We start from the raw sequence: 255,873 nt of genomic DNA on the forward strand, positions 1-255,873 counted from the left end.
GTTGTGGCAAACCGTAAAACTTATTTGATGTTTGCTGATTTGAGTTCAATTTGCAACATAACCATGCAAAATAAAAAGCTGAAACATGTCTCTGTTCTCCAGTAGCTTTCTAATTACATCCACCTATCATTGTAATAACATATGAAAGCTTTACTATAGGTATACAATTTTGTAGATATCATGACAAATGCCATCTATGTCTACACACACATATTGTTTCCTACAAGCATTCCTTTCCATCTAGGTTGTTTTACTTAATCTTTTTTTTTTGTCTTCTAGATTCTTACAAAACAATAATCTGACTGGGCGAATACCGGATAGTCTTGTAGGAAAACCAGGACTGGACTTGAGGTAAGTATAAATTTACACTAGTCATGTCATTCTTAGCTTATAAACTTCAAGCTTTAACTCTTCTGAACTATAAAACTGCAAGATTAATCTACATTTTAATTTGTTTCAGGACTTCTGGAAATCAGTTTTTATCCCCATCACCTTCTTGAAACAGAAGCTGGATGCAGTTCGCCTGTCTGAGGATACTGTGGAAGCTGATGATCAGTTTGGTGAACTAGGTGCCCATATGCAAGGAGGATGATCTGCTTGTAATTAAGAACTAGCTATTGACATTTGTAGGTTTCAGAAAAGGCGTGTTTACATCTAACTAACTACCTTTTGTTTAAAACTCTTGAGATATTTTGGGTAGAACAGACTACTTGTTTTCCTCGATGAAAATTGTCAGCTATATGCCATCTGTTTTAAACTTAAAAGCCAGCAAAACATGGACTGGCAAATCTTACTTGTTTTGAACCGATACAGTTGAAACTAAATTTTACTTAATTTATGTAAATCTTGGCGGTGCAAGAATTCTCTTATCAACTTAAACATGAAACAAGCCAAAATAATACAATGACACGTTTAATAATCGTCTTCCTTGGCACGTATGTTTGGAACTCGGATTGAGTGTTTATGCAGATTATAATTCTCAAGTTATATTTTGATTTTAGTAAATTCATATAAGAACATTTTATTATTAAGAATTTTATGAAATTATATATCATTATTAAATTATATTTAATATTAATTATTTTAAATTGTATAAATTCATATAAGAAAATTTATTATCAAGAATTTTATGAAATTATATATTATTATTAAATTATATGTAATAATAATTATTTTAAATTATACAAATTCATATAAGATAATTTATTAGTTATAATTATTTTAAATTTTATTAAATCATATATTTTAATTAAAATATATTTAATATTAATTATTTCAAATTATCTTTTATAGTATCATATATTATGATTTGAGTAAATTCATATAAGAATATTAATTATTAAGAATTTTATTAAATTATATATTTTAATTATAATATATTTAATAATAATTATGTTAATTTATATTTTATAGTATCATATATTATGATTTGAGTAAATTCATATAAGAATATTGATTATTAAGAATTTTATTAAATTATATATTTTAATTAAAATATATTTAATAATAATTATGTTTAAATATGATTAAATTATTTATTATTGATAATAATATTATTAAAATTTAAATAACAATAACAATAATCATTTACCAAAACAAATTTATGCTAAGGGTATTCTAGTCATTTTAGTTTTTTCCATTATGCTATTACACCTCTATTCCATTCAACCAAACACAAGATTACTATTACGCCTCTATTCCATTACATTCAACCAAACAGTGGATTAGTTATTACACCTCTAATCCAATACACCTCTAATCCAATACACCTCTAATCCAATACAGCGAACCAAACGCACCCTTATATATATATATATATATCTTTATACCATAGATTCAACTACCACCTTCATAATATTTAACTTCTATTATACTTAAATAATATACATTTCACATTCGAACATATTAAAATAATCTAAGCTAACAATTTCATACTTTTGATTCAATGCAAATCTTAAACATATATATACATATACATTCAACCATATATATCAATATATAATTCTATACCTAATTTCAATACAAGAAATTATACCTGTACGTATATATATACATATTCGAATTTATCATGTACTTATGTAAATTCATACTTAATTTCATAACAATCATTTATACATGTATAATGCATAATCAAACCTCACATATTTAAATAATAACATATCTAAATTCAATACAAAAAAACATACGCATGTATATTTACATGCTTAATCGAATTTATTATATATTTTTAAAACATACTTATTATAAATCAAATCCAAAAGTTTACCATGTATATACTTATAAATTCATTCGACCCTTTCGTATATATTTATGTTATCTAAACTTTTAATTAAATAAAAAATTTATACATGAATATACATACGTGAACTTGAATCTTGTATATAAATATAAAACTCTCATACTTCAATCATGATCAAGAACATTTATAGATACATATGCTTATATACCTTTCATACTTTAACTGTTTGCAAAAGTTTATATAAGTATAAACTTATATGTTCGAACATTAGAAATATATATATATAAATCATTCATACTTTAAATATATTAAATAGATATACTTTAACTTATAGTTATGCAAAAACACAATACATATACATGTATATATATTAATTTAATAACATTTAATAGCTAATAGACTTACCTCGGACAGTGAAAAGTCGAAACCGGACTATTAATCAACAACTTTAGCTTTTCCCCAATCCAACTCCGATTTTTTTGGTTCTTGATCTAAACATATTCAAAATGAGCTAGTTTAAATATAATTACATTCAATTTAGTCCAAAAGCACATAAATGGGCAAATTACTATTTTTCCTCTGACATTTATACTTTTTGAATCCCTATTGTATAAAACACAAAATACACAAAATTTCCCCACATTATACAAGGGCCGAATATCCCTAATGTTCATACAAGTCCACACATTTCATTTATTTCACATTTTAGTCCCTCAAAAATTTAATTTCACAATTTAGCCCTAATTACTCAATTTCACCAAAAATTCAAAGACAAAACATGTTAATCTTCCACATATCTTCCATATTTCATCATCAACTATTACAAAGCTCAAGCATTCATCAATGGCATATCACAAAATCAACATCAAATTCAAAAATTAAAGCAGGGGTCTTGTAGTACACAAATCAATGATCTCAAAAACGTAAAAATTATCAAAAACCGAAAGTTTGTTTTGTGCCGAACCTAGCTTGGTTTTTCTTTCTTTTCTTTTGTTAATATTCGGCCATGGAAGAAATGATAACTAGTTTAAATTTCATGTATTTTTAATTACATATAATATAACAATAAGCCATTTACTTTACTAACCTTATTTACTAAATAATATATATTTAAACATTAAGGTTAGTCTTGTCCATAACCATCCAATATCTATATAGTGGGTTTATTGCACTTTTAAGCCTCCTAATTAATAAGACATCAACAAATAGATGCTTTAAATTAGATCCCTAAGTTTTCATTTTACACGATTAAGCCCTTTTTATCAAATTGAGCACTCAAACGATCAAATTTTCATACGAAATTTTCACACACTAAAATTCACATACTGTAAATACTAAAAATAATTTTAAAATATTTTTCTGACTCGGATTTGTGGTCCCGAAACCACTTTGTCCGATTAGCGTCAAAATCGAGCTGTTACATTTACACACATATAAGTTTCTTTAGCTATGCCTTACTTTAATAAAAATTTAACTTACCCTTAACACATTCGTGATTCACTTTTTGTTCACAACTCATATTCTTAGCCCAAAGTAGACTTTATAGAACACATTGGATATACGAAACAAATACAGAGGTGCATTATTATGCACTATTGAACAGAGAGCACTAACGTGCTATACAAAGAGTACGAATGTGCTAAACGGAGAGTACTAATGTGCTAATAATCAGAGAGCGCGCTAAGGTCCCTTAATGGCATGCCACTAATATCCTAGTAGTTCTAAATTCTGTCTACTTGAGCATTAAAGCTGAATTTCATATATTTAAATACTTTACATAAATATTTTGAAAAAAATTCTCATTTCTCCATCATCTACAATTTAGTCCCCATTTCACAAATCACAAATATCGCACCTTTTTCACACATATACTTTTACCACAACATCATTACTTAGTGTTCTAACAATATAGCATTTCATATTCTCCACCTATAATTTTCTTTACAAATTTCATAATTTCATAATGTAATCTCTTTTTTTATTACAAATTTAAATATATAATTTACATTTCTATTCTAAGGGTGAGTTTGGATGGGCGGTGCGTTTACCTGCGGTTAGTGTAAAAACAACGGCGGTGGTGAGATTAGACACTGTAGCGATATTGTAGCGTGAGACAAAAAGTAAACTAAACGCACCGCACCACACCCAATCGCCCATCCAAACCCATCGTATGTAATTTCATACTACAATATAAGTATTTAAATAAAAATAATTTAAAAATCTTGTAGTACTTAAAACAAAAAGGTTGAGATGATGTGTTTTCTTCTTCCTTCACTCCTTTGCCTTCTCTTTCCCTTTTTTTTTCAATTAGGTCCTCTCCTTTCTTTTCTTTCTCTCAATTTCATATAAAACATATAACATTTATATGTTGAAAAAAACAATCAAGTGACTTTCCTATACTATTTAATAAAAATAAACATGTATGATATGATAATTTCATCATTTCTTACCTTAGCCCTTTGATTTTTACTAAGGAAATTTCAAAGAAAAATGAAAGTTTGAAGCTTGGATGGTTCAACTAGGATAGTAGGACATGTAGGGAATTAAAAGAAAAGTTGGATGGAAGTTGGGGGGAGATGACTAAGTAGTGACGGTTTGTGTTGAGAAAAAATGATATATTTTAATCTTTTCTCCACTTTTCTACATCATTCCACTAAAATATCTCACATTTTTAATTAAAATGGTCAAATTGCTACTAAGTCCTTAAGCCATCCATCTTTTTATTTTTACCCATATCATTACACATAATAAATATCCACTTGGCTAATTAGCACTTTGTCCTTCCTCATCTTTCATATTTCCTAGTATGACTCATACAACACTTTGGTTAAATTTCTTTTTAATCCTTCATCCCTTTCCTCTACTATTATATGTCTCCTAACTTAATATTTTTCCTACTTTGGCCACAACAATTTCTTTATTCTTTCAACTAAATCAATGTATCTATTTTAAAATTTCCTATCTAAAGAGTTTTTTTAATTTTTTGTTTATTGGATCTATATACTTCCTGATTTAATACTCAAAATTCCTATTTATTATATTTCAAAAAAAAATTATACTAATTCTTAACTCGATCCATCACTGTACCTAACCCCGAGTTAAAACGTGGATGTTACAATTCTCAATAACCATGATAATAGAGATATTAATAATAAATTTTTTTATTCAATGATATAGAGGGACTATCAAGTCAGAATTGTTGATAAAAGGGGCCGGGATATTTATATAAAATATATATATATTTAAAGAGTTGGAGCAACTTTCTATAAGTATTTTTAAATTTGGATATTTTAATCATCAAAATTTAAAGAAAAACAAAATAAATTATTTAAGTTTATTTTTTACCTAATTAATATTTAGACACTATTTATACTTAGATATTACAATTATTAAATTTCATCTTTACCAAATTAATATTTAGATACTATTTCGTATTAGTTTACCAAATTAAACTAAAAATATCACTAAATTTATCATTAAAAATTATAAATGCTATAAAAGAAGTCAAATTTAAAAAAAATTAAAAAAAACTTTGGGGGCCAAACACAAAATTTTCCTTTTTCTAAATACTAATCATAATATTAAAATAAAAAAATATAAAATTTCAAAAAAGCTAAAAGAAATTTTACAAAATTTAGAAAGATGGGGAACTGCCAGTCCTCTTGATTTTGCCTCTGTTATTTATATACTTTTAATATCCATAATAATAATAATATTATATAATAATAATAATAATATTATTATTATTATTATTAATTATTCAAAGTGTAAATCTTTTAAGTTAATGGGGAACTTTCTTTTATTATATTTTGATGTCGTAGAATTATATTTAAAAATAATTTCATATATATGTTGCTTTTTTAGCACTTTTATCATATTTATGGAATTAAGAAAATGAAATTAATAAGTTGATGGCATTTTTTAAGAAAAAATTACATTGAATTTTTATCATTTTAAAATTTATCAAATTATATTTATACTTTATCTTTTATGTGAAATATATTTAATTATTTTAATAATTAATAACATAATAATAAAAAAATTACTTTAAAAAATATATAATAAAAAATTGTTACCTAAAATTTTTAATAAAAAAATAGTATATTACATTAAAATAAATTATAATTTCTATCAAGCTAATATTTTAATAATAAAATCTAATGATAATGTGGAACATTTAAGCGCGTAAGAACGTAAATCTATATATATATAGAGTAAACCTTTATTTTAAGTCCGTCAATAAGAGTAGTCCAACTTTTGGGGTTTATCAAGTTTTGTATGAGATTAGGATCTCCTATTAATCAAGCAAGGAGTTGGACTTTTTAAACTTACAAGCAAGTTTCACAAAAAATCACATTTTATAATATAAGTCTCTGTTATTTAAAATTATAAAGATATCAATATGAATCCAACTAGCAATAAAATAAAATTCTTCATTATAACACGAGTTAAAAAAACTAAAACCAAAAAGGCAAATGATTTTCTTTTATTATCCAAAGTTGCCCCTTTATGTGCCCCACCACTAATTTTTTGACATGTGGATTAGTGATCTTTACTATTTCTCTCAATTCACTCCTCCTCCATCACTTCATGTTCTGTTTACAAAGTATAAACACTAATTAATTTAATTAACTTATACATGTTGGTGACACTTTGAGAGATCCGTTTTGGTGTATTATTATTGGGAATTACTGGCTTTCTGCTACTTCTGCCTGTAAATATAAACATATATGAACTAAAACAGCTTGAGTTTTTTACAGCATGAGATTATAGTTGAATTTCAAGCCTAAAACAGCTTCAGTTTGTTAAATTATAACAAGTTTGACTGCTAACGGTTTCATGGTGGGATATCTAACTCAAATGTAATAATAGAAATCAACTTTTAACTTCAATTGTTTAGGGTTAATGACATATAAATAAAGATGAGATTTTTTGAGAAAAACTTCTTTCTTCCTTAATACTTTTTAATAGAATTATTAGTGTTTATACTTTTTTAACCATAGATTTTCTAAATACAACATGAAGTGAAGAAGGAGGAGGACTAAATTGAAAAGGAAACAAGAGAAACAATAAAGTTCTATTAATTTACTCAATATTCATTAATCCACATGTCAAAAAATGTATATATCGTACCATTCCTTGAAAACGTGCATGATTTTGATCTCCTAGTGCATGTTCATTAGATTACTAATTGCTTGATGCACTAACTTCCACATCCCAAGCCCGCTTTAACCCATCATACGCCCCCCACAGTTGGACTTCAATGACCGGACAAATACCAAGGTTACGTGCAAACCCCTCACTCAAGCACCATTATGGTCTCTAATGACTCCCCTACAGTCGCAAGACCAGTATTACTGCTCCTAGCATCATCTGTATTAACTCCATAGCAGCCTAGAGACGGTTTCTCCCGTCGTATTTGTTGCCACTCTCTGCAACGAACTTGGCCATGCAGCTCCATCCTAGCTTTGTTCACCTCCTCACACAATCGAAATCCCGAGCAAATTATGAGAGATTCGAGAGATTTGTGTAGAACCAATCCCAATTTTCATTTTGATCATCGTAGAACAAAGGAGCACATGAACGTTAGGCACTAGAGCCGATTGAGTACAATTGTTCAACAAAATTTCTTAAAATTTTAATTATCAGAATCTATCAATTTAGTCGTTTACAACTTAAGTAAATGAATTTAAATTCTAATAATTTAAAAATATTTTGGAACAAAAAATTTCTAAAATCTTTTCACTTTGAATTATAGTTTATATACGAAAACATAAGCCCAAGATCCATGAGTTTATGCTAGTTTTATGGGCCAAAAGCAATAACAGAAAGCTTCGTTAAAGGAATAGGTTGGTTCAATCCCTGTGCTTGATGGCTTGGTTTCTAATAGGTTGAACTCAAAATTTTCGTCTTTGTATTATATTTAATTTAAGTAATTACAAGTATTTTACTTTTATATATAATATGTCTTTGCTGAAATCATTAATATCCCAAATCAACTAAGTTTTTTTTTAAAAAAAAACCCTAAAAGTTGAAATCCGATGTTTCCCATTATAATTTTTTTAAAAAAATTTCATGGTTTTGACTTTAAAAAAACTCTACTAGACAAAAAGAATAACATTAATAATAAAAAAATCAAATTAAAATACAAAAAATAAATTCCATCATAAATTTACTCTTTACTTAGATTGTTTTGTCAAGCAATTCGCATGAAAATTCCATATAGCTGGAAGAACAGAACCGGGAACACATTTGACGGTAGTAGGACCAAAATGTCTTGGTAGGTGTATAGCAGCATATATGGGGTTATACGGATTCTCAGTGCTTACTGCTTATCATCTTTAGCTTTAATTTGGTGATATGACGTATTACAGGTGGTGGCTAAACCAATTTATTTATTGCATTTGCTGGCAAAAGCTTAATTCTGTTTTCAACAATCAGTTCTTAAAAAGTGGCTGCTTCTTGTCTTCCCATCTGTCCAACCGCCTCCTTGCTATCTCCACCTGAAATTTCAGTAATCCGTTCATCAGTTCCGACCACATCAGAGCACATGATTTTTAGACAAATTAAGACGACCAAGTGTGTTTCGACGGGACGGACTTACCTCTTTGTTCCAATCTGTTGTAAATGTCACCCACAATAAAATGAGGGTTTGCATCATTGTTCCTCCTATCATCCCGGACCATATTCCCTGTTCAAAGATGGGAAAACATGGTTTATTTACCAAGGAATCGAATGACTTAATTCAAGGCAGACTTTACCTTTGCACCGAGGTCGTACTTGAATCCGAGAACACAGCCCAAGGGAATCCCAACTACGTAATAGCATCCCACGTTTACATAGGCTACAAATGCTTGCCATCCACATCCAACAGCCACCCCTGCATCCATCAATCCATCCATCATATATTTCGTTTCACTTCCAAACATGGGAACCTCACACAGCTGGTGGCTGAAAAATTTTCTTACCAGACAAGACAGGTTGAATCCCATTAAGGATAAGAGTGACAGCCAAGAATGGGCATAGGTCCGAGACTGCTTTTGCCACCGTCTCACCTTCCGTAAATGCATAGCTTATAACATCTCGCAGAGCAAATACAATGACAGCTTCCACTACAGCAATTATGAGGGAGACCAAAGTCACGACAGCAACCGTGAATGCCGCCGACTTGGGATGTTCCGATCCGAGCTCGTTGCTGACCCTAACACTGTTCTAATGGAAACATAAACACTTGCCAGATTTTAGCTTAAATTTTTTGACCGGAATTAAAGGGAAGTAGTCTTTACGGTAATTTTAATTGACATTTTTGGGATTGTAGAAATATAATTTTGAGTGCTTCTATTTGTTAAATTAAATAAAAATGAATTAAAAGCGACGAACCTTGCAGCTGCATTGAACCCGACAGAAATCATGAACATCAATCCAGATATAGACATGCTGCACCCAAGTAAAAACCATCAAATTCTTGGTCGTTAATATTTCAGGTTGACGGTACAGTTAATAGAAATGAATAATAAAAGAAAATGAATTTATCTTTTAAAATTTTGGATAATAATTGAATAAAAATATATATTATGAATGATAAAGCATAAATCCGCCAATTTAATTATTGACCGACAAAAATATTCGTTATAAGGGAATGGTCAAATTAAACTATAAATTCAATTGAAAATATATCCTTTGGCAATAAAAAGTGGAGCGCATCGTTTACTCCCACATACAGACTTCGTCATAAATCTCATATAATATGCATTTTTTGGAAGAACGTAATAAGGTTTTACTATTCCCCCTTTTCACCTTTTGCTCTTAGAAACTTGATTAACAAGTTGAATTAAAAGACAAACTAACCAAGATCACTATCTCTAATGTCTGCTTTATGGATTATAATATATAGGATGATAACTTAAATAATATGGAAGAATATAGTTGCCAAGTATCTTACCAGATAGAAAGAGAGTCGAGTGCAAGCTCAGGATTCTCCAGTAAACCAGCGATCAAGACCAGTATCTGAAAGTACCAAGTCTCCAAGCACAGCATGACGGCCGAAGCAGCCGATAACTTCAAGAAATCCCATAGCCCAGAAAAGGCCTGCGAACTCAGCCCAGACCATGTAAGCTTACACTTGTCACTTATCAAGATATACACCATTTGGGCCCCCACTATGATCCACCACGACAAGCTGAGCACCAGAGATGCACCTATCAAACCCAACCCTATCTTGTAAACTGCGACCCAACTTAGCAGGAGGTGCAGCACAAGTGTCGCAGCTGATATGTATGCACTGGGAATCACAATGCTTTGAGATTGGAGGAACTTTTGTATGGGGAAATTGGCAGCGTAAGCAAAGATTTGTGGGATCAAACCGTAGACAAAAATAGCAGCCGCTGATGCAACCTCCGCCGGCTCGCCTAGTAACATCAAGATTGGCTTGGAAAAGATATAGGCCAACATCAGCGGGATCCCTGTTAGTGTAAGGACAATGGTTGATCTCTGAAGATAAATCCCTAACATGTCGTATCTAAGCGCCCCATAAGCTTGCCCGCATAGAGTCTCTACAGCACTCCCCATCCCTAGCTGCAAAACGTTAGTTACATGAAGTGATCGAGGATGAATATTTCAAATATTAAAAAAAAAGAAAAAAAAAAGAATAAAGTAGGTTAAATTTCATCACCATGAGACCATAAGCAAGGAGTTGGATGCCGCTGTTGCCAAGAGAGGCAGCGGCGAGCTCAAGATTGCCTAGATGACCACAGAAAACACGAGTGGATAAGGACATAGCATTGTTGATCATATAAACAAACACCGCCGGTGCTGCCAGACGGAAAAGGAGCTTCATTTCAATCAACGTGGCCAATCGGAGACGCTTGAAGAAAGGCAGTTCGGTGTCCGACAAAACTTTCTCGAGTCTAGAGTCCACCTCATGGCCATGACTAGCTCCTGATGAGCCGTCCGAGGGTAGCAGGTGCTGATGATCATCATCCATGGAGTTATTCAATATTGGGTGATTCAGCTACTGTTGGGAACCCATGGTGTGTGTTTTTTTTCCCTAGCAGTTCTAGGCTATGGTTGATGGTAATTAGAGAAAATATTAATCGGCCTTAAAGTAGATTGTAAGGAATTAGGGATTATTTTTGTTGATATACGTATAGGGTTGTATTGCATTGAAGTGAAGTATAGTGCCAGTTGCCATTGTCAGTAATGGTTGGCAGCTATTATTTCTTGGGATTGTTTCTGAATGAATGAATAATGCAACGTTTGAATATTCCAAAGGCGAATGCCATTTTCTTCTACCACTCACTTTACCACACATATACCGCCGAAAAACTTTATTAAATTACTATACAATATGTCGCTTTTAACTTTTTTTTCTTTAATTTTATATTAATCTATTGTTACGTAAAGGATTTTAATAATTGTGCCAAAGGAACAACAAAAATTATCCCAAAATTTATGTGTAAGTTTCCTTTATGATAATGCATATTTTTTATTGTCGTTATTTGATTATATTAATCGTAATTATATCTTGCAATTGTGATTTTAATTTATTCTAAAAAAAGTAAACAATTATAAAATTCAATCACGGAAAAACCAGTAAGATATTAAATCATTTTTACATAGGTGTTCAAAATTATTGAGAAAAGGAAATTGGTAGGTCCAGGAATTCCATTCTCGATTAAATATTTCTTTTCAAAGCAATCAGCAAGTAACATAAATAACAAAACTACAAAATTGATTGAATGTCTTGGGAGTTTACTATAATGGTAGGTGATAATGTTTAGAAAACTATTAATTGTATTGTTGAAACATAATTTTTGCATAAAAAAGCATCATCTTAAATAAATTTATTGTCCGAAACAACACAACATTATGAAATAGTATTTTCATTGAAATATGTATTTTAATCTCTTATGGAAATATGCATATATCTTATATTTATATAAATAAAGAGTGTGTCTAAAACTATCCATAATTCCTTCTCAATCCTTAAATAGGAAGGTAATGTATTTCAGCGCACTCGAATCCATGTCTTTATGTACAGACAAAATACAGATATCAATCGAGTTAAGACTAAATTGACAATAAACTATTGATATTTAACTTATACCCAACTATCCCCAACCTTTACTTCATACTTCGATCAATAATTTTTTTTAGCAGCTTTAACCTACTTTTAATATACTTTTAGATGAGCAATACGTTGTTTTTCATTTAACAAGGAATTAAGACCCGTGACAATGCACGTTTACAGCCCCATTTATTTATACAAATCGGTATGAAGTGTATGGTATTTGGTAAGAACTACTATAAAAATTTGCAGTCGATCTATGGCCTCTACGAAGCAAACAAAGTGATAACATTTGAAGGAATCTTGTCCTAGGTTAAGGTTAAAAAAAAAAGTATTCTTTTTCCCTTTTTTTACCGAGAATCTTGATCTGGTTTATTTTAATATCGTAGGGCCAGTTTCTTTCCCAACTGTACAGATATAAACATTAAATATTAGATATCGGGGTTAGTAACATGTCTGATCTCAAATCTCGAGTCAAAATTTAATTTACTTCATAATGTTTAAAAACAGAATTGATTGATCCTTCAAGCTTATCTTATAATCTTTTATTTAACTCATGCCCGTGTATCACACACATGGGAATGTGGCATGCGTGAAATCCAATTTCAGTAAAAATTCCATCGTGATCTGAACCCGATTTTTCTCATTCACTACCTCACGTATATAAAAAACCTACCCCAAAAGACGGAAACCGAATTATCTAGTGCGCGGCACATTGTTTGTCTTATTATTATATATTGGATGACCCCAAATTTCATTATATACTAATTTACGATTGTTTTCTTTCTTGTAGGTTTGGAGAAATAAAGACAGTATTAAAGACAGGAATGTTAATTTGGGTTGCATTTATGTCAACTTTTAGTTAAGTTGGAATCCTAATACGGCAGTTTCTATTGGCTTTAATCCATATCATTATTCTCTCCCTCATCATCCATATTACATCCAACACCAATTATCTAAGTTTCAATTTGCAATCACATTTTCGATTGTATCATATTTTTCGTGAATACAGATCTAACAGAAATTATCACAATCATGAGTTTTTATTTTTATAATTTCAAATTTCAAAATTATGTTTACAATCATAAAAGTCTTATCATTCCTAAAATATTTTATAATATTTTAATTAATTTAATATCTTTATATATATGAAATAAATGCACTTGAAAACATGCATTCTTTTGAATTTTTATATATTATTTAAATATTTTTTAAAAAATATTATATAATATTTTATAAATATAAATGTCACTACTATCGTTGAAATAAATAACAAATAAAGATATAAAAAATAAAATCATCTAAATTTTGTAAATGTTATTTTTTTCCTCCCGACTTTTTCATCACGTGTAACATTTTTTTTTTAATTCATCTCTTTTGACTTTTGCCATCTTCTTCATCTGCTCTTCGCCTTCGCACTGCTTCTCTCTTTCTCTAACAGCGGCCTTCTGTCTATCTTCTTCTCTCCTTTTCTTTTTTTTTTTTTTCATTTTTTAACGTTAGGAAAGCTTAAAAACGGGAATAGCGGGCCGTTTTTAGCGCTATTCACCGCTATACCGATTGTTACCCTTCATTATTGTTACTCTTTGATGGGATTAATATTGTTATCCTTCAACTTTTATAATATCATTATTGTTGTCGCTGTCATTTCCTAAAAGGCAAATTACAATTAAAACCCTAAAACCTCATTTTTCTGAGCCCACAGCATTTGTATGGTTGTCACTGTCTTTGTTGGAAGGCCAGCTATATTTGAACCCGAATAGAGGGAAATGGTAAAGCGCTACAACAATGAATGAATCACCCCAGCTACCTCTATTAAGATCAATCTACCTTCTTCCAACTTTTATTTTATTTTTACGCTTCTTACATAGAATATCAGTATAGGATGGTATGATCTTTTAAAAATTTTATTTAAGAGAAGTGAGTATATTCATATGGGGTAATAAATATGGAACCCGAGTATATATATTGGAAAACAGGAGTGATAGATATTGGAAAATAAGTCAAGAGCTAGAGAAAAGGCCGCAGTGTGCATCAAATATTTGTAAAAGATGTAAGAAAACATCTCATTTTTATTTACATCGATTTAGAAAATGAACAGAACACTTTGACAAGGATAGCAGATCAATTTTAAATAATTAAATTAGAGAAATCAAAACTCCCCAACCCAATCCATCCTTTTTTGCAGTGATGGGCTAGCTCATAAATGATTCCTTTTCTCTCTCCCCTCCCCACCATTTCCTTTCCGTCCATAAGCCATCTTCTAAAACGTGTCAGGGCTATACTTTCGAAAGTGAATGGTGTTTGTACTATAGTTTTATTTCTTTCACTGTTAGCTTTGATTTCTCAAGTTTTTAATATAAAAACATCTAACATAAATTTTACATATTTATTCCAAAGTTATTTTATGGAAGTTTATTGAAAATTTTATTAAACATCTTCAAGTATTTAAAATACTAAAAAATATTTAAAAAATACGTTTTAAATGTGTTTTATATCGAATACCTTTGAGTTGATCCTAAGTTGTTTTAAAATATTTAAAAATAATTTTTTAAGCAATTTAATGTAAATCTCATCATAGGCCGGATCTGGTCAGGTCAATTCGAATCAGGCTTGACCTAAAAAATGGGCCTAAATTTTGTCCAAGCCCGACCCAGATAAAAATACTAAAACCAAGCCTGCCTCGACCTGGCTCACCCGTATTAATTTTTTTATATTATTCTTTTATATAAAAACAAATATTAAAAAATATAATACATCAAATACATTAAAAACATTAAAATAAATGTTTCCCAACAAATTGAAAATATATTTAAAAAAGTATTTATACTTAAATAACACTAATTTAGTTGCAACTTAGCAAGCAAATATCTCTAAAATAGTAGCAAAAAAAATGTTTTATCTTAGCCTTAACAAAAGAAAAGATTATAATTTGTCCTTGAAAGATATAAATTCAAGTTAATAAATTTTAAAAAAAATCTTGAAAGTGAGACTATAGTAGTATAAATAAGCAATTAGTGTCAAACCGGAATAAATTAATTATTGTGAAGCTTTTCTACACTCTCTCTCAACTTTTAGAAAAAAAATTTAAAATCTCAATTTACCCCTCTTAACATTTTTAACTGCAACATTCAAATCTTTGATGTTGTGTAGGTGGATGACATAATCATCACTGACCACGTTGAATCTATGGTTAATCAGGTGATTTTAATTTTTCAATTAAAGATCTTAGTAGCTACATTACTTTTTAGATATTGAACTTACATGTCTTGGTGCTTGATTTTGTCTCAAGAAAATTACATTAATGAGCTTCCGTACAATGCCAACAAGTATGACTACAGCCTTGCTAGCACACCTATGAGCAACAAAAAAGTACTATAGTTACGTGATAACTCTCCTCCTACTTATGTCACTCGCTATTGTTGGGTTCTTGGAAGGTTCTGAAACGAGTTCCCCGCCGCCGCCCCCCCCCCCAACCTCTGGTCATATACTTTTCTTTGGCATAAGTCCTATCAGCTGGACTTCAAAAAAAAAAAAAGAAAACGACAGTGGTTGACTTGGGTTAAACACCTATTGCACGAACTAGGTGTCTTATTACCACTATCGCCCAATGTCTATTGCGACATTGTTGGTGTTCTATATCTTAGTGAGAATATAATTTTTCATACTCGAATGACACACGTGGTTTTTTACTTTCACTATGTTCGCCATCTCGTGCAAAACAACCAGCTTTGCGTGGTTCCATGTTCTTGCAATAGATAAGCCAACCAACACTATCATCAAAATCTTTGGCCAAACTAGCATTTGACTGAAATTTATCCAAGTTGGGTGTTGTTTCACGCTGCTCAACTTGAGAGGGGGTATTGGCACATGTCTTCAATCACAGAGTTATGATCTTGTTGCCACAACAAATTATGTTGTTAGACCAAGTCAAATATCATTGTTTACTTAACCATTTTTGTTCGTGACGATTGTTACTCCATTTTAAATTATATCTCCTTTGTATTAGGAGCTATTAATAGATGTTATTTAATTCAGCTTTGTATTTCAAGTGATTGAACTAATTAACACAGTTTTCATTTTATCAAACCTCCAAGAGGATTTGAGTGATTTTCTCATTTGAAAATTACTTATTAACGTTACATATAAGATAAAATAATGCCAAGGCTACCATATCATCATCTAGGTTTAGGGTGGATTAAATCCAGAAAATTCGAATGAGTAACTGCTAAACTGATAAAAGTTATAAAGGATGAGGACTAAATTTCGCATTACTCCTTTTTACCAAAATGGTGTCAGGCCTGGAAATTGAGAAACGGGTGGCAACTGAAATTAGGCTTATCCCCAGACCAAATTAATATCATATGTATCCTTAATTCAGACCTAATATTCTGAACGTGAGCCCAGTGAATTAAATTTTTTTTTAATGCATAAGTCCAAATCTTAGAATTAGGAGATCAATATCTGTTGTACAAGAAAAATAGTTAATAAAAATGTTATACGTTTAAAAATTAAAATTAATTTAAATAAAAATTAAATTATTTAAAAAATAATAAAATTAAATTTCTTCAAATTGCCATTTATAAATATAGACTAATATGTGTAAAAACTATTACTTTGAGATAGGTTGAATTTAGGTAAATAATGTCGAAAATACTATATACAAAGGCTTTAACTTAGCCTACAACTTTAATTAGATTTTTCATTTTTTTTTCTTCACAATTTCTTTATTCTATATTTAATTTTGAAAAAAAGTCTAAAACCAAAAGGTTTGAATATTAATTACAGGACCAGAATTCAAGAGAGAGAGATGTACACATGAACAATAGAAAACGGTGCCAAATGTTGTAGGAATTGAGGCACCACCATCTATGACTGATCATAACCTAGTTCACCTCCGGAATACTTTGTAGCACTGGCTTCGATGAGCGAGGTTGCTCAAACTCAAACATATCTCCTCCTCCTCCACCCCTCACCATCCTGGCTAAGAGTAGCTGTTCAAGAGTCAAGCCCTGCATCTCCACCTTGTGCACCAACTGCTCCAGCTCCTTCTTTGAAATTGTTATCTTCACCTCTCTGGTATTAATTGCATCTGTCTTCCCACCAAAAAGTTGCCTCGTCTCCTTCTCCATAATGTTAATCTCATCATCACCATAATCTCCACCCATCGGAGATGACTGCAATGACCAGCTGGTCTCGTCATCAGCCCAAGTTGACTTTTCGCGTCTAATACAGTTCCCCATCTCTTTATTACCACTGCCTTCTTATAGAGATTTTGGACAGGGAAGGGGCGCAGTTTTTATAGAGAGGAAGAAGAGCGGTGGCTAAGGTTCCTTCCTGGAACGACAGGATCTTGAGCTACGGCCTTCCGTGGAAACTTAATAGCTTGGTTGGTTGACCAAATTAAGATTACCCCGCTATGAAATAAAGGGACCCTGTAGGAGGCTAACTAAGAAGTAAGAAGGGATCACCTTTAAGGTTTGATGTATTGATTAGCTTTAACACGTAAGGGTGAAATTAAAGCAAATGGTGAAAATTTGGAGTGTGAAATGGATTAAGAGAGGGATCTTTTGGATCGAGGAAAAAAGGTGGTGTGAACAAAATGCATGGTATTGGAATCTTTGACATATTTGCCTTTTTCACCCCTCACGTTGTTGCATGTTGCCATGCTTTGCTTGAGAAACAACTATCTGTTTTAATTTCCTTTTATGTTTATTGATATTCTATTTACTCGCACAATTGGTTTTTTTTAATGGTTGATGCATGGAGTTGTATTTCCCAATAATATATCATTTTCAAGGATGAAGTTAAAAATTTTATTTTAAAAATATTATATTATTTTATATTATTAATTTTTAGAGAGAATCAAAATTACAAATTTTCTATTTATTTAAATGATTAAAAGATTTAGAATAAAAATTAAATACTTGAGAGAAATTATAAATTAAAAACATACGAAAATATTGGAATGTTTAAGAATCAGATCGGTGTTGGAATTCATTAGATCATCGATTCATTAATTTAATCAGTTCGACCGATTCGTTTAATTTAATTAAATAAATTGTTAAAAAAATTTTAAACAATTAAAATATATATATTAAAAATTCAGTTGAATCGGTTTTTTATCTAGTTCAACTGGTTCTGACTAATTTCTAGACTAATCGATTTAATACCCTTCTCTGAACTGATTTCAAATTCGAATCAAACAATTTTGATATTCATGAAATCAATTAATATTTATCAAAATATTTTTTATAAGAAAAAAATTGAGCTATGAAGTATACAATAGTAATGTATGAGGATAAATATGGTATTAACTTCTTTAATTGGCACAAAATGATGGTGCATAATATAAAAATATATAAATTCCAGGGAAGTTATGGTTGTTTCATCAAAACAACGTGAAAGAAAGATGCAAATCCAAGTTCATACAAAATAACTATTTCATTTTTCTATTCGTCCATGTTGCTTTTCTTGCTTAAATTTTGCATGCAACCACCTCATTTTTGCCTATATTTTACATGTCAATCATATTTACATTTTTCCTTAATTTGTTTTTACCTTCAATTCTGTGTCAGAAATTAATGCCCAAACAATATGCAATGATAAATACTCAATTTTTATAATAAGAAAACATAAATATGATAATATAATAATAATTATATAATAGTATGAAAAAAATTTAAATTCAATGTTTATTTTTTCAATTAAATAAATATTTTTTTATTTTTTTTCCTGTCAATTTTGAACATGTATTTCACCGTGCTAAACACATATTTGGCACCTAAATACTCTGTCCATGTGGTTGTATGAGGTGGGTAGTCAAATTCATCATGTTAATTAAATTAAGCAGAGATTGCCTGAAAAGGTCAATCCATCATCGATGCATGCACTTTCTCCATCTGCTGTTCCGTATCAATTTGATACTCCTTATGCCCTAATTTACTAACTTGTATGATCCAAATTTGAAGTTATATCACGTGTATATATATATATATATAAACGCATTAGGTGAAAATTGTATATCACGAATTTATAAAGAACTAATATAAAATTTACAGTAAAATTAAGATAATGAAGATTATAATAGTTTAATTTGCCTTTACATTTTATTATCCATTTGTATTTTTTAAAAATTATATAAAAAGATAAAAATAATTTTAAAATAATATTTGTTGTTTTCTAAAAATAATAAATTTTTGATAATTTCACAATTGAGTTGAAACTCTGTTAATAAATGACACTAACTGAGCTCTTGAATATAGTATAGATATACATAATGGTCTTATTATAAATTTTATTTATCTACAAAAATTAAGAATTAACTTTCACTACTTTAATTTATTAGAATTTGGTTATTCTACTTTAATAAAATTAAGAAATTACGTAAAATTAAACGGTTGATTTTACTAATTCTTTGCATAAAAATTATTCAACCAATGATTTTCTAATTAATGATTTGACGATGAAGTTTAATAATGTTATTTAATTAGATCAACAATTTTAATTTTTATAAAGCACAATTTTAATTTTAATTTTGAAATTCAATCATCTTATTTTTTATTTCAAAGAATTTAGTCTCTTTATTTTTTTATTTAAAATTGCAAGTTTAATTGTTAACATTGTTAAAGTTTTTCAGTTAAATTTAAGTCCATTGCAACATTAACCGAATAATTTATATATATATATTTGAAAATGTCATACCAATAAATTTAGGGTAAACTACCAAAATAGTCACTTTTGTTTCTCTCAGGTTACATTTTAGTCACTTATGTTTGAAATGTTACGTTTTAGTTACTTATGTTATCATGTTGTAACATTTTGTTTCCCTCTGGTTTGTTCCGCCATCGTCCCTGACAAATCATTAGGATTCATTTTCAATAGAATCCTCCGCATTCACGGGTTCCATCGTCCCCATCGCTCTCGATTAATGCTTAGGTCTGAATTCTCCAATGGAGTCTTAATTTAAATTTAATATTTCTATTTCTTTAATAAAATAAAAATAAAAATAAAATTTGTTCTTGAGTCAACCTTCTTAGCCTTTATTGACTTAAGTTAAGGCTCTTGATTTTTTCTTCAATGAACAGATATTCATCTAATTGTTGATGAATCTCTATTTATGCTCTATTACATTACTCTTTATGAGATGCTTCATAGACCTTACATATTGGAATCCTATATCATTTCATTGCTATTTCTGGTTCTCTCTTTCTCTTATCCTTCTATTTATCCACATACTTTTTATTTTGCTTCACAATTTTGATCTATTCATAATCAGATTGGTTTTGTCTTTTACTTAATGCAAAAAAAATTCAGGGTGTAACGATAAGCTGACATGACACGTTAAATCATCATATCAAACAAAAATTTTAGGCTAAATTATACTATTGGTCCCTATATTTTTTGATGGAGAAGCAGAAGACAACGGAAAAAATAAAAGAAAAAAAATAGAGTTAAAAGAACATAAAAGAAAAAAATTACTCAAAACGAAAAAAAATTGGGATCAATTGTATAATTTAACATTTTTTTTTTGAAATGATGATTTAATGTGCCACGTCAACTTACCGTTACACCGTAAACGACTTAATGACTAAAATATTACAATACATGAACGTAAATGGCTAAAATATAATATTTTAAACATAAATAACTCGTGGTAAGAAGCATGAATAGTCAATAAATAACTCGTGGTAAGAAGCATGAATAGTCAATGGAATAGTCAAGCTTGCAACGAAACTCCCACTTGACGGACATGTTTTCAATGTTTTGTTAATTTAATTAGTGTATTGGTTCTTCAAATTCCATAGCTTAATGCTTGTACTACAAATTCCTTATCACCAACAAAATATATGTTACGATATATGTAACATGTAAATTTAAATTCTTTAATATTATAATATATGATATATAAAAATTTAAATATAATAAAATTACAATTGACTCAAATATAAAGTGTTTTTATTTTTGTGCGTCTTTATTATTATTACAATGTTATGTTACTATGATTTTGATATTAACAAATATTCAATTTAAATTTTAGTACAAATGTAATAAAATAATTTTTGGTAACTAATTATTAATACTATGATATATAAAATATAAAATATAAATATTTTTTAAGTAATTAATAAAAGTTATTGTAAAATTTAATTTGAATGTATAAATCATATTTCGAATTTATAATTAATATAAATGGAGGAAATTTTCAACTTTTTGGTATGTCTTGAAAAGTGATCATGTAAAAAGTTTTATGGTTTCAAAAGTTATCTATTTACTAATGTTTTTTACTTGAAAAACATTTTTGGAATATAACTGTTCGGCATTACTTTTAGGATAAAGATAAGGCATAATGCCAAATTTAGCCATTAGCATAAGGAGTTAAGTTGTTATTTTTAATGAAAATATTGACTAAAACGTCAAATTTATACACATGGCAACCCGCATGTCAATTCACATGTACTTCATGTTAGTTTTTTAAATTTTTATGAACTTTTAATATTTTTTTTTGATTTTTTAAATATTTTTATAGCTATTAAACTATTTGTTGATGTGACATAAAAAAATTGCAAATTAACATGAAGCATATTTGGACTGTCACGCGGTTTTCATGTCAAACAACGTTAAAATATTAATGTTTTAGTTAGCATTTCGTTAAAAAATGATTTGCCTGTTAATAATAAATTTCAATTTAAAAAAATAAAAATCAAATTGACAAAAAAAAATATAAACATCCAGAAATAAATATATTATTATGCCTAAAAACAATTGCAGATGCTTGACTTTTAGAATTAAAAATTGCGGTTAAAAATTGTTTTACCACCCAAATGGAAAAGTTTTGCGTTGAGGTGAAATTAACAAAAATATCTTTATTTATTTTAATTATTTATAAAATATTTAAATATTAAATTATATTATATTTAATGTATTAGTAGGTGTTTGAAAATTTAGATACGTAGGTAGTCATCCAATGGGCTTTCATGTCTTTGCTGCTCCTCCTGATGTGGGCTTAAGCAGTTTGTGTTATGTTTGCAATGGCATAACTTCTCCTAGATTAGTTACTATATAATCTCTTCAAGATGTTATAAAAAAAATTATTTAAATAAAATTTATAGTTATAATTAAAATTTTAAAACATTCCATGTATATTTATTTTACAAGTAGCTTATATTAATTATTTTAAAAGAATATTTATAAATTATATTTTATGTATAATTATATTAAATTACTTAAATATCATCTAAATTAATTTATTTTTTAGTTTTCGATGTCATGCTTAAAATGTATTTTTTAACTTTTCACTCAATTTTTGATAATAATATTAAAATTTTCAAATTAAAGATCACAAAATTTCATATCACTTTTCAAAAATACTTCTAGCAAATCAAACTTTTCAAAAAGTAGTTTTCAGCTTTAACAGCCCTTAATGAATTTAATATGTATCAGTTGAGGCAGTGATGAGTAAAATTTGCTTAACAAATTTAATTGCTATTGTTTAGATTAGGACTGAAATTTCAAATTCAAAAAGTTCAAGGATTAAAATTGATTAAATTAGATGGCATTGACATTGTTGCCAAGACAGGAGGAAATGTGTGAGTATTTATATTGAAATTTTTATCTTTTAATACTAATAAATATTTTTATATTAAAACTTTTATCTCTTAATACTTTTATATAAAATCTTTAAATAAAATAAACTGAATTAGGAAGAATACAACCTAAGATTTATAAAGATTGGTATTCATTCCCTTAATAAATTTTGTATGATGTGAAATCCCAATATTTAAGTGGAATGAAGGAATGGAAAAGGGCTCCTGCATGAATAATCCAATTTTAAAATTTAAAAGAAGAAAGTAGTAAATAGCTCAGCTTCAAAGCTATATGATTATTGGTCAGAATTTTCTTGCTACGACCAAAGAAGCTTTAACGTTTCTAGATGAAAATCAATTTGGTTAATTATGCTTTTCACATCACCCTTGCCAAATTGTCTCAGCTATTACGTTTGATGGTCTATAGGGCTCTAGACTTTATTAGATATAGCAAATCAAAGCGGATAACATCTCCTGCAATGTTTAGGATATCATGAGGAAGCAGCAGTCGATGATCCTATAAAGTAACATCAGTAATGGAAGGCTTTCAAATGGTTTGGGGGATAAATTGCTATTAGAAATGTTGCTAATAAAAGATAATTTAGATGGGTAATAAAAGAAAACTCTAGATGCTATGGCGTGATCATTGTCCCTATCGTTCTCATCACGCTAGTCCCACCTTAAACTTCCATGTCTGCAATTATTAGTCTTCAAATCGTGAATAGTCTCTGGTTGAAAAACATAACCTAATTTCCAGTGCCTCTATTGGCAAATGCTTTGAACTATTCACCATATATCAGGCATAATATCAGCTTCCTAGAGAAGTCCAATCTTAGTTTGCCATGACCCACACGAACAGCCACTTGTGTATGAGCAGTTAAGATATCATAGCAGTAAGACTCTTTGAGCTTGAGTCTTGATGACCTCATCCCCATACTTGTGCTATCATGTCATCCAAAGCAGAACTATCTTTCATTATCTACTGAGACACGAAATATTATGTTTCAAATATCCAGAATATTCAGTGGAAACCCCAACTTCCTTCTTATACTCAAACTCAGATAACATGTTGTCGTATCCAAAACTAATGGGTTAGGAAGAAACTTATTAGCCTCCACTTTACTTTAATGATTGATTATTTTGGGCTGATTTGCATGGGCTGAAAAGCCTGTGAACAGTTTCTACCTAACTTCTACTTCCATGGCTACGGGTATGAAAGTTCGAGTTCATAATTATGCAAATGTATTCATTCATCGAGGCATCTGCTCGCTGTGACTTATTATGACATGAAACCAAACATATCTGCTGTGCAATTACGGGGAATGGGACATAGCTTCAGGTTTATCTGTTGACAACAAATGAAAGTTTTGGCCTTATATGTGGCCATATCATTGGAATAAACTTATGCAACATAGGTTAAATTCAACAAATTCAATCATCCACAGTAGATTTAGAACATTAAGGTTAACTTATATTTTGTTGGTTCTAGCCATATAAATGGCATTCATATCTGGATTTTCAGTTAATTCCGTGGATCAAAGGAATTGAGAAGGCACACCTAAAGGTATATGAAATGACATCAAATATATGTGATAATTAATTTAAGCAGAAGGTGACTTTTGATTTGATCTGCCTCGGGGCCTAGTTACACTCATCAGATGATAAGATAACAAGCGATGTTATAGGCCAAATAAGAGGGCATAGTGCATTGTATTCATGATTAATGAAAGAAAACCCACCCTCAATTAAGAAATGGACTTGCCACCAGCACTAGAATCACAAAGGTCCAGGCGCCACTCACACCATGCAAAGTGGGTGGAGCACTTCTCCAGTAACTGGTAAACGATGTAACCTCATGTAAAAAAATCTTCTATTAACTGATACCAGGTGGTAACAGTTAATTGATATGACCCGAGAGTGACTTTACGCACCCATCATGTAGTTGTTTAGACGTTTTCAAATACATGGAGAGACACTAGTTAAAGTAACGACTTTTAACCTATAACCGGTGACACAGACATGGGTTCAATCGAACTACATTTGTGATTAATTAGGTCAACAATTCATGTTAGTTGTATATCTAATATTTCTGATTGTCTTAATATAGGAAAAGCACTAGAAGAGGAGAAGCAATCATGAAAGCCACCCTTGACGGTTCAATTAGAAGCGGACATAGGGTCAAGCAAGACAATCCCTTTATGTTTCGGAAAGGTAAGATTCTTGCCATTCCATTATTTTATAATAGCAGCTTTGATTAATATGGGTTCTTTATTGAATATATATTGTAATTAATACTTGTACCACAAGAAAAAGATGCTTTTTTTTCAATTAAACAAAAAAGATTCTTTTTCAACACTAAACTATACATTGAGGGTTAATTGTTTATGTTTTAATTAATTATAATAATAGAAATAAACATTGGATTTAATGTAACAGTACTGAAAACTATTGCAAATGGTATTACCTTGTTGGCATGCTGAAGCAAAATATTGGGAATCAAAGTACTTGACCTATAAAAAAAAAAGGATTGGTTTAATTAGTAATGTATATTTATACACATGATTCTTTATTTTATTTTATTCTTGAATATACAGATATACCGGGATCTGCCATTAGGTTGTCATGGAAAATAATGAAAAATGGCTGCATTTGCGACAGTACATTGTCATATATTACAGCTGCATTCGACAGTACTATGTCATATTTTTTAAGATTGTAAGTTTAACATACCAAAACAGTTCAATCTGTTCAAGCAGTTATTCTTAAAAGAGAATAAATATATATTAGAATTAGGGTTCTCAAAGTCTGCAGCATTTCTTTTATTTTTAAGCAGCATGCGTTGCAAAAAAAAAAAAAAAGGAAAACTTTGTTTTTTAATAATATGAGAAGTGATAATGACAATAGCTTGAGTATGGTAAAGCAGAAGATTGTGGCAAGAAAAAGAGAGTGTTGCAAGATTAGTTAAGCCGTCAAAAAATAACTAAATAAAGCTTGTTAAGTGAAGTACCATGTTTTTTTTAAGTGATCAATCTCAACCATGAGTTAATGTTAACGGAAGCAAGTTTCACAATATTGAAATTATTGACTCCTCTCCCTCCTCTTTTATACCCCACAATGAAAAGGGGAAAAAAAAGCAAAGATTAGGAGATCTCAGAGAGATAGAATCTCAATATCCCTCAAGATTCACATGGTCAGTCAGGCTACAACAGAAATAAATGGTACTGCATTGTCAGTAATAGGAAGTAAAATGACCAAGTGAACAACTATAGTGGGCTATGCCATTGCCAGCCACTAATTTAATAAACCTAGCTACCCCTAGCAAATCGCTGATCCATCTAGCCTTAGATCCCTTCTCTATATATAATACATATCTAGTTCTTCAAGGATTAGCTACGGAGTACTATAATATATATTTATATAAACCACTCCCAGTCCCAGTGGCCTACAACCTCTCTGAGATTTACTATTGAAATATCAATAATCTGTCAAGTACTGCAGCGAAAGAATACAACCCGATCATTGAGCACAAGTGAAAGGTATACAGTTGAGGGAATTTGATTGCTGGGTGATAATATTAATATTGCTGCACCATTTTTATGGCACCATCAAATCCTGGAGGAGATGAGACATGAGGGCACATGGATTTGTTAATATAACGAAGGCAATGGGGTAGGGATCCGTTTGGTAATTATTGCTGTTTCAATCTGTGATGACTAAAGATAGAAATCCATATCCCCACCACCTACAGTGAAACTGCTGTGATCAACTTGCCTTTTGTTGTTATTTGTACTCTCTCATCACTCTTGTCATTCATATCGAATGATCACTATAGTGAAGTTAAAAAAAAAATCTGTCATCTCTGTGGCACCAACATGCTAGTGCTTGACAGACGAGCCTTGCACTGTAGAGAAACATTTATACAAGTAGGTATTTCCATTTTTTATTTAGAGGCTCGGTGATGTATTGTAAAGTTATATCACTCTTTTTAACATTTTTATTAGATCATTTCAAAAAACGGGAACCATATTTGGACATGTCGGTTCTGAAATAAAGTGGCAGTTCAATTTGTTTCTTCTTTTTTTTTTTTAATTATTACAACGGGAATTGGCCTAGCACACGCCGTTTTAGAGACATAGTCCACGTGGTTTAATTCCAGAAAACAATGGAGCCCACTAGGGTGGAACAATTGATTGAGTATCTCGTGAAAGAATCTGGTTTCATTGGTTGGCCTGACAACTCCAAGTCTCGCTTCACGACAAAGCTCCCAACAAAAACTTTGCCGATGCTTCCTTTACTACATCAAACCCCCTTGCCTTCCTTAAACTAGTCACTGTCTGCGTCACTTTTTCCTGGCTTTACACTCACTAAAAAAAAAAACATTGATTCCTCCACTCCCCCAGTAGTACAATCATTACAAAAGAAGCTTTGAAACAACGGATCTAACCAAGAGAATTAACTGAACTTCTGATCCCCCAACATTAAAAAACACACACAGTTGTATAGAACAATGAGATCCATGCACTGAAATTAATGACCAATAAATATGTTTTGAATTTTCAAAGGGGTAATTTGGATTCGTTGCAGAGAGATCCCAAATGATGTATGATTTATATTTGCTCATTAGGGTAAGTGTATTGAGCTGTCACTGCATGTTCTGGTGTTTAAGGACAGCAGCGGTGAGATCATGTGAGGGCTTGATTAGTTGAACGAGTAGTTCCTATGGTATTGGAACACTCACTTGCTGCCAAGTAATGGTAATCATCCACACCTAGTAAGGGTTGTGGATGTTTTTCTGTCGGTAAAATGTTAAAATTTTAGGTTAACCTAGCTAGCATAGGATACTGATTAACAATGATGGATCCAAATACAAGCTAGACAGAGTTGGGTCCGGGAATGGGTTCATGGGGATGGTCCGGTCACTGCAAACCCAGGTCCCACACCCCTGCACTGCACTCTCGTTTGTACAAAAGGCCAATAAAGAGTGGCTGTTTTACTTTCTACAATTCTATTCCGCAATCTCTTGCTAATTAATTGTACATCTTTCATAGAGTTATAAATTATATGCAAATTTTGTTTTTCAACTTTACTATACATAAAAAATACAACACCTAAATCATTTGTAAATCTCACATCTTTTAAATCGTGTTAATAATAATTACATTCAATCGGATTAAATAATATAAACGTAAGCATTAAAAAGATTTTCAATTTTGGGTAAAACCGGTGGATTCAGGTGCTTTTAGATAGACCTTAAGATTTTGATTTATGAGGTTTATGATGCTTAAAATGGTGATGATGTTTTCATTGTTCAATAACTTATACCGATCAAGAAAGGGACTCACAAAGGAAAACGACAATCAAATTGTAGAACCAACAAAAGGGACCCACCCATCGTATATGTGTTTTCTCAACCGCTCAATGTGCCAATCACAGAAGAGAGACTTTGCTTTTCTTAACCCTCAGCCACAAGTGGGATTAAATTAACCTTTAAACCGCCCAAATTGGAAAATATAATATATCTTAACTTATTTTACCTCTCCTAAACCATTAATAATGGAAGGGACCAACAAAAGTGGTTAGATATAATTTTTGTCCACTACCATCATTGGTTTCGTCTCGCAACATCCCAAGCATTTTATTTTAGGGTTATATCAAATTGAGTCTTGAATTTGGTACTTATTCCTATATTGGAATCAAAATATATTTTACTTAAGTTAGGTCTTAAATTTTACATATGTTTTTACATTAGGATTTTGATTTTTCTATTTAAAATTTCAATGTGAAAATAATTGTTAAGTTCTAAATAAAATAAAAAATCTAAACTTAATAGAAAAAATAAAAATAATTATCAAATTTAATTCTTAAAAAAAATTTCAAACCTTAATTTGGAAAAAGTTGAGAAGATGAAGCTTCAAATAATAAATTAAGTCATTTGCTACGTGGCGTGATTTGGACGTGATTCAAATTAAGTCGGAGATATACGTGTTGAAAGAAGTTGAATGTAAGCCGCCACGTGTGCGAGACCCATCTTCTCAGATGGAAAATTGACGTAGTCAAGGTGGGGTCCACTAGTTAGGAAATCTGACGTGGATATATCTAATCAACGTCATTTGAATCTTTATCTAGGAAACCGCGAGCCTACTACTGTACTACATGCTTATTTTACTTAACGAATTTAACTATGTTTGTGTATAAAATAAGCTTATTAGTTAGTCATGTAAGATTTTATTTTTATTATTAATAATTTTTTAATTAAATTAGTGTGACTCTGAAACTAATTTAGTTAACAAAACGAGATTTAAAAAATATAATTTGTAATAACAGTACATATAAATAAAATAAGATAGAATTTTTAAGAAACAAATAAAATTGTTTACTAACTTTACTATTTTTTTATGTTAAATATTTCTTTAAATATAACATAATATCCTCGTGTTAAACTTTAACCACAGGTATTACAAACACAATATGACTACGAATGACAACAATGGCAGCTTTGATTCTCTTCTTTAATTCAAGATTTTATTTATTTGGTTAAAAATTCTCGAAAAATATTTTTTTCTAGTTAAATTTAAAAAATAGAGAATTCGAGAAATAGTTCAATTTTTTTACCAGATGTACGTTAGTCGTGTTACGTAATTGTAATGAAATCCAAGTTTTCCTTCTTACACCCACTTTTATAGTAGTGGATGTACCATTATATGGTATAAAAATATATATTAATCTATCAAATGAAATAGTTGGAAGTAGATTATAAATTTTTTAAACAAAAAACAGATACTGCATCACTAATACTCCATCTGATAAAGTTTGATATTTTATTGCTTTCCAATACTGTAAGAATTGTATTTGTTTGAACAAATAGTTCCAACTCTTCTTCTCTCTCAGTTTTATTATTATTATTATTTATTTCTTTTGTTGCAGCAGTTTCGTGTTAATATTGGCATCTTCTATATTCTCACCGTTGATCTGATTGGTGGTAGTGGGAATGGGGAGATGAAATGAAGTCCAAATTCACACGAAATGAAAATCCCATTCCCCAAATGCTATATATTCACAGCTTCCCCTTCTAAGCCTCCTTATGTTTGAGTCTCCTCTCTAATGGACTCCCTTTAATATTCACCCTCCCTCTTTTCTCCTTCCTTTTCTTAGTGTAGATTTTTAATTTTCATTTTTCCTTTTTTTCTTTTTTTTCCTTTTTCCTTTTTCCTTTTTCCCATTTCCCCATTTTCTTTTTATTTGTCGTTGATCTATTGGTTTTGGTTATTTAATAGTATTTGGTTGTTTGATGGCGAAAGGCCGGCGGTTGACCACCAGCAGAAGCGAACGGTTGCTTGGAAATTATGGTTACGGGCACAGCCAAGGGGACAGTGTCATCAATGAAGAAGCCGAGCTTGGTGAGGAAGATGTTTGGTCGATGGTTGATAACGTCGCAGACCGAGGAGACGGCGGGAGTGTCGACAATTCTCGGAGCCAGTGGAGTCCACACGCTGATGCGGAGAGTAACGGGAATGGGAACTTCGACATGAGGGGGGATCGTCGTCTAATTCCTCGGGGCGAACGCCACGTTGGTGGGCTGTCCTTGGCTTTCGAGGATTCTGCTTCGACGAAGCCTAGGATCGTGCATCAGTTTCGTGGCCATGACGGCGTGGCGGCCGCTGCTTCGCCACGAGGGCACCATATTGCCACGTCAGCTCCAGTGAACGTGCCTGACTGGAGTAAGATTTACCGGGTTAACTCGGTGGAGTGGATACGCGACTCGGACGATGGGTTGGATGACGCTGAATCGGAGATGGTGCCACCACACGAATACTTGGCGCGTGAGTACGCTCGGATTAAGAAATCTGGCGGGGCTTCGGTTTTCGAAGGCGTGGGTCGGACCCTCAAGGGCCGAGACATGAGGCGGGTCAGGGATGCAGTATGGAGCCGGACCGGGTTCGATGGCTAACCAATTTGTTAGACAAAAGCAGCTTGAATACGATTGATTAAAAGGCAACTACATCATTATTATTATTTTTAATTGGGCAATGATTCGGCTGAGTCGACACAGGTGAGTCAACTTAGTTGCGAGGGAGCTCAAGCAGGATTTTGTATTGAGGTATCTTAAAAAAGATTTTCTGTTATTGGATTGGAATTTGGAAGTTAAATGTGTATTACCATTTTCTCTTAAATTGATGAGGAAAACATAATTGGACAAGATTTTCCATTTTAGAGCAAGGGCAATCCTAATGCTATGTTACCCTTACTCCACTCCTGCTTTCCAAAATATGCTTGTCATCTGAAATCATTTACACGCATCCAAATATAAATTAATAAATTTTAAATATTATTTTGGTTACGTAAATTAATGAAATTCAACTCTAATTATTAAAGTAATAAACATTAAAAAAAATCAAGAATAAGGTTTATACTCGTATTGTATATTTAAAGGAATGATTCCTTTTTAAATAATAAAGGATTTTTCAAGGATTATATATTAGATTATGTTACAGTGGGTAAGGTTTATTTTTTTAAAACTCATATTTTATAAACGATGATTTCTAAAGAGAATATCAAGGGTTTCCACAGTATATAATATATTAATAATATTAGTTTGCCTTCGCTTTCAAACTTCTGTCTTGTTACGCTCACATGAACTTTTTTTTTTTTGAATAAGATTAAAAATTAAACTAAAATGAACTGGCAGACTATTAATTTTTTAATCCGTCATTTCTGGGAAGAGTCATTTTGGTTAAGCAATCAACAATTTGATTATTTTTTCTAGAAACATGTCTTAGGCTTTAATGCTCTACGTGCGACAAATTTTGATGAATCCATCTAATCAAACCAGAGTTTGATTCCATCAATGCACTATTTTGGATACCTTTAATCGCCTGCAAACAATCAAAATGAATCACAACTTTTCTATATCCTTGCCGGTGGAGAAGGGTCAAACCATCCAAGATATTCCAATTTAGTGTCAAATACCAAACAGTTTCCCACATGCCTGTTATACCCAATAATCCACTCTCCAGCTTCATTCCGCAACACTTCCCAGCACTTTCTAATCCAGAGTCCAGTTTTACTACACCATCCAAATTTTAATGGACCCAATTTCCTGACAAAAACTAACTAGGACTATCTTCATGGTGACTGATTCCAGTATATTTATGAACTGACATGTATTGTTTTGTCCAACTATACGAGACTTTAACAATCTCAAAAATGCACCTTGGAAAATGAAGAGATTTATAATTTTCCATATTTGCCACTCAAGCAAACAAAAAAAAACACGACCAATTAACCCCTCTTATATTCAACAACGAAACAATTTGCAAATTAGAAACAAGTCAATCTTAGAGATTAGTTGAAAAAAACATACAATGGTGATTTACCGGAATGACCTGCGACCAAACCTCCTTTGCAGCTAAACAGTTCCTAAGCAAATATAAGATACCCTTTAATTCACTCCAACCTAGTAAAAATCCAGAGATGCCAAACATCTAAGTTATGTACAATAATATCACTCATTTAACTTTAAATTAATAAGTACAAGATAAATATACATAGATATTTTAGTAATTAATTTTTAATTAATAATAAGTTGATTAAAAGTTAAGATTAATGCACAAAGAAATATATATTAAGGTTATGGTTTAAATTATACATATGCAATTTTATTAAAAAAAAGAGAGAAATTTACTTTTTTTCATTTCAAAAAAAAAAATACTTTTTCTAATATATTTGTGCGATAATTTAAAAGAGCAAAATTACAAGACTTGAAGATAAGATATTAATGGATTTAAGTATGCTTCCGTATCTAATTTTTGTTCTTAATAAATTAACATTGCAAATCTTGATTTACTATCCTAGTCAAGATATATTGAAAAAATTACAAAGAGAGCAAGAACAAAATTGATTTTTGATGACAGAATTCGACAACAAAGGAGTGAGGGAAAGGGGTGAGCAAAACTCGATTCGATTTGAAAAAATTGAAAAAAATCGAATTTCGAGTTAATCAAATCATGTTGTTCGAGTTATTCGAGTCAACTCGAATTAAGTTCGAGTCGAGTTAGATTTTACAATTCGAATAAAAAATTAATGTAAATACCCTTTAATCCCTGTCAATTTTGAAAATAAGCAAATTTGTCTCTTTCAACAAAAATTATAAAAAATTAAAATAATTTTTAAAAATTCAAAATAATTTTTAAAATTCCAAATATTTATAAAACTTCTAAATTGTATATTTTTTTAAAAATTCTAAAGAATATGTAAAGAAAGTTAAAATTTTAATATTTTTCTAAAACAATAATTTTATGATCTAAATAAGTTAATTAATTATTTTTTTATTATTTTGCTTCTAATTTTTTTTTCAAATATATATGGTTTTAAGTTGATGTGTTTTAACATAGAATTAGTTATACTATAACAAGTTTTTTTTTTAATTTGACATGTCTAATTTTTTTAATTTAACTTGAACAATTTCCCTCGATTCGATTCGATTCGACTCGACTCGAATTTTATTTCGCTCGACTCGATTCGAAAAAATTTTAAATCGAGTTAGGGTGATAAAACATGACTCATTAATTCGATTAACTCAAAAAATTTTCACTCGATTCGATCTAACACTTAACCTAACGTAGGTTTTGTAGTCAAAGATGAAACCAATATGCGAGCGTGTGTAGAATGGATGGATGATGCTTGAATGGTGCCTTTTTGGAAGAATATGACTTTCAATTCTCCCTTGGATGGGTGTATCAAATTTGTTTTAGATCGAAACCATTCCCTCCATTCATTTCACTCCCTCTATCTTTTCTTTTGTTTTGGATTTTTTTTTGAGGGCCCATGCTTGGTGACGATGGGTTATTGGTTAATGTTCTTTTGTTCTTTGATTCTCATTTTGTGTGATCCATGCAATCCGACATGACTTTGAAAACAAGAACCAAATCTCTTTTTCTATCTCCACAACTTCTTCCCTTCCTTTGTTGATTGCTTATTAAGATTTCCAATGTTATTTTCTGAACCCAAAAACATCATCAGGAAAAAAAAGTTCTTTTGGTTTATACATAAAAAGTTTGGGTTGTCAAATATAGCAAACTGAAAAGGAAATATTTGAAATTTGCAACAATCTGGGCTCACTCAATGGGTCATCGTCAGTGACCCCTTTCCCCTCTTTTATCTTTTTAGGCTTGTAATTTGAGGATCCATATCGGCAAAATGATGGGCTGTTTATCTCCATGGGATAGCAAAAGCTGAAGGGTGATAAACTGAAAAAGAAATGGAAGAGCTTTTGGTTCTGGTTACCTGATTCAAGCTCCACCCACAACCATAACAGAAAAACCCATTAAAGAAAACCGAACATAAACAAGGTATCCCGAGGATTGAAATATCTTACATATTGTGCATACTGTGCATCTTATACCAATAACACCATCCTAGGGCCCAATTGCAAACGAGTAAGAATAGAGAAAGCTCAAGTTGTTAATAATCCCAAACTTTAAATATTTATATCGTAGATGAACAAATTGAATGATATATTTAATGGCCACCGCAATCAATGTCTGCTCCATAAGTTGGAGCGTTTGTCCCCTAACTTTTGATAATTCATATATAAGTATAGCTTTTATTGAGTGAAACTCAGGACCACATATATAACATGCATAGAAATGAATATTTTTTTCTTAAATCATCGTAGATTCAATCTGTTTTAATATCCCACCGTTTGCTGGAATCTTTTATAATTTGGTGGACACCTGGAGAGCCAGTCTCTTTCATTTATTGTTGTCGTTGGGACGGGGCCTTTTTCATTAAATTGATCCAAATACAATAATATTGCTCATAGTATTGCATCGTAATGGAGAAGGAAGGGATTATGCATGAATCATCATAACTTTTAAATCTTTGAAATTCATGCATCATACACAGTCAACACCATCCTTACATACATACATTACATCCATCCCTACATCCACTACGCCCATGACCAACATCAAGAGAAGGCAACCTGGCTTATGCTAAAAAAAAATGCAATGGGTCGATCGTATCAAACTAGTACCATTGCACCATTACTCACTGCACATTAACAAACTTGTCTCTTGGAAAAGAAACAAGTAAACAACCATTTTATTCGGCCACTCTCGGCTTTCTCTTTGGCGAGGCATTTTAGTGAAGCTTGTTTGCAAGATTGCATTGCTTCCTGATCTCACCCTTGCTACCAGTGAGAGGATTGTTCTCAGAGAGGAGAGTAATGGCCCTTGAGAACTCCTTGAAGAAATAGTCTTGGCTCTTGGCCATTTTCTTCACATAAGGTCTGGTCCTTTTGTCGTAAGCCAGTTGGTGATCCACAATCAACAAACCCTTGTTGTCCAGTATGTTCCTGTAGTAGTTGTTGTCCAAAACCATGGGTGTCCCACGATCGTTTCTCACATACTGGACGGCCTTGGGGTCTGGGATTTGATCAGGGCATTTATGGAGCATGTGTGGAACATGGTCGGGGCTGAGGGCAGGGTCAACCTCTGGGTACAACCGATGCACCAGCTTCACACAGTGAGTTCTGCCGACACTGTGAGCTCCTGTTTTGCACAAAATAGGAAACTTAGAGCCAAAAAGATGCTAGAAATATAATCTCCATAATGTTCACTCACACAGTCGGTCACTTGCATTTACTGATACTTATGTAAAGATGGAAAAGGAGTACCTAGGAGGGCAACGACTCCAGGGGTGTCAATACCCATGGCGGCAAACCTGTCGAGAACGCCAGAGATGGTCTCATTGTGGTCCGGAAGATACTCCTCCACAACATCTGCTCTGCTCCTTCTACCGTCTCTTCTTCCAGTTTTGAGAGGAATGTAAGGGCCTCCCAACTGAAACAAGTGAATTTGGGGTTACTTTTACTTGACTGACAAGCTAAGCTAAACTTAGTAATTCACAAAGTTAAGATATGCATCCAGGAATTTTAAGTATTTATTACAGTTAAAATAGGATCTAAGCACATGAAACTGAAGTTGAAACCTCAAAGGACTGGGAAAGAAAAGGTTAGTAGTAGATTAAGCAAACGAAACCTCCACTAATCTTACTGATCTAGTGCAAAAGGAACTCTCAAGTAAGCACATAGAAATTGTAGTTTTAATTAAATTTGAATGGAGGAAGAGTAATCTAAAGGGGTGGAAAGAAATTTTTACCGAAACGATGCCTTCTCTAGCAGACAGAACAAGGATATCAGCACAAGAAACAACTCCAGGACATTCCCTTTCTACAGCTTCTTTGATGGTCTCAATGTACCTGAAATTCCTTAGGCCAAAGCTCCTGTCTGTCTCCTTCTCAGACAAGCTCCTTCTTGTGGAGTCCAGCAGCAGTGAAGCATCACATGACTACTCCAAAATATGAAAAAACAGTACTTGTAACTATCAAGAACAAGAAAATAGTATAAAGTAGTTGAAAAAACACTTTAGCGTATAGATTCATAGAAATATATACCTGGACAGCACAGTCATGGAAAATGTTTCTCAGCCAAGAAAAAGCAGTGTTTTTGTGTCGCTTGTACAGTAGCTTAACTTGCTCCTTGATAATGTCTTCAGCCTGAGGACAAGAATCCTTGTAGAAGTTCATAACAAGACCTTGGTCTTCCTCATCCTGTGCAAATGCCGACACAGCTGAAAAGGAAAGCAAAGCAAAGAAGAAGAGAACTTTGGCACCCATGATTTTCCTCATCTCTACACTCAACCCAAGGTCACCAACCTTGCTCTAGATCCCTTGTGACGTGCTGCTTAAATAATTCAGAGTGTAACAGATCTGGTATAAAAAATTAAGTACAGTTACTAATATTTTTATACACTTGCCATTAACTACCACTCTTTTTTAGTCTCTGAGTGAGTACACAGTAACACCTGTGGGAGTTAACAACGGAAAATGACAAAACTAAGAGAAATGACTGATAGAGGGGGCTAGAGATCCGAAGCCAGTTGATCCAACGGTGTATGATGGAGGATCATGGAATAAAGGTGTAAGATTAGGGTCCATTGTCAGAATCAAGTTTACCTTTTAAAGGCAGGTACCTAGAAGATTTTTGAAAACATATCTAGTAAATTTATCCTGTTTTGTTGTTGAATGATGATGTTGGAGGGGGAGTTAGTGTTATTTGTCTCTCCAATACCAGATTTGTTCTTTCCATAATCAGTACTAAAGCCTTTAGCCTTCCCAATGTAAAGCATGCTAAAATGTTGAAACAAAATCAATGGTTTCAATCTCAAATGTGATTACTGAATAGTAAAGGAACTCAGATAAATTTTTTTCTAAATTCTCTGAAGAGGATATAAGATTTAAGTTTGACTGTTGTAATCAAAAGCATATAATTTATTACCGCTAGCAGTATTTTTTTTGATATTAACGTGATTAAACTATTAGTAAATTTATATTTTGATCATTAATTTTAAAAAATTATAAAATAGTCATTAAATTATTTAAAAGTTTTATTTAAATAATTCTATTAAATTTTTTAAAGTCTGATTAGCGAGCTTCAAGCAACGATTCAATGATTGATACAGTGGGGATCAATACCCGTCAATGAGTAGATGAAAATACCTTAGATCTAAGTCGATCTGATGACTAATGTTAGAGATCGAAGAAAAAAGTTGTTTAAACTTTAGTTCATAATTTGTAATATTTAAGGTCGTTTCATGAAAAAAAGTTAAAGTGTATAAGAGAATGAGAGCTTTTGATTAGTTTTGAATGAAAACTTTCAAATAACTTAATGACCACATTGTAAATTTTTGAAACTTTAGTATAATTTACCCTATTATTAATTGCAATGCGGGATCTGGAGGAAGAAGGCTAGAATGCGTTCAGGTTTCTCAAATTTTAAATGCTTAAAAAGCATTGAACTTTGAACTTGCACATGCCTAGTGGTTTCAACATTTTTGTGCACGCATTTAATAATTTGGGGGTAAATAGTATAAATTTGAAGGTTTAAATTAAGTGACAAATAAATACATAAAAAGGGTTATGGAATGTACCTTTAATAGAAGTAATAATGATTGGTAGGTCATTCTTAAAGATATGGTTTAAGCATGTATGAGACATGGTATAAAAAAGAAATGGAAAGATTATTCTGAGATAGTAAATAATGATATAGGTAGTTAATAAAAATTTATTTCAGTTTAGATGAGATGAATGGGATGGTTAAAGACATGAATGGGATGAAAACAAAATACTAGAGACAAAACAAACTATGGGTTAATGAATATAGGCAGCAATAATGTAATCCAGTGCCTTAGATATAAACTTCTAGGTCTTGCCAAAACTTGGACCAGTTTAATTTGGGAAAAGAATAGCAAAATACCCTTCACTTTAAAGTGGGGTATTTATTATGCGTCGGATAACGTGTAGGAATTGTTAATCCCATCCAAATTTGAAGAAAGGAAAGCTAACAAATTTATTCAGATCTTGGATGAAGAAGATACCACTCACAGACATTTGCCTTTTTATTTTGGTGGGGGGACATCTCTTCCATTCAAAGTTCAAACAATGGACCCACTTACATTTTTCTAACAAGTTTATTATACATTATTGAAATCTAAGACGACAAAGCTATAATTATTATGATACTGAAAGCAAAAGTTATTGTCACCGTCACATTTAGCTTGATTGAATTGGATTCTCTAGAATTCAATAATAATTGTAAGAGAGTTTGGAGGCTTTAGGCAATGTCCAAAAGCAAATGCATTTCCGTGACGTAGTAGGGCTTTTCATGTTGCCAGCAATGCCCTTTTGTAACCCACTATTGTTTTGCTTTGCAGCACTACAGCATGAGGGGTAGATGCGAGAAATCGGGGGAGCTCAACCAAGTGGTAGAATGGACCACCGACACTTCCAAATATCACTTGTTTCTTTATATATATGGATAAACGTGAACGGTGAACCCCCCAAGTGATGAATCATCATAGCAGCTGAAAAATAATATTAACAAATGAAATAGGGAACAAAATATGTTCTGGGTCCTAACCTTGTATGCCTGAACACGACATTTTGTAACCTTGCCATGGTAAACATTTTGAGTAATTACAGTAAAAAGGATAACACGAAAGTGAATAAATTTTCTTCAGAATGAACTTTGCTTAACCATTCATTTTTACTTACCTACTTTTATGCATACATGTACCTATGCATTGATGCATGCTTTCATTATATGCAGAGTAATAATGGCTATTATTGTGACGACTGATGAGTGATGCCCACACGCCTTTGTTTCAAGCTTTTGCCACTTTTTCGACGGAACTACCAGTTGTTGACTTTTAATCTCGTGACGTTGAAGCCATTGATATTGTAACGTTAATGAATCACTTCAAACATAAAATGGACTAACGGAGTCTTTTTATATGAATTTAAAAGAAGTATGTAGAAGATCTTCTAATTTCACTAAATTGCTGTATGATGGGCTGAGTTCTATGGGTCACAAGCTTCCTCTCATCAAAGAGTTATTCGGGTTTTGGGTGAATAAAAGAGTAATGAGCAGGTTGGGCAGTCACAGACAACTTAAATAGGGCATTAATGGATAAATGGGTTACCATATAACCCACCCGTATGGATCCGCACTCGCATGTTTGCCACCTCGAATTATTTCCCAAGAGATGCACACACTAACCGTCATGAAACAATTTCATCCTAGATCCGTCTGCATTTAACATCAGCAACAAGATGGCGGATGTGTGGGGCATACCATTTCACTTTCTCCACATGATCGATTGTAACTTCCCAACGATGGCCTGCACACAACATTAATCACTTTAAACTGGCTTTTTCTTAAATAAAACATGAACCCCAACATGTTCATGTACGTTATATACGCTTAGAAAGTCATACCCTCGGATCTTGCAATTTCAGATATCGATTTTGAAACATGGTTAGCCCACAATTCCACCTCGGTGTCCTTCACATTCCCGTGGACATGCAATATCCCACCATTACTCCTGCATTTTTAGTACCATCGTTAAATGTGACCACAAACAATGGGAGAAAGAGAGAAAGAAGAATGCACGGACTCCCCCCATGAGTTCTTAAATGAAAAAAGCAACACGTATATTGGGGTCTAAAAGTGCGACAAATTTAAGATCTCGCAAGGAGATACTAGCAAAACTGCTACCAAGATAACTGAAGCCTCGCTAGACAGTTCTTCCAGAGTCCAAAAATGGAGTAATCAACCAAATAGAAGTTCGGAACCAGAGCAAATATTTAAACTATATGCATGTCTAGGAGATATTGTAAAGAAACCATGAATATTATCCAAGACCAAGTTCATCTGCACATTGAAGGTGAATGGTAGTGGACTTTTGCGTGAAAAAACTATTGCAAGCCGGGGGAGAAGCAACAAATCATAGAAAAAGTTTCAAAGAATAACCCTACAATTCTTTTTCTTCTAATTTATCATTGAATTCGGATTTTAAAGTGGAAACAAGTAATGAATTTGATATTAGGCAAGGTGACATGAAATGAAACACAAGTAATAACACCAGAGCAAAGCACCTTAATGCCCTCACAGCAGTAAGCCAGCTACCCTCACTTGATGGAAGAAGACCAAGACAAACTCGATCTGCCACTCCCTATAGGAAAATAATCAATAGGAATCAATACATACAGTTTATTTTGGTACTTAAGGCTCAAGTTGCCATGGCAATATGTTATTTTTAGTCCATTTCATGAAAGGATGAGTATTTGGTACACTGGCAGTGTACTTTTTTTATTCCACAAGCAGCCTCAAAAAATGGATATGTGTCTTTTTTTTTAAATATATATACTTTTTAATAATTTACTATACCCCTATAGGACACTTGCCAACCCCCTAACCCTGCTCATGTAGTTTAAAACCTCCACTGGCAGTGTACCAAATATTCTCCTTTATGAAAAAAGTATATATAGATAGATATGCTGCCTTGTCCTTGTATTCCAAGGGTATAAATGTTTACACTGTCAATGCGGATATTAAGCATGCCAATGTACCTTGGGTGCTGTAATCTGATTATCCCCTTCAAGTATGATACAACGATCAGAGACAGAATTGGCTTCAAGATTACGTTTAAGAGCCTCAATGGCATGAGGATTCCATTCACAAGCATAGACTAACTTTGCTTTCGCCCTGATTGATTAGCATTACAATTCAAAAAAGGCACCAACATAACAGAAAAGACAAAATAATCAGTGAAATTAAAAGTCAGCAGGTTGAAAATTGAAGAGATAATAAGAAATCTCCATATACTAACTAATAATTCCCCATCAAAACTTGTAATTCCTGCTAACAACACAATGGTGGAATGGCACAAGAAATCCTTATCCTCCACATAGCCCATAAAATGACAAGTGTCATACCATTAATTCAAAATCCTTAAATCTAACACCAATTACAACAAACTACAGACCAGTACAGATGCGAAGGATGATATGGTAATTGTCAGACCAACAACATTATCTAACAATTTTTTAGTGGGAAAAAGAAGTCTGCTTCTAGTCAAAGGTCACAAAAACCAAGTTAGCACGTATTTACATCTGCACATAATGTGTGTGTGACAGAGAGAAAACTGAAAATACTTGAGATGTGGAGAAATTTTTGAAAGGCATTAAAATCATAATTAGAGCATACCTAACAAGGAAGGGCAATACAAAATATCCAATTCCAGCAAACAGATCCACGATGACTGCATCTGTACAATCTGAACTGGCCATACGGATTTTCTCAGAAAGATTGCCCCAAGAGAACATGCACTTGGTAGCATCAAAAGAATATAGAATCCCATTTTCACAATGATCAACCCAGCCATTATCTCCTACAAGAATCTCCAAAGTACTGTCCCTTGTACCATTTGCAGCAACCCGGCCCTTGACAAATTATAGAAATTAATTCAATAAGTTCATAAGTGGCATACATAATATGACGAATGGTACCCCTGAGATTCTTAATTATTGACTCTTTGTCTAAAAATAAACAACTAATTTAATTCAACTCGTTACTCCTAAAACAAATTGGAAACAACAGTTAAACAAATTAAAACCTTCAAAGTCATTTTCATGAAATCTTAACTTTGCCTTCCATATAAAAATTGGACATACTGACCAACTAACTAGAGATGAAAAAAAAATCATTTTACGGTATTAGACTGAATCAGCATAAGACAAGGAGTTTTTGAACAAAAGTAAAGAAAGCATTATCAGTCAATATAGCAGCTAAGATATGGTTCATTCATATATCTTACCTGCCGTGCAAGGCGACAAGTATTAAGGGATTTGGCAATAATGGGCCAAAGCTCCTCTCCAATTGAATTCCATATTGGGTCCCTGAAGGATGAAATCGGTAGCACAACAATATCACCAATCCGTTCCCACCTGAACTAGTCGAAGATGTTAAAATAGTGAGGACATTGCATGCGCAGGTACACAAAGAAAACCAAAGCTAGCCACTGAAACTCTCAATCTAACTCAAGAAATTTCACAGAATTGAAACTGGAATAAGCAAACAACGAAGTGAAGTAGTGAAACAAACCTGTTTGGTAGCTGCTCCAGAAGTTTATCTGATAACCCCTTTTGCCTAATCAAAGAGGCAACAGCTTCAGTCATTATTTTTAAGGGAGATTTACAAGCTTTTCTTTTTTGAACAAGCTCATCTGGAAGCTTAGTAGCACCATATTCCTTAAGAATGTCCAGAGCTACTGAGGAGGACATGTCATTTAAGAGTAAACTTTCAGCTCTAAATGGTTTAGATGGATGATGATCACTCAAAACTTCAAATCTGTCTTCTGAGAAGATAGCACAAAACTTCTCGGTCACAGGGAAAGAGATGAACAAACCATCCTCTTGTGCATAAACTTTTCTCTCTAGATCTAACCATCCAAACTTCTTCAATATGTCCTTTCCTAATTTTGCATGTTTTTTTTCAAGTTTTACAACCCAACTCGAAGCATCTATCTGTCCTGTCTGGGTCTCAACATTTAAGCTTTGCATTTCAGGATGTTGAGGTGAACCAGTTCCAACATGTGGAGCTTGTAAAAGAACATTCCCATTTTCCATCATACCTTCCTCTTCCTTAATAACTTCATTTTCACCGAGCTTCCGAGAACTGTCATGATCATCTAGAGATAACAAAGGAAACAAGTTGATTTTCATAGGCTCACTAAACTTGGTTCCAAAAGCATAACAAGCTGCTCCACCACCAACCATAATAAGATCATCACGAACAACATTGGCTGTGGAACGCACAAACAGTGCTTTATCCATTGAACTGAGGGTCACATGCTTCCAGACTAGGCTTCGCATATCTAGTAATGTCAACTCTTGACAATGTTGTGTAACAGGACAACCTCCTATTATTCCAATAAAATTCTTGTAGACAAACATGGAGTGGGAGAACCTAGCATATGGGCTTCTTCCTCCTACCTTTTCTACTTCCCATGAACATGTTAGAGTATCAAAACTGTACAAGTCCCCAAGAGCCTCTCCATAGTACCCTCCAAACATGAATAACTTAGATCCATATGCCACCATTGAGTGAGAATGACGAGCACATGGCTGTTCACCGTGGGCAATTAGTTCTTCACATTGCAGTGTATTGGTGTCAAGAACATGCAATGATGAAGAGATTGCATCGTTATTAAGGCCACCAAAGACATAAATCTTTGATCCTACTGCAGCGGCCGCATGCCGATGCCTGTGCAAGATACATACAGACTACAAATTAAGAACTAAAATGAGATGCAGGCTGAGGCGGGGAAAGAAACAGTAGATACAGACATTAATGTACATTCATAACATGTTCACGGAGGGATTTACACAGATAATGCTTTTTTATAACATATATTTAACCCAATGAAACTAAGTGGAGAGGCAGAACAGCAAGATATGAGTACCTTGGAGGAAAAGCGCTGCCAATACAATCTAGTAGCCTCCATTCATTCTTTAACGTATTGAGAATCCATAACTCGCTCAGAATGTTCGTAGGATCAGCCCTGCCTCCAATAACATACATGCAATCTCCGATTAAAGAAGCAGTGTGACCCAGGCGAGGTGATGGACGGCCCGCCACATTGATTTCTCTCAATGTCCCATGCAATGGATCAAGGAGAAAAGAGTCATGTCTTCTCGCATGACTTCCACTGCCCCCAAAGCCACCAAATATAAGAACTTCAGCTTTGTTTGTGCTTTCTAAGGTACAAGTAGAATGGCCCCAAAGGAACAGTCTCTCTATAGGTTCACCAGCAATTACCATCTGACTAATAGATAAACTGCAGCCGGGAATTCCTTCAGTTTCCACCAATGATTCACGAGAAAAACTTGCTTTTTCGCTAGGAACGATGTTCTGCAAGCGCATACGTGAAATAGCTCAAAATTAAAGCCTCAATCATAAATATAAAAGCTCAATATAATCACAAAGCTCAGGGTTCATATGAAATAATTGTAAAATCATAGTAAAACAAAATTTACCAACTTGAGCATCTACAAAACTTCTCTCCAAACCATCTTGACCTTCATTACAATCACCACCACTCACACTACACTTTGAACCAGTCGCGTTTTCCAATGTTCCATCCTGACTTTTTCGAAATGCTCTAAGAAACCCTTCAGTTCTCTTCCAATTAGCTTCCATTTTCTCATTAGCAACCCCAACAAGAAACTTCAAGTAATCTTCAGACACCATAATCTTCTGGGTATCCCCCAAAGGCACCTCCAACCGTATCGAGCACCGTATCCCCACTATCAATCTCTTGCTGACGCTTGTAATCCCAGACTCTCTGAACCCACAAGCAATCGCCAAAGAAACCAAACTCTGAGCTGAACTTAAGTCTCTACACTCAACGGCAATGATGAGAGGCTCGAATCGAAAGACCAACTCACTGTCTTGAATCAACTTAGTCGAGTCAGAGAAGAGTATGGAGATGACCGAGTCGGAATCAGCCGTGTCGTGGGTGATGAAGAGCCAGGTGCCTCCTCGGGCTTTCTTTTTGGTAGGATTATTGGAGCTGGGATTGGGTTTTGGTTGGGAAAGGATAGAGATACGGCCAGAGCAGGAACTGGTGGTGAAGTAAGAAAGGTGGTTGTTGAGGGCGTTGATGAGAGGAATGATGGGTGTGTCTAAAGAGCCTTTGGGTGATTTATCTGCTTCATTGGAGCTCAGTGAAGCTAACGTTGATGCCTTCCTCTTGTCAAAGTCCATTTTGTTTTTCAGCCACCTCTATCACTGTTTTCTTCTTTCTTTCGGCTCCAAAAACCCTTTGCTAAATCTTAGATTCAAAGGGTAGGGATAAACAGAAAGGTAATGGATAATTTTGGAGATTTTCATTAATTTATGGGCTTTGAGCTTTACGCAGTAATAGTGAAGTGATTCAGGCTTTCATTTTTTATTCATTGATGGCCCATGGACTCGAGCCATTTTCTTTTTGATGGTAGAGACAATAGTTGGGTTTTCTTTATCTATATTACTATATATAAAAGCAAGGCCTTAGGCCTTTTCTTCTTCTTCTTTTTTACATAATATAATGGTGAAATTTTTATTCTAATCCCTCTATTTTTTAGATTATATAAAAATAGTTAAATTTTAGTCTTGATATCTATACTTCACTCAAATTTGAGATTTAATTTCTATACTTTTATTCAGATTAAAATGTCATTAGTAAGCTTAAATGCTTTATTCAGATTGAAATGCTTATGCAAACTTTTAAAATTTGTTAACATTGTTAAAATTCTCTATTGAATTCTTGTCTATTACAGGGATATCAAGTAAGTATTTCTTTTTTTTTAATTTTAAAATTCCATACCAATAAATTAAATTAAATCATTTTAACCGTGTTAACAAATAGATCTAAAATTTTAAATTTAAAAAATAAAGAGACTAAAATCCTGAAAATAAAAGTATGAAAATTAAATCCGAATATATGAATAATACAATAACTTAAAGTATATTGCAACATTTAAAATTTCATTCTATAATATAATAAAAAATAAATATTTAACAAAACAAGAATTGTGGGTGGCAACCATACTAATAACTCTATGTAGGGGCCTTCCTCTAAACACGCGTTCAATCCCTTTAATTCATTTTTTTTCATTATAATTATAATGGTATAATTTCAATTTTGATTCGTCTATTACAATAACACTTGAAATTTATTTTTTTTATATTTTAATTTGGCATAATTTGATTCTCGTATTTTATAATAACATTAGTTGGTCCAGATAACTAATATTATTAGTTATTTTATTAAATTTTGTTATATTAGTTTTAAAAAATGCTATTCCAATGAGAGTTTATTTTGACATAATGAATTGGAATAAGTGTTATTATAAAAAATCACGTTCGCTAAGATATTTGGCCTAATTGATAACAACGTTTTTAGTAAGTATAATATAATGGTAAAATTGCAGTTTCAATCTCTCTACTATGCTCATATTTGGGATTTAGTGATTATAATTTAATTTGAATAATTTGATCATCTAATTTAATAATGGCATTAGTTAGTCAAAACAATCAATCTTTAACTATATTGATTAAAATGATTATGTGAATTTCTCTTGAAAACATGTAACAGCCCAATTTTGGGCCTAGTCGGAACATTAGTTTCGGGATCACAAATCCGACAAGGAAAAATTTATTTTTCTTATATTTTTATGGTCTACGATTTCACGGAATGATTTTGTAAAAATTTTGTTCGAAAATTTCGACGTTTGGGCACTCAATTTAGTCAAAAGGACTAAATTGTAAAAAGTGCAAAAGTTGAGTTCTACATGTTAGAGGTGTTCAATTGTTATGAAACTTTAAATTGGAGGTCCTTATATGGTAATTAGACCATTGGTTAAGTTGGTAGACAAAAATGGGCATGAGATAAGTGAAATAGGAAAATTTTAAGTTAGGGGCAATTTGGTAATCTAGTAATTAAAATGAATTAAAAGGGAAAAAGATGGCAAATTGTGCTCATCTTCTTCATTTGGACGAAATCAGCAAGGGGGGAAGCCATTGTTAGGGTTTTCAAGCTTCCAAGCTCCATAGTAATTGATTCTAAGCCTCGTTTTTAATGTTCTTTACGTTTTTTGAGTCCTGGTAACTTGATTTTGCTTATTCTAGCAATAATTTAATCTAGGGTTTATATTTGGAAAAATATTCATATGTGAAATGTGTTTATTTTGATGTTTTATGGTAGAATATGAAGCTAGAAATTATGTTAAGCAACTTTTGCTAAGCGATTTTGAGTAAAAACGAGTAAAACGACATAATCGATAAAAATACTAAATGTTCATAAGTAAGTGTTAGAGTGGGAATTTGATGTTGCCATAGAAGGGAAAAATGTTCATCATGTCATAATACATAAGAATAAGGGATGAAGTTTAATTTACGAGCTTTGGGGCAAAAGTGTAAATATGCAAAAGTTTAGGGGCAAAATTGTAATTTTGCCAAAATTTGAGTCAATGACTGTTTTGATAAATGTGAGTACTAAATAAGTCAAATGTGTTATTATATATTAAGAAAGAAGTGGAATCGACATTGACCGGAGAAAAGAAAAGATTCAAGACTAAATTGCTAAATTTTTATATTGTTGCATCAAAGTAAGTTATGTGTAAATAATAGTAATATACTTTTATAAATTGTGAATTTTATTTGATATGTGAATCAATATTGAATGTGGACGGAAAATTGTTCATGAATTATTCAAGTGATAAAGTGTTGAAAATAAAGTGTTAAGTGTAAATTCCCGGTTGAACTTAGGAATAAAAGTGGATACAAGTGACATGTCACTAGAGATCAGTGTTACAATGTTACAGTGAGTCCCGAGTGCTGGGTGATCTAGCATGTGTTGCAGACACCTGACAGCTTGTGTGAGCAGGCCCGTGGACATTTCCAGTGTTATTGATCAGTGGTAGCTTCGGCTACATTTCAGTGGTAGCTTCGGCTACATATCAGTGTGGCACTTATGTGCTAATTCTCTACATATCTGTGTATATTCCGAGTGTTCAACGGGAAATTGACTAAGTGAAAATACATGAGATCATGTAACGATTAAGTGTAATTGAATAATGAATATATGTGTGGAATTGAATTGAATATTGACTTGAAAATGGAAAAGTGAATTTTGAATTGAATAGTGATTAAAAGTGAAAAAGTGAAATTATGAAAAAGTAGAATTAGCAACAAAACAGTTTTGGACAGTAACAATAGTGTGACTTTGAAAAATCACCAAAAATGGTGGAAATTGAATGAGAGAGTGAATAAGATATGAAATGAAATCTTAAGGAGTCTATTTTTACATAAAAGAAACAGAGAAAGCAAAAGAGTTGTACATTTTGAGATATTTTAATTTTAGCGAGGCAAGGTCGGATTGATTTCGGAATCCCCTGTTCTGACTTTGAAAAATAATTAAAAATTGTACAAAAATTATTATGAGTTATAATTTATATTCTTAGAATCATTAATGAGTTTATTTTCAAAGGGAACAAACTTAAATATCATCCGAGTTCTGTACAATGAGATAATTCATTTTTAGTGAAGAGAGGTCAGATATGTTGAGTAGTGAAAAAGGGGTGACTTTAAAGAATAAACTGTACTAATTGGCCAAGTCAAAAATTCTGAAAATTTTATGGTAAGAAGAAATGTGAGTATAGTTTCAAGGAAAATTAACGGATCTTAATTTGGAGCTCTGTAGCTTCAGATAAAAATAATTTAGTAACTCTGACTCAAATAGACAGCTTTGAATTTAAATATAAGTGAATAGTAAAATTATGTATAATGCTATTTAAGCATGTTTTATACATAAAGGATGTGGAATGGAGAGGAGGAGGAGGACAATAAAATGTATGAAAGAATTGTGTATAATGGTCATATGCCCGATTATAATCGGTAAATGTTAAATTGAATGGTAAATACGTATTGGTACTGAAGGAACTATTGCGATATTGAAAAGCAATTGATCAAATGTTTAAGAAATTTAGTCATGACATATATATATATATATATGATAATAATGATATATGGGTGATTATATCATTGAGTTGCATTGATTAATTCGGTCTATGTGATGGAAATGTCAAGAACATTTGTCTTTGATATGTGATGATCATGGTTTAAGCTCATATGGGAAAATAAAGTTTCATAGTATGAGAGTGTGGTATTGAAATAAATATATATTGGATTGAGAAATTGATTTGAATTGTGAACATGAAAGATTGTGAATTGAATAAAATGGAAATGGAGCTTTGAATTACATGAGTAAGTATCGGGTCTCGTAGGCCCTATTTGTTATGAATATAATATTTTGAGGATATGTTGTAAAGAATTATAAAAGCATGTTAAAAATTTGAAGAGTTTAAATTTGAATGAAATTTTGTAACTTGGTTTAATACGTTTACATGTGTAAGTGTTCTAGTAATGCCTCATACCCTATTCCGGAGTTGAATACGGGTAAGGGGTGTTACAAAACACATTTCTAACACACTATATATATTTGCATGAAGTTGGATTGAGTATTTTTAAGCAAAAAAATCTAACTCAACATTTTGACCGAAATAATTAAGGGAATTAATTATTTCAACCAACTAATGTATTATGTAGAAGAATCAAATTGTATCAAATTAAAGAATAGGTACTAAATTTTAAATTTAAACATAGTAAAGAGACCATAACCATTATTTGATCTAAATCAGTTAACAATTTATGCCTAACATAATCATTTGTCATTTGTTTTGATAGAAAATTTGTATTTTTATTTATAAAAAGAAATTATTAATTTCATTTAATAAGTGATTACATATTTATCAGAAATGATATATATGCGTTACAAATGATAAAAAATATGTTTAAATGAAATTTATTAATGTTTTATTATTGATATTAATTACTTTTGATACATGTTATTATTATTTAAAAAATTTTAAGAAGAATTCACCAAAAAATAATTTTAAGAAAAAAATAATGTAAAAAGATTTTCCAGGCGAAGCTGGGGAAAATATTTAAGTTAAGGAAAAAAAATGTGCAATCATTAATAAAAGCGTTTGCAACACAACTTATAAAATCATCACAAAGGTCATGGTGAAGCGAATTAGACTACTCCTTCAGACATTTATATCTCTCCTCTAAGGAAGTTTCTTATCCAGAAGACAACTTTTGGATAATATAATCATTATGCATGAAGTTAGTTCACTCCTTTAAGAAGATGGAAGGGAAGAAAGATCCCATGATCATCGAAAAATTTCATGACGGCAAATTCAAGTGAAGCTTTATTAGGTAAGTCTTATTTTTTTAAGTTTTTGAAGAGGTGAATCACTCTTACCAGACAATGAATCTTCACATTGTTCATTTCCATACTTCTCAATGGATCTAAGTTAGATCAACCACTTGAGTCTATATTATCACTTATTTTAAAAGAGATTTTCGTAGCTCCCATTTTGAGAACAATTATGTAATCTATCTAAATTCCTTTTATATAAAAAAAAAGGAAAAGAAAGAAAGAGTTGGTTGAAATGTACTTATTTAAATTTCATATTTAATCGTCATTATTCATTTTATTTTAATAAATGAAAATAAAATATGTATGCAATTATTAATTCATAACCATTTTAAATTTGATAATTTTTATTTGGGTTAAATCTCAAAAAAATATATAAATTTTGATAATGTTATATCAATAATTGTGTTAATAATTTATAAGAATTGGACTAAATCAAAATTTTATGTATAAATTTACACAAAACCAAAGTTCATATATACAATTACACATTAAATTATAATTCATGTATAGTTTTGAGATTTATCCCTTTTTATTTTAATTGTAACAAAAAAAACATATAACCAAATAAGTAATAAGATTTGATTAATTTTTATTTTAATCCGTATGCAGTATGATTAAGTTTGATTATCGTGCTGGATTTCACATCTTGTTGATTAAAAATAAAAAAATGAATTTAATCGACACAGTTATGTCTAACAATTCTATTACTTTTCATGAGGATGAGCGTTAGGGTAATGGTGTATTGGGTGTACCCGTTAGCTCAGGTTTGTCCTCCTTGATCGCTTTTGTTTGTATCTTCTCGGTTGTTAAAGGTTGCTATTTCGGCTAAAAGAAAAGAGATTAGCTTGATTTTAATGGGCTGAATTTTAGAAAAGTTTGAGTTGCTTCAAATAGATTGTTATGACGAGTGGGCTGATTTTAATAGGTTGCTATTTTGTTTGTATCTTTTACGCTAAAAGCTCCCTTTAATACCTTTTGGCGGCTGGACTTTGAATCATAGTTAGACCCAGAATTTTTAAAAAAGTCCGCCATCCCTTTGCTAATAAGCGTATCTGTCAGTGGTTCTTCGGATCGACCATAGATTCTCGGCTCCGTTGTTTGGCTTCCACTCCAGTTGACCTCTCTTGTTTCCACCTCCCTGTGAGAAGGTAGAGAGCAAAACCAACCCAGCAACTCACTATTAGCAAAGCATTTACTTTCTGCCAGGCTTGCTGAACTTCTTCTTGTGACTGACATGGCAAAAGTAATCCGTCGAACTCTCGCCGACAGAGGGCATCGTTAAAAGTATACGATCTTTTAATCCTGATAGGTTTCGCCGTCGACCATCTGATAGCCCTGTTCCTGACGAGCCCTTGAGGTAGAGGGGTTAAGATTCCTGAAATACTTAACACTTCGAAGGCTTGTCTTCTATTCTACAGCCTCTGAACATTGGACACCAAGTGCTTGATCATTTTCCGGTGAGAGAAGGCAGTAATTTCAGAGAATGGCAAATAGCAAATACGAATACGTTAAGTCATTCGAGGTTGAAGGCGAAGTAATGCCTCCCAATCTGATCGTCGTTCATATCGACAGGCGCGATTTTCGTAGGTAAATAAATTTACGTAAAGTAGACCCATTCATATTAACCCCTGATTTTTTTTTCTTCTTTTTATTTTTGGTAGATTTTCTGAAGTTCACGAGTTTGAGAAGCCGGATGACGAGAAAGCCTTAAATTTGATGAACCAATGTGCAATGGCTGTTTTAGAGGAGTATCCTGATATTGTCTTTTCTTATGGATATGGCGATGAGTACAGGTAATCGTATCTTTAGTTTGTTATTCATCTGTTATTTAGAACTTTATTTAGATGTCTTCTTTGATTTTATTTCTTTTGTCCAGTTTTGTTTTGAAGAAGACATCAAAATTCTACCAGAGGCGAAGCAGGTTTCTTTTATTTTTCCTATTCAGAATTTTCTCCAAGAATTCTTTACATGTTTAGGTGATGTTCATTTGTTTTTGAAAAATTGACTGAATTGTTGAGCCTTCTCAATTTGGCTATGAATGCGCAGCAAGATCTCCTCCGTTATTGTGTCATTCTTTACTTCTGTATATGTCACAAAATGGAAAGAATTCTTTCCCCTTAAGGAATTGAGGTACCCACCCTCATTTCTTTCACAAATTGTATGCTGTGCATCACTAGAGATTCTTCAAGCATATCTTGCATGGAGACAAAGAGATTGTAAGTGATGATATTCCACCTATAAAACTCCTATAAAAATGAAAACTTTTGCAATCAATATGCATCAGTTGGAATCTATTAAATGATTTTTGCGTGGTTTGGCAGGTCATGTTCAAAATCAGTATAATACTTGTTTCTGGGAGCTTGTGAAAAAAGGTGGAAAAACAGAAATGGAAGCACAAGAAATTTTAAAGGTCCTAAACTGCTAATGTATGAGTCTTCATGTATGTGTACCTTTGGGGTGTATAGGCCCCTATATGTTTTCACATTTTCCCTTTCTCTGCTATAAGCTCACTAGTTTATGGACAGTGCAGCTCTTGATATTAATTTCAATATTTCTATTTCTTTTTTCTTAAGGAAAAAAAAGTCTTTTCATGTATGTGTTGTTTCCTTCAGGACAGCTGTTGATACTTGATGTGTCCTTCTAATTGATCACCGGAGAACTGCTTAGTTGTAGACTCTCCTTCATAATCAGAGGTCCTTTTAGTTTTCAAATTATGTATGGTTGGATGTTCTTATGCTTTGTATCTGTTGACTCTGCAGTATGCTAAAGAACAAGATAGAAATGAACTTCTCCATCAACAGTTTGGTATTAACTACAATGGTACTCTTGCATTGTTTCGTCAAGGAACTTGTATTTTCAAGACTGAGGTACTGTTCTACACTTTTGTATAGAACATGGTCTAAGGTATTCTAAAAGCTCATTGTTTAGTCCTAAGTTATTTGGCCTTAATCAGAACGCCCTTACAGAGCATGTTCCAGTCTTATCTGAAAGGGGCATGCCTGGATGTGCAAAAAACCAAAGTACTTGTAGCTTTCGGTAGCATTTTGAGATATAGATCAACAAAATGATGCTATTAGCTTGGGACTGGCTTGAGATGTTATACCTCTTAAAACAAAACCTTACAGTATTGCTATGTCTTTTGTCTGAAATTCTGTATCAAGTTTTCTAGTGAAGAGCACCTTGGTATAGAGAACGTAAATTGACTTGGTCTGTCGTCTTTCTCCCCCCTATTCATTTTGTTCTTTGACATATCATATCTTTATTTGTCAACAAACGTTATCTTCTTTACTTTGTCGAGGTGGAAGATATTGTAAAGTACAATGAAGATGGAACGCCAGTGAAGAGGTTGCGGAGAAAGGCAGGTATTTTCCGCTCGGAAAATATAGCTGGGAGAAGATTTTGGAATGCACATGCAAGTCTTCTTAAAGAGCTGGGAAATTTCTCTGAGGATTGTTTCAAAACAAACCCTGATTACATCAGATCCTTTCTGTTTGAGAGCAAGCTGATGCCATCTACTTGGATTGTAATTAGAATAGATGGCTGCCATTTTCACAGGTAATACAAAACAGGTAAAGCTTTTTGTGTAGACCTGTGAATTGGAAGGGTTGGGCCTATTTGGTCGGGTCAATTAGGGTTTTAATTTTTTTGGGTTATTTCAGATTTGGGTCATTTTCGGTTCAAATCATTTCGAGCTTGGGGTTTTTCCGTTTTTGGGTCATTTTGGATTTTTCATTTGAGTTTATACTTGAATTTGGGTTGTTTCAGGTTTAAGTCATGCTGGGTTCGGGTCATTCTGGTTCAGGTTATTTTTGGGATTTGGGTTGGGCGGGTTGGTTTGTTGACTTTTTTGGTTAAACCAGGTCGGGTTGAGTTTGGATTGGGGGTCAGGTTTTTGGGTTCAGGTCACAGGTCTACTTTTCTACTTTTTAATTTCTTGATGCTGCATCTACTGAGTTATATGTTTCTTCCGTTGCTGTCAAACGATTTTACTTGAAAATGTTGAATTCTTTTGGAAAAGGAGGGATGTTGTGGCATATGATCTATTTGATGAACAAAAGTTTGTTTGATTTCGTGCCCGGGTGCTTTCAAAGTTAACCTTTTTCTGTGCTTTTGGTAGATTTGCTGATGTTCATGAATTCAATAAGCCTAATGATAAGCAGGCTCTGGGTCTTATGAATTTATGTGCGGAGGCTGTGTTAGAAGAGTTCCATGATATTGTTTTCTGTTATGGAGTTAGTGATGAGTACAGGTAACATGTTTGTTTATACGTTTGTTTACAAGTTTCTGTTTACCTGCTTAAGTAAATCATTTTAAGTTTGTTATTATTTTCAGCTTTGTTTTGAAGAAGGATTCTCAGCTCTATCAAAGGCGAGCTAGGTTTGTCAGTCTTCCATTTTTCTGAATTGTCAACTTCTGTGCATGATGCTTATGGACTACTACTCACGCCTTAATATCTTACCTTTAAATTTTCTTTTCTGACATGCCTTTCAACTAAATTTGGATAATATCATTTGTGGCAGCAAAATTGTTTCTGCCATTGTATCCTTTTTCTCTTCGATGTATGTAATGAAATGGAAAGATGTCTTCCGGAAGAAAGAGTTGAAGTACCCTCCATCTTTCGATGGACGAGCGGTTTGTTATCCATCAAATGAAATACTACAAGATTATCTGGCTTGGAGACAAGTTGATTGTGAGTCTCTTTAACGAAATTGTTTCTTCCCCTGGTAAAGTGTAGGGGTTGCTAGAGTAATACCACTTATCATAATCTGGCTTTTTTTACATTTTTGGATGTAGGTCATATCAATAATCAGTACAATACCTGTTTCTGGAGTCTTGTTAAGTCGGGAAAAAGCAAAAGCGAAGCTCAAAATTACCTGAAGGTCTCTTTTTGGTCACAATATGTTTATTCAGTTCTAGCTCACTTGTGCGGCAAGCTTGCATAGTAGTTTTCCACTCATTTAAATTCCGTCATATTTTGCTAAAGACTATTATTCAGTTTGTAACAGAGCGTCTGTTGAAATTTGTTTGCTGTAAAGGTGTTCATATATTTACAGTCACATAGAATGCTGTTTGTCATACATAAAATTATAATAGGATATGGTGGACAATGTCGTGTCCTTGGTATCTCAACCATCCCATTCTGCAATTGCAGGGCACTCAAGCACGTGAAAAAAATGAATTGTTGCTTAAAGAGTTTGGTATCAACTACAACACATTGCCACTGATGTTCCGGCAGGGCTCTTCCATTTTCCGTGTTAAGGTTGCTTCTCCACCATTTGTGTAGTGTTATTCCGAATATTTTACTGCATACATTTTACTGATGATATCTGGTTTTCTATTTGGTTTTTGTGCAGAAAGAAAACCCCACACTGCTAGAGAATGATGCTTCCTCTGTTGAGAAAACTGAAACTAAAATAGTTACAGAACATTGTAATATAATTGAGCAGAGCTTCTGGGAAGCACATCCAAGCATCTTGGATTAAAGGCTCCCAGATGCTCCATAGATTTTAAGGCTGTCTTGTTTTTCTTTACTTTTAAAAAGAAACCAATTGCCATTATTTTAATTTATCTCATTTATCTTATTTGTCATTAGAGGTTGGAAATAAGGAACATAAACTTTGGCAGAGACTCCAACCCATATTAATGATATACACACAAGCAATCACGTATAAAAGATGGGATAAACTCTGCCTTTTGCTTTGTTTTAAGCAATAACACGTTAATTTCTGCAGCTAAATAAGGAAAAAAAAGAAAAAAGGGTTTAATAAAGGTTAACATTCACATGTTGTTCTTGGGTTTGCTAAGTTTCTTTAAATTAAGTTGATAGTTTGGCAGATAAAAGAATTACTTTAATCTGACTAAAGGTTTTGGGAAATGATGATTATTACTAAATGTTCTTAGAAAATACTACTTATAATTCATATGAGATAAGTTACTTTCAGATTTCGAGTTTACTTTTCACGTCATTTTATTTTCATATATGGCGATATAAATTACTATAAGAGAAAAAAAATCTTCATAAAAGCTGGTTAAGAGCTTAATAAATGGTAACTTTGAAGAGCAAAGAAGACAGTCAACAATAGCAGTCAGACAATGGTGGAATAATGCTGAAAGATGCTCCCACGTGGCATCTTGCAATTTGAGGTGTAAATGCAGTGGCTGATTTTGATTCCACTCCATTGTATGGTTCGCCTACGTCTCATCCTAGTATCTCACCCTTACCCGAACCATGAGCAATTGAGTATGAGCCTCTCAAAAGCCTATTTAGTACTTCCAAAATGTTCACAGATCTTTATAACATGATTTGTCGTGGGCTACTCTTCTCTGCAACCAAACTTCTCAGAATAAACGTTTTAACTCATATCTCACCGTTGGATCAACTTATAATCCAAAACTAACGGTCACCGGTCCCTTAAAAGTTATTGATATCGTGGGTTGCAGAACATTTTAAAATTTGAGGGTTTTATGGCTGAGATTCTAGGACTCCACTCTCCCTGTTCCTGTCTAACTAAAAATTTTGGATTCTTATAATTATTTTAGGATGTGGATGTGATGATCAAATTCTTGAATGAATGAATCTACAGATCTTAGTAGAGCAGAAATCTTCCCCAGAAGCAAAAGCTTAAGTACAAATATCCTATTTTGTGTTCTGACAATTTACCCATGGATGTGTCTTTGCAATTGCAAAGACCGTTGAGATTCAAAGAGGTGCTTAACCACAGGACTGACTGCTTCAAAATCAGATCCTTTCTTGGTTCCTTGTCTTTTGCGGGAACTATACAGGTGAACTTTCTTTTTTCTTTTGATCTTGAGCACGAAGTTTGGGATTTTAGGTGTACCTGTTCGTTTTTTTGTTGTTGATTGTAATGATAGTGGAACTGAGTATTTTGTCTTCTCTGTTCTTTTTGTTCACTATGTCGGGAAATTGCATTTCTAATTTGTTTCATATATAAAAACCATGTTTTCCAATGTTTTCCTGAGTATTTTATTTTCAGTTTATTGTTTTCCGTAGAATTTCATTTCTTTTTCATAGTACTACTGGTTCTGGTAGTGTTATGTCTGTTTGTGGTATTTCTCTGAGTATATAATTTCAAGTGGAGCTGTATTGGGATCGCATTTGCCTATTATTCTAATTTTGGTTATTGTTTTCAGTTTACTCCATGGCGTTGTGAGTGTCTTCCCAGCAGAGTTTCGCTTAGAGTTACGGCTGGTGCAGCTGGTCAGTTTTTGCTAAGTGGTGTTATGGTTTTAAATTAACATTTTTGGTATTCAATCTTTGAATTTTTATTTTCCTGAAATATTGTGCTTTCTATAGATTTTTCAAAGAGGAGACAAAGAAGATTGTCTACCCGAAGCTCTAAAAGTTCGAAGGGTTTTGGCCGGAAAACAAAATTAGGAACAGGCAACCAGAAGAGGGATCTAAAGGATAATGGTGAGAATGAGGATTCAAACATTCCGACATTGAGTGAGTCTGAAGAGTCTAACCAGACAGAAATGGAATCAACAGTTGCTGTTGATGAAGAATCAACCATTGCACTTTATCAAAAGAATAAGGTAAATGAAAGTGAAAAGGAAGAGTTAAAAGAGGATGTACCATCAAAGACCAAAAGCTACCTGAATGCAGAAAACGGAAGTGCAAGGAAGGTTGTTGAAGATGTTCTGGGGTTACAGAAGAAAGAATTAAATTTGGAAAATGATACTGTGAGTACATCAAGAGATGCTGCAGCCTATGAAGGAAAGCATTTCACTGATTACGCTATTACTGAAGAGAAGCATTTGGCTGGTACAGAAACTGATGGAACTGTTACCGGAAAGGATGAGAAAACAATTGAAGATGCTTCGGCAAAATTGAAGTTGGAGATGGAAGAAAAATTGCGTAAACAGGAAATTGAGCGCCTTGCTGAGGGCAACTTCTTGAAGGGGAACAAAATTTTTGTTTATCCTCAGACAGTAAGACCAGATGAAGACATAGAAGTGTTCTTTAATAGGAGTTTCTCCACTTTAAATGATGAGAAAGATATTCTAATCATGGGAGCCTTCAATGATTGGCGATGGAGATCATTCACTATGAGGTTGAATAAGACTTATTTCAAAGGGGATTGGTGGTCTTGCCAGATTCATGTTCCAAAGGAAGCTTACAAGATGGATTTTGTGTTCTTTAATGGGCAGAATATCTATGACAATAACGACAAACAGGATTTTTGCATAATTGTGGAGGGTGGAATGGATGTGTTTGCATTTGAAGATTTCTTGCTTGAAGAGAAAAGAAGGGAACTAGAGAAACTTGCAAAAGAGCAGGCAGAAAAGGAAAGGCAAGAAGAAGAGCAAAGAAGAATAGAAGCGGAGAAGGCTGCAAGCGAAGCAGATAGAGCACAAGCAAAGGTGGAGACTGGAAAGAGGCGAGAAATATTGGAACAATTGATGAAACAGGCTCCGAGATCAGTTGATAACATTTGGTTCATAGAACCTAACGAATTCAAAGGGGCAGACAAGGTCAAGTTATATTATAACAAAACTTCAGGCCCTCTTGCTCATGCCAATGAGCTTTGGATTCATGGAGGACATAATAATTGGTGCAATGGATTAACAATTGTTGAAAAGTTTCTCAGGTCAGGTAGAGAGGGTGGGGATTGGTGGTATGCAGAAGGTATGTTTCACAATTTATTTTTTGTTCAATTTGTAGTTGTTACTTTTTGTGATATTAAAGGTGATATCCAATGAGTCCAAAATTTAGAATCTGCCAAAATTTTGATCTCAACATTTTCTATATTCTTTATTCTAGACACTTTTCCCAGTAATTGTAAAAAAATGTTTATCTAGACTTTTATGAATAAAGTGGCCGTGAGCATGCTCTTTATTACACGGGAGTTTTTGTTCGCATTAAATCAGATAATGTTTGCTCTTCTATTTTGGGTTTCTTTAATGTCTTTGATTTCGTTGGCTAGAGAACCATTTTGTTCCTTTTGAAATGTATTTGTTTTTTTGGTTACTCATTAGATTTGCTGCATATAGTTTATTGCGATCATACTTTATAATTAGAGGGTCATTTCTGTGGTGGTGTTTATCTTATGATCAAGATGGGGTTTTTTTTGCAGTTGTTGTACCTGGTCGTGCCCTTGTGTTAGACTGGGTATTTGCTGATGGACCACCTAAGGTTGCCACTATATATGATAACAACAATTATCAAGACTTCCATGCTGTTGTCCCGAAAAGCATTCCTGAAGAGATGTATTGGGTTGAGGAAGAACACCAGATATTTAGGAAGCTTCAAGCAGAGAGGAAACTAAGAGAGGAGGCCATTCGCGCCAAGGTTAGTTTCCATGAAACTATCTTCTGAATAATTACTGTCAACTTCAGCAGTGTAGTGCACAGTGAAGATTCAAATATCATTCTATTAAAGATGTAAATTTCATGGCAAGTTGCAGAAAGGTTAGGTTAGTCAAATTTGAAAACATTGCAGTGAAAGTAAGGTTTTTGTTCACTGACTATGATGGCAGAGACAGAGATCTGATTGCTTGGGTTGTTTACTGCTGGCTTCTTTTTTATGCTTTCTTTGTTTCTCTTATGACTAGAATGCTAATTTTGAACCATTCTCAGAATGCAAAGATTGCTGCTGGAAATGCATTTTCTGCATGTTCATTGACTGATATTAGTTTTGTTGTGTTCTAGATTTCAAGTATAAATAAAAGATAAAAGGTTTATTTATTCATTTATCTTGGTTGTATTTACTGATTTAATTTTCTTTTCTTCTCTTGTCATAGGCGGAAAAAACAGCACGTATGAAGGCTGAAATGAAGGAAAGAACATTGAAGAGATTTCTGCTTTCCCAAAAACATATAGTTTATACCGAGCCTCTTGATATTCATGCAGGAAGCACTGTTACAGTTTTTTACAATCCTGCTAACACAGTTCTTAATGGAAAACATGAAATATGGTTCAGATGTTCATTTAACTGTTGGACTCACCGTATGGGTCCTTTACCACCTCAGAGAATGTTGCCTGCAGATAATGGTTCGCATGTAAAAGCCACTGGTAATTTAAGTTAACTTTCAGTTATGGCTTTCTCTATTTAACCTGGAGACTAAAGTTTTTCTTTATCTTCACCACTGCACCTTGTTCTTGTCACAAGTGAAGTTAATGGTTTGTGTATGACTTCTAGTCATGACACTTCGTCCGTAAAAAAAGAATATAAATGTAAATTACATATCCAAATATCACATAAATAAGAACTTATTTTAAATTCAATGTATACCCAAGTTTTAGGCATATATGACTTTGTCTAATCCCTTTTGGTGACATAAGGCATTCTTTTTATTTTTTGCTTTTACTGTATTAAGTCTTTGTATTACTGTTACATTCTTGATTTGCCTGCACTTTGGGGGTTTCTATTTTTTGAAGTTAAGACTTACTTTATGTGTCTTTTCAGTCAAGGTTCCATTGGATGCATATATGATGGACTTTGTATTCTCTGAGCGGGAAGATGGTGGAATGTTTGACAACAAAGGCGGTATGGATTACCATATACCTGTTTTTGGAGGAATTGTGAAAGAGCCACCTATGCACATTGTGCATATTGCTGTTGAGATGGCCCCAATTGCAAAGGTAAATTTTGGACATTAAGGATGTTGACACTCTTAGAAACTTTTTCGATGCACTGATTTATCAAGGTTTTTCTAGATATTTTATTTTTGGTTTACAAATCCATTCAAATTCTTTCTCATAATGAAGAGAAAATTCTTTACGATGACATACCCAAGTGAAAAGTGTTCTGGAAATGAGACAATTAGCGGGAGAGGATGCTGCACCTCTTATACAAACGGGACACTGCAGATATCTGGGCTATTGACCTATTATAAGTCATATAACTGAATTTCATAGAGTTTTTCAATAAATGATTTTGGTGGAGTATTAATCTTCATTTTGTGGTCATATCTGTAGTAAAAGTCTCAGTTGCTTCCTTTTATAACATTGTAGGTTGGAGGCCTTGGCGATGTTGTTACGGGTCTCTCTCGTGCTGTTCAAGATTTAAACCACAATGTGAACATCATTCTTCCAAAGTATGACTGCTTGAACCTTAGCCATGTAAGCTTCATTTCTGTTGCTTTAGCAAGATTCCCCGCCTCAAATGATGGACATTTGTGGTTTTAATTCTTGCTTACTTGGCATTTTACTTGTAAGCTTGCATGTTGTGTTAGCAATTGCGCATCAGCTGGCTGACATTCATTTTTTCTTTAATAAGATATTTGTGGCATGCACCTTTCCTATTGGATTTTCTTGAAAACAAAAGTTCTAAACATGGCTTACCTACCATCCTCCCTTTATGCACCCTTGTCCTTATTTGGGCATTCATGATTAAAAAATTTGTGCATGCTACTTAAAAATGTTTTGTAATCATATAGACTGCTTCTCACTGTTATTCGTATCTTAATTATCAAAAACAGAAAAATAAAATCATTCATCACCTTTCATTTTTATCAAACTTTGTCTTTTAATAATTTCAGATCTTTCAATGGATGTTTTATGATACAGGTGAAGGACCTACATTACCAAAAAAGCTATTCTTGGGGTGGCACTGAAATTAAAGTTTGGTTTGGTAAAGTGGAAGGCCTTTCAGTTTATTTTCTGGAGCCACAAAATGGGTAATTTTGATAATCTATATGCACATTTGAGAATTAAAATGCTTCATTTTAATAAACAAATTACAATCATGAGAATGCTTTGGTGTGATCGCTGCCTGCAGATTTGTTTGGACTGGTTGTGTTTATGGTTGCAAAAATGATGCAGAGAGGTTTGGCTTCTTTTGTCATGCTGCTCTAGAATTTCTACACCAAGGTGGACTTCAGCCTGTAAGTTTAGATTCAAGTTATAGTTCTGTTAAAATTTTTTTTTTCGTACATTTGATAATTTAGGAAGGGGTGGGGATGCTCAGGTTTAACCCAAGCTGTAGTGCCACACAAGTTTCTTGCCACTAGGCCAAGATTTTGATGGCTCTCTGCTTAAATAGTTAAATGCACGTACTGGGCAGTATATCAAGTAAACCACCTACATGCCTGGCAGTCCCTTTTAGCAATTATCAAAACCCATATGTTTTGCTGTTCAGCTCTATAGGCCCTACAATTCATTCATAGAAGAGTATTATGGGTACACCACTCTCTTCAATGATTATCTTTTCTTGAATGCGTGGACAAATCCAAAGATAACCATATTTAGTTTTGCTTAACCTTCGGCAGGATATCATCCATTGCCATGACTGGTCTAGTGCCCCAGTTGCATGGCTATTTAAGGACCATTACATGCATTATGGTCTTAGCAAAACTCGGGTTGTCTTCACCATACATAACCTTGAATTTGGAGCACATTTCATCGGAAAGGCTATGGCATATGCAGACAAGGCTACAACTGTATGTACCCAAATTTCCTTATAGCTAATGTTGCTTACTTAATACAGTAGCTCTATACATGTATAGATCTTTTCCTACATATAGTGTATTTATGATCAATTGCTCATAGATATTATATTTTGGTTCATTTGGTTATCTACTTGCCTTTCATATATGTTTTAAGTTAAAAGGTATATAAAGTAAATGTTTTAAATTATATAATGTGGTCAATTTAGGACCATATCCTTGGGTTGGGGCACCACCATACCAGTAGGCATTAGCTCTCTCCATTTTCATTTGAAAAGATATAACTAACTGCTCAGTGGTTCAGAAATTTAATCATTTAAAAAAAAAAAAAAAGTTTCGTTGTGTTTACTTTCCTCTTTGAATTTGAACTCCTTTTTTGTAAACATGATTGAGTATAGTTCACTAGATACAGAATATAAGCAAGTGATACGTCTGTAATAACCCTTTTTCTGATGCTTCCAAACTATTCAAATTATATTTTTCTATTTTACATCATCCTAACATCATGCTACGGTATATAAGACAAGATATTTGGTGGTCTTTTATCTTTCATAGTTCCTATGATGATGTCTTAGTTGCTTCTTATTCATCTTATGCAGGTATCCCACACCTACTCAAAGGAGGTTGCTGGAAATCCTGCAGTAGCTCCTCATCTTCACAAGTTCCATGGAATATTAAATGGAATTGACTTAGATATTTGGGATCCGTACAATGATAAGTTCATTCCTGTGAGTAGATATACCTTTATTTAATAAATCCCGTATCTATGAGCTTGTCCCCAGGCCTTAAATGAGTAAAAGAAGGAACTGTTATGTATCTGTAGGCTTTTTGTTTTACTCGATTCATATTTGAATAGGCAAGAACCACAAGACCTTCCTCTTACTTCTTTTTCCTTTCGGAAATCCTGGCCTTTCTTTTTTTCATTTAAAGTTGTATTCTAGGAAAGTGATGATATGTTGCCTTGATGATTTGACAAGACTTGATAAATTTTGTTGATACGATATTCTAAATCAGATTTAGCAATTAATGCTCGTCAAGATAAAAGAGTGTCAATGGGCCTCTAGGGTATTCTTTTGATGCTGTTGTCCCTTTTTTGCTATTATTATTGTTCTTAATGTGTGATGCTTGTCGTTCCAGGTACCTTACACTTCAGAAAATGTTGTTGAAGGCAAACGAGCTGCCAAGGAAGCCTTGCAGCAAAGGCTTGGTTTGAAGAAATCTGATCATCCTTTGGTTGGAATCATTACTCGCTTAACTCACCAGAAAGGAATCCATCTTATCAAGCATGCAATTTGGAACACCTTAAAACGCAATGGACAGGTTCCCTGCCCCCCCCTTTCACCATCCCCTGTATGAATTCATATAGAATTAGACATTATTTGATCTGTATTGTCTGGACTTCTCAGTAGTGACATTGACGTGATATTCCCTAGAGCTTTCACTTGACCATTCTCTTTCTTGCATTCTTAATACGAATGTGCTTGTGTAATGCAGTTGGGAAATCATGTTGTCTGATATATTTGGAATGAATGTATAAACAAGGAAGTTTAGTGTCTATTGTCTTGGTTGTGTATTTCTGCTTAATTCATATTAATAAGTGCATGATGATGACATTCTTGGTGGCAGGTTGTATTGCTTGGCTCAGCTCCTGATCCTCGCATCCAAAATGATTTTGTGAATTTGGCCAATCAGCTGCATTCATCTCATTCGGATCAGGCTCGCCTTTGTTTGACCTATGATGAACCTCTTTCTCACTTGGTTTGCACTCTCAAAGTTTTTTTCGTTTATGATTATTCTCTAAGGAGCATACTTATATTTTGCCTTAGCAATATGATCCTAGCAGTTTTAATCTGTGTTCTTTTATTTGTCTATTTTTACAGATATATGCTGGTGCCTATTTCATTCTAGTTCCATCAATTTTTGAGCCTTGTGGACTGACGCAATTGACAGCAATGAGATATGGCTCCATACCTGTTGTTCGTAAAACAGGAGGTGTGTACTCTCCTTAAATCTGTAATTTTGATACCTCTAAACTATATTCTTCTACGTCTTTAATTACGAAGATGTGTAGATATGTGGATGATCTGTTACCGAGGATATGGAAGTGTGCAACGATGAATTACATACATCTAGATTTCTCTTATGTTTTGCAAATTGCATCTGATTTCATTGAATTTTTTGTTTGTCTCGGATGGAGAACTGAAGAATCTTACTTGGCCTCCGTTCTTACAAGTTAGATCTTCCTAAAGTGTATTGACATTGTGTCTCAATTACTTGTTTCAAGGACTTTATGATACTGTATTCGATGTTGACGATGATAAAGCTAGAGCTGAAGCACAAGGTCTTGAACCCAACGGATTTAACTTCGATGGAGCTGATGGTGCTGGAGTCGATTATGCCCTCAATAGGTGAGTTAATTTCTCAGCACCTTTGTAAGTGCATTTGTTCATCCATTCCTTCATTATCAATTAGTTTCCAGAGTTCCCCTAATCCACAATACTTGGTTCTAGGTTCTGAACGTATATGATTGATTCGATCTTCTGAATTGTTAATAATCTAGGGCTATCTCTGCTTGGTATGATGGTCGGGACTGGTTTAACTCATTGTGCAAGAGGGTGATGGAGCAAGACTGGTCTTGGAACCGGCCTGCGCTTGATTATATGGAGCTGTATCATGCGGCAAAGAAATACTAAAAGCCGATTAAGCAAAGATGCAAATCGTTACCATCTCCCATAGCCTGTACATTGTTTACTTATACCTTTTACTGCAATAGTTTTAGCGCTTAAAATCGTTCCTCCATTTTTGTGTATCATAAAGCAATTGGTTCTCTTCAAAATAAGGGAAAAAAAAGTAAAAAAGAGAACCAAACGTGTATCATTCTCGAGAGCTACAAATTCTTTTTGACTGCTGTTACTTCATCTCTATGAAATGATAAAATAACGTGAAAAAAAATTGTATGAAAACACAAATATGGTTGAAAAGTAATTGTTTATAATGTGCAAATTTGTGGTGATGATTAACAACAAAATGGATAAACAATTTTTCTTCCTTTAAATTTATAAAGCGATTAAACATATAATGGTACCAATTTTGGTATGTAAAATCCTGGACATTGATTAATACCCATCCAAGTTAGGTTGATCTATAAGCCAATTAGAGACAGAATTATCAGTCATTTGCATAAAATAACACTCAAAACTCTAAAACTAATATATATTACATGCATTCCTCTTCATACATATATTTAATACAATACAACTTTACACTCACATTTATACATACCCATTTAAACTGCCATATAGGTGCAATTCACGAATTAAAGCTATAGTAAACACTCTTTATCAATAGAACAAAACCACAGTCGCAGCATACTCTTGCCTTTTCTCCTCATTTTCGTAAGACTTGAACCATTTTTTCTTTGGTCATTGTCCAACATTATAGCTCCTGATTTAAGTTTAAGAAGATCCCTTCTTCACTCACCATATCCATATCCACATGCTGCTCAATTCCCTAAAACCCAGGAAGCATTGAAGAATGAAAGTAGCCATATTTTATTTAATGAGATAGAAAAAAGTTGAGTCACAGTTAAATTTATGATCATCAACAAAAACAAAGTCACCACGTATATCAATGCAACTATCGTCCAACCAGATGCTTTTACTCCTTTAAGCACCCTCTCCTAGAAACCAAAATTTTTTCTTCAAATTTCCATAACCTTCACACTTTACGTAGCTTTTATTAGTATTATCTCCCCCCCCCTTTTTTTAAGTCTGTGCTAAAGTCGAATCAGATGAGATGCTGCTGTGAGTTGAGGATAAGGTTTACGGAAATCAGTGAAGTTGGTCACTCAAATCCTTCTCTTCCACCTTTCCCAATCACAGGCCAGTCTTTTCAGTGATTTTCCAAATATATATGTGTATATAATCCACACTTGGTTTATATATAAACAATAAAAACCCCATATGAAGAGATCCCTTCACCCTCAAAACTGATAAAATTTCTATAGTGGGTAAATATGCTCTGATAAGCTTTGCTTCCTGGATTTTTTATTCAATGCCTCAATAATGAATACCCTCCCTCTTCTACCTTCTTTTCTGTGGGTGCCAACTGCCAATGCCAAATCCATCTTTGCAGAAACCATTGGGAATTGGTGGTAAGTTTATACAATAGTAGTAGCAACCTATTTGTTTTTTCCTCATATAATAATTTGTTTCTAAACTGTCGAATTTGATTCGATACAAGTAAAATGTGGGATTGGATAGACCATAAGGCATAAGAGTAGGAGAAAATGAGAAATGAAATGATCTCATTTACATCTATCTGTAGCTTGTCCTTTTCTTCCTCTGTTATTTGCAGGGTACTATTTTGAGGGTCTTGAAATCTGTGATCTTGTTTGGAAGTATTCACACAGAGTTGGGATAAAAAAAAGGGGTGTTTTCCACAGCTTCTCTTCTGTTCTCCTCCTGGTTGGTTTTTGGGGCTAAGCAAAGTTAACCCATTTCATTTGTGTGATGTATCTTTGAAAAGCTCTGCTTCTTTTTGGAGGGTATTGAAACAAAGGCAAGCTAGATTCCTGATATTATTCTCTTACTTTCTTTTTTTATTCCCAAGAAATAAACTCATGTTTATCTAGTTGCAAAACAACACAAAACATCATGAAATGAATAAATAAATGTTTTAATAAAATGTAAACATTTTCCCCCATCCCTTGTATTTATATCTCACTTTCAACACTCATACATCGTATCTTTTTCTCTTTGTTTATGGTAGAAACAGAAAGTCATGGCAGACTGGTATGGTACCATGAGGAATACCACTGATGGTTGCAGCATCAGGTCAACGAGAGATGAAGATTTCGATGAAGAAGAAATGTGGCGTTACGAGGAGGAGAAGGAAGATTCAGGTCCTGCACCAAGGAAACCTAGTGACTACTCTTCCACTGCATGGCGCCTCCCAAGCGCACCAAGGATGGTTCCAAGGGGTAGCCAGTACTCATCATCAGCAAAGCATGAAACCAAGATGGCTCAGCAATCATCGGCTCCACTCAACATCCCTGATTGGTCCAAGATATATGGCAGGCATGGAAGCTTGGATTCATCAAGGAACGGGACATGGGTCTATAATGGGGTTGATGGTTGTGGGGAGGATCATGATGATGATCATGATATGGTCCCTCCCCATGAATGGCTAGCTAAAAAGCTTGCAAGAAGTCAAATTTCTTCATTCTCAGTGTGTGAAGGGATTGGAAGGACACTTAAAGGCAGAGATCTAAGCAAAGTAAGGAATGCAGTTTTGACAAAAACAGGTTTCCTCGAGTAGTTCCAGTACTGTTAATGTCACGTCATTCATCAACAGTTCCACACCAAATCATCATATCTTCATTTTCATACTACAAATCCATTACCACCATCATGATGTTCTTCTGCTCCAACTTTCCATCTTTCTTTGGGTCCCATGTAACCTTTTTTGCTTTTTATCAACTTTTGATCGTATTATTATGGTGTAGCCATGTAATGAACTTGGAACTCGAAAACATGGTTTTTAAATCAAAGTCGGAGCTGCCTTTTTTGTATGATTTTAGAAAATAGTGAGAGAAAAAAAGAGGGGGGGGGGGCGGGGGAGGGAAAGAAACAACAACAAAAGGTGGCAAGCCTCCGAGACTTTTTGTCAGGTAGTGGAAAAGGGTTTATGTTCTGGATACAGTTGGACTGCACTTTTAGCAGTAAAGAGAGAATTGGTTAAAGCATATTTCAAATTTAATATCTTTTTATATCTTGCTCTTTTCTCCATCATTTAGCCATTTAGTAATAGTTAGTAAAACATTACATCTTTTGTTTATGTTGGTTAAAACACAAGACAGTGGACTCAGGCATCTCATTCTCATTAGTCTGTCCAAAATTTACCTGTTTCTTTATTTTCTTTACTAGCCACTGACCCCTGTACTTTCCTTTCTCGGCTTTATTTATATGTTCAATATTTTACTCCAAAAATTGGATGACCATGTATTTAGCACTGCCTAATAATTACAGCTAAAACTACAAACAGGGCATAGTAATGATTTCGACTTTTGATAATACCATACCTATGTTTCTTTGTACAAGATCAAAAGAAAACCCCAAGGCTTTACGTATATGAAACAGATGGATTCCATTGCATTGCATTGCATTGCATAGTTCCATTCCATCGGAATAATGGGCCACCCACTATACGAAAAAGGCTGAAGATAAGAATCGTCTAGGACTAGACTAGCTGCTCCTGATTGGACAGATTCTTGAATCTTTATCATATTCATATAGTATTAAGTATAGCTTAGCATCTACCTGTAGAACAGACTTGCAACTGCAATGTATCTCCACGCCTTGGGTTTTGGTTCTATGTTCTACCATTTTGCCGACACCCAATCCAATGAATTTCCCCCCTCAAAACTATTCTCCCACCGCCATCATTTCCACCTTTAAATTATCCAGACAATCTGTTGTAGGCTTGACATAATTTGTTTAGAGTGAAGTGAAGGAAATTTTATTTTTTAATATTTATTATATAATACACCTTTTTCAAATGAAACATTAATTTCAACATTTTATTCCTTATAAAAAACACTAAAATAATAAAGTAATTTATCTACATTTGTTTAAGGGACCACTCTACACATTCTAACAAGTGTCATAAACCGTAAGTAGTTCGCTCCACTACTTAAAAATGTTCACATTTGTAGGGAAAAAGGAAATTATATGAAAAATTTTATGCATGTTGAAATATGAGATAATCATCTTTTATATTTCTATGAAAAATTAAATATATATTTATGCAGGATACTTGCTAAAAATCAGATTATCTAACTTCCAACGTTTGTTTAGATTGCTATGTTGTGGCGTTTATGGTATCATAAGTTACAATTAAACCTTATCAAGGATAAGCATGTGTTGTGTTGTTAATTCATCATAACAAAGCATCTTTGTCAGAATGAAAGTTTTGACCACTTACAAAGGTGCCATGTCTATAGCTACTACCCCTTTTCTTTTATATTAGGAAAAAACTAGTCAAGAAATCTTGAGCATTCGAATAACAACAAAATTATTTCTCTATAATTTTATTTTTATGGTTATAAACTGATGCAGATTTGGATTTTAAAGTTTTTTCAAAAATAAATTGAACTATTATTTTAATCTTAAACTTAAAAAATAAACAACAAAGGACTCAAACCCCTAAATTTGGAGGTCTCCACCTATGAATGCATGTTCCATTGGTTCACCGGGGATCCTTCTATTTCACCAACTCTGATGGCAGCTTCAATAGCGGTGACATGAGTAAATTGTTGGGTTCCACCTGTGAGGTTGAGTTATTCTTCGCCTCCTTGTTACGATCAAAGTTGAACCTTCAGCATCAACTTCAAGGAAGCGTCCATTTAAGACCAACACCTAAAGCTTCGGATAAGACATCCACATACAACATCTTGATGGATAAATAAATAAAGTCCAGTTTTGAGTAACTTGGTGTTTGAGAAGTAATAGGAACAGTGGCAGACCCAGTAGCTGGCGGGTCACCGGTCCCTTAAAATAATTTTTTTATTTAAGTTATTTATTATTTATTAAAATTTAAATTAATAATGATAAAATTACAATTTAATTTATCATTGTGATTAAATTAATTCTTGTTAATCCTTTTTACTAGATTCTCTTAATTGAAGCTAAAATAATTATTTTTTATATTAAAATTTATTATTATTTGACCTAAAATCTAAGGAGAAAATGAATGTGTAATTTTTCATAAAATTTTTTACATGTGTTTTAATTCAAATCAACAATATCAAAATTCACAACCAACATACAACGATAAATAAAAAAATATTTTTACCAAAATATAATTTAACACGAATTTTATAATATTTTTACCGCCATTATAATTTACATTTATATTTTTCTCTTCTAAATTTCTCAAAAAATAAGGAATTTCCACTTTCGTTGTTATTAGAGGTGATCATGGGCTGGGTCATATTTGGGGCCCTAACAAAATTTTAGATCTATTTTCTAGGATTGGGCCCGGCCCGGCCCAAAATATAGGTCTAAAATTTTATCCAAGCTCAGCCTGAAAGAAAATTGCTAAGCCCGAGCACGGCCCTGCCCATAATAAATTTTACAACACCAAAATAGCGTATTTTAAAAAGAAAATAGCATATTAAATTTTAAAAAGTATATTTGATCAAAAATAAAAAAAATATATATTTAATATATAATTCGGGCCGTACCCAGGCCAAAAAAGTTTTACCCGAGGCCTGGCCTGTTTTCTAAACGGGCCTCATTTTTTTACCCAAACCTATATTTTGGGCCTATAATTTTACCTGAACCCTCCTATTTTTCAAACGGGCCGTCGGGCCGAGCCAGGTAGCTTAACGCATGATCACCTCTAGTTGTTATGTTGGCTTTTATTATTACAACTACAGCATATTAGCAGTAAAGCTATTTTTTCCACAGGGGACGAACATATTTAATGATCACTTAAATTAAAATCCAAGAAAATAAACTCACGTAATTTCTCTTATTAACATGGGTTATATAAAAAAAATTAAAAAAAAAACACCAAGGAAATACTAATTAAAAAGGTACAATACCACAACCGACAAATTAGTCCAAATTCAGTTGTTTGGTTAATGTGGTCCTTGGCCCTAATGCAAATGTTTGTTTATGATTTTTTTTGTCATTTTATTGCATATAAAATTGATTTAATTATTAAATTTTGGTAAAGTATGACTATGAGTACCAACTTCAATTTTTTGTTTCACTCTGAGCTCTAATGTAATATAGAGATGAAAATAAAAATTTCAAAAAAAAAAAAACCACAAAAGCATGCTGTTAGCCTGTTACATTAGAGCTCAAAGTGAAAGGAAACCGACTGTTAATAGAAGAATGAGGAGAAAAGAAAGTAGAAAACATTAGAGGTATTTATGGGAATGACCGTTTGTTTAAAGTTTAAACACTTAAACTGGACGGTTTTGCATTTTCGTAGTATTAATAGGGCAGTTTTAGTGTGTCTACATTTATCCATTGTACTCTCTCTCTTTCTCTTGTCTCTTTGAGGTTGGAGAGAGAGAGAGAGAGTTTCATTAAAAAAAACCAGGCCCTTAAACTGTTGATGTCTTGTCCTTTCTGAATCTGTTTCTGGGTTTTCTTTTCTCTCTTCCAAATTTCCATCGTTGTATATAAATTTACGTTTTTTCGTGGGAGAAAGATATTGACTTTTTAAAGAATAAAATGTTTGTTAAGAGTAGAGGGGAGCATGCTTCAAAGCATGTTTTACCGAAGAACTTGGCTCTCTTGCTTTGTTTCGCTAGCTTCTGTGCTGGAATGTTCTTCAGCAATAGGTATATTGGCTTTCTTGGATTATGTTTCTAACTCTCAATTTGCATTTTTTTTCTTTGCTGATTAAATGATGCATTTTAGTGAATTTTATAGATCTCGTGAAATAAGTTTTCACAAGTACTTCCACGGCATGCTTGAAAATTGTGATAAATCATTTTATGTGAATGTTAAATTATCCAAATGAAAAAAAATTCAGTTTTGGACTTTGTTTAATGGTTTACTAATCATTGTTAGCAAATTATTTGGATTATTACCATTTCCAGGAATCTTGGCTTTAGTGGGTTAAAAGTTAAAACTGTACACATGTTTCTCTCTGATGTTCATGATTTGTTTAGGGTAGAACTCATTTGGGTTAATTTCAATGCACGATATTTTCTCAACCACAACCTACTAGGTTCTCTGTGTCATGTTGTTTTGGTAATATGAAAATTGCTTACCATGGTATACAATATTTTTTGTTGAGTCTGCTAAGCTTCTCTTTCAGACACTTAAGATACTATTCTTTTGCTATTTGATTTTGCCATGGCTTGCTTATAGTATATTCAAATTATTTTAATTGTGAAACACTTGAATCAGGACGTGGATGGTGCCTGATGCCAAGGGCATTCCGTGGACATCCAGAACTGGGGGTAAACAATTTGTGGATTATGATCCAAACATTGTGAGTGCTTTTGTCCCACATATGTTCAGTCTTAGTTATCTGATCTATATGCTTGAGCTTCGAAGAGCCTACTTGTTGTAATGAAAGAAACATGGATTTGGCCTGTATGTTTTAGCAGAGTAGTGGCATTTACTCTAACGACTTGTGATATCCTTTAACTTGTCTCGTCTGCCAAACTTTCTGTCTGGATTTTTCATCATGCTGACAATTGTTTGAAATATTTGTTCTTTTCTTGAACTTAATAGGTTTTGAAGAATGAAGGCAATAACTCTGGAGACATTTCAGGGTCCCAACACTCTATTCTGTAAACCAAACTGATCTTTGTTACATCTGAATTTGAGCTATTGTACCCTATTGTGTCCTTAAATTTGTAGCTTGTTTGCTGTATATGGTTTACAGGACCATGGATAAAGCCATTTCAGATTTGGAGATAAAATTGATGGCTTCTAGGGCCGAACGTGAGACAATTCAGAAAGACCCTATGATGTCTGAAGGCGTGAAGAATATAGAATCGACTTTAAAAAGGAAATATTTTATGGTTATAGGAATCAATACGGCTTTTAGTAGTCATAAGCGGAGAGATTCAGTACGTGCGACTTGGATGCCTCAAGGTCCATTACTGTTTTTATTAATTTTTATTCCTTTATGATCCTCCTCTTGGTGTATGATTAATGCTTTCTTACTATATAAATGTTCCAGCTGAGAAGCGAAAAAAATTAGAGGAAGAAACGGGTATCATCATAAGATTTGTTATAGGTCACAGGTAATTTCCACCCATTCCGGCCATTCTTTTGGCTATTTGCTTTAATTTCTCCAGTAACTGCATGTAAAGGCTTTTTGCTTTGAATGCAATTATTTATCTTACAAAAATTCAAGGAAATCGCATGTGTTAGTAAACTATATGATGTAAATGGAGTAGAAAACTGAATTAATTGGTTGGCCTTTTCTCCAGTTCAACGTCAGGTGGCATTCTTGATAAAGCCATTGAAGCTGAAGAAAAGGTGCATGGAGACTTTTTGAGATTGGTAATACTTCTATCGAGTAGTCTAATGTTTTTGTAGGTGTAAATAGATCATATAAAATATCTAAAAGACCTTTACTTCTATTTGTCCGTAATAAAAGCAGCAACATGTTGAGGGCTACCTGGAGTTGTCAGCCAAGACAAAAACTTATTTTGCCACTGCTGTTTCCTTGTGGGATGCAGAATTTTATGTCAAAGTTGATGATGATATTCATGTGAATCTAGGTAAAACAAAATTTGATTCTTTCATTTTGCATGTTTACAAATCTTTGTACGCACTCTAATTCCTTTATAAATATGATGACAATCATAGTTGTTTTTTTTTGACAAAGATGACAATCATAGTTGTTAATAAAAGGAAAAAGGGTTGTAAATATGTGTACTCCTTTTCTTATTGAGTTGGTATGCTTGCAGCAACACTTGGTGTGACTTTAGCTAGGCATAGTAAGAAACCCCGAGTTTATATCGGCTGCATGAAGTCGGGTCCTGTTCTTGCTCGAAAGTAAGCAGAGTTTTTGTGCTTTCCAGATTAGTTTATATGTTTAGATGAGATAAATATCTGAAATATCCGGTTGTGTTTTATATGATCTTTAATTAATAGGGGAGTGAAATACCATGAACCTGAGTACTGGAAATTTGGTGAGGTTGGGAACAAATATTTTCGACATGCTACTGGACAACTGTATGCTATATCCAAAGATTTGGCTACTTACATATTCATAAATCAGTGAGTTCCTGCATGCTTTTTTCCCGTTGTTTTGATTTCAAGCCTGTTTACCATTGATGAGTTGATGTGTGCATTTCAACTAACAGGAAGCTGGTCCAGTTACTCAACGAAGCTTTAGTTCTAGTTGTGCGGTGCATGTGTTCAAATCGAAGCTCTAATTTCATATATTTGTTAGTGCCTCCAGTGATAATAGTTATGCTCTGTCTCAGGAATGTACTGCATAAATATGCTAATGAAGATGTTTCTTTGGGAGCTTGGTTTATTGGTTTGGATGTGGAGCATGTGGATGATAGGAGACTCTGCTGTGGTACTCCACCAGGTAACTTTCATTTAATCTGTGTTATCTTGTTCAAGTAGCACTGGAGCATTGACTTTTAATAGTTTTCTTGCAGATTGTGAATGGAAAGCTCAAGCTGGTAATATCTGTGCTGCTTCATTTGACTGGAGGTGCAGTGGGATTTGCAGGTCTGTGGAGAGGATTATGGAGGTCCATGAACGTTGTGGTGAAGACAAGAATGCTTTATGGAGCGCAAACTTTGTGCAAACGATAAGAACCTCTTCCTGAGGAAAAATACACACAAGAAATCCAGCATAGAGATGCTTTTTTTTTACCCTTTTTTATACTTCTTTCCCCTTTCCCCACATTTATATTGCATCCATAGGTGTATACGAATGTGTAGTAGTATACCCTGCTAAAGAAATGAAGATACAACTGCCTAACCTCATGGTGGGGGGCTGGATCGAAAGTTTTTTGCCATGGTGATGAGATCTATATAATATACGTCTAATCTTTGTAGGCAGCATATTGCTGCTTACTACTCAATAAAAATCAATATTAATGCTTATTTATATATCTTCAGGACTTCTCTCTTGTGTCTTTAATATGAACAACTTCGATTCAGATACATTATGTACAGTTTTCACGTTCATGTCTATCGATCGTAAAGACAAATCACAATATTATATGTCATGTCAGGTAGCCTTAAACGTAAAATTTGTGGATAACTCTAATATCTGTTTAATAGTCAAGAATGGTTAACAAGTAGTACAATAGCTTACAACAAAGTATGGGTAAGGCACAAAAAACCAGGAATGATTAATGAGATCTATTTTGTTATACAATTATATATATTTTTAAAGACTCTTTCTTTAGTATAGTTGATATCAGGAAACATTGCAATAACTATCATTTTCCAACTCTATATGCAAATGTAGCAATTATTTTGCTAATAAATCGAGACTGTTTGATGGTATACCTACCTACCAGAGCATTTACAGTTTTGAATTATGAAATGATCAAATTAGTGGAATTATTGCACTCTCTTTTTCCTGAAATTGAGAAATAATAGCTAGGAAATTAGCTAAAAATTTCGTAAGGAAATTCGTAACCATAGAAAAGATAGGCAACTGCAATAGTACAAGATAACAAGCCAAAACGACCAGCTTGTTATGGATCCCAGGCGTACCAAAAGGAAACCTGTATCTATTTACCATCCCCTCAATGATCTGTCCCTCTCTTCATGTGAAATAATGTCTGCATCTTTCCCTCCTTTTAGAGCAAAAAATATAAAGAAAAACAACCCCACTTTTTTTTTCTTTTAACTATTTTCACGTGAAAACTCTGCAAATGTTGTATCTATCACTGCACCATAGTCGTATCTATCTCTCCTCACTTGTCCTCCCCACTAGAATTAGAAAAGAACCCTAGGTCCTATCTTTAGTATCTTTTCAAATTTCCCCAGTTTTTAACAGGTTTATTGGCTTTCATAGCAGCATTCTAGTTAAAAGGTAAGCATATTATATGAAGCAACCATAGTTAAATTGACAACTAGCTATCAAATTATAGAAAAGAAAGAAGCAAAGACACCGTGATTAATTATGCAGTAGTGCTTTTACATTATTGATACTTGAAAATTTATGAAAAGGGAGCGTTTGTTGAAGAGAAAACAAGGGAGGGAAAGTCAATGCTTGTCGTACTTTTGCCAACAAAGTAACATAATAACGCACCTCCTTAATATGTAAAACCTCGACCTTTGTTCCTTAGCCATGGATAAGCACCTTTTCTTCATGCTGGACGTTTCCTCATCCTCCTCAAAACGCACTTCTTCTTCTTCTTCGTGATCATCTCCTCTTGACGTTGATGCCGCTGACGCTGAGTGGCACTGACCCATTGTTTGCAACGTGCACCATCAGGTTGAGAAAATATTTGCAGCAGACCCACAAGAAGGTCCTTGAATGGAGTTTTTTCAATGGACCAGTGCTTCTGTTGGACCCTCTCCTAGGCATGCCCTCTTAATTACATCTACGATATATATTTCTACTCTCGAATGAAACTGGGAAGTCTCTCTTGCAATTTGCATATACAAAAGAGACCTGCTAGGTTTCACTACAAGGCTGGCTAATTAAGCCATTTGTCTTCTTTGTGGTTTGGCCTTTTTATTATGTGTAGATAAATTAATGCAATACTATTATGCATTGCATCGAAAACCCAGAAGAAAAAAATTAAGCAAAAGGGTTTAATGGTTGTTAAGTAAAGGAAGCCCTTAGTAGTACATTGATAATTACACAAGATAAATTAAATATGTTGCAAAAGATTTCACATATATTTCTCAACATTTAAACATCTAATTCAGAAAAGAGTTTAATTATTTAATGATATTTTAGTAATTTTTTTATGTATTAATACATAATATTAGTAATTTTTTCCTTAAACCCTACACTCTAAACTCTGACTTAAATCTCAAACTCCAAACCATAAACTTCAAACTCCGAACTCTAATCAAACCTTAAACCCTAAATCAAAATTAGGGTGTAAAGTTCAGGATTCAAGATTTAGGGTTTGAGGTTTAAAATTTAGAATAAAATTGTTACCAAAATTATGTATTAATAACATAAAAAAATTATTAAATAATTAAAAATGGACCATAAACAATATAACGAGAAGGTTACTAAAGTAAATTCTCAAATTTATATATATATATAATAGACTAGGTGAAAAGTAAAGTGTGGTATTTCAATTTTCAACCATTTCCTAACTATTATTTGTATTTATTACAACATTGATTGAGATAGATAGATCATCACTTCAATAAAGAACTTTTTTGCATCCTTTATATGTTGATGTCTCAATTTTGCCCTCACTCATTATTTCTCATCTGTACTAGCTAAGAAGTTCCCAACAAACCCCTCAAGTTGTTCCACACTTTTTCATTTTCTAAACATAAAGTAAAATGAGATAATACTATTAGCATATAATCATTGTCATCAATTATTTTCCTTAATTAAATAACTCATAAAAATATCTAAGATTTATATTTGATACGTAGGTATAATATAACATTATCGTTGCAGCATAAATAACCACCTATTATTAATGAACAATTGTCACAATATATTTCATGTACCAAAAAAATATCCCAATATTTTCATTTTAAAATATTTAGATAATCATGTAATATTCTAGATATTATCATATATGAGCTCTAAAATTGGAGCAACCTATTTCATTAGGGTTAAAATATTTTTTAAGTTTATATTTTTCTTATATTTAAAATTTTATTTATCTATTTTTATTTAAAAATTATTTATTTATTTTTAAATTTTAAAATTTAGGTCTAATTATTAATTTATCATTAAAATTAATTTATTAAATTCATTCCTATTATATTTTGAAATAGATAATTTATTCATTTGGTAGCCATATAATAAAGAAATAGTGCTGTAATGAAATTAAATTTAATAAAAAAATTAATATTTTTAATTATACTTACATTTTAAATCTGAAAAGTAAATGTATTAAATTCCTGAAAGGAAAAATAGTGGACTAATTTCTGAAGTATAAAGAGTATAGGGACTTAAAACAGTCTTTATCCTTCCTCCAATGCCATTCGAGCCCTATCTTCAAGCAAAAGTCCCGAAACGGCATCGTTCATAAGCTAACCAAGGCAGGGCACGCATGAGATTCCTAGAACCGGAGCAATTCAATCGGTGAAACAAATAAAATACTAGTTAAATTAAAGGCTTAATTCAAAAAATACCCCTAAGCTATACCTGTATTCTCAAAATGGTACTTCAACTTTTCTGATCAAATGTGGTACTCAAATTTTTCTCAAAAATTAATATCGTTAGGAAAAAATTTTTAACCAATCAAAATCTGCCACGTCAACAATATTTGATTTTACCCTTTTTTATGGAATTTGTTAAGGAGAAAATAAAAATGTTAAATGTTAATATTAAAAAAATAAAAATAAAAAAACAAAAATTTCCTCTTCATCCCTCTCTCCGCCCCCTCTCGGCTCCCTTCCACCACCACCGCTTTCTCCTCCCCTTCTTGACATGGCAAATACTGTTGACATGGCAATCTCTGATAGGCTAAATTTTTTTTTTCCAACGGTGTTAAATTTTGGAGTAAGAAGTTATTTGACAAAAAAAAGAGTATCATTTTGGAAACGCGGGTATAGTTTAAGGGGTATTTTTTAATTAAGCCTGAATTAAATCATCAATAAAATTTCTATTAGAAGTTCCCCTAAATATTGGTTTCGTGTTGGGCTCGTATTCAAGTAGTAGACGCTTAGAAGGTTTCTTGTTGCCTAAAACACCTTCGCTTCCTCTTATAAATTATATTAAACCTATAAATTTCTTTGCTTGAAATCGACCCTTTTCTCTTGATCTATCAATCAATTAAGGTTTTTGTTTTTAGTTGAAACCCTAATTTGTCAAAGCCTCCTCCTTGTTTCTTGTCGGGTATTATTTCTGATGTTGTAGTTGGACAAAGTTTTTACTTTTATTTGTTCTCTTTCTCTAATTTAGAAAAAGAACTGATCTTCTACTGATGTTTCGATGTTTAAAATTCGCAGCGGATAATCAGGGATCGAGTCTTGCAATGGCGAAAAGTTCCTTTAAGCTTGAGCATCCATTGGGTTAGTTTTTTTTTTCTTTCTTTTTTTTATCCTTTCCTTTTTGTATAAGAATTTGTTGAAAATTTTGCTTGGTTGAATTATTGACGCTTTAAAATTTTCTTTGGTTATTCATTGTTTTATTATTATTATTATTATTATTATTATTAAATCTATGACTGCTGTATTTACTGTTGAGAATTAATTGATTGTTAAACCTTGGTTCGATCAGGGGATATCTTTGTCAAATTCATGAGATGTTACATTGCTTCAATATACCGATATTCCTATAAATAGGTTTGCTTTCTTAGAGAAAACAATATGCTCTTGGTTAAGCGGATACTGTATTGAAAAGAGCTGAACATTGAAGTTGTCTGTTTGCTGGACAGTCGCATTTTTTTGCATGTATTCCATGATCTGCTGCTTCTTTTTGAATTACATGCTAGTAATAAAGTATAATTGCAAATGTTGGTATTTATTTCTATTTGTCTCGCCTCTTTTGAATATTGTTGCAGCATCCTCATTATCTTTGCTATTGTCTCTGCTTTACTTGTTCACTAATCTGACTAAGCTAATAAAATTTTTGTTAATACTTGTCATCGTCTTTTAAAATTCCCAATTCTCAGAAAGGAGGCAAGATGAAGCTGCTCGCATCAGGGCTAAATATCCAGACAGAGTTCCTGTAAGAGTATCGAAGTTACAATCTTCCTTTTCTTCTGAACATTGTTTTCCTGCATTATTTCTTTTAACATTCATCTTTACTTATGGTGGCAACACGCAGGTTATTGTTGAGAAAGCTGAAAGGAGTGACATTCCGGATATCGATAAAAAGAAGTTAGTTGCATTGTCCCTTACCAAAATTCACATTTCTATTAATAGTAATATAACTACAATGACGCTTGTTCTTTGTAGCCATGCTTTCAAAGTGTAGAAGATTGATTGTATTGAACATGAAAACAGCAATACTTTACAATTCTCTGTTATTCAATCTGTTATTTGCCAAACTTGCTTAATTTTTTTTTCTGTTCTTTTTCTTTATATTCTTTTATTGTGGCTTCCAGGTATCTTGTTCCTGCTGATTTGACTGTGGGTCAATTTGTTTATGTTGTCCGTAAAAGGATTAAGCTTAGTGCTGAGAAAGCTATATTTGTCTTTGTGAAGAACACTCTTCCTCCTACCGGTGAGTAATGATATTAGCTTCACCATTTGTTCTTCTGTTCGTGAGGCTTATTTCCTTTTTTTTTCTAAATCGGTTTTTGCAGCTGCCTTGATGTCTGCAATTTATGAGGAAAACAAGGATGAAGATGGTTTTCTTTATATGACTTACAGTGGAGAAAACACATTTGGTTCCCCTTCACTTCAAGCATAATGCTATCACTCTATGTAAATAGCTAAAGTGGAAGGTGTAAATTCTCGGTGGTGCTAATTATTCCCAATGCTTTGCTCTTGACAATGACGATTTTATTATTATCTGAACTTTCAATTTTATTTTCTATAAATTAAATGGCTGAATCCAACTTCAGCAGCGATTCATAATTGTAAAGTTATTCTGGTTTTAATTATGATCCATGAATGCTTAAAAGTTCTACAAGGTTAGGAGACAAGTCAGTTGTTTGATATGACTCTTTCTCTCTGCCATGATTGTTATCCAGTCATTTTCGGACAGTATGGAATCGTTTGGTAGTAGATCCATGAAAGGTGCTCAAGAAACTTTGTTATGCTGTTAAGTTGCCATAAATTGGAGAATATAAGTCACTCAAAAATGAATGAAGGACACATCAAAGCGTTGGCAATTACAATTTTTTTTAATGTTACGTTCATTCGGAGGAACCCTTTTTCTGGCATTTATTCTTGACCCATGTTAAGCCCTTGGATATCCCATGTTTGAATTTCTTGGCTCCCTTCAAAGTGGCTGTTTTGGCTTTATTCAGTCCACCTTTTCTTTTGGGTTTCGTGTTGTCGTGCTCTTTCTTGGTTGTAGCCTCCTCGTCTTCCATTGCACCAATTCCACCAGCACCCCATTGATCGGCCCAGCTTGGTGCCTCACTAGCCATAGGTCCTTCTTACCCTTGAATTCATAGCAAAAACAAGGTTATAAAATGAACCCAACTCCAATCCCAATGATAATAACCTTGTTTTAAATGCAACGAAGCAGTAGACATTTTATGTTTGTTCACATTAAAAGATAGAAAGAAAAATGAAACCCTCGCAGCCAAATCTATGCTTGAATGATTGAAGCATAGATCCTTTGTTGGAGTGCCATGAAACCATAATTACGAGAGCTTCTTTTTCTTTTTGTGTGTAAATATGATCAAAATTTGATACGACAAGGAAGAACTTAAAATAGTATATAAACTGGATCTTAAACTTATGCCTACAAGCATCTGCAGAAGTAGGTTAAGAGGCTTTATACCCTCCCAATGGGAGCTAATGAAAAGGATCTAGGATGTAGTAGAAATTATGAGACTTGAGCATTTGTTAGTAATAGATGAAATGAGAAAAAGCAACAAGTAAAACAAAGAGAAGGGGTTTGATGAAAGATAGTAATGGTAGTACGCACCTGGTCCTGGTGATGATTACCAACGGCTCTGCTATGCCTGAAAAAAATTTTGATAGAAGCAGGAGATGAACAATAATGGGATTTCTCTGCTCAAGAACCTTTAAAAACGCAATAAAGAAAGGACCACTTGGAGATGACTTTGTCTTTTAATCTTATTTTGCTGCCCCTTTTTTTAAAGGACTTGCCAACTCACTTGTTCCCATCATCTGAAGCAAACTGCTTGTAGCATCTTCATATCTGTTTCTTTCCTTTTTTTTTAAAAAAAAAATTACTATAAATAATTCATGATGATTATTATAATATTTGATGTAAACCTTCATGCCATGTTCAATTCCTAATACTTGCATTCCCTTTTAACTATCATCTGATGTCATCCTGTTTTATGTTCATTATTTTACCTAGTTACGGCTGCTTAAAATACTATTTAGCCAATGGAGTAATTTGGCGATGCTCCTTTCTATTTTTAATATTTTTTTTAGGAAAATGTAAAAGAAAAACATAAATCTGTGTCCTAACCCCACTTTTTTCCCTGATTAGAACTAAACGGCAGAATAAATTTAAAAGTAAGAAAAGAAATTTCATCTTTATTTGACCAAATGAGAGTGCAGCTGTTGGTTCTTTCATCTCCCTTTTATATATTAATCATGGTTCGATGATTGCTAGTTGCTTGATTCTTATAGTTTGAAATAAAATCTTTAAAGAAAAGTAATTAATGAGGTCTTTCCCTATTAAAATATCGCTCAAACACCAGAACTGAATACCATATATTAAGTATGGAATGGCTTAGGAAGTCCTCGGTTGAAGAAACAAATTAGTAGTTGTTTTGACACTGACTCTTACATCTTGAAAGATTGGTTTTTGGCCATTTTCAAAGAGTAGAAATGAGTTAGGTAAAATATCCTACTGGGTTTGGCAGCTAACTCCATCTATCAGCCCAGCTAAGTGCTCCACGACTTCGTCAGTTGTCACATCTACCGACCGTGAACTGCCTCAATCATACAAAAAGCAGCTGCTTTGGGCTTGGCTTTATTTAAATCCTGCTTTCTCATTGGTTTTCTAGTTATGGACGGATGCCACATACAAAAAGCAAGGTGTGGCAATGCCACAACTATGTCTATTCAAGGCAAGAAATCCGTTTCTTCCATGAAAACACGTATGAGCTTAAAACAGTAACAAATAGACAAGAAGCTGAGGTAAGGTAAGCCCACAAAAACACTAACACAAAGTGTGCGGATTGCATGCAGTAATTTGGGATAATCATAATCACTACCATTGTCGAGTATATTCTACCCGCTATAGATAAAAATTTAACATCCTAACCATTTAGTCTCTTTGAAAGCTTGTCCACAAAGAACTGGTATGTACCATGCAATGAATACATTTTTGTTATCATGCAAGCATTTTCTTTTTGCCATTTGTTTCTTCTTACCATTTCAAGAAGGCAATTAAACATCTGCTTGGAACAAGTTTCGTGGCAAAAGAAGAACAATTAACCTAGAAATGAAAAACAGAAAATGAAAATAAAAGAATATTCAACCCTTTTGATGTTTTCAAAAAAGATAATCGAATCGAAGATTTAAAAGTTGAAGCCTAAACAAAAAATGTTCTTAGGCATATAAAGATTAGACGCTGATAATAATGTCATATAAACGTGAAAATGTTCAAAGCAAACAAAGAATTGACTGAATAGCTCAACTTGAGCTCCGCAGTTAATTAACTTGATTTTGTTCATCATATCGTATCATATCCCATGTCACCCCTTCATGACATCGTGGTTCCTTTTCTTGTAGCTAATTTAAAGAGGCCTTGTACGACGACCTCTGGCCCGACCACATAGAAGAGCATGCTTTGGGATTGGATATTCATCTCTCCATGAATTTGCAGGGGAGTAAACCCTGAGATAAAACTGCTGCCCTAAATATTGTCTGGCCCAGTTCTCTGACCTTATATTCCACATCCCCACGTTGTCCAGAGCCATGTAGATGGCGGTCCATGACCTCGGATACACCTGCAAATGTATTCACTCTAGCATATCAACAAAACAGGCCTTCCAGCTGATGCACCTTAGGTCTCTACAGCTCATCACATTATGGAAACACCTACTATCTATATATTGCATTTGCATACCTGAGTAGTGCAGCGAGACACTGCGTCTCTCAAATTGTAGCTTCTTCTACTATCAGGCGTCCATTGCCCTCCATCCATCCTGATTCATCCAACATCTTGATTAAATACATTTCGCCATGCATGGAAAATTGAACCTTGTGCATAAATAATATACTATAATCCTTACCCTACAACAAAGAAGGAATATCCATCGATATGCCATGATTGAACAGTGTTCTCCCAGTTTTGAAATACGATTTCAACATATTCCCGGAAGTCGGCTGCCATGACAGAAGTCCGTAAGTAGGCATTGTTTCCTGAAGGAGGCCGAGTAGGGATGCTTCCGAGATTGAAGACACCGCGAATCTTGAAGTAATCTGCTAGTTTTAACGGGGTATCTGGTGGAACATATGAGACACCTTGACAGCATACCTCTGCTTTCCATTAATATAAGGCGCAGAATTGGCAAGCATGATAGTGCGGCTTGGGGTGATCATTCCGTAGTGGTAGGAGCCTTGGGGATTAGGTCTAGGTCCACTCGCTGTCAGGTTCCAACTGGTAGAAGAAAAAACGTATCAGCTACACGTTTTTAGGTTATCATATGGCTTCTGAAAAGAACATAATTAATAATGTACCGTATGGATCTCGCCTGCATGAGTGATGGAGCAATTTGGAAAGTGGGAGCCCAAGGAATTGGACCGGAAACTCCCTTTCTCGAATTGCTGTAGTGAAGGATGGCAGTGGTTGTGAGCACACGAGGAGTGAAGCGCGAAGTGGCAACGACATAGTAATCCTGCGACGCCTGATCGGCGGTGACCAAGAACGAATACGACTGCCCGAGATGGATATCGAAAGAATGGTAGGTATTCTGAATCGTATGAGATCCTTCTACTTCTATGAGTTTGAGCTTGTGGCTCTGGATCCTGAAGTTAATTGAAGTGGAGATCCCAACATTCGATACCCTGAACCTGTATGTCCTACCCGGATCAACCGTGAATGTGTATCCATTCCAACCTCGACCATTAATAACAAGTCCATCAGGGAAGGGAAGGCTATGTCCACTCTCCAAGTAACGTCTCAATACCTTAAGAAGCAAAAACAATACGATAAAGAAGGCTCATGAGATAATAAAAACATATACACAGATTTGTTAGTTCTTACATAGTGATTTCTCTTATACCAGTCTCCGGCCAGTACAGTGAAATCTCCGGCGGGAGTGGGAAAAGGTACTGGGATCTTAGGGCGGCTCCAGATTCTGATGCTGCCATATCCACCAGCAGCCTTATGGAATAAAAGTGATGGGAAGTAGAAAAAGGTACCAATCTGGTCTTTTACTTGGAGCACGTAAGTGAAGTTTTTCCCTGGTCGAATTGGACAATTCGTGCCTAACACTCCATCCTGCCATGAGTTTCTCCTCTGCTGCACTCCATTCCTGAAGAGACAATAAAAGCAGGAGATAAAAAATCAAATTTCAGATCAATTGTAGCATCTATATTCTAGAAGCTGTTTCTGTTTATTCCATATTTGATTCCTTTAGTGGATAAATGTACAGTACTAAGTTCCTGCATGCTAAACTGGACTAGTCCCTATTACTGTATACTATTACCCATATAACATAATTATGGAAAATAAAGATAAAACATTTGGCATGATCTTTACAATGTGCAAAGACGCCAAGCTTTAATTATGCGTTCAACAGGTATGTATTAAAGATTTTAACCCATTACGATAACTAGGCCCAAGCCCCTCGTGTTATGCTGGTCTGCATAATCATACTCAGGGGGGATTGATCTGTTCTTTTATTTGTTGGTTAAGCGCATGCATTAAAATATTTTATCTTAATCAGTTATCCTATAACTACGCAGACGGCAGACATATACGTTATTTTCATATAAAAACATTAAAACTTTCAAAATAACATTATTTGGAGTTTTATTAAGTTATGAGACCAACTTAGGTTTATAAAAATCAAATGAACCCTTAAAATGGTAAAATTAAATATTTAAAGGTGATTAAATCATGGGTTCAAATTTCATAATATTTGAGTTTTTATTAATTTTATATAAAAACCAAAAATACTTATATAATAATGTAGGTATTTTAATAATTTCTCAAATAAATTTATGTCTTCTCAACACAGTTAAGACCGTAATAATAAAAATAATAATATAGATATACTCATTTTTTGTGCTTTAGATATGAATAGTGACAAACATTAATTATCTTATCTCATTTGGAGTGAGATGTAAGGATTGAATAGAATATCATTTAATTTTTATTTTTATTTCATTTATTGTAAGATGATATCTTCAAATATCAATCTCCAAAGGGTATGATTATTAAGGAAAAAAAATGACATTCCATATCTAATCAGAATTTAAGGGGGAAAAAAACCCGAAGAAACATAGAAAGTTACAATCCTCACCTAGCTTGCATTATTATCTCATATTCCCATTAAATTCTTAGAGAGCTATTAGTCAGAAAAGTGAGATTTTTAATCATTTAACCATGCTCAGACCATAGCGTTAGAGTTTGTATAGAGATCGCTTATGAGATTGTAAACCAAAATGAGAAAAGTAAGTGAAAAGAAAGAAACTATGCTTTTTGAACCTCGCCATGCACTTCCATACAAAAAGATAAAAGAAACAGGAATATGCTCATTTCCTGAATCACAAAATCAGACCAATATTTTAGTTTCATCAAATAAACCTCGCATTAGTTGATATCTTCCGTTCTTCCTCAAGCGAATAGTTTAGTGCAAAGCAGCACTTTGAGCAAATGTTAAGCTTCCCCAATATTTTACGTCGCATTTTTTAATGAAGTGGAAGATAAAGTAAAATAAAGAGGAAGGAAGGAAGGAATGATGGCAAATTTACCAAGAGATGAGGAACGGTACGTTTAAGTAGTTATAAACATGGATAATGAGGTTATCATTAGTAACTGCATCGATCGTAGGCCCTGGAAACTGCCCATTTATTAAGATCCCCTGCATCACAATTCGCCACACTCCAACCCATTACTTCAACGAAACAAAATCAAGCCTTTCCCAAATGCCAAAAAGGAAAGAAAGTAACGAAAACCAAAAGTACCTTTTGCTTAACGCCAAGAGGGTAAATATCACCGTGCGTGACTTTCAAAGTGAAAAACCTATAAGGGCTTTCTCCATTGACGCCAAGAAACAAAATGCAAGCAATGAAACTATAAACAGCAAACTTGCTATCTTCCATTTGCTTTGTCTTTTCTACTTTGAATACAGAAAAGACTGCTTTGTTTTGCAAAATGTTATAGGTGACAGAGATTTAGAAAGAGCGGCTCTTTTAAGGCATCATTCTTGTATCTTTCTCTAAATCTGTCTTTTGCTTCTATGGAGGGGAGGCAGAAAAAAGAGTTAGGTGTTTCTTTTGTATGCGTATGCAACTGAAAGAACAACAATTTTTATAAGATTACATATGCATATTTAGGCAGTAGCTGTCAGTGTGTTCCAACTAAATACGGCCGAAACTAGCGAATCACATGGTCCCCGGATTGATCGTGACTATTGCCCGTCACGTGATGTGTAGTCAGACCGGTTATGGCCGCCTGATGTTTGACTGTGATTTGGTTTTGGTTTGACTTTTAGTTTAGCCCTTGAAAACAAAAGAGGAAAACAAATCAAAGCTTGTAATCTTATGCAAAATTTTAAGTAAAGCCTGTCAAAGTCACAAGACAGGGCTCAAACCCCATCACGTGCAAGCTTGGAATCACCTAAACATCATGTGACCCTGTCCTTTTTTTTTAAATTAATGTATGTTTTATGTCTGCCTTACAATTTTTGAAGTCCCTCTCAAGTTCAAACTTAAATTCTCTTTTTGAAATAACAATGTGCATCCAACACTTGTACTTGCCAATCCATCTTTTTCGTTTTCGAGAGGAATGGCACAATTAGTAGAGTATGGCCAAAAGAAAGAATCATGGTCAGAAAAGTCCTCTTTTGATGGGGCAAATAAAAAACTATGGGACGCCTTAATGCCTAGTAAGCTACCAAATTCAACACAATGCTTCAAAGCAAAGAAAACAGACTCCATGACTGGAGTGAGATTAACGAGAACAGTACCACCATTTCAACAGTTAAAGCCGGTTTAGTTTCCACTTTTACCTCGGGAGTTACAGTTCGGTATTGTACAAGGTTCGGCTGATGTCTCGTCTGCCCCACAAACAGCTACATACGTGCAGAATGGGATCCACAGTGGACTGTCGTGCTTTAAACTAATGCACCGTCCAGTTCCAGTAACAGCAATGTTAGGTAATCAGGTGCCTTTTCATGATGGTAAAAGCTTAAGCTTTTTCTTCTTTTTTAGTAGTGAGAAACACAATACCCTACAGCGACAAACATGATCCAAGGTCAGGGCTGGAAAAGGGTTTATAAAGCTGCTTTCTTTTTTGTGAAAATTGCCTTTCCTTATTGACATTATGGGAATCTTGGAAGCGATTACATTGCTGAAACATGAATAAGCCTACACTCGCACAAACTGTTCAGAGATGCTAAGAAACAATGACGAGATTTTTTGTTTTTGTTTTTTTTTAGATTCATTCAAAAAAATTCCTTTTTGTTTTAATTAGATTCTATTGATCCTGGCCATCAAAAGTGACTACAATTGATCCATTTCTCCTGCTTGATGATTACATGTTGCAGAATCATCACACTTTCTGCTAACTGTTTAAGGTTCACAATCATCACATTGATTACATACAATATCAGCTCTCAAATAGTTATAATCACCATGCTCAATTAACGCATTCATTCAACAACGACTCAGCCTAGTCTGGTCTCATCAGATCATCATCAAAGATATTCTTTTCACCTTTGCACAAAAAGAGATCATCTTGAATTCAATGCAAAACAATGATACATTTTCAAACAGATATATTTTTATTATCCTCCTCATCGAGTGGTAACAAAAGGAATGAGTAACAAAATAGAGAATGCTACAGTAGTTGCACTTATTTGGCTGCCGTGGAAAGTGCTGAACTTTAACCTTTCAGCTGCACCACTTACTTCCGTTGAGTTTAAAACCGTTCTCGTCTTGTTGCTTACCATCTTACTGCAAACAGAAATTGAAAATTTCAACTACATAATGCTTAACAAAAAAATTTATAAAATCAGGAGTTAAGTGATAAGAAAGGCTGATATGTGTCTCACCTTCCTGGAAATACACAACTTCCGTGACCTGCAAATATACCCAACAAATTTAGTAAAGAGAACATCTCAGATTTCTAACACGGTATGAGTAAAATCAGTGCTAAAAAGGAAAATGGAGGAACAATGATCAAGTGATAGACTCGACTTGGACCTGTAAAACCTTTCATAAGATACAAGACAGTAATAGAAGGCACAAAGAAAAGACATTTTCTTAGGCAATCTAAATATGAAGATAGGCCAATGGCCTAGCGAGGTAATGCTGGGCAGTGGGGCTCACTAGGAACCAGGGTCCGAACTGAAATCTTAGTTCTCCGCTTGAACAAGAAAATGTTATTCCACGCCCTTTTCCACTTTCCAATCACAAACAGAACCCATGTGACTCTGCCAGGTAGAAACTGTTCTTTCTTAGAAGTGACCTTTTCCCCCAATGAGTATCCCTATATACATGACTTGTAACTTGGAAGGTGGATTATTCCAAAAGCTTTACTTTATGGCTTCTGCTAACATAGCTTTATATTTTTAAATCAAACAACTTATGGTTAAGAAACTTGTTAGCTGTAAAGATTATTAAGTTGATAAATTAAGCATCATTCTCCTATCACTTTTTGCCTTGGGGTCCTTCGAACTCAAGGCATTCATGGTGCTAGAACTTGGCACTTGATTGGCTAAATACATTGTTCTAGAGTCTAGACTATGGAAAATGCACAATAGCTGGGGACTAAAGCATCTGATTCTTGTGCTAAGGAACTTGATCAAAGGAAAACACGCAAAAAAGACTAACACCGAATGTCAAAAATATCCTCATTTCCAATTTTCATCGAAATTGTTCAATCACAAGATAGAGCTAAGCACTTGGATTACTAACAACTTATAACAGCTACAGCAACAAATTCAACTCCATGGAGAGGCAATGTAAAACTTACAACAAATGTTGTTTTATGGAATGGATGTAGTAACACTTACTTGGGTCAGTGGTAGTTATCATTGCCACACCCTTGAAATCACAAGATCCAGACGCTTTCCCTTCCATTTGATAATAGCTATCAAAGGCATAAGAAGCATGGTTCTTCACATTGTTAGGCTGGTAGCAGCTCTCCCCTGGTTGAATCTCACTGCAATTTGCCCTCCCAGGACCACAAGCCCAGTCCAATGCTGTCTGCAATGTCTTTGAATCAACCCCATCCATTGCAATACAAAAGGTCTGATTAGTTGTATCATTTGCCAAAAAGGTCCCACTTCCTGATACATGAAGCAAATACACTGGGGTTGAATTCGAATAAAACAATCCCCAATTCGCCTCAGACACCGGAGGTGACCTCAAATCCTCATTGAACAACTCATAAATATACACACTGGAAGTGATTTCTGGATGCAGAGGAGTTCCACTACGGTCTAAGACATGCTTAATAAGATTCGAATTATAGGTATCAGCATTGTCTTTAGTAGCATAAGGCTCCTTCGAGTCCCCCTTGGAAGGCCACCCACTCTCAGTAACAAGCACCACAACATCGGTAACATTTAAATTCTTCATAGAAACATATGCAGCATCAATCATAGCATCCAGCACATTAGTGTAATGCAACAAAGTATTAGGATCGACCATTTCTTTAGATGGTGTCAATGGCTTAAACAAGGAATTATCCAAGGGAACCACACCCTTATTCTCCATAAACACATAATAAGGATAAAGATTCATCATTAAAGGCGAGCCAGTTCTTGACAAAAACTGAAGCAAAGGTACCATAACTGAAGTCAAGCTTTGGTTAAAGTAAGCCTGAGAAGGAGGAAAGGTATCAAGAATGATAGAAGCTGCATGTGGGGTTGAAACCTTGATTTGCGTATGCAAATTTGCAGCCACTAAGGCACCGTAAAGAGACTGAATTGCAGGAAGCAGCAAAGGAGCTGAGGACGGTACGGTTGTTAAAACCTCATCTCCAACAGCAATACCGGTGATGAGCGTTTCCGGGTAGTAAGCGACGACGTATCGATCGATCCAAGAAGCAGCAGTGGTGTTGGATGATCCTATTGCCAAAAGCTGGTTATTTGGTACACTGATAATGACCCGGATCTTTGTCTTCGCCAATGCTTTGAGTATGTCTTGATTTGCGTCATAAAGTCGAATGTGCGAAATTTTTTGCACTTGCAAGAATGAAACCAAGTCCGTTGCTGATAGCAGATCTGAGACATCCGTGCCTAAGTTAACACCCACAAACGGTTCTTTATCTTGAACCTGACTTTGCTGCTTGATTTCTTGTACTAAAGTTGATGTCTTTGCTGCATAAAAGTAAATACTATAAAAATTGAGTCTTTATTGGCTTCTCTAATTTCTAGTAAGCTATTTTTTACTGGGGTTTTTGAGACATTACCTGTTGAAGGAACTGTAAAGGAAAAGCAAATTATGAGAATAAGATAAGTGGTAAGCTTAGAGTTCGCCATTGAAGAGGAGCTTCAGCTTTACTTGTGCATCCTCTGCTTCAGTCTCTGCTAGAAATCCTAACATTATCTTTGCAAGCTTTCCTTTCTATTGGTGGCCACTGGATTTACTTATCCTGTGGGATTTATATTTGGCTGTGCTTAGGATTGACTTATGAGGTCTACACAACAGTAACAAGAAACAAAGCTATTAACTTTTATCAAAAGAGATAAACAATTTCAGAGTCCTTTGGGTTGGGGGCTTAACTGGGTTTTTCTTCTTTGCTTCCCCAAGGAGGTTTTTTTTTCTGGTACCATCCATAATTCAATTTCTAGCCGCACATTTACTATAATACCCCTTGGAGCCGACAACTAAATTTGGGTTTTTTTTTTTTGAGATTTTTGCCTCGCACGACCAACGAAAACTTTCTATTTCTCCAAATGGATTGTTTTTGTTTGGTGAAGAATGACTTTGGGAAAAGTGCAAAGGTGATAATGTGATAAGTGATGGGAGAGGAGGGCAACATCGTAAATGGATTGTGGTGAGTTTTTGAGATGTTTCATGAATACAGGCTGGCGATTTCAGAGAGACGTAGTAGCAGCTCCTCTTTTAAGTCTTTAGCCGCTTTCAATAGTCTCTTTTACTACTACTCCCACGCTCCACAATTGACACACACGCTCAATTGGCTGATTTGCGTAGCGTGCAGCCGCCAGCCGTAGGCGTTTAGCATTCAACCAGGCCAACTTTATGAAAACTAAACTTACTTGTTCCAAGTTCCCTTTCAAAACTAAACTACAGCCACCCAAATGCCCTTTCAAAAGTTCCAAGTTTTATCATATTTCCTTTTAATTTGCCTCTTCTATTTGCTTGAGCTTCAATTTTACCACCCACCTATGAAGAGAACCACTGGTTGTGACTTGATGATCTGTGACTGATTAGATCAATAGATTTAAGGATACAAAATTCCCTTTCCTAATATCTAAGGATGTTTTCAAGGTTTTATCCAGTTGTTTGTCTGTCTGTCATGATTAGAATATTTTGGTATTTTCAGAAGAGGCTCGAATCTGCTTCAGGAATTAATCTTGACTCTTGTATTTTGGCTCTGACCTTCACTTCTAGATTCCAGATGATAGCTACTGTGTTCCCATTCTAGTCATCATCAATGAGATGAGCTTCGACCCTAATGAGCCTAGGTTTGGATGGTTTTTTTTTGTTGCTGTTGCTTGTTTTCTCTACCTATTTGGCGGATGTGTTGTCACAGTCTCACTTTGATAGCGAGGGTTCAAGTTTTAGGTTGCGTTGCGCAGTGACCTTTCTCATGTATGTGGTTGGACCTTTGTTTTTCGTTTCTTCTATAAATGAAGTTTACTAAAGAAGGGTTAATGAATCTGAGCCGCCAACTCCATCAAAATGCACGGCTGTCTAAAGTACTATTTGCATAATCGGGGTGTGGGAGAAAATTCCAAACAGTATGAAGGCAATTATTACGTGATGAACATGGAGGATACCGCCAAGTATCAAACAAAAAACAACAGCATCTCTGCTACACCATAACAAGCAACTGGTGAGTCACGAGCATAAACACAGTACCTGCATGGCGTCACATGTTGGGCTCACAATTGTCCACAAATATTATTTGTATTACTATTTTTTTATTCTTTTCGTTGTTTGTGTTTGTTTAGGCTTTGATGCTTTATATATCAAGGAATGATAAAATGGTATATATATGTCTTGATTGTTTTGCATGATGGTGTGGGTTTAGATATTAGATTGTCTGTTTCCAGAATTTCGTTTCTTCATAGAATGGAATGTAAAATGATGTTCGTGTGTTCAACCAATCATTCTTGATTTAGAGATTAATAATTGATTCTGATTTAAATTTTAACATAATTGGAGAAGAAAAAACACTTGATTTTCTCACATTGCCTTGCCTGCCCCTTTTTTTCTGATTAATAAATTATTATTCGTGCACAAATGTCGGAATCAAATTTGAAAAAGCAGGAGTGCTTTTTAATCGTACAGAAACTATATTTAAAAGGAAAAAAAAATAAAGTAGTATTTGGTCTATGGCAACTTGTCTTTATTTTTATTTTTCTTCATATTAGTTTCAAATTTTTACAATTTTTCTCAAATTGATCCTTAAGTTATAATGGTATGACACTTTGAAATATTCTTATTTCATTGTTTAAATTTTTTAAAATTTTTAATTTGTTAAATTTATTCATATTTTTCTAAATTCTATATAAATTTTTAAATAATAATATAGATAATTTAAAAATATTAAAATAGTTACACATTAAGTTTATAAATCAAAATTTCCTTCAGATTTTTTTAGAAAGCTTAAGATATTGGGCTTTGCAGAGGTTTTGGACTTTTTGGGGCCTCAAATAAAAATAAAACTTTGCAAGCAAAGCTGGATTTCTTTTCATTTGGGCCCGAAGTAGATCAAGATAAGCAACAGATTCCCTTGTTGTGAAGTTACTGGAAATAATCAGGGTGAAGCTAAAACAAATTTTTAAGGGGTTGAATAAAATTTTAATTTTTTATAGTCTATATTTTTATAATTTTTAAAAGATTAAATCAAATTTTTATAATTTTAGGGGGGTCAAACTATAATTTTACATTTACTAATTTAAAATTTAAAAAAATTTAAGGACCTAAATAGAAATTTTCTATTTTAGGGTAGGCCAAGCCTCTGCAGCCCCCTTGTATCCGTCTCTGGCAATAGTGGCTTAATTCACGACTTTAACCACGAAATATACTTAATTTTTTGTTTTGATATCTAAACATTCTCTTATTCTTGTTTGATATTTAAATCATCATTCTATGATCTAATTTTTTAAATGATATATCATTTAAAAAATTAGTGGCTGATTAAAACATGCCAACTGACCTTTTTTAATTAAAAATATATATGTTTATATATCAATTTTAAAAATTATAAATAAATAAATATAAATTTCACAAAATATATAATAATAAGTATAAAAAAATAAAATTCATTAATTTCATAAAATAATTAAATATTTTTAACCTAAAAAATCTAGCAAAATTTCTGGGTGTTCTTATCCTATTCTTTATGTGTGAAAAGAGAAGAATAAGTGTCTCTTATATTTTAGTTAACAGTAATCTAAATAAAAACAAATCAAAAATTGTACAAATTCCTTTAATTAAAATTTTGTTTAATTATATTTATTTTTGTAAAAATATAAAGTCGGTAATGACAATATATCACAAAGAAAAAGAGAAATAAAAATAAAAAACACACAGATTTTTACATGAAAACTCTTTCGGGAAAAAAATCACGGGTTGAGGAAAAAAAAAATTCATTATGTCAAATTCGAATGATTACAAGAAGAGTTTCAGCTATATCTATTTATAGGTTGAAAAAACACAATTCTAATCAAAGTCAAATATATTATGTTAATAAATGTTAAATATATTATACTCATAAATACTAAATCTTCTAGAAAGAATATATATTTTGTTGAACTTTACTTGCAAGCAATCTCTTAGAATTTGGATCACACAACTCTAACAATCTCCATCTTGACACGAATTCTCAATGAACAAGTTTTTCACCTCTTTCATAAAACCCCTTAAGGGTTTAACTTCAACAATGAACATCAACCAAGTCTAAGCAATGCTCAAACTTGGTTATAGGAAGTGACTTAGTCATCATATCTGCAGGATTTTCATGAGTACTAATTTTACTCACAACAATATCACCACGGCAATAATATCACGAACAAAATGATACTGAACATCAATGTGTTTTGTTCTCTCATGAAACATTTGATCTTTTGTAAGGAAGATGGCACTCTGACTGTCACAAAATACTGTACTGATTTGAAGGTCTTCATTGAGTTCACTAAATAGTTCCTTCAACCAAATAGCTTCTTTACAAGCCTTAGTAATCGCCATGTACTCAGCTTCTGTGGTAGACGAAGCGCCTGTAGTTTGCAAAGTGGCTTTCCAAAATTTAAGCAAACATCACTAGTACCTCGTAAGTATCTTAAAATCTACTAAACTGATTTCCAATGTTCTTTACCGGGATTCACCATGTATCTGCTAACTGCACTGACTACATATGATAAATCTGGACGTGAACAAACCATAGAATAAATGAGAGATCTCACTGCACTAGATTATGGAACATGTGACATGTACCCAATCTCATCATCTGATTATGGAGACAAAGCCGATGAAAGTCTGAAATGGGCTGCTAAAGGAGTACTAACAGGCATAGCACTCTGCATATTGAACCTGCAAAGAACTTTCTCAATGTACCCTTTCTGACTTAGGTCCAATTTACTTGCTTTTCTATCTCTGAGAATCTCCATACCAAGTATCTTTTTTGTTGGCCCCAAATCTTTCATCTCAAATTCTTCACTTAGTTGGGCGTTGACATTTCTTATCTCTCATTTATCTTTTGCTGCTATCAACATGTCATCAACATAAAGGAGTAGATACACAAAAAAAACCATCACTATTTTTCTTAAAGTAAACACAACTGTCAAAACTACTTCTTTTGAAATCATGAGAAGTTATAAAGGAATCAAACCTCTTGTACCACTGTCTTGGTGACTGTTTCAAACCGTAAAGGGACTTTTTCTGCAAGCAAACATAGTCTTCTTTTTCTGAGACTGTAAAACCCTCTGGTTGTTGCATGTAAATATCCTCCTCAAGTTCTCCATGCAAAAATCCAATTTTTACATCTAACTGCCCAAGCTCTAAATCATGCATGGCCACAATACCAAGCAAAACTTGAATCGAACTATACTTCACAACTGGGGATAACACATCTGTGAAGTCCACTCTTGAAATTTGACTGTAACCCTTTGCAACAAGCCTTGCTTTATATCTGGGTTCTTCAACTCCTAAAATTCCTTCTTTCTTTTTAAACACTCATTTACAACGAACAACCTTTTTACCTTTAGAAAGTTTCACAAGATCCCATGTTTTATTTTTGTGAAGTGATTTCATCTCATCTTGCATAGCAAACATCTACTTTTTTGAGTCTTCACAGCTAATCGCTTCAGAATAATTAGATGGCTCTTGGTTTGCATCTATATCTTCAGCCACATTTAAAGCATAAGCAACTAGATCAGCCTCGACATATTTCTTTGAAGGTTTAATTTCTCTTTTAATTATGGTTTTAGCGATAAAGTATTATGGTAAAGAAGAAACTCTATTATGAATTTTTGTATTGGCTTTAAGAGTATACTCTGTTGTAGATTCTGGATTAATCTAGATTAATCTGTTGTAGATAAGTTAGGTAGCATAGCAGTTTCATCAAAAACAACATCTCTGCTAATCACAATTTTTCTATTTTCAGGACACCAAAACTTATACCCTTTTACACCAACTTTATAATCAAGAAAAACACATTTAATGGATCTCGGTTCAAATTTTCCATTATCAACATGAGCATACGCAGGACACCCAAAGATCATTAAATCAGAATAGTCAGTAGGATTACCATACCATACCTATTGTGCAATCTTTTTCTCAATGGCAACGGATATAGATCGGTTGATAAAAAAATATGAAGTAGACGTGCTTCGGCCCAAAATAACTTTTGTAACTTGGCATTTGACAACATACATCTAACCTTCTCCATGATTGTTCTGTTCATTTGTTCTGCAACGCTATTTTGCTTGGAGTATGACAAACTGTCAAGTGTCTCACGATCCATTCTGACTTGCATAGTTTATTAAACTCATCAGAACAGAACTCTAAGCCATTGTTTGTACGAAGGTATTTTATTTGTTTTCCTATCTGTTTTTCAATCATAGTTTTCCAAGACTATAATTAGCTTCTCCTCTCGAAGAACGCCCAAACTTTTCTGGAATAAGCATATAATTAGCTTCACCTCTCGAAGGCACTCTAGATGGCCCCTACAGATCAGAATGAATATACTCCAACGTTCCCTTCATGTTATGGATTCCTCTACTGAATCGAACTCTCTTTTGCTTCCCAAAAACGCAGTGCTCATAGAACTTTAGTTTGCAAATTCCGTACCCATCAAGAAGTCCTATTTTGCTCAATTTCGCCATACCATTCTCACTCATATGCCCTAGGCGCATATGCCAAAATTTAGTAATATCAGCATCTGACAAGGAAGAGGAAGCGACAGCTGCACCACCAGTAACAGTAAAACTCTGCAAAACATATAACTCGGCAGTCTTTCTTTGCCCTTTCATCACAACGAGGGAACCTTTGGAAATCTTCAAAACCCCACTTTCAGCTGTGTATCTATACCCTTTTGAATCAAGAGTACTCAACGAAATTAAATTTCTCTTCAATTCTGGAACATGTCGCACGTGACTAAGTGTTCTGACAACTCCATCAAACATCTTAACTTTAATCGTTCCAACACCTACAATTTTACACGAAATATTATTTCCCATCAAAACAACACCTTCAGACATTGTTTCGTAAGTTGTAAATCAATCCCGATTGGGACTCATGTGGAAGGTGCAACACGAATCAAGGATTCATTGTAACACCCATTACCCATATTCGATGCCGGAATAGAGTACGAGGTATTACCAGAACACATACACTTTTAACCATATTAAACCGAGTTGTAAAATTTCATCTAAACTAAAACTTTCAAATTGTTATTCTTGATTCGCTAATTAGGGTTTACGTGGCCCAATATACTCACAATCTTTCACTTCCTCGTCGTATAAATTTATAAATTTCCACTTACTTGTTGAATTCATCACGAGTACCTGAATTGATCCGTACCATTACATATTCTCTTGTCGTCACATTTTCCTATTTAACTATTGTAATATATCAATTACTCAATATATCATAAGCTAATTGTCACATATACACCATCCATTCATCTCCCATACAACTATCAATATTAACCACAAAGATAGTACAAATTTTCTCTATTTGATGTTAAACCAAAACCTGTTACTTCATTACCAACTAACCTTACTAAATATACACCTTATACTAGCCCAAGTGTTTAACCATTCACCCATGACATAAATATATTTTATCTATTATTGCAGAATATAGATGTGCTACCCAAATCATAATTCACCTCACATAGTAACCGAGTTAATTTTTATCATTTTTCAAATAAATTACAAAATAAGTTATAAAACAAAATATAGATACATTTTAAACCTCACCAATAAACAAATTCTCATGGCATTAAATAATCATCACGCATCAAAGACAAACGTACTTGACATTTCCATCACATAAACCGAATTAATCAGTGCAACCTCAATGATGTAATCATCCTTTTCACTTACTTAACCAAGCCAAATTATATCATCATCTCACACATAGAATGACCCACCTATCATACTTCTCAATTATGTCACTTAATAGACCAAATATACCTAACCTTTATTATCATGATCAATCCACAACCAAAAAGCATCCATATATCAAAATTACCACACACATATATATATACCATGACTAAATTTCTTAAACATTTGATCAATTGCTTTTCAATACCGCAATAATTCTTTCAATACCAATACGTATTTACCATTCAATTTACCATTGACCGATTATAATCGGACATATAACCATTTATACACAATTCATTCATATATTTTATTTTCCTCCTTCTCCTCTCCATTCCACATCCTTATTGTATATAACACGCTTAATAACATTATACATAATTTCATTACTCACTTATATGTAGATTTAAATATGCCCATTTGAGCCAGAGTCACTAAATTATTTTATTCCGGAGCTACGGAGCTCCAAATTAAAATTCGTTAATTTCTCCTGAAACTAGATTCATATATCTTTTTACCATAAAAATTTTAGAATTTTTGACATAGCCAATAAGTACAGTTTATTCTTTAAAATTTCCCTGTTGCACTGCTCGACAGTTCTGACCTCTCTTCACTAAAAATTGATTATCTCATTGTACAGAATTCGGATAGTATTCCTGTTTATTTATCATGAAAATAGACTTGTTCAGGATTCTAAAAATATAAATTTTAACCCATAATTAATTTTGTACAATTTTTAATGATTTTCCAAATTCAGAACAGGGGATTACGAAATTATTCTGACTCTGTCTCACCAAATTTATTATATCTCATGATTTACAATTCTATTGCTTACATAGTTTTTTCTGTGAGAAACTAGACTAAATAAGATTTAATTTCATGTTTTACTCATCTTCTAATTCGATTCCCACGATTTTTGGTGATTTTTCAAAGTTGGCACACTGCTGCTGCCCAAAACTGTTTTAGTGCAATATATTGATTACCATTTTGACCCCAAAATTTTAACACATGACAATTTCGTCCCTAAGCTCGTAAAATGAAATTCTTGCAATTTAATTATTGGTCCAAGCCTAATAATTCTCATAGATATCAATAACAGCCCATGGATTCCATGAAATTTTAGAGTTTTTCCATAATTTCAATACTTTTCAACTTAATCCCTAAAACATGTTTTCATCCAAAATTCTTTAATAAAACACCTTTAAACATCCGTTAACATATCAATTTCATCATCAAATAAAAAAAATCATATGAACTTATCAATGGTATCTTCCTAAACTTTCAACAAAATGAAAAACTAGTAAAATAGTAAGTTGGACCTAATTGTAAAAGTATAAAAATATAAAAATTTCAAGGAAAAAGTAAGAATTACACTTACTTAAAGCTAACCAGCTCTAAACCCTCTCCCTGGCTATTTTCCACCGAAATTTCAAGAAGGAATGGTCTTGAAATCCTTAAAATAAATTTTGGCCACATAAACTTTATTGTAATTCCAATTTTGTCCTTAAATACATAAAAATCTTTGATTTTTTTAACGGTATGCCGTCTCTGCCACTTAAGTTGGTCCATTTACTCTTTTATTCCTTTCTTATTTAATTGTTAAGCTATTTAATTACTTTAGCAAGTTTTGCATCTTTTCAATTTAGTCTTTTTTAATTAATTGACTGCTAAAACGTTAAAATTTTCTGACGAAACTTTAACATTACCATATTGACACTCCGTAAATATTTATAAAAATATTTACGGCTCGATTTATAACATCAAGGTCTCTATACCTCTTTTCCTCAATTTCTTGACTTAATAAATTTTTATAAAACATAAATTACTAATTCATATTTGACTCGTAATTATTAAATAATAAAATTTATGAGCTTATTTTTTGAATTTGGTGGTCTCGTACCACTGTTTTCAACATTTCTAAAAATCAGGCTATTACATTCATTCCTCGCTCATTTTAGAATTGTTAATAGAAGCGACTAGAAGTTCACCATCGCTGTAGTCTTCTACAACATCAACTTCACCGAAATTTTCTGGTTGTTTTTCCTTTTGATTCGCAGCCTCTCTTTTGATTTTGTTCTATAGCTTATAACACTCAGATTTAATATACCCTTTCTTCTTGCAGAAGTTACAAGTTTTACCTCTGTTTGAAGACTTCGATCTACCTTTAGATTTATCGCGAGGATTCTGTTCCTGTGTCCTTCCACGATCATCGTTAGCATTCCGATCTTGTCTCTCACGAACAATGAGACACTCTCCCTTAGAGTCGGGTTTAGCCACAAGATGCTTCATCTTATTGTAGAGGTCAAAGAATCATGAACCTCATCAATTGTGAGAGACTCGCAGCTATATAAAATCGTGTCTCTAAAGGTTGAATAAGACGGGGGCAACGAACAAAGTAGAATAAACCCTAGATCTTCCTTATCATACTGAACCTCAATAGTCTCCAAGTTTGAAAGAATTTCTTTAAACACTGTTAAGTGTTCGTGTACAAACGCACCTTCCTCCAAACAATAAGCATAAAGACGCTGCTTCATATGCAACTTGCTGGTTAGAGTTTTCGACATACATATTTGTTTCAGCCTCTTCCATAATGCAGAAACGGTCTTCTCCTTCATCACATCCTGTAAAATTTCGCTAGACAAATGCAGATGTAATTGTGTTAATGCCTTTCGATCCTTACGCTTCTTCTTTTCATCCGTTAATGTTAAAGGCATTTTATCTATCCCTAGCAGGGCATCCTCTAGATCCATCTGCGCAAGAACTACTTGCATCTTAATCTGCCACAACGCAAATCTGGTGTTGCGATCCAACAATGAAATTTTATACTTCAAAGACGTCATTACAGTGATCGAGATGAACAACCCGGAAGCTCTGATACTAATTTGTAAAAATAGAACGTCGGTAATGACAATATATCGTAAAGAAAAAGAGAAATAAAAATAAAGAACACAGATTTTTACGTGGAAACCCTTTCGGGATAAAAACCACGGGCAGAGGTGAAGAAAATTCACTATGTAAAATTCGAATTATTACAAGAGGAGTTTCGACTACATCTATTTATAGGTTGAAAAAACCTAACTCTAATCAAAGTCAAATATATTATGTTACTAAATGTTAAATATATTATATTCATAAGTACTAAATCTTCTTGAAAGAAGATATATTTTATTTAACTTGACTTGCAAGCAATCTCTTAGAATTTGGGTCACACAACTCTAACAATTTTAATTAATTTAAAATTCAAATCGTTCTTTTAATGTTTCTAACTGAAACCCAAATGAAACTCAAAATTTTTTTAGATTCCGACGTTAATGGTTATCATCAGCCACCATGCTCCACTTCAAGTCGTTGCTCACCGATAATTGTTTGAGTCCAAATTTCATCACTCTTTTTCTTTTCATTTCCAGAATTTATTTTTTCTAAAAAACATTAAATTTTTGTAGATATATAAATAAATCTCAAAACTTCAACATCAAGTCTAATTGTTTTTCACTGGCAGATTGTCTTCAAGTTTCAGTATATTCTTTCTCTTTTTATAAACTTCTCTCTTTCACCATTTAGATAGACCAAACAATACCCAAAAAAAATTCCATCTTGCTTTCGCCAAAATTTGGGTTGATATTTTTTATGTTTTTGTTCTTTATAGTTATGAAAATTTTAACTATGGTTGTTTGTATTGAGAAGAAGGATGAAGCATGGAAGAAGATGAAGAGGAAGAGGAAGAGAGAACATGAAGAACAAATGAATTAAAAAAAATATTTTTTATTAATTAAAATTCATTTTAATAAATATATTTTTAAGTAAAAAATAATTTAAATAATATTCTTTTATGAAAATGTTAAAATTTTTTTAATATCAGTTAATTTTTTGGACTAAGAATCATAATACCAGTTAATATTTTAGATTAAAAATACCAAATTGAAAAAAAAAGTAAATATGAAAAAAATTAAGTACAAAAAGAAAATGTAAGTACGAAAATGAAAAAACCGATATATTTCCCCAGCCTCTCGTTACATTAACTAAAATGCTTTTGAATTCGAGGACTCTAGCTGCTTTACCGAACTACATGGGAGAGTTTTAGAAACCAATATCTAGAAGCGTCTTGAAAATTTCGGACTTGTGGGACAAAGGTCAAACACAGTTCTCTAATTCTTCATGATGATTAGTGATTTGCATACCAAACATACTGATATTAAGTTAGGTCTCGTAGAATCAGATTCGTGATCTCGAAATGAAGAGAATCTAAAAAAAACCACTCACATAGACGGTTTTTAATAAAGAACTATCAATTTCACACATATATGTCAAAATATGGAACATCGTGTTCAGTATACAAAAACACCCGAGTTCATTATGATGCTACGGGCGATGGAAGCATGACAAAATCCGGGTTCATGAGTTTGTTTATGAGATTGTAAACCAGCATGAACCACCACTCAAAAGTTGATTTTTTGTTAACTCGGACAAATAATTTATGAATCCCTTCATCGGAGGGCATTAACGAAGGCCATCAATGAATCAACATCCCTCTTCTCAGAGGCATACTTTATTGGCTTAGCTGAGTGTTTGGGGAAGAAAAGTATAGTGGGGAAGCTTCCCAACTGCAACTCGTTCTTCGAGTATTCCTTTTGTTCACCATCAGCTCTGAATTTTGCAACTTTCACACCAGAACCTGCCAGCTTCTCAGCCAATTCAACATACGATGCTTCCATTGCCTGTTTAACATTCACACATAGATTCCGTAAAATTACAAGCCAAATGGCAAACGTTTTTCAACTAACTTGTGCATAGTTTGGAGCAGGGTTACCTGGCAAAAAGGGCACCATGGAGCATAGAGCACAACAATCCATGATTCTTTCCGACTCTCCAATTTTGCCAAATTCTCAATTCCAGTCCTACTCAGTGTGACCAAGCTCTGGCTATTGAAAATGTCACTTTCAGTGGTAGCCCCATTTCCATTAACTTGAGCTGCACCGTCTTCTTTCAGGTTCCCTTTATGAAGACCACACTCCTTGGCCTTGGCATCCTCCCACCACCACCTACCTTCCCTCTCATGTTGTCCTGGTAATACTGGTCTCGTGCAAGGCTCGCAACCAATGGACACAAATCCTTGGGCATGCAAAGAATTGACGGGCACATTCATCGCCCGGAGGAAATTCCAAATGTCTTTACCATCAACATTGGCAACCGGGTTCCACTTCAGCAAGCTACCATACCCACCATCCAAACCTTCGAAAACAGGATCCACTTGAACAACAGGAACCTCCGACCTAGTTCCCGGAGACTGATCTTTCCTTTGACCAGTAATCCAGGCACGCAACCCCTTGAGTGCTCTCCTCAAAGGCCTCACTTTCCTAACACGGCAGCATTCTTGGTGCCCATCCTCGTAAAATGAAAACAACCCTTTGCTCCTAACCAAGGCCTGAACTTCAACAGCATCAGGAAACATGTACTCAATACGAATCCCATAATGCTTCTCAACCTCATCAAAGAATCGGTAGGTTTCTGGGTTCAGCCTGCCAGTATCAAGGCTGAACACCCTAAATGGCCTACCAGTCAATTTTGCATACTCAATCAAAGCAACATCCTCCGCTCCACTGCAAAAGGAATAATTAATAAATAAATACATCTCATTACTGACTAACACTCAAAATTACCAGAACAGAAAATGGATCTAGTAATTTTAAAACATTCCATGATATGCTTTGGCCGTATTAAGTAATTAACATTCAAACTACCATTACTAATTGTTAATGAAGTTAATGAATTTAGAGATAAGGACTACCTGAAAGCAATAGCGATGTCGTTTCCAAATTTCTCCAGAGCCTTATCCATGATTTCGAGTGGAGAAGCATTGTTAAGTTCTTTGGCCAATTGGTCAAAATCCTCCACCTCAACTTTTTCCGACACTTCTGTTAATCCACCATGAATTAATCCCGATCAAACCTTTGTAATCATCATTAAATTAAATTTTCAAAAAAGAAAAAATAAGACTTCGATGTTTTACCAGGAGCAGAGGTGGTTGCAGCATGAGAAAGCATGGAATCGTTCCTCTTTGGCTCCGCATTCACGGGCTTCACTGCGCAACGCTTTTGAGATAGATTCACCGTTGCATGGCGATCCGCTAGCCGAAATGAACCAATTTGCGGAACTGAAACCCCCAAAAAATAAATAAATAAAAACATCAACAAACATAATTAACCGGAAAAGAGAACATTTAAAAAGAAGACGAAATTAAATGTACTTCTGAGATCAGATGAGGCACTTGAACGAGAAAAGCTGGAACCAGAAATTGCAGCCGGAGAGGAGGTAACAGCAAATGCCATTTTCGAAAATTATTACCTTTGTGTATAAAAAAAGAGGGAAAAAAAAGAGAAAAACTTTGGGTTTCCTGCGTGTTTCTGAGTTTTCTCTATGTTGAGCGTTGGTGGTGGGGAGAGGGACACAGAGGGTTAAAAGGTTAAATAATAGCCTGATTAAAGACGGGGGTACAAGGTGCATTGAACCTAGACGCATTTCTGGATAACATGAGATTGTTTACGTGGCTGATTTTGGTTGGATGGAGCTTAATATAGGTTTCTCATCGCTTGCGTCACGTGGACAGCACCTTAGAGACGTGGTCAATATAGAGAAGGTTAAGTTTGTGTTTGGAGGCTGAAAAAACGGTCCCATTAATTTCTTAGATTCTTCCCTCTTTTTTATGTTTTCCTTTTTTTTCTGGTTATTCTTTTAAGGATCTCATATTTTATTTTTGGTAAACTATCAAAATAGTCATTTTTATTTGATTCAATTTATATTTTAATAATTAATGTCTAAAATATTATATTTTAATCACTTATATTATCGTGTTGTAACATTTTAATCACTAAGTTATTAATTGTCATTAACGATGTAACGGTCAGCTGACGTGACACGTTAAATCATCATTTCAAATGAAAATTTTAGATTAAAATATACAATTGGTCCCTATATATATTTTTTGTTTTGAGCAATTTAAACTTTTTCTTTTATGTTCTTTTAACTTTTTTTTTATTCTCTTCTGTTTCTCCTTTTGTTTTCCTCTCTTAAATTATTTATGTCAGCAACTGGCAATGACCGGTTGGTTCGAAAAAGTAATGAACAATGATATAAAGCAACTTCAGATAGCATACTTTGGTGCATGATAGCCGAAGGTTCCCAAATCACAAGTAGAATGAAGACAAGCAACCATGTCGAGAGCCTAGTTTGAGAGGTTAAAATCCACAATCTTCGAATTGAAGTATTCAAAAAGAAGAACATTGCTAGATTTGATATCTCTGTGGATAATCGAAGGTTGAACCTTCTCGTGTAAATATTCCAAGCCTCTTGCCGCATCAATTGCAATTATTACCCTTTGCATCCAGTCAAGAACCAAACTAGTTGTGCCCCTTTAACTCCATTCCTTCCTATAATTCCCAAAAGTAAGAAACAAAAAATGTCAAACTAAAAGAGCTTAACCTGTATGGATGGATGTTTTAACAAATTAAAAACATAGAAATCTACGTTAAAATAAATGAAGAAGGGAGGAAAATAGGAGGAGAAGCAAAAGAGAATGAAAGATAAAGAGAAAAAAAGAAGAAGTTAAAAGAACGTAAAGGAAAAAAAATCAAATTGTTCAAAATAAGAAAAATATAGGGACTAAATATATAATTTAACTAAAATTTTTTATTTGAAATGATGATTTAACATGACACGTTAACTTATTGTTATACCGTTAATGGCAATTATCAACTCAGTGACTGAAATGTTATAACACAATAACGTAAGTGACTAAAACATAACATTTCAAATATAAATAACTAAACTGTAATTTGAGACAAATAAAAGTAACTATTTTAATAGTTTACCCTTTACTTTTTTGAGAAATACCTATAAGGTGTGGTTTAAAATTATACAATTTTTTGTGACCTCAGCTCTAAAGAACCATTTGGTTCAATCAGGGTGGTCCATGCCACACACTATGGTCCATTCCTAATCCTTAATTTTATTTTTAAACGGTGAGGAAAATATCTCATCTTATTTTCCGTATATGTTTTTTTTTTCGTTATATAGCGTGGGACAAAAATAAAATAAAAGATTCTGAAAGTAACCCATGAAAAATTCCCACCCCATAGATTGAGAAGCACGCGAAATGAAAACCGAAAATACGGTGAATCAATATTATGAACCGGATATCTGGTCAAACAATATTATGAAACTTCAAAAAAAAAAAAGAGTGTGTTCCAGCATCAATTTTATCCATTGGTGTCGAAATTCAATATTTATTATATTAAAAATTTTGTTTATATGAAATATTAAAAAGTATGTTTGAAAATTACAGAATAATTAAGTGAAAATTGTAATTATTGTTCTCTTTCTTGTAATTTCAGTGATTTATATCTTTTAAAAATGTTTGATTAATAGTAAATAATTATTTATATCATATTTAGTAATGTAAATTGTAATTACATAGCCGCACAATTTAAAATTTTAAAAATAAAATAAAATCTAAATTTTTTAATAATATAGAGATTTAAGGTAAATTTTATAAAAGAAAAGGACAAGTCCTGTTACATTGGCTATAAAAAACATTTATAATTAATACATAAATATTCAAAATCAATTTGAACAAAATATGATTCGAAGTCGCAACAAAATATAAAATATAAAACTATTATTGCAAACAAAGCATTAATTCTAAATTGACAGTAATCTATGCTTGGAGCAATATTCTACGAATTCAACGTTGACCCTTTATATACATAAAAGAAAAAGAACAGTTGGTCCTATAATTTTAAAAATGAATTTAAAATTTTAATATTACTTCCAACAAGAAAAAGGAAAATTGTATTTACATAAAACAGAAATATTCATATTTATTTGACTTAAATCAATTTTTTTATACAAGTAAACGATTATATTATAATAAAATAAAAAAGAAATACAAATATAAACATCGAATCTTAATTTTCATGTATAATATGATTAGCAAATCGAAATTCTACCTTAAGAAAACAAACTTGTGGAAGTCCCAACTTGGCTGAAAGTAATCTTTATTAAAAGTTGAATCACATGTGGACCCGGCGGCTGGAGATGCATCGAAAGGACATTTAAATGCACTAGTTGTGGTTGGCGGTCCATTTTATAAAAATCTTTTACATTAGGTTGTGAAGTTTATATAGTATATATACTTTTGTTTTGTTTGTATGCCAAAATCATATTAAAGATAAGTTAATATTATACTTATCACCATTCCTTTTGATTAAGTAAGGGTAAATGATGATTACTGTAATATTGTTCTATGATGCACCGATTTCTTTAATCTTTGAGGAATCTTACGTTGTCATGGCAACTAAAACCATATGACCTTTGGGGTTAGTAAAAGGATGCATGCATTTTTCACACATCACTATCAATTAAGCTATGTGTTTATTTGACGCGACCTGATTTGATACAATAATCCCTTACTATATTAAATAGATTCATTTGTTAAATGTTTGCTTGAGAAATTTAATGATTTGAATAAAAATATAAATTTAGAAATCGAGTTAACAAAAAATAAGATCTAATTTTTAAATGGGTTGGGCCTCAAACAATATTTTTTGGTACGAATTAGTCTAAATTTTTTTTCTACTACTGTTTTGTTATCATTTTGCTATTATATTATTATTATTTTGTTATTATTATTTAAATATTATATAACTCTTATTTTATTTGTAATTTTGTTACTATTTTAGAGCTTGCTAAATTATAACTATTTTAGTGTTATTTAAATAAAAAGACTTTTTCAAATGTATTTTTAATTTGTTGAAAAACATTTATTTTAATATTTTTAATGTATTTGATGTATTATATATATTTTTAAAATTTATTTTTATATAAAAATAATATAAACAAATTAATATGAGCAGGCTGGATCGGGCGGCTTGAGTTTAACATTTTTAATCCGGACCAAACTTGGACAAAATTTTAAGCTCAATTTTTAAATTTAATCAAACCCGAACCTAAATTTTTGCATCAATTTAATCCATGATCAAGTTTAATATTAATATCGATGTTATTTTTCACATAATTAAATGTTCTCTTCTCACCCTACCCACATTTCTTTATTAACAGTGCATTGTCTTTCTATAAACAGGTGCAATTCCAAAAAATTTTGAGCGTAATGCAAAAATAATAGCAAACAAAAAATAATATAATGTATTTAAACGTACAAAACATAAAATACTTTTAATAGACGTACTACATTTTATTTATAGAATTAACTTAAAAATACATGAGATACAATATACGGACGGGCAGGTCTATGGTACTCGGTACTCGCCTTTTATTTGGTTTTTAATTTATTATATTATTGGTGAAAACATTTCTTTCTTATTCTCAATTTAGATATTATTAAATAAATCAAAATAATTTAATATTATCAATTTAAAAAATAAGTAATTAAGAACAAATAATCATAGTATTAATATTTTCATCAGTTATACATATTTTTTTTGTTGGTATAATAATAAATTCAATATTTAAAGTTATGTCTATTAATTTAATAAATTTATCCTTAATGTTTATACACACCGTTAACATTTATATATAACATATAAACATTAAGTGTTAAATTTTATAGTATATCAATTAAAGTAATGAAATTAATAAAAAAATATTAATATTATAATTAACTATCTTAAATTTTTTAAAAGATGGAAATTGAAAATAATCGAAAAGTTATTTTGTGCTAAATATGCTGTATTGATCATTTTGGATATTGAGGCCGGGAAAAGTTGCTTTTTTCAATATAAAAGGAAAAAAAACAGAATTGTGCTATTATAGTGATGCACTTTTTAAATATTAGTCTTTCTAAACACTGAAAAACAGGACGCTGCAATAATGGAGTGGACAACATTGACTATACAGCAGTGAGGCACCATGGAACCCCTTTTTCTTTTTTGCTTCTTTTAAATACTTTTTTATTTATTTCGCAACCTACACCGATTATGATCTTTTCTCTGGTTCTTTGGCTATACCCATTTTTTTCACATTTTCTCTTTCAAAGTTCTTTCCTCTGGTTCTTTGTTCCTCTTCCGTCGGTGAGTTTCTTTTCTTCTTCTTCTCTTTAATTATTCATTATGCTTTACTTTTTAGTTGTTTTCTGATTATTTGATTTTTACAGAAATTAATTGATTGATTTTACAGAAATTCTTTCTCCTTAAAATTAATTGTTTGATTTCGTTTCAAGAGGAAACATTTGTTACTATGGCCTGTTATCATCTTTTCCCTACTTGTTTTTCTTTCACAAGTTGCATATCTTGTTATATGGGATGTTGGAGGCTATAAACAGAGTGTAGGAGATGTTTGGTGGCTCAAGCTAATTGGTTTTATGATGTGAGGATATATTTTGTTTTCTTTAATTCTTCTGTTCCTTCAGTCTTTGCATATTTTGACAGTTTGTCCCTTTGGCTATGCTTTTACAGAATCCAGTTTTGGAGATCTCCCACAGTGATCTATTTTTTGGTTACACAACTTCTAGTGCTAGTAGTTGCATTGCTTGATATACATGGGAACAGATTCGGTCTTGTTCCGTGGCGGTATACTTGTTGGGGTCATTTCTTAACAGTTGTTGACCAATTAGGTTTGTAAGTATTTCCTTATTTTTCTAAATGTTTTTTATGTAGTGATATTGTTGCACTATGTACTCTCTCCACCCAAAACAGGATCCATTTAGCAATCATATATGCATGTTTTAGGATTAACTCATTGCATGCAGAGGATATGAACTAGAGTTGATTTTATTCACTTTGTTAAATGAATTAAATCAAGTTCAACACTCTTCCCCCAACTGTCCCTCTTCTAAAGCAGCAGTGAAGCATTATTATTCTCTTCTCATTTTGTGTTAATGATAGCACATGTTTTACCAGTGGAATATTTCCCTTGTGATCTTTGGGGCCTTGTGGATTAGAGGTGAAATTATTGATCTCTGTAGCCTACTTAAAGCTTATAAGTTAGCTACTAGAACTTCTATGTAACACCCCTAACCCGTATCCGTCGCTAAATTAGGGTTACGAGGCATTACTAGACAAAACACAACTCAATACAGACATTCAGTAGAATTCAAGAATTTAACATTTATATGCAATTCGTTTGAATATAGGTTTAAATCTACTATTTCCAAACCAAAATATAAGCATTGTATATATATATAAATTGAAATATATTAAGCTTAGTCAAATTTTAAGTAAGTATAATTATAAATTCTACTTTAACCTTTTAAAACAAAACAAAACATTTCGATTCCGTTAAACCATAAGAAAATAAGCCATTTTCGTATGGCTATTAATTATATATACAGTACTTCCAAATCATTATCTAGCCTATACATGCCATAAGTTAAAATTTAAACATTTCAATACCGAGACAATAGATAGAGTGATGATCTTTTCTGACGATCCCCGAGCCTGCAGCTTTGTTTTTATCTATAAAACAAATGGACGTAAACTAACAAAGTAAGCTTTTATCGCTTAGTAAGTCTTTAGCATATCTATTATACATATAAAATAATCATATAATTCCTTAAGTAAATTTATTGAGATCACAATTACCAAATATAATTACTATTCAAACATTGCTATCTTAAGTCATTTTGTTGATATCTAAAAGAATGTATATTTAATTAATACATATAAACGAACATATGTATATTCATTATATGCATAACCAAGTTATAAACATACTCACTAACTGCATATACTGATTGCTAGTGTACTTATCTCTTGCACTTCATCGAGTGCATTTATATATATAATTATTCAAATACATATGCCAAAAACATATATTTATACTTATCAATTACATGTGTCGAATGCACATATATACTTATAATCCACAAATGTCGAATGCATACATATATATATCCAATAATTTCATAACAACCAATATACGTACTTACTCACTAAACACAAAGATCCGAACGTTTATATGCTCATCAAATACGTAGAAACAAATGTTCATATATTTATCCATTACATATAACCAAAATTATATATATACCCAATGCATATAATCACTTAATTTAAACAGATTCACCGGCACTTAGCCTATTAGGCTTAAAGCCTGATTCAGATCACCGACACTTATCCTGCTAGGCTTATAGCCTGCTTCAGATCACCAACACTTAGCCTGCTAGGCTTATAACCTGGTTCAGATCACCGGCACTTAGCCTGGTAGGCTTATAACCTGGTTCAGATCACCGACACTTAGCCTGCTAGGCTTATAGCCTAATTCAGATCACCAGCACTTAGCCTGCTAGGCTTATAACCTGGTTCAGATCACCGGCACTTAGCCTGCTAAACATAAAGGCTGAGTTATCTCAATGGCGATAAGCCTTCTAGACACTGAGCCTGAAATCTCATTTCATATAAGTTGTAACTCATATTCAAACTATATATGTATATAAAATCCATACATAAAAATTCAACCCAAAATTTATAACTTATATTCTTGAACCACATGTATATATATATAAAGTTCAATCACCAAATCCAACATTAATATATCAATGATTCAACCGACACATTTATATATACCTTCATACTTTAGATACTACTACTAATATCATACTATTTAACTTATAACATGCTATGTACATTTAACATTCAAATCTCACATATACCTATATAATTTCATACCCCATTTCAATATAACTTATACATGTACATATATACATATTCAAATCTAACATATATACATGTATAATTTTATACTTACATTCGAAACAAGTACTTATACTTGTATACACATACATTTTCGAATTTAACATATACATATATAATTTCATACTTATACTCAATATAAGCAATTATACATATATATACATGCTTATTCGATCCAAACATATACAAATATATTATACATATATATATGTAACATCCATACTTTTAATAAAATCCAATAATTTGTACTCATATATACATACCTATTCGAACCTCTTGTAAACATATATAACATTCAACATTAACTAAATTCAAAACTTATTCATGTATGTACACATATATCCGAACTTTATATATATAAATATAACATACATACTTTTAACTAAATTCAAGAATTTATTCATGTACATACATATATATCCGAACTTTTTATATATAAATATAACATACATACTTTTAACTAAATTCAAGAATTTATTCATGTATATACAAATATATCTGAACTTTGTATATATAAATATTAACATACATACTTTTAACTAAATTCAAGAACTTATACATGTATATACATATAGTATCCACTATTAGTTCTATATTATTGAACTTTAAACAAACTTTAGCTAACATACATGTAATTTGCATCATTAATATCAACTTACCAAAGTAAATTCTTGTATTCGGCTATCAATAATAAAATTTAAAGTTTCATTCAATTTGAATATATTAAGTTTCAGCTTATCATATGTAAAATAAATATAATAAGCATATATTTAATTTAGATAACATTTAATTGCTAATTGACTTACCTCGGATATCGACGAACACATTCGACTATTCGACTACTTTCGTTTTTCCCCAATCCAATTCCGTTTTCTTTGTTTCTTGATCTAAACATATTCATATTTAGCCTTTTTATTCATCAAATCATTCAATTAAATCCAAAAATACATAAATGGGAAAATTACCATTTTGCCCCTAACATTTTACACTTTTTGCAATTTAGTCCTTTTTGCACAAAACACAAAATACACAAAATTTAATCACACCATACTAGGGCCGAATGTTCCTAGTGTTCATACAGATCCACACATTTCATTTATTTCACATTTTAGTCCCTAAAAAATTATTTTCACAATTTAGCCCTAATTACTCAATTTCACCAAAAATTCAAACATGTTAATCTTTCACATACCTTTCATTTTTCATCATCAACTATCACAAAGCTCAAGCATCCATCAATGGAACATTTCAAAATCATCAACAATTCACAAAATTAAGACATGAGTTTTGAAGTATTCAAAGCAACGATCTAAAAAACGTAAAAATTATCAAAAACCAAACAAAAACTAACCTTGAATTAAGCTTCAAAAGATGGCCGAACCTAGCTTAGGTTTCTTTCTTTTTCTTTTCTCTAGTTTCGGTCAAAATAAGATGAAAATGTGGCTTTTAATTTGTTTGTCTTTTAATATATTAACTTTATAATATAATATATTATTAAAACCTTTATACATAATATAAAAACTATAAATTATAAGCATAATGCCGTCCACTATCTTGATTAATGGCCTAATTTCCTATTAAGGACTTCACATTATAAAGACATTAGCAAGTTAGCACTTTACACAATAATTAGTCAATTTCACATTTTACGCGATTAAGTCCTTTTATTAAATTAAGCACACAAACAATAAAATTAATTCACAAAACTTTCACACATATAAATTAATACATAATAAACACATAAAATAATATTAAAATATTTTTCAGACTCGGATTCGTGGTCCAGAAATTACTATGTCCGGTTAGGGTCGAAATCGGGCTGTGACATTCTAAAGCATTATTTTGCCTCATATTCAATTTAGAGTTCTTGTCAATCTAGTCAAGAGTTTTCATGTGGTAACAGAACAAACGAGTTTTCTCAGCGAACAAATGCTTTGTGTTTCATGCAGTATTGAGTTGTATCCTTGCCAACTTAGTAATATCCAATGTATGCACAGACTGCATTAATAACATATAATGTGTATGACTGGTAGTTTGCTATTTCGCTGGTTAGCCAACTGAAATGATCGGGTTTTTTATTTCATGAAAGGTTCCCATCTTAAAGTTGCTTCCTGTTTGCTTCTACCTGCTATTCAGCTGGTTGTGGGAATTAGCCATCCCTCGTGGATTTCTCTGCCATTTTTCATTGGAAGCTGTATTGGGATAGTGGATTGGTCTTTGACTAGCAATTTTCTAGGATTATTCAGGTGATTGCTTCTTGACTCTTTGTACATTGTTCTATTTCATTTTCTTTGTTAATGGATTTGATTTTATCATTGGTTAATGTTTTTAGTAGCTTATGTTCTGTTTCTTTTTTGTTAAGGTTGTGGAAGGCTCTCCATTTTTATGCAGGCTTCAGCATTTTCATGCTTTATGTGTATCAACTCCCTATAGAGTTATCAAGTATGTTACAGTGGATAGTTAATTTTGTTGGTCTATTCAAAATATGTTCAACATCTGAGTGGACTGAAATTTACTCTTCTGTTTCTCTTGTACTTTTTTTTACATCATGGTATGTACTAGTTTTATTACTATAGGTCTGATTCTATTTAAAGATTTTAGCTGAACCTTTAAATGAAATGCATTACACTCTTCCCTCTTCCTAGAATCTTATATTATGAAATTGATTTCATTTGAGTCTTTCCTGTGTCTGACACTTGTCCATCTAATAGTCTTTTCCCCATATTACTAGTTTAAGATGGTTTGAAGTGTTTTCTTTCTATAAGAAAAATTTCCTGGACAGATATGAAGTATTTAGTTGCAAACTAGACTTTGGAGATTGATGACATTTTTGCCATTCTGGATGCAATTTTTATTCAATTTGCTCAATGAAATTGCAGTTGAAAATTTGAGAGCTTCCTAGTTGGAAACCACATATTTATATAATATATGTTCTTAATAGTTTTGAACAAGTTAAATTAATTATAAAGAAATAATATAATTGAGAACAATATTAGAGTAGCTCTATGTATATGCTTAGTACATGTCTATTGTGAATTTATATTTGGTATATAAATATTATCCTTTTTTAAAACTTTAATCCAAATATATGTAATATTTTAATTTGTTAGGTTTATGTTTTCTATGTTATGTTAATATCTAATATGAGTTATATATTCAAATACATTTTAAAATAAAATAATACAGATGTGTTAAAAGCATTAATTAAAAATAAAAAATAATTTTTATAATAATACAATTGTGTCAATATCTAATTACAAATATTTAATTATTATATTTAAATATTTAAATATAGTTTATATATTCTAATTAAATTTAATAAATAATTAATATTAATTACTTAGAAATATTTAAAATTAAAATTATTATTATTAAAATATTAACAATAAGTTATAATAAATTATTTTTTATATTTTTGCTAAAATATCATAATATTAACTAATTTGAATATTATTTAAATACATATTTGTTACTTTATAATATTATGTCTAAAATGGATATTTTATTTTGACAGCAATACCAAACACTTAAAATTTTCAAAAGCACTTCTCCACAGCACTTTTCAAAAGCAATGAAGAACTGGCCTTAGTTTTACTATATTATTATTTATTTTGGCATGCCACAATATACGTAGTCTTCTATTGTCCTATAACTAAACGAAATTGATGAAACAATTACTGTAATTGGAACAATCTTAGCAGTAATTTTATGAAAGAACAGAAGTTGTTTGAGCTAAAAACTTGGGTTTTGATTAATATAATTATAAACCTATCTATATACAGGCTAGAAGTACTTTTGTAAGATTTAAAATTATGAAACTAAAATCTATTATCTCCTCTACCAGCGTAAAATCCTACAAGAATATTGTTTTATTTTGAATCATTTTGTTGACTTTTAACACTTTGATTTTGTGCTGATTTTTCCAAATTCTTTACGTAGTTGAGCTTATTCAGATATTGGAATCGGTTATTTCTTTTAGTTTAAGTGTGAATGTAACATGTTTGACTTATATATGTTAATCCGTATGGTGGTTGAAAGATGCACCCGACATTAATCCATTTATGCAAACTCATGTTTTGGTTGAAACAATTGGAAGTTCGTGAAGCATTTCCATATTGCTGTTTCTAATTTGTAAAATAATGTGTAGTGAAACAAATCAACCATCTCTCATTGCACATGTCAAAGAGAATCATGCTTGAACTTACTTAGAACCCGGAATCAGCCCATTATGGTATAGCAAGGCCCTAAATACTGAATAGAGAATCCAAAAAGGCCTGCCTATTTGTCCAAATTAAAAGTTGCAAAATTGCGACTTCTCCACTGCCGAAAGTGCCCACAAATTGACCCTTCGTCTTTAGCTTTTTTATTTTTTATTATTTAACAATGCCTGTAAAGTCTGCGTCCAAATGACATCTTCAAGCCTTGAATTGTTGTTTTGATTATTATTTTTGAATCTATATGGTATATGCTTTCAGCTCTAAATAGGAGGGGCATTTTAAGTGGATGGTTTTAATTATCGATTTATTATACACGAGGATAGCAATGGTGCTGCAGGTTGGCTTAGCTGATCCATCAGGAAGCGGCAGACGCAATATATCTGATTTTTCAATGCGTCTATCTGTAAACTCAAAAGTTTCCCGGCCCGTGTTTACGCTGAGGAAAGCTAAGACCCCATATATGAATTTTTCTTTTTTTGGGGTCTGATGCTCTGGTGTCCAGTAGTTATATCAAGTCCTGACATCGAGCCAAATCAGATCCCTAAAGGAGAGATAGTGTTGTTTTCTCTATCCACAAAACTAGAACCTGATAGCTTTACTCAAAAGGACATTAAATTCCATATTACTCGACTCAACAGGCATAAGTGAACTCTATCACACTTGCTTAAAGCTATGCAAATAAACGGACATCGTAGCAAGTATATCAATTGTCTTTTTGGTTTTTCTTTATTGGTTTCCGAAGTATATATACATGTTAACCATCCAACGAGACAGACAGTTAATCCTTAACGGTTAACACCTGCCGCTACCTCCATTATGACGAACGGTGACCAAAAGCACCATTCCAAAGGCTGAAAACCAGGCTTGATTCACGTGTGCCAAAGGAACCTTTTTTCTATCCTCTTTTCTGGTCTGGATACCAGAGAAGGGGATCATCCGAACTTTTCTTTTTTCTGGTCTCATGATGCGAAGAGTCGGCAGCCAACTTATAAGTGCTGATGATACACCAGATTTTGGGTAGTTTCTCATTTCCCTTTCGAGAAGATGACTTTTAAACCAACAAATTCATTTAATTCAATGGAAGAATTTTAGTGTAACCACCGAAAAGTTTGATACAAAAGAGAAAAGGGAGGGCAAGACGGGATTGGAGTTTAATGTTAAGGGCCAGGTTGATTTTAATGGAACAGTACAATTTAACTGTTTTCTGGCCGTTTGTTTTTGGTCGGCGTTGTTAATTAGCTTAATCCAAAGAATGTACTTTAGTTTCACCATATGGTTGGTTCTTTGTAATGCTTGGGACGTAGAAGATAATCGTCATGGAGACAACTGTTAGGACCTCAATGTGAGGCCAATTAAAATTGATAAGATTGCCAATGAGAAAGTTAGATGAAGGAAGGTCTTCAACATTGAATTAAAATAAGAGCAATAGCCAATTATTTCATTCAATAGCGTTGGTTTCGATCAATGATCCAAAGACCAAAATCAACGCTTAAAGTAGTGGGTCTCTTTTTCCCTAGGCGCAGCTGGCTATATTAACTTCCATGTCTCAGCACGGATTATTGATGATAGGAGGCATTTTACTATTTCACCTTTTTAAGTACCCTAACCTTGCTGGCAATTTTTATTACTCAGTTTTACTTCTCGGACATCTATATAAATGTTCTATCATTTTGAGTACTTTTCTCATTGCACGTTGTGAAATATTTATAACAATTCTTAGCATAAACGATGACTGTCTGCAGGGTTTCTGTCTTCGTGCTTGTTGGTGTTATTTTTCTTTGCGGTTGTATTGATGGTAGGAAGCTAGTGAGTGAAAAGGAAGTGCATGCGGTTGGTGAGAGTAAATCGTTCTTCCCCTATATCCCTGGTTATGGTGGTGGATTCGGTTGGCCTGGTGCTGGTGGCGGCTTAGGTGGTGGGGGAGGTGGTGGTGGCGGTGGCGGTGGCGGTGGAGGTGGGGGTGGCAAAGGAGGTGCTGGATATGGTTTTGGGGGTGGAGTTGGAGGTGGGTTTGGGTCTGGAAATGGAGGGCTTGGTGGCGGAGGAGGAGGCGGAGGCGGTGGTGGGGGGGAGGTGCTGGTTCCCATGGCGGTGGGTTTGGCGGAGGATATGGAGGAGGATTTGGAGGCGGAAGCGGAATACCGTGAGTTTAATACCTGTGAAGCTAAGTACCGACAGTGTTGCTTGGGATTGAAGTAACTTTGTCCTATCATGTTTTCTTCTTATTATAAATTTGTGTGTGCATTACTTGTACTACTTGGCTCCCACTATCTGTGTAATTGTAACATGAAAAGCCTAAAAGTGAATAACTGGGAACAATATTACAAATGTAATAAAGTTCACTAATTTATATCAGTCGTTTTTTTAAATTAACTTGTACTTAATTCATTTTCCGAACAACACAACATTTTAATAAAATAATATTTTTAAAAAACGTACCAACAACAAAAAGAAAATAGAAGTTAATAACTTGTGTTAACATCTGAAGTTTCCCCTATCCATTTCTTTTAACAGTTGCTATATCTGTCGCCTCTCTCGATACAGATAGGGTGTCACATTATGTCTGATTTTTCAAAACCTCAACACAACTACTTTATCAATTAATATCAAAGAAAAGAATGAGTTAAATGGTAAGAAGGTATCACCTAAAAATGTTAACATGTAATGATTTTATAAAATTGTTATTTTAGTTTTCTATTAATTTTCTTTTTTTAACTCTTCAACTTATATTTTTTTGTCTGATAAAAAAATAAAGTTGGATGTGAAACCAATGTTAAAGGAATCAACATATTGTTCTGTTTTTTCTAAATATATTTTTTGTCATCAATTTTCTTTGGCATTTAAGTAATTCATCAACATGGACATAAATAATACGCTTGGACTTTGAGAGAAAATATTGTATGAAACAGTGATATTATTCATTTTCAATAGCTTAATATCACATCAATAATTTCATCCTGAATTTCAAGATTTTCATTTGGATTTGATATTTTGCAATTTGAAATTGTTAATGTAGCATTAAACTATTAAAAAAGAAATAAAGATACAACTGGACTTTAATGGGTTGATCTCGGCAAAAAGAAAAGACATTAAATTAGTTGACAATGATGAGATTGAACCTCTTTCCACATTTAAAATTATTTTCACATTATAGATTACCCAAATAAGAATGATATAATTTGAATATAGACCTTATTCTCCAGGTATGATCACAATATTATATTAACAAGTATCACATATACATAAGAAGACAATAATTTTTAACTATAAGCAAATATTAAAACCAATCACCCCATATTATTGGGCATATGTTACAAAAATAAATAAGAACCCATTATTGCTGGTTGGTTGATAATTTCAGCTTTTAATTAGCAAGCCAGTTTTGCAATTTGGATTTTGGGCATTTTACGAAAACCTGTGTCAAGTCAATGGACTAATGAAATTTTCAAATAATATTAGTGATTTGGATTAAAATATAGTACTAGTATTAATAAATTTAATCATCAACTTTTTAAGAAGAATTAAATTATTGCTTTTAATGAAAATACTGATTAAATCATTAATTTGTTAAACATGACAGCCTACATGGTAATTTACGTGTACTTGATCTCTTTTTAATTTTTATAAATTATTTATAATTTTATTGAATATCGAATCAAATTGCTTTGGGCCATTTACCAATGTCAGTAATTGACGATTATACAATTTGAACAATTTTGAATTCAATTCAAAGAAAAACTCAGTAAGTAAACCTCCTATTCTATTAAAGTAAAGAGAAGTTTCCCATTCATTCTTTTAAGGTTCCGTTTTGGTTTGAATTAAAAAAAGAATGAGGCCTTTGGTCAATAAATAAAAATTCAATTACAAATTAATTGGTTGATAAGAATTTCGGGTTCCTTTTTATTGAAAATTAAAATGTTTTATAATTTTTAATTTTTTGTTAACATGACATATAAAACAAATAGTGTCATGCCAGTATGAGTACATCTTGACTACCACACTGGTTACCACATTAAATTATTATTTTGGTTCTTATACTATATTTAAATTAGGGATTTGATCCTTATATTTTTAGTAGGAATAATGAACTTTTTAGTTATCAATTTTACATTTTTTTCAATTTAACCCTTATTCTTTTTTAGCTAAATTTAACCTTTAACATTAGCCAAATGAATCATTTTTTTCTAATGAAAATGCTAAAACATTGTTTTCTTTTAACAATATTAGGGTCTGTTTGATTGCCAGTAAAATATTTTCCGTAAAATGATTTCGGGAAAATGTTTTACTTTTCTGTAAAATGATTTACTGGAAAATATTTTCTGATGTTTGATTGAATCTGTGTAAAATATTTTCGACTATTTGGCAGATTTCCTGGAAATATTTTTCGAAAAAATTGTTTTTACATATATTGATATATATTAATAAATTTTTATACTTTAAATTGTTTTTACATATATTTCAATGATTTATTTATAATAATACTCAATTATTAAGCCACAATATTAATCGTTATAAATTGAAAAAAATTAATATCAAATAAATTATTTGTAATTGTGTTAAAAAAACAAGTATTGAATAATTAAAAAAATAAGTTACTGGAAAATTGATAAATAGAAGCAATTTTCTACCGGAAATGAAGGAAGGAATGAATGAGGGATAGAGCAGAGAGCACGGAAAATGTCTTACGGAAATTGAAAGAGTAAGACATTTTCCCTAAAATGTAACCCATTTTCCCTTGTTTTGGAGTTCATTTTCCAAATGAAAAATGTTTTCCACCAATCAAACGTTGGAAAAGTTGGAAATGATTTTCCGGAAAATCAATTCATTCAATCAAACAGACCCTTAATCTAAAAATATTTTACTAATGAAACGGAGTGGGCATAAATTGAAAGCCCAAATTCATCTTGATCTGATTCAAACATAAGCCCAGTCCACTTGCATAAAAGCTAACCATCATTTCGAATCCCAACAAAATAAAAACCCCGAACCAGACCCATTCTTTTCCTTCCCCCCTAGGACTATAATCTTTTCTTAAACCCTAAACACGCGCCCACTCTCTCAGCTCAGCACGAAGCAGCAATGGCGGACGTAGTTCAATACCGTCTCGAGCGCATGGTGGACGAGCTCGATGACCTCGAAAGTCGAGGTATCTTCACTCGTCGCGAGATCGCCGAGATAGTTAAGCAACGTCGCAAGTTCGAATACCGACTCAAGCGGCCTTCTCCCCTCAAGCAAGATTTCATTGCCTATATCGACTACGAGACTCAGCTCGACGCTCTCCGCCGGCTCCGTAAAAAAGCTGCAACTCGTGAACTCTTGCGCCAAGGAAAGAAGAAGACCAAGACGAGAAAATCGGTTTCCGATTTCGCCCCCGTCTCGAGAATCATGGAGATATATAGACTTGCCGTTATGAGGTATAAAGGAGATGTTGAGCTTTGGTTTCGGTACCTTGAGTTTTGTAGGCAGAGAAAGAATGGGAGAATGAAAAAGGTACGTTTTTTAATTTCTTATTTTCTGTTTGGATATGGAAAAGAAGATTTTTTTTGGTGGGGGTGTAATTTGGGTTTTAGAGGTGAATGATAATTTAAATTTGTTGATTTTCAAAAACTATTGTAGGTTTTGGCCCTAGTGATTAGGTTCCATCCTAAGCTGCCAGGAGTTTGGATATATGCAGCAGCTTGGGAATTTGATCATAACTTGAATGTGGCTGCTGCTCGTGCTTTAATGCAAAGTGGTTTGAGAATGTGTCCTAACTCAGAAGACCTTTGGGTAGAGTATCTTAGGATGGAACTTACTTACCTTAACAAGCTAAAAGCTCGAAAGGTTGCTCTTGGGGAGGATAAAGGAACCTTAGTTCGTGATAAAAAGGATGCCGATGAAAAGCAATGGAAGGAGGAAAACACAGATTTGTTTATGTCCCTTGATGATGAAGACAAAGAAAACAATGATCATGTGTCAGATGAAGAGTCTGAGAAGAAATTGGATTTGTTTTCAGAGCATGCATCGGGGCTTCTTAAAACGATATATGGTGGGGCAATTCAAGCACTTCCTTCTAGTTTTAGCCTCAGGAAACAATTTCTTGAGATACTGGAATCAATAGAGGTGGCAGATTCAGAGGAGCTTCGTATTGAGATACTGAGGGATATGAAGAGAGACTTTTCAGCTGATCCTGAATATTGGGATTGGTTAGCAAGACTTGAAATGCCTGATGCCTCAATTACGGGGGAGAAGAATGAAGATGCCATGTATTCTCGGTTGCAAAAGGCAGTTCAGGTTTGAAGCTATTAACTATATATTACCTAGTAAAAATCTAGCGAGCATATTTATGAAATCATATACATTATTTCTCTGCCATGTACAGGTTTATGAAGAGGCAATAAAAGCAGTGCCTTCAGCCACGATGTTTAAATTGTACATAAATTTTTTGCTGGATGCCATTGCTTCTGAAAGAGGAGAAGTAGAAGCCTTTAGCTTATCCAATCATGCCTCCAGCTATATTTCAGATATCTTGAAGGTTTATGAGAAGGCTGAAACAACAGGGTGTCTTACTGAAGAACTTGCTTGCCAATGTATTTCATTTTACACACAACTGGGGAGATTGGAGGAAGCCAAGAAAGTAGCAGAGAACCTTTGCAGTGGAAAAATTTCAGATTCAGTACAACTGTGGCTTTTAAGGGTTTCAGTAGACATTAGATGTATCACAAAGGATTCTCTTTCTCCTAGCAAGGCTGATGCATTATCCATCTTTGAACTTTTTAGAACTGTTCTAACAAAAATGTCAATATCAGAAGCTGAGAGCTTGTGGATAATGGTATGTCTCAGCATTAATTTCCATCTTTGCTTTTCTGTTCTATTCGATGCTCTAGTTGATGTTTATTTGTTGATAATCCCCTTGCTGAATGAACCTTGGATTCCCTGAAGTCATGATTTGCCTAAACATATTGGAATGCGCTTTATCATCTGTGCATTGTTTGTGTATGAAAAGTTACTGTACTTTTATTTCTTCACCTACTACATCAGAAACAGAAAGGCAATAAAGTTGATGAGTATGAAAGTCCTGGTGTAATGCTATCTCATTCTGCAGGCTCTCAAATTCTTTGCAAATCAGAAAAAATCTTTTGAGAAGCTGATTGAACTTTCTCTCAAAGCAGTCGCTAAATATGGTGGCAGTGAGAATGGGTTCTCTCTTTCTTCAGCTGTAGTTAATTTCATCCTTCAAAAGGATGGACTTAAACATGCAAGAGAGGTTTATAAGCGGTATGTTCTCATCTCTTCAGTCAATGTTTCTTATTACTTCTATTTTGCCCTCGATTGTATCCCCAGAGGAATTTTAAGTTTTAAGAGTTGCTTGCTGATGTGCTTTTGCATCTATATGTTAAGTACCAGAACAGGATCAATTTGTCTAGAAAAGTTCTCCGTCAATGTTAGAAGTTTCTAACTTTTTGTCCTCTGCAAATTGTAGATTCCTGGCTCTACCTCATCCAGGTCTTGCATTATACAAAAATTGCATTGAATTAGAGTCAAATCTTGCTTCTCTTGGCAACGAGGATTCTCTAGTAAATACCCGAAAGTTGTACGAAGCTGCACTTGCAACTTATGACCAAGACACTAGCTTATGGAAAGATTACCATTCCCTGGAAACTAAGGTGCGGTTTATGTGATTTCTTTCAAACCATTGGCTCGGATTCTAACTTGTATCATGTCCTCACTCACTGTCTCCCAACCCATTTTTACAGTTGGGAACAACAGAAACTGCTGCTGCTATCTATTGGCGGGCTCGGAAATCCTTAAAGGACTCTGCTGTAGATTTTACTTCCCCTGATTAGTTATAATTTCTGCATATTTTTGACAGTTTCTGCAATTTTGATGTCTATTATCTTAGGGAAAACAGAGGAAATCCAGTAATCTTAAGTTCCGAAAGGGAATTTTGAGTAAAATTTAAACCATAACTCCAATAGACAAAGTAGTGTTAGATATGATTATACTACATGAACTCGAGAAAAATAATTAAATTTAACACACGATAAATTAACAAACCATAGCATGCCCTGTCAGTTAATAGAAAAACCAGATCCATTAGCATTAATTGCAGGGGCTTAAAAGTTTACTGGAAACAAGGAAACTCGATAACTGGAGCCAAGGAGAAATATGTTGGAGCTGAGCCTGAAATGTAAAATTGATCTTAGGATGGTTTGTAATATTTTGTAGGTACAAATGGCATTTTCGTGACAACCCCATCATAAGCCTTTCCTCTTACCAAAATCTTAGCTTTGGTGCCTGCCTTGTGTAACCCAGATTTCACGTATCCCATTGCTATGTTCTTCTTAAGGCAAGGACTAAATCCTCCGCTGGTGATTTCACCAATGTTGTTCCCTTTCTCGTCCTGAATCTCACTGTGGGATCGAGGAGGTGGACCATTGGAGGTGAAGCCAACTCGCCTGATTGACGGCCCCTCTTCCAGTTGTTTAAGGATTACCTCAGCTCCTAGGAATCCACCTTCTGCTCTCCTCCTCTTCCCTATGGCCCAGGTCAGTCCAGCCTCCACTGGTGTTATATGTTGCTCCATGTCATTACCATATAAACACAGGCCGGCTTCAAGTCGGAGACTGTCTCGAGCTCCAAGTCCTGTCAACCTAACCTTCCCTCCAGATTTCTCCAAGATTGCTTTAGCAAGATCCACGGCATTTTCAGAGGGAACTGAGATTTCAAATCCATCTTCACCAGTGTACCTACGATGGATTAAAGAGACAACTCATCAGTTGTCCTCCCACAGCATCCCAACAAGGGATAACATCACCATGCCAACCAAATTACTCTTTGAATAGCAAGAAGAAATACAAATGGAAGCTTACCCCGTTCGAGTAAGAAAGCATAATGCACCATTGATATACATTATACGGAATTCCCCAAAATATAGCTTGCTCAGATCTTCCTTTGTAAGATGTTGAAGAACTGGTGCAGCGAGAGGACCCTGCAAGACAAAAGACGGGGATGTTTCAACTTTCTAAGATGACATCCATTTATCTTCAAATTCAATTAAATGGCATATTCTACAAACCGTATCCACCATCATTGACAACACAAGACTAATTTTTTCTACATATAGTGAGAGGACAAGCTACAAACAGAGTAATAACAGCTAAACCCGAACAAGGTTCAATTACCACAGGCAATTCTTTCTCTCAAAACCTGCAAACTGCAAGCACATCAAGCCATTCAAGAGTAAAAGGAAAACATTTGAACGGAGAAACATTTGCATGGAATGAACTCAAGAAAAAAGCAGAAGTATGCATTTCTGATTCAAAACAATCACCAACAAGTTGCAAGGAAGCAAAATAATGAATCTATAAAGAGAATCAGAGCTGGAGACGTGCAACTAGAAGAGTCTAGAGATTAACCTGGAGAGCTAGGAGAGATCTCTCATCATGGATGTGCCACGAGACATCCCCACCTTTGGACTTGAATGCCTTCATATGCTCTTCGATGTGAGCCAGATCTTTATCCCTACAGCCTGCATTCACAACTAGGTAAATGTGATCATCCTTCACTTTGGTGATCACGGAATCATCAATTGCCCCTCCCTTCTCGTTTGTAAAAACAGTTAGTGTTCCCGTTCCAGGGGCGAGTCCAGCAACATCAGCAATGACGAGCTTTTCAAGGAATGGAACACAGTCCTTTCCCTTAAGGCTCAACCCACACATATGAGAAACGTCAAAGAGTGAACCATTCTGCCTGCAATTCACCGTAGAGTCCATGATCGAGTCCTTGTACTGGATTGGCATGCTCCATCCAGCGAATGGGACCATCTTCCCACCATGAGCAACGTGGAAGTCATAAAGAACAGTCTTTTTCAGATCAGCTTCTGAAGCAAAGAATCGACGTGCTGCAGCCTTCTTGTCAGCCTGAGCTACACGGCGTGTAATCGATTGCCCAAGATGCCAAAGACTTCCCCTCATCTTCTAAAGTTGAAAAATCAAACGAACAGTAATCTTCCAGAAATAAGTAGTAACACAATCTTGTAACACTAAGAATAGCATTCACATCTCACTTCAAAAGTTGGGTAGTTGAAGATAGTCCAAGTAATGCTCAATTATGTGTTAAGGAAACACAAGTTCTAAGAAAAGTTGCACAAAAACAAACGACTAGCAACAGGCAAAAGCAGTGGTAAAGGAAATCATTCTAATTGAAAGGGGAAAGTGATTTTGACATCATTGTGCTATATTCAAGTCAAATGGTTCTGGGAAATACCATAGGTCAAAAACATGATTAGCAAACAGAATGGAAATATGCGGTACATTTAACGCCTAAAGTTGAAGAGTAATTCAATGCAAATGCTTACTGGCTTCAAAATCACACGAGCAATCCAATGAACCGGTTCAATTTCAATGTTTAAAGTCCAAAACCATATTACTAATCAAACATCAAATGAACTTCACAGATGATATAACCCAAAACGATCTAGAAATCAGCGTTGAACTATCCACGACAAACATTCACACACACACACACACACACACACAAAAATCAGACCATCTTCAATGAAAAACACCCCATTATGCCCAAGTTTTAGAGATGTAAACGATCGGAACATAAAAGGGTAATTAACAAAAGAAACCAATGCTGTCGCGTTATCAATCAAATTCACCACATCATAAAGAAACAAATAATGATACCAAGTTGTTAAAGACATAAAAACAAACAATGAAATAAGAGAAAACAAGAATGGAAAGGGCTTACAAAGGACCTTTCTTTGCGTTATTCTTCTTCAAAACTCAAAAGAGAGCAATTCAGATAGCACAATAGAACATTGCTCAGCTAAGAGATAAAAAAAAGGATAGCCTTTTATATATGGGTGGAAGACATCCATTGGCAGTATTAAAAAGATTTAAAAAAAGAATAAGATCAATTGATAGTAAATTAGCGGGTGAAGGAGGGCTTGTCGCAAAATCGAGAAAAACAAATAGCCAACAAAGCCACATCGTCAGCGAGTGGTGCTTAGAGGATTTTGGAGCTATATATTTCACCACTTCCCAATCCTCTGTCTTGACCACCTCACCCACATGTATCTACTCGCTTAATCTAACGGCTGTCATGACGAGGAATCTAAATGTCTGTTGCTGATTTTATGCGAGGCTAAATGTAATGGGCCTGTGATTGAACTGAGTTTAGAAACGAGTACAGGGGATAAGAGGGACCCTTGTAGTTGAGAGATCACTATGAAGATAAATTTTTTTTTTGTTCATTTAAGAAAATACTGTTGTTACTACTTTAAAAATAAAAAGAAGGAAATGAAGAGTTGATGAGATGAGACTTTTGCCAGGTCGACCACCCAAGGTAGGTGACGCTGGAATTAGCCAAAAGTTTTGTGGCAATAGTATTGATTTCCTTAATAGCAGAAGAAAATTGAAGAAAATGGGTTCCCGGAAATCTCAAAATTTGAGCATTCCAATTCATTCTACAGCGAGTAAGTATGTGCCGTGTCCAAAGCTATACCAGCAAGCTTATATGGTTCCCCCCATTGTATCAAACAGCAGCCTCCATGGATCCTGGAAATAGCTACTTGGGCTTAAATTTTAGACCCAAATGACTCAGTGACCCAGTCCCAAGCATACAATGTTGAACACTTCTTAATCCTTCAAAAATAATTGGAAGACTCAACAATGTCAACATCCAATCCATTGACCCTTAATTTCCTCGTGTTAACATATCATCTGAGAGACAAAGCCAATAATATTCATTTCTTCTACTTTGAAATTTGAAATTTCTTATTTTATATCTATACAATTCTTTCCCCCTTTTCAAGAAAAGTAAAATACGAAGAACAACCAAATAAAATAATCAACTTTAAAGAAAATATGCATGAGCCATTACGTACATTTTCCATAGGTCAACCTTATCTCGTATAGTCTTTACAAAATTGTACAAAAAAAATATTATAAGTGGTTAATTGAGTGAATCTAAGAATCAATGAACAATCCTTGTATATATGCACATGTTGTGAGGATGAATCTCTATACGTTAAAACAACTTGCTTGCGAATTCATCAATGGGGCTTCCGTCTATACAAGAATAACTGGGTTTTTTGGCTAGATCTCTCAGCTGTGATAAGCTTCTTCCCAATTGCAATGCCACCTTCATTTCAAACAACTCCCCATTTTCTCTTTCCCCCAAATCGCTTTCACTCAGAGTCGATTCAATTGATTCTTGCACGAGCTTGAAGAAACCGGCGTTGTTCCTATACATCTCGAACACCATACCAACTTGGCCACCGTGCTCGAATGTGTTGACAGCCGAAGCTAAAGCACCTGCAACAGCTGCCATTATTGCTGCCCAAGGACCATTGGAGGGACCCATAAAGGCAGATCCTAGAGCTGCAATCCCAGTTAGTAATGGCCCTGATGCAGCTAAAACTTTGTTCATCTTCAGTGCCTTGTTGCCTAGCCTTTCGTAATCTTCACTGTCTTTTCTCTTAATCACCTCTACGACTTGTCTCATTTCCAGTTCCAGCTCCTCCGTCCATCCATTGCTCTCTACCTTTCCGTTAGAGTGCTTTTGTTTGTTTGTTTTCTGAGTCTGGGTCTTTGGCCACCAAACAGCAGGCTCTAAACTTTCCGGAAATTTTTCAAGCATTACGCCTAACAAGGGAAGAGGGTAAGCTTTATCAAGAGCCAACACTTTCTCCATAGCATCTTTGACCTCTTCTTTGCTTGGAGAACCAATGGCCAGTAGGGTTTCTATTTGTCCCTGGAGCTGCTTAAACAATCTCGTCGCATTACGCTGCTCTTCCACAAGCTGTGAAGGTTGGATTTTGTTCATCATCACCAACATTCCCGTGGCTGCAGAGAACAAGAGAGTCGAAGCCAGCTTCAAACCCAAAACAGAAATCCCAGCGCCGCCAGTTGCCGTAACACCAGCCATGGTTGCGGCGGTGAGGGTGATCATGTTGATGGAGTTAAGAAGAAGGGCGTTCCAGTTTTCCCGTTGTTGGCCGACGTTGTTGTGGATCTCCACTCTATCAACAACGGACTCTAAGATAGCATAAAGTTGTACGGTAGCCATTGCAACAGATGAGCTTTCTTGAACCGGCCGTGTCTCACTCCCAATGACATTCTTTTCAAATGGGATTGTATTTACGAACCCATCCCTAGTATTCAATTCCACAGGTAAGCTTTTGGTTGGTACTTTTGGAACCGAAAACCGTATTGATGGAAGCTTTGGGACAGATATAGCGGCATGGATTTGCTTTGAAGGAGAAGAAGAAAAGGCTAGAAAGTTAGAAGCTTGCAAAGAAGCCATGTGAGGGCGTTTCTTGTTTAAGATCTCTTCTGTTGGTGAACTTGTATTAGAAACAAAGTTCAAAAAACTGCGGCTTTGAGCAAATTAGAAAAGGGAGATGTTTGCTTGCAGATGTTAAGGATGAAAGGTGAGGGGGGCCGGGCTTTGGAGGCTATATTTATAACAACCAAGCCAACGAAGGCGAGGATTAAACTGAGTTGAGGAGGTCAAGTCATGTTGCAAAAAAAATAATTGTTGACCGACTGGTTGAATTGACTAGTCTCTTTGGCTGACCTATTCGCCCCCATAATTTTGAAGCTCAAGATTTTATTTCCTCTTTTGGTAAGAAAACTGACACCGTTGGCGTATAAAGGCAAGAACTGGATCGTTTCAATTAATACGAGCGTCATTAAAGAAAAGAGATTGGCAAAGGCAATGCAGGGCATGGCATCCTGCAGTCATAAATGTTTATATTCATCTTCTGCTAAGGCTTTCATATATTTGCCTTTGCTTTTGGTGGGGAAGTGATTTTTCGATAAAAATTAATAGAAATTATGAAAAAGTTGTAAAAATTAAGATCTATACAAGAAAATTATAGTTTTTTTTAAAGGTTTGGGTTAGATTTTAATGGGGGCTTGAAGTGCGAAAATAATTTGAGTTGGATGGGGGTGTCGAGTAAAGATTCCAAGAAATAATGTATTTAATATTTGGTAGTTTAAGGTGAGTGATGAGTAATAATTTTGATTGAGAATAGATGATGGATCCAAGTTGATACAGATAGTTTACACAATGGTATAGGGCAATATGTATGAAAAAAACAAAAAAATGAGTACTAATTTTTATTAAAAAAATTTAAAAATTATTAGAAATTACTAAAATATTATAAGTTCTTGAAAAAAATTATAAAATGCATGTCATTAAAAATTATTAAATGTTATGAAAATTTAAAATTAATTCTCTTTTCTATAAGTTTTCATTATTTTTATAATTTTTGATAAATTTTATATAATCTTTAAAAATCAATTAAGTCCTCCTAAAATATTTTAAAAAACCAATTAAATCCTCAATGACAACATTTTTCCACGCTAACCGTCATGTTATCAAAATTTTTATATCAACCGCTACATCAGCACTTAACAATCCATGAAGGACCTTAACGAAAATAACAATTCAAATTAATTGTTATTTTTAAATTAAGAATCCAATTGATTGTACTTTTCAACTAAAAATCCAATTAATTTTCGAATACTTTCGAGGGGGGGTTTAGTACTTTAGCCAAAAACTAATTAAAAAACATATGACAACTTTTAATACTGGATTGTAGAGTTTTAAATTTTATTACTCGTGATGATTAGGTAGATGAATAATGAAGTTTGTTAACTCAAATTGATGTCACATTTTATAAAAGAAAACTAAATTAATAAGATATATAATGATTTGTTAGCCCCAGTGGTATAATGAATTAAAGTTTTGCTGCTGACTTTCCATATTATGGGTTTACGGCTGTGTTTACAGTGAAGACACTTCACACCGTCGCCTGCATTCAACCTTTTTCAGGGTTTTTTTTTTTCCTTCATTAGTAAAACAAATGATCAAATATTCCTATTTAGTGTTGGCTTGATACAGATTTGATCTCCAAGTTGTGAATTGTTTTTAGATTATACTTACATCATCCAATATTTTATTATTGTTTAATTTATAATAAAAATAAATTTGAATGTGCATTTTTATTGACCTTTAGAAAGAACATTTCAAAAGTAAATGAACGTAAAAGAATGTGTCTTATATATGATGGCTTAAGGAGAAAACTAAACTTAAAAGCAAAACCTGAAAACCATCTTATAAGAAAAACCCGTCATATAGTTTGACTGTTTTAATGACATTAATTCATCTCACGATTTAGTTCTTTGTATATATTTGGGTTGTGCTTTTAATTACAATTAATTATATGTTAATTAAAACCGGAATTAAAATTAAAATTAAAATTAAATGGAATAACTTAATTCTAATTAGTTAAACTAAATAGTTTACATGAAAAAAGATTGAAACATGAATGTTCAACGTCAAAACCTTGATTACTATAATTAAGGTTTCATTTGACATAATATATATAAAAGTATGAGTTCATAATATATTTTATTTTCCATCATATTAATAGATTAATTTTAAAAACAAGATTTATAATTCAATTTAAAACTATTAGTTAAAAAATTGTAATAATTTTAAGATAGAATTATTACTTGAATAGAATTATAATTTAATTTATAATTATTAATTAAAAAATTTCCATGCATGAGGCATGACGTACATGGTACAACATTATCTCCTATCATCTTTACAAAATTGTACAACAAATATTATCAGTGGTTAATTGAATGAATCAAAGAATAATCCTTGTATATGTGCACATGTTGTGATGTTGAATCTCTACCGGTTAAAACTTAAAACAGCTTGCTAGCGAATTCATCAATGGGGCTTCCGTCTATACAAGAATAACTGGGTTTTTTGGCTAGATCTCTCAGCTGTGATAAGCTTCTTCCCAATTGCAATGCCACCTTCATTTCAAACAACTCCCCATTTTCTCTTTCCCCCAAATCGCTTTCACTCAGAGTCGATTCAATTGATTCTTGCACGAGCTTGAAGAAACCGGCGTTGTTCCTATACATCTCGAACACCATACCAACTTGGCCACCGTGCTCGAATGTGTTGACAGCCGAAGCTAAAGCACCTGCAACAGCTGCCATTATTGCTGCCCAAGGACCATTGGAGGGACCCATAAAGGCAGATCCTAGAGCTGCAATCCCAGTTAGTAATGGCCCTGATGCAGCTAAAACTTTGTTCATCTTCAGTGCCTTGTTGCCTAGCCTTTCGTAATCTTCACTGTCTTTTCTCTTAATCACCTCTACGACTTGTCTCATTTCCAGTTCCAGCTCCTCCGTCCATCCATTGCTCTCTACCTTTCCGTTAGAGTGCTTTTGTTTGTTTGTTTTCTGAGTCTGGGTCTTTGGCCACCAAACAGCAGGCTCTAAACTTTCCGGAAATTTTTCAAGCATTACGCCTAACAAGGGAAGAGGGTAAGCTTTATCAAGAGCCAACACTTTCTCCATAGCATCTTTGACCTCTTCTTTGCTTGGAGAACCAATGGCAAGTAGGGTTTCTATTTGTCCCTGGAGCTGCTTAAACAATCTCGTCGCATTACGCTGCTCTTCCACAAGCTGTGAAGGTTGGATTTTGTTCATCATCACCAACATTCCCGTGGCTGCAGAGAACAAGAGAGTCGAAGCCAGCTTCAAACCCAAAACAGAAATCCCAGCGCCGCCAGTTGCCGTAACACCAGCCATGGTTGCGGCGGTGAGAGTGATCATGTTGATGGAATTAAGAAGAAGGGCGTTCCAGTTTTCCCGTTGTTGGCCGACGTTGTTGTGCATCTCCACTCTATCAATAACGGACTCTAAGATAGCATAAAGTTGTACCGTAGCCATTGAAGCAGATGAGCTTTCTTGAACCGGTGGTATCCCATTCCCAGTGACATTCTTTTGAAATGGAATTGTATTTATGAACCCATCCCTAGTATTCAATTCCACAGACAAGCTTTTGGTTGGTACTTTTGGAACTGAAAACCGTATTGATGGAAGCTTTGGGACAGATATAGCGGCATGGATTTGCTTTGAAGGAGAAGAAGAAGAGGCTAGAAAGTTAGAAGCTTGCAAAGAAGCCATGTGAGGGTGTTTCTTGTTTAAGATCTCTTCTGCTGGTGAATTTGTATTAGAATTAGCGCCTTTGAGCAAATTAGAAAAAGAAAAATTTGTGTTGGCAGATGTTAAGGATGAAAAGAGAGGGGGACTCTGAAGGCATAATTTATAGCAAACTACGAAGGGGAAGATTAAACTGAGTTGAGGAAGTCAGGTCGTGTTAGGAAATGTAGACTGGCTGCTTGAATTGACCAGCCTCTTTAGCTGACCTATTCGCTTAGCTCAAGATTTTATTTTCTCAGTGTAGGATCGGGTCTTTGCATGGGAAGTGGTAAAACAACTCGTTCCTTTGGCGCCTGAAGGCAAACAATTCGATCCATTCAATCAAATATTGGCGTCATTAAAGGAAAGATATTGAAGGCAAGGCAGGGCATGGCAGCCTTCGGTCAATTTACGTTTATGCTCATCTTCTGCTGAGGCTATATTTGCTTTTGGTCTATAAACTCCACGGTTTAAGATACAAAATATACATTAGGAGAAGGAAATAACTAGTTTAATCTCAGATGAAAGTACTTGTAAATTAGAAAGAATATATAAAAATATGTTATTTATTATATCCTACAGAAAATGTGTTTTTTTATAATACTCTAAAGAGTTGTGTGTTATTATATCTTAATTTATATATGCAAGCTTGAAAATAGAATATTTTATGTTTTGCAGCTGACCTTGCATACATACATACATACATATTATGGCCGTGTTTACATGGAAGACACTTCACATTGACATCTGCATTCAATCTTTTTCAATTTTTTGCGCTCTCTTTAATTTAACTGCAAATTGATTGTAAATTTTGAGGGTTAGTTTTTTTTTAAATTATGACTAAATTGATATAACATGTAATAGTTGAGGATTAAATATATTATTATACCAAATTTTTTAATTGCCACGTTAGCTTTCCGTTTGTGATTTTAACCAGAGTGACCAAAATGACCGAACTATGTAAAGTTGGTACTTAAATTACAAACTATTTATTTTGGATACCTAAAATAAAAATTTTTGATAGTTGAATGACTATCTATATAGTTTACCCATGTTAAAAAGCATAAACAAAACGCAACTATTTTTGGTAAGTACATTAATGTAATTTTCATAGTTATAATCAGAAAATTGATTCTTATGTTGTTAACCATTTTATATTATTATTTATAACCATTTTATTAATAATGAAAATGAGTTTAAAAATTTACTTTTTTCTCATAGATGGAAAGTAAAAATGTACTTTTGAGGCGCAATATTTCTCCTTTATTTAATTTTCACTATTTTTGTACAATACATTTTTAATTTTGTTTTTTATTGTTTAACTAAAATTATTTTACAAAAGTTTTAAAAAATAAAATAAGGGTATTTTAAAATTTAAATTTAATTAATGAATTGACACTTATTTAAATTTATATAAATATAAAAATATTTTTAATAATTTTTAAGTAAAATTATTGACACGTTTAAGTCTATATAAATAATTAAAAAATCATTTTATTTTTCATGTTTCTATTTTTATGTTTTCATTATCATTTAGCAAATGCATTTACCAATTTTAAAAAATTAAAGAATAAAAATATTTTAAAAATAAAATAAAAACAAAGTATTTTATTAAATCAAACCTAACCTGTAATAGCCTGAATTTTTAGTGGTGTCGGAATGGTGATTCGAGATCACTAAATCTGACAAACGAGTAGAAAATATTATAAATTTAGTAAGTATAAGTTAAATGTGAAGTTAGGAAAATTTTTGAAATAGTGAATAGTGTACTAGGAATAAATATTAAAATAATTAAAAAAAAACGAGGTATCGAGACCTCGAAGATTTTAAACCGAGCCATAAATATTTTTAGAAATATTTATAGAGTGTCATTGAGTTGGTATTAAAGTTTCGTTAGAAAATTTTAACGTTTGGATAGTTAATTAACTAAAAAGGACTAAATTGGGAATAGTGTAAAATTTGTTAAATTGTGATTAAATAGCTTAAGTGACTAAAGTGGAGGGATTTAAAAGGCTATTAGACCGAAATTATATGGGCTGGACGGTTGGGTAAGAAAAATCAGCAGAATGTAAGGAGAAACAGGGGCAAAATTGGAAACTTAACAAATTAAACATTTAAAACAAAGACAAAAGTGAAAAATCTAGAGATCTCTTCACAATTTATCAGCAAAAACGCCATAGGAGGTCTGGAATAAGCTGGTTTTTCATATTTTTGAATCATGTAAGTTTAATTCTTGATTATTTCTTCTAATTTTTGTGATTTTGATACTTTTACAATTAGGTCCAACTAATTATTTCATTAGTTTTTGATTCCATGGCTGATTTTGAAAGTTACCATTGATTAGTGTTGGATTTTTATGATGAATAAACATGAAATTGAAGCTTTAATTTTGTTATATGATGATTTTATTAAGTAATTTTGATAGAAATTGATTTTAGGGACCTAATTGTGAAAAAGTTGGGAATTAAGGTTTGGTGTTGCGGTTTTGAGTATGAAAGGCTATGTAGTAGTCTAAAATAGTTGGAAAAAGGTGTTAATTGAGAAAAATTAGATCAATTGAGGGGTTAATTGAGTAGGGATCAAATTGTAAAAACTGTAAAGTTTGGGGTAAAAGTGTAACTTCGAAAATTAAAGGGCATAAATTGTGAAATGAATTAGAATTGAATTAAATGCTGATGAATGAATAAATTTTCATTTTAGATCGAGAACCTGAAACAAGTCGAGGAAAAGAAAAAGTAGCCGATTAGTCCCTGAACTTTTACAAATTCTGCAAATCGATCCAGGTAAGTTCATATGGCTGAAATTTAATGATTAAATGTTAATTTCATGAATTATACAATGTATGATGAAATGTATTTATTGTTGAAATGAGAATAAAATACAAATGTGAAAATCGAATAAATGATCAAATTAAGTGGAACACCGGATTTGAGTACTTCTGATCAAGAAACAAAGTGATAAGTGGCTACACTTATCTGATCAAGAAACAAAGTGATAAGTGGTTACACTTATCTGATCAAGAAACAAAGTGATAAGTGGTTACACTTATCTGATCAAGAGACAAAGTGATAAGTGGCTACACTTATCTGATCAAGTGATAAAGTGATAAGTGGTAGCTTCAGCTACACTTATCTGATCAAGTGGCAAAGTGATAAGTGGTAGCCTAGCTACACTTATCTGATCAAGGACAAGTGATAAGAGGTCATATGTCAAAGTGAAAGTGAAGTACTCAATTTTCCGTAACCGTTCCTTAATTTTGATCAAGGATGGTAAGTGACAAATGGGCCCAAAGGAATTATGGTAAAAGAATAAGTAGTAGTGAGTTTATACCAAGGAACTCACCAAAGATTGTGGTTGACAGGTAAATTTAGTAATGGTGTATATTGTATAAGTGTACAAGTGTTTGGTAAGATTTATGTTTTATGCCTATGAACTTACTAAGCTTTTCTATAAGCTTACATGTGTGTGTTTATTGTTTTTGTAGATTAACGTATTTATACATTCGGAGGATCGGATCTACATCAAGAATCACACTATCCAGATATACTCCGGTAGTTTATGTTAAGCAACTTTTTGGATTTATATGGCATGTATAGGGAATTGAAGTAAAAGTAAATTTGAATGTTATGGTTGCGTTAGATATCGAAATATATACATGTTTTTAGTTTGAAATGGTTGATTGGTTGAACTTAATTAGTATTTAAATGAAGTAGATGAAATACTGGAATTGGTTGTGATTTGAAATTTGCAGGGAAGGTTAGACAATTATAAAGGGGTTATATTGAATTTTTTTAAAAAAATTGCAATGGAGCAGTTCTTGGACAGCAGCATTGATGTAACTTTTAAAAATCACCAAAAATAGTGGAAATAGAATTAGAAGTTGAGTGAGATATGAAATTAAAGCTGAAAGAGTCTACTTTCATATAAAAGAAGTTGAGTAAGCAAAAGAATTATATACTTTTAGATATTTGAATTTTAGTGAAACAGGGTAAGAATGTTTTTGAAGTCCCCTGTTCTGACTTTAGAAATTCATTAAAAATTGTACAGAAGGAATTATGAGTTATAATTTATATGTATAGATTCCTTAATGAGTCTATTTTCAGTAGAAATAAGTTTAATCACCATATGAAGCCTTTAATAAGATATAATTAAATTTTAGTGATGAGTGGTCAGGATAGTCGATTAGTGAAACAGGGGAGACTTCAACTAATAAACTGTACTAATTGGCTAAAGCAAAAATTCTGAAAAATTTATGGTGAATAGATATATGAGTCTAGTTTCAGGGAAAATTTACGGATATAAATTTCGAGTTTTGTAGCTTTAATTATAATTATTTTAGTGACTGCTGTACAGGTGGACAGCTTTATTATGAATGATGAAATTAAATTTGAAAGTAAATTTTTATGCCCCGAACTTTTAAGTTAAGTCAAGTAACGCCTCATGCTCGACTCCGGCAACGGTATTGGGTAAGGGGTGTTACATAACCTATCTTTTCACCTTTTCCTTTTTAAGGGCATTAATAGTATTAATTCACGCATTTTATGGGCTATGTATATCATTATTTTATTTTCATTAATTAATAAGGTTATTCGAAACATCAATTTTTAATTGAGTTAGTGTTAATTTAATTAATATAAAAAATGAAAATAATCTAATTTTATAAAGTAAATTATATTATTTGAAGGTTTAATATTTGGTACGCTAACAATGTACTTTTTTTATTCTATAAGCAATTTTAAAATATTACCACATGTTTCTTTCTTCTTCTTTTTTAATATTTATTCTTTAATATTTTACTATACCCTATAGTACACTTGTCAAGCCTTGACTCTGTTTATAGAGTCTAAAAAGTCCATTGGCACAATGTACCAAATATTTTCCCTTATTTTAAAAATATTCTTATCATTTTATATCTTTTATAAGAAATAAAAAATATTCACGCATAATAAAATTTAAACTCATGCCATTTAATTTTTTACATTTATATTTTACCATTTTATCAAAATTTCATTTATTATTTATACTATTATTTATAAATATATTTATTACATAGTTTTATTTTTCACTGTAGATAGATGTGTTATAATTTAATATTAATTAAAATATATTTTATTTATAAAATTAAAAAACTTCACCCTTTATCAAATAATTATAGTTAACATTTTAACCTGACGCGGCTTTTTGAATTGGTCTGTTTTAGTCCTTATATTTTTAGAATTTTGAAATTTTAATCTGATCCAAATAGTACAAGCTTAATTTTTTTAATGAAATTCAATTACTAGTCCTTTACTATTCATACAATTGTAGATTTAGTCTATATTCTTTAATTGGATCATTCCAAGTTCTTATACTTTTTGAATTTTGAAATTTCAATCTTGATGTAAAAGACCGTCGTTAATCCATAAACTGTATTTTTAGTGAGTAATATGTGAAAATAACAAGCTGACATGACATTGCACATATGATAATATGTTTGCCTGATCAGATTTTGGAAATAACAAAAATTAATTGAATGAATTTAACAATTATCGTTTGGTGAGGATTAAAATTTTAAAATTGAAAAATACAGGGACTAAAAATAACCAAATTAAAATACGAAAAACTAAATCCATAACAGGGAGTAATAGCAGAATTGAACCAAAAAATAATGTTGATTATTTGAGATGGTGGTTGGGCTCTTCTAAAAGTTGGGGTAACGAGGGAGAGTGGGCTATATAGTAGTACAAACAAATAAAGATAGAGAAAAGTTTTAAATTTAATTTCACAAATTAAGAAGTGTCATTAAACATTCTTAAATCATTGAGCTTTTTGATATTCCAAAAATGCCCGTGGCCGTACCTAAAGAATATCGAACCAAAACAGCCCCAAAAGCTGAAGGACAAAATGGAGAACTGAATATGCGAAGTAAAATTCCGAACCGTTAATATTATTAATTAATCGCAGATTTTATAGTAACAAACACGTTGGCTCGTACGCAATCATTCGTTTACTTTTGTTGGAAAATATCAGCTGAAAACACTGAACTGAAGAAAAATGGGTTCGGTGGCAAAGAAGGGATTGCAGAAATACTTGTTACAGCTTCAACATCACCCTTTGAGAACCAAGGTTTGCTTTTGTTTCGGCTTTTTATCTTTCTTTTTTGATTTGTGGATTAAGAAATTGAACAAAATTGAGGAAAACCGGTGCAGGCAATTACGGCTGCGGTTTTGTCAGGGATTAGTGACACTGTTTCTCAGAAGCTTTCTGGAATACCCAAACTTCAGCTGAGACGGATTCTTCTCAAAATGGTGAAAGATCCTCTCTTTGTTTTGTTTCTAGTTGACTTCATTTTATAGCTTACTTGTATTCAACTTGGTTGATTGCTTGCTATAGTTTCTCCTTCCTCTTTTGTGGCTATGATTTAACACGATTGAAATGATGGGTAGAAACCAAGTTCACCTTACAGCTGGAGATGTTTATAGAAATGGGTGAATTGTGTAATGCAACCACAGTTATCTTGAGTCTTATTAAGAGATGCTTTTAGGAAATTTCGGTAAATTTAGAAAGCAACTGGGATTTGGGGATTTTTCTATGTAGCGCTAGGGAGTTGCTAATGAGAGGAAGGGGAGATTTTGTGATGTTATGAGTTCATCAGAAGGTAAAATATGTATTCATCGTCATCTAACACGGTGATTACCATATGCAGCTCTTTGGATTTGCTTATCTTGGGCCATTTGGTCATTACATGTATATGCTACTGGATAAAATCTTCAAGGGGAAGAGAGACTCCAAAACTGTTGCCAAGAAGGTATGTTACACACTCAGTTTATGTCTCCAGTTGTCCAATAGAATTCACTTTTAAATTCCATCGATTCAAATATGGGGGTCATATTGAATTCAATATATCAACTTGGTTCTTCTTGCCAAGATCCATAGGGAAGGGTCTAATGCTGAATAAAATCGTATCAGGTGGTGCTGGAACAGTTGACAACTTCTCCTTGCAACAACTTGCTTTTCATGATTTACTATGGGGTGGTTGTTGAGGGTAAGCGGTGTTAGTTTACGAACTTATTCTTGAGGGGCAATGAGACCAAACCTAAATTACTTCTCTTGGAAATAACTTATTTTGATGATAGTTTAATATTTGTAGTGAACTCTTGCTAAAAAGGAAAGCTATATGTCAAAGTACTAGTTAATATTTAAAGAAGCGCAATTAAACATGATTTAGTTTCCTTGCTTCCTCTTTGTATACAATAAGAGTAGCTTCTTTATCTTTCTTTTTTCTTTCTAGTTTAAATGCAAACTTAAAATGCAGGAAGACCCTGGATGCATGTGAAAACTAGGATCAAGCAGGAGTATCCGAAAGTACAGATGACTGCATGGACGGTATCACTTTGTTTCCCACTTTGAGTACTAATAGAGTAATAGTTTATCTGTATCTATGTGACAAAGAGGAGAACTCTGCCCTTACATATATACCTTAGAACCTACCTGAATGAAATTGCAGTTCTGGCCTGTTGTGGGATGGATAAATCACCAGTACATGCCGTTGCAGTTCCGTGTCATTTTTAGTAGCCTCGTTGCATTTTGCTGGTAAATACTTTGTTTCTTTCCCACTTTACTTCCTCCAATGAAAATATATACATAGTTACTCATAAGGTGATTTTTATTCCTTCAAAATTCATTTTTCAGGGGAATATTTCTGAACCTACGGGCAAGAGCTATGACATTGCCCAAGACTGCATTGCCAAAGAGTAACTGAATAATTGAAAACCTTCGATTCATTTGGATCTGTTTAATTATAGCATATCAAAATTCCATATCATAGACTCATTTTAAGTAGTTTGAAGCTTGTTTTATGCAACCATGAATTAATTATTAATGTTTTATCTTACCTGGAGTGTTTCATTATTAGCTCGATATTGAGTTCTGTGCTTATCTGAGCAGTAAAATTTCATTATCTGCCTTTTTCTCCTCAATTTTTCATGCTACTACTGTATAATAACCATGCCACAGAATAGTTAATTGAAATGACATGGTGATGATATTGTCGCCTAATATCATTCCATTTGCTAGGAAACCAGTTACTATCCATTGCATTCCAGAGATGGTAATCTGTAATTTATCTTGAGGCATCCCTGTGTACAAGGTTGGGACATTCATGCTTTAAAACATGATAGCCAGCCACAAGAGGACGTGAATATCGGCAAGTCTTGGTTTTATGTTGGAACTGCACCGAATTTAGCATTTGATTGAAATCCCAGCTTCAGGTTCAACGTTATGTAGTGACTCACTTTGACCTAGCAAACAACTGGCTCTTTCATATGCATGTATTCATGGCATACCGTAGATGACAGATGCTGCCTGTTCCAGACTGAAGAAAATAATTCTTTATATTGGAAGATGCAATTGGTCATCTTTCAACAAATTTTTGCAGCCTCGTGGTAATTGGGACATGTCAAGTTAAATGTAAGTTTTGGTCCGAAATGGAAAAGTGTTGAGAAAAGAATATGAAAGGAACTTGAGAGACAAATGAGGTCTCTGGATAAATTTTTTTTTGTTACTAAAAAAGTTTTACCCGAGCCCGGCCCATTTGCTAAATAGGTCTCGTTTTTGTCTAAACTCATATTTCGAGCCTATATTTTTACTTAGACTCTTTCATTTTTTGAGCGGGCCTTCAGGCTGAGCCTGAGCCGGATAGCCCAACCTTCACCTCTATAAAGGGAATGCAAGAGTATTTTGTCAGCATGAAAAATAAGGGTAATTCAAGCAAGGAGAGATTTTGTCAAGATTTGACAACACTAACTAAAACAATGATATGATTGTGAAATATATACTGAACTTTCCCGTGGAAACGATTAGCATACAATTAAATAAGATTTGGCGATATTTCAGTTTAAAGATTATATTTGGATTTTTCAGAATTCTAATATCCCAGAACACTTGTTGAATCCACATAGAGGGAATTACTATATGGTGCACAGCATGAAAATTTTGACTAAATTACCATTAAAAGTGTACTACTATATAGGTTAGACGTGATTTTGGTAGTTCCGGAGTGTAGACATGTTAAGGGTTATTGCAGTTGAAACTTGAAAGTCAGCAGTAGGAACCCCAGGTGCAAAGATCCAGCAGTTCGGTTTCAGATGACCAGCGGCCTAATTTAAGCCTGGAATTCCTCTTGTTCAAACCTTGCAGTTTCAAATATTAGACTTTTTCTACTCTTTGTTGTACCAATGAAATGCGACCTGTTATGAAATATAAATACAATTCATTCCTCTCAAAGCCAATTCAGCCCAATACAGCAGCCATGGCAGACATTGAACTCTCACGCAGCGTAGCAGGTGCATTGGCAGATTTTTTGGCTAAAAACCGTAATTTTTGCACCACCAGAATTAAGGAATCACTACATCACCAAAATTACAAAGAAACATCACCTGACATAGTTAAAAGGCAGTGTAGTTACAAACTACCACCTGCCTCCCCTGTTTACAGCCCAGATAATAATAAACACTGACAACATCGGGACCAAACAAGACAACAGATCACAAAAACTGGCTAAGAATACAACTGTTACAGACCAACACGAAGTCCATAGACAAAGCATATTACCACCAGGAATTGAAAAACGTAGAAAAATCAATACCGGATTTAGCGAGATTGTCAGCCATTCGATTAGCTTCACGAGAGATCTTTAACCATGATAAAGAAAGGATCTCCAAGGCCACCTTGATGGCCAATAGCTTAGTGACATTAGGATTGTTGCTATTAAAAGGGCACCAGAACAACCCCACCACCCTATTATCATTGTCTGCGTAGTATCCCCACAACAAGCGCCACAACAAGCGTTACCAGTGCCATTCGCCACCCCATCCGTATTAAACTTTAGCCAACCCCTAAGGGAAGGATCCCAAGAAACGGTGCTCAGTAACTTAGAAGCCATACCGCTAGTGATGGTACCCAGATAAATCCACCACCCTTCACTATCAGTCTATCACAGACCTCCTTGTTCTCAATAGCCTTAACCCATTCAAGGGCTCTTAGCTTAACCAGAAACAGCAACTCACCACTAGAAGCATCTTTATTCTCAAACACCCTTCGATCGACGCTCAACCAAATAGTCCATAGTGAACTCCATCGCGGGCTAAATTTGGAAATTTGGAATAGTACTGTTTGAGATGTATTGTAGCAACGCTGGCTTCTTTAAGATTATTGAAGAGAGCATAATGTCAAACGCCAATGAAAAAAGGTGTTGAGAGAGGAGACAATGGAGAAATTCTTGAAATGAAGGGAGCTTTGCAGCTAGGAAGGAGCCTATCAGAGCTCAAGCATCTCGCAGACACAAAACAAAGAAGCAACTGAGGAATTTGCTAGCTAGCTAGTTTGATAGTCTAATAAAAGTTTTCTTCTTGTACAAAATAGTTTCTAACATGATCAATTAAATATTTGTCTACATAAACAAATTATCAGTCTAAGAAACTTGTGGTTAGACAATTAAGCCATGCAGATACGCCTGCTTGTCCATACTTCGAATGTATGATCAGATGGAGAATATGAACTTCTCGTTTCACATGGCGAAGGCAAAAATAAAACTGAAATTGATAAATAAATGGAGTTTCATTTCACCCGTGAGCAAACATGGTGGAAAAAACAATTATAGATGATGGAGAAACTTACGATAGTTGATGAGCATGTATAACTGTAGGGTAAAATCGAATGATCTGACCAAACATGAATGTCTATGAAAATTTATAAGTTCTCAAAATCTTAGATTCATTGTCTGTTTCAGTTACTTTCTTTGAACATACTTATAAAACTCAAATTCATTAAAAGAGACTGAAAAGCAGTAAAAATCGGATTAATAAAATAATTATTATTAGAGTAATTTAAATCCATACATAAGATGTAAATCATATATCTACAAGCTGCAAAAGAACCCGTTTTACTCCTACTCTCAACACTATCACTGTTAGTGATCCTAGTATTTTGCCTCCTAATCTTTGTGAGAAAGCAATCAACGAGTATTTCAAAATCCTCGCTCGTCCTACTCGTGTATCCTCCACAACTGCTTGTGGGTTCATCGGAACGTAAAAGGTTACTGTCCCGTCTGCTAGTGCTAGGCAGTTTTTCTACTTCCAAATTGCTATTGCTTCTCACTGTCAGCCAATTTTCATCGCATTCCCAGTTGGGTATTTTTGAAGACAAAACAAGATTGTCTTCACCCAATTGTCGTAGCCTTTCCATGATAGGCTTGTTGGAAGGAATCTGAACTGTCTCTAACTCTTCCATGGAATCCCATATGTTTGGATGCAATACGTTGTTGGGTGTCTCCGATTTAGAACCTTCAGTTTCCTTCACCGGGAACTTCGATTCCGCTAGAAAATCGTGTGAAAGAAGTTGTGTTGCCGACCATCTGTCGGCGGGGTCTCTCCTCAAACACTTGCTTAAGAAATCCTGTGCCAGCTTCGAAATGTTGGTTGGTATTTCCGGCACATCACTCGAGAATCCGATCCTGTACAATGCAGAAACAGGATCACTGACGTCAGGCCATGGTGATCGTCCGGCGGCCATCTCGATGACCGTACACCCAAGTGCCCACACGTCAGCCGAGCATCCTTGTTGCTCGCCGCGTGCCACCTCTGGCGCCATGTAGACAGGGGTACCAGCAATGGACCAAGCGGCACTCGACGCCTCATCAGCTCGCCTAGCGCAACCCAAGTCAGCGATTTTCACCCCATCATCTGTAACCAAAACATTCTGGCCCTTGATGTCACAATGCACTATCCCTCGAGAGTGCAGGAATTCAAGGCCAAGTAAAATCCCACGAGTGTACGATCGAACCGTGGCCTCCTCAAGGTAACCACCGTGCTTTTGGATTGCATCCATGACGGTGCCGCTAGGGGCATATTCCAGGAAAAGATTGTACAGAAGTTTACCATTCTCGGATGAAATGTCACACCCTTTATATCCTACGACATGAGGGCAGCTTAACGTTGACAGAATCCTCTGTTCCTTTCTGAGAGATTCTGACAGCGAAAGCTCAGAGGACTTAACAGCAAATACACGGGATTGGTCAACAGTGGCGACACAAACGGTGGCAGTGGAGCCGCGGCCAATGGTTCTACCACGGGTCCAATCCATTTGAGAGGTGGAAAAGCTTGGAAAGGAATGTGAAAATTGAGAGTTTCAGTTTGGAGAGTCGAATAGTTCGGCGAGTTGGGTACCAAGCATTTATATACAAAATATTGAGGCTTTACTCTTTAGTTTGGTAAAGGTTTGGCTTTAATGCAAAAAGGAAAAAAAATGCTTCTTAACAGCACCATGTTGGAGGTTTGTGACCAATGGGGCGGCCGCCGTTTCTTTCTATCTTGAGACCAGAGCATTCCACGTGGCAAAAGAAGATTGGATTAAAAGCTTTGGCGGGTTGCTTACTTGGTTAGCTAGCTTAGCCACGAATCATACTGTTGCGTTCTCACATGAGCCGCATGCTTAGAGTGCGGTGCTAGTTCGTTGGCACAATGAGAGGTCCCTTGTAAATGGTACATTCCTAGCTTTAATTAGTTGTGTTCTAAGTTTCTAACACTAATTAATTACTTTAATTTAATCCATAGTACTTCATAGACCAGATGTTTAATTAAGGAAGCTCTTACCTGTGCTATTATATCTCAACGGTTCAAGAACTAGTTAAGTTATATCCTTATTTAGGGTAGGGTTCTATTCGCCCTTTGCGCAAAGTTGATAGTTTGAATAAGTTGCATGCAATGGCTACTTGTCAAAAAAAAGAACATGATTTAAGCGCCTAACAGAACACCCAACAATCAGACGATGGATAACTGATTCTTGCATCCACCATAAAAGGAACATTGTTACCTAAACTAGTAGATATGGTTAGTTCCAGTTCTTGGATTTATTATGGGTGCAAGACAAGGCAAAAGGATTGGTGCAGTTGGAATTTAGTTGAGAGAAGGGAAGACAGCAACCTAATAAACCCAACCGATCTGCCCAACTCATATTTTTTCACAAACCCGACCTTCCTTGTCATAACTTGGTTGGTTGGTTGGTTGGTCAGCTGGTTATGAACCTTTTTCATCGAAATTGCTTTTGTTAGACCCCTTTTTGACGCATTGCGTGGCTGATTTTTGTGGCATCTTCAAAATGACGTCCTTTTCAAGTAAAGCCCAATCAGAGTGTTTTCTTTTTTCTTTTCTTCATATGGCAGCCACCATTTAAATTCCTTTCTGCTTATTGGTTAATTCAGCTTTCGGTAAAAAATAAAGGTTGGGAAGCCACTCTGGTTTTGTCACTTTTCTTGTCATTGCCTACATTTATTGTTTTGCATGCCTTATCGCCAATGCTTAATTGATTGTTGCAATCATACGAGTTACTTTTGTTTTTTTCGTTGGCACATACTTGTTCGTTAAGTGTTCACAATTGAAGTTTCTAAGGAATGTAAAGCTTCCCATTGCCATTTGCCATATGCCAAGTAAATGCTACTTTTCTACCATATTAAACCAGGGTTGGTGAAACGGAGCAAGGACTCAAATTTTTACAGCACGACAGGATTTTAGGTTGAGACCAGTGGCTACATACTTCCACCATCTTTATGAAGTTGTAATAACAACATATTGGGTGATGGACAACATTAAGAACTCAGGTCCCACATGGTAGATCTTTTAATAGTAATGGCAGCTCACCGTGGAGTTGGAGAAGGAAACAAGACTGCATGCATACTTTATTGCAAGTGTTTGGCATCTTAATTTTTCATATCTGGGTTGTTGAAAGTTGGGTTAAAAACCAAACACAAATTAAGTAAATGATATTTATTACAGGATGTAAGATTATGTTTCGTGATAATAATACGGGATGGCATGTTTGGTATATTACATTGACTTCTTTGATTCATATGGGCGATATGTTTGGTGTATTACATTGCCTTATTTGGTTTATTTGAATGAATGTAATATCAGGTGATTGGCGGTAAAAGTACCATGAAAGTCTTTTATTAAGAGTCAAATTGTATTTTGTCCTTTTATTAAAAATGGGCAAATTAGTCTTTACATGTTAGATCAATTAGCCTTTTTGTTCCATTTAGACTACTAAAATCTAGTCCCTATACGTCAGAATAATGTGCACTTGACATGCCAGATATAATTGTTTGGTTATTCTGTCAACCATTCCAATTTTTATTAGTAGAAATGTATGAAAATTTTAACAGAATGGATCAGTTTGCTCTTTGATCTAAGGTATATGGACTAATTTGCCTATTTTTTAGTAAAGGGGGCAAAATGCAATTTGACTCCTAAAAGAGAGGCTTTCATAATACTTTCACCAATTTTTGGTTGAAGGAATATAAGATTAAATAAGGGTATATTTTACTAAATTGTTCTTTTAATAAAATATCTTTTAAAATTTTTTATTTCTTTTAATATTTTTTTAATTTCATTTTTCATAAAACTATTATCGATTATTATAATTCTTATTTTTTATTACAAATTATATATTAAAAGACGTAAATATATGATGATGAATTAAATTTATAAATCACAAACATGCTAATTCCTAAAAAGTGGTTGTATCGTCAATAATAATTGCAATGATAATTAATATGTTAATATATTAGAGTAAATAATTATAATTTCTATGGGACCTTCTAGTTCACTATTAAGAAAATATTTTTGTTTTTAATTTTAATTAAATTTTAATTTGAATTTTTATTTGTCTAAACTGATTAAAATAATCAAAACAAAGGGTAAATTAGTTTAAATTTTAAAATTTAAAATTAAAATAAGTTATAATAAGATTATATATTACGATATCTCGACATTACTTAAGAATTCAAAATTAAGAGATGGTTGACACGTTGAAAATCTAAAGATTCATTTGTTTGTCAGTAAAATATTTTTCGTAAAAGATTTTCATTATTTTATTTATTTTATGGTGTTTGTTTGGTGGAAAATGAATTTTCAAAGGAAAATATTCTCCAAAACACGAGTAAAACTAATACATTCTTAAGGAAAATGTCTTATTAAAATTTATCCCGTAAGCCATTTTCCCTTCTCCTCTTTACTCTCATCAATTAATTGAATAACAGCCATTCTCCCTTCCTCGTCATCTCTATCAGTCGGTCTCCGCCTCTCCTCCTTATCTCTGTTTACTGGCCTCACTTCCTCATCTCGGTCGGTCTACCGTTGTCTTACCAAGTCTTGGTTTCTTGTCTGCATTTCGAAAGCTTAAAACTAGCATTGGATAAGCTAACATGATGGATCATAATATAAAATTCGATAGGATTAAAAGTATCATTGGCATACAACATATGCAACACTAAGAGCTCAAATGCCCAATGACAGTTTATTTGATTATTATCGTCTTTGTTAAGGTAAGCCTATATGTCCATGTGAACCTGAACTTCTCTATGGTCCATCAAGTATCAACAAAGGCCCTTTTGCATCACTTGGGCTCATATATAAAGTTTTGCCCCCACCTCTAAATTATATATGGGGTAGCTGGTTGATACTTGAAAATGAATGATGAACACTCTTTTTACGTTTCCCATTCAATAAATATCTGTCAAATTAGGTCATGGCTGATTTAATTAGAGACTAAGAAGGGTATGGAAGAAATTAGAAACCTTGAAATTTGACGAATAACCAAAACTGTCATCGAAAAAGACAGATCATGTTTTAAAATAAAATCCTGTGAAATTTATTCCCTATTTGTCAAACATATACACCTTTTTTCTAATATATTTCTTGGCCCCAGTTTAAATCGTCAAATATAAAAGCTATCTAGGGAAGAGGCTGTGAAACCAGTATTAGCTGTGACGAATCATTTACTTTCTGTGTAAATTTTAGTCACTTCTCCCATCCAAATTTAAGGCCAATAAACAAAATGTGACGTTCAATTTGGACGAAAAAGTTTTCCAGATTATCGATGGAGAAATCTTCGGATATAATAAATTAATTATTTTAAAAGAATTATTTATTATTAAAAATTAACATAATAATTAAACGTGTAACTTCTGTAGACAAAGATAAAAATGGATGAATTTTTAATTAAAGAATCAATCTACTCTTTCTTTGTGCAATGACTAATTTATTGATTTTTTTAATATAAAGATGGTAGAAGGGAAACATTTACCAAAAATGAAATGGTTAAAAAGTACCGTATGTGTGAAAGGTATCTTTAAGGTATATCCATATAAGCAGTCATGTGGAATGTCCTTTTTTAATTTCTTTTCTTTAAGAGTCCACCCTTCACTATGAAAAAAAGTCTAATGGCCCATATTTTGGTTTGACTGGAATCCCCGCCACCCGCCACCCACCACTGACCACATTCACTTCCAAATTTCAGCTTCACCGGTATTAGCCCTCGATCTTTGTTTCTCATACATATATAGCTGGAATCAATTGATTTTCCTCCATTAAGGGGTTGGGATTGACGGAGAAGGATAATTAAAATACGATTAACTGCCAATTTTAAGGGAAACATGTTATTGTCAAATGGCATCATACTAATCATAATTTTGAGTCAAGACAATGTGGGTGATAGATCTTTAAATTAATGCAGCTCATCAACTATTTTTGGTCTTTACTTGTTGTTTGTCTTCTCTATTTTCTGCTTATATTAATGTCACTCCTTATCTCCTGTATAATCGTAAGCATGAGTCTTGATTTGATATGTTTATCAGTACTTAATCATGCATCCTCACTTGATTAATTGATAACTCAACGCCAAAAGGAAAACCTAATCTCATAATCAACATCCAATTTCTTTCTTCCTATTAATTAATAAATAGGGATACCTACTCATGAAAACATCAAGAACAGGTGGCTTTTCAAATCCTTTGTCTCTTTCTTATGCACAATGCAACCACAAGAGGACAAATCAAGTTAATTTGCTGGTTATTCTGACAAATTAACGATGACCCCATTAAATAATACTAAATCAATCCCAAAGGGTTTGAAATTAAGAGAGACACGGTTTAACCACGCATAAATAATGGCTGAGTGTATTCCCCCCCCCCCTACCCGGCTTTCAATTCATCCATTATTTTCAATCCTTAAATTTAAAAATAAAAATAAAATAAAATAGATTTTTAATGTGTGTATATGTAATAGAAAACTGCAGCAGGCAAACTTGTATTCATGGAATGGCTGGCTGTTTGAATTACGGGATGTTAGAGTTTTTATTTTATTTTTGCCGTGTTTCATGTATGCTTTTTTTTTTTTTAAATATGAAATAAAATATTATTAGTTTAGACTTATTTGGGCCTTTAATATTGAGCCACGCAGTTAGCTCCAGATAGTCAACGAAAAATCTACAGTCAAATTTGTTTTTATTCTCCAATGTTGATTTTGTTTTAATTTTGGGTTTTTGGAAATTTGGATAGTTTAGTGTGAAGGGGCATTGACATTTGACATGCTTTCTTGCTACCTTAACCTGTAACCAAACCCTAGACCAAGCAACATATATATATATTAACATTATTTTTAAATTCAACTGTAATAATATTAATATTAATAGTATTACTATAGATTCAACTATTGTCCTAAAATGTTTAGCGTCGACGAGCATATGGTTCTAGAACAGGTAAATCAAAAGTCATAAATTATTATTTTTCATTAATTAATTATCTTAAGCTTCCTTGTATCCATTATTCATTGGTTCACTTTTGTCATAATATATGTATCTTTAAAAGCTGCACAAGAGGACCGAGAAAGTTTTTGGTGGGAGGACTGACGAGGAACATGGGGGGTGTCGTCGTTGATGTTTGAAACAGAGGGAAAGGTTAATTTTTATTACCTACATCCGTTGACTGCTACTAATATTTTTGGACTTGAAAAGCTCCTAATATTGGGAAAAAGTCTCAACTGGTTTTAACTTCAAAATTCATCAACTTTAGATCTAATTCTTGAGAAAATTCAATCCCGATTTCTCTTTATATATTTTATTTTGTCATGTATCAGAAAATTAGAGTTTTAGGGAAATGATCATAGCAATCACATGCATCTAGAATATTATTAAAAGGTTAAAATATGATATTAACCCTGTACTTCTCTAGATTTTTGTATTTAGTCCCTTTACTTTAAAAGTTAAACTTCCAATCCTCCTCCTACTTTCTAATTTAAAAACTCTAATTTCCATCAAAACTTGTCAACTTAACATGTTTATTTTTTGACAATCGTATACAACATCGTATGAGGATAGTTTAATCAACATACCAAATTGACAGATCTTGACGGAAAATACTAACAATGTTAATGGTAGGATTGAGATTTTTAAATTAGAAAAAGTAAGAGGAGTTAATTTTTAACTTTTTTAAGTACACGAATTAAATTTCAGATCTTGTCAAATTACAGAGACTAACAGCATATTTTGACCTTATTAAAAACCTAAATTAGCAGTTGCATTAAACAACTGAAATTTGACTTCAAATTTGGTTTGCCATTAACCGAGAAAAAAATTGGTGAGTTATCAGTATGTTTTTCTTCCCTCACGTCTGCATCGAGTGCCTTTTCTTTTGCGATATATCAAAAATAGCTGTCATTAATTAATCCGTCAAAATAAATTACTAATTGAACATTTTAGTATTCACATTCATCTATCTAAATTATACTATTATAAGCGTATTTTATCTTTTAATTTTTTTTATGTAAAATCAATAAAAAATTAAACTTAACAATCTTGAAACATTATAATATTTTTTGAATAATCTTATTATAAATTTTGATTATATCGGCTCTTTTTTGATACAATACTTAAAACTTCCTATAATTCCTCCCCAATCCATTAATAGGAGAATAATACACATGCCCATCAAGCTAAGACTCATTAGAAACATTATAATTTTTAAAACATGAATTTTAACGGTAAATCACCGATGGAGCAAAAATGAAAATTGATATCAAGTCTTCGATAGAGTTAAATATTCCTATCTTATGTTCAAAAAAGAGATATATAAATGCATGTGAACTAGTTTGGCAGTGTTACATGAATTCCAAGTCCAAACACATGGTTTTGGCTAAAGAAGAAAATTCAGAAGAAAACGTAGTACATGTCGACGTCCTTTATTGTTTATGTTTTCATTGTTGGATGCTAAAGTTGTTGAAAGTATCGCAGCGTAAAGAAAGGAAACTAGTTTTTTCTATGTATAAGTTGGAATACAATTCGATTTAGTCATTAACTTTTGGCCCTTCATTCAACATGTTCCATCCATTTTCAAAGGTAATCATAAAATAACTAAGAAAGAAAAATGCAAAACAAGGTCGTCACTGGAGGTTGAAAAAAACCCTTCTGCCGTCTGCCGCGCGCATTCAAAATACGAGACACCAATAGGTGTGATTATATATGGAAAAATTAAATATAGGCTAATATAGTAAAATAAGCTTTTGATTTTTTGTCATTTTGTTTGATAAGTCCTTATACTTTTATTTTACACTCAGATACACGTAACAAATTATCCTTAATCTTTAACTTGGATATCCTTAACCTTTAATATATACCTAAACAAAACTCTTAATATAAGGGCCGATTTAAATATAAATCAAACTATAGGGGCTTGTTCGGAAAAGAATTAGTTCAGTGTGTCTTTTAGTATTTTTGGCCTTTTAATGTATTAGTAATAAGTGATCAATAAATCAAACCATGCACCTAATCCATCATGTAATATTTGAATCTGCAGCCACCCTTTTGTTCTTTTCTTAGTTGTCTTTTACCTAAATCTTAATTTATGTAAAATTTTAATCTAATGTCTAATATAATATATGAATTTTAATTTAATATTATTATATTGATAAAATTTTAATTGGTTCAACAGTTGACAACAATGGTTAAAATTTTATATTTACACCTCAAAGTCAATGGTTTGAATTTTAGCTATTACATCTCATTCCCAATTCGTAAGCTTGTAACAGTATAAAATATTGTAGACTTTTAATTGTAGACCATTTTTAGTATGTATGTATTCGTTTACTTTCTTTTTTGAATGAATAAAATTATTTGTATATACAATATGTAAGTGTAAAATGATAATATATGGATGATAATATTACTGATTGGTAAAATTTGAATTTAATCAAAATTTAATTTATACAATTACAAAAGATCAAAATTTATATACATCTTATTACATGTTTAACCAAAGTTCATGTATAATGGTGAAATTTATAATATATATTTTTATAAATTCACGCGAGGTACAAATATTAAATCAAAATTTTATATGCCAAGTACTCATAAGTCTCAGAATTACTAAAGTTGTTATTATTATTATTAAAAAAAAGCCTAATGGTCAAGAGTGTTGGTCTGGGTTCGAGTTATGCTACTTGCATTGATTGTTCGGGCTTTACCTGTTATTATAATTCAAAAAAAGCATCCTAAATTAAAAAAAATAACAGCTAACAAAAATAGAAAATTGATTTAGAATTTATTTAATTTAGCAGTCAAGATATGCTTTAAAATATAATGATCAGTTTGGGTTTTTATAAACATGCTTTTTAATATATTTTTTAATTATCATTTATGAACATGGTTTTAATAAGTAGATAATAATAATAATTAATAAAATTTTGATTCACATCAATTATGAATTCGATTTCTAAACAACCCTATTCCTACCTTATTATATAATCCTGTTTTGCAATGTAAAAAAAGAAAACTTCAAATGCCACAGAATATTCCAAATCTTTAGCACATTTGTTCATCTCATCAAAGCAATTATTGATGTTAATAAAAAAATAATATTTCATCATAAGTTTACCAATGGAACCTCGAATATTATTAAAATGTAGAAAGGAAGAAAATTCATTCAATTTCTTAAATAACAAATTAGGCTAAGCTTTGAAGGGCAAGTTACAACCTCCAGTGTTGTACTTTATTTGAACATTTTAATTGTAGACTTTTTCGCTTTTGAGTGATTTTTGTTTAAAATATTAAATTTTAGAAGCTAATTAAAAATGATAATGGTCCTGCTACTGTTTACACCAGGCGAAACTGCAAGTAATAAAAAAAATAAAGGACTCTTTCCCACCGGTACACAGTCAACATACTGAAACGAGAGTCTGACGCTACATGATAGGGCCAACGACAGACCAAGCCACGGCCCCACCGGGTCGCCAGTCATACGACACCCGATCCGTCAAATTCGTTGACTTGGCTTGGAGCTCCATTCATTTCTCCGTGGTTGTAAAATAAATTGATTGAAGTTCTGTATGGGTAGTTTTAAATTTGGTTCTTAGTTGAAGTTAAATCTAAAAATTGTAAGTCCGTTCAAAATAAATCGTGAATTTCAAGTTTGGTTACTTGAATATGGAATAAGGTGGATGACATATGGTGTCATTTCCGTGGCGTAACATTTGCTTGTAAAATTAATCACGTGGAAGGCGCCGCGCCCTTCGGGCGGTGTATTTAATAATATACGGATTTCTTCCCTTATTTGTTGTGTTTTTTTACTTTAAATTTATAAAGGAAGGGAGTCAAAACTGTTTCTTGACGCAATAACTCCATATTTTCGGTCCTAAGCTCTCTTGTCCACACCCGCCTACCGTCTCTCTATTTTTTACTTTTCAATTATTATTTTTATTCTAACAATTAATTACGTTTGACAACAAATTTATTTTTTTCAATTCTAATAAAAAAATTCTTATCCAAACATTTATTCATGAACTACTTTATGATTTTTTTCTATGAATAATTTTAATAATTTAATATTGAGATAAGAATTTTGGTTTTATACTATTTCATATATAAAATTTTGGTTTGATTCATTTTTCATAAATCACTAATAATATTATCGAGCTAGTACAATTTTATGTTGAGATATCACATATAGAAACAAACGGACATGAATAGAAATTTTAAAATTCTTAACGGACACGAATAAGTTTAAAAATAGACAAACGAATATAGAAACAAAGATGTATTCGTTCAAATTCAATTCATTTACAATTCTATAGATAAGTTAATTTTTTAACTTTGATTACTTTATAGAATAATTTTGAATTTAAATTATTTTTAGGGTAAATTACAAAAATAGTCACTTTTGTTTACCTCAAATTATATTTTAGTCACTTATGTTTAAAATGTTACATTTTAGTTACTTATGTTATCATTTTGTTACGAAGCGGTCACACTATTGTTAAAATTCATTACCTCCCTAACGGAAGTCGTATGTGGCAGTCCAAATGGGTTTTAAATGCCAACTTGGATGTCTAGTTGTTGGGATGAAAATAGGTTTTTAATTAAATAAAATTCAATTTGGACTGTTACGTAGGACATCCAAGTTGACAATTAAAACTCATTTGGACTACCACGTAGGACCACTGTTAGGGAGGTAACAAAGCTTAACGATAGAATGATCACTTCGTAACAAAACGATAACGTAAGTGACTAAAACGTAACATTTCAAACATAAGTGACTAAAATGTAATCTGAGACAAACAAAAGTGACTATTTTTATAGTTTACCCTTATTTTTAAGTTAAAAGCTATCAAGCTGCTAATTAAATGTCATCAAATTTTGAAATTGGAATAAAAAAATGATCAGAAATTCGAATTAACTTTTGGTCAATTGTCCGAGAAGCCAAAAGAGTAATGGGCTAAACAAAGTGATGTATCCGATTCTTAGGATGAGTTTGGATGGCAGTGTATTTATCTGTGGTTAGTGTAAGAACAGCGATGGCAGTGAGATTAGATATTGTAGCAATACTGTAACGTGAAACAAAAAATAAACTAAACGCATCGCACCGCATCACCCATCCAAACCCATCCTTAATTATTTCAGTCGTGGTTGCCTTGGCCTTTTTATATTTAGTTTCTCAGGGTGAAAATAAAAGGTGGGGTTCAACTTGCCAGATGGCAAGCTGACGCACCATCTGACGTAAAAACTATTGAAAAATAAAATCCCGTCAAATTATGAAAAATCCAAAATTGTAATATGTATGCTCCAGCTATCTGGTCTACGTTCCAAACCCCTTTTTATTGGCGACCCCTTTGCACCGGCAAGAAGACTTGAAAGACTTTGTAACACATATTAAACACCTTCCCAATTCTCATCCCTCCATTTTCTTTTTCTTCTTTCAACTCCCCATCTTTAATTTGGTCTCTTTGATCTGGTTCAAGTCTTGTTACTGTTGTTAGGTTATTTATGGAGAAGGGATGGGGCCTTACCCTTGGTAATTCTGATCCTGTGTCTAGTTTCTTCCACAACAAAACTAATTCCACCGCTGGACCTGTCTTCAGGTTAAAACAGCACCCAGACATGTTACAATTCCCTGTTAGCCTTGCTGGCTCCAGGGAGGACCGCCCTGGAACCTCCTCTTCCTCCTCACCTGCCTCCGATGACAACCGGGTGGCGGTTGATGAGGTCGACTTTTTCTCCAATAAGAAACACGGGGTTGTTGATGAAAAGAAAACCGGTACTGTCATCGTCAAGACGGAGACTACTTCTCATGGTGGAGACGGTCCAAGCTCTGATCATTTGGATGTAAATGTAAGTGTTTTATTTTTTATTCTTCTTTTAAAAAATCGTAAAAAACAATTAATTTACAGTTAGACAAGATTATTGACGATAAAGCTTGTTTTGTTTTGTTTCTAACTATAGACTGGGTTGCATCTTCTTACGGTTGATGATGGGAAATCATCGGAAACGGAGGATAAGCGAGAAAAGAATGCGGTACGAGGATGTCTCTAAACGTGAAACTTTTTTTTTCTTGTTTTTTGGTTCTATATGAATCGTCAAGCTAGCTACATATATGCCCAAGGAATCTTCGCCCACTGAATGACAATTTTTTCACTTGATTTCAGCTGGCGGAATTACAAGCTGAGTTCAAACGTGTGAATGTTGAAAATCAGAAGTTAAGAGACATGATTAGTCATGTCAGCAACAACTACACTGCTCTCCAGATGCACCTTGTCACCTTAATGCAACAACACAGGAACCGTGAAGCCAAAAGCACCCAAGAACATGAGGTGATTTTATAATTCTTCTCTCAAGTTAGTATTCTTTTTAGGATCATAGGAACTGAGCAAAACATAGATATCTAGTATCAGTTGTTATTCAAATTGGTGACATAAATATCTTGGATGGATTCAGATTCAAGAAGTGAAATCCGAAGTTAAAAAAGATGAGGTGGTAGTGCCTAGACAATTTATGGAACTAGTCCCACATTCAGGCACAGCTGAAACAGATGAGATGACTCATCCTTCATCAGAAGAAAGAACGCGTTCAGGGTCTCCTCCGAACAACGTGGAAGTTGCATCCAAGGATTCTATCAAAGGCAGAAATGAAATTTCTCAGTTTAATCAGGAGGAGCGGGATGGCAAGAGAATTGATAGAGAAGAAAGCCCAGAATCTGATGGCTGGGGTCCTAACAAAGCCCAAAAGCTGAATCCTGCAAAGCCAATTGAACAATCTACAGAGGTCACCATGAGGAAAGCTCGTGTTTCTGTTCGAGCTCGATCGGAAGCTCCCATGGTATGTTATTGTGAAGATTCCAATCGATGGATATGAAGTTATTGTTAAATTGTTTGGAAACTAATCTATTGATTTGTTAATCTGATACAGATCAGTGATGGGTGTCAATGGAGAAAATATGGACAAAAGATGGCGAAAGGAAACCCCTGTCCTCGAGCTTATTACCGATGCACCATGGCAGTTGGTTGTCCTGTCCGAAAACAAGTACTTTTCAATCTTTTTCAATGATGTCTTGTTTTGAATTTTGCCTAGATTTATTTGTTTCAAGGCCAGAAACTGATTGGTATATTCACGGTGATGATCAGGTTCAACGCTGCGCTGAAGATAGAACAATATTGATAACAACATACGAGGGCAACCACAATCACCCACTTCCTCCAGCTGCCATGGCAATGGCATCAACAACATCAGCAGCAGCTAGCATGTTGCTTTCAGGGTCAATGCCCAGTGCAGATGGGATCATGAACCCAAATTTGCTTGCCAGGACCATCCTTCCATCCTCCAGCATGGCAACCATTTCAGCTTCCGCTCCATTCCCAACTGTAACATTGGACCTTACGCAATCACCCAATCCTCTTAAATTCCAAAGACCGCCTCCCCAATTCGATGGCCCTTTTCCGGGCCAACCCCAAAACTTAGCCTCACTTTCTTCCCCTCAATTGCCTCAAGCTTTTGGTCAACCACCGTTTAATCAGTCAAAATTCTCAGGCCTGCAGTTGTCTAAAGACATGGGGTCTTCACAGTTGGGCCACCCACAATTGCAGCAGCCTCAGCTTCCCACGCTGGCCGACAAAGTAAGCGCTGCCACTGCTGCTATCACCAATGATCCTAGTTTCACCGCCGCCCTCGCTGCTGCCATCACCTCCATTATTGGTGGTGCTCGCCCAAATAGTAGCAGCAACACTTCCAACAACGACAACAAGTAATGCCAACACCACAAGGAGCAGTCAATAGATCAGTAGGTTTTTTTCCCCGTAAATTATTTAGAGACGACTTCTTTATTGAACCCAATTTCCTTGTTATTATTATTTTTTTCTCAGTGTTCTTTAATTGGGGGATTAGGTGGAGATTACATGTTTATATCTTTTTGTACTTTGTTATGGGACAGGGTTAGTAAACCGTACCCAAACTTCATTCTTTTTTCTTATTGCTGCTTCATTTCAATAATCCAATTCAGAATTTCCAAGTAAAACTACACAGAAAAACATGTCCATAATTTCCTTTTCCAATGCGTAATGCATCTAATTTCTTAAATCCATTTTTTAACTTATTTGTCAAGAACAATAAACAATAATATCTTCACAACAAGGTAAAATGATTGAATGCTACATTTACAAGAAAACAAAAGATTAATCTTAAAGAATAATAATAAAAATAAAAAGATTATTACAACTAACGTAAAAATAAGATTCCTAAAAAAAAAACCAAAATGAATAATTTCTCAATTGGAATATTATTATGTTCTGTCATAAACAGTCAAGAAAATACGGCTACCACCGTTTGACACGTAAATCATTTGTACGAGAAGAACCAGATGAGAACCAAGACAGTGGACGTTAGAACGAGACTTCCAGGCAACAACGTGATTGCATTGAAACGAAAATAAAAGAAAACTGAAGAGGATAATTATTACCATTAATTATCTTTGGGGTTGGTAAGAGGTCAAACATGTTCAATGAAGAAGATGTCGGGTAGTAGTATCGTGGATTGTGGTGAGGAACAATTTATTTTATTGGACAAGTGAGATACGACTGTTGACTTTTGGATCCCATCCCACTTGATTGACATATGATCCAGACCTGCCATGTTCCACGGAGGGGGAAGTGGGGGGAGGGGGGGAACCCTAATGTCGAACTTCGTGGGCATGGTGTAGGTCGCACCGTACCTCAGCCACCGTACAATTTCTAATAAGTATTTCATAAAGTTTATCAACTTAGAGCCTTCAGCGTGGGATTCATCACGCCCCCACGTGCTTCCATGTGAACGTACCGGCCCTCTCTCGATCCCTTTAATGCTTTCTTCTAGTTCTAGGGACTTTTATTATAAATATAGAGATGGATAAATTAAGATGGTGAAATCTGTTGCACCATGCATGAGTTTCAAGCCGCCTAGCTAGAATGGTGTTAGTACAAAGTGGGTGTCATGGCATTGATTACATCAATCCTATCATTGTCACGTAAAGTAATAATGTTGCATGAATTCCGTGTGGTGCGAGCGTCGGAGATTTTAGGTTTCAAAGGGTATTTAATATTAAACTTGAAAGATAAAGGCAGCCATCACATGGTATAATTTCAAGTCTCAATGTTGAATGTCAAGACTTGAGACTTTATAAAACAAACTAGATTTGTATATTGTCATTACTTATCTCTAATTTCATTTCCTTTTATTTTTCTCAAGTGGAACAATTTCCACCGCCTTTGTTTTAATCTACGAATGGGGATAAGATCTTTTTATTATAACAGAGAAAAAGAAACATCTTTCCCTTTTAAAAGTACACTCATATGGTACAAAACAACTAAATATTTGATCTAGTGACAGTCTCGCAGCGTATGGGAGGTCCAGAGTCATGCTCCACCTAAAATGGTAATTATATTTTGATATTTTAAAAATCATAAAAGTTTAATTTAATTCTTTAAAAGATTATAAAAATATAGACTATTAAAATAATAAAATTGTATTTTTAGTATACAATTTAATTCCAGTTCCTAAAAATATTTTCAGTCCCGCCACTTTTTAGCAGCATCGTATGTTCATCTAAAAAATTTAAATCCCAGGATTGAATTATAGGAACAACTCTATGAATTGCTATAATAATTTGTTTTTACTAAATATGCATGAGTTAACTGTAAGTGTATAAAAAAAAAGAAAAAAATACAATAATTTCTTAAACAAAATATAGGTAAATTCCAGTTAATATTCAGCCCTCCATATATATTGTCTTAGTTTATATGTATGTATTTATGTTCTTTAATAAGATTTAGAAACAATTAATTTCGTAATATAATGATAAAATATTTTTATTGAAATAATGTAGCAATTAACATTGGATCTTGAATTTAATCTCCCTTTCCCAATTTAAAAAAAAAAAAAAAAAACACCCTCAAGTTTAGACTATGTTTATGGGAAGAGAGCGCTCTCTCTATTTGGGAAGGTAAGGATGTGCATATTTTATATTATATATAAGTCCGTTTTATATTAAACAAATGGATTCAATAGAAAAGCGATATAATGGGCTAAAGCAAATATATATATATATATTATGAATTTAAATAATATAAAATATTACAATTAATAAAAACACTTTGAACATCCAATAGAATGTTTGTTATTATGTTTTTAATTTGTGTTGTTATTAATATTATTTTTAATGTGATATTGCCATTGTATTTTTTTCACACAAAAAAAAAAGTTACAAATTTTAATTAATTCAATCCAGTTAATTATTTTTGAAAAGGTTTCGGTACAATTGAGTCCAAGTTGTGGTCTATTGGCCTCGTGTTCACTTTCTTCATAAATAACCTGGGTTCGATTCACAATTGTACCAAAAACTTTGATTAATTGTAACATCATTAACACCCTAAATCGGGATTAGTGCTAATACAAGATGGCATGTGTTAGAATTTCGGAATGAAATAAAATAGGAACTACTAGTCTTAGTAGATAAGATAGTTGGATACTGGAAGAAATTGAAAAGAATTATGTATTGAGAGAAATAAATCTAAGCTATTGACTAAATTGTAAATGAGTAAAAATTAATGGGGCTAAAATGGAATTAAGTAAAAGTAGGGGTTAAAATATAAATTTAAAAAAGTTGAAGGATCAAAAGTAAAAATATTCTAAAAGTGGAAAGGACCAAATTATAAATAAATTAGTAAGTAGGGACTAAATAATAATTTAAGTGTAGTGATATATGAAAGTAAAGTGAATTTTAAAGTGAGAATATAGTGACTAATAAAAATGGGTGAAATTGTAAAATATGCAAAAATAGAAAAGTAAGGTAAATCAATGTTTTGATGTTGGAACGAAGCATTATGAGAAAGTGAGAAAGTGTGTTATGTTTCATATATGAGGGAAATAGTATTATAGTGTTTATTGAATTTTTATAATAAGGATTAAATTGAAAAGAATTTAAAATATGTAATGTTCTGAAAGGTAAAGGTGAAGCTAATTTTGTTATATTTGTCCATGTAAACAAGATATGAGCTAGTAGGATATAAATGACATGCCTTTAGAAAATATCTGTAACACCCCTTACTTGTATTTGATACCGGAATAGGGTACGAGGCATTACTAGAACACATACACTTATAAACATGTTAAACAGAGTTATAAAATTTCATTCAAATTTAAACTCTTCAAATTTTTAACATGCTTTTATAAATCTTCACGTTATAACTTCAAAATACTATATTTGTAACAAATAGGGCTTCTGAGACCCAATACATACTCATGTAATCCAATACTTCATTTCCATTTCATTTAATTCACGATTCTCCAGTTCACGATTCAATTCAATTTCTCAATCCAATACACATTTCAATACCACAATAATTCATTTAATTCAAATAATATCATTTGCAATTTCCATTTAATTCACGTACAGTTCAATTTCATTAAGTTCAATACTAATACATATTTATCGTTTAACTTAACGTCCACTTTTTGCGTCATTTTACACTTCAAGCTTGAACTTAGTATTTCGTTTCCTTTCCACTCCCGTTTCCTATGCATATCACACAAGACATAAATATATCATTCAACCATAGTCGCAAGCTAGTGCATTTAAACATAATCTTTTTTGGAATTAACCACATGATAAACCATTTCACTAGAGATTACATAATTTAAACCTTACCACCCTGTCATGATCACAAGTATATTTCCATTTAGGCACTTATCATTTCAATGCATAACTTATAAGTTTAACGTGGCATAATCCAGCCACAACTTGACCAAAGCCTAAGCATATGTACATCAAATATGTTAACCAAATAAACATATAGCATAAGCATTATAAGTATGGATAAGCACCACATTTATTCATGTATCAAACTTACCAACATGAGTTAATTCATAAACCTTTTTTGGCATTGCTACCTACCAAACCATATACCAAGTATACCACATATACATACTATGAAACTTTATTTTCTCATATGAACTTTAACCATAACTAATAATGCACAATTATAAACATTATTTCTTTTCAATCGTTTATCGATTATAATCGAGCATATGGCCAATTATACACAAATCATCCATATGTTCTTCCAATTTTCCTCCTCCTCCTCTCCATTCCACATCCTTAATGTACATAACACCCTTAGAAATAACATTGTCTATAGTTTCACTATTCACTTACATGTATACTTAAAACTGTTTCTCCGAGTCAGAGTCACTAAATTTTTTTTACCTGGAGCTACAGAGCTCCAAATTAAGAAATATTAATTTCCCCGAAACTAGATTCACATATCTTATGACCATAAAATTTTCATAATTTTTTGTTTATCCAAATAGTACAGTTTATTCTTTAAAGTTTCCCTTATTTCACTACTTGACAATTCTGACCTCTCTTCACTAAAAATCAATTATCTCATTGTACAGAATGCGAATATTATTCTTGTTTATTTCTCTTGAAAATAGACTCACTGAGGATTCTAAATATATAAATTTTATCCTGTAATTATTTTTTTATAATTTTTAACAATTTTCCAAAGTCAGAACATGAGATTCCAAACTCATTCTGACTCTATCTAACTAAAATTCAAATATCTCAAAATATATAACTCTTTTGCTTTCTATGTTTCTTTTATGTGAAAATAGACTCATTCAGATTCAATTTAATATATTATTCAGCTTCTAATTCAATTTCCATCATTTCTGGTGATTTTTCAAAGTCACACAACTGTTGCTGTCTAAACTATTTTGTTGCTAAATGTAATCTTTCATAATTTCACTTTTTCACTTTCAATCACAATTTAATTCAAAATTCACTTTTCCATTTCTAAGTCGATATTCAATTCAATTCCACACCTATATTCATTATTCAATTACACTTAGTCAATTTCCTAATGAACACTTCAGAATAATAACAGATACTCGGTGGATTCAGCACATAGCAACTACCTTATTAATCAATGATGTTCGGTTCACATAGTAGCCTGCACATAGTACTACACACGTGATCGAAACTATCTGGTACGCATAGTAGCCTGCACATAGTACTACACATGCGACCCATCATTTCGGTACACGTAGTAGCCTGCACATTGTACTACACACGTGACCATCACTTTCACTTTTACATAGTGGCCTACACACAGTCCATGCCACACATGTGATCATTTTTGTCACTTCATTTGTATCCCTTTTATTCCGAAGATTCATTCGGGAATTTTTCTCTTTTTCTCACTTTTCTTTTTATTGATCAATTTCAATTTCTCGTCTTTCTTGATTTATAACAATACATTTAACTTATATAACATTCACACTATTCATTCCAGTCCAAAAATCGTACTTTGGAAAAATTACAATTTTGCCCCTAAACTTTTGCATATTTACACTTTTTCCCCAAAGTTCGGAAATTAAACTCCATCTCTTATTCTTATGTTTTATGACATATTGAACATTTTTCCCTTCTATGGCAACATCAAATTCCCACTCTAACACTTACTTATGAACATTAGGTATTTTTACCGATTATATCGTTTTACTCGTTTTCACTTAAAAACGCTTAGCAAAAGTTGTTTAACATAATTTTTAGCTTCATATTCTACCATAAAACATCAAAATAAACACATTTCACCTATGAGTATTTTTCCAAATATAAACCCTAGGTTAAATTATTGTTAGAAATAGCTAAATCAAGTTACCGGGACTCTAAAAACGTAAAGAACATTAAAAAAGGGGCTTAGAATCACTTACTATGGAGCTTGGAAGCTTGAAAACCCTAACCATGGCTTCCCCCTTGCTAACCAAAATGCCCTTAATGAAAAACTTTGGAAACATGCCTAACTATGTCCATTTTTGTCCATCAACTTAACCAATGGTCTAATTACCATATAAAGACCTCCAATTTAAAATTTCATAACAATTGGACACCTCTAACATATAGAACTCAACTTTTGCACTTTTTACAATTTAGTCCTTTTGACTAAATTGAGTTCCCAAACGTCAAAATTTTCAAACAAAATTTTCACGAAATTTTCACGAAATTTTCGTGAAATCGTAGACCATAAAAAATATAATAAAAATAAATTTTCTCTCGAATTTGTGGTCCCGAAACCACTATTCCGACTAGCCCCAAATTCAGGCTGTTACAATATCTAGTGCGCTCTCTATTTTATTAATGCATTTTAGTGCCACTGTTTTGTTTATGCACTTTGGTGCTTCTCTACATTAATTTCTGTATATCCCGCATGTTCTGTTAACTCTACATTAGGCATACGTTAAAGATTAAAGGACACAATAAAACAATGATGAATATGACAAGGTTATATGTAATTGAAAGAAAATAATAATGAATTAAATTATATTAAATAGGATATAACAAGCAGTTCTAATGTTATCAAGTTCCAAACTTATGTAATATAATATTAATATACATTGTTTATATTTATTTAATGTAAAGGTAGGATTAATTCTTGTCGTATTTACTAAGCTTTCATAAGCTTAACGCGTTATTTTCTAGTGTGTAGGTAAAAGATTGTTTTGAAATGTTATATCAAGGATTCGATTTCGACACATCTCAAGATATGGAAGTAAGAATATATATTACGGTATTAGCTATGGTGTAATGAATTTAGTTGGGATATGTCTTGAACAGATGATGAATAATATGATAATTATAAGGTATTGCATGGTTTATGAATCTTGGTTAATGTTGGAATTGATTGTGGACAATTCAATATGATGAAGTGTTTAAAATCATATTTTTCAGGTCCCTTATCTCAGGCCTCGAGACATAAAAATTTCGAAGCTAAAAATCTACAATAATAGAGTCATGTCTCAAGACATACTGAACTTTGTCGCAAGGCAAAAGCTCTATTATCTTGACACCTATACTCATTTGTCTCGAGATAGGGCAATTTTGAAGCCAAATATCTACAATGCCATGATAATGTCTCAAGACAGTCAAATCTTGGTCTCGAGGCATATAAGCCTGCAATTGAAAATTTTTAATTGAGTTAAAAGAGACTCGAAATGAATTTGATATGAAATTATACTTTAACATTCGTCTAATTATGTCCTTAAAAGTGTAACGTGACTTTGGTAAAAGTTTAAATTATAAGTATTTGATATTGTAAAACAATGTTCAATATTAAATGAAATATTTATTACTTGAGCTTCCTCAAATAAAGAGTATTAATTAATTCAACTAATGATAATTCAATTTGATTAATAACGGACATGATTGGTTGAACACCCAGAGCAGGTGATGCATATTACCCATGGGCTTAAATAAGAAGAGGAGTGAAAAAAATTAATAGAAGTTTAAATGGGTGCACTTCACTACTATAATTATATCAAGGTTTTCTAAGCCAGGTTAGGTCCAGGCTATGGATATGGGCTTTTGCATAATATGCAATAAGTTTCCAAGCGTTGACCGTCAATAAAGGTGGACTTAACCTTGGAAATTAAATTGATGGCTTTCCATCGTGATCTGGTTCTGTCGCATGCATTATTAAGTTGTTTGAAATTCTTTCCAACTTACCCGAAGCTTTCAAGGGTCTTAATTTCCATCATGTTGAACCTGAAATCTAACTCATTTGTTCCTTTCGTGATCTTAATTAGCAGAAATGCATGTTATCAAGATGAGATGACCTGATGACGATGATGAAAAAGAGAAAGTAATGAAGAGTAATGGAGGGGTTCTTGCTCTTCCAGTTTGACTTTCTCAGGGGCAATGCTAGGAACGCAGTATGCTATCTCAATGCAGTACTATTTTTAAAATTACATTTTACATACTAGAGGAAATAAAACCAAATAATAAATTTAAACATCTGCGAGTACATCAATGACGCTTCGCCTTTTATTTTTTACTTATTACTGATACACAAATATTCCGAAGCCATAATAAAACCGAAACTCGATCAATTTCTTCTCCTGCCTGCAACACACTTGGCTCGTCATATCCAAACGAGCTTAAAATGTGCAGCAGCCAATTTTTATGCATAACTGCACATACCATATAGACATGAGCTTCCTTTACCACAATTATTGTTGCATCCTCCACAGTGCTTCTCGTTGGATAACGGGCTCACGCACTTCCCTTCACAGCAAATCTTGGAGTAGTTACATGTCCTGCCACACCTCCCACAGTTGTATTGGTCTGTCTTGAGGTCTACGCATCTTCTGTTGCAGCAAAACTGGCCCTTGGTGCTGCAAATTTCAGGGCGTTTGTCGCATGTGAAGAAAGGACGAAACCCACCTGCTCCTCCAAACGAGGTCGGCATTTGGCTATCTGCCAGACGACGATGATCAGAATTTTCGCTAATGCTGGTGGATAGAGTAATGGCCTCCAAGGCCATTACCATAGCCAACATAAAGAAAAGTTTGAGGAATTTCATGCTTTTCCGAATATGAACTTAAGCTTATAAAAACAGCGGAAATATAGATATGGTTTGGATATGGTGAAGAACGTAAGCATCCATGGTGGTATTTATATAGAAGAAACGAAGCTAGAGGTAATCAGAATTTACTGCAGTGCATGGTATTGGGATCCATGGGAAGCTGCTTTTGGTTAATTTGTGGGTAGTCTAATCCAATGAGTACAGGAAATTGAAGTAACCGAAATTAGGCCTCATGAATTAGTGAAGAAAACATAGTTGAAATTTTGGATGTAGGTAGGCAAATCACCTCTTTGTTATCAGTCTAATAGTAATTTACACTTTCACGAACCTTGAATTTGATATTTCACGGACTTTTTGATGGTCACCTTTTGAGCTCAAAATATTTACTTTACATTTTGAGTTTGAGTATATGATGAAATTAATTATGCAACAATTTTTTTTATAAAACGTAAATCAATAAATCAAAGGTTAACATATATTATAAGTTTTTGTATTTTTCATAAATTTAAAATTTATCACTATACTTTTATTTTTAGGAATACAATTACTCTGTTTTTCAGATTTCAAATTTTAGGTTTAGCTGTTAATACTATTAAAATTATTTTGTTAAATCCAGGTTCATTACAACGTCCTTTATTTAGTTACATGACTACCAAGTGAGTATTTGTTTTTCAAAATGTCACACCAATAAATTCAACAAAATATTCAACAGTTTTAATAATTGAACTTAAATTTTGAAATCTGAAAAGTAGAGAGACTAAATTCCTAAAAATAAAAATATAGAGACTAAATTACAAATTTATAATGAGTATAAGAACTTATAACATATTTTCACCTACACCAGATAAGATATTTCATTAACTTTCCACTCACAAACAAACATAAGCTTTCTAGTTTGTTTGCCAAAAAGAAACTGAACTAGATTATTATAAATGATAGAGCTTGTAAAAATTTTTAATTTAACAAAATAATTTTAATAAGTTTAACAATTGAACCTAAATTTTTAAATCTAAAAGTAGCAGCTAAAATTCTAAAATTAAAAATAAAGAGATTAAATTTTAAATTTATAAAGGATAAATAAAATTACGACATATTTTAACCTAAAAATAGAGTTAATGAGTATATGTCCATATCATTCAAAATTCTTTCTAAGTAACCTACCCAAAGTTTTTCAGTTCTTACTCGATCAAACCGAAATTTGATTCATGTTTATGAAAATACAATTGTTGAGTGTTTTTCTTGTGTGTCTTCGTGTTGAGGAGAATCGTGTGTTTATAAGACACGATTATTATTCATCGAAGTGACGTCTTAGGTAGGTTCCATGCATGCCAACACGTATGCTATCCTAAACTTCACACATATGCTGTTCTAGACTTAACACATATTCGCTGGTTCACTTGTTTGACTTTATACCTTCTACCTTCGAACACCTATAGGGACATGTGAACTAGGCTTATGAGCCCTCCTCTTGAGCCCCTAATATACAAGTCGCGAGTTGATAGTTCCATGCATGCCAACACGTATGCTATCCTAAACTTCACACATATGCTGTTCTAGACTTAACACATATTCGCTGGTTCACTTGTTTGACTTTATACCTTCTACCTTCGAACACCTATAGGGACATGTGAACTAGGCTTATGAGCCCTCCTCTTGAGCCCCTAATATACAAGTCGCGAGTTGATAGTTCAGATTATGTTCAGATTTCAAGTCGGTAATGGAACATATCATAACAACTATTGATATTAAAAACTTACTGATTAAGATACTTAATTGTTCCTTTCGAGATCTTAATTTGTAAAGTAGGTTATCAAGAAGAGATCATATTATGAAAAGAGATAGTACCAAGAATTATGCTGGAATTCTTGTCTTTCCAAATTAAACTGATGCTGGGAGGCCTTTATTGAATTGACTTTCATTACTCTCAGCTCAGGGTTAATGCTGGGGACGTAGTATGCTATTGCTACCTCAACACATTCCATATTTTTTGTTAGGTTATATGTATATATGGAGATGGAGAAAAATAAAGCTTCTTTAAATATCTGCGAGCACATCAATGGTGCATCGCCCTTTATTTATTACTTATTACTGATACACACAATATTCCAGATCTATAATAAAAGGAAACTCGATCTCTTTCAGCTTTTGAAGCACACTTAGCTCGTCATATCCAAACGAGCTGCAACCAATTTTATGCGTAACTGCACATCCCATATAGACACGAGCTGCCTTTACCACAGTTATTGTTGCATCCTCCACAGTGCTTCTCGTTGGATAACGGGCTCAGGCACTTCCCTTCACAGCAAATCTTGGAATAGCTACATGTCTTGCCACACCTCCCAGTCGGTCTATATATAGAAGAAATCAAAATTTACAGCATTGCTTGGTATTTGGATCCATGGGAAGCTGCTTTTGGTTAATTACTGGATAGTCTAATCCAACGGGTACAGAAAACTGAAGCTGAAATTAGGCCTCTTGAGTTAATGAAGAATACTTAATTACATGGTTGAAATTTTGTCTGTAGGTTGGTAAATCTACTCTTCGTTATTGATAATATATAATTTATACTCTCCAGTTCCAAGCACCTTGATTGTCATTTATCACCGCTTTTGAGTTAAAAATATTATTGTCTTTACACTTGTGATTTTGCACGATGAAATTATTTAACAAACAAAACGATTGCTTCTTTTCTGAAAAAAAGGTTGTTAATAAACAAAAATAACTTTCCACTTATGAACAAACATTACTTTCCAGCTTGTTGGCCAAAAAGAAACTAAAGCCTAATGCTTCTTCTAGCACAAACTGGAGCTTAATTGCTAATGCTTGTTCTTCTTAGGTATCCATCATTGGTTACTGCAACGTCTTTTTATTTCTTTTCTTCCTAATGATATATTGGTAGAAGCTGAGAAGTGGAACTTCAATCCCAGTAAAGCTAGATGTCGAATGCTTGGAATTTCTTGATCGGTTCATAATATGGCAAACTTTGAAAATTAGAACAAAGCTCCTAGTTTTTATCTTTCTATCTGAAACAGAGATGAAGAGTTTCCGTAGACATCTTAGATTTCAATCGGTTATGCTTATGTAAGTAATTTGAGACTTGTGTACACTAATTTAGTGTTCATATTCATTTTATGATTCAATCCAATTGATTATGAATATAAGACAAGATGTGTGTATACAAATTTAAAGTTCCTATTTAAACAAAGTTGGATCTAATTATAAATTTATGCGATTAATCGACTTTTTTATTGAATAAACCAATCAATCATATAATTCTCTTTCAATTATAATTTAATGACATATCAATCATAACACTTTCATTTCTTTCCATTAACAGGGTAGAAGCGTAAAGCCAAAGGATACTTGATATTTTTGAAAAGCTCCAAAGGATCCATACCAATTTCATCGCTTCTAGTAAGGAGGAGGAATTGAAGTGGTTATCAAGGATCGCCAAGAATTTGTAGTTAGAGTAGGAGTGCTCAAACTTCACCAAGCTAGTAGAATTTTTTGCTTGGTGGAGTGTAAACAGTTCTATCTCGTTTTTTTTCCTTTCATCATTCCAATTTTAAAAAAACACCGCCACATTTAAAATTTATTTTCTTTCTAATTTTTTTCTGAAAAACCAAACATTTTTAAAGTTGCCGAAAAAATGGAGTTTAGGCGCATCATTATAGAAGGAGACACTGCCAGTCACAAAAAAACTTCAGTCTCTTGAAAAAGATCTTTTAATGATAGAATCCGTTGTGGAAACGTTAAGGCTAAGATGAATACTTTTGAAGAATGCCAAATCTTCCTTATTAAAGGAGATGGAAAGAAAGTGACCCACAACTTGCCAAGCTTAGCTTAAACTTTGCTTATTGAAGAACACCCACAATCCATCATGTACAACGCTATTAAACTTTAAGTTATTTTATTAAGTTTTCTTCCAAAAAAAAATCTAAACAAAATAATCACAATAAATAATTATATATTCAACATGAGTTGTGCAAAACATAACTCAAACCAACTAAAGGAGCATTTGTCATTGGCGAAAGCATTTTTTTTATAGCAGAAGCAATGGAGAACATATTGTGTTTAAGAAAAAAAAATGGCTGTGTATTAGTCATATAGTTTTAAATTAATTTCTTGTTAGTCAGTTAGTAGTTATTTTTCTGTTACTTTCTGTTACTTTCTTTCCTTGCTTGTATATAACAATACGTTAGCATCCAATAAACTTGAGAAGTTTTCTTTTATTATTCTACATGGTATCAGACGTTATTTTTTGCTTTCTCCATAATCTGCATTCTTGATTCCCTTTTCTTCCAATGGCATTTCATGATACTATGCTGCCTTCTAGTCCATACTATCTTCATCCAAATGAAAACCCAGCTTTGGTTCTTGTTTCTCCCGTCCTATCAAGCTCGAATTATCATTCTTGGTCTCGAGCTATGACAATGGCACTTTTATCCAAGAACAAGCTCCAGTTTGTTAATGGCACCATCACAGTTCCGCTTCGAACAGACCCTCTTTACTCAGCTTGGGAACGATGTAATACTATGGTGCTTTCTTGGTTGCACCATTCCATCTCACCTTCGATCATGAACAGTGTTCTTTGGCTTGATTTTGCTTCTGATGTTTGGCGCGATCTCCGGGAACGTTTTTCTCAGGGAGATGTTTTCCGCATTTCTGATCTTCAAGAAGAAATCAATTCATTCAAACAAGAAGATCGCTCAGTCACTGATTATTTTACTGAGTTAAAGATCCTCTGGGATGAATTGATGAATTTTAGACCAATTCCAGTTTGTTCTTGTCCCACATCTTGCTCTTGTGGTGTTTTTGCTACTCTTCAAAAGTATCATGATAATGATTATGTGATTCGATTCCTTAAAGGTCTCCATGATCGTTTTGCTGCTGTTCATTCTCAAATCATGCTCATTGATCCGTTGCCTACGATCAACAAAGCGTTTTCTTTGGTTATTCAACAAGAACGTCACCTACTTGCTGCTGGCTCTTCCCAACTGTTTGTCAGTAACACATTGCGCCAACATCCTTCTTCAAGGAAATCTCAGCCGAAATCGGCTTCTGACTCACGGCAGTGCACCTTTTGTGGCAAATCCAAGCATACTGTTGATACATGCTATGAGAAGCATGGTTATCCACCTGGTTACAAGTCTCGTGGTCGGACTTCTCGTGCACACGCAGTACTTACTGATGGTGAGGCACCATCTTTGGACGCTTCACAGTCTGTTGCTATTTTGCCACCTGATTCTCCTGCTACTTTGACACAAGATCAGTTACAGCAGCTCCTTACATTGCTTCCATCTTCTACCTCCCCTACTCATGTTACCAATACCGCCTCTTCTTTACCTTTACAGCCTTTTGTATCTTCAGGTAACCTCTTTTCTTTTCAACCCTACCATTGGATCATTGATACTGGTGCAACTGATCACATTACACACTCTTTATCTTTTTTTGCCTCTTTTCATTCCATTAAACCAGTATATATTAATCTTCCAAATGGTACCAAAGTTTGTGCTCGAATTTCTGGTACAGTCATTTTTAGTAATAGCCTATACATTACTAATGTTCTTTATGTTCCCCAATTTACTTTCAATCTTTTATCTGTAACCAAACTCACTGCTACACTACCTTGCTCTTTTACTTTTCACAAAACTTATTGCTCTTTACAGGCCCTTCCATCTTTGACGATGATTGGTACAGCTAAAGTTCTACATGGTCTTTATATTTTGGACTCACCAGCTCAAACTCTCTCACCAATTGCCTTATCAGCTACCAACACGTCATGTTCCCTTTGGCATCCTCGTCTCGGTCATCTTTCTGACTCCAGATTGAAGCTACTTTCTCCTTACATACCTTCCTTGTCCATATCACCTAATGCACCTTGTAAAGCTTGTCATTTGGCAAAACAAAAGAAAATATCCTTTCCTGTAAGCACTTCTGTATCCAATGAAAAATTTGCCCTTGTTCATATGGATATTTGGGGCCCAACCGATATTGTTTCTATTACTGGTCATCGTTACTTTCTTACTATTGTTGATGATTTCAGTCGCTTTACTTGGATTATCTTATTAAGAACAAAATCTGAAGTTCGTACCCATATTCAGAATTTTTTTACCCTTGTTGAAACTCAATTTTCATCCAAAATTAAAGTCATTCGAACTGATAATGGCAGTGAGTTTGCCATTCCAGCTTTTTATGCTTCCAAAGGCGTTATTCATCAAACCTCTTGCGTTGAAACCCCGCAACAAAACGGTCTTGTTGAACGTAAGCACCAACATATTCTCAATGTCTCACGAGCTCTATTATTTCATGCTGGTTTACCTAAGCATTTTTGGGGACATGCTGTTCTTCATTCAGTTTTTCTTATCAACCGCACCCCAACACCTCTTTTAGCTAACCTCACTCCTTTTGACCATTTATACCAAACTAAACCATCTTTTCAGCACCTACGGGTTTTTGGCTGTCTTTGTTTTGCAATCACCCTTACTGCTCATCGCCACAAATTTGATCCTCGAGCTCGTGAGTGTGTTTTTCTTGGATTCCCACCACATGTCAAAGGTTACATTCTTTTTGATCTGTCAACTCATGTCATTTTTGTCTCAAGAAACATTCATTTTCATGAGTATGTTTTTCCTTTTTCCTCTCAACCATCTTCTTCCTCCTCCATCCCACAATTAACCTTTGACCCCTCCATTACTTATGATTTGCCACTTCAACCACAGGTTTCACCTCCCGTACCCTCGCAACCCTCTAGGCCACCTCGCCTTAGGAAACCACCATCATATTTAGACCAATATCACTGTTTTTTAAGCAATGCTGCTACCAATCATTGTCAATACTCTACACCCTTTACCCTCGCTCTTAATGCCTCTTCTATACCAACTACATATTTACAAGCTAGTAAATTCCTCATTGGCAAAAGCAATGCAAGCTGAAATTTTTGCTCTTGAACAAAATAACACTTGGATCATTACGGATTTACCTCCAGGCAAGACTGCCATTGGCTGTAAATGGGTCTATCGAGTGAAATATCGAGCTGATGGTTCTATTGAGCGTTACAAGGCTCGCTTGGTTGCCAAGGGATTTACACAAACTGAGGGAGTCGATTATTTTGATACTTTTTCCCCTGTCGCCAAGCTTACTACTGTTCGTTTACTGCTTGCTATTGCTGCTTCCAAGAACTGGTTTTTGCACCAGCTTGATGTCAATAATGCGTTTTTGCATGGAGATTTGATTGAAGAAGTTTATATGGTTTTGCCCCCTGGTTTTGCTTCCTCTACTCCACATAAGGTCTGTAAATTGCAAAAGTCGTTATATGGCCTAAAGCAAGCAAGTCGCCAATGGTTTGCTAAACTCACAACAGCTCTCACTTCTATTGGTTATGTTCAATCTACTTCAGATTTCTCATTGTTTGTTAAAAAGGATGACACTTCTTTCACTGCCTTATTGGTTTATGTTGATGATGTTATTCTAGCTGGTAATTCTTTGGAAGAAATCACACGGGTAAAAGCCTTCTTGCATTCTGCCTTTAGCATCAAAGACTTGGGGGATCTCAAGTATTTTCTTGGCCTTGAAGTTGCTCGTAGTTCTGCTGGTATTCATCTTTGCCAGCAAAAATATGCTCTCGATCTATTGGCTGATTTTGGTTTCTCAGATTGCAGGCCTGTTCCAACTCCTATGGTTACTAAAATCCCTCGCAATGCTTCTGACGAATTGCTTCCTGATAACACTATTTTCAGAAAACTTATTGGACGCCTATTGTATTTGGTTTCTACTAGACCTGATCTTACTTTTGCTGTTCAACAGTTAAGTCAATTCTTGGACCGACCTACAGTCACTCACCTTCAAGCTGCCCATCGCATTCTTCGCTACCTGAAAGGATGCATTGACTTTGGTATTTTCTTTTCTGCTTCTTCTTCGCCTACACTGAAGGCATTTAGTGACTCTGATTGGGCTGGTTGTCCTCTCACACGTCGTTCTGTGACTGGTTACTGCCTATTTTATGGAGATTCCCTTGTTAGTTGGAAAGCCAAGAAGCAAAGCACCGTGTCTCGCTCTTCCACAGAAGCAGAATATAGGGCTCTTGCGTCTACTGTTTGTGAAATTCAGTGGCTTCGATTTCTTCTGTCTGATTTGCATCTGTCCATTTCTGGGCCTACTGCTTTGTTTTGCGACAATAATTCTGCTCTCCAAATTGCTGCAAACCCTACGTTTCATGAACGTACTAAACATATTGAGATCGACTGTCATCTTGTTCGTGAAAAAGTGTTGTCCGGTGTTGTCAAATTACTTCTTTGCTCTTCCAAAGACCAGCTTGCTGACATCTTCACCAAAGCTCTGGCTATTGTTCCCTTCCAGGTTCTTTTGTCCAAGCTGGGACTGATTCCCATTCACTCTCCAGCTTGAGGAGGGCTATTAGTCATATAGTTTTAAATTAATTTCTTGTTAGTCAGTTAGTAGTTATTTTTCTGTTACTTTCTGTTACTTTCTTTCCTTGCTTGTATATAACAATACGTTAGCATCCAATAAACTTGAGAAGTTTTCTTTTATTATTCTACACTGTGTAGAAGTGATTTTGGACCCAATCATAAAAGCTGGCGTAATAGAGCTTTTGAGGTTTGGATAATCATAAAAGATAATAGCCGGTAATATTTTCATGAATTATAAAACTATAATTCTTTATTTCTTTGAAGAATGTATCAATATATTAATTAAAAATTTTAAATATCATTTAATATGATGTTTAAAATCATTATTATATTGTACAAATCTAAAGCTTGAAAATAAAATTGTTTAGAAGAACTGTCACTAACTAAAACGTAATAAATAATACTGGAAATAATTGAAATCATTCAAATCCTCCTTCAAACGGTTCTACTTTCTTTCGTTTCTCTTTATTTATTTACTACATTTTTATATTTAATACATATTAAATATTTTCTTCTTTTTACCCTTTCTTTTACTTTTTTTTTCTTTCATTTTGCAGGTGATAACCTGTTTGAATTACATTCATTACTTTGGCTATGCTCACCACGGTACTACTTAGAAATACTTCTTGCATTGTCCATATTATTGCGAGCAAATACAACCAAGTAGTGCATTTAAATATCTGCGAACACATTAATTAATACACACAATATTTGTAGCTATAATAAAGGAAAATCCAATTTTATGCATAATTGCACATTCCATATACACATGAGCTTCCTTTACCACAGCTATTGTTGCATCCTCCGCAGTGGTTCTCGTCGAATAATGGGCTCACACACTTCCCTTCACAGCAAATGCTGGAATAGTTACATGTCTTGCGACACCTCCCACAGTTGAATTGTTCTGTCTTGAGGTCTACGCATCTTCTGTTGCAGCAAAATAGGCCTTTCATGCTGCAAATTTCAGGCTGTTTGTCGCATGTCAAGTAAGGACGAAATCCCTGGCTAGGAAACCCACCTGCTCCTCTAAACGAGGCTGCCATTTGGCTATTTCCCAGAGGATGATCAGATTTTTCGCTAGTGATGGCGGAGAGAGTAATGGCCACTAAGGCCATTACTATAGACAACATAAAGAAGAGGTTCAAGAATTTCATGTCTTTCCGAAGGTAAAATTAAGCTTATGAAATAAGTGGTGATATAGATATGAATGGTTTGGATGGAGAAGAACGCAAGCATGCAGGGTGGTATTTATATAGAAGGAATAATGAAGCTAGAAATTTAGTGGTAATCAAGATTTACTGCATACTATTAGCATGGTATATGGATCCATAGGAAGCTGCTTTTGGTTAATTTGTGGGTAGTCTGCTCTAATCCAACGAGTATATATAGAAAATTCAAGTAACTGAAGTTAGGCCTCTTGAATTAATGAAGAAGGCATAATTAGATAATTGAAATTTTGGCCGTAGGTTGGCAGATGAGACTCTTTGTTATCATTTTGATAATAACTCAACACTTTCCAGTTCCACGCACCTAGATTCTCAGCTTTTATGTTAAGCTTTGAGTTCTAAACATATTATTGTCTAACAAAAACAAATTGCATACAGTTTTACTTTCTTTTTTTTGCTAGCCCATACAACACAAAGAACTGCCTTAATAGAAATCAGATTCGAATATAGGCATCCTAAAGTCAAATCCCCTGCCAACGAACCACACGCCTCATGCTCTTACAATCAAAGCTATCCTTCCTTACGCCATATATTCCATTGCCTCCATGGACAACTTCTATGATTAATTATCATCAACAACAAAGCCGATAGAGCTGACAAAAATAAGTTTTCATCAACTTTCCAGTTTTGTTTCCCAAAATGAAACTAAAGGCTAATATTTGTTCACTGAGTAATTCTCTCGTAATTTTAATTTTATCCTTTTCCCCTTTCATTTTTGTTCTGTATATATGTATATTTATACTCACAAGTCACAAGTAATGTGTTTGTTTATATTGGATGGAAGGGAAAGTGAAGGAATTAGCCCTTTACACGACCCTCTTCTTCAACACATGTACATCCTCTCTTTTCTTCCAACAAAAGATGCTGTATACGAATCAGTGTTTTGTCGGTGGAAAGATTTATGGATTCCAGTCACAGACCTTCGTTTCCTTTGACGACAACCACTTAACTGATGATGATGGTCATACGGTTAGACGTGATCGAGTCCATTCGTGTTTTATTGATCGCGGACATGGAGAATTAAATAGTACTCGGTCAATCACGACAACAACAACAATGTTCATTACTTACGTGAACAATCAAATGTTGTGGATATCTTTTATTTCATATTTATGAATACATTAGTCAACAACAATGTACAAACAAATGTTGTGGATATCTTTTCAAATAGTAACATGAAATCATTGAAACAATAATTAAATTTAAATTAAAAAATAACTACATCTAGCGAAACCCAACACCAAGTTGTGAAGGCTCGCCCTTATTTATTATTGGTAATTTCAATGACTATATACGACATAAACATATGGTAGCTGCTAGTCATTTAATCAAATATCTCACAGAGGGAAATCTGCCAGAGTTTCTACGCATAGCTGCACATCCCATACAGACATTTACTTCCTTTCGTGCATCTATTGTAGCAATCCCCACAATGCAGTCTGTTGGACATTGGATTCACACACTTCCCTTTGCAGCAAATCTCCGAGTACTTACACTTCTTACCACACTTCCCGCAGTTGAACCTGTCCCACATCACATTCACACATTTTCTCTTGCAGCAATCAGGCCCAGGGCTGCCCGCCGCACGACACACTCTCGGGTATTTGTTACACGTCATCATGCCCCGAGGTTTTTGAGCAAGAATCCGGCTCATAATCCCAACAGAAGTGGGTTCAGCTTGGCTACGATCTCCGTCACCATCATTCTCGACAAACAACGGTTCATCGCCAGATGGTGTGGCGGAGAGATTGGGGATGGCCAAGGCCATTAACAAGGCAAACAAAATGAAGATGTGGAGAGCTTTCATGTTTGAGAGGTGATGGAAAAATAATACGATATGCTATGGATAATTGGGTGTGATATTATGTACAGGAATTTATAGACAAAAATGGAGGGTGACATTCCATATTAAAAGGCAAACGGAGTTCGTTTTTAAGTAGAAAACAGAGATTGCTGTTCATGGGGTGGTCCAATTCGACGTGTGTTTTTAAAATATTTAAGTAAGCTATAAGTTAGGCGTCCCAAGAAAAATTATACCCAAAAATTAGGTGAATTTCATCCGCTTGTATTTCTATGAACAACTTGTTAACATTAATGGAAGACAATTAATAATGGTTGCCATTAACATTAATGGGAGACAATCAATAATGACAATCACCAACTTTGGAAAAGTGGCAAGGGATAATTTTTTTTGGTCATTGAGATAATGGGCTATTTATTATTTGGTCCTTGAACCTCAACTATAAATAGGCCTTCTCATTTCTCATTTCAATTCATCCCAACCAATCTTTCTCTCTTAGTTTTCTTTTTCTCCCATTTGAGAATTCTTAAGGAATTCTATTTGTTTGTAATACTTTGAAGATAGTAAAGTTATCATCTGGTGTTAGTGCCCGAGGACGTAGGTATAATTTACCGAACCTCGTTAAAACTCTTGTGTTCTTTTTGTCCTATTTTTCTTTCAATATTTGAGGGTATAATAGTAGTATTTAATTGTGCTATTAAATTACGTTAGAAGGAATATTCTGAGTAAGGAAAGACTTGGTATTTAAGAGATCCTTGTGATCCACCTCTCTTCCCTGGGAATTGAACTTTGTGTGATTTTTTAGTACAATAATTTACACGCTTCCGACCCTATTGGAACAACAAGTGGTATCAGAGCCGAAGGTTAATCGTAGTATGCTCTGTGGTTGCAGTTTAAACTGATCTTCCACATCAGAAAAGATTTCCTTAGGTATATTGAAAGATTATGGAGAAAACGGTCGGTGTAGGAGCTTCAACATCGTCCATGTGGACAAGACCGACAATTGCAAATGCAAAGTGAGGTTCTAGATGCCCTTTTTCAGCAGGGTCTAGACATTGCCATTGATGAAGAGAAACCAGATGATGTACAGGAGAAAGATTGGAAGGCGATCAATCGGTTGGCATGTGGCACAATTCGATCATGCCTTTCTCGAGAGCAGAGGTATGCTTTTTCAAAGGAAACTTCTGCAAATAAGTTGTGGGTGGCACTTGAAGAAAATTTTTTGAAGAAAAACAGTCAAAATAAGCTCCACTTGAAGAAAAGACTGTTTCGCTTCACTTACGTCCCAAGTACCACAATGAATGATCACATCACCAAATTTAATCAGTTAGTCACTGATTTGCTGAATATGGATGAGACATTCAAAGATGAAGATTTGGCTTTGATGCTGTTGGGGTCACTTCCTGAGGAGTTTGAGTTCCTAGAAACTACTCTACTTCATGGCAGGAGTGATATATCTCTGAGCGAAGTCTGTGCGGCCTTATACAGTTATAAACAGAGAAAGAAGGACAAACAGAAAAACTCAATCAGAGATACAGAACCTTTAGTAGTCCGAGGTCGTTCATACACTCGGAAGAAAACTCAAAAGGGGAGATCAAAGTCAAAGTCCAGAATCGGGAAAGATGAATATGCTTTTTGTCATGAGAAAGGCCACTGGAAGAAAAATTGTCCAAAGCTGAAGAATAAGGGAAAAGCTGCTGTAGATGCTTGTGTTGCTAAGCATGATACTAGTGACTCTGAACTATCACTGGTTGCATCATCATCGTCGTTCCATTCAGATGAGTGGATATTGGATTCGGGTTGTACCTATCATATGTCCCCTAACCGGGAGTGGTTCTCTGATTTAGTAGAACTAAATGGAGGAGTTGTTTATATGGGCAATGACAATGCCTGTAAAACTGTTGGGATAGGTTCAATCCAATTAAAGAATCAAGATGGATCAACCAGAGTTCTGACTGATGTTCGGTACGTGCCCAGTTTGAAGAAAAATCTCATCTCATTGGGAGCCTTGGAATCCAATGGTTCAGTTGTTACTATGAGAGATGGGATTTTGAAAGTGACATCTGGCGCACTTGTGATATTGAAGGGCATCAGGAAAAATAACTTGTATTACTACCAAGGTAGTACAGTTATTGGATCAGTCGCTACAGCTTCCGGTAACAAAGAATTGGACTCAATGCAGTTGTGGCATATGAAGTTGGAACATGCCAGCGAAAAATCCTTGCAAATTCTGGCAAAGCAAGGATTGTTGAAAGGTGCAAAGGCTTGCAAATTAAAATTTTGCGAGCATTGTGTTCTGAAAAAGCAAAAGAGAGTGAAATTCGGTACTGCTATCCATAATACAAAAGGTATTTTAGAATATGTTCACTCAGATGTGTGGGGGCCTTCCAAGACACCTTCATTGGGAGGAAAACACTACTTTGTTACTTTTGTTGATGACTTTTCCAGAAGAGTTTGGGTGTATACCATGAGAACTAAGGATGAAGTGCTTAGAGTTTTTCTTAAATGGAAAACTATGATCGAAAACCAGACTGGCAAGAAAATCAAGCGGCTTAGGACGGACAATGGAGAGGAATATAAAAGTGATCCGTTCTTCGATGTGTGCCAAGAGTATGGTATTGTTCGACACTTCACAGTTAGGGATACACCACAGCAGAATGGATTGGCAGAGCGTATGAATCGAACATTGCTGGAGAAAGTTCGATGTATGTTGTCCAATGTTGGGTTGGGCAAGCAATTTTGGGCTGAGGCTGTGACATACGTTGGCCATCTTGTTAATCGTTTGCCATCATCTGCATTAGAAAGAAAAACTCCTATGGAGGTATGGTCTGGAAAACCGGCTACAGATTATGATTCCTTACATGTGTTTGGAACCACTGCATATTACCATGTGAAAGAGTCAAAGTTAGATCCGAGGGCAAAGAAAGCTCTCTTTATGGGAATCACTTCTGGAGTGAAGGGATTTCGTCTTTGGTGCTTAAGCACAAAGAAAATGATCTGTAGCAGAGATGTTACCTTTGATGAATCTGCCACATTGAAAAAGGTAGCAGATAAAGATATTCAGACGAGCAATACTCCACAGCAGGTGGAGTGTACTCCAAAACAGGTGGAGTTTGAGCAGATGGGATTTGCCCAGTTAATAAGTCTAATTCTCCAGCCACAATGGAGGAATTAGAGGTTGAAGAGGTTCTGACCCAAGAACCACTAAGTACACCAGAACCAGTTGCAGTTGCAAGGCCACGGAGAGAAATTCGTAAACCTGCTCGATTTACTGATATAGTGGCCTACGCCCTTCCCGTTGTTGATGATATTCCTATCACTTATCAAGAAGCAATGCAAAGCTTAGAAAGTGATAAATGGAAAAGCGCCATGGATGAAGAAATGCAGTCTCTCCGGAAGAACAATACTTGGGAGTTGGCGCAATTACTGAAAGGTAAAAGGGCAATCGGATGCAAGTGGGTATTCACAAAGAAAGATGGATCTCCTAGCAAGAAGGATATTCCCTACAAGGCAAGATTGGTAGCTAAAGGCTACGCTCAGAAGGAGGGAATTGACTACAATGATGTATTTTCCCCTGTTGTGAAGCATTCCTCCATTAGAATTTTGTTGGCCTTGGTAGCACAGTTGAATTTGGAGCTAGTTCAACTTGATGTTAAGACGGCTTTCTTGCATGGTGAGTTAGAAGAGGAGATCTATATGACTCAGCCCGAAGGATACACAGATGCTGGTGGTAGAAATTGGGTTTGTAAGCTGAACAAATCGCTATATGGATTGAAGCAATCCCCGGGGCAGTGGTACAAGCGATTTGATAGCTTTATGAGAAGGCAGAAGTACACAAGAAGCAAATATGACAATTGTGTGTATTTGCAGAAGCTGCATGACGGATCTTTCATTTATCTACTCTTGTATGTTGATGATATGTTAATCGCTTCGAAGAGCCAAAAAGAGATAGATAAGCTGAAGGCTCAGTTGAATCAAGAGTTCGAGATGAAAGATCTAAGTGAGGCCAAGAAGATTCTCGGCATGGAGATAAGTAGAGATAGATAGAGAGGCAAGCTTTGTTTGAATCAGAAGCAATATCTGAAAAAGGTATTACAATGTTTTGGTGTAAATGAAAACACAAAACATGTAAGTACCCCACTTGCTTCTCATTTGAAACTTAGTGCTCAATTATCTCCGAAAACTGAAGAAGAAAGAGAATATATGGCAAAAGTCCCATATGCTAATGCAGTTGGGAGTTTGATGTATGTGATGGTGTGTACGAGGCTGACATTTCACAAGTTGTTGGAGTTGTGAGCAGGTATATGCATGATCCTGGAAAAGGACATTGGCAAGCTGTGAAATGGATTCTACGGTATCTTCGAAAAACCGTAGATGTTGGTTTAATTTTTGAACAGGATGAAGCACTTGGTCAGTTTGTAGTTGGATATGTTGATTCCGACTTTGCTGGTGATTTAGATAAACGTCGTTCAACTACGGGGTATCTGTTTACTCTTGCGAAAGCCCCAATGAGTTGGAAGTCTACCTTACAGTCTACAGTAGCTGTGTCTACTACAGAGGCAGAATATATGGCAGTTACAGAAGCTGTTAAGGAGGCTATTTGGCTTAATGGATTGTTGAAAGACTTAGGAGTTGTTCAAAGTCACATAAGTTTATATTGTGACAGTCAGAGCGCTATTCATTTAGCGAAAAATCAAGTCTATCATTCAAGAACCAAGCATATCGACGTAAGATATCACTTTGTGCGGGAAGTCTTTGAAAAAGGAAAAATTCTACTTCAGAAGATTCCGACAGCAGATAATCCCGCAGATATGATGACCAAGGTGGTAACAACAATCAAGTTTAATCATTGTTTGAACTTGATTAACATCCTGAGAATTTGAGCACCTTCAGGTGTATGACGCTCGAGAGCGCATTTGTAGGCACTACAAAAGATAGCTTTATCGAATTTGGGGAGTTGAAGGAAGTGTGTGAAGATGTGATTATCCTAATCAAATCTTCAAGGTGGAGATTGTTAACATTAATGGAAGACAATTAATAATGGTTGCCATTAACATTAATGGGAGACAATCAATAATGACAACCACCAACTTTGGAAAAGTGGCAAGGGATAATTTTTTTTGGTCATTGAGATAATGGGCTATTTATTGTTTGGTCCTTGAACCTCAACTATAAATAGGCCTTCTCATTTCTCATTTCAATTCATCCCAACCAATCTTTCTCTCTTAGTTTTCTTTTTCTCCCATTTGAGAATTCTTAAGGAATTCTATTTGTTTGTAATACTTTGAAGATAGTAAAGTTATCATCTGGTGTTAGTGCCCGAGGACGTAGGTATAATTTACCGAACCTCGTTAAAACTCTTGTGTTCTTTTTGTCCTATTTTTCTTTCAATATTTGAGGGTATAATAGTAGTATTTAATTGTGCTATTAAATTACGTTAGAAGGAATATTCTGACTAAGGAAAGACTTGGTATTTAAGAGATCCTTGTGATCCACCTCTCTTGCCTGGGAATTGAACTTTGTGTGATTTTTTAGTATAATAATTTACACGCTTCCGACCCTATTGGAACAACACAACTATCATTTTCTTAGCCACTTCATAGTTTATAGGTTGAGTTTTTAGATTTTTTTTTTTTGTTTCTGTGTGGTCAACATTCAACTTTTTTTTTTCTCAACGTTCATATATAAATGCCAGAATACATGTAAAAGGATTTCTTTTTTATTCTTCTGAAATATTGATATTTCCATGCAAGTAAAAAATAAATTACACAGAAAAATTCCTATAAATATATAAGGTTTTGCTGTAATTGTTTTATCTGTTTTACCGTGAAATAAAAAAGATTCACAAACGGATTTAAAATACTGTTATATATTATTATAAAAATAAAAAAAATCATTAAAATAAACATATTTGCATCTAAAATTCACTTTATTTATTTCATTCACAATATATAGAATAATGCTTTAATAGTAAAATGGCCCTAAATTATATCCTGATTCCCTAAAATGTGTTTCCATAAGACAAATTAACTCTTTTATTAATGACGATAAAAACAATAATATGTAGCACGTTCAGTCGATAGTAACCTGGCCAATGGGCAGAGGACGTTTGGAGGAAGAAGAAACAAAATATCAAATTTAATTAATATTTTAGTTATTATTGACTTAATCTGTTACATATATATATATTTATTTTAACAACTTTTTTCAATTAAAAACTGTTGTAAGAGTCAATTACACTCTCTACACATCTTGATTAGCATAATTGAGCAGCGTGCCAATTACTTCAAGCACTGAGGAAGAATAAAGCACAAAAATATGTTTGCAGAGTTTTATCTAAATGGATAATTCGTTATCTTAACACATCGATATTACTAACATTCACCAGGTTAGTAACCTCACTCTTACACGTAAGATTTAGATTACACTCCTCTAAATTTTACCCTTAAAAGGACAAAAATTAAATGAGTACCCTTAAAAGGACAAAAATCAAGTGACTCACGTGACTATTTACAAAATGTACTTTAAAAATAAGTTAATAACAAAATAAGTGCTAAATTTCTCAATATAAGAGATTTAATATTCATTAAGATAAAAGACCTCTTTAATTTTAAATTCATTTATAATGTGACATTTTTGATGATTTTAATCCACTTTTTATGACTTTAATTTTTTTTACTTAAAACCACAATGAAATAATAACAAAAATCAATGAATTAAATTCTCCAATTTTTTTAATGTATCCTTCAACTAATATTTCAATTAAATATTTTTATTATAAATTGAGAATAATTAATATTTTAATTAAATATTACATTATTTACTCGAAAATATTACCTTTATAATAATATTTTTAATTTTTTAGGCTTAACAATAAATTTAGTCACTAACATTTGCATGTTTTATTAAAATGACCCTAATTATATTTTTGAGTCTTTTTTTGTCATCAACCTCTATTTTTTTCAATCTGCTTTTTCTAACAGATTTAATGAATAAATTTAATGTTTCAATTTTTTTTAAAAGGTTTCAATATTTCATACATTTGTTTACTGAGCAGTTTTTTTATTGAGTTAATTTTTTTAGATAATTACTACGCTTATTTTGTTTAAATTAAGAGTTATTTTTTAATTTAATGTATTATTTATTTTATTATTTTCCACATGTAATTATCTTATTAGGTTATCTAAGTAATAAACTATATCTTATTAAAAATATTCTATATATGAAATTTCACATCATCCCCGTTAACTTTTTTAACGGTAATTTCATTAAATCTGTTAGAAAAAGCAGATTGAAAAAAAAGAACATAGGTTGGTGGCAAAAAAAAGACTCAAAAATACAATTAGAGCCATTTTGACAAAACATGCAAAAAGTAGTAGCCCAATTTATGAATAGTTATAATTAAAGACAAACATATTTTTCGTTACTTTGATTAAAATATTTATGTAATAGTATTAAACAAATAAGTTGTATGTATCAGTATACATATGTTCTTTCCAAATAGTTACATGAAAGCATTGAAACGATAATTAATTTTAAATTCAAAAAATAACTACAGCTAGCGAAACCCACACCAAGCTGAGGTGGCTCGCCTTTATTTGTTCTTAGTAATTTGAATGACTATATATGGCATCAACATATTCTAGCTGCTAATCATTTGATCAAATATCTCACAAAAAAAGAGAGGCCCCGCCAGAGTTTCTATGCATAGCTGCACATCCCATAAAGACATTTACTTCCTTTGTTACAGCTGTTGTTGCAACCCCCACAGTGCAGTCTGTTGGACATCGGATTCACACACTTCCCTTTGCAGCAAATCTCCGAGTACCTACACTTCTTACCACACATTCCGCAGTTGAACCAGTCTGTCTTCACATTCACACATCTTTTCTTGCAGCAATCAGGCCCCGCACTGCCCGCCGCACGACACACCCTGGGGTATCTGTCACAAGTCATCGGCGCCCGAGGTTTTTGTGCAAGAAACCTGCTCGTGAACCCGACGGAAGTTGGTTCATCTTGGCTACGATCTTCGTCACCGTCATTGTGGAAAAATAACGGTTCATCATCAGATGGGGTAGCGGAGAGATTGGTGATGGTCAAGGCCATTAACAAGGGAAGCATTATGAGGATGTTGAGCGCTTTCATGCTGGAAAGTTGGTGGAAAATAATACGATATGCTATGGACAATTGGGTGTGATTTATAGATAAGATTGGAGGTTGACATTTACATAATAAAAGTAAACGAGTTCGTTTTAAAGAAGATTTTTGCATGGTTCGGTTGGGTGGGCCGAGACTGCCGTTAGTGGGGTGGTCCAATTCGACGTGTGTTTTTGAAATATTTAAGTAAACTTAGTTAGGCGCCACAAGACCGAAAAATTAGGTCAATTTCATCTACTTGTATTTTTATCTCTATATAGAATTATCATTTTCTCATAATCTTATATTTAGAGTTTTCAGATAAATATTTTAATTTGATTTTTTTGTTCCTGTGGTTGAGATTTATATATATAAAAGGATAGATTTTCATACAAATAAAAGTTTCTTTTTATAATAAAACATATTATATGCCAAGTATTGAATCAGATACAGAGATGCAAATGGAGTGGATAACAGCTCCCTTACATGAGACCACTATAATGTAGTGTTCAAATGTATCAAGAGACTCCGATATTTCAAGCTTGGCTTACAAGAAACCGTTACACAACCACTCAAATAATACCGTTATTATATTAAATTACGCAACATATATTTATAAATTAATTAATTAATTAATAATTTTTTTATTGAAATAGTGAAGTTTAAACTTTAAAAATTATGATGTTTTAGGGCTAAATTTTATAATCTAAGTGTAATTTTTAGATTGTATATAAAATATAAAAAAACAAAATATTTTGTTTTGAACTTAAACAGAAGCCAATTTTAGGGGGGGATTTTGGGATAAAAACTCCACAAAAAATTATTTTATTTTGAACAAAATGACGCCGTTTTCTCAAACGGTGTCGTTTTGAGAAATTTGAATATATAGTAACGGCGTTTTTTGTTAAAAACGCCGCTAAATCTCATATATTTTATTTATTTATTTTTTGTATCTTTCATTTACATTTTACGTAAATAATTATTAAAATTTTAAGTAATATTTAAAAGTATTTGATACATGTATAAATTTTAGTTTTTTATTTCATTTATATTTTTTTATTTTATTTTTTCTTATATTTTGGTCCTATCCAATTTAAATAATTAATTACCTGTATATATATATCCATATCAAAAATATCAAATGGTTAGGTTTAAATGTTTTTAAATATACAAGTATTAATTAATTGTATCATTTAACAAGTCTCAATTTATAAATTAACCTTAAGGTTTAAGCATAAACCCTAAATTAACCAATCAATCTACATGCATAAAGTGATTATCTATCTATTATATATCTCTTAAATAATATAAACTATATACTCATAATTTCAATATATTAAATTTATTATTATCTATTTTAGAAATATATAAGAACATATTTAATATAAAAATTAATAAAACTAATTAATCTAAAATTAAACTCTAACCTAATTGTTGAAACCCTAAACCCCAAATCCCTAACCCCTAAACCCTAAATCCCCATAACCCCTAAAGCATAACACTTAACCCCTAAACCTTAAATCACAACCCCTAAATTGATACCCCGACCTACTCCTTAAACTCTAAACCATATATACTATAGTGATAATTAATTCAATATTTTAAAATTAATACTATCTCTTTTACGATTATATAAGAAATTATTTAATATATAAGCTAAAAAAATCAGTAATATATCCAAAAAACTTTAAAATTATTTTAAATAATAGTATTTTAATTTTTTCATTTTTAACAAATATTTTAAATTATTTTAAATCCCTAAGCATTAGCGGCGCTTTCTTAAAAACGTCGCTAAATCCCCGAAAGCTCAGAAAACGGCGTCGTTGGGCTTAGTTTTTTTTACGGCGCTTTCTTAAAAACGCCGCTAAATCCCTGAAAGCTCAGAAAATGGCGCGGTTGGGCTTAGTTTTTTTTGCGGCGCTTTCCCAAAAACGCCGCTAAATCCCCGATAGCTTAGAAAACGACGCCGTTGGGCTTAGTTTTTTTTTTTGCAGCGCTTCCCCAAAAATGCCGCTAAATCCCCGAAAGCTCAGAAAACGGCATCGTTGGGCTTAGGTTTTTCGGCGCTTTCTCAAAAACGCCTCTAAACCCCGAAAGCTCAAAAAACGGTGTCGTTTGGCTTAGGTTTTTTTGCGGCGCTTTCTAAAAAACGCCGCCAAATCCCCAAAAGCTCAGAAAACGGCGTCGTTTGGCTTAGGTTTTTTTGCGGTGCTTTCTCAAAAACGCCGCTAAATCCCCGAAAGCTCAAAAAACGGCGTCGTTTGGCTTAGGTTTTTTTGCGGCGCTTTATCAAAAACGCCGCTAAATCCCCAAAAGCTCAAAAAAGGCGTCGTTTGGCTTAGATTTTTTTGCGGCGCTTTATCAAAAACGTCGCTAAATCCCTGAGCATTAGCGGCGCTTTCTTAAAAACGCCGCTAACTCTCCGAAAGCTCGGTAAACGGTGTCGTTGGGCTTAGGTTTTTTGCGGCGCTTTCTGGAAAACGCCGCTGAAAGCCTGTTTTGGTGTAGTGAATCAACCTCATAATAAAATTCGATACTTTGTAGAAAAATAAATTTTGGGTTTTTTTTTGAATCAATATCCAATTGATGGTGACAATAACTCAATCATAAACTTAAATAATTATTAGATTTATGACACACACATAAATCACGATGTGGATGAAAAAAATATTCCGTAACAAATATATTTATTAAGCATTCACATAAAAAAAACTCATTATAATCATATTTTTATTAATTTATTAAATAAAATTAAAGATTAAAAAAAAACTCCTCCATAAAAATCAAGCAATTAAAAATATTTTCATGTGTGATTTTTCACGTTTATTATTAAATTAAATTTTTAAATATCATATTTTTAATTATAGTAATTAAAATATATTAACAAATCAATTCAAATATTATAACAGACATATTGAAAGTATTTTTAACATATGTTGATATTATGTGGTTAATGTAAAGCAACATTATTCAACTAATAACTAATTGGGTAAACTAAATTAATAGTCACCCAACTCTGGATAATATTTTTTTGATCACGTAACTATAAAAAATAAAGATTTAGTCCCTAACGTTTTAAGAATTGTTTCTTTTTCACCCGATCGTAATTTAACAGAGACATTCTTTTAATTGATTTAATAATAAAGTTAGTCATCAACTTTTTATATTTCCTGTCAAATTGACTCTAGAATTTTATAAAAATATTAAAACATTTAAAATTTTAACAAATATATATATATACATTTATATTCTTAACAATTAAAATTTTTTGGAGAACATTTTAACATTAAAACTAATGGCTGATGTTTCCAGTGCCATTTGTATTTCTATAATGAAAAATGAGACATGGTAAATAATTTGAAGTGTTGAAACATCAGTACCAATAGTTCTCAAGTCTCAAATCTAAACAACCTCAAACCAGCCTTTGCAAGAATGTTATTTCACTGTTGTTGCTCATGAATAAGATCTTTTGTCTTTTTATTGCACTGCATGATTTTAACCTCTCTTGTTCACGAACTGCATGGCGAGGCTGATGCTGAAGCCAACTTGGCTATCAAACTTGCTAGTGAGGTTTGGTTTTAACCATTTTTCTATTTATCATAATCAATTAAATGCTGGATGTTTATGAGATCTTTCTAACCCTTGCAGAAGGTCAAATCCAGGAGGAGTTGGCCTAAGTCATTGATTGCGCTGGTAGAAGTGTTCTGGTTTGTTGTAGAATATATTTACCTATAAAACACAAATGAGTCAAGGATTTTGTTAATCTTTGGCTAAAATTGTGTTCTTGTGTAGGTGCAAAATTTTGCATTCGAACCCTAGAAGTTGGTATTATTGTTGGCCTTCAAGCTCAGCTCTGCAAAGGAACAATGCAAATACCATTTTTAGTGTGTTGTTTGTGGCAGAGGCATGCTAATGGGGTATCAAATTCAAATGGTAAAGCCTTATTCTACATATTGTTGTGGGAACCTAAGATCATCCATAGTGAAGGGAAGGGAGTGAGTTCCTTTCTGAGAAATCCATTAAGGTCTAGATTTACCATTATTCAGTGTTATTTTGGGTCCCTCTTCACCGCTCCAGATTTCCATTTAAATAAATGTGTTTAATTCTATAGAAAATTGTTCCTATAGAAAATGTGCTTGGAAAATTTTGCAAAGAAATTTTGTTGAAAATTTTAATTGTTAAGAATACGAATGTTTATGTATATTTGTTAAATTTTTAAATGTTTTATTATTTTTATAAAAATTTAGGTCAAATTGACAAAAAAATATAAAAAATTAAGGATTAACTTTATTATTAAATCAATTAAAAGAATGCCTCCGTTAGAATTTAACATTCGGGTGACTAGAAAAAACAATTCCCAAAATGTTAGTGACCAAATCGTCATTTTTAATAGTTAAATGACCAAACCGAAAACTTAAGTGATAATTAAGATACTTAGAATTTTATTCAGTAATAACTCTATTTTACATCAATAACATTAGCACAATTTCTGTATTAAAACTAGCACAATATTTTTTAACTAATAATTATAAATTAAAGTATAATTATTTTTAAATGTGTAATTCTTAAAAATTCAACTTCCAATAAATTATAATTATTTTTAAATGTATAATTATCACAACTTCTATTTTACTTAAATTTTTTTATTTTTTAAATGTGAATTTAATAATATGTTGGAATATAAAGGGTATTCTTACTGATTCAAAAAATTTTCCAAACCCGTGCTCTTATATAAATTATAGATAATTTTAACAAAAAATTTCATTAAAGTAAAAAAATAGGATTTTTTAATAAAAAATCAAAATATATGTCAGAAAAAAATTATTTAATAAAATAAAAAAAAATGTTTTGATTTTCAGATTTTGACTTGAAAAAATTTGCTCAAATCAAAATATTTTATTTTATAGAATGTTTGTATTTCCTTGCAGAAATTTGGAAATTTTTATTTTTTGAAATTTTCATGAATTTAATAATTTGAAAGAATTTTTATAAATTAGAATATTTTATATTTTCATTTTTAAATTTATCTGAAAAATTGTTTGTTAGTTTTTTAAGAGTCGGAAATTTTTATTACAACTATATGACAGGTACGAAATATATGTTTGATAAATTATATGTAGAATTAAACCAATCATGATCGGACATATGTCATGCGTTGATAAAAATAATTAATGTTATCTTCAATACTCAATTTTGAATCATATATGAAGTTTTAAAATTAACTATAAAGATTCATAAAACAATTATATGGGACGGGTGACAGTTTATGAACAATCTTTCAAGTGAGATTATTCAGCCGTCCATCAATGAACTTAGTCACTCCCTTTATCCAACTTTTAACCAAAGGAACATGTACATGTTAAACTTCTTTAATTGTAGGCTTCTTTTAGTTATAATCGACATCAGATTCAGTCGTTTTGAGGCTCTTCCAAGTTGGTTCATTCCTAGGTTTTTAACAAAATCTAACTTTTTGAAACCCCATATTGTACATGATTCATCATTTTCTTCATCCCTTGCAAACATTGTTTCCAAAAGAAAACAAACCAGAAAAAGCAAAATCTGCTAAAGAACAGAACAATATCAAGTTGTTTAATGTATTAAAGGCAAACTAGATTCCCCAATTTGGTAAGAAAGGCATATATTCTCGATAACACAATAACCAAGACTACTTTAAGAAACAAAAAATGTTGTACAACATAGAAACATAGGTGTGAAACAAGCTCAAGGAATCCCTTTTAGTTTATATAGCACTGCAAATGCAATTATTCTTCTTGATTGCTGTTCCATATATATATCTATAACAAATTTAACAATCTGCTATTTCAGAATTTAGTTTTCTTTTTTCCCCCCTACTGAATATATTATCTATAGGCCACCTTACAAACTATAAAGACCATGAGCTTCTGTTGTCTTGTAATTTTGAGCTTGATCTTTGCTCTGCCATCTATCTCTTTTGCAACTATGGTTGGAAAAAACCAGCCATGGAAAGTTGACACAATCTTGGAGCACCAGATGGAAGCTACTTCAATTGAGAGCACTGAAAGTGGAGTAACAACAGGGCTTAGACCATGGAAGGGTCAAAGCAACTGGCGTCACCAGCATCACCTGAAGAATGTATGTAAGTTCACTGAATCAACACATAAGCCACCCAATAGATGCAATGAAATGATTTGCAAGAGCTTTCAACAGGTGCATGGGATTCTAAACATCTTTGGATGGGGGTTACTGTTGCCCATAGGAGCAATAGTGGGAAGAAATTTCAGCAAGTTCCCTTTGAAATGCGATGATTGGTACCAACTTCACACGCTGTGCCAAACTTCTGGATACATAGTGGGTGCTGTTGGATGGGGCACTGGCATATGGCTGGGGAATTCTTCCAGGCAATACACTTTGAAGGCACATCGGATTCTAGGGATCATTGTGTTTACATTGGCAACTCTACAAGTAAGCGCAGAGTGTCTTTCTTTCCATTAAATAGCTTTAGATTTCTATGTGGTAATTTTCTTTGTGTGGTTCAGATGTTAGCCATGTGGTTACAAGCAAAGAAAGAAGATGAATGTGGCAAGTGGTGGGAGATATGCTATAATGTATTAGGGTATGTGGTGATTGTTCTTAGCATAGCTAACATATTCGAAGGGATCGGTAATATCCGAAGCCATGCTGCAGAGTATTGGAGGTGGGTTTATATGGCGATGCTTATAGTTTTAGCTCTGATAGCTGTGGCATTGGAAATATATAGATGGATCAAATCCAAGAACCAGCAGATGCCATTCGATGACAACGACATAGATGCTTCACAACAAATTTAAATCTCCTTTTTCCTGTTGTGTGTGTGTGTTTTCCTCTTCAATTCGGGGTCAGATTAAAAACTCACAGGATTCTAGAACAGGAAAAGAAAAAAAAGTGCAAAAACCTGAAACAGAAAATCTGAGGCAAAACTTTAGATGAGATCATCAAAACAGAGGGAATATCACATCATCTTGATTTATGCTTTCAATTAATAATGTTTTTGTTACATATATATATATGGGAGTGAGAGACAATCTTTTACTTAGTTTCAGCAGTGGCGAAAGGGATCTTTACTCACTAATGTCCAAAGAGCAAAGGTTCAAGTTTAATTAGTTACATCTTTCTCTTCCAACTACCAACACACTATTAAACTTTTTCAATAATTTATTTTCTATTACATATATAACGGTCAACTATTATATTCTAACATGTTGAAAAACTAAAGGTAATTAAACTAATATATCATCGGTTTCTTTCAAACCCTTTTCAAAATGTAACCTTCTTATTAAATGATATTAGAGGAGATTACGAGTTCAAATAACTATTAAATTAAAAATTATATAAATTTTGATTTCCGTTTCATCATCTATTAAAAATTAATCATATACTTGAGGTACTTTATTAATTTGTGAAAACTAGGTCAATTAAATTTCTAACAAAAAAATTATTAAAAAATTCAGGTATAATGATCTTTTGGCCCTAATTTTATAAAATAACTATATTAACTCTTCATTTAATTTTGTGTTTTTTGAGTTTTTTGTGAAATCACCCGAAATTGATCAAAACATATTTAAAAAAAAAAACTCAACGCACTGAAAATATATTTAGAATCACTAGTAATGTATTCGCTCTTTTTGCTGACCGAATATTTGAAAGAACTTGCAGAGCTTGGGATGTGCTTACTGTAAAATGAATTAATACAACCTTATATTAAGTATAGAACTTGCAAAGACCTATAAGGTTTCGTTAAAGGTTGGGTTGATACTTGATAATCATTATGTCATAGCATTCGGTTGATACTTGACACTATCAATCACATTGTGGCTACATGTTTGTGTTTTTACTTATTGGTCACCGTTGAGCACTTTCCTTGCTTGCGGGCCAGATTGCTTGATCGTGTAGGTGGCAGCTTTGGAAGAAAGCCTGGTGAATACCTGTGTAGAGGAATGTAAGTTTAGTTTATCATGTTAGTGTTACTAACAAATGTAAAGCTGTTGGTTGAGTTGCATTAAGGCTTGCACATTCAAACTGGTTTGGTTTTCTGATCATTACTTGGTAGTAGTTTTGAGATTATGGTCCTTCGTTATGTTATTGCAGCAAAGTCTGGAGTTGAGCCTTCAGGTCTTGTGGAACTTGCAAAACATGTTAGTCTGAGTTGCCCCAACCTTTAATTTTTTGGATTGATGACAATTGGGATGCTTGATTATACGTCAGCACCGGAGAACTTCCTTTCCATTTGTTTACAATACTAGCCGAACATTAGCAAATTGCAGATATGAGGTCGGCAACGCTCTCGCGACACCAGAAAAGCAATATGAAGTATCCATTCAAATGTCCGGTGAGTGCGAGCTGTTGTTCCAATAGGGTCGGAAGCGTGTAAATTATTGTACTAAAAAATCACACAAAGTTCAATTCCCAGGGAAGAGAGGTGGATCACAAGGATCTCTTAAATACCAAGTCTTTCCTTAGTCAGAATATTCCTTCTAACGTAATTTAATAGCACAATTAAATACTACTATTATACCCTCAAATATTGAAAGAAAAATAGGACAAAAAGAACACAAGAGTTTTAACGAGGTTCGGTAAATTATACCTACGTCCTTGGGCTACTAAAACCAGATGATAACTTTACTATCTCCAAAATATTACGAACAAATAGAATTCCTTAAGAATTCTCAAATGGGAGAAGAGAGAAAACTAAGAGAGAAAGATTGGTTGGGATGAATTGAAATGAGAAATGAGAAGGCCTATTTATAGTTGAGGTTCAAGGACCAAACAATAAATAGCCCATTATCTCAAGGACCAAAAAAAATTATCCCTTGCTACTTTTCCAAAGTTGGTGGTTGTCATTATTGATTGTCTCCCATTAATGTTAATGGCAACCATTATTAATTGTCTTTCATTAATGTTAACACGAGCAAGCGGGAAGGATCATTTTCATGTTACTATCTAGAAAATGGATTAATAAGAAGTTAATTTTGGCTTTGTCTTCCTAAAACATTATAAAAACGCTTGTGCACAAAGCATGGGTCCTCCTGCTGTGTCGTATTTTCAGCAGCACATATTCCTTATAATATGTAGGAGAAATTATTATTTAAAAATTTGTAATAATTTTAAAATATATTTATTATTTGAATACAACTCTTAAACATAAAATATAAAAATAATTGGATTCACAATTTTAAAATATATTTATTATTTGAATCCAATTGTTTGTAAGAAGTTGCTAATTTATTGTTATTTTATGATTTTTTTTTAAGTATGTGACTAAATTGATCTTTCTTTCTCATGTAAATATATGTAAATCTAATAAAAAATAAATAAATTCATACAAACAAATATTACTTAACAAAATTTCCTATTGTAGAATTAATATTAAAATAAAAATTCTCAGGCAGTATATTCACAAATAACAATAATAAGTAGTATTTATATATTGCAACCAAATCTGATGCACAATATGAATATAATTTTTCTTTTCAATCTAGTCCTTTCTCTACTTGTTAACATGTTTTTTGTCTGCCTTTTGCCTCCTTCTTCTTCTTTTTCTCTTCTATTTTCATTAAGCTCTCTATTTTGTTAATTCATTTCTGTTTTGCCCTTATTCTGATCAATGGAAAATGGAATGGTTGGACTTGGTATTGCTGACGAAGAAGATTTTTAGAATATTGTTATCACATTTGTTTGGTGGGCAGTTATCTGCAATAATTTCACATCTCTCCAACACTTGATGAGATTGTTATCAAGTAATTTACGAGCTTTTTCGATACTTTTTACTGATTTTTAGTTTCTAGCGTTAATGGTAGGTTTTTTTTTTTTTACATTTTGATCCTTTTGAAACAAAAATTAATAAAACTATGCAATTGAGAGTCTAATGGTTGATTTGAGTGTGTAGGGAAATGATTCCGGCCAAACCTCGAGGAAAACACCAATAGATGTGAGTATCGTGACACTGATGCCAAGATATCGTGATACTGACCCTCCATCACTTTAGGAGATTAAAACTTTGATGAAAAATCAACTTGGACCAATCTGCCAAAGATATCGCAACACTGAGCCTCATTATCTCAACTCCAAACTTATGGTTGAAGTATAGGAGCCCAGGGCCAATTTTTTTCTAGGTGATCAAAATTAAATTATAAATTCGTATGAAAGATAAAATGCAATTTTATCACTATAATGACTAAATTTTAATTTTATCATTTTAAGATGTCAAAGTACAATTTCATTATATACTAATTTACAACTTTACAAATTTTAAAAAATTTAAATGGTATTTTTCTCAAAAAAAACTAAATATTTAATTTTAGTTATTTGCTTTACTTGCAATGCAAATTAATTGAAAATTTTAAATGATGGGTTTGAGCATGGAGCAACAACATAAAAGACATTTCACTTTTAAGTTTAACTATCTCCATGTTGAGCCGAATTTAGTTGATAAATGCTTATAAATAATAATAAATGTTTGAGGAAGTGTTGCAGCAAAAATAATTGATTGTGGGGTCATAAATTGGACTATTTGTGCCAGTGGCAATGCAGTTTTGTTGGATCATAAATTTGATTCAAAGGAGAGATTTGAGACATCACTCATGCATTGTAGCGTGAATACAGACCCACAATTTCGAAATTGTCAAAACTTAACTGGAAGGACATTCATATCTGTACTATTTATGCTACTGTACATTAAAAAGAATTGCCGCCCAGAAATTTAGTGATCCATGAAATTTCACCCTCTTCCAGAAAATGGTAATATATAATTTCAAACAATTCAATGCATTATTCTCATTAAATTGACGTGGATATATAACACATTAATCATTGGTGTTATCACACCATTTCACATTCTCATTATATATTGAGAAATAAGATAATTCAAATTTTTGTAAGCTAAGTGTTGGTGTTTGGACATGTAAACTAAGGAGAATTGAAAACAAAAGAAATGAATGCAAAAGAAAATCTCATATATTTCTCTTTAAGATAATAAACATATATGTGATACAAGGCAGCCACCTAATGTATAACTGCTCCCACTAATACTTGACTAAAACATAGCTTAAATTACACACAAAATGAAGTTGACATATCAGCTATTACATCACATTGGAAATCATTCAAATCAGCAACTAATCCTACTAACTCAAAGTCAAATTACAAAACAACTAAAACAAGTTACAAATGAACAAAATGTTGCTGCTGCACTGGTTTAGCTTCAATGCTGGTTTGTTGTTACATTACAGGCCAAAGTTTAACACTCCTCCTTGGATTGTATGCAACAAACACCAATACTTCTTCTTAAAGTATCAAACCTTGTAGCACCGAGAGACTTAGTTAGAATATTAGCAAACTGATTTTCTGAGCTGCAATGAATCAGATTCACTTCCCTTGATTGTTCAGCCTCTAACAAAATAAAATTTAATCTTAAAATGCTTGGTCTTGCCATGAAATACTAGATTTTTAGCTATGGCAACAGCTGAATGATTGTTAACTCAAATTTTAGTAGCATCAACTTGATCTTCATTCAAGTCACACAAGAGCTTCTTGAGCCAAATGACTTGATTAACAGTTGCAACAACTACAATGTATTCTGCTTCAGCTGTTGATTGAGCAACAGTTTGTTGTTTCTTTGAACTCCAACAAAAGACCCTTAAGCCAAGAGTGAAGAAGTAGCCAGAAGTGCTCTTCATGTCATCAATAGATCCTGCCCAATAACTATCAGAATACCCTATCAACTTGAGCTCTTTTGCCTTCTCAAACTTCACTCCATAATCCAAAGTCCCTTTCACATATCTAAGAACTCTTTTGGCTGCTTTAAAGTGAACAACATCGCAGCAATGCATGAATCTAAATAGAAGGCTAACAGCAAACATGATATCAAGCCTTGTAGCTGTCAAGTAGATCAGACAACATAAAAGGCTTCTATACTCCTTCATCAACTCTTTCATGGTTGCCATTGTTGGTTAATTTTTCACCTTGACCCACTGATGTGCTAACAATTTCGTAGTTGGACATGCAAAATTTGTTTAGGATCTTCAAAGCAAAAGCCTGTTGACTTATGAAGATAGCTTGATCAGTCTGAATTACTTCCATGCCAAGAAAATATGTCATTTCTCCCAAGTCAGTCATTTCAAAGACATCCTGCATCTGTATTTTAAAGTCATCAATCATCTCCCTCTTGCTTCCAGTTACTAACAAGTCATCCACATAAAGTGACACAATCAGCAGAGTTTCATTCTTTGATTTCTTCACATAAAGAGTAGGCTCACTAATACTCTTCTCGAACCTGAACCTAAACAGGTATGCATCAACCCTTTCATACTAGGCCCTTGGTTCCTGCTTTAGACCATACAGGGCCTTTTTCAGCTTGTAGATTTTGTCCTCTTCATCAGGAACCTTGAACCCATCTAGTTGTTCAATGAAGATTTCTTCCTTAAGGAAGCCATTTAAAGAGCTGACTTAACATCCATTTGGTGCACTCTCCATTGCTTTTGAGCAGCCAAGGAAAACAGAAGCCTTATAGTATCTAACCTTGCAACAGGAGCAAAGGTTTCAACGAAATCGATCCCATACTGGTGGCTGTATCCCTTTACCACAAGCCTTGCCTTGTGTTTGTTTAAAGACCCATCAGTATTGTATTTGACCCTAAACACCCACTTCACACCAATAATCCTCTTCTGGTCTGTCAACTAATTCTCAGGTGTCATTCTTGTGTATCATCTCCATTTCAACTTGCATGGCTCTTTTCCAAAATTCTTCTTTGCCAGCCTCATCAAAATTAGGAGGTTCAAGTATTGCAACATCACACATTTGATAGATATCAGTGATGGTTCTTGTGTCTCTCATAGGTTCATCATCAAAGTCATCACCAATTGGCTCTTCTTCTTCAGTTGGTTGCAAATTACTGTCCTGTTAGCCTTCCTCATTCAAGCTTGCATCTGTGCTATTACAATTCCATACATTTCCCTCATCAAATTTCATATCCCTGCTCACCATTATCTTCTTTGTCGAGGGATCAAAGACCCTATAGCCTTTATTTGTACTGTTGTAGCTAACAAAGATCATTGGCAAAGATCTTTTTTCAAGTTTGGTTCTCTTCTCAGCTAGAATGAGTGTATAGCATACACAACCAAACACTTTTAGGTGTGAAACTGTTGGCTTAAGTCCGAACCAAGCTTCAAAAGGAGTTTTTTCTTTAACAGCATTTGTTGACAGCCTGTTAAGCAAGTACATTGAGGTATTCATAGCCTCTGCCCAAAATTTACTTAGTTGAAGAAAATGCTAACAGAAGTACCGGTCTTGACTCAACCAGAATCTGGTGTATCGTATGTTGTTTAAAGTGATGCATCTCTGAATGGTTTAGGTTGTGTATTGATGCAGTCGAGAAAATTAGTGGCCTATGATTATCGACAATTAAAGCCGCATGAGAAGAATTATCCTACACATGATATAGAATTGGCTGCAATCGTACTCTCTTTGAAGATTTAGAGACACTATTTATACGGTGAAAAATGTTACGTGTATACGGATCACAAAAGCTTAAAGTATTTGATGAGTCAGAAAGAGTTGAATTTAAGGCAGAAACTGTGATTAGAATTACTGAAAGATTATGATATGGTTATTGATTATCACCCAGGAAAAGGATAATGTGGTTGCAGATGCACTTAGCCGGAAGTCGTCTTTGTTTGCACTCCGAGCAATGAACGCTCATTTATCTTTTAATGAAGATGGATTTGTATTAGCAGAATTAAGAACGAAACCTGTGTTTCTCCAACGGGTTCGAAAATTACAAGACGAGGATCCAAAGTTGATGTTGAAATGACCGATGGTTCGGGACAATTTGAGTTCGGAGTATAGCATTGATGATAATGGTATGTTGCGTAATAGAATTTGTGTTCCAAATAATTCAAATTTAAAAAATAATATTATTTCTGAAGCTCACAGTAGCATGTATTCTATTCATCCGGGTAGTACGAAGATGTATTGTGATTTGAAACGGATGTATTGGTGGTCGGGTATGAAACGAGAAATTTGTGAGTTTGTAGCAAAGTGTTTGATTTGTCAGCAAGTGAAAGCAGAACATCAGGTACCAATGAATTTGTTACAACCTGTCATGATTCCTGAGTGAAAATGGGAGCATGTCACAATGGATTTTGTATCCGGATTACCTGTGACTTCGAAAAAGAAAGATTCGATCTGGGTGATTGTTAATAGATTGACTAAGTCGGCACATTTTATGTTAAATTAATGAATGGTAGTATGTATTTATTCATATAATTTGTGGAAAATAAAATTATTGTTAAAATAAAGAAATTAAATCGAATGTTCAACTCCGGTCAAAAACGCGGGATTCAGTACTATCGTTATTGGGAAATGATGAATTGACGAAAATGTAAAGGATGAATTGACGGAAAATGTAAAGGATGAACTGACGGAAAATGTAAAGGATGAATTGGCAGTAATGTAAAAGATGAATTGACAGCAAATTATCTAAGTAAACCAAGGTTCAACATTTGTTGTGAACTTTCGTGTTTACTTTTTATTTAGCTCTTAACTCATATGAGTTTCTTTTTAACCCTAATGGGTTTCCGTTCAGTTCCTATGAGCTCAGCTCAACCCTTACAGGTCATGTTTAGCACTTATGTGCTTCAGTGCAGCTTTCGGGCTTCTGAATACGATGTACTCACATCCATAAGTCGTACTCCGATTTGGTAGGGGATAGAAGTGACATATGAAATTAATATAAGAAGATTTAAAGTTATTGATAGTATTGATGTGAATTCATAAATTAAAGTTGTGATTGGCAGGAAATATAATTTGAATGATTTACTTACTTGATTTGGTTGTAATATGTTCAATGTTCGGTAAGATTTGTTTAAAATCATCGAACTTACTAAGCTTCATCAAGCTTACTTGTTTTGTTTAATGTCTTTGTAGATTGTTGTGAGGTAGGGGAATCGAATCAACACATCAAGCTACACTATCCAGTTTAATCTGGTAATTGGCATGTATAGGGTTGGTTTGGCAATGAAATAGTTGAATTGTGGTTGTAAACGATAAATGTTTGTAAGTATGTAATTAGTAGTAGATTTGATAAATCTATGAAATGGGTTAAACAAATAAGTATAATAGTTAAGTAAGTATTTGTGATGTTATGTCATGTTTAAGACATGTGCTTAGTTTGTGTTGAGTGCTTAGTTGGGATATATTGATGTATTGAAATGTTGTGTATTGATTGATGTCAAAATGGGTGAGAAGAGTGACCTTAAAATGGTCTATTTTCGTCCACAAGGGCAAAGACACGGGTGTGTGTCTCAGCCGTATGTGACACACGGCCTGGCACATAGGCGTGTGGTCTGGCCGTGTATCCCCTGCATCTTAAAATTTCGAAACAGAATGCCTAGGTTTTTGCACACGGCTTAGCACACGGGCGTGTGGCTTGGCCGTGTGACACAAGTCAGAGAGTTACACGTGTTGGGACACGACCGTGTGCCTCACATCGAATGCCCACACTGCCTAAGACACGGGTGTGTCTCCTGGCTGTGTGAGCCATCGGCCGACCACACGGGCGTGTCCCCTGCTCCTAAGAAAATTTTTGACATTTTGCGAAGAAGTCCCTGAGTATCCGGTTTAGTCACGATTCACTTTTAAGGTATATATTGAGCCTTGAAGGCTCATATAAGGGACAATATGAGTATTTTATAATTGGTTTCTGATACATTTATTAAATACTATAAAATGTTCGTATTTATTCTGTAAAGTCCGGTAATACTTTGTAACCCTGTTCCGACGACGGATGAGGGTTATAGATGTTACAAGTTAGGAGGAAATGTAACCAAGTAAACTAGGAAAGCTTCACATAGCCCCATGACTGGATGTAAGTAAAGTATTTAAATACTGAACAGTGGAGTTTTCTTACACGAAAAAATAATTAAATAAATTGTAATAAAAATGTCACAAGTTTCCTATCATACCTCCCTCAATTTGATCAAAGGTACCATGCCAATTCTTATTTCTTAGTCAAACAACATGAACTATCATGATATTTTGTTTGAACTAAAAGCTTGTGATTTTCATGAAACATATAATGGGATACCAATCCCCTGCTCAAGAACTTCCTTGCAAACAAAAAAAAGCATGGAACAGATATAGAGTTTGACCATTTAATTTACATTATTTGTTCGTTTAATTTACAGTGTGCTGCATAGTTTTGCTCAGTGTCAAATATAGCAGTATGGTGACAAAATCGGTTCACTGTTGTTACCTAGTTTAGGGCACCGAATGTTCAGGAACAGCCTCCGGTAAGGATTGTGAGGATGCACCGCTCATTTTGCTAGGTACTGGTGTGTTCCTTCGAGATTGGCGTTTCGTGGGTACTAACACACTCTCATTTTCTAACTTGACAACCTCCTCCTCCTCGTCATCATCCTCCTCTTTGAAAACTGGATGGATATATGCATTTTGAAGATAGGGTTTCAAATTGAAGTTTGAATCCCGTGCGCGTTCCAAAGTGTCTTTCATTACTGCTTCCTGAAACAAACAACAGAGAAAGTAATGATTATGATGATTGAACATGTCATTCATCACTCTAGTGGTAGTCATTTAACTAAATTCATTAAATAAGAGTATGAAAGCTTTAATTATGAATGAATCACTGAAAACCCAGATGAAATCATCAACTAAATATGTAAACACCAACAAACCTGCAAAGGATATCTGACAAAAGCAGGTTCATATCGCGCTTTGCAGAATCTGTAAAACCAGATTGTGACAACAGCCAGAGTAATGAGAAGTGGTGCTGCCTGAGCCAAATGCTTTGTACTTAACAATCCAATGAGCGCGACATGCGAGACAAGCAAAGCAATTATAATGCGTCCGTGAACATCAGGCCAGAATGCCGCAGCACTTTCATACTCTTGATTGTAAACATTGATGATCTATATTTTCAAAGGAACAAAATAGAGAGAATCAGACAAAGCAAAAAGATTCATTTACTACTCTACTTGAATATTATGTGTCGAAGTTCTTTACCTGATGACGGAAGACAACATAAGCTAGCCCGAAGAAAACTAAAATGAACGGAAGTAGAACAGGTGTCACGGTAGCATAAACCATGCCAAGTAGAAAATAGAGTTGTATACGAGGTTCTCCAACGTTGAAGCTCAAACTTCCTGGGTCCATTGCCTCTTCCCTGTCCTTTTCTGTTTTCACCAAGAAAGTATTCTTCAAGTGGTAAATTATAAGCGGTTTCAGCATCAAAATCTCTGCTGCTATTCCAGCCCATCCATCAACCATGATATAAGTAATAAAGAAAGTTGCTCTCATTGGTACAGCTACACCAATTGTTTTAGGAATCCTGCAAAGAAGGGGGAGAATCGTTTATATCGAAATTAAGGCAAATTTAGACACCAAAACCATAACAGACATATACAGAAGAAAATGGAAGGAAAACATACTCATTTGCTGATTGCTTAATAAACGTGTTTAGCTGGTCCAGTGCACTGCCTGCAATTACGCTGCCGAGGAATACATTCACTAAATTAAAGAGATAGTATCTAGTTGCTGATCTCCTTTCCAAAGATGATACTGATGTGAACCCTTCAAACTTGGACATGATCATCAAAATAGTTGGCAGAAAAATGAGAAAGAGCTTCAAAACAATACCAGGTAGAAAACCTTGGATAACCGATTTAATAAACGGTCTGCAGAGGGGGGGAAAAGGCCAATATTAATTATAGCATTGCAATCTAAATAATGATTCAAGATTTTGAAAATAAAATGGAACTCACATTTCAATAAGGGCCTTCAGGAATGGTGCTGCTTTCTCAAGGCCTTCTATTGTGGCCAGAGCTTGTACAGATGCAATTGGGATCATGAAGAAGAAAGTCAGGAAGAAGAATGCTACAGCCATGATCAGCCTCCTGACAGCTATCGAGACATAAGGAATTGACAGGTTTTGCCAATATACATCGCGTGGCTCAGATGCCCAGTCTGTTAACCACAAGGTTGGATTCCTGGATTGTTGGGTTTGAGCACAAACAGCTGCACCCCATCGAGATTTAAAGGAAACAAATGCAGCCGGCATTATGGATTTTGGATCTTTTAGGACCCTCTCTCTCTCTTCAGCTATCTGAATAATGAAAACAAGTGTTGAAAGACAATCAGCGGAGAAAAACAAATGGCTGTGGCTCAGATGCAGTATTCGTGAACAGGCTTGAATCTTTCGACTGAATAAACAAATAAAAAATCAACCTAAAGAGAATTTGCAAGTTAAAAATGGAAATACTTACTTCATTGGATAACTTCTCGATTTCAGTTACGTGATGATCAATTGCATCCACTTTTTCACCCCAGAGCCCGAGAAAACCAGTCTAGTAAAGAGATAATATGCTTGTCAAGACATCAGAAATATAAAGCAGAGCTGAACATCAACAGGAGACCAGCTTCTAAAACCATGACAAACGGCAGTAAGTTACCTTCATAATAGGCCTTTTTGCATTATTTCTGGAATACTTCAATTGATAATAGTCAAGCCAATTCTGCTTACTTTTCCTCTTCTTCACCAACTTCGCAAGTTTGTTTGCATTGCATACTACCTGAATATAAGGAAAACTATATCATGAACTGAATTCTATGATAAATGTCTTTGAACAAGAAGCTAATATAATCATTGGAACAAATGCAAGAGGAACTCACCTGATGTGTAAGATAGGTATCAGGGTGATTAACCAGGAAAAAGTGCTCCACAGTCTCACTTACAGATTCATCTGAATCCGGTGGTACGTTTCTCACAAGCACCTAAAAAAATCAAATTTCATTCCAAATGCAATTTAGTAAAAGGCATCATATCTCTTTGAATTATAATACAGAACAAAAAGAGTAAGTTTAAATAATTTTTTTGATAATAATGCAAAGAACACATCTTACAGTAAACTGATCAGGCCGGCGTTTTTCTGATACAAGAAATTGCAACCGCATATTCGCAACTTTCTCATACTCTTTTAGCAACACATAGCATGTCCAAAAGGTAAAAGCATAAGCCATTACTATATGTGTCCAAAACCTACAGCATATGATTAAATATTAGTCCATTGTAACCTGAATCACAGACTAAGACAAAAGAAAGTTGCAGTGATAGAATATCTCCTACCTATCCGATCCATCTGGAACGTTTGAAATCGAGAGCTTATCAATATCACTTGAAGTAACATTCTTCAGCTGCAACTCCAATGTTTTATTAGTGTAATTAACCGGCACTAGGACCGCCCATGCAAGGAAGGTGATAGGCACAAAAATCTTTAGGCTGCAAACAGAACAATAAGAGAGCAATCAGAACAAGACAAAGACGAAATGAAAAAAAGATAAATGATTAATGCCTGTCATTAGCTAATGCATTTCATAAAAACTACATCATCTTAAGAAGAAAAATAAATAAATATACATATATACGGAGACCCACAAACAGATACAGCATATAAGCAAAATTAATATTTCCATTTACAGCATAAGCAACAAAGCAATAACAGTGAAGGAAAAAATGAACAATTTAAGAAATTAAGATGGCCTACAGCATACCCTATCAAGTAAATGCGCAAATAAACAGCTGAATCCAAGCCGGCGTGATCGATAAGCTCGAGTTCTGGCATTTTGAGAGCCTCTGGCATCCAATTCAAGAACCTCAAGTAGGAACGGAAGTCCAAATTGACAAATTTCTTAACAAATGTTCCAGACCTCGAAGGACTACTTCTTAAACCCTTGAGATACCATTTCGGAAAATAAACCCTATCGTTGAAAGGTTGAAGCCTCAATATAGCAAACGCTAGTAAGAAAACGAAAGCACTTAGCAGATTAATGCCTGCTGCAACCCCTATATCACTTAGTGTTGCCATCTATATAAAATCTTCTCTGCATACACGAAGATAATTCCCAGATCAGGAAATCCACCGTAATTAAACGATTAAACTCTTAAGGTTGCAATATATTCCGGATATAAACAGAAACCTCACAGGAAAATTGATTCCTTTAAACATAAAACTCACAGAAAAATCATAAAGAAGGATTTTTTTTTCAAGTCCTCTCAATATGAAATAACTTAAAAAACAATCAACAGAAGTCATCGGAAAAGGGAAACAAAGAAAACATTCTAGTACAAACAAATCCTTACTCGTTTTCTGTTTGTGATTCTTCAAGTGGAGCGGAAATAAAAAGGAATAATTTTCGGGCAATCTAAAAGGCCAAAACCAAAGACAATTCTTTCTCTTTAGCTTTTGAATGATGCGTATCAGAAGTTGAATTAGGGAGTGTTTGGATCACTTCAAAACTCGATAAAAAGCAATATCATTTCTCCACTACTTAGACATGAAAGTGAAACGCAAGCAACCGGGAACCGAAAACCCAAAAATGGATAATAAAAAAACCTTCTTTGTAGTTGATAAAGCAAAGCAGGTTAGCAACTAAAAACCAGAAACCCCAAACAAACAAAAAACAGTCATTTATATTATGAGATCGGTGGATTTTTTTTTTTTTTGTCTCAAACAGGATTTATGTTTGTAGTAATTTTCGCGGGTTTTGATTTTTATTTTGTTACAATGGTTTTGTTCGCTGTTGTGAAGATATAGGAAATGGTAGTTCAGGTTGGCAGTTGCCTTGATGTTGACGTTTCGGTAGGGTCCGCTTTCTTCTTGTGTCGTTTCGATTTAACGGGTATGAGTTTCCTTTTTTAAATGAAGTAACAATTAATAGATTAGTATACCTGAAGCAGCTTTCAATGTCGGCAAGCTGCCACGTGGGTGTTGCAACGGCTACTTTTTGTCTAAGTCGCGGCGTGGGAGCGTGGAAATTAAGGGGGCGATTGAGTGTGTTGAGAGAGTAGGTTGCCATTTGGTGAAGGTCGCCGCGTGGGTTTAGCGTTAGCTGCGTGGCGGTAACATGGCTGTCCCTATCAGAGGATTTTTTTCTTTTTGGAAAGGATAAAATAGGATACTTTAAGTTGTCGTTTAAGTCCTTTTCGTTATCAATAATAAACACTGAATTATCGTTCAAACAAGATTATTTCAATATCACCGGTTTTATTAGGGTAACAAAAGTATTATTAAAATTGGGAAGATAATTTTATTTTTGCATTCATGTTTTCAATAGAGTTCAGACGATATTAAATCTAAAATTTAATGTCTTAATTAATAGTGAAATTAATATTATAAAAGTTTACTAAGAATATTTCGGAATTTTAAATAAAATTTTGGATAATTTATTTATACTTCGAAGTACACGATGAGATTGGATTCCAAAAAAAAAAAGGTGGCGAACGAGACAAGAAGCAGGATTAGTTTATTGAGGGAGTTTCATGTAGTCGGCTGCAGGCGATGGAAATGGCCAATAAAGACAAAGAAAAGAAAGTGGTTGGTCTACAACTCAGCTGAGAAAATGTAAAAGAATGGAGCAGGCCGGTGTGCGGTGGATGCAGCGTTGAATCCGTGGGCTAAAATAAGATGGTTGAGAAATTAGCAGCGTCGATTAAACTTAGCTCGGCTTGCCTTTATATCACAATTAAAGTAATTAATCGTCGTACACAGACGGAAAACGTATTTGGTTCTTTTTAAGTCAAAAATTGTGTAAATGAGGTTTTTTTTTTAAATAATTCCAACGTGTTCTCTAATTATTTCATGATCAACACTGCCTTGTTAGATTTTACTGTTTTAAGCTGTAACGTATGCATTCAAAGGCAGTAGGTGTATAGTTTCAGGCCCAAATTATTATTTATATTGAAAATAAAGCAGTGAGTTGGTCAAGAAAAAAGATAGGTAAACAAAAAAAAAGGTGTCACATCCCTGATATTCAATCTTGTGACTCACACTTTGAAATGTCCTTATAAACAAAGCAAGCATGGGTAAGAATATGGCAACTAGGCAGGGATTAAGTCAAATTATGAAATCTCAAACTCGTGGCGACTCCAATGCCTGTGATCGTGAATACTATAATATTAGATTCCAAAAGCTTTCTTTCAAAAGAAAGAAAATTCCGAAGGCAAAAATGAAGACAAATAGTGGATGCGTCACAATGCTTGATGTCTCAAGTCGCGTGAACTCTACATTATAGCATCTGGCATCAATACATGTTTTTTAAGGCTTTATTCACATTTTAGCTCTAAACTTTTCCTGTTTTTTCAAATAAGTACCTAAATTTTGTTAAATTTAGCCCATCCGTTAAATTTACGCGGACATGCTGGAATTTTTTTATTGATAAACTATCAAAATGGTCACCCAACTATTACTTTTTTTTATTTAGTCACTAAACTTTTCAAATTTAAATATTTGAGTCGCTTTGAGTTTATGTGGGTTTTTTTATTGGTCTAGTAATAAAATTAAGCCTCAATATTTACAAAATTTGTCATTTTAGTTCTAATTAAAAAAAGTTGACCCTCAAAATTTACAATTTTTTTAAATTTAGTCCTAACTCTAAAAATTAAAAAAAATCATTTTTAACCCTTTAAAACCCATCAGCTAACCCACGTGAGATATTAAAATAAGAAAAAGAGTACCATTTTTCAAGTCACCTGCAAAAAGACTCTAAAAAAGTCGGGATAAAACACACAAAAATTAAGATCCAAAAGAAAGTAAAGGCATTGAAAATGTTATTTGTTCGAGTAGTAATGCAGCCAATTATTCCAAGTAGGTTCCAAAACAATTGTCTAGTGTGAAGTCAAAATTATAGTTGCAAGTGACTTGAAAGAAGGTACTCGTTTTCTTATTTTAATATATCACATGGGCTAGTCAATGGGTTATAAAGAGCTAAACATGATTTTTTTTTATAATATTTTTTAAAATTTTTAGAGTTAGGACTAAATTAACATATTTTGTAAATATTGAGGGGTAAATTTATTAATTTTTTAGAATTGGAACTAAAATGATAAATTTTGTAAACATTGAGGGCTAAATTTATTGAATTTATTATATTTAAGACCAAATTAATAGAATGTGTAAATATTAAATGGCTAATTTTATTATTAGACCACTAAAAAAACCAACATAAACTTAAAATACTAATATATTTAATTTTGAAAAAATAGATTAAATGCAGTTGTATGAATTAAACAGTAATGAGTTGATGAACATTTCACATATTTCAATTTAATCACATCATTTTTAAAATCAATATAATCACTTAATTAACTCTATTTTAAAAAATGCTTCAAAATGTGCAACTGAATGGTCAGTGCAAATGATGAGGAACTAATAAATCCTTATATATTAAGCTAACTGTCATATCATTCTCAAAACTTAACAAACTCCATTGCTTAAATTCTCATTTTGAATGTTTTTATACTTTGAAATTTTATTTTACTTTTTCTTAAATGCAATTTTTTATTCATTCTAATACAATCTTTTAGGATTAAATTACCCAAAGTTGAAAGTATGATCAAAATATAAAAATTATGAGATTTGATAAATGAAATTAGACAAAAGAATTAAACTCATTTGAAATGTGGGTTCGACTTGGACTTCAACATTCAAAGTTCAAGATTGCCTAACCCCACCCATTTATACTTTTGTAGTATATTTTTTTATATATTTTGTAATTAATATAACATAAATTTAAATATATAATATTATGTGAATATTAGAAAATATGTCAAGTTATATATATTTAAGTTTTCAACAAAATACCAATAAGTGATGGGTGCATTGATAAGGCACATTACACTCTTCATGAGATGATGTAAGTTCAAACTTTGAAGACAACATTGTTGGGAGAGACAACCATAAATCTCCTAAAAAGTAAAGGGAACTAAATATTAAATTTAAAATAATATATTGAAAAAATATATATAATATAAGATAACTTAAAATGAATTTGGGTTACCATTTACAAATATGAGTACATTTAAGGAAAATTTTAGACCCATATTCTAGGTCATATTAAATTTGAACAAATATAAAATATACTAATATCGTGCATAAACCCATCTTGAACTTGCCCTGGCCATAAACTCCTCTATTAATGGGCAAATTTGAAGAAAAAGTCAATTTTTTTTTAAAAAAATAGAGAAATGGGCAACTCTTTTTTAAAATTTAGTGAAATAGGTTAGTTTTGGAGAGAGAATGTAAAAGCGCATCATGTAAAATGTGTTTTCACTGTGAAAATGCATTTTATAGGGCATGCTTTCTGATTTTTTTAACATATTAACACCTTTGCTCATATGGTTAATTGTATAGTTGTTTTATCCTCAAATATTAGGTTTGATTTCTCTCACATTTGTATTTTTTATTTTATGTTGTTTCAAGCTTCTTCTTTTTTGTTATTTTTAATTAATGTTTTTATCACAATAGCTAATATGATTAGATGATTAGATAACAGTAACTTCATCATTGAGTTCCAAGTTTAATTCCTCTTCTAAGCACATTTATATTCTTTGATTTATAAAATCAAACTTGATACTCAAGAATGGAATCAAAATATGATTTAACTATTTAACCAAACGAACTAATGTAATACAAGAATTAATTAAAAGTAACAAAAAAAGCTTGAAACAAAATGAAATAAAAAACACAAATATAAGAGAAACCGAACCTGGAACTCAACAATAAAACCACTAACAATTAATCATCTAACTAGAGGAACTAATATGTGAAAAAAGTCAAAAAGCGTATCTCGTAGGACGCACTTTGACCTTTTCCCTCTAAAATCAACATGTATTATTAAGTTTTTTAAAAAAATGGCTCATTTCCTTTTCCTTTTCTTTTTGTTTTTAAATCTACATTTTCTTCAAATTTGTGCTCTATTAACTACCTATGCTTTGTTTGTTTTTTTAATGTTAAAATTTTAATATCATCAATTTTTTTATTATATTTGTTGGTACGGCGTTTTAAATTAAGAAAACATTTATTTAGTGGTCATGGAAAAAAATGAAATTATAACTTGAATTTATTAAAGGAACTTCAACCATGGTAATAAGACTTATTGTTTTCAAAGAAATCACAGAACTATATATTAAAAAAGCCATAGCTATTAAATTATAAATGTATATAAACAATTTAAATTAAAAATATCAAAAATAATTTCCAACCCCATTTATGTTTCAACTTATACTTTATATTTCGAAGATAATTACCGGCTTAGGCCCGGTTCTGTTTTCTCCATGGAACCAGTTTTCATTTAAAAGCGGCGGATGGCAAATGGGCAATTGATACTGTGGGTCAAACCGTCCGAATAACCCAACGGCAACACTAATGCAAAATAGCGAAACGACAATCCCCTGATTTATCCTTATCCCAAAAGCTTTCAAGATGACCATCCCACCTTCGGCAAGATCGCACTCTAATATCGCACTACAAAAGTCGGCGTTTTTTTCGCTGTGATGTCTTAAGCAAAAAATAAACCCAATCTCCCTTAACTCTCTCTGCATTGGGATCTGAGTCTTAAACCCATCAATTCGATGTCTTCAACTAGCAACTCAAACAATTCACACAATCTTGCCCTTGAATCTAAACAAGACCGACCCAACACCGTTCGGATCCCCGACCGGGTCGACCTCCGGGGGAGCCCCAGGAGTCGTCAAGGGTCCCCCAGTCATTCACCCCGACTCGGCCCCAGCCGGTTCTTGAACGGTGAAAAGAGCGGGGCGTCATTTGCCGGAGCTGAATTGTTGGGAAAATTATGGGGTGATCGAAAGAAGCAACCGAAGAACGCGAAGAGAAAAGGAGGCAAAGTTTGGTACCATAAGGAAAGGGTGAAAGGACTTGTAGTGTTGACTGCATTGGTGGGTTTGTTTTTCTTGGTCGATTGGATTATGCTCTTGCGGTTACAAGATCACCGGGTCGGATCCGATGACCGATCTTCCAGGAATGCTTCTTCTGTTTCGGCTCAGGTAGCTCAACTCTCATTTGCTTTGAGATTTTATTTCACAATTATTAACACTAATGATGAAGAAATAATGGGTTTTTTAGTAGGCGGTTAGCTGCATTGTTTCCTTATTAATGCAAGGACTTCCAGTTCAATGAAGTGCATTAATCGTTTATTGCTAAGTTGCTAAATGAAAGAGAGCTTGTATGATTTGGGTTTGCCGATACTTTTTTGTCCATTACTATCCAATACAACTTTAATCACCACACCATTCACAAGTGTGACTTCTACGATTCATGGATGAATGGTACATATTTGAGTAGTGGTTATTAGTGTATTGGAGAGTAATATGATTTCTGGAGACAATTGACATTACTCTCTGTGTGATATGAATTTATTTGCCAAAGCATTACGATTGTGGCTGTTGCAGGTGAAGGTGACAAAGCCTAGTAAAGGGAAAAAGCATTACGGTGGTATTTATGGAAGGTTGTTGGCTTTGGCTGCTCATGCTTTGGCTGAGGTATTTGAATATAAGCAATGATGTCTTTTTTGTTCACTTTCTTTGACGAACTTTCCGTTTCTGTACAGTTTCTCTTTTCTTGTTTTTCATGTTTTATTGAAAGAAGTGCTATGACACATAGGGGCAAAATAAACGTGAACCGAAAGATTTATGGCAGGAACCTGTAGTTCCTGCTTCTGCTTGGAGACCCTGTGCTGATCAACGTGACTGGGAACCTAATGGTCTCTCTCTTTGACTTCTATATGTTTTCTTCACTGGGGTATGGATAATTTAGACTAGTTCTCAGTTCTTACATTACTTCTTTTTTAATTTGGTAGAGGGGAAGAATGGATACATTATGGTCACTGCAAATGGTGGAATCAACCAGCAGCGTGTAGCTGTAAGTGATTCCAACGGCAGAAATTCTAGCATGTGTTCCAAGCTATTGAATTTGCTTTCATCTTTCCTCTCTGAGATTAGTAGATTTAGTTTTTGATTGCTAAATGTTACTGTTGGTGACAGGTCTGCAATGCTGTAGTACTTGCTCGCTTACTTAATGCAACTCTTGTTGTTCCCAAATTTATGTACAGTAGTGTCTGGAAAGATGTAAGGTGAGGCTTTTATTTTTGTTCCTTTCTTTTCTTTTGCTAATAATTTTCATCTTAATTTTTTGATGTTTCTTCCCCTTGGAAGATGGATGTTTCCTCACATTAAAACATTTTTTTTTTCTTTTAAAGTATATTGTTGATATTTGAACACTGAATGAAAGGAATTAACTTTCAGATTAAATTTGTTTAGTATCTATCAAATGACTTCTATTCGGACTTGACAGAAAAATAACTGCACTGTATTTTAAATTTCGCAGTCAATTTGGTGATATCTATCAGGAGGAGCATTTTATTAAGTACCTGGCTCCAGATATTCGAATAGTGAAAGAACTTCCTGAGGAGCTAAAGTCTCTAGATTTGGAGGCAATTGGTAGTGTTGTGAGTTTCTTCCTCTAAATCAAGTTCTGAATGGCTTTTGCTCGCAGCTTTGGTCTTAGGGTGTCTTTTATCAATAGTGATTGTTCAATTGATTTTCCAGGTGACGGACGTAGATGTTAGGAAGGAATCTAAACCAAGTTTTTATCTGAAAAATATTCTCCCTATTCTACTCCAGAAAAGAGTTGTCCATTTCGTTGGCTTTGGGAACCGTTTGGCTTTTGACCCGATACCATTTCAGTTGCAGGTAAATTTCTAGCCTTAATATCTGATGCCATAGCAAGCTCCTTTTGATGTTTAAGCTTTATTCATTGGATAATTGTTATAATCAGTTGTTGGTAATAAAATTTATGTCTATATCCTTTTCTTTTCTACTTTGCTTTTCCTAATTGGGAAACTTCATCTAGAGACTTCGATGCAGATGTAATTTTCATGCACTTCAATTTGTTCCGAAGATACAAGAAACTGCTGCTTTACTCCTTGAAAGATTGCACAAGCATTCAGCTCAGCCAGGACTATTGGATCATTATCTTGTTGGTCCACATGCAGTGGCTGCTATGATTGCAAGGAGTGATCGTGCTAAAGCTTCCAAATATCTTGCTTTGCATTTGAGATTTGAGATTGACATGGTAGCTCATTCGTTATGTGAGTTTGGCGGAGGTGAGCAAGAGGGGCAAGAATTGGAAGCATATCGGCAAATCCATTTTCCTGCATTAACAGAGCTAAAGAAGACAGAAAAGTATGAATAGTTTTCTAATTTGTCCCCTACACATTCTATATTTCTTCGTCGTTTGTTAAATTTCTGCCATATCATTCATTGTGAATTTGGAGAAGCATGCAAAATATTGCTTTATATTGAAGCCAACTGTTTTACTAGCTTCAGGTTACCTTCCCCTGCCATGCTCCGATCTGAAGGGTTATGTCCATTAACACCAGAAGAAGCTGTACTTATGCTTGCTGCTCTAGGTTTCAATCGTAAGACTCAAATATATGTCGCAGGGGCACAAATATATGGAGGGACATCAAGATTAGCTGCTTTGACAAGCTTGTATCCTAATTTAGTTACGAAAGAGAATTTGCTTTCATCCGCCGAACTTGAACCATTCAAGAATTTCTCATCTCAGGTAACAATGCGGCATATCCACTTCTTGTTTGATGAAAAGTGTAGGTTTTGTGATTGTTGCATTGATGAGTTGTTGGTCTTTACCAAGATTTGAGCTTTCAAAATTACTTTGGCATTAGCTCTTTTCACCATGCCCAAGCTGCTACTGCTTGTTTCCAGGTTGTTTTCATGCAGTCTCCTGTCAGTGATATAGACTATGAAATAACCAAGTTAGATATTTGGAAATAATTAGATTAATACTTTTTATATAGCATCTCTAAGACTAGTAAGATTAGGACAAATGGTTTTCTATGCTCTTATCAATGTTGGTTACCATCATACTTGGTGCAATTGCAATGACATATTATGACCTTTCATTTGTAGCTGGCAGCACTAGACTTCATTGCCTGCACTGCAGCTGATGCATTTGCCATGACGGACTCTGGTAGCCAGTTGTCATCTTTGGTATCTGGGTATCGAATATACTATGGCGGAGGGAGGATGCCTACAATACGCCCAAATAAGCGGAGACTAGCTGATATCTTCGTCAAGAACAATACAATTGAGTGGAAAGTGTTTGAGCAGAGAGTGAGGAAGGCAGTTAGACAAACCAAACATGTCCAGAGTAGGCCTAAGGCTAGAAGTGTTTACCGGTATCCACGGTGTAAAGAGTGTATGTGTCGTACAGATTGACTTATTTCCCTTTTTAAGATGTTCTAATTAAAACATGCATCATTCTTTTGTTGTTTAATTTTAGTCCCAAATCAAACTCTGATTATTTATACGTTGTTGTTTAATGGTAAGGCAGGCTTGTTGTTGGAACCTCGTTCGAGTAGAATACTAAAAATGACTTGTAATTATGTTTTTCGGGAGACATGGCCTCGTAATGCTCAAATTCAATTGTAAATTATATGTTGAAATTTTGTTGGTTATCCTGGTTAAAGAAACCTTGACTTTGGGATTTAAAACTCGTCGGCCGACATGATCGCATCGATTCCTATGGACAAGTCTTGGGTTCCCTCGGGTGGATGCAAGGCAACTGTTGTCCCGTTTGGCGATATCGCTAAGCTTGCAAATAGGCTCCCGTTCGGTTACTATATACAGGTTCGGTGATATTCTTAGACCAGATATCGTCACTTGAGGTTATGTTGAGCTTAGCTGGGCAGCCAAGCGACTGATTGCACCACAGTAGTACATTCCACCACTTGAGGTTATGTTGAGCTTAGCTGGGCAGCCAAGCGACTGATTGCACCACGGTAGTACATTCCACTGGCAGCTTTGTTGCGAAGAGCTGATGGTACATTTGGTTCCTAAATGGAATTATTTGGCGAAAATGGAATAGAGGGGCAGCTTTGTTGCAAAGAGCTGATGGTACATTTGGTTCCTAAATGGAATTATTTGACGAAAATGGAATAGAGGGGTAATAATATTAAATAGTTTGGTTAGTTGAATGGAATAGACAAATAATATTAATACATTGTTTGGTTGGGTAAAAGAATAGATTAAAACAATAATTTTACTTATCGATTTTAAATTTATATTATTAATATCTTATTAAAATTCTTAATTATTTAAAAAACTAAAATACTTAGTATTAAATACTATAAAACACGTTTAAGAAAATCGCTCAAAAAAATAAATACAATAAAACAAGATTTTAAAATAAAATTAATATTTTAATTTAATTTTAAAAACAAATAAACTAAAATAGAGAAGATTTAATAATAGATATTAAAATAATATTTTGCTTTCATTAAAAAGATAAATATTAAATCATAAAAAGATGAAGTTAAATTTTTTTTTTGTTACCATATAAAATTTAATTATAAATATATAATATAATATTATTCTAGTTTGATATAAAATAATGTTTAAAAAAACTATCAAAATGTTAAAAATAATTGAAAACGTATAGTTTGGTTAGTATGCTAAATCATACCGTCATGGGTGGTATACAATACATTTTCTTTTAATGTTTTTAAATTTTATGACTTGACTTTTTGGTTGGTATACTGTCACGGTTGAGTTTGGTGACTTTATTTATGAAGATTTGAATGGCTATTTTTTTTATGAAGAGTTTGATGACTGTTTAATGGGTAGTTTGGAAATTTGCTTCGAGTGGTTATTCCTCGTGGTGTTGAATAGCCAATTTTGAGGGGGAAGCCCTGGAGCTATCCTGGCCATATTCTTTGTTGTCAGTAATAGACTATTCCAAAGAATAGCAATTACATGAACCAAATGGATGAATTAGTGTAGCACTTCGAGTAAGGCAGGAACCACTTGGCTATTCATGCCAACCAGACATGCTGTGATAGTAATCTTCAAACCCTGCTTCATGGAAGAATCGATAAAGAGCTAAGTGCATTTATAACCTCTTGAGGTAAAATCTTCCTCCATGTTAGCATGGTAAGAGTATAGCCATGAACTGCTAGCGATTTTTCCATTAGAAGTAAATATATTGCTCTCTCTCCATGCCGCCGATATGTCAATCCCATTTGCCATGTTTTACAACAAAAGGTAAATTTTTGGGGTTTGTCGTGCTCAGTAGAAAAGGGCACAACTCTTCAGAACGCTGGCTACATTTATTGAAACAAATGTAGTTTCTGCACAGCCTAAATTCAAAGCAACCTTGGGTCATTCAACATTACTTTTGCAGAAAATGAATTTGAGTGGGGCGAGCTTATGGTGGGAGATGGCAATGCATAACCAAGAACATGTGTGATGGAAAGAAAGCCAAGATTGGAAAGATTTTGTACCGCAAATATCGGTTCAACATCAGAGAACTACAGATAAATCCTCCTGCACAGATTTAATCTCCTTGATCTAACACACAGACACAGATGTCTCCACTCCAACACATAAGTTACTAACAGCCACCAGTTCGGACAAAACACAACTTCTGCACTATACATCTCAGACAGACAACAAGCTAAATCTGCATAAGGAGTCTCTCCCCTCAAGCAACAAAATTTCCCCATGGCTTACTTACCTCTTTCGTCGTTTGGCGTCCACCTGGGAAATACCGCAAAAATGAGAAGTTGAGGCAGAACCTTAAAACACAATATAAATACTTTGTAGGCAAAAGTTTCAGATAAATGGACTTTTCACTGTAAGCAGACATTTTTATATTTAAACGCTCACTCTAAACTTCATATCTAGAACAAGATGATTGCCTATAGCTCTCTATGATGTTCCAAATGTTCCACAATCCCAATTATAAAAAAAAAGAAAAAAGAAAAAAAGCACCTGTTAATTTGTTAGGTAAAATGTTTGGCCACTTGCTAGTAACAACTAACAACGATCTGGCCTTGATCAGCTAAAGTCAATGCTAATCTTAAAGATGTAGTGAAATGGAAATAAGTATGCAGACTGCTGGATAAAGAGATAAACCCAATCAACGATCAGATCTTTAGAGGTACTAGTTTCTAATGTTACATGCGTTGCACGTTGATTTGACTTTATTTCAATACAAACTCACCAAAGGTTTTTACATGCACCAAAAAAATAGCGAATAAATAGAAAAAAAAGAAACAATTTTTCATTATATTACCTCATTATAAATTAAAATGATCTTTCATTCCTCTCCGATGCCATTGTTGTTCAAATATAATCCAAAGTTATAATTATAATTATCACAATTTTTCCTATAGTTTATACTTAGAGCTCTATAATAACTCTATTTTAAATTTAGCACAACTTTTTTTTGTCATAATTTTTACGAGTGATTGTAATTTAAATTATCACAACTTCTATTTTATTTCAACTCTTTTACTAATAATAATTCTAAATTAAATATTATAGTAATATAATTGAAAATAAAGGGTATTCTCATCTATTCAAAAGTTTTTCCAAACTCGTGCTTTTATATATATTATTTATAGATAAATATGATTCGATAATATGTCATGAGATATGGTAGCCACTCAAACCTGATCCAAATCAACTACTGGAAATAGAAAAACCAGGCAGATACAACCTCAAGGCACTTAATAAATACAAGGACTTGCATCTAAGAGTAAAGCATGTTTCCTAACTAACATTAACTTTCTATCCATTTATAATCAATAGTAACACACACAAACAACATTAACTAGAGGGTTCCCAGTGCCTTAAGACTATATATGCTATACATGCCGTTAGTTTTATTTGTAGAGGATGAGAATTCCTCTTAATTGCACTTAAATTCATTAACAAACTTCCTTGGAGGACACCAAAAACGGATCGGGTAAATTGCATATCAGAGGATTAGTAAATACTAAATTGCTCAAAGAAGAAAGAGAAAGACAACTCGCCAAGCATCATGAGAATTTGGTCAGAAAAAGGTCTTACCTTTACATCAGATACTGGTGATGGATGAAATCCGTTCTGTGATCTTTTCAGATCATCCTCAGAACATTCGGAACAAACAAAGTGATCCAACATTTTTGCTTCCTCAATTGTCATGTCCACACAAGCGGGATGATACCTATAGGAACAGTAATAAGAACCTATAGATATCTTAAAAATTATCGGGCCTCCCATTGGCACCAGGAACTCAAAAATACATAGAACGCCATACCAGTCCTTGCAGCCCTCACATTGCACCATGAGATCATCAGGGTTGTAAGGCATCTCACATTTGCAATACCTTCAAAACAGAAAAATCCAGGGGCACCAAATAATAAATACCACATTGCTAACAAGTGAGCTAAAAGCCATATTTCACCAACCAATGCATCATCATACTCACACAGCAACTCGGTCAGGAGTAAAGGCACCGGTAGCAGCTTTATACTCGAACCTACAATAGTAATCCTCAGCCCCAACATCCTCAAGCTTAGTGTAGTTCTTGAAAGAATGAACGATGCACTTCCCTTCAATGGTGTGAGCACTCTGCACATCATAGTGGTCAGACAAAAACAGCTCCTTTGCTCCATGGAACTGCCTCCTTCCTCCAAGTGACTCCTCGGGACGATAATACCACCGTACTCGAACCTTCACATTATTCCTGCTATCTGCTTCAATTTTCTCAACTCGTGCCACATACGGGGGCTTACCAGTGTCGGAAGGACGCATCAGAACACAATCCCCAACTGCAAAAGGAAATCAGACTTTCACTCTAAGCCATCGCAAACTACAATCTCTTAACATCTATATACGCCCGTAAAACACACCCATATGCATATACATTGATGTTGATATGAAAGATGCACCAACAATCCCTTCTGCAAACAGACATCTTTCAACGTGAATGTATATGCATCCATTAAAACCAGCAAAAAAGTAAAACCCGACAACCAAACATTCACTTCTTAATCATCGACACTAATGCTACATGACAGATTTGAAAATTTAAAATTGCTAAACACGAACTACCAAGATCCAAAAGGTTCCCATGAAAAATTTTCGACACTACCAAAGCGACAATTTTTTACGGCGTATACGTATTCGTAGGCGTATATATGTACATGAGAATCACAATACCTCTGACAACTTTGTTGGTGCCTCTGATGGTGTAAGAGTCGAGGTCCTTCTTCCCTTGTTTGGGCTTGGTGCCAGAAATTCCTGGTCTTGTTTTTGCCATGGAAGCTAGGGTTTTGAGCTACGGTCAAGCTCAGGGATTTAGGGGGAAAGTTTTAAATTCTTTTTATTCAAAACAATGGAAATAGAAAGCTTTGAAGAAATAAGGGGAGGAAAGAAGGAAGATAGACAAAACCCTAAGTTCCCCTCATGGGAGATGAAGAGAGGAGACAACTCATACAAGAAGAAAGTACGTTGATGGAGTGAGTGGAGACTGGAGACAATACAGTCAAGTGCTGGAATTACAGTCATTTATGTATTTTTTTTAATTTTTTAATTCATACTGGTAAGAAAAATTAGAGTGTGAAATGATTTTCATTGTAGTTCTCTAATTTTTCACCCCAATGTAAGAACTCTTTTTTCAATATCATAAAAGGATAAATATAAGATTTTTAATCTCGAATTACAAATATTTTAATCTCCACTTTTTGACCCATTTTCTAATTTATGGGCTGAACTGACCCGGCCTCCAATTTTCTTAACACCCACATTTCTTTCGTTGTCAGGAATTCGGTTGAAGAAAAGAAATCATAATGTCTTTATCTTAAAACTAAAATATTCTGTCCATTGAACTACAAATAAAGTGTTCATATTTTCAATTCAGTTAATACATATTTTAAGTTAGATTTTTTAGACAACTCCTACATTCAAAAAAAACAAAAAAAAAAAAAGAAGAAACAGAAATTATTTGACTGACATTTTTTTTCTCAAAGGGAAATATTCATTAATGCCCAGAACTACTACAAAGGAAAATGGTCAAGAAAATTTATTGTCACCAAACAGGAATAGGTGGAGAAAGTAACAATCTCTTGTTTTCTGTCTCACCAAATTTGAACTACAAAAATCAAAGCTGAATATGTTGATACAAATGAAATTATACACCCAGCCATGCATTTGAAAATGCCATCATAGATAACACACAAATCGTTTGGGGTTCTCTTTTTTCTCTCTCAGCTGCTTTCAGCAAAATTATAGGCTTCTATTCCAATAGAAAACTAAATGACCAATAGACGCAATTCTAGTTCAACGGTTGATTGGAGTGTGCATTCGCTCGACAATCCTGTTAACAGCATCACGGGACATCACTAACGCGTCATGCTGCAAGATGCTATAGACATTCAAGCCCTGCAAAAATATACACAACAGTCTCAGCATTAAGAAAAATAACATACAAGCCAACTCGAGCATAGTTGGTTAAAGCAATCAATAACATTATGCCATGCCTATAAGTGAATCCCGATAGCATTCAAATAGTTCTAAACCAAATCTATCATCTGGTAGGCAGTGACAATACAAAGTTAATCAGTTACCATGTAATTAATTACAAAGGCAACCACATTGAGATAATTACAGTTAACACAACTTACAATTGATGGCAGCACGTTGACATAATGTAAATTTTGTGTAGCTAGCTTCAACTTTTCATTTATGGGGCCACCATCCACCAGCAGAAGTTTCTTGGTATTCTCCATTTGATTTACATAGTTCACTATATTTTTGGTTTTATGTGTAGGGACCTCCAAATCCTCAAAGACAAGAAGCTGTTCAGTCAGGTAATACTAATCAGTTAGGATTCAAAACTTAGCACTGAAAACTTTTGTTCTACATTTATTAAGGTGATCTGTAAAACCACATTACAAAATGGAAAATAGTGTGAACAAACTACGCATAACATGCACATGCCAAATACTATTAACTTACCTTTCCTTCAGCAGCACGAGCAGACAGTGCAATCTTCAGTCCAAGACGCCTAACCTTCTTATTCAATTTAAAAGCATGACTTCTTGGCTTGGGGCCATGCATAGTAGCACCACCTCGAAACTGTTATCAATCCATAAAATCAATTAAAAGGCCATAGTAAAATAGCATCATAGATCCAAAACTTCTTAAAAATCAAAGAACAGCAAAGGAGTCACCTGGGGACCACGCAGTGATCCATGCCTAGCTCGACCAAGACCCTTCTGTTGCCAGGGCTTCCTACCAGTCCCACTAACCTCACTAATAGTTTTTGTTGAATGTGTTCCCTGTTGACCATTCAATTATTGCTAATCTTAGCAGATTGTTGGCACAATTCAGAAAATCTTTTTAATGCAAAATGATGTGCAGAATATGGTATGGTCTGAAGAATTTCATTAACACCAAGATAATCCTAAAAGCGAGCCTCAAGCATCCATAAAGAAGGATGAAATGGCACCTGTTGTCGTTTTGCAAGCTGCCATCGTACAACACGGTGGATAATATCCTTTCTAATAGGTACATCAAAAACATCACCAGCCAAAACCATCAAGCCATGGTCTTCATTATGAAAATTTGTCACAGGAACTACCAGGTCTTCATAAAGTCCTGCGCCATAATAATATATTTAATTCAATAGAACACTGCTCCTCATTTAAACAACAAAACACCATTGGCCTATTCCAACAATTATTTAAAGGCTTACAAGCTGAATTCAGTTTAACGAAAACAAGATGCCAAATGGAAGGCAATGCAAAACCCAAAGTGGAGATTTAGGTTAACAAGTTGCATATGTCAAGGTGATTTCAGGAGGCAAGTTTTAGCACAGAAACAACTAATAAAGTGGCTTGGTAACAGTAATAGGCCTCCACCTTTGTTAACTTTATATCTTTTAGAAAGCCAAAGAACATCCCAGAGATTCCTACAAATGCATATTGCCTTCAAAGTTCAAACACTAATACGCTTCCATCTTACGACTATTAAAATTTTTAAAGGCAAGTAGCTACGTAAGGAATGTGGTTTAATGTTTCCATACCTATAGTACGCTCTGGTGTTAGCACAGTCTTTGAAGACAGTAAATCGGACGGAAAAGCACCTCCATTTGAATCAGGAGTCAAAATTGTGGTTGAAAACCTCCGAAAACCAAGGAAAGATGGACCACCCTACATCAATTAAATGTAGCATAGATAGATAAAATACAAAGAGCCGCCAAGATAGAGAAGATAACAAGAGGCTAGGTGCATAAACATGCAAAATAACTAGAACAAAAACACCAAGGGGTTAGAAGGGGTGATAAAGATAGAAACAAATAATACAGAATTCTATAATTGGTATTGTAGTAAGGGCACCTCCACTAGATGCAGAAACAAAAAGCCTGTTATAAGTATTCTTGTTAGAACCTTCTAAACTAAAAATTAAGGATAACAATAATAGCAAATCCATTAACTAGTAAACTAGATCCCCCACCCCCAAATCCCCTTTCCTTGAATTGATTCACCCATCCTGTTGGATAGATTCTACAAAAAGGATATTTAGAAAGAAAACAAAATGAGAGCATACCTTGGAAAAGCTAAAACATTCTGCATGAAGCAAGTTATCCCCAGCAATTTGATCACTCAAATCTAATTAGAAAAAAAGAAGTTACCAGGTCAAGTATACCAATCACATATAAGCAACAAACAAACAATGTTGAAATATTAGTAACTTAGTATACTGTTCTGACCAGAAGCTTGAAATGATCGACCTGCGACAGTTGGATATTCGCGGAAGCCCAAGGCAGACAGTGAACCAAAAGAACGTACAATCCTTCTAGAGATCGACAAAGCCATTATCCAATAACCAAGAATAACTAGTTCAATAGCATCAAGACAAAGTCACTTGCTCATCTACAGCCCAAACTTCATCTGGTTTATGAAGTTTACCTAAGATTAAAGTCCACAGCTTTAGCGAAGAATCATACAAACTTATAAACCCGTTCAAATCAAACGTTTGCATCTAACATTGTGAGCGCAAGGTATTTGATAAAATTCCACATACAAGAAACTCAGAATACGAAAAAAGAATGGCCCACAAAAAATAGTTTCCCTGAAATCGTATTAAGCTAAAATAGAACCTGCATGGCATGCAAGTCGACATAGTTGTTAATCAAATCAATTCTAATTCACGATTAACAAATAATCTATTCTTAAATTAATATACAAGAACGAAAAAAGCAAATGAGATCAGGAACAAGAAGAAACCAAAAGACGAACGTGGCGGGAACCTGGACGCTGAAATGAGACCGGAGAACGTTGACGGCGTATGGCCGCGGTTGAGGGCGTCGGTTTTAGAGAATGGAGGCAATGTGTGGAGAGTGTGGGTTTAGTTTGGTCGTATTGAAAATGAAAAACCTCGTCTTGCTCGATTTCCAGTATTTTTTTTACTGTTTGGGCCAAAAGAATTTCGGCTTAGGGCTTTAGTTGGATGCTCAAACGACGTGATCTCGGCATCATATTTGAACTTAGCCCCAATTTCTGGGCTTTTATTTTGACAAACACAATACAGAGAATGGGCCAATTAAATAATCTATTACTCTCTGTTTCTCTTCTTAGCTTGACATTTTATCACATTATCAATTCTAGAATTAGTGGGTTTTTTGAGATAATAGTATTCACTAATAATTTCATGTCATAAATATTTTATAATTAAATATAAATTAAAGTAAATTAGTTTTATATTATATGTTTATAAATATAGATTTTAAAAAGAATGGTAAATCATCCATATTCATTAATAAAATATTTTTGCTCTCTTATTTTCTTTATTTATTCACTAGATTTGACCATGAGTCGGGTTAGGGCGAGTTCGGTTGAGCGATGAATTTAAGATTTTATCAATCTAATTAGTGCAAGTTCAAATCTCACCATATGCTCACTTGACTCGTGATACCAATTCAACCAGAGACTTAAATAATAATAAATTATTTTCAAAATGAAACCAACATTAATAAAATAAAATAAAAAGCTTTTCATATTTTCATATAAAATTTATACAAGAAAAATTGAACATGTTATGTATAAAATATAGAGCACGCCATACCTTGGGCACGCTTTAACCCGGCCGAATGTTTGACTTGAGATCCAACCTCTCACCTTCGTCTAGCTCGCTCGTTTGCTATCTAAGACACGCGTCCTCACCACCATCCATCTTAGTCCACAACGTATAGTCTTGATAACCAATGTCCTGCTCGCCAACATCTTCTTGAGAGCACCAAAGGACGCATGTCACCCCTAGGAGGTAACGTGTGACAGCCCTAAAATGACCCTAGTCGGAAAGCGGTTTCGGGACCGCTAAACCGAGTCACCAAATTATTTGAATATGATATTTATTGTCTAAAATATGTGAATATGAATGTGTGAAAGTTTTGAGCTTCGATTTAGTCGATTGCATGTGAATTTAGTAATAGGACTTATGTGTGACACTTTTGAAATGTGATAGGTTAATCCATAAGGATCTATTAGTGCATGTAATCAAAAGGGTGGACTTGCATGTCAATTTCCCCCATTTAATTACTAGTGGCCAGCCATGACAAAGGGTGATGGGCAAAACATGTCATAAAACATGTTGTGCTAATGGTTTATGGGAGAAAGGATAAAATAATAATGGGAAGGTAAATGATGACAAAAAAAAATGTGTGTGGTTGCCCCCCCCCCCTCCATTGCCGTGAGTTGAAGAAAGATAACAAAAGAAAAAAATTTACATGCTCATCTTTCTTCTTGGTTGCCGAATTTGGGAAAGGGAAGATTGAAGAGGAAAAACCAAGGTATTCGGCCATGGCTATCCTAGTTTAAGGTATGCATTGTGATTTTCTTTTTAATTGACTATGAGATTAGATTGATAAGTGCATAGCTTATTTAACCCATGGTTTAATTTCATGCATCAATAGACAAATGTTCATTCGGTCAAATGGGAGAAGAATAAGATGAATTTAAATGTTGTGGTTTATTATTTTAGTTGTTAAATGATTTGGTATGAGGTATTTGATTACCTAATTGAAAGTAAGTTAAGTTGTTATTTGATAGTAAATGCAAATTCTATATATGATAATAATGTAAATGTAGGTGGATTCATGAAGTATTTTCGGTTATATGCTATGTATAAGTATGAGTTTTTAAAGTTGGATTTATGAGTATATGTATATTAGTCTATGAACATTCGGTTATATGGTGTTAATATGCCTTTGAAATCGAATGATATTTTGAGTATATATATTGGTGTACATGGTTGTAATTAATCCTATACTTGAATTCGATTAGATATGGTCATGGTATGAGTTTAGTAGGGTTAATACCTTAAAAATTGAATGGAGTTTTAGTTAATCTTATGTGTCATGTTCGTTAAAATAGTTGATGATTTGGGTGTTATTATACGCATTTAGGCTAAAGATTTTTCAGCTATGTTTTATATCTATGAAATAATTATAATGGATAATATGTAGGAGTAATTTCGGCTTGTTATAAATGTGGTACGTGTATGGCAAATGGTATATACATAATGCATTGAAGTTACCCTATAAGGTTGAAATGAGTAATTAAATTATTGGTGTGTATGCATTTTTTTTATTTGCAACTTGGCATGTGAATTGGGTGTATGATAGTTAATATATGTGCTTGAGGTGATGTGATAAAATAATTAGCTATATGGTTTGGTTCATTATTGAGTATAAGGGTTAAGTGCTTTAAAAGAGCTTTTAATGTTCGAAATGATTAAACAAATTCATTCGTTTAAATTAAGCCCAAGAGCAAAGAGGATCAAAGTCGGATAAGGGAAAAGAGAAAGTAGACGAATAGCTGTGGATATCTAGTCGTCAACCGCTTCCGAGGTAAGTTTTAAGTGATTAAACGTTGAGTAAATTCAATCATAATAGGACATAATGAGTTGATTTAATAAGATATGATGTGGCCATGATATGTCTTAAACTCAAATGGTAAGTTCATGTGTTTGGACTTGGAAAGTTAAGAGCAAATTGTAATAATTTGCTTTGGACAGCAGCAGTAACGTGATTTTAGAAAATCACTATAAATTGTTGGTGTAGAATTATAGGCTGAATAAAATATGTAATCAAGGCTTAATTAGTCTAGTTTCTTATAAAAGAGACCTTGTGAGCAAACAAATTTCCTATAAAGAGATATTTAAAGTTGTGTGAGACGGTGTCAGAATGACTCCGAAGTCCCCTGTTCTGTTTTTAGAAAATCATTATAAATTGTACAAAAATGGTTATAAGATAAAATTTATATGCTTAGACTCCTTAATGAGTCTTGTTTCAAATGAAATCAAATACAACACATTTTGAATTCTGTAAAATGAGAAATTTGATTCGTAGTGAAGAGTTGTCAGATTAGTCAAACAGTGGAACAGGGGAAACTTTAAGAAAAATCTGGTATTGATTGGCCAAACCTAAAATTCTGAAAATTTTATGGATGGAAGATATACGAGTCTATATTCAGGGAAAATTAACGGCAAGTGATTTGGAGTTTTGTAGCCCAGTTATAAATAATTTAGTGACTACTGCTCAGGAAAACAGCTCGTAATGAATATGTGATTTTGTTGTAAACATGGATAAAACTTGTTTTAGTTACTCATAAGCTATTGATTAAACCCATACGTGAATTCTAAATCGTGATATTGTAAAACGATACATGACTGTTAGATGGATCTTTGATATTAAAATTTGTGAAATTGTAAGTTTATGAGTATTCGAATATGAAATGATAGTATGGCGTGAAATTGAATTATTCATTGGGAAATGATTAATGTAGATTCGGCCAAGACAAAGTGTATACATGATAGTATATGTGATATGTGAAGTATATTTGGATAATTGTGATGTGAATGTATATATATGTGATAAGGCCTAATGGCCGATATGATGAATGTGAAAGTGTATATATGTGATAAGGCCGAATGGCCAATGTGATGAATGTGAAAGTGTATATATGTGATAAGGCCTAATGGCCGATGTGATGAATGTGAAAGTGTATATATGTGATAAGGCATATGTGATAAGGCCTAATGGCCGATGTGATGAATGTGAAAGTGTATATATGTGATAAGGCCGAATGGCCAATGTGATGAATGTGAAAGTGTATATATATGTGATAAAGCCTAATGGCCGATGTGATGAATGTGAAAGTGTATATATATGTGATAAGGCCTAATGGCCGATGTGATGAATGTGAAAGTGTATAAATGTGATAAGGCCTAATAGCCGATGTGATGAATGTGAAAGTGTATATATGTGATGAGGCCTAATGGCCGATGTGATGAATGTGAAAGTGTATATATATGACAGGGCCGAGTAGCCAACGTGATGGATGTGAAAGTGTATAAATGTGATAAGTCCCGAAGGGCAATTGTGTCAGTACTATATCCGGGTTAAAACCCCGCAAGCTTTATGCAAGAGTATTATCCTGATTAATGTCCGTAGGCTTCGTGCTCGTACTATATCCGAGCTTTAAAGACCCGACGGCTAAATGCTAGGATTCAAGTAACACTTTGATATTGAGTATCTGCATTAAGTTACCATCAAATAAGTATTATGTATTCAAGATGTTCAGGTACGTATTACTTACTCATCGGTGGAGTGATTTCGAGGTGAATTATCAGTATCAAAGAGGTAGGTAAATGTGATTAATATTATAACTCCAAATGTGAGAATGTGCTTTGGAACTATTTGACCATCTAGGTCATTATTATTCGAAAGTATATATGTGGCAGCCAAGTGTTGCGTTTAATGATATTATAGATCGAGATGAAGCTCTAGATTAACTTCATCGAACAGTTGAAATGAATGACCAATAATAGTGATTGAGAACACTTTGTCTTGCTTAAACTTACTAAGCATTAAATGCTTACTCCGTTCTTTGAATCTCTGTTTTATAGATTTTGGTTCGTCAGCTATCGGACTCGGGATTATTGAAGTCGAAGTCGCCCACACTATCAAAGCCCTTTTGGTACACTTTTGGTTGAACTCTGAAAATGGCATGTATAGGACTACCCTTTTTGTAGTGGGTCATGGATCCTTTAGATTTGTATAATTTTGGATAGCCATGCGAAAATGGCTTATATATGTTTGAGCATAATGTTATAATCATTTGGTATGGATATGGTTATTGAGAGGTGTGGATATGCTTAACAAGGATTGGCCATGGGAATGGTTAATCACTATCATAATTTGTGCTATTTATGCTAAAAGGGCTAGTTGAATCATGGAAACTATGAAATAGGTAAAGTCTACCTTAAAGGCAGATGCTGACAGCAGCAGTGATGTAGATTTGGAAAATCACTAAAAATAGTAGGAATAGAATTAAATAGTGAATAAATTATTTAAATGAACCTTGATGAATCCACTTTCATATGGAAGAAACGAAACGGTCATATGAGTGGTATGTTAAGAGATAATTAGGTTTTCGTGAGACAGGGCCCGAACGGTTTCTGGATTCCCTGTTCCGACTTTGAAAATTCATTATAAATTAACCAGAGATAATTAGGAGTCATGCCATATATGTATAGATTCCTGTCTGAGTCTAGTTTCTATAGAAACAAACGGCATCAGTATTGAAGCCCTGTACAGGGAGATATCCGAATTGTAATGCATGAAGGTCAGTGTAGTCGCACCCTGTAACAGGGGAGACTTTAACTAATAAACTGTACTAATTGGCCCGACCAAAAATTCTAGAAAAAAATATGTAGATGGACATAGGAGTCTAGTTTCAGGAAAAAATCACGAAACTGATTTTCGAGTTGTGAAACTCAAGATATGATTTTTAAGGTGACAGCGACACAGTTAGCCAGCTGTCTGGAAAAATTTAAAATGGACTGCGATAGTAAGCGAATTTAGTCTGTGAACCCCTCGTGTCCGACTCCGGCAACGGTCTCGGGTACGGGGTGTTACATAACGTGTCGCCATGCATGGCACTTAGTTACCCCTAGTATGTCGCATGCCTTATAAATACGAGGAGGATCCTCCGTGAGAGAGAGAGAGAAATTAACACTCAACAAAGCCCAAAATACAAATAAAAATTATCTTAAAAATGAAACTTGGAACAATAGAACAAACCCTCCATTATCCAAATCCTTAACGTTATACTTCGTTATCTCATTTATACAAACGTACTTTTTACATTGATTTATTTTTCAATCCTTGTCATTTCAATTTTAAGGTGCCAATATTAGTTTCCTACTATTAAGTTTAGGCAAGTTTTCGTTTTTGGTAGGCAAAAGGAGAAGGGCTGAGCCCTACAAAACTACAAATCAATCAATATAGGCATTTACTATTAAGTTCAGGGAAGTTTTAATTTCTCCACAAAATTCAAGCAGCTTTAGTGACGATATATATACACACCCGAATAATAGGGGAAAAGATTCAAGCATTTGACAAAACTATATGAAAGAGTTTCAACATAGGTATATACTAGTAACAGGAGTTAATCTTTGATATATACTAAATAAATAATATCCGGAGGTAATGCATAATTATCTACCCCACAATTAACTATAACCGGTTGCATATAGAAGCAGTTGCCTTCAAGCTTGGCAGCAGCGATGCATCCATACTCATTGTCTTTAAAGAAGTGTGTGGGAGAGATCCATAGGGAAGGGATTCCCCAAAATATTGTCCATGAAATAGTGTGGATAGGTAGCCTCCATTACCACAAACTGCATATCCTCAGATGGCTTCCAATGCCTTTTCCTTTGATTAATGAACCAGTTGTTAATTTGCTTCTGGTCCAGACCTGTTGACTCTGCCAACGCTAGCTTCTGCGATTCCTATTGCAACATTTGGTCGATGGACCGGTCAATGTTAATACAGTGGACAAAAAAATGAAACCCTTGAAGGCTGCATAGCTTGCCAATTATAAACACAAATTAAGCAAATTAAAACTGAGACATATTTCCCTAAAACTAAGCATGTTTGGGGCATGTTCAAACATAAGTGCGGAGATATGATCTTTTTAATAAATGGAAAAACTAACTAAAAAAATAAAATTGATCATAGCGGGGTCTAGTATATACCCATCCGACACTTCGAACCCTGAATCCAAATAACGTAGGCAAATTGTGTACATACCGATGGGTAAGGCCATTTGTAATGTTTAGTCCACCAATCCAGCAACTTCTGTCTGGCTTCCTTAGGTAGCTTCCCTCTCTTCCTCTTCTTCATAAACTCTTGCTTCAGGCTACCTAAATATCCGCTGTATTTACGCAAAAGCTGGCCTTTAAGCTCTCGGTCTTCCGCAAGGGGATCGATGAAATGGTGGTTGTTCACATCAGCCTCTTCCTCAGATGATCCATTCAAGTTAACAGCATCTCCACAAGCTGAACACAGAATGAACCAGTCAATCTCCTAATTCTCAAACCGAACCAACTACCATGTCACCATAAAATTCATTTCTTCTGTCTACAAACAAACCATTACAAGAATCCAATAATCCAAACTATTATTATAAAACCCGTGACGCAGTAGGTTAAGGCAAATTACACATACCCAAGATCACTTCCATAGATCAACACAAGGGTTCAAGCATTTTTGTACGCACATTATCCCCAACTAACATAAAGTAAGAAGGATTGAGTTGATTTCAATGCCAAGATATCTAGCATTGAGTAAAAGAAGGCAACCCTTTAATGATACAGAATTAATAATAACATAACCAGAATTAAAACTTAGTAATTCCAAAGTATTCTAGCTTCGTATATTTATTCCTAGTGTAAATCAATCTCATAAAATAAAAAACTGAAATATAAAAAGGATTGTCATAAAACAAAGTAGTATCAGTATTTTATTAGCAAGCAATTCTAGATTAAACCCTACTGAAATCCACAAATGAAAAATTGAAGATTACCTAAGTACAGCATCTACAATACGTCGAAAGCATCAAAGAGCTTTGACATTCAAATATATAACCTTTTGACTTTCAGTCGTCAGTTCCACAGCCGAAGGCAAGTAAACAAGTATTTGATGATCAAATGCTTTGAGAAGCACCACAAAAAAGGAAACACATATAAAGAATTCTAAAACGGTCAACCTCATGCAGAAATAGCTAAAAACCACTACATGAGTTGAATTACCCACCCTTACATGTGTATAATCTTTAACACTGTGCATTACCCTTTACAAATACAAGGCTTCAAAATTAGGGCTGTGGTTGATAACTCCCCATACTCAAAACTTTGTGAAGGAACGCTAGTTTGTTCAAAACCTAAAATTCTTACAAATTTTGATCAATCTTACAGGACTGTTATCATCTTTGATGTATATAGTTACAAGTGTCATTTCCGGAAGCCTTTACAACTGAACTAGCCGGTCGCTATTTAGCTACCGCAGAAACATCCGTCCTTAACCGTGACCTTGAAAACCTCATAACTAGCATAGTCGTTATTTTCCAGCATAGTTAAAGGACAAAAACAAGAAATGTTCCATATAAAAGCTAGCAAAACATTGAAATGTCATTTCCTTCAATGGTGGAACTCCGAAAAGTAGAAGAAAAAACGTGTCCATTTCTAACATACCAGATGACTTCATAAGAAACCCAAGAAGCAAACGAAGAGAATCAAAGCAGCAGGGAATATCTACTATTTGGTTATTGTGGACACCCTAGTTGGTAAAACAGTTCCATATACCCATTGTGAAAAGGAGTAGCACAATTTTAAAGAAGCATCAAAGAAGAAGAAGAAAACAAAAGAGAAAATGGTGCCAAAAGGGGCAGGCGACACTTGACTTGGAACAAGCACCAATAAACTATACATTATTTCGTTAAGATCTGTTGATTAACTATTAGAGCTACATGTCTCCAGAAATATAGACATGCATGGGAGATTGTTCCAGATTTAATATTAGCAATAATCCTTGAAGGTTGCGAGAGAGAAAAAGTACTATCACCGGAAGTTGAAGGGGAAACAGTGAGGGCTTTAAACTGGCACTCGACACTTTGGAGGAAAAGCATGGCGTCCTTAAATGTTTTAGATAGCTCTTGCTCGTATTTAGCGAGCATCTCAGAATAAGCTTCCATGAACTGGTCAAGTGCTGGATCTTCTCCTACGCAGCCGATGGTACTGGGACCCATAGTGGCCGCAGATGCACATACTTGTTCTAATCTCGCCACCACTTCAGGTGGTGCTCCTACCTGCTTGGTTTTTTTTTTTTTTTAAGATCGCTTTCGTTAGAAAAAAAAACCAATACCTTCACTACTATGAAAAATTGTTAAAATAAACAAAACTGAAGACTCGTGTCTCTATCGGACAAGAAAAATTATCTTTAAGAAAGGCAAAAGAGATGAGAGATGACAAAGGTATAAAAATCTTCCGTCTCCGCTAAAAACTGCTCAAATGAAATGACACAAGCGTTCAATACCCAAGTCCCCACAACTTCTAAGAACTTAGCATAAGGTTCATATCCCAAAAACTGGCCAAAGGAGAGAGAAGGTGAAAGCTCGTGGCCAACTGGGTAGCAGATTCATAAGTCAAACCTGTTTGGCTTAGTTTTTTACCTTTCGGCAATTGACATAGGCGGCTACGAGACGGTGGTAGAGAGGATGAGCCATGATCTTGGCCTTGACAGAAGAAGAGCTGCCATCGTTGCTCTCCATGAAATAGCATCCGGTATTGTTATTGGTGGTGTTGCTTTGATCGTCAATAATCATAGAGGAGCCGCTGCTGCTATTGTGGTTCTGGTCTTGATTGTTGGTTGGGGCTAAAGGAAGAAGTAAGGAGTTGAAGTCCGAATTATGATGATAATATTGATGTTGATCATGAGGATGAATAGCAGTGAGAGGCATCACCGTCATAGGGCATAGTCCATTGCTGTTGTGTCCAAAAGCCATCATGCAAGAAGTGCTATTGGAAACGCCTTCCATTATCTCTCACTGTCTTTATCTTTTCTTTCTCTTCCTTTTTGGCTAGCTGTTGTTCACTAGGAAGCTTTGGTGTATAACAACATGAACATTCTCTCTCTTTTTTTCCCTTCTTTTTTCTTGCTTTCCCGGTTTCTCTCTCATACGCAATCTTCTTTTTCGCCCTAAAGGTTGTATCTCAAGGACTCTCCCGCGAGATTTATGCTACAATAACCAGGCTTTTTACAGGAAATCCTAGACAGTGATAGCAATGAGAGTAGTAGTAGGCGCTGCAGCACCAGGCAGTCCGTTAAGAAATGCGGGTTGGGTCTGGCAAAGCCTGCTCAGGTTTCCATTAGAAAAAATGGGTGTTTATCTTTGTAGTGACTAGCAGCATTAACTCCTTTCGAGTTCTGTTTGGTCTTTCATCAGAAGAAAGGAGCGGAGAGAGAGAGAGAGAAGGCAGGAGTGTTTTGAGTCGGACTGGCACTTGAAAGCAAGCGCACGCGGGGGGGATACAGAGGAAGTAAATAGGGCAGTTAAAGCAGGGAAATCGTTTCAAATGGTGTGATATGTTTGAGGAGGCAATTGGCCACTGGCTGGACAGCCAAAGCTTTACCTTCCCGATGAAAAGTCTCCCTTTCTTTTCTTGCACTGCCATTACTGGCCAGGAACTAAAAAGCGAAATGAAACGAGCATTTATGTTAAATAACTTGGATCAACGATAGATTTAATCACTTGTATATAATTTACAATTTTATTATATAATTATCAATAATTACTAAGTCATTTAATATAATTATTAGTGCAACAAAAAAACAAACGTGCTCGTCAACGATATTTTTCTTTTTCCCTCGCTCTACATTAACTTTATTTTTGCTCTCTTTGTCCTTTTCTCTCACATTAGGGAAGATTTCTTCAGTGGAGGTTCTAATGAAAATAAAATGAAAGGGTATGAGAAATTTGTGATAATATTTCAAAATGAAAGGGGCAAAGAATAAAGCTGTTGAACTTGGAAAAATGAAGTTAAAAGGAAATATTTGAAAGAACAAAGAAGTGAAGAAGATAAATGTCAAGACTCAAAGCGCCGCCCGACTTTGAAACAAAAGTAGGAAATGTTTAGGATTTCTTTCTATTAGATTATTACTTTTTGTTAATTTTTCAAGCTTAATTTTAGCTTTCATAATATTTATAAAAGTTTTATAATAAGCTTATATAATATATATTAAACTTATTTATAATGCATTAGGAATATACTCATAATTTATTACTATAATTAAATAAAATTTTAAAAAACTTTTTAATATTACTACCAATTTAATTTCGTCACCGATCAATTAATTAAATTAAATCGATTTCATCACTTATTTCAATTTTAACATAAATTTATTTAAATATAATTAGATAAAGTAGTACATTTCTATTTGCAAAGTAAGCTCCACCTTGATGCAAATTGTGAGGGAGGAGCCATTTGGACAAGTAGTTGGATAAAAATAAGATCTGATGGTGTTGTTAAGGTGGATCCAGTATGTTGTTGCAAGGAGAGTTTTGACGGATCAAAATGGGGAGTGGATTCTTGATTTTAACTGATATTTGGGGAAATGTTCAATTTTCGATGCTAAATTATGGGTTATTTTAGATGACTTGACACTATTGTAAGGTAAACATTGCGATAGAGTACTGGTGCAGATGGACAATATGGAGGTTATTGTGACTATTCAGGAATCTACTTCAAAGACTTCAAACTCAGCATTAATCAGACATACATCATTTGCTGAAGAATGTGGAGAAGTAGATGCTAAAATATGTCCCTAGACAAGAAAACAAACAAGCCGACCAAATAGCCAAAATGGCATTTGTCAGGGAGGAAAAATTGCAATTTTTTTCAAAGATTCCTTTTGTTTTAATTTAGTTGGTTTGAATCTTTTTGTTTGTTTTTCACCATATATATATCATTTTCATTTTACATTGGTAGAGATTAATTGTTTCAAGGTTTGTGGTTGTTTATTTTAATAAGATGTTCTAAAATTTGAATTTAAATTATCCTTTTAAAAATATAATATGAATTTTATATACCCAATATTGATATATTAAATGAGTTAATTTAAATAACAAGATGCAACTGTAAAAGGAAAAAAAGGGGGGGTGGATGCAGAAAATAAACTGTTAGAAGTAAATAGTTGTTACTAATTGTGGTGCAGCAGAGTCAAGGTGAACACAGAGACACCTAGAGATATAAAAAATTGCTTCAAATCCTTGTTAGTCTTCTCAGTCTCAGTTGTCACTTAATCCACAATTATTTGGCACGGTAAAAAAAGGATGGATTGAACCGGAAACAGGCTGGTAAAGCCAGTGTGGGACAGTCCCAACCTCATCCTCTCTCCCACACACAAATATTAAAGTTATGTCCCTCTCACTCTTGGTCTCCTCTCCTACAGCTTCCACCGCTGTGAGTCTATGAGTGCTTGTAATGCACCGATACAGGCGTCAACAAATTGTCTCCCTAATTCGTTCTTCATAACGCTAAACCTATCTTATTCTAATGCCATAATTCTTTCGCTGGTTTCGTATCTTCTGCGATGGCTACTACTACCATCCACCGCTGCTAATTTCTCAATCTCTTTTCGTTTTCATAATATCGAAAGGTGTGGCAGTTTAGATTGTTCATGTATTAACTCAGTAAACATTATTATCGACTTGATGATATTTTACATTTATTATATAGTATATTTCTTGGTCGACAAAATGTCACAACATATGCTTAGCCCATATATGTTCTGGTTCTGCAATCTGTCTTTTACGCTTCAAGAATCTTATGCCATGCTAAGCTAAGGTACATTGAAATGGATGCGTAAAGTTGAAGTGCACAAAGACCAAACAGTACCATTGAGTCTATAAATCTTAACCATTTAATTAATAAAATAATACATCTTTTATACGGTAGTGGATGAGGATGTGCGAAAGCTAATTTGCTGAGAAAAAAACCATCTCCCATCATCCATGTACGCATGAGCCAATAAGATGCAACAAAAACATCGATGGCTAGCAATCTGTGAATCAATTTCTCAACACCCCCCCATCTAAATATAGTATAATATCCTTGAAAAAATAGAAAGATTAAGTTTTTAAAAATAAAAATACAGAAGTGCAAAATGTAATTGTAATTTTTAAAATTTAACATTATAATTTAATTAAAAAAATAATTAATTAATTCAACTCGAAGGAAGCGGAAACATCCATATTTTTATGAGGACAAAGGGAACAAAAGCATATACTGATATTTGCTATAAAAGCCAAGAAATACAAATGAAAAAAGAAATGTAAAATTTATGGTTCCCCCTTTTATTGCAACACTAAAGTTTGAAGTCAGGAGCTAGGTTTAGGGTTAATGGGGAAAGAGCCTTGGCAGGGGTAGCTATGTAGGGCTCGAAAAGAGAGAGTACACCAAAAGAATCCGTCACAACAGAAAAAAGCTAGAGAGACGCCAAGTGAGAACTACTGGTGCAAACGCTTTGTTTTTTTTTTTTTCCTCTGAAAAAACTTTACGTCATTTCCACCAACAGTTGCATGATAAGATGGTGAGAGATGTAAAAAGAAAAAAAAATTGATATGAAAGAAATTCGAATATTATATTATATATTTGGATAATTTTAGGTTTATATATCATTGGTATGATAAGAATTCGTATTATTTTTTAGAATTTTTCTTTAAACAATGTTTTTACAAATATCCACTTGTAAACCATCAAAAAGAAGAACAACTATTCAATCATGATTGATGTTTGTGAAAGCTTAATATCTAGTTGTGGGTGATTAAAGCTATAATTGCGACAGATAATCCACTTATTCTTTAACCATATTTCTGCATGAATTGAGCTTCCTTTTTCCTACATCATGCATGGAATTGACAATTAACATTTCCTCCTAACTAAAATCATTAATTATGGACTAAAAGGTGCTCCCTGTTGGTCTGGTGCTGCCAACTCAGCTAGTAGTTAGAATTGGAGGAACAATTAATTCTTTCAGGAGCTTCTCGATTGGTCTCTTGGTATAAGTTTTTTTGTTCTGTGCCTAAACAGTCTATAATTGTTTGGATGATTATTTTAAACCAATTATTTAGTGATGATATAATTTTTTATTTTTTCTTTTTATACTTTTGAGTGCATCTACTCTCGAGATTCATGACATGTGTATTAGTACATGGGTAATTTCTTGTTTGAAATGTAAGTTGTGCTGGCATGATAGGAATTCTTCTAGTTCTAGTGAAGTTTTGTTTGCAAATAGAGTTTGAGAAATGTATAGGTTAGGCCTCTAGTTTTGGTTGCTCTAATCTGTCCTACTTTATTATTTTGTATAGTTTCTTATTGCACAATTACAATTTAATTGTTGGATGTAGCATAAATTTTTTATGCTACAATATTAATGAAAATATATTAATATAAAAATTCTTGGAGCACTTTTATTCAACTTTAGAATTTCGTGTTCTCATTTTTGTTAAAAAAAAACTAAATCTTACTTTTAATACAAAACTATTATAATTAAAATATCAAATTTGTTTCAAGTACAAACTTTATCTCATTATTTACTGATACACATTTTTTTTCTTTTTATTAAAAGTAATAAATTTTAAATTTCGTTAATATACTCATTATATTAAAATGATAATCGATAATTTTATCTAATTTTATTAATTTATTAAGCTAAAATATAATAATTTAATTTATTAAATTTTATTTTCCGGTATTTTTGTATAGATATATGATTGTAATGGCGATCATCATCTTTCTATATGAATATATAAATATACATTATCCAACCATGTCACATGTGAAGTACCAAAAGTCCAGTAGTGCAGTACAAACTTAAGGTGGGTTTAGATGGGCGGTGTGTTTACCTACGGTTAATGTAAAAACAGCGGTGGCGGTGAGATTAGATACTGTAGCGATACTGTAGCGTGAGACAAAAAGTAAGCTAAACGCACCGCACTCAATCACCCATCCAAACCCACCCTTAGTGAAAAGGTTCTGAAAACAACAACATAGACAAGAGAAAAACTAGTTCACTGACGATTCTACCACGTTACTTATACTTATAATCTATAAATTTTAGGATAAACTTTTTAGTTGGTCATTCAATTTTTAGGTTACTTTCATTTTAGCCATTTAAAATGAAATATTTGCAATTTGGTCACTCAACTTTTAGGGCGATTTTAGTTACCCAAGCATTAAATTTTTAACGGCGGTTAACTGTACTTACCACATCATGTTTACACTTTCATTTTGGTCACTCACGAAATATTTTTTCATGTATTAATTGGGGTAAAAAAATTGAGGATTAAAGTGAAAAGGCAATAAAAACTAAAATATTATACAAAAATGGTCAAATTTTACTTGTGTATCCATTATCGAAATTCTAATTTTTTTAATATTGAAATTTTAAATTTCAAAACATCAAAATAAATTGAATAAATTGTTTAAAAAATTTTGTCCATTGATAATGCTAATCAATTTGTTACTATAATATTAAAATTAATTGATTTAATCTCCTTTTAAAATTTAAAATTTAATTTTATGTTTCTAACTTATCCTTAATGAATCAACTCAAATAATTCATATTTAATAATCATCCACAAAACTTAAATTTCTGTTGATTATATAATCTCAAATCTTTCATGCTAAGCTAAAAGAAAAAGGAAAAAGTATTTGCAATTAATTAAATTAATTGCTTGTTCTTCTTTTGATTAAAGAAGTGATGAAAAAATTATGATTTTTGTTTGGAATGAAAGATAAAATTAATTAATTTAATTCGTTGCAAGGATTTTTCTTTATTTTTAGTTTAGCATGAAAGATTAAGATCATATAATGAAAATAAATTGAGTTTTGTGGACAACTATTAAAGACAATAGTTTTATTGATGATTTTTGAAAATGATTTCAAAACATCAAAATAAATTGTTGGAAATTTTTTATTCATTAATAATGTCAATCACTTACTACTGTAATTTGAATCTTAATATTTTAAAAAATATATTTCAAAACTTAAATTTAGAATTTTCGACAATGGGATAAATAAGTATAATTTAACAAAATTTTTATGTATTATTTTGATTTCTATTTATTGTTCACTTTAATTCTTAATATTTAAAAATATATATTTTTGGGTGACCAAAATAAAAACAACTTAAATATTGTGATTAAAATGAAAGCAAAAATATAATGTGATATATAAAATTAACCGCCATACAAAATTTAAAACTTAAATAATTAGCATAAATCGTCCTAAAAATTGGACGATAAAAATGAAATATCGTAAATAATTACGAGGAAAGAAAAAGAATCCTGGATTAAAGAAGCTTTTTATCAAAAAGTGAAATCGGTTGGTTGATGAACATGATCATCATGATTTAAAATTATTGTTTGTGCATCTAGATTAAGGACCTGGACCATACCCATTTCTGGAAACTACTTATCCGTTCAACGGTTGTGCAATCATCCCATAAAATCATAGGGGGATCTGCTTACTTTTGTATCTAATTATATTTCTATCATTTGTTTTATATTATGTTTTTGTATTATATAAATATAATAATACCTAAAATTATAATAATGAGGTGTGACAATGGTTCACTTCATCATTTTTTTTATCATGAATCTCTGTCTATGAAAATCTAACACATTTCATTGCTAGCAAAAATTCTAGTAGCAAGAAAATTAGTCACTACTACTTGTAATGAACATATTGATTTAGATAAAAATAAATTATAAGGTATACAATCTAAATGTCGTCGGCTTATTTTCCATAAGCACCTAGGCTGGCTAGCACATCGTTCCATTAGTGGTTCTTCATTGTGTTTTCATGACAAGACTCTTACATCCTAATTTATACACCAAAACTTAATGATCAAACGTATCAGATTTTTTGGTGGAGAGATTCGCAAAGCATTAAGGGATCCTAATTTATATCCCTTAATGCTTTTTCCCTTGCTTCTGGCCGACGTTGTTTTTTCCTGTCCAATCTATACACCACCATCGATGGAGATAAAAAAAGAACCGTATAACTCGTGAAAGCGTGAGATGGAAGTCTCCATCCCTGGCCAACCCTTCCCTTTGTCATCAGAGCTTGCAAGGAAATGGTGAGCTTAAGAATGAAACGCTTACGGCAGCAACTTTGGCATGTGTATATAATATATGTACGGATATACCAATAATCCTCTGTAGGGAGAAAAACTGACCACTTCTACAATGATTATCTGGTTCAAGAAAAAAAAATTCAAACAATTCCATACCATTCAACTAGAAAGAACCATCAAAAACCTGCTTCCAGTATATAGTAGTGGTTCATAATCGTTTCAAGTAGATGGATTCTTTTTCACTAGGTACAATAAGCACTTGTAGAGATAAGCAGATACGACACTTTCGACACAGTCGGAGCTTAGAACTTCTGGATTACCACAGAATTGGCAAGGCCTGCCTGCTCTATGGTTTGGGTTGGATCAGTAAGAAGTTTAGGAGGGAAACCCATTATCTGCAACTGATAGTTTGTTGCACCCCCAGGTCTAGATGAATTGATGAAGGAACGGATGTCATCAACTGTGTGGTGGAGATTGAAGCGGGTTATCATGCGAGTCCCATCAGCCAGCCTAAGTTGAATTGAGGTCGATGGTAAACTTTCATCTACAACCAAGCCAGGTGAAGGGTTCAGAGCTGTGTTGAGAGGACTGGAACCGGTAGTTGGTTCAGGAGCTGCCGAAGTACTGCTGCTACCAAGAGTTCTTCCTACACCTTGAAATGCTACTTGGCGTTTCTTCTCTGGTTCCTGCAAGAAGACAAACATTGGAGTTATCCTCGAAAAGGACTTAAAATCAAGAATCAACCAAGTTGAAATTTTATGCTTGTGAAAAGAAGACAGAAGCACTTTTGAATAAGGCCCTTTCAATCAGCATCACTTTCTAAATTCGACTAGTTCAACCTTCCAGGCAAAAATAATGCTAACAAGGAGAGAGAGACTCACAGGGCATTTCTCGTCCCTCTTTATCAGATTGACATGAACAGAAGACCTTCTATCAGCAGGCTCAAGCTCTTTAGGACACTCAGACTTTCTGATGCTCTGATTCGAGATGCAACCAAGTTGTTAATAAACAAGAAATGGCATTCTGAAACATAAAAATTAATCCACCCATAAAAGAATTGAAAACATATAGAATGGGACACCTGTTTGTACAATATACAAAATGGAAAAGACAAGTATGCAGAAGACCGAACTCAGTAACCGTAGTCATGCAACTGAGTATTCACTCCAAAAGATGAACAGAAATCACCCACATCCAATAACAGCTGTCACTTTATTCATTTTCTATAACTCTATTTCTTAAAAGAGGTATTTAATCCTAATTTTCATTACCTCTAAAAATGCTGCATTTTCAGGATCATCCAACCTCCTCAGAGGGCCATCATCCACGGTGAAACCGTTGGTCCAGAAAACTATGTTGTGAATAATGGAATCAGGCTGCTGAGGTGCAGAAGGAACAGTTTCCCCTGAGAGTAATCTACCGGTTCCAGTAAAACTTGTTGAACTTGATGGACGAGGATGCTCGAGAGGACCTTCTACAGCTCCCAGTTGCCTAGCTTGATTGAAAATTTCATCTACATCATTTTTCTTTGAAGGATCTTGAACAAGCATGCCACTGCAATAAACAGAGTTAAAGTTGATCATCCTTAAGCATGCCATCATAATATATTGAATTGTGAGGTTGGGAATTCTATCTGAAAAACTTAACAGAAATAAAGGAATGGCTTCATCAATGATAAAAAGAATGATGATTGTGTTGATAACTTGTTCCAGGACCTCACATAAGATATGCAAGTCAAAACATCGAAACTCGGTACTTAAACAGGAGATACATCTAAAATCCAGCACTATTGCATATAAACATTCCAATACTATAAAATGCAAATAATAATTACACATCACCTAATGTGCAGCAAACAACATAAACTTCAGAAGGAAGACTTATTAGTATCATCTAAGAATCAATTTTATTTTTTTCCGATCAAGCAGGCAAGTACTCAACAAGGTTAAAATTTTATTCAAATTATTATTAATACATCAAATTAGATAGCATGTGTTTATTCAAACAAAACAAGAAGTAAACTGAATACGCCAAAATTTCTAAATCACAATAACGATGACAACTTATTCAACTTGCCCTATATGCACATCAGCTCAAAACTAGCATCATCAAGAAAAAGAGAGAGGATCTTTTCCAGTTACTAAGATCCCTAATTCTTGACGATTATATCTCCTATCTAAAGCTAATGTAAATCCGTTGGACTTACCCTCATAATTTGTATTCAACAAATGACGCGAACATGATCTGCTATTGTGAGAAACTGGGGTTTTAGTTTATCACATCATCAAACCAAGATAGGCTTCTCAAGCACTTAATTTAGGTGAAAGCAGTGTTAATACCTTGCAAGTACTAACTCTAGTCTCCAATACCACTCAAATCATAAAGTCCCCCCAAAAAATTACCCAAAGTAGCAGGTGATAGTATAAACCCCAAGTAAGTTCTTAAGTTCTCATCCAAATTCATTCTCAAAATCCATAGAAATCAACCAAGCTTGAAACTTTAACAACTCATGAATAAATCAAATTCTTCTTTCAACCATTAAATTTACTCAACAATCAATCAAACAATTGGATGATTCATGCTAATAATAACAACAAGAAAAGGCCAGAAATAAATTGAAGAAAAATGGAAAGAAAATAAAAGAGAAAAGAGATGACCTTTTCTCGCCACCAGTGTAGTACTCCTGGGGATCATCGGAATCGCTGTCGGAATCGGGTCCAGAGGGCCGGTTCAGATCCGAGAGCGTGCGTATTCCACCGGCGCGGCTGCTCGACGGCTTCGCAGATTTCTTGTCACGTGAGGCCATCAATTTTGTCAGATTTCGCTTTATCTGATAGAGATGCAAGTTCCGAGAGAGACGACAGATAAAATAGAGAGGAGGAAATTCTGTTTCTATGGCTCGCTTGGCTTAAAGATTGGCTTGGCTTGACCTTTGGGATTTTCACACTTGGGAATTTGATTCCCTCCAGCTCGAACCGGATCTTCTCATGTGCTTTCCTTGAGCCGAAAATTATATGCTTGTCGGCGGCTAGATTCTATTTTCTATCCTTGAACCAAAGCCAAAACTAACTCATTTGATCCATAACTACACTTGATTAATGATCGGGCAATCCATGACCGGTCTGAAATTTAAAAATGTTCAACCAAAACTATTACATCCGAAAAATAGATTTAGGTGAAAAAAATTAGGTGAAAAAAATTAGGTCCGATTAAAATATAGGTTATCTTTAGGCTTAACGTTTAAAGTCCAAATTTAATCTAACCTATCTTTCAAGTTTTTTATTGTTTTATATTAATTGTTTTCATATATTATATAATTTACTACATATAAAAAATTAAATCTATAATAATATATAATATTATTATAATGTAAACATTAAAATAAATTAAGATGAATATTTGTTAAACTATAACAAATAAAAAATATAAAAAATTAAAATAAATATAAATATATTTTTAAAGAAGATTTTAAAAATAATATGGACAAACTTAAAAAAATAAATTTAGATTAATCATTTATAAATATGAACGTGTTTGACCAAAATAGTAGACTCGTATTTCAAATTAAAACAAACTTAAGAAAACATACAATATATAAATAAAATACTTAGACCCGATCTGAACTTGACCCGATTCAACATCTCCATCCATAACCATGCCTTTTGTTATGAAAATGGGGCTCTACACTGTTAGACAAAATGGGCAGCTTCAGTTTCTGAAAATTCTAAACAGATTAAGCCCATATGGCCCGACATTTGTATTTGGGGCGTTACCCTTTCCCAAATATTTATCAATCAACTTTTATTGGACTGAGATGTAAGGTGTTCAATATTTTTTAAAATAAGATCTCGGATGAGAAAGAAAATAATAGATGAGATTTACCTATTGTTTAGAAATGTCAGGTTCTAATAAACAGATAGAAAACTTCCATCTTTCCATATATATTGAAATTACTATAATAAAAGATTAATCAAATTAAAAAATTTAATTTGGTTAAGGTTTATTGAATTTTAATTATTAATCAAATATATGTAAATATTCTAGTAACTAATTTTTAATTGATGATAAGTTAATTAAAAATTAGGGTTGATGTGCAAAAACTATATATTAAGATTACGGTCCCCAATTTACACATAACAGAGAATCACTTCCTTTGAATTACTTGTGTGCCAACATAGAAGATCAAAACCACAAGACTAAAAAATCCAAGAAATTTTTGGTATCTTGATTTATATATTGTAATGGTAATTTTAGATAAGGTTGGTGGTAGTGATGCTTGGCTGGTTCCTCATTAACAAATTAAATCAAGACAATAGATGATTGAAAAACACCTTTTACTTCAACGGGACAATGATATGATGTGAATTTCATTTAGAAGGGATACCATGAATCTGGAAAATGTGATAATGTGAAACGACAACGCTGGGCCTGCGGAGTTTTCCCTAAGAACTAACGGAGAAACAAAATTCGTCTACTTTCTACGGCTCACATAATAAATAGCCACAAATAATAGTAGATATTGATGCCTGCCAAATTTTATATTTTAATATTTTAATTATAATTTAAAAAATAAATTTTCTTTTTAAGATTTTCCTCTTTCGTAGCTGATGTGACAAAGCTAGTATTTAATAGTTAATTTGGTATAGGAAATAAGTAGGAAGTCAGAGCCCACAATTTCCAAGATATATGTGATGTCTACAAAATAATCTTTTTTAAGTAGAAAACTTTCGACATCACTACTATGTAGCAAATGAAATGTAAAATTAAGACTCAAGACAACTCATTTTATGTTTACATATGGATTCAAGGGAGAATAATAACAAAAGGATAAACAAGAAATTTACTATAAAAAAATTAAAATCCAACTTAAAAAAGGTTAACACACTTAATAAACTTTCTTACTGAAAAGATTCCGCAAGTTAAAAAAGTTACTACCGCTTCCGACGTTAGGGCCGTTGGTTCTACCATTTCCGCCGCTGCCGCCGTTTGGGTCGGTAACAATGCCGGCAACCGTGGCACTGTTATTGTCGATTCTACAATTCAAATGATGCTTATACCCAATACACATTGGCACATTCAAATTCAAGACCCTGGCTTTGTTACTGTTGTTGTTGCCACTGTTCCCAATTTTACCGCGACGAGTTTCGGTAACTTCTTTTCTACCGCTACCTTTTTCAGCGGTCCGGGCCATAACATCGGAGCTCTTAACAGCGGAACCTCCACGACGAACCTGCCAAACCGGGCTGCTTCGACCCAAATGAACCCCTGCCCTGCTGGGACTGCTCGGCCATTTCCTAGACTTGGATTCACCCGCTGAGTTGCTGCGGGAACATGGAGCGCTACTTACTTTCCGTGTACCGGCGGTCATCCTGGGTCTGGTCCCGCCCGTACCTGCGGATCTGCTCCTTGAAAAGGGCCATATGTTTATATTCAACTCAGCTGGACTCCCTCCGCTTTGACTCTGATTTTTCTTTTCTTTCTTCTTCTCTTTCTCTTTCTCTTTATCCTTGTCTTGTTGATTTTTGCTTCCGTTTTTGCCCTTTTCTTTTTTGAAGATATCCCTCCACCGTTTCGAAGCTGATAAAACAGGCAGCGACTGGGATGTTATACGAGGACCGGCTTCGGGTTCCTGGTCGGGTACAGAAGGTTCTGACGCGGCGGGTGGATTCTGCTCGGTTAGTGGGTTTTCTTCGGGTTGTTTGCTGGCTAAGAGATGGAGAGGACGGAGAACACCGTTAACGAAGAGTTCATCGGCGGAGATTAGATCGGGTTGAGGAAAAGACGGGTTTCTAACCATCCAAAACTCGAATTCGGGTGAACTTGAATGGCTGCTCGTACTGCTTCTTCTTCCACTGCTACATGGTGATAGATTTTTGGGTTCTTTGTTTACAGTTCTTTGGCTCTCCATTTCTCTTTGGAATAAGAAAAAGAAACTTTGAAGAGAATAAAAAAGGTGAGAATTTATTATGTTCTTTTAAGAGGAAAGGAAAGATGAGCGTTTTGTTTTTTAGTGAATGACTAGAAAGAGGGAACCAAAAAAAAAGAATGAGAGAAAGTATTAAATAAATGATAGAGAAAAATAGGGGGTCTTAGGAATTACAAATTTTGGGTCCATTTATTTGAGTACTAAAAAAAGTTGTAATTATATTTTAATATAAATTATAATTACATAATTATATAATTTATATTTTTTTTAAATATTAATTTTAATAAAAATTTATTAGAATGACAAAAAAAAGATAAAAATTAAAATAAAATTATTATATGCATTATGTTAGTTTAAAATTTTAGTTAATAATACGATTAATAATAAAAATAACAAGAAAAATAAACATTATATAAAATTAGTCTAATTGTTCTAGTGTTTTGTATTTTGTTGGATTATTTCCTTTTTAATATTTAATATAAATTTATTTTCATTAAATGTTAGTCATTGATCGGGTTCATAATTATCAGATTTTGAAATTATACTATTAAGATTATTAATACCTTTTTCTTTTATGTACTCTTCGAAATATGAACCATCCAAATCCACTTATGAATGAAGCTATAGAGTATATAACATGCTAGTACGATCCACCATTATTTTTTATGTTACGTTAAGATGATATTGTTAATACAAAAAATATTTTTTATAACAATAAATGTCCTATCAACTACATTTCGAATCCTTGAATATTTCAAAAGAAAATTTTCGTGAGTCATCTTCGGTGCTTGTGTTTAGCTCAATTCCCTTAAATGGTATCATATCCCACAATATAGTGCAAGAAAACTGTAACAGCCCGTTTTCAGTGAAATCGAAACAGTGGTTTCGGGACCACAAATACGAGTCCGAAAATAAAATTTTTTTAATATTATTTTATGGTCTGCATTATGCTAGAAATGTCGTATGAAAATTTTGTTAAGAAAACTTTACCGATTACATGTTTAATTGATAAAAGGACCAAATTGCATAAAATGCAAAAGTTGAGTTCTAGTAGCTATATGTATCAAATAGCTATGGAATTCAAAGTTTGAGGTCCTTATATGACAAATAGACCATTAAGAGAAGTTAGTAAATAAGGATGATGATTCATCCATGAAAATTTAACTAAAGAAAATGATGAAATTGGAAATAAAAGATTTTAAAAGATGATAATTGATTAAATTATGAAAATATCATCTTTTTCATCATCTTTCTCAAAAAAAATTTTTATGAAAACTCTAGCTAAGAGAAAAGAGTTCAAGCAAGCTTACTTGGCTTAATTGGGTAAGTATTCAAGTCCCGTTTTTAGTAATTTTTATATTTTCGAGATCATAATTACCTAATCAAGCTATCTTGAGGATTTATTTGTAAAGTTATTGAGGTATTAAAGTTTTTCCATGGATGAATATAGGTGAATTGTGAAGTTTTATGGTATAAAATGAAAGGTTGTTGATAGATAAACAACTTTTGTTAAAGGAATTTTGATGAAAATGTGATTTAATGATTAAATTGTAAATGTGTAAAATTTATGGAAAATTTATGAATTTGTGAATTACATGGGCTGTAAATGTTAAATGAAAATTTTAGCTAGGCTTGGAATAAGGATTAAATTGCATGAATTTCATTTTCCGAGCCTAGGGACAAAATTGGAATTAATTAAAAGTATAGGGGCAAAATTGTACTTTTACCTAAGATGTAAGTTGGATTGAATTGAATATGAGATGTGTTAAATTGATGTTAAATTCATTTATACAGATCCGAAAAGATCAAATAAAGAGTTAGATCGAGGAAAAGAAAAAGTATCAGATTAGTAGATCTCCGTATAAGAGCAAGTGACGAGGTAAGTTCGTAATGTGATGACTTCATTAGAATGTTTGTTAAATGCTTTGATTATGCCTAAAATGTGATTACGAGATTTTCATTAATGTATATGAATGTTATAAAACTTTGATTATTGTAAAATAATGCTTAAGTCAAAGTAAAAATTAGTTGGAACAATGGCTTTGAGTACTTTTGTTCAGAGGCCAAAACGAATTGACGAAAAAGACCATGGTTAGACCATGTTTAATAGAGAAAATTGATGAAATGATATTTAATCATGTTTTAAGACATGAGAAAGGTTTGTTGAAATGACATGAAATGTATGAAAGAAATCATGAAAGAGTAAAATTTGCAATAAAACAGTTTTGGGTAGCAGCAGTTGTATAACTTTGAAAAATCACTAAAAATTTATGGGAAATCGCATTAGAGGTTGAATAAGTCATGAAATTAAAGCTCATTGATTCTAGTTTCACATAAAAGAAACAGTGTAAGCAAAAGAATCTCGTATTATGAGATATTTGAATTTTTGTTAGATAAGGTCAGAATGATTTCAGAATCCCCTGTTCTGACTTTGAAAAACAATAAAAATTGTATAAAAATATTTATGGGTTAGAATTTACATGATTAAACTTCTTAATGAGTTTGTTTTCAAGAGAAACAAACAGAAATATCATCCGAATCTCGTATTAAGAGATAATTAATTTTTAGCTAAGAAGGATCGGAACTATAAGACGACAGAACAATGACGACTTTGAAGAATTAACTGTACTTATTGACTAAACCAAAAATTCTGAAAATTTTATGGTAAGAATATCTGTGAGTCTAGTTTCAGAAAAATCAAGTGGATCTTAATTTAGAGTTTTGTAGCGTAGGATATAAATAATTTAGTGACTATGATTCGAGTAGACAGCTTGATGTCAACATGAGTAAATAGTGGAACTATGTGAAATTTTGAGTGTATTATCTTGAGAACATGTTGTGAGGATTGGTAAAAGCATGTTAACAGATTGATTATTAATTACATATCAACTTACTAAACTTTAATGCTTACTCAATTTTTTTCTTCGTGTTTTATAGAGGTTTGTTAGCTAGCTAGCTCGATTCGAACGACGTTAGAGATAAGCATCACACTATCCAGTCGACTTCTCGGCACTTTTGAAGTCATGGAAGTTGTGTAAATATGGCATGTATAGGCTAGTTTAGGGGAATATGTTTTTGGTTACTTTAGCTTATTGTATAGTTATGTGTTTCGATGTTCTTAAGCCATGAGATTTGGCTTAGTTGTTAAAATGGTTAAATGTGGATAAGATAATATTTGTTAAATGTTTGATGAATTACTGATCTGAACTGAGTTGAAAGTCCGGTAATGCCTCTTAACCTATTCCGGCGACGGTTACAGGTTAAGGATGTTACAAAAACCTTTTGTATTTGCATAATTAACATTTACCATATAATATTTGAGTCTATGGTACAAATAGTCTACAACTTTAATTATAAAAAATATATAAAAAAAATGGAAAAAAGAACTATGCTATGTTATAACTCTTTTTATAATATGTAAATAAAGTGAACAAATAATATAAAATTTATAATATATAATGTTTATAATAAAAAAAGGTTTTATAAAGTGTTGAATAAATTTCACAACACTTCTTCTGAATAATATAAAATTTTTTTGCAATAAATTTAGAAAGTTTTTTTTACAAATAAATTATAATAAAAACGTAACTTTTTTTATGGACAAGTATATTATTTAATAATATATAGCATGACCACATAAATAAGTCATATCTATATATTTTTACAATTATTTTTTTATAAATATATATTATAACACTTTTATAACATATAAATTATTTTTTATAATAAACTTCTTGACCATAAACTTTTTTAAAAAACGTTAGGATTTAAAGATTATTTTTTGTTAGAATTTTAAATGCGCATAAATTATTGTTTTAATTTTTTTAAAGATTTATAATATAATAAATCGTTAGTCATAACAATTCAAACATTCATATGTGTTCATACTTATAATGTAACAAAAAATATAACTTAAACTTGTATAAAAAAATTTAAATTGAATTTGGATGTCCTACGTAATTACTTCAATTCTCACACTCCTCCTAAGAATTAAAAAAATATAACATCCAATTCAGTAGGATCCATCAATTACAATTATTATTCTAATATACCATAATTATATAATTACAAATAATTATATCTAAATCCAATTATTACACTTTCTAAAATAAAAACACTGCGTTTTAGTTGAATGTAATTTTACTAAAGGGTTTTAATTATGAAAGGCAATTTTGGCTATTAGAATCTAAAATTGTACATTAGATTCTCCAGCTTTTTTTCATATCTTTAAAAATAATGGATTAATAATATTATTAATTTAAGTAACATGGCTGCCATTTACACTTTTTCTTTACTTTATCTAAGTGAATAATCAATTGTCTATGTTGATAACAACAATAAAGTCTCAATAATATTAGTATCGAAGGCAAAATTTAATTTTTATTTTTAATTTTCAGTATATTTATTATAACGAGCTTAGTAATTAATCATTTACATTTTATAAATTCATTAAATGATAGGTGCTGATCACGACTCGATATGAAAATCTAATCCTCGACTATTAATTAAGATAAAAAAATCACCTCTTATTATTTCTTCAAGTAATCGTTAACAAGATTGCTAAAAGGTAAATTACATTTTATCAGTGGTAATGGAATTTATGATCACCTTTACATATGCTACACATATTTAGGTATACATCTTGTCATCATCATTGTGGCATCCAATGTTCATAAATTTGAAATTAAAGGTCTTTTAGTGTTATAGAATAGCATGACCGTTTGATCCTTGAAGCTAGGAAGTTGATATGCTAGATTCTCGATGATTATTTCCTTGGAAAAAAATGAAAATGGAAAATGATATAGAAGTTGGATTTATATGAAACATATGCAAGTGGGTTGACCTTAAGTGCAATAAGGGCAGTCCCAATGTGAAAGTGATGCCATTGCATGACGGCATGTGATGTGGGGATATATATGTATGTGTATACGAAGAAAAATAGCAAAGCTAAATTTAACATAAAAACTTAATTACTCTCGAATTATATCATTAACACGTGCTTTTACACAGATAAAATATGAAAAAATCTATGAATTAGGAGACAAACTAAATCATAACCAAAGGATTCTTGCCCCGCTACTGTTCATTTGATACCTAGGTAATTCTCTCCCTCACCCGTCACCACCAACCTAATCGCTGCTATTATTATTATTAACATAAAATGACTCTAACATGGATAGCTAATAAGCAATGAAAAATGAAACCTGTTACTAGAATATTCATTTTTTCCAGGGATTAAAATTTAACAACACTTTTGACTTTAAAAAAGCCTTTTTTTTCCCTTCTTTTCTTGTTCCTTTTTACGAGAATGTCAAAACTTAGAACTAGCTTTTTTGGATGAAAGTGTATATAATAAAGAAAAAGTAATGTAACAAAGGAGTTGGAGAAAGCCCGAACAACGTAATATAAAATGATGAACAAAATACTTTACTGGATAAAAAGAATGTTGATGTTTAGCAGATCCCACAGGGGGAATAGAAAAAACAGTAAACCAATGAATCTGAAGCATGTGATGAACATAAGTCAAATGGGTATTAAAGAAAGAAAAAGAAAAATGGAAGGGTGGAAACATTGCAAATTCATAAGTGAGGGGACTTAACTAAAATGACAACTTAAACTGGGACCCCAAGGGGAAGGGGTAAGTGGCTGCGTTGTAAGGATAATGGTGGGATGGTGAAATAGTGTGGGGACTAGGAATCTAAAAGGAGTGAAAGAATGAGAAAAATAGGAGACTGGTTGAGGTTTTTTTTGAGCTGATGGTTTTTGTCTGTCACCAAAATGATGAGCCATGTGCAAGCCTAGTAAAAATTACCCATTATTTCATTTGTTGAAGTTGGGTCCCGTATTTCCTCCCAAATGGCCCCAATTTTTTTTTTTTGATTTTAACTGCCTTCTACCATTGTTTTAGCCGTAAAAGTATAACCAACGCTTTTATATTTAGAGTTAATTCAAAAAATAATTAAATAAATTATAACGTCTCGATAGTTAGGAGTGTCAGAAAGTACTTTATCAGGACTTCATTTTCGTAAATTAGACTCGTAAATATTTATTAAAAACATTTACGAAGCTAGTTGTGTAGTTAATTAGGGTTTGGTTAAGTGAATTTGCTTGAATTAAGAGTAATTAAGTATAAAAACTAAATTGCATATAGGGTGAAAGTTGAATTATAGATTAAAGAATAATTAAAAGAACTAAAGAAAGAATTATGCCATTGTTCTGTAATGAGGCGACATAAGTGTAAAATTTATATATATTATTAATAAATTAAAAATAAAATATATATTATAATATGTTTTACTTAATATTTAAGTAAATGTATATAATATAATAATAAAGTAAGTATAATAAAAGAATGAATGAATAAAAAAAATGAGAGAAAGCCAACAAAATCAGAAAGATAGAAAAGAAAAAGGGAAAGAAAGAAAGGACTCATGGCAAGGGTTTTAAAAATTTCAAAGTTAATTGGTTAGTTAATTTAGTTTTTTTTGTAATTTTTATATTTTCGGAATTTCAATGTTAAGTACTATTCGACCCATGTCAAAATTTTAGCAATTATTGAGTTTTTAAGTGTTGTTAATGTTGAATAATTTTAGTATTAGGAATTAAATTGATAGATTTTTAAGTTAAAAATAAAAAATGATTAAATTGTAGAATGAATTGTAAATTTTGAGTTGTATGAACTAAATTGTGAAAAATTCAAAATTTATGGATTTAAGAGAAAATAGGAAGTTAAATTTAGTTTAAAGTGAAAATTGTATGAAAATATAAAATTAATTGTGAATAATAAAATTTATGTATTGGTTTAGGGACTAAATTATAATTTAGGCAAATATTGAATAAAAATTGAAATATTCAATATAAAATTGAATTGTGTTGTACTGATGATTTTTTTTTGGTGAAGAAAATAACAAACTAATGAATTACAAAATAAACTTAAGCATAAAAACTGCCTGTATGCCTATCCCTATCAAGAAAGGAATTAGTAATTTCGGGTGGAACACCGAACACCTACAGGTTAGGTTTTTCCATCAAAGCTTGCTTAGCTAAGCAATCCGCAACCTGATTATACTCCCTCGGAATATATCTCAGAATCCAATGATTTTCTTGAGACAAAATATTACAGATTCGCCTAATCAAAGCTGAGTTGGACTTAATAGAAGAGCTGCCGAGGATGCTTTTGACAACTTCCAAGCTATCAGTCTCAATAGTGACATGAACATGTACTCTGCGTTGGATAATTTTAAGACCGTCGAGAATGCCCAGAGCTCCGCATAAAAAACTGAACATTTTCCCAGGAAGCGATGATATCCAACGATCCAATTTCCTTCCTTATCACGAACAACTCCCCTACAGCAGCAAGACCAGATCCCAATTGCATTGCTCTATCAGTGTTGAGAAGAATCAAATCCTCAAATATATGCACTTTCATAGGGAGTTGAATGGATCCGTTATGAGCCTTATGCGGTACAGAAAAAACTAAATCGCCCAAATATAAGATCTTTGAATAATCTCATTTGGATTCCAAGGTTTGCCTTGAAAGATGTATAAGTTCTGCTTTTTCCAAATGCACCAAATAATCAGACCATAAAGACATGCCCAGCTAGCTCCTCCCTCGTGAACCAACCTATCCACCTGCAAATTAAGAAAGAACCAGTCCTGAAAAGGAAGAGACAAAAATTTTTCAAGAAACTTACCTGGGTTAACTTGGAACCAAACATCCTTAGCAGCCGGACAATCACATGGAATGTGCAAAATATCCTCTGTATGAGAACCACAAATGGAACAGGAGGGATCATCCGAAAGACCTCTTCTAATTCTTTTAACATTACTAAGAACTCTTCCTTGTAAAATCATCCAAATAAAAATACGAACCTTTTGGGGACCAAAAAACTACCATACATTATTCCACTTTTCATCTACCGGATTCCAAACACCTTTCTTGAGGTTCGTATAAGCTGACTT

General features: G+C 33.5%; 31 protein-coding genes, 1 long non-coding RNA gene and 2 pseudogenes across 63 annotated transcripts; 13 read left to right on the forward strand and 21 right to left on the reverse strand.

Moving 5' to 3' along the window:
* The window catches only part of LOC107905934 (putative leucine-rich repeat receptor-like serine/threonine-protein kinase At2g14440), a 4,075-nt pseudogene extending 3,352 nt beyond the window's left edge, over window positions 1–723 (forward strand).
* Window positions 724–8,398: 7,675 nt separating this feature from the next.
* Window positions 8,399–11,538, reverse strand: LOC107905933 (protein DETOXIFICATION 40). The gene is made up of 7 exons (XM_016832732.2): window positions 10,911–11,538; window positions 10,182–10,813; window positions 9,620–9,676; window positions 9,208–9,446; window positions 9,001–9,119; window positions 8,844–8,930; window positions 8,399–8,742 (listed from the first exon to the last, which is right to left on the reverse strand). Exons 1-7 carry the CDS (start codon window positions 11,220–11,222, stop codon window positions 8,677–8,679), a joined length of 1,512 nt encoding a protein of 503 aa, XP_016688221.2. The 5' UTR covers window positions 11,223–11,538; the 3' UTR covers window positions 8,399–8,676.
* A 5,402-nt stretch (window positions 11,539–16,940) lies between these two features.
* Window positions 16,941–17,785, reverse strand: LOC121217766 (uncharacterized). Its single transcript, XM_041093959.1, has one exon. It carries the CDS (start codon window positions 17,546–17,548, stop codon window positions 17,192–17,194), a length of 357 nt encoding a protein of 118 aa, XP_040949893.1. The 5' UTR covers window positions 17,549–17,785; the 3' UTR covers window positions 16,941–17,191.
* Window positions 17,786–29,634: 11,849 nt separating this feature from the next.
* On the forward strand, window positions 29,635–31,088 carry LOC107905932 (uncharacterized). Its single transcript, XM_016832731.2, has one exon. The coding sequence runs from the start codon at window positions 30,180–30,182 to the stop codon at window positions 30,837–30,839; it is 660 nt and encodes a 219-aa protein (XP_016688220.1). The 5' UTR covers window positions 29,635–30,179; the 3' UTR covers window positions 30,840–31,088.
* Window positions 31,089–34,729: 3,641 nt separating this feature from the next.
* On the reverse strand, window positions 34,730–36,610 carry LOC107905931 (peroxidase 42-like). Its single transcript, NM_001326966.2, has 4 exons — window positions 36,347–36,610; window positions 36,052–36,240; window positions 35,568–35,733; window positions 34,730–35,442 (listed from the first exon to the last, which is right to left on the reverse strand). Exons 1-4 carry the CDS (start codon window positions 36,578–36,580, stop codon window positions 35,033–35,035), a joined length of 999 nt encoding a protein of 332 aa, NP_001313895.1. The 5' UTR covers window positions 36,581–36,610; the 3' UTR covers window positions 34,730–35,032.
* A 2,611-nt stretch (window positions 36,611–39,221) lies between these two features.
* Window positions 39,222–45,163, reverse strand: LOC107905930 (tRNA wybutosine-synthesizing protein 2/3/4). The gene is made up of 9 exons (XM_016832729.2): window positions 44,334–45,163; window positions 43,756–44,204; window positions 42,396–43,556; window positions 42,109–42,238; window positions 41,499–41,734; window positions 40,862–40,997; window positions 40,388–40,464; window positions 39,728–39,834; window positions 39,222–39,630 (listed from the first exon to the last, which is right to left on the reverse strand). Exons 1-9 carry the CDS (start codon window positions 45,057–45,059, stop codon window positions 39,530–39,532), a joined length of 3,123 nt encoding a protein of 1,040 aa, XP_016688218.2. The 5' UTR covers window positions 45,060–45,163; the 3' UTR covers window positions 39,222–39,529.
* A 5,734-nt stretch (window positions 45,164–50,897) lies between these two features.
* On the forward strand, window positions 50,898–55,682 carry LOC107905929 (tRNA(His) guanylyltransferase 1). The gene is made up of 13 exons (XM_016832727.2): window positions 50,898–51,705; window positions 51,780–51,911; window positions 51,995–52,039; window positions 52,165–52,334; window positions 52,440–52,528; window positions 52,878–52,985; window positions 53,417–53,673; window positions 54,236–54,367; window positions 54,451–54,495; window positions 54,639–54,808; window positions 54,913–54,998; window positions 55,271–55,378; window positions 55,473–55,682. Exons 1-13 carry the CDS (start codon window positions 51,602–51,604, stop codon window positions 55,599–55,601), a joined length of 1,575 nt encoding a protein of 524 aa, XP_016688216.1. The 5' UTR covers window positions 50,898–51,601; the 3' UTR covers window positions 55,602–55,682.
* Window positions 55,683–56,417: 735 nt separating this feature from the next.
* On the forward strand, window positions 56,418–65,488 carry LOC107905928 (starch synthase 3, chloroplastic/amyloplastic). Its single transcript, XM_016832726.2, has 16 exons — window positions 56,418–56,901; window positions 57,271–57,337; window positions 57,434–58,765; window positions 59,214–59,428; window positions 59,880–60,150; window positions 60,545–60,720; window positions 61,093–61,200; window positions 61,648–61,757; window positions 61,859–61,964; window positions 62,349–62,519; window positions 63,125–63,253; window positions 63,663–63,845; window positions 64,152–64,283; window positions 64,406–64,517; window positions 64,810–64,933; window positions 65,086–65,488. The coding sequence occupies exons 1-16, from the start codon at window positions 56,782–56,784 to the stop codon at window positions 65,216–65,218; spliced, it is 3,489 nt and encodes a 1,162-aa protein (XP_016688215.2). The 5' UTR covers window positions 56,418–56,781; the 3' UTR covers window positions 65,219–65,488.
* Window positions 65,489–65,825: 337 nt separating this feature from the next.
* Window positions 65,826–68,271, forward strand: LOC107905926 (uncharacterized). Its single transcript, XM_016832724.2, has 3 exons — window positions 65,826–66,678; window positions 66,882–67,085; window positions 67,302–68,271. The coding sequence occupies exon 3, from the start codon at window positions 67,308–67,310 to the stop codon at window positions 67,842–67,844; it is 537 nt and encodes a 178-aa protein (XP_016688213.2). The 5' UTR covers window positions 65,826–66,678; window positions 66,882–67,085; window positions 67,302–67,307; the 3' UTR covers window positions 67,845–68,271.
* A 3,176-nt stretch (window positions 68,272–71,447) lies between these two features.
* LOC107905924 (probable beta-1,3-galactosyltransferase 1) lies at window positions 71,448–75,141 on the forward strand. Of its 6 annotated transcripts, none has more exons than XR_001686634.2 (12): window positions 71,448–71,883; window positions 72,458–72,542; window positions 72,788–72,846; window positions 72,942–73,153; window positions 73,242–73,305; window positions 73,495–73,567; window positions 73,665–73,788; window positions 73,978–74,065; window positions 74,165–74,290; window positions 74,377–74,416; window positions 74,500–74,609; window positions 74,683–74,767. XR_001686634.2 is itself a non-coding variant. In XM_016832721.2 (11 exons), the coding sequence occupies exons 1-11, from the start codon at window positions 71,774–71,776 to the stop codon at window positions 74,853–74,855; spliced, it is 1,224 nt and encodes a 407-aa protein (XP_016688210.2). In that variant the 5' UTR covers window positions 71,510–71,773; the 3' UTR covers window positions 74,856–75,141. The 6 variants fall into 6 exon arrangements, 4 of the variants coding, with proteins under 4 accessions (XP_016688212.2, XP_040949894.1, XP_016688210.2 ...); XR_005913955.1 differs by having other exon boundaries at window positions 71,473–71,883; window positions 73,668–73,788; window positions 74,683–74,764; XM_016832721.2 differs by lacking the exon at window positions 74,377–74,416 and having other exon boundaries at window positions 71,510–71,883; window positions 74,683–75,141.
* A 3,685-nt stretch (window positions 75,142–78,826) lies between these two features.
* Window positions 78,827–80,721, forward strand: LOC107905922 (autophagy-related protein 8C-like). Of its 2 annotated transcripts, none has more exons than XM_016832718.2 (6): window positions 78,827–78,867; window positions 79,147–79,209; window positions 79,812–79,867; window positions 79,967–80,019; window positions 80,247–80,365; window positions 80,448–80,721. In XM_016832718.2, exons 2-6 carry the CDS (start codon window positions 79,173–79,175, stop codon window positions 80,552–80,554), a joined length of 372 nt encoding a protein of 123 aa, XP_016688207.1. In that variant the 5' UTR covers window positions 78,827–78,867; window positions 79,147–79,172; the 3' UTR covers window positions 80,555–80,721. The 2 variants fall into 2 exon arrangements, with proteins under 2 accessions (XP_016688207.1, XP_016688205.1); XM_016832716.2 differs by having other exon boundaries at window positions 78,830–79,033.
* A 163-nt stretch (window positions 80,722–80,884) lies between these two features.
* LOC107905923 (uncharacterized) lies at window positions 80,885–82,080 on the reverse strand. Its single transcript, XR_001686633.2, has 2 exons — window positions 81,746–82,080; window positions 80,885–81,253 (listed from the first exon to the last, which is right to left on the reverse strand). It is a non-coding gene; the product is annotated as an uncharacterized lncRNA (long non-coding RNA).
* A 1,189-nt stretch (window positions 82,081–83,269) lies between these two features.
* On the reverse strand, window positions 83,270–87,237 carry LOC107905921 (L-ascorbate oxidase homolog; annotated as a pseudogene).
* Window positions 87,238–88,693: 1,456 nt separating this feature from the next.
* On the reverse strand, window positions 88,694–93,275 carry LOC107905920 (glucan endo-1,3-beta-glucosidase 1). 2 transcript variants are annotated; one of them, XM_016832715.2, is made up of 5 exons: window positions 91,711–93,275; window positions 91,397–91,624; window positions 89,994–91,304; window positions 89,031–89,058; window positions 88,694–88,932 (listed from the first exon to the last, which is right to left on the reverse strand). In XM_016832715.2, exons 2-5 carry the CDS (start codon window positions 91,464–91,466, stop codon window positions 88,773–88,775), a joined length of 1,569 nt encoding a protein of 522 aa, XP_016688204.1. In that variant the 5' UTR covers window positions 91,467–91,624; window positions 91,711–93,275; the 3' UTR covers window positions 88,694–88,772. The 2 variants fall into 2 exon arrangements, with proteins under 2 accessions (XP_016688204.1, XP_016688203.1); XM_016832714.2 differs by having other exon boundaries at window positions 91,397–93,275.
* A 9,722-nt stretch (window positions 93,276–102,997) lies between these two features.
* Window positions 102,998–105,212, reverse strand: LOC107905918 (5'-adenylylsulfate reductase 2, chloroplastic). Its single transcript, XM_016832713.2, has 5 exons — window positions 104,974–105,212; window positions 104,737–104,880; window positions 104,515–104,641; window positions 103,537–104,326; window positions 102,998–103,444 (listed from the first exon to the last, which is right to left on the reverse strand). The coding sequence occupies exons 1-5, from the start codon at window positions 105,053–105,055 to the stop codon at window positions 103,214–103,216; spliced, it is 1,374 nt and encodes a 457-aa protein (XP_016688202.1). The 5' UTR covers window positions 105,056–105,212; the 3' UTR covers window positions 102,998–103,213.
* Window positions 105,213–109,549: 4,337 nt separating this feature from the next.
* Window positions 109,550–115,076, forward strand: LOC107905917 (piezo-type mechanosensitive ion channel homolog). Of its 6 annotated transcripts, none has more exons than XR_001686631.2 (5): window positions 109,550–109,810; window positions 109,917–110,105; window positions 110,195–110,356; window positions 114,519–114,675; window positions 114,792–115,076. XR_001686631.2 is itself a non-coding variant. In XM_016832709.2 (5 exons), the coding sequence occupies exons 2-5, from the start codon at window positions 110,101–110,103 to the stop codon at window positions 115,003–115,005; spliced, it is 534 nt and encodes a 177-aa protein (XP_016688198.1). In that variant the 5' UTR covers window positions 109,550–109,810; window positions 109,917–110,100; the 3' UTR covers window positions 115,006–115,076. The 6 variants fall into 6 exon arrangements, 3 of the variants coding, with proteins under 3 accessions (XP_016688198.1, XP_016688200.1, XP_016688201.1); XM_016832709.2 differs by having other exon boundaries at window positions 110,195–110,352; XR_005913958.1 differs by having other exon boundaries at window positions 109,565–109,810; window positions 110,021–110,105.
* A 6,545-nt stretch (window positions 115,077–121,621) lies between these two features.
* On the forward strand, window positions 121,622–124,566 carry LOC107905915 (U3 small nucleolar RNA-associated protein 6 homolog). The gene is made up of 6 exons (XM_016832702.2): window positions 121,622–122,136; window positions 122,263–122,919; window positions 123,008–123,457; window positions 123,731–123,903; window positions 124,109–124,292; window positions 124,383–124,566. The coding sequence occupies exons 1-6, from the start codon at window positions 121,726–121,728 to the stop codon at window positions 124,470–124,472; spliced, it is 1,965 nt and encodes a 654-aa protein (XP_016688191.2). The 5' UTR covers window positions 121,622–121,725; the 3' UTR covers window positions 124,473–124,566.
* A 135-nt stretch (window positions 124,567–124,701) lies between these two features.
* On the reverse strand, window positions 124,702–127,630 carry LOC107905916 (aminomethyltransferase, mitochondrial). 6 transcript variants are annotated; one of them, XM_016832704.2, is made up of 4 exons: window positions 127,391–127,630; window positions 126,045–126,605; window positions 125,499–125,617; window positions 124,702–125,375 (listed from the first exon to the last, which is right to left on the reverse strand). In XM_016832704.2, exons 2-4 carry the CDS (start codon window positions 126,600–126,602, stop codon window positions 124,829–124,831), a joined length of 1,224 nt encoding a protein of 407 aa, XP_016688193.1. In that variant the 5' UTR covers window positions 126,603–126,605; window positions 127,391–127,630; the 3' UTR covers window positions 124,702–124,828. The 6 variants fall into 6 exon arrangements, with proteins under 6 accessions (XP_016688193.1, XP_016688195.1, XP_016688192.1 ...); XM_016832706.2 differs by having other exon boundaries at window positions 126,045–126,602; window positions 127,384–127,630; XM_016832703.2 differs by having other exon boundaries at window positions 127,384–127,630.
* An 808-nt stretch (window positions 127,631–128,438) lies between these two features.
* LOC107905913 (probable F-box protein At4g22030) lies at window positions 128,439–130,042 on the reverse strand. Its single transcript, XM_016832701.2, has one exon. The coding sequence runs from the start codon at window positions 129,940–129,942 to the stop codon at window positions 128,665–128,667; it is 1,278 nt and encodes a 425-aa protein (XP_016688190.2). The 5' UTR covers window positions 129,943–130,042; the 3' UTR covers window positions 128,439–128,664.
* Window positions 130,043–132,199: 2,157 nt separating this feature from the next.
* On the reverse strand, window positions 132,200–133,724 carry LOC107958284 (probable F-box protein At4g22030). Its single transcript, XM_016894000.2, has one exon. It carries the CDS (start codon window positions 133,638–133,640, stop codon window positions 132,363–132,365), a length of 1,278 nt encoding a protein of 425 aa, XP_016749489.2. The 5' UTR covers window positions 133,641–133,724; the 3' UTR covers window positions 132,200–132,362.
* Window positions 133,725–139,500: 5,776 nt separating this feature from the next.
* On the forward strand, window positions 139,501–141,528 carry LOC107905912 (peroxisomal membrane protein PMP22). Its single transcript, XM_016832700.2, has 7 exons — window positions 139,501–139,760; window positions 139,844–139,942; window positions 140,341–140,442; window positions 140,604–140,679; window positions 140,950–141,020; window positions 141,142–141,227; window positions 141,327–141,528. Exons 1-7 carry the CDS (start codon window positions 139,689–139,691, stop codon window positions 141,394–141,396), a joined length of 576 nt encoding a protein of 191 aa, XP_016688189.1. The 5' UTR covers window positions 139,501–139,688; the 3' UTR covers window positions 141,397–141,528.
* A 2,876-nt stretch (window positions 141,529–144,404) lies between these two features.
* On the reverse strand, window positions 144,405–146,288 carry LOC107905911 (mitogen-activated protein kinase kinase kinase 18). Its single transcript, XM_016832699.2, has one exon. The coding sequence runs from the start codon at window positions 145,773–145,775 to the stop codon at window positions 144,420–144,422; it is 1,356 nt and encodes a 451-aa protein (XP_016688188.1). The 5' UTR covers window positions 145,776–146,288; the 3' UTR covers window positions 144,405–144,419.
* A 10,323-nt stretch (window positions 146,289–156,611) lies between these two features.
* Window positions 156,612–159,252, forward strand: LOC107905910 (probable WRKY transcription factor 31). The gene is made up of 6 exons (XM_016832698.2): window positions 156,612–157,121; window positions 157,233–157,304; window positions 157,436–157,600; window positions 157,725–158,105; window positions 158,196–158,309; window positions 158,411–159,252. The coding sequence occupies exons 1-6, from the start codon at window positions 156,777–156,779 to the stop codon at window positions 159,029–159,031; spliced, it is 1,698 nt and encodes a 565-aa protein (XP_016688187.1). The 5' UTR covers window positions 156,612–156,776; the 3' UTR covers window positions 159,032–159,252.
* A 17,594-nt stretch (window positions 159,253–176,846) lies between these two features.
* LOC107902693 (stigma-specific STIG1-like protein 3) lies at window positions 176,847–177,221 on the reverse strand. The gene has a single exon (XM_016828831.1). The coding sequence runs from the start codon at window positions 177,219–177,221 to the stop codon at window positions 176,847–176,849; it is 375 nt and encodes a 124-aa protein (XP_016684320.1).
* Window positions 177,222–178,404: 1,183 nt separating this feature from the next.
* Window positions 178,405–179,201, reverse strand: LOC107903202 (stigma-specific STIG1-like protein 1). The gene has a single exon (XM_016829244.2). It carries the CDS (start codon window positions 179,137–179,139, stop codon window positions 178,696–178,698), a length of 444 nt encoding a protein of 147 aa, XP_016684733.1. The 5' UTR covers window positions 179,140–179,201; the 3' UTR covers window positions 178,405–178,695.
* Window positions 179,202–186,560: 7,359 nt separating this feature from the next.
* Window positions 186,561–187,338, reverse strand: LOC107903201 (stigma-specific STIG1-like protein 1). The gene has a single exon (XM_016829243.2). The coding sequence runs from the start codon at window positions 187,276–187,278 to the stop codon at window positions 186,835–186,837; it is 444 nt and encodes a 147-aa protein (XP_016684732.1). The 5' UTR covers window positions 187,279–187,338; the 3' UTR covers window positions 186,561–186,834.
* Window positions 187,339–193,042: 5,704 nt separating this feature from the next.
* On the forward strand, window positions 193,043–194,303 carry LOC107903200 (cytochrome b561 and DOMON domain-containing protein At4g17280). Of its 2 annotated transcripts, XM_016829242.2 has the most exons (3): window positions 193,043–193,383; window positions 193,459–193,713; window positions 193,788–194,303. In XM_016829242.2, exons 1-3 carry the CDS (start codon window positions 193,165–193,167, stop codon window positions 194,076–194,078), a joined length of 765 nt encoding a protein of 254 aa, XP_016684731.1. In that variant the 5' UTR covers window positions 193,043–193,164; the 3' UTR covers window positions 194,079–194,303. The 2 variants fall into 2 exon arrangements, with proteins under 2 accessions (XP_016684731.1, XP_016684730.1); XM_016829241.2 differs by having other exon boundaries at window positions 193,043–193,713.
* A 9,118-nt stretch (window positions 194,304–203,421) lies between these two features.
* On the reverse strand, window positions 203,422–207,854 carry LOC107905909 (calcium permeable stress-gated cation channel 1). Its single transcript, XM_016832697.2, has 12 exons — window positions 207,437–207,854; window positions 206,848–207,177; window positions 206,423–206,575; window positions 206,200–206,335; window positions 205,969–206,070; window positions 205,749–205,868; window positions 205,563–205,643; window positions 205,062–205,402; window positions 204,729–204,974; window positions 204,304–204,628; window positions 203,976–204,209; window positions 203,422–203,802 (listed from the first exon to the last, which is right to left on the reverse strand). Exons 2-12 carry the CDS (start codon window positions 207,159–207,161, stop codon window positions 203,542–203,544), a joined length of 2,313 nt encoding a protein of 770 aa, XP_016688186.1. The 5' UTR covers window positions 207,162–207,177; window positions 207,437–207,854; the 3' UTR covers window positions 203,422–203,541.
* A 4,532-nt stretch (window positions 207,855–212,386) lies between these two features.
* Window positions 212,387–216,615, forward strand: LOC107905908 (O-fucosyltransferase 2). Of its 2 annotated transcripts, none has more exons than XM_016832695.2 (10): window positions 212,387–213,136; window positions 213,542–213,631; window positions 213,753–213,852; window positions 213,949–214,010; window positions 214,133–214,221; window positions 214,476–214,596; window positions 214,697–214,840; window positions 215,001–215,332; window positions 215,471–215,717; window positions 216,080–216,615. In XM_016832695.2, the coding sequence occupies exons 1-10, from the start codon at window positions 212,705–212,707 to the stop codon at window positions 216,386–216,388; spliced, it is 1,926 nt and encodes a 641-aa protein (XP_016688184.1). In that variant the 5' UTR covers window positions 212,387–212,704; the 3' UTR covers window positions 216,389–216,615. The 2 variants fall into 2 exon arrangements, with proteins under 2 accessions (XP_016688184.1, XP_016688185.1); XM_016832696.2 differs by having other exon boundaries at window positions 215,477–215,717.
* Window positions 216,616–218,414: 1,799 nt separating this feature from the next.
* Window positions 218,415–221,634, reverse strand: LOC107905907 (chromatin remodeling protein EBS). The gene is made up of 5 exons (XM_016832694.2): window positions 221,159–221,634; window positions 220,425–220,767; window positions 220,254–220,322; window positions 220,025–220,160; window positions 218,415–218,707 (listed from the first exon to the last, which is right to left on the reverse strand). Exons 1-5 carry the CDS (start codon window positions 221,256–221,258, stop codon window positions 218,681–218,683), a joined length of 675 nt encoding a protein of 224 aa, XP_016688183.1. The 5' UTR covers window positions 221,259–221,634; the 3' UTR covers window positions 218,415–218,680.
* Window positions 221,635–222,007: 373 nt separating this feature from the next.
* Window positions 222,008–225,461, reverse strand: LOC107905905 (50S ribosomal protein L4). 13 transcript variants are annotated; one of them, XM_041093965.1, is made up of 10 exons: window positions 225,252–225,440; window positions 225,026–225,101; window positions 224,712–224,910; window positions 224,549–224,610; window positions 224,025–224,151; window positions 223,449–223,597; window positions 223,171–223,278; window positions 222,956–223,075; window positions 222,622–222,795; window positions 222,008–222,379 (listed from the first exon to the last, which is right to left on the reverse strand). In XM_041093965.1, the coding sequence occupies exons 3-10, from the start codon at window positions 224,815–224,817 to the stop codon at window positions 222,278–222,280; spliced, it is 948 nt and encodes a 315-aa protein (XP_040949899.1). In that variant the 5' UTR covers window positions 224,818–224,910; window positions 225,026–225,101; window positions 225,252–225,440; the 3' UTR covers window positions 222,008–222,277. The 13 variants fall into 13 exon arrangements, with proteins under 13 accessions (XP_040949899.1, XP_040949905.1, XP_040949897.1 ...); XM_041093971.1 differs by having other exon boundaries at window positions 224,733–224,910; window positions 225,241–225,440; XM_041093963.1 differs by having other exon boundaries at window positions 225,241–225,440.
* Window positions 225,462–231,280: 5,819 nt separating this feature from the next.
* Window positions 231,281–235,527, reverse strand: LOC107905904 (homeobox protein SBH1). Its single transcript, XM_016832687.2, has 4 exons — window positions 234,517–235,527; window positions 233,910–234,153; window positions 232,098–232,345; window positions 231,281–231,796 (listed from the first exon to the last, which is right to left on the reverse strand). The coding sequence occupies exons 1-4, from the start codon at window positions 234,880–234,882 to the stop codon at window positions 231,593–231,595; spliced, it is 1,062 nt and encodes a 353-aa protein (XP_016688176.1). The 5' UTR covers window positions 234,883–235,527; the 3' UTR covers window positions 231,281–231,592.
* A 6,597-nt stretch (window positions 235,528–242,124) lies between these two features.
* Window positions 242,125–245,084, reverse strand: LOC107905903 (plant UBX domain-containing protein 4). Its single transcript, XM_016832686.2, has 4 exons — window positions 244,643–245,084; window positions 243,257–243,539; window positions 242,867–242,962; window positions 242,125–242,671 (listed from the first exon to the last, which is right to left on the reverse strand). The coding sequence occupies exons 1-4, from the start codon at window positions 244,789–244,791 to the stop codon at window positions 242,288–242,290; spliced, it is 912 nt and encodes a 303-aa protein (XP_016688175.1). The 5' UTR covers window positions 244,792–245,084; the 3' UTR covers window positions 242,125–242,287.
* Window positions 245,085–246,768: 1,684 nt separating this feature from the next.
* On the reverse strand, window positions 246,769–248,071 carry LOC121217767 (uncharacterized). The gene has a single exon (XM_041093972.1). It carries the CDS (start codon window positions 247,891–247,893, stop codon window positions 246,871–246,873), a length of 1,023 nt encoding a protein of 340 aa, XP_040949906.1. The 5' UTR covers window positions 247,894–248,071; the 3' UTR covers window positions 246,769–246,870.
* Between the last annotated feature and the right edge of the window lie 7,802 nt (window positions 248,072–255,873).

Source organism: Gossypium hirsutum, chromosome D05, assembly GCF_007990345.1.
Source record: "Gossypium hirsutum isolate 1008001.06 chromosome D05, Gossypium_hirsutum_v2.1, whole genome shotgun sequence".
Classification (NCBI taxonomy): Eukaryota; Viridiplantae; Streptophyta; class Magnoliopsida; order Malvales; family Malvaceae; genus Gossypium; species Gossypium hirsutum.

Bases quoted from the DNA above. Each gene is read 5' to 3' on its own strand.
- LOC107905911 (XM_016832699.2), bottom strand. From the start codon at position 145,775: ATGGATTGGACCCGTGGTAGAACCATTGGCCGCGGCTCCACTGCCACC.
- LOC107905916 (XM_016832704.2), bottom strand. From the start codon at position 126,602: ATGAGGGGAAGTCTTTGGCATCTTGGGCAATCGATTACACGCCGTGTA. The intron at 125,618-126,044 runs GTTAATCTCTAG...TTTGTCTTGCAG, and splicing joins GATCTCTCCTAGCTCTCCAG to GGTCCTCTCGCTGCACCAGT. The intron at 125,376-125,498 runs GTAAGCTTCCAT...AATCCATCGTAG, and splicing joins TGCTTTCTTACTCGAACGGG to GTACACTGGTGAAGATGGAT.
- LOC107903201 (XM_016829243.2), bottom strand. From the start codon at position 187,278: ATGAAAGCGCTCAACATCCTCATAATGCTTCCCTTGTTAATGGCCTTG.
- LOC107905932 (XM_016832731.2), top strand. From the start codon at position 30,180: ATGGCGAAAGGCCGGCGGTTGACCACCAGCAGAAGCGAACGGTTGCTT.
- LOC107905909 (XM_016832697.2), bottom strand. From the start codon at position 207,161: ATGGCAACACTAAGTGATATAGGGGTTGCAGCAGGCATTAATCTGCTA. The intron at 205,644-205,748 runs GTAACTTACTGC...TCTCTTTACTAG, and splicing joins CAAAAAGGCCTATTATGAAG to ACTGGTTTTCTCGGGCTCTG. The intron at 204,629-204,728 runs GTATGTTTTCCT...CCTTCTTTGCAG, and splicing joins ATTAAGCAATCAGCAAATGA to GATTCCTAAAACAATTGGTG.
- LOC107905917 (XM_016832709.2), top strand. The intron at 110,353-114,518 runs GTTTGTAAGTAT...ATTTCATGAAAG, and splicing joins AACAGTTGTTGACCAATTAG to GTTCCCATCTTAAAGTTGCT. The intron at 114,676-114,791 runs GTGATTGCTTCT...TTTTTTGTTAAG, and splicing joins AATTTTCTAGGATTATTCAG to GTTGTGGAAGGCTCTCCATT.
- LOC107905931 (NM_001326966.2), bottom strand. From the start codon at position 36,580: ATGAGGAAAATCATGGGTGCCAAAGTTCTCTTCTTCTTTGCTTTGCTT. The intron at 36,241-36,346 runs GTATATATTTCT...ATTTTGGAGTAG, and splicing joins TCCATGACTGTGCTGTCCAG to TCATGTGATGCTTCACTGCT. The intron at 35,443-35,567 runs GTACTCCTTTTC...TGTGCAAAACAG, and splicing joins TGGAGTCGTTGCCCTCCTAG to GAGCTCACAGTGTCGGCAGA.
- LOC107905904 (XM_016832687.2), bottom strand. From the start codon at position 234,882: ATGGAAGGCGTTTCCAATAGCACTTCTTGCATGATGGCTTTTGGACAC. The intron at 232,346-233,909 runs GTGATAGTACTT...TTCTGTGTTCAG, and splicing joins TGTTTCCCCTTCAACTTCCG to CTTGTGGAGATGCTGTTAAC. The intron at 231,797-232,097 runs GTATGTACACAA...ATGTTGCAATAG, and splicing joins ACAAATGGCCTTACCCATCG to GAATCGCAGAAGCTAGCGTT.
- LOC107905905 (XM_016832689.2), bottom strand. From the start codon at position 224,817: ATGGCTTTGTCGATCTCTAGAAGGATTGTACGTTCTTTTGGTTCACTG. The intron at 224,152-224,548 runs GTATGCTCTCAT...TAATTGATGTAG, and splicing joins AATGTTTTAGCTTTTCCAAG to GGTGGTCCATCTTTCCTTGG. The intron at 223,598-224,024 runs GTATGGAAACAT...ATTATGGCGCAG, and splicing joins AACACCAGAGCGTACTATAG to GACTTTATGAAGACCTGGTA.
- LOC107905929 (XM_016832727.2), top strand. From the start codon at position 51,602: ATGGCAAATAGCAAATACGAATACGTTAAGTCATTCGAGGTTGAAGGC. The intron at 52,529-52,877 runs GTCCTAAACTGC...TTGACTCTGCAG, and splicing joins AAGCACAAGAAATTTTAAAG to TATGCTAAAGAACAAGATAG. The intron at 55,379-55,472 runs GTTGCTTCTCCA...GTTTTTGTGCAG, and splicing joins CTTCCATTTTCCGTGTTAAG to AAAGAAAACCCCACACTGCT.
- LOC107905924 (XM_016832721.2), top strand. From the start codon at position 71,774: ATGTTTGTTAAGAGTAGAGGGGAGCATGCTTCAAAGCATGTTTTACCG. The intron at 73,568-73,664 runs GTAATACTTCTA...CCGTAATAAAAG, and splicing joins ATGGAGACTTTTTGAGATTG to CAGCAACATGTTGAGGGCTA. The intron at 74,291-74,499 runs GTGAGTTCCTGC...GCTCTGTCTCAG, and splicing joins ACTTACATATTCATAAATCA to GAATGTACTGCATAAATATG.
- LOC107905910 (XM_016832698.2), top strand. From the start codon at position 156,777: ATGGAGAAGGGATGGGGCCTTACCCTTGGTAATTCTGATCCTGTGTCT. The intron at 157,122-157,232 runs GTAAGTGTTTTA...TTCTAACTATAG, and splicing joins CTGATCATTTGGATGTAAAT to ACTGGGTTGCATCTTCTTAC. The intron at 158,106-158,195 runs GTATGTTATTGT...AATCTGATACAG, and splicing joins CTCGATCGGAAGCTCCCATG to ATCAGTGATGGGTGTCAATG.
- LOC107905912 (XM_016832700.2), top strand. From the start codon at position 139,689: ATGGGTTCGGTGGCAAAGAAGGGATTGCAGAAATACTTGTTACAGCTT. The intron at 140,680-140,949 runs GTAAGCGGTGTT...CTTAAAATGCAG, and splicing joins CTATGGGGTGGTTGTTGAGG to GAAGACCCTGGATGCATGTG. The intron at 141,228-141,326 runs GTAAATACTTTG...TTCATTTTTCAG, and splicing joins AGCCTCGTTGCATTTTGCTG to GGGAATATTTCTGAACCTAC.
- LOC107905933 (XM_016832732.2), bottom strand. From the start codon at position 11,222: ATGGATGATGATCATCAGCACCTGCTACCCTCGGACGGCTCATCAGGA. The intron at 9,677-10,181 runs GTAAGATACTTG...ACTTGGGTGCAG, and splicing joins CTCGACTCTCTTTCTATCTG to CATGTCTATATCTGGATTGA. The intron at 9,120-9,207 runs GTAAGAAAATTT...TGATGGATGCAG, and splicing joins GATTCAACCTGTCTTGTCTG to GGGTGGCTGTTGGATGTGGA.
- LOC107905913 (XM_016832701.2), bottom strand. From the start codon at position 129,942: ATGGCTTCTTTGCAAGCTTCTAACTTTCTAGCCTTTTCTTCTTCTCCT.
- LOC107902693 (XM_016828831.1), bottom strand. From the start codon at position 177,221: ATGGCCTTAGTGGCCATTACTCTCTCCGCCATCACTAGCGAAAAATCT.
- LOC121217767 (XM_041093972.1), bottom strand. From the start codon at position 247,893: ATGGAGAGCCAAAGAACTGTAAACAAAGAACCCAAAAATCTATCACCA.
- LOC107905915 (XM_016832702.2), top strand. From the start codon at position 121,726: ATGGCGGACGTAGTTCAATACCGTCTCGAGCGCATGGTGGACGAGCTC. The intron at 123,458-123,730 runs GTATGTCTCAGC...CTCATTCTGCAG, and splicing joins CTGAGAGCTTGTGGATAATG to GCTCTCAAATTCTTTGCAAA. The intron at 124,293-124,382 runs GTGCGGTTTATG...CCATTTTTACAG, and splicing joins ACCATTCCCTGGAAACTAAG to TTGGGAACAACAGAAACTGC.
- LOC107903200 (XM_016829241.2), top strand. From the start codon at position 193,165: ATGAGCTTCTGTTGTCTTGTAATTTTGAGCTTGATCTTTGCTCTGCCA. The intron at 193,714-193,787 runs GTAAGCGCAGAG...TGTGTGGTTCAG, and splicing joins TTACATTGGCAACTCTACAA to ATGTTAGCCATGTGGTTACA.
- LOC107905903 (XM_016832686.2), bottom strand. From the start codon at position 244,791: ATGGCCTCACGTGACAAGAAATCTGCGAAGCCGTCGAGCAGCCGCGCC. The intron at 243,540-244,642 runs GTCATCTCTTTT...TGTTTATTGCAG, and splicing joins TACACTGGTGGCGAGAAAAG to TGGCATGCTTGTTCAAGATC. The intron at 242,672-242,866 runs GTGAGTCTCTCT...GTCTTCTTGCAG, and splicing joins AGAGGGACGAGAAATGCCCT to GAACCAGAGAAGAAACGCCA.
- LOC107903202 (XM_016829244.2), bottom strand. From the start codon at position 179,139: ATGAAAGCTCTCCACATCTTCATTTTGTTTGCCTTGTTAATGGCCTTG.
- LOC107905920 (XM_016832715.2), bottom strand. From the start codon at position 91,466: ATGGCGAACTCTAAGCTTACCACTTATCTTATTCTCATAATTTGCTTT. The intron at 89,059-89,993 runs GTAAGTGTTACT...GTATATTTGCAG, and splicing joins GATAACTACCACTGACCCAA to GTCACGGAAGTTGTGTATTT. The intron at 88,933-89,030 runs GTGAGACACATA...TTCTGTTTGCAG, and splicing joins AGTTGTGTATTTCCAGGAAG to TAAGATGGTAAGCAACAAGA.
- LOC107905907 (XM_016832694.2), bottom strand. From the start codon at position 221,258: ATGGCAAAAACAAGACCAGGAATTTCTGGCACCAAGCCCAAACAAGGG. The intron at 220,768-221,158 runs GTATTGTGATTC...TTCCTTTTGCAG, and splicing joins CACCAACAAAGTTGTCAGAG to TTGGGGATTGTGTTCTGATG. The intron at 220,161-220,253 runs GTATGGCGTTCT...CTGTTCCTATAG, and splicing joins TGTGAGGGCTGCAAGGACTG to GTATCATCCCGCTTGTGTGG.
- LOC107905930 (XM_016832729.2), bottom strand. From the start codon at position 45,059: ATGGACTTTGACAAGAGGAAGGCATCAACGTTAGCTTCACTGAGCTCC. The intron at 43,557-43,755 runs GTACTCATATCT...TATCTTGCACAG, and splicing joins GGCAGCGCTTTTCCTCCAAG to GCATCGGCATGCGGCCGCTG. The intron at 39,631-39,727 runs GTATGACTTTCT...TGTTGTGTGCAG, and splicing joins TGAAATTGCAAGATCCGAGG to GCCATCGTTGGGAAGTTACA.
- LOC107905922 (XM_016832718.2), top strand. From the start codon at position 79,173: ATGGCGAAAAGTTCCTTTAAGCTTGAGCATCCATTGG. The intron at 79,210-79,811 runs GTTAGTTTTTTT...CCCAATTCTCAG, and splicing joins TAAGCTTGAGCATCCATTGG to AAAGGAGGCAAGATGAAGCT. The intron at 79,868-79,966 runs GTAAGAGTATCG...GGCAACACGCAG, and splicing joins AATATCCAGACAGAGTTCCT to GTTATTGTTGAGAAAGCTGA.
- LOC107905928 (XM_016832726.2), top strand. From the start codon at position 56,782: ATGGATGTGTCTTTGCAATTGCAAAGACCGTTGAGATTCAAAGAGGTG. The intron at 56,902-57,270 runs GTGAACTTTCTT...TATTGTTTTCAG, and splicing joins CTTTTGCGGGAACTATACAG to TTTACTCCATGGCGTTGTGA. The intron at 62,520-63,124 runs GTATGTACCCAA...CATCTTATGCAG, and splicing joins ATGCAGACAAGGCTACAACT to GTATCCCACACCTACTCAAA.
- LOC107905908 (XM_016832695.2), top strand. From the start codon at position 212,705: ATGTCTTCAACTAGCAACTCAAACAATTCACACAATCTTGCCCTTGAA. The intron at 213,853-213,948 runs GTCTCTCTCTTT...TTAATTTGGTAG, and splicing joins ACGTGACTGGGAACCTAATG to AGGGGAAGAATGGATACATT. The intron at 214,222-214,475 runs GTGAGGCTTTTA...TAAATTTCGCAG, and splicing joins AGTGTCTGGAAAGATGTAAG to TCAATTTGGTGATATCTATC.
- LOC107958284 (XM_016894000.2), bottom strand. From the start codon at position 133,640: ATGGCTTCTTTGCAAGCTTCTAACTTTCTAGCCTCTTCTTCTTCTCCT.
- LOC107905918 (XM_016832713.2), bottom strand. From the start codon at position 105,055: ATGGCATTTGCTGTTACCTCCTCTCCGGCTGCAATTTCTGGTTCCAGC. The intron at 104,881-104,973 runs GTACATTTAATT...TGGGGGTTTCAG, and splicing joins TGCCTCATCTGATCTCAGAA to TTCCGCAAATTGGTTCATTT. The intron at 103,445-103,536 runs GTAACCCTGCTC...AATGTTAAACAG, and splicing joins CATGGTGCCCTTTTTGCCAG to GCAATGGAAGCATCGTATGT.
- LOC121217766 (XM_041093959.1), bottom strand. From the start codon at position 17,548: ATGGGGAACTGTATTAGACGCGAAAAGTCAACTTGGGCTGATGACGAG.
- LOC107905926 (XM_016832724.2), top strand. From the start codon at position 67,308: ATGGCAGACTGGTATGGTACCATGAGGAATACCACTGATGGTTGCAGC.